The sequence below is a fragment of the Kogia breviceps genome, chromosome 2, assembly GCF_026419965.1.
Source record: "Kogia breviceps isolate mKogBre1 chromosome 2, mKogBre1 haplotype 1, whole genome shotgun sequence".
NCBI classification, from domain to species: domain Eukaryota; kingdom Metazoa; phylum Chordata; class Mammalia; order Artiodactyla; family Physeteridae; genus Kogia; species Kogia breviceps.
In genome coordinates this window covers 18,779,594-19,023,386 of record NC_081311.1, presented here as the reverse complement: position 1 = coordinate 19,023,386, position 243,793 = coordinate 18,779,594, and the positions used below count along the sequence as shown (strand labels likewise).

At 43.4% G+C, this 243,793-nt stretch overlaps 1 protein-coding gene, 1 non-coding gene and 1 pseudogene across 2 annotated transcripts; 1 reads left to right on the top strand and 2 right to left on the bottom strand.

Annotated features, from left to right (window-relative positions):
• The first annotated feature begins 3,566 nt into the window (after nucleotides 1-3,566).
• LOC131750508 (oxaloacetate tautomerase FAHD1, mitochondrial-like) lies at nucleotides 3,567-118,279 on the top strand. The gene is made up of 6 exons (XM_059052978.2): nucleotides 3,567-3,983; nucleotides 5,104-5,200; nucleotides 5,283-5,372; nucleotides 15,649-15,712; nucleotides 105,289-105,413; nucleotides 118,260-118,279. The coding sequence occupies exon 1, from the start codon at nucleotides 3,567-3,569 to the stop codon at nucleotides 3,972-3,974; it is 408 nt and encodes a 135-aa protein (XP_058908961.1). The 3' UTR covers nucleotides 3,975-3,983; nucleotides 5,104-5,200; nucleotides 5,283-5,372; nucleotides 15,649-15,712; nucleotides 105,289-105,413; nucleotides 118,260-118,279.
• Nucleotides 118,280-128,636: 10,357 nt separating this feature from the next.
• LOC131750549 (small ribosomal subunit protein eS21 pseudogene) lies at nucleotides 128,637-128,922 on the bottom strand (annotated as a pseudogene).
• A 59,188-nt stretch (nucleotides 128,923-188,110) lies between these two features.
• On the bottom strand, nucleotides 188,111-188,219 carry LOC131751772 (U6 spliceosomal RNA). Its single transcript, XR_009334329.1, has one exon. It is a non-coding gene; the product is annotated as a U6 spliceosomal RNA (small nuclear RNA).
• Nucleotides 188,220-243,793: the final 55,574 nt, after the last annotated feature.

Genomic DNA, 243,793 nt, shown 5'->3' with positions numbered 1-243,793 from the left:
AATTATTAAATCTTTCCTGTCATCAAGATGTAGTGGGGTTGTGTGTCATGCATAACTCTTGGCAGTGTCTAAATCTGGATTTTAGAAACAAGATGAATTTTTTCCTTGGCCCTTTTTTTCCTTTTAAAAAAGTTCAGCTTCTGCAGGAGCCTCCTGGTTACTTTTCAGAGCTTGTCTTGATTTAATTGGTAGCAAAATGACTTTCCCATTTTGAACAGCTCTGCCGAGGTCCACCAAACCACACAGAGCTGGGTGGTGACTACAAGGAGCTTTGCCACTTACAAAAAATAGTTTTTTGGTTTATTAACTTTTTATGTCTGGAGCCTGAAATATGGAGCTTCAGCAATATGCTCGTGTGAGCCTACTGGCTGGTTGGGCTGCTGGTTGAATGAAACGGTGCTTAAGGGGGTTACTATGGAGAAGGAACTACCGCCGTTATTTGAATAAGCTCACCCTGTGTGAGCAACTGGAGAAGTACTTTAGGTGCCTTATTTCCACTGAGACCCTCCAAAACCACAGTTAGTATTTATCGAGTGCTTACTGCACATCAAGTTGTGCTCAGTGATTTTATAGCATCTCATTTGACCTTCATATCCTCCTAGGAAGTGTATTTACCTAGTGAGGATGCAAGTGAGAGTAACTTGACTCAGCTCTCTTCAATTTCCAAGCTAGTTTTATTGGATGATGAAACTGAAAAAAAAAAAAAAAAAAAGTCTTTGGGGTAAATCTGGATAGCTTTAGGCCTGGCTGTATCCAGGCGCTCAGATGATATGATCAGACCTCTCTCTCCTCATACTGCTTTGCCTTCCTTTATATTGACTTTGCTCTCAGCAGAAACTCTCTATGAGGTAGATGGCCACCAGTGGCTCTGGCTTATATCCGTCCAGCGTAGAGACCCAAGTAGAAAGGGGCTCAGTGGCTCCAGCAGTCACTCTGAGTGCACTACATTTGATTGCATGCTCCAAAGTTAGTCTTCAAACCTGAACCAGGGAGGTAGACTAGATTGAGTGGCCAGAGCTGGGTCATGTGCTTATACCGAGTCCTTTGAGGGGATGAGTAAGGTCCACCCCATCCATAGCATATGGACTGAGACTGGGAAGGGATGGTATTCCCAAAGAAAATTGGGGCCCTTTAATCCAAAGAAGACAAAATATCAGGCATCCACCACAGTTTTATTATTGGGTCCATTTCATAGATGAAGAGACTGAGGGTCAGAGAATTTGTGTAATTTAAGATCTCTCCACTGGGAAGTGCTGGAACTGGAATTTGAACCCTCAGTCCGTCTTCCTTCTATTATTTAGCCTATTTTGGGCCTGACCAAATATATTACAGTCCCCGACTCAGGAGCACCTCTTGCGTCTTTCCGCGGGCTTGGCTTCCTACAGGTTAGTGGTGAGCAACTAGAGCCAGTTGTCAGACAAAAAGTAATCCAGTTACACAGGTGGAAGATTAGAAAAAAGCTCTGCGGTGTGCTGTGAATCTGATTACTATACATGATGAATCTGATCCCAAAGAACCTTGGCAGAGAGGACAGGCTCAGAGCGAGTTCCTTGGGAAGCAGGGAAGGTGAATGAACTTGCCACCCTAATATGTCACTAGGGAGTCTTCTGCTGGGCTCTGTTCTCGGGTGCATAGGAAACATGAGGCAGGTGGGCTGATTCTGCTGTCCTCGTGGTTGGGGTTGGCAACTCCCTGCAGTTGAACCAGGACCACTTGCTCCGGACACTGAGCGATCGCCAGGAAGGAGATCTGTGGGCTCCCAGACCACCCTTCCACAACCTGCAGTGTTGTATCTGCAAGTGTTGGATGGGAGCTTCTGGTTGCACAGGAGAGGATTCAGATGGGATATACACGGCTGTAGCATTAAATTCCAGAGAGCACATGGTGAGAAGTGTATTCTGTCCCCTGTTCTCTATCGGTCCATCTGATCAGCATCTCCCCAAGACTTTGTCCTTGATGTAGACACATCCCAGCACCAAATCACCACTCTCTCATTTTCTTTCTAACACTAGCAGGATGGGCCTCACGCTCGGAGCCTTTGGCAGGCAATAGCATCCAGCTGGAATTCCATGGCATTGCTTTTGTTTTTATTGTATTTATCTTTATGGTTTCCTTCCATGATGGCAGGTGGCACTGGTTTTCTACTTATGATAGGCACATACATTTTGTGCACAAAATACACTTCTTTTAGTAAAGGAAGGTGAGTGGGTTGAAAGAAAACATTCTTAATTAGATGTGTCATATGTATCAGTCAGGGTTCAACCAAATAAACAGAGGCAGTAGGAGATATGTATGGAGATTTATTGCAAGGGGCTCGCATAGGTGTGGGTCTGGCTAGGTGAGTTTGAAATCCATAGGTGGGTGGTCAGGGAGGGCAGGCTGGCCTGAACCTGCTTCCACAGGGGGAATTCCTTCTGCTTCTGGGAAACCTCCGCCCTCAAGGTGTCTGAACTAATTGACTAGATCCATCCAGATCATCTGGGATAATCTCCCTTACTTAAAGTCAATTGATTACGGACTTTAATCATATCTACAGATGCTTTCACCTAGATTAGTGTTTGATTGAGTCATGGGCTGTTGCTTTGCCAGGTTAACACACAGGAGTTCCCGCTAGATAGCAGCACAGGTGACACAGCCTAGTGGAGGTTGTGAAGGAGGTAAGTCAATGATGCGTAGTTACTACCTGAACTAAGCAGGTGGGGCAAATGGCTAGGATATTTAAGTCCTGATGAGGGAGCTGGGCGGTCAAGCCGGAAGTGAGGCTTTCTGGGCTTGCTGGTGGTATTTTAGCCGTGTGGGTGCTGGCAGGAGCGGTGGGAGTTGGCGCAGGGAGAGCAGAGCACAGCACTGCAGCCTGCCTTGTGGACCACCTTCTCTTAGGCACATTTTCTATGGGACCAGCTTCTGTTTGCCTCTCTTTTCCTAATTTCATCTGTTCAGCTTAAGAGAGGTAAGTTTGGTGTTTTTTTTTTTTTAATATCTTTACTGGAGTATAATTGCTTTACGATGGTGTGGTAGTTTCTGCTTTATAACAAAGTGAATCAGCCATACGCATACGTATATCCCCATATCTGCTCCCTTTGGCGTCTCCCTCCCACCCTCCCTATCCCACCCCTCAAGGTGGTCACAAAGCACCAAGCTGATCTCCCTGAGCTATGCGGCTGCTTCCCACTAGCTCTCTGTTTGACACTTGGTAGTCCATGCCACTCTCTCACGTGGGTTTCTTCTCAGAAAAAGTCTGCAGCCCCGGTGTGGGGTTGCTGGGGGCCACCTGAGAGTCAGCGTCGGCTGCAGAGCTGCACCGGAGCCTCCGCCTCTCTCCGGGGACCAGGCTTCGTTCCCAGGCTGAGGGAGCCACCAGATGGCGGCTCCCAAGGGGAGTCGCACCGCGACTCCCAGGCACCGAGGGCAGAGTCAGAGTCGGGGACAGCGCTCCGAGGTAGTCGGTCCTCTCTGGGGAGCTGTAGGCGTCCGATGGCCGGCCAGGCATTGTGCACGTGACTCCGGGGGCCACGGGCAGGAGGGTGGCTGCCGCCAGGCCGCCGTCCAGCCCCTGAGGGTGGGGGATGACCATCGTGTGCGCGGGCTGGAGCCGCGCGGCCCCTGGCGGGGAGGTGCAGAGCGCCCCGCAGAGCGCGCCAGCCGGAGCTCTTCCCTGGAGGCCGCACTGCCTGCGCTTGCCGGTCCTCGTGCCCCGCTACGCGTACAGCCTGCACCGCGAGCTCGAGCTGGGCGTGGTGATGCGCAAGTGCTTCTGCGCCGGCCGGGAGGCCGCGGCCATGGACTGCGTGGCCGGCTACGCTCTGTGCTTGGACGTGACCGCCAGGGACATGCAGGAAGAGTGCAAGAAGAAGGGGCTGCCTGGGACTCAGGTCAAGAGCTCCACGGCCTCCTGCCCCGTCAGAGTGTTGGTGCCCAAAGAGAAGATTCCTGACCCTCAAAGCCCGAAGCTCTGGCTCAAGGTCAATGGCTAACTCAGGCAGGCGAGTGAAATAACCTTCATGATTTTTTTCCATCCCCCTATACCATCAACTACGTTTCGAAGATAATGAACTTGGAAGAAGGAGATATAATCTTGACCGGGACGCCAAAGGGAGTGGGACCCGTTAAAGAAAACAGTGAGATCCAGGCTGGTACAGGGGGTCGTCAGTATGAGATTTAAGGTGGAAAGGCCAGAATATCGAGTCTATATTTTAAAGCACCTTAACTTCTTAACAGAAGTTTCAGGGGAAAAGGGAACAAGACAAAAGCAAGAAAAGGTTATTTAATTAAATGTGATAATCCTTTAATAAGAAACCAGTCTTTAAAAATGACTGGATTGCTATGCCTCAACTCAAGGAAAAACCTGATCTAGAAGAGCTGGGCCGGAAATGGAAATGAGAAGCAGTGTCTTCTAGGAATCAACAAACCAAATGTTCAGAAGACTTACTTTCCTTTCCTAGAGCTGGACTGGATAAGACTTTTCACTGGGTCATTCTGGGACCAGGTGTTCAAGACTTAAAATATGCAAAGAAAGCAGAAAAGCACGTTTCATCAGTGTTTCCCAAATTTCCTTGATCATTAAAATCACCTGGAAGTATTTGTAAAATTAAAATTTCCAAATTACTGGCCCATCCCAGGCCCCATGCATTAGTTAATGGAATTAATCTCTAGCACTCCAAGTGATTCTTATCATGGAAATGTGGGAAAACACTACACAGTCAGTTAATTAAGTTTTATTTAATAAGTGAGCAATTAATGAAGACCTCACTCATTTGCTTACGGGGTGTATCCTGGCCCATAGATTCTGGTTTCGGGATAATTTTGAAACTATTGTTTCCCAAATAAATACTCCGTTTTCTGTTTGCTCTGCCCCCCTTCCCCCCCAAAAAAAAGAAAAAAAGAGAAAGTCTGCAAAAGGGTAGGACTCCAATCATATAACCAGATGGTGACTGTGATTCTCGTAAAGCCTCCCCTCATCACCAGTGACACCCCTTTACTAAACTCTTCACTATCAGATGGACTTCATCTTTGAAGCTCTGAGGTGGCCCCATCCAGTGATAATGTTCATTGAATTGGAAATGTAATTACATTATTATTAATCAAATTTTTTTTTCTCTCCAGATTCAAGAAACAACTGAAAAAGTCCATGGGGAACTTTTTGTTGTGGCAATTGGAAAAGGGTGTGGAACTTGCACTTAGATGAGAAAATTGATTCCAGGTGAGTTTCCTGGGAATGCGAGGGGAGGGGAGGGCAGTTGGTTTCATTTTTTAAAGACCGGAATTCTCTGTTTCCTTTGGAGGCCTTAATTAACTTTCTGGATCAGGAGCCATGCCTTCATAGAACACAGAACTGATCCGATTTCCAGTGCTTGACCCACGGAGCAGTGATGGTAAGTGAACGTCTTTGCTAACATTCTGAGATTGATATTGTGACAAGTGAAGTGTGGCCTGGAAATCTTTTCCATCACTGCGAATGTACAGTGTTTGTCACGGTAATTGCCCTGGTCTAGTCCTCCTCCCAGAGCTTCAGAAGCAGCAGTTCCCCCTCTGGTGACCAGAGGAAGGACTGGATCACTTGGATCACTTTCTAACATTAGCCGCAAAGAGATGGGTGGGTTTGGGTGCCTGTTTCATGTTCACTGGTATCTGAAAGGCAAATCATATTCTGGGGATCCCTAGGGGAAAATTGTCTTACTTAAGTCTGTTGAGATAAGAGGAGAAAGCATATTGCAACTTTCTTTTCCGTGGCCTAAAATCTTCAGGTTTGCAGATGACATCCAGCTAGGTGAATAGGTCTCATTTCAAGGGCCAACCTCACCTGAGTGGTAGGGACTGCCTGAGGGCAGGGAGGATGCCAGGCCTTCCCTAGGCCCAAAGGGGAAAGTCCTGAGACTGTTACTGATGTCTGTCATGAGTGCTGGGCATGGGGGCAAGAGTGGCCTGCGGACGAAACCACAGAATGTAAAGGTTAATATTTAGATTAAGGTAGAATTTCTGTGCTTTTTCCCCCCTCACTTAGATTGCAAACTACTTGAGGGCGGTGTTCGGGAGTCGTTCATTTATAGTGCAGGTGACTGCTTCTTTTGGACAGCCTCTTCTCTTGCCCTATGCACGCTTTAAACACGGAGCAACTCCATCATGCCCACCTCCCTCCAGCAACCCCTCTCTGACCCTGCCAAGGCTATCCAGAGGCCTCGGGGAGGGCATTTTACCGAATGTCTTTTGTCCAAAGACAAGGAGCTGCACTGCTCACTCTCTGTCTGAATCTCCTCCGGATTATTTTAGGACTTGGGCTTGGCTGCATGGAGTGCTAGCTGGACTCGCAGGGTTTAATCCCATGGGAGTTTATTTTTCTCTTCTACCAAGGATTCTGGAGGTGGGCTTCCCACGGGCAGCAGCTCCACCTTGGTGGAGGTTTCCCTGGCTTCCTCTGTCTTTGTGCTCTGCCATCTCTCGCACACGGCTTTCATCCTCAGGCTTATCTCATGGTAGCGAGAGGACTGCTTCCCCTGCAGGCCTCAGGTCCGTATTCCGGAGGAAGGAGGAGAGAGGAGAGCATCAGTCATGTTGCCAGTTAAGCCGGTCCCTTTTTTATCAACATCCAGCAGGTTTCTGCTTCCATGCTTCCATCTCACCGGCCGGCATTGGGTCACGTGGCCGCTTCCGGCTGCAAGGGAGTCTAGGGTGTTTCTGGGTTTCAGCAGGAAGGGCAAAGCACACACTGGTAGGCAAGCAGCCAGGACAGGCACAGCCTCCCAGCCCCCTCCTCATCCTGCCTTTGTGGCCTGAAGATATTCCCCACACCTCCAGCCATGTTCCAGACTCCCCTTCCCACCCCAAATATTCCCCCACTCTGGGGGGTCATGGAGGTGCCCTGCTCAGATCTCCTTGCTGGCGCGCGGGGAGCACAGCTGCTGAACAGCCTCAGCTGCCTGCCTTTGGATTCCCCGCCATATTCGTGCTGAGACCACATTTCCCCTGGGTCCACCCAACCCCTGACTGAGTGCCGCAGGGTCACTAGAGATGGCCATTCCTCCTCAGCGTGGGACTCTTCTAACAGACAACCTTTTCTCGGAGCCTTTCCATCAGCCTGGCCAAGGCTTTCCCGGAGCTGCCCTGAAGTCTAATTTTCCCTCCCCTTCCCCTCCTCTCCTGGGGCTTAGGCCTGCATCATGGTCTGAAGGCTCTTCTCTCCCCTCCTGCTTCCTCCCCTTTTATCCTTTACAGGCATTTTCCCTAAATAAACCTCTGCTCATCGAACACTGTCTTGTTGTCTGCTTTTCGGAAGGCTGACACTGACTTGCCTCCCTTCCCACATATTCAGAGCCTTTCCCTTATCTGGAGAAATTTCACTCTCTGTGATCTGCAGTTTGCAGTGAGAGGCACATAATTTTCCTTGTAACCTCTTCATTACCCCTTGACTTCTAAAGAAGGTAGTGCCCGAGGTGGACTCTTCGTTTGAATTCTTTTACGAAAATTTCCCTTGCCACAAAATGAATCAGTCACACTTACTGAGAGTTTGTTATGCGCCAGGTCTCGTTTTAGGTGCTGGGGGAGACTAAGATTTATCAGTCGGGGTCCCTGCCCTGCTGGCGTTCACAGGCTAGTGGATTTAGGGAAGAGCCTTGCTTTTTCATTGGAAGGGGGTGTGTCCTGTCCACCTGCAGTCTCTCTAAACCCTGGGGTCCTATCCAGCATTTCTACCTCGAGCCTCTCTGCCACTTTCCTGGCAAATTACAGAAGAAGCAAAGCAGCTATTGCCTCTGCGACCAGCACATCAAAAGTCCAGGTAACAGGGGCTTGGTGTAACCATGGCAACCGTAATGGGGCACAATGACCCAGCATAAATCCAGCCCCAAGCTCACTGTAAAATGTGAGGGAGCTCTGTCTCTGCTCCAGACCCTTTGGAGGGAAAGGTGCCTTGCTCTCCGTGCGTGCCCAATAGGTTTCCCTAATAAAACAGGAGGAGGGGCAGGTGATGCTACCCTCAGAGTGAAGAAGAGCAGGAAGCCCCTTGTTAGTGCAGGATGGTTTTCCGTGGCCTCTGAACTGGGTTGATATATTCATCTGGCCATTTATTTACATGCTCTGGATCTGCCTTGGGCTTGCTAAATAAAGTCAGATGGGCGCTCCAGCCGTGGAAGGAACATGGGACATCTTATATGCAGATATGCATGTGCATGTGCACACAGTGTCATGCATGTGGATGAGGCAGAACTGCCTTGTGCATAATTCCTTACATCTGTCTGTTGTCTCTTTTCACCTTGCATGGCTGGGGATGGCTCCATTGCTATGCCTGCTGATGCCAGTGATACATTTTCTGCTCCCTTTGCTGAAACCTGCCTTCTTCATAGCCTCCGGGTTTTGTCCCAGGTGTCATGTGCTCAGAGAGGCCCTCCCTGGCTACTGTAGCAAGCCCCCAGCCCCCAGTGACCCTCTCTTCCATCACTCTGTCTCCCCCATAGTCCTTAACCTTTTCTCCATCTAACCTTGCTCATTTGTGTGCTGTTTTTTTTAAAATAGATCTTCATTGGAGTATAATTGCTTCACAATACTGTGTTAGTTTCTGTTGTACAACAAAGTGCATCAGCCATATGCATACATATATCCCCATATCCCCTCCCTCTCCAGCCTCCCTCCCACCCACCCTCCCTATCCCACCCCTCTAGGTGGTCACAAAGCACCGAGCTGATCTCCCTGTGCTACGCTGCTGTTTCCCACTAGCTAACTATTTTGTATTCGGTAGTGTATATATGTCGATGCTACTATCACTTTGCCCCAGTTTCCCCCTCCCCCTCCTTGTCCTCAAATCCATTCTCTATGTCTACGTCTTTATTCCTGCCCTGCCACTAGGTCCATCGGTACCTTCTTTTTTTTTTTTTTTAACATCTTTATTTGAGTATAACTGTTTTACAATAGTGTGTTAGTTTCTCCTTTACAACAAAGTGAATCAGTTATACATATACATATGTTCCCATATCTCTTCCCTCTTGCGTCACCCTCCCTCCCACCCTCCCTATCCCACCCCTCTAGGTGGTCACAAAGCACAGAGGTGATCTCCCTGTGTTATGCGGCAGCTTCCCACTAACTATCTAATTTACATTTGGTAGTGTGTATATGTCCCTGCCACTCTCTCACATCATCACAGCTTACCCTTCCCCCTCCCCATATCCTCAAGTCCATGCTCTAGTAGGTCTGTGTTTTATTCCCATCCTACCACTAATCTCTTCATGACATTTTTTTCCCTTAGATTCCATATATATGTGTTAGCATACAGTATTTGTTTTTCTCTGTGAAAAAGGAACCCTCCTGCACTGTTGGTGGGATTGTAAATTGATACAACCACTATGGAGAACAGTATGGAAGTTCCTTAAAAAACTAAAAATAGAGCTGGTTTATTTTTGTTCTCTATCCCCACTTGCATGTCACTTGCATATCTATCATGTTTTATCTCCTGAGCATCTAACAAAGGGCCTGGCACAAAGTAGGTGATCAATAAATACCCATTGAATGACCAATTGAATGCTTTTTCCAGGCCCTTGGTGTCCAATAGTGGCAGCAGTATTGGGAATCCATAACCAGGGCAGTACAGGGAAGACCCCAATCTTGAAGGACTTTTTCCCTCCTTTTTCAGGAAGCTCCCCTTCTTGTCCCTCCAAGTGCCATGACCTTTAGATGTAGTTTGGCTGTAGACAGGCTGTCAGTTCTCACCTGTTGGAGAGAGAGCGGGGCCTGTACACTTGGGAGGCAGGGAATCAGTGATTGAGGGGAAGTGGGGGTAGGGTAATGGAAAGGGGGTGGCTCCACTCTCCATCTTTTGGTGTTTATGCATATTTCCGAATCTTTATCCTATTGTATTATTAAAAAGGACTCTGGTCTAAGTACAGCAAACTGGGAGGTCTCAAGTAGAACTAGACAGATGTCTCTGTTTAACTCATAAGCTGATTACATCCTGCTGTGTCTCAAAAATTAAAATGCAAAATAAAAACTCCTCAACCCCTGCCTCTTCAAACTTCAATTGACAAGACACGAGTCACGCTCCTTTGGTAATAGCCGTACCAAAGAGAAGGCTGGAAAGGCTTATTTCTACTGTTACTCTGCTGGGTGTTGATTTCCTTCCACAGATGCAGTCCTGACAGGGGATAATCAAGGTTATCGACTGTTTGAATGGCTTAGGGCTGGAAGATAATTTAATAAATGGGATTGACACTCTTCTGTTTAGCATGATGCCAGGGCCTGGGTTAAATGCCCTATGGCAGAAGTTTTGGGGGAGAAGACAATGGGATTGTCTCACATTCCTTTGACCAGTGACTACAGCTGTAGAATGACATTTGTACCAGTCCCAGTGATGCTGAATGTTTGTTGAGCCTGGCCATTGCCTTCTCCCTGATTAGAGAGGCCAGCATGCAGGCAATGTACCTGGAGAGCTGGGAAGTCCACTCCATCAGGATGGATGGGGAGGGGCTGGCAGCCTCTTTAGCAGCACCTCTGCCAGCCTACTCTTGCCCTTTGCCACCTCCCCACCTGCATCCAGTTGTTATGGCTGGATGGTAATGGCTTGGTCCCTTGGTGAGGACTGCTCCGTCCTTTGGATTGAGCTCTCTGGCTCTTGAGAGTTCATTTTCTAGGTGCTTTGGAGTTATCGAATGGTTTCTTTTTCTGGCTTTACTTGTCCCTTCAGCTACGATCTTCACTTTCCTCCTCTTCTGGCAGCCAAAGGCTTCTGATGTCAAGCCTACTTTCCCGAAATCTGATGAAAGGCACAGAAGCTGAACTGTCACCCAGTGTCAGGAATCAGGTGATATTTCGCTTGCTTCCCCAGTGACTCTTCTTGTTCTTCCAGCAAACAATTTTGGAATTGCTTAATTGCTCAGAGCCCATCTGAATTCTCCTGGTATGAACAGGGCTGTATTCTTGATCACATTAAGGCATTTAAAATGGACTTCAGGGATTTCCCAGTGAGCACCTACTTTGTCTCATTGCCAGGGGCAAGGGTCTCCTTTGCTCCCCATTGAAGGGTGAGATTAATTTTCTCTGCAACGTCTTTAAGTCTCAGGGGTGGTGAAATTGTGATGGTTGGCTCTGTACTGGGAAACCTGGAGAAGACTCGTAGGCTTGAAGTACAGAGGTGAGACCAAAGAGGGGCGAGAAGCCATTGGCATGTGAGATTGACAGTTGACGAGCTGCGTCCGCACACACGTCCTTGGGAACATAATTCTAACGGTTCTGATGTTTCCTGTCAACAAAGTAGAACAAAGTGAATCAAGTGTATGGTGTCAGGTATTGGACATTGGAGTTAGGTGAAGGCAGAGAAAATCTCTGCGAGATCTCTGAGGTTGGATTTGTGTGGCAGGCATTCAGTTTAGCTTCAAGATAATGGTGCTTTTAGGAAGAAAAAAGAAGAAATATAGCCTAAATGTGTCCAGTGTACCAACAAATATTCTGAGGCTTAATTTAAAAAAATAAAATATTTTTTATTAATTGAGCTCCTGATGTTTCTTGAAGAACTTTGCATGTATTATCTCCAATCATTACAAAAGCCATTCAGGCTGGTGGAATTATCTCCACCTTACAGGTAAAACTCAACACATTGAACAGGTCCAAGGGGACGTCTTGATGCCCAGCCTTGCCCATCTGAGCAAAAGGCACTGCTCCCCCCTTGTAGAAGCTGCAAAATTGGCTGTTGTCCCAAATTTTCTCCCCCTTACCCTGACCTTCAGTCCATGAGTGTGTGTCAATTCCACCTCATCCCTGAGACTTGTACATTTCTCTATTTCCACTTTTACTAGCCTCATCCAGATCTGCATGGTCTTCTGAGTTTGTCTCTTGCCCCTCCAAATGTCTTCTCCACTCAGCATCAGAGCCGTCTTTACAAAACACAAACCACCCACGGAACTCGATTGCTTAAGATTCTTCAATGACTCGCCATTCCCAGCCCGCCCCTTCTGCCCCATCCTGTCTGGTTTCCTTCTCACCCACCTTCCATTACACGCCCCTTCCAGTCTCTGAAGCACACCCCCATGTAGAGTCTTCCTGTGTTGGTTTCCCCTGTCTCAAGCACTCTGCATCCTCTTTCTCCCACCTCAGTGCCTCTTATTCTTTAGGTCCTGTCAGAAGACTTGCTGGCCTCCCTTGTTATTCTTCATCAATGGATTCATTTTAATTTCCTCAGATTCAGAATGGGACTGTGAAATCTGCATTTTCACAAGCTCCCTCGATCCCATGATTCGAATGCAGGTGGTCCATACTTCCATGGAATAGTAAGGGCAGTTTTCTTAGATGCTGCTACAGCTCAAGACAATTTTTTGAGAAATGCATGCAGAAAAGGAGTCCTCTTTGGGCAGTACCTGTAGAAAAGCCAAGTGAGATAAGAGACTTTCTATGTCCTTGATAATATGTAGGAGGTATTGTGAAAACGAAAACATTATGTTACTCTGCTTGACCTTCCCGTTAGGCACCAGGCTTGACCCCAAATGTTTTTTAGACACTTCCCCAAGGCCTCATTCTTTGAACCTCAACAGGTAAAAGTAGCCATGTACTACTTTTAGGATATGTATGTAAATATAGTTGCAAAAGTAGCTTGGATAGCCGCTGTATATTAGAAGTGTTCGATCTCTCAGGGTGACAGCTGTGGCGGGGTTGCTGGTTGTGGAATGGATGTGTTTGGATGTTTGTCATGTGGTCTCATTACCCTCAGCAGCCCTGAGCCCAGGTAACATTGGACTGGTGTGAAGGCTGCTGCACAGACTTTCCAATCTGGCAGCTGTTTGGACATTTATTTTCAGTTGACAGATTCGATGCTGTCCCACAGCAATGAATTCTAGAACTACACTGATGTCACCAAAGATTTGGAAAATATTTAGTGTCCCCAAAGGACCTGTGCAGTTTTTGGAAGAGGGAAAAAAAAAAGGTTATTAAAAGAAGATTATCACACAAAAAGTGAAATAGACACCAGGGATTTCTTCAGTTCTTTGCTTATTCCTGTTATTTGGAATCCAGGAAATTGGTGGTTTGCCATAGTGAGTTGAGTTTTCAGAACACGGTCTTGATTTTTAATTGATGCCTTTCCTTCAAATGGTTCCATTTTTGTCAAGTTTTATGTGTAAGCCTAAGCTTGGATTTTTTGGATTTCCTTATTAAAGTAATGAGGAAGAAAAAATATATATTGATATTTATATGTACGCAAATGCACATACTTCTTCAAAAACAACTTTCCTTCAAGTCATCTAGGAAACTATTTTTCCTGTATTCTAAACATAAAGGAGAAGTTTGTTCAAGAAGGAACCAACTGCCCTTCCCACCGATTCTCCCTCTTTATTTCCCATCTGTCCTCCCAAGGACCTTTACTGTTTATCTTTGCATCTATCTTGTTCACAGTTGCGTACATAGAAAGTAGGATATCATCTGGTATAGTCTCTGCCCTCACTGAGCTTACAGTTTGGGAATTGGGGTGAGGGAGGGGGAGATAGGCATTTAATAAATTACTTAAAAAATGATTATGTTTTCATAAATACTATGAAAAAATACAAGATGCTGTGAGAGCTCTTTACAGAGGGTCAGGAAAGCTTCCTTGAGAAGGTGCCATTTAAGCTGAGACCTGAGGGATGATGAGGAGTTGGCTGAGTGACACTGAATAGGGGCCAAGCATTCCATGCAGATATCAACAAGCAACATGTGCAAAGGCTCTGGGGCAGGAAACACAGTGCATTTGAGCAAACAAAAGAAGGCCAATATGTTATGGGAGAGTTTGCAGGGGTCAGACCTATGCAGGCCTCTGTAAGCCAAAGCCAGATCTGTGTACTTAATTCTAAAAGCAGTAGGAAGCCATGGGAGTGTTTATGCAATGGTTTGTGCTTTTAAAAGCATGTTCTAATGTTGAAGCTAATTGAAGAGAGTCAAGAGTGAGGAGGGGGGAAGACCGGCCAGGAGGCCATTACAGCTGAGTCGTGAGATCATGGTGGTTTGAAAGGGTAGTGAGGTTGGAGGGTAAAGAATATATTGGAGGAATATCCAGCAGGTGAAATTCATGATTGAGGGAGAAGGAGGTGTCAGAATGACTCGAGCATTTCTTCTTTGAACACACAGAAATGCCGTTTCTGAGATGGGGAACCTGGAGACGGTTGGAGGTGGGGAAGAAGGCCAGTTTGGTTCTGCACTTGTGGAGCTGAAGCTGCTTTGTCAGCCACGTGGAGCTGTTGAGAAGGCAGGTGATGTGTAAGACTGTGCTTGGAACACAGATCTGTCCCAGAAAGATACATTTTTGAAATTTCACCGTTTGCTAGAACAAGTTTTTCTTGCCTCTGAATGTCCCTTGCCTAAAGAACAGTACCACTTCAGCTGCAAGGCAGGATTCACAAAAGGGCCAAACAGTTGTTCTGGCAGCTTGGACTTTGAATAACAGGTGTCTGAAACCCCTTCAAGTGGATGAGAGAGAGAGGCGAGAGGCGAGACCCTGACACATACCATTAACCATCACCATCGGATACTAGAGTCTACAGAGCTGCGGCAGCAGGCAGTGGTCACAAGGCACCACCGTGGTACCAGGGCTTGTCATCAGCTAGGGAGCAGATGAAGACAACACATCTGAAGTCTCATCTAGAGAGTGATCCACAGGTTTCAAAAGTCAATGGAGAGTCGGGTAAGCAAGCTCCAAGGAAAGAGGAGAGTGATACCAGAGATGAGCAGGGAAAAGCCCTGAGTCAAGTATTCAGAGAGGCTGGTAGGGGAAATTCATAGAAACCAGCCTGTGAAGTGGCCACGATACGGGTCATTAGTACATGATGCTGGGAGGGTGGCAGGTCCATGCCTCCTAAAAACTCTCCCGGGAGGAAAAAAATTTTCACTGCTGCAACTCCAATAGATTTTCAAAATGATCTGAAACCGCTACATAAATTGTGAAATGTAGCTCCTAGTTCTATTTGTATTGCCACAGTGTAAAAAGCATACTCCTCCCAGCCATCAAAATAGCAAAGCAAAGAAGAAAAGGAAGGGTTTTGTTTGGACATTGGAAAGGATCTTTCACTGGCTGACTCTACCCAACGGTCACATTTTCTTTTACTCTCTCTCTCCCCTTCCCACCCCCGATCCTTCTCCCTATACAACCCCCTCCCCCAACCTGCCTCTTCACTCCTTCTGCCATGTGAGTTAACATTTCTGGAAGATTCTGGAATAATTAGGTGGAGTCATAAGAGGCAGAAATAGCTGTGTGATGGTGCAAAGTGAGAAATCACGGTTGGAGACCCAGACGCGTGTGACGGTGCAGGGCTCTGTTAGGCTTGGTACAGGCGGAGGCAGCCTTTTGCCTCCCTTTCCTCTCCCCCAAGGACTTCTTTTTGTTTTTTTGCGGTACGCGGGCCTCTCACTGTTGTAGCCTCTCCCACTGCGGGGCACAGGCTCCGGACACGCAGACTCAGCAGCCATGGCTCACGGGCCCAGCCGCTCCGCGGCACGTGGGATCTTCCCGGACTGGGGCGCGAACCCGTGTCCCCTGCATCGGCAGGCGGACGCTCAACCACTGCGCCACCAGGGAAGCCCCCAAGAACTTCTTATTCGTTTATTTAGAGAAGGTGGGTGCCTGGGTGAGAGAAGGTGAGTGGACTTAACTGTAAAGCGTGTTCATATTGACTCGGTGTGTAAGTTCATTTTTCTTTTTTTTTTTTTTTTCAGTTACAAAATTATGAGACCCCGATTAGATTCTCAAAGCTGTGTTCTCCTGGCTACGTTGTCTTGGGTGAGTCACTTAATCTTCCTGATCCTCAGTTTACTGAAAATCTGAGATGACAGTGATAATCCCTGTCCTACCTTCATGACAACTTTGAAAAATTAAGGATTAAATGAAATGACACATGTAAATTCTTTATAATTAGTTATTGTTATTACCCTTGATATGAATTTGAATTCAGTTGCATATACAATAGAACTATAGAAATATGGGTTAAAAAAATGTAAGAAAGCAATGCAATGAAAACTAAGGAGGGCAACTGCATGTAGCAGAAATCTGAGGCCAGAGAGAGGCCTTATCAGCACTGAGTGTTGAACTTCCTAGCAAACGAGGCATAAAGGGAAATTAGCTAGTAAACGATGCTTAGTATTTCAGCAGGAGTCATCACATTTTTACCAGAAATTACAGCTGGTAATTCTATCCCCTGCTTCTAGCTTAGGGTAGGCTCAAGATATTTGCTGAATTGAACAAATTCAAATAAGACCTTGCCTTTAGCCTAGCGGGGAGGAGTTTGTCATGTGTATCCTTGTATTTTAAGGGACCACATACAATACAAGGGGCCAGTTTCCAAAAGCTGCTTTAGCAGTGGAACAGAAATTGTATTCTTAAGACCATTTCTTTTATTGACTCCTATTGTTTGGTCAGCCAACAATCATTTGTGGGGCACCGTTTGCTCCGGACACTGCACCAGTTCTCTGCAGAGGGAAAGGACAGCTGTAAGGACCCAGCCTTTCAACTTCTAGAATGTAACCCAGAAAAATACTCCCTTGTGGGCACAAAGAGATATGCACAAAAAAGTTTACAGTGGCATTGTTTGTATAACAAGGAAAATGGATATAATGCAGAAGTTCTTCTGTAGAGGAGTAGGTAAGTAAACTATAGGACCTCCCAAAGATGGAGTACTGTGCAACTGTTAAAATGAATAAGGCAGAGCCATGTGCTTCACGAGGGAAGTGTGCTCCTGTCTTATGCTACTTAGTGGTAAAAGCAATTTGCGAAACAGCATGTAGGCAATGGTTTCATCTTCAGGAAAAACTATAATTATTAATAATTTATAGCTTCTGATACACAAATTGTTGACAAAATATGCACCAAACTGGCAGTGGTTATCTTGTGACAGAAAGATTCTGGGGGAAGCTTCATTGCCTACACTCTGTATTTCTCTGAGATGTGAATTTAATATTGCCTTGTATTACATGTGTTATCAGAAGGTGCAATAAAGATACTAAGTACTGTGCAGGGAGCTGTGGATAACGTGATGTGTAAGTTATTGTCCCCACCCTTGTAAAGGTCAAAGTCCAGTAGGGGAGAAAGCCACTGAAGGAATTATGCCATCGTGTGAGCCTTGCGGTGAGAGAACTGTGTCTAGGGGGCACAGGTGCCATGGGGAGGGACAGGGTGGGGGAAAGGGTGATTGGAAGGGCATTGCAGGGAAGTTGATCCTGAGCATGGTCTGGAAAAATACCCAGAGTGACCATGACCAGGAAGCTACATCAATAAGTGCCAAGTGAGGATTCAAAATGGTCACCAGCATATTGAAGTATCTCCGTTCCTTGGACATTCTGACTCATGAAATGCCACAGGAGGCCAGACAATGGAGGGGACACTTTAAAGACAGATGTTCTAAGGGAGTCACAGAGGGTCAACTCCAGTTTTCTACAGGCCAGTCACATGGTTCTGAGCGTTCCCCCATTTGAAAGAACTTGGCATTAAATCAGAGCTTAGTTGGTGATCTAAGGATGAATTTAGATAATCCTAATTAATCCCCAAGCCTCCTGCATCACATTGTTCTTAAAGCTTGACTTTATAGTCCAGAGGCAAGACCCAAGTGTCATTAGAGCGTATATTTATTCTGAGATGAAATCACCACGGTACTTTGATTGATAGCAGGGTGAAGGAGAGGGCCTCAAATTTCTTACTGACAGAAAGAACATGTTTTCCCAATGTCTTCACATTTGTTTATCCCATGAAGGGCTTTGGCGGACACATTGGTGGCCTGCCTCTGTTTTCTCTGGTCTTTAGAATTGGTCTTCCTGGCACTGCATTCCCCCCTGAAAGCTGCTTGTTAGACTTTGGCATCCTGACTTGGGAGGTGGTTAGGAAACACGGCTCAGGATGGAGTGAGTCCAATGTGAGCTGTCTCTCTCCAACCCTATTCTTGTGCAGAAGAACTAGAGATGGTAAAGGAGAGAGACAAATGGGAAAGGTGGGACGACTGAGTCAAGGACTGCTCGCCAAAAGGAGCTGTACTAACCAGAGACTTACATCCTGGCTGATTGGGGATCTTTATTTCCTCCCAGTTTTGTTTCCACTGGCTGACCCCATCCACAGCCTCTTGGACGCCATTTGATCAGTAGAGTGTGTGTTGGCTGGTGCTCATATCTCTCTTGGTAACCTATACACATGCCTTTTAGGGGCATGTATATAACTTTTTGTCCCCCAGTAAACTTATTAATGCGTATAACATACACTTAGAAAGGTACACAAATCATAAATGTATCACGTGATGAATATTCACAAACTGAACATACCTGTTCAATCAGCTCCAGATCAAAACACAGAATACTATCAGCACCTTGGATGCCACCTGCCCTCCTGATACAGATTACCCACAACCCTGACTTACAATGCCTTAGATCAGTTTTACCTGTTTTTGAACTTCAAATTATACTTTTGTGTGTTTCTGATTTATTTGGTTCAGCATCATGCAATTGTATTTTTATGAATACTCATCTTACTCTTGATGGGCATCCTGGTTATTTGAATTTTCGGGTATTATTGTGGTACGATGAACATTCTTGTACATGTGTTTAGGTGAACATATGTACCTGTATCTGCTGGGTATGTTCTTGGGAGTAAAGTTGCTGGGTTGTAAGAATGCATATGTTCAATTTTAGCAGCTACTGCTAAATGGTTGTTCAACATAGTTGTACTAATTTGTCCTCTTAACCAGCAGCAGTGTATAAGAGTCTCAGTTGATTTACATCCTTTCCCACACTTGGCATGGTTTACCTTTTTCATTGTAACCATGCTGGTGGGGGGCATGGACATATCTGTAGCTTTTTAATCTTGCTTTTCCCTGATGACTAACTGAAACCAATCACCTTTTCATCTGCATTAGCTAATTTAGATATTCTCTTTTGTGAAGCACCTGTTCAAGTCTTTGGCCTATTTTATTGGGCTGTCTTTTCCTTAATGATTACAGGATTTCTTTATATATTTTGGATGAGTCTTTTGTTAGATAAGTGTATTGCAAATACATATATCTGTGGCTTTAAAAAAATCTCTTAACGATGTCTTTTGATGAAAAGTTCTCAGTTGCAATGTAGCGTAATTTATCCATCTTTTCCTTTATGGCTAATGCCTTTTTAAAAAATATATTTTAAAATATTTATTTATTTTTTGGCTGCATCTGGACTTAGTTGTGGCACACAGGATCTTTTGTTGTGGCATGTGGGCTCTTTGTTGCAGTGCACAGGCTTCTCTCTAGTTGTGGCCTGCAGGCTCATTAGTTGTGGCACGTGGTCCTAGTTGCCCCACGGCATGTGGGATCTTAGTTCCCTGACCAGGGATCAAACCAGCATCCCCTGCATTGCAAGACAGATTCTTAACCACTGGACCACCAGGGAAGTCCCCTGGCTAGTGCTTTTTGTGATACTGGTTAAGACATCTTTGTCTAGTCTAATGTAATAAAATATTCTCTGTGTTTTCTTATAAAAATCTTATGTTTTTCCCTTCAGCATTTAGGCCAACTGTTTATCTGAAACTGATGTTTGTGAGTGGTGTGTGGTAGGGGTCATGTTTCCCCATATGGATATCCAATTGAATTAGCGCCTGTAATTTTAAAGAGTAGCCTTTCCTACTGCACTGCGTATTCACTTTTGTTATAGCCCAGATGACTGCATCTTTGTGTGTTTATGTCCCTAGACTGTCTTCTGTGTCTTTGGTCAGTTTGTCTGTTCTTATGCCAATACCACCACACTGTCTTAATTACCGAAGGTTTGACTTCAGGTAATATAAGTCCTTTGTTGTTATTCTTGAAGAATTTTTTCTTTGCACATTCCATATAGATTTAGAATCACTTGTCAATTTCCAAAGGAAAACCTGCTGGAATTTTGAGTGAGATTACTCACAACTGGTAGATCAATTTGGAATTTGACTTCTTTTCGACATTGGCTCTTCCAGTTCACCAACATGATATAGCCCTCCATTTATTTGAGTTTTCTTTACCTATTTCATAATGTGTTGTAGTGTTCAATGTAGAGATCTTTTAATTTGTTTCATTTTTCATTGCATTTTCTCTTTTATTGGTCAGTTGTCCTAGGAGTTTATCCGTTTTATTACTCTTTCAAAGTTGAACTTTTGGATTTGCTGATTGAAGCCATATTTTTCCCCTTTTTTCCTTCTGCAGTAATTCTAGATTTATAAGAATTGTGAAGATAGTACAGAGAGATCTCACATATTTTCCCCTCAGTTTCCTCTAATGTTAACATGTTATATAACCATGGTACGTTTTTTACAACTAAAAAATTATTGTTGGCACAATACTGTTAACTATATTGTAGACATTTTTTCATATCCCCCAAGTTTTTCCACAAGTATCCTTTTTTTCCCCCCCTGTTCCTGGATCCAATCCAAGATACCACCTTACATTTATTTGTCATATCTTTCTAGTCTCCTCCAGCCTTTGACAGTTTTTTTTTTGGTTTTCCTTGTCTTTCATGACCTTGATACTTTGGATGAATGCTGGTGAGGTGTTTTGTAGAGTGTTTCTCAATTTGGTTTTGCCTGCTATTTTCTCATAATTAGACTAAGGTTATAGATATTGGGGAAGGATACCTCAGAAATAACTCATTACATTAGATTGTGGGTTACATGATGTCAGTATGACAAGACGCTGGTGTTAGTAACTTTGATCACTTCATGAAGGTAGTGTCTGCCAGGTTTCTACACTGTAAAATTGATATTTTTCCCTTTCCATACTTTGTCCGTTAGAAGTGAGCCACTGAGTCCAGCTGTCACTCAAGGTGAGGGAAAGTAAACTCCACCTTCTAAAGGGAGAAGTGTCAAAGAATTTGTGGATGTATTAAGATTTCCACAGTAGTTAACAAATATTTTAGGAGACATACTTTGAGGCTATGCAAATATCCTGTTTCTCCTTAAAATTTCACCAATTAATTTTAACACTCATTAAAGGATATTGTCTGCAGCAACTATGACTGTAGTGTTCTAATAGTTTTTTTCTATTTCTCATTCCTTATGGTTTTTTTTTTTTTTTTTTTTTGTGGTATGAGGGCCTCTCACTGTTGTGGCCTCTCCTTTTGCGGAGCACAGGCTCCGGACGCGCAGGCTCAGTGGCCATGGCTCATGGGCCCAGCCGCTCTGCGGCATGTGGGATCCTCTCGGACTGGGGCACGAACCCGTGTCCCCTGCATCGGCAGACAGACTCTCAACCACTGCACCACCAGGGAAGCCCCTCCTTATGTTTGTATACATTGGAATTTTTCTGTAGTACACGATTGTTAACTATGGGTACAATGTTGTCCAGCAGTTCTCTAGAACTGATTCATCTTGCTTGACTGAAACATTTTGCCCAATGACTAGTACCTCCCCGTTTCCTCCTCCCCCAGCTCCTGGCAACTACCATTTCACTTTTTGATTCTATGAAATTTGACTATTTTACATACCTCGTGTAAGTGGAATTGTGCAGTATTTGTCTTTCTGTAACTGGCTTATGATGTCTTTTTTTTTTTAAAGCAGTTTCTTACCTTATAGAACTGTGAGATGCTTCAGGCCCTTTATTGAGAAATGGTATTTAGAAACCAAGATCTGGGTATTAGCTGTGCTCATTGCCACTGGGATGTCATTGATTCTAGGCTTTCTGAGTGGACAAAGCTAGGAAATGATATATACAGCATACACATACACACAGACACACACTTGCTCTTCCATATCCACATTTATTTCTGTGTTCATTTGTATACGTGTTTGAATAAATCATGAGTTTCTACTGATATCTCTGACTCAAATCCAGCAGGGTTCATTTTAGGACCCCCCCACCCCCACTTGTGGTTTATCTTCTTTTCTCATAGTGAAAAACATGGTTCTCATTATGTTCAATGTATTTATTTATTGTTCAATCCTAGTATACAAGTAGTTTTAGACTTGTTAACCCATGCCCCTGTGAGAAACAAATTTACCAACTATAATACTCTGCCTTTATGTCTTTAGCATTACAGTGTCTAGATGAAACCCTGTTTTTCTAGAGGTTGTGTAATAAATTAGCTTCATTTGTCACACATGTAAAGTTTAATCAGGAATAACTTATGTGATCTTGGTGGAGCAGATTATGAATCCAATAATATATTGGAAAGGAGGTTAGGCTAGGCCTCTCCTTTTCTCAAGATTCTGACCAGCTGGAAATAGACACAAGTTGCCAAATGGGAATTGGGTCTGGTATCACATTCAGTACTGATGAAGATGCATTGCAGAATACAGTGGGACAGCTTCCTCTCAAGCGGAGGTCACAGCTGTTCTGAGGCAGAGGTAGAGAACAGTGGATCTGACTTGCAGTGGGATAGGATGAGTGGAAGGTGGGGAGAGGCCTGTCTAGGTGAGGAAGAATTCAGACTTGACTTAGAGAGTAAGAGAAGGAGAGGGACAGGCAGAGAAGGAGGTCAGTTCTACTTTGAAGTGCTGGTGGGTTACAAGGACTAATTGTGTATTGGGCTCTCCAGGAGCTGAAAGGGTATAGTGTAGTGTAGTGAGAAGAAGCAGGTGTATTCATTCCAGGACTGGAGCCATCTGGAGTACAGTGGGGATCTCTTTCCTTAAGTGGCAAACCTGGGTAGGAGGTGTTCCCTCTCTGAGTTACTTTACCTGATCAACAGACTTTAGGGAAGACAGTTCTGTCTTTCCCTTGGAGAGCAAGGCACTGAAATTCTTCTGAAATAAACACAGAAGTGGTAATTTTAAAATAAGGTTTTGATTTTCTGATTATGACTATATCTTGTGCTCATTAAAAATATTTAGAAAATATAAAATATAAAGAATAAAATTAAACAACTATAGTCTAAATGTCCAAGAAAAAGAAATGTTAACATTTTTTGGGTGTTCTTTTCTGTTTTTATTTTTCCTCATTTTTAGTTTTTCAAAGAACTGGCTTTTGGTTTCATAGATTTTTCTCTTTTTTTGTCAGCTCTTTTTCATTAATTTTTGTTCTTTATCTCATTTCTTCTACTTATTTTGGACTTAACTTCTGTTTTTTTTCCTAGCTTTTAATATGGAAATTTAGACCTTTTATTTTAGATTGTTTTCCTTTTCTTGGATACAACTTTAAATTTCCCTCTAAGGACTGCTTTGCTGTATCGCACAGATTTTTTGATACATTGGTTTTTCTTTTCATCCTGTTCAAAATATTTTCTAGTTTCCTTGGTAATTTCTTCTTTCGCCCAGGGGTTATTTACAAGTCCATTTACTTAATTTCTAAATAATTGAAGATTTTCCATATTTTCTCTTGTTTATTACTAACTTAACTTCAATGTGGTCAGAAAACCTACTCTGCATGTTTCAGTCCTTTTAAACTTATTGAAATTTATTTTATGGCTCAGAAGATTACTTATCTCAGTGAAATTTCCATGAGCACTTGGGAACAAAGTGTATTTTATTGTTCTTGGATGTAGTGTCTATAGTCAGGTTAAGTTGTTGCAAAGTGTTCAAATCTTTTATACAGTTTACTGATTTTTTTGCTACTTTAATGAGAGGACTGTTAATATCTCTAACTATAATTTTAGATTTGTCTGTTTTTCCTTTTGGTTTGTTAAGTTATTTGAAGTTTTGTGTAATTTGAAGGTTTCTTATTTAGTACGTAGGCATTTAGGATTATGTCTTCTTGATTAAAGACATAATTCTTGAATTTGAGGAAAGCAGAGTGCCCTTCATAATGTGGGTGAACCTCATCCAATCAATTGAAAGTCTTAATAGAACAAAGACTGATCTCCTTCTCTCCTGTGAGAAGGAATTCTCACAGGAGATGGCCTTAAACTTGAACTGCAACATTGACTCTTCCTTGGGTCTCTAGGCTGCTAGTGCATCTTGCAGATCTTGGACTTTCCAGCCTCCATAATTATGCAAGGCAGTTCCTTAAAATCAATCCCTATCTATCTATCTCAAACTGGTTCTGTTTCTCTGTAGAACTCTGATACAATTACATTCAGTACAGTTTTCCCTTTTGATATATTTTTCATGTCTAGAGGTTCCCTTTGGTTCTCTTTTTTATGTTTTTAATATCTGCACTTATTATGCTTATGTTATTCTTTATTCTTGAGCATGTTTCTAATAGATGTTTAAAAAATCTTACCTGCTATTTCCATCACTTCTGGATCTGTTTCATTTGATTGATTTTTCTCCAGTTGAGTCACATGGCTTTTCCTTTTGTGCATGCTCCCCTGATGTCTCTTCCTTTTCTTATGAAAACTCTAGTCATATTGAATTAGGGCTTATGACCTCATTTGAGCTTAATTACCTCTTAAAAGTCTCTGTCTCCAAATACAGTCACATTGAGAGGGCTTAAGGCTTCAGCATATGAATTTTGGGGGGATACAATTCAGTCAGTAACATTGTTGTTGTTTCGTTTTGTTTTCCCTTAATGAGTGTCATTTTAATGAAGCTTTGTTCTGGCAGGGAGTTATGTTGCTTGGGGAACAGCCTAATTCTTTCAGGGCTTGTTTTCAGTTAGGGCAATTCCATAGAAGCCTTTACTCTAGATCTGGGTAGCCCCACTGCTAGGGCATGGTCCTTCTGGACTCTACTGAGTGGTGATCAATGAGGAGTCACTGCCCTGGCTGGTCAGAACGTAAGTTTCTTTCAGTCCTTTCAGCTGTCAAAGTGTTCAGCTTACAAATCCCTGGCCATTATATTCCTGGCTCTGGAGTTTCACCCTATTACTACGCACCTTAATACTGGGCAGCAAAGTGAGGCGGACTCTGAGGGGTTTTCTGAAACTCTCTGCCTAGCTCTCTCCTCTCTAGAATTTTGCCTCTACAAAGCCCAGCTGTCCCAGCCCACTCAAATTCAGCTGTCTGTATCCTCCCTCAATCCATCAAGATTGTCCACCTGCTTGGGACTCTTCTCCCTTTCTGTGGTCCATAAAGTTCCTCTGGTCAAGAGCTAGGGCAAAAACAGGGCTGATCTTGTTTTCCTTTTTTTCAGAGATTATAGCCCTGCAAGGACTGTCGTTCAATATTTGGAAACCATTGTTTGTATATTTTTCCAACTACCTAGTTGCTTACAGTAAAAGGAGATATGTATTCCCAGTTACTCTATCTATCAAGGCATATTTATTTATTCCCACATATTTAAGACCTATGAAAGAAACAGAAAATATTTTTTTTTTAAAGAAAAAACCCTATGGTGTCTAGATTTTGTATCTCTTTGTTTCAGTTATTTTGTCTCAAAACCATTTCCCTCATCATTAAAAACTCCTTAGGATACTGTGTTAATTGGATTCTGTATGTTTGGACTGAAGAACAAGGCCAGGGACTTGGCCTCAGTCCTGATGAGGCATTGGCACACGGGGAGAGGGGCCACTGGGCTGTGGCAGGTAGGACACTGGGGCCCTGGCGCTCCATGAGGACAAACGTCGTGTCCTCTCTTACAGCTGCACTTTTATCCATTCTCTCAAATCATATCCTGACTTTTCATCTTACCAAATAAATACCTCTGATTTTAGATAAGTATCTTGCTGTCCAGGCAGCTGGATGTAAACAGGAAAAGCACGGCCTTTAGATGTCAGACGTAGTTAGCCTTGAGGCTCTCAGCTTCTTTACTCAATAATTATGTGCCCTTGGGAAAGCTGTGGTACCTCTGCAGAGCCTCTGTTTGCTCACCTGTAAGACAGGGAATGAGGATAATGACCTCATTGGGCTATTATCAGGTCTACTTGAGATAATATCCTCAAGAGCACTGGGTATCATGTCTGATATAGGATAGGTTTTCTCTAGTTGCCTATAGGGTTTCTTTATAAAACCAGATGTAAAGCTATGAGCTGGGTGTGTTCAGGCCTAAGGTGAGCTGCAGGGGACTTGAGGACCTGAATGACTCTCTGTATCATTTCTTGCCTCTCTTTGTTCAGGGATCAGAAAATAAAGCCAGGCAGAAGATCTCTACCAAGGTTATCATCAAATTCATGGCTGTGAGAGTCTAGCCAGGTGAGGCTTATCTTTATCTGACCATTTTCAGAACTGGCTGCTCAGGCAGCAGTTTCGGTCCCTCACACAGCCTGGGACGCCAGCTGTCCTGCCTTTCATAGTGGCTGCCAGCAGCTACACCCAGGATGGGCTGTGGTGGCTGCTACACATACGAGAAGAGTAGCGATCATTACAGAACAGTCTGTGTTTGGGTTATAGGCAGTTAGGGGCTGGACCTTTACAAAAGACTTTTCATTCACCCAAAACAGGAAACTCAAATTTCATCTATTCTTCTTCTTCTTCTTCTTCTTTGCCTTATCTTTTAGCTAGTTTCTTTCCTTTCATCATTTCTGCTGCTCTAATACATGTGTGTCTTTTGTTTCTTCCTCCTGGAATACCCATGTCTCCATCCTTGTCTGGCTACCCTGATTCATCCTTCAGAACATGGCCCCTGGGCTCCCCTGGTGGCGCAGTGGTTGAGAGTCCGCCTGCCGATGCAGGGGACACGGGTTCGTGCCCCGGTCCGGGAAGATCCCACATGCCGCGGAGCGGCTGGGCCCGTGAGCCATGGCCGCTGACCCTGTGCGTCCGGAGCCTGTGCTCCGCAACGGGAGAGGCCACAACAGTGAGAGGCCCGCGTACCACAAAAAAAAAAAAAAAAAAAAAGAACATGGCCCCTGATTGGCTCACATTTCCCTCCTTGACACTTGCTCTCATCCTGGCTCTTACTATACTACTTAGTCATCCCCTGTTTGTTCATATATATTTTCTGGCACCTAGCAGGCATGTTTTTGAATAGCTGAGGAAATAGGGAGGGAAGATGGTTAATCAGTTAATCTGATAAATAAAATGAATAGAGGTTAGAGGGATGACACAACTTGTTTCGTCCCCACCACCATCTAGGAGGGAATTGTCAAAGAAGAGAGTTCCTTCACATTATAGGAAAGTCACATTTGAGTTGCTCACAGACGTGTGGCTGCATGAGAAGATTCGGAAGGTTCTCCAGAATCTGCTTGAGCCTGTCCAAGTACTCCTTTGCTTGCTTGTTCCTTCATCGACTCATTCAATATTTATTAATGTATATGTGTGCCAGGCACAGTTCTAGATGCTGGAAATATCACTGGTGAACAAAACAGAAAAAAAAAATCCCTGTCTTCATGGAGCTTATACTTTAGTCAGGGGCAAATGATAATGAAAGAAGAGCTCTAATAAGCCAGGTGGCAATAAGTCCAATGAAGAGGAATTAAGGCTTCGTTAGGGAGAGGGGGAAGGGAGGAACTGCTTTAGCTGGAATGACCAGGGAAACTTTCTTTGAGGACATTTGAATAGAGACCTGGACGAAGTGAAGACTCAGGCATTCGTATTCTGGGGAAAACAGTGTTCTAGGTAGAAGGAGGAGCAATGAGAAGGCCCTGGGGTGGGACCAGGCTTGATAGCAGTTAATCATCATATTTTTTTGCAATGGTAAGGTGAGCACAGAACTTTCATTTTGTATTTTATCCTTTTGCATTATAGCTCTCACAAGATAAACCAAATAATGTCGTAGGTCCACTTCACTATATATAGTGGGCATATTCCGGGAAAAGTGAGCGTATCTATGTGAAGTTTTGTAATTAAATTCCCTTCTGAAGGCACACAAGGACCTTGTCCTTTTAAGGGACCCCATGGCTAATTCTTTTAATAGGGTGAATAATCATCTTTAGAGGATCCCTTAGGTTCTTCTCATTTTAAAACTCCTATGGTTTTATGTCTCTACAGAGGCTGAACTTTCATATATTTTCATGAAGGTGGAGAAAACACAGCACGAAGTACATACAAATGGCAGCCAGCAGTTAGTCAGGCAGGTAAAATTTCATTGGAAGAGACTGAAGGTTTTTTTTCCCTGAAATGTAAGACTTATCAATCTCTACCTTCCTTCCCCTGTTATACAAAGGTGGCACATTTGGGCATAAAGGAAGTAGAGAGTTGAAGTCAGATGACTAGGAAAAAAGACTATAAAGTAGCTGTTTTCCTAAATCTCTATTTAAAAGAGCAAGCCCACATTTCTTCTCTTAAGGGAAGTAACTCCTTTTGAATTTCAGTTCATGTGGTCTGTGTTACGATAAGAGCAAGTAAGGATGGTCCAGTTCCAAATTTTCTTCAGTTTCCCGGTATCATCTTGGTTATTGTAAACAAACAAATGAGGCATAAATGAATCACGCAGAGAGTGTGTGTGTGTGTGTGTGTGTGTGTGTGTGTGTACGCGCGCATGTGTGGAGGAGGGGTTGACAAGTGAATTTTTTACAAGTCTGTGTAAAGGTCCAGACTGGGCATGGTGAGTACACTTAAGAGCCCAGGGATGACTTTGGCGATGTGGCTCGTACTGGAGATGTTTTTGGTGAATGGATTGCTTGCTTGGGTACCCAGCTAGTATGCCCCGTGACAGCCTCACATGCTTTTTAAACTATTCATTCAAAATGATTTATTAGCTACTAAAGCAAAAAAGGGAAAGGAGATCAATTCCATATTATTCACAAACAGAGTAATCTTCTGGCTTGACCAAGGAGCCAGTCCTCAACAAAGCGAGTGCAGAAAGTTCACCCTCCAGCCATTCAAGGGTCTTCCCGAGCCACCATCACCTGCCCAGCTCATTGGTGCTGCGTGGACTTCATTTGCAGCCTACTTTGCTTGACTGTGGATGGGAGGGAAGACTCTTTTCTTTTGTTCTCCTCTTTTTACCATTAGTGAGTCAGCAGGAATGCTGGTTCTGAAGACAGTTTCCTATGCTGTGTACGTTTCCTAGCTCTTTACAAAGGGAGCAGTTTTGTCATGACTTTGTTGTGGTTTCTAAACCTTGGGAGGTATAGGCAGTTCCACACTTCCGCACTGAAAGTGAACAGAGACGTATAATGCCGAGGGTAACTCCCACCAGCAGAGCCGTTTGTTTGGTATCTGTAAAGTGCCGCAGCGCAGTCCTGTAGGTATCATCTTCATCCCCGCTCTCAGTGTGACAAGGGAACTAAAGAAGGTCTGTCTGCAATTACCTTTGGGTGAAGTTCTTAGCCTCATCCTCCTCCTAAAACATCTTCTGAGCTCTCTCTTTCCTTCGAGCTGATATAGCTTTTGTCTGGCCCACTGGTCTGTTGCTCTCCCAATCCAAATTTTGGGTGGAATTTTTCCATGTTTGTGATATCTTTAGATGGTAAAGGCCACTTACTCGTTTAGCCAAAAATAGATATCTATGGCTGCTCTGGGCCAAACACTGCTCCCGTGTCTGGCTGTGTGGATTCCCATGGTCATGGCAGTGCTTCTTATCAATCTAGGGTCCACTTACCTCCGGCAGTTTCATAGATGGACACTGTACCTCCAACAGTGCCTGATTCATTGCTCATGTGCTAGTGCTGGTGGGAACACAGAGGCTTTTAGGTCCAGTGGGCTTGCAATGAATGTTGATATTGATAAGGCAGGTGGAGATGGGATGGATGTCAAAGGTCAGAGAAAGACATTAAGGTCACTTAGGGCACTTTTTTTTTTTTTTTCGTTATGCGGGCCTCTCACTGTTGTGGCCTCTCCCGTTGCAGAGCACAGGCTCCGGACGCGCAGGCTCAGCGGGCCCAGCCGCTCCGCGGCATGTGGGACCTTCCCAGACCGGGGCACGAACCCGTGTCCCCTGCATCGTCAGGCGGACTCTCAATCACTGCGCCACCAGGGAAGCCCTCACTTAGTGCATTTTTATTCATTCCTCTCATATCCTCAAGGTCAACGTCTTTCTCTTTCCCCGTGCTCTTCTCTTTCTCTCAAACCATGTAGGATGGTTTGGCAGAGAACTCCCTTGCATTTTGAACTCTGACAAAGAGCTTTTATATCAGGGCTTTTTTAAAAAGCAAATTAAACAGAACCCAACAAAGTTTTTAAAAGTATTTTTTCTCAACATTTTATTATGGAACTAAAAGTTTTGTGAGAGATTAAAAGCAAAATAATCATGTGTGGACCTCAATGTATGTATTTGACCTACTCCTGGAAGATTGCATGTAAACCAAAATTTTGTAACTCAAGTTCTATTTTAAGTCCACCCCGAACAGTTGTTATTTAAAGAAATCCTGTAAAAAGAATAACCAGGACCCCCTGAAATTTAGAGCTCGTGGAGGCAGCAGGTGTTTTCTTTGAAGGAGGGTGGGAACAGGACTCTCACAGACATCTTGCTTTAGCCCCAGACTGGGCCTGAGAATCATAATTTTATTCTTAGGGAACTTGGGGAATCAGGAAAGGAGAGAGAATGGATCAAAAGTTATTCAGAGAATGGACAATGGCTTCATTTTTCTCCCGTGGGAAAAATTGACTCCCTGACCCTCCCTTCCCAGAAAGGATTCAGGGAAATGGCCTCAGTTCATTCTGAAATGGCTGGAAGGAGAGTGGGGCATGGCCTGCTTTCACAATACCCAGTCACTGGACGTGTCGCTGGAGCCATTTCACATACACATTTCACTGGACCCCGTCACTGAATCATTTCTCAGGAGCCCCAGGATGCAATGTTATAGGGAAAGGGGGGGATTTCTACTCCTGCAGGGAAACATTCCTAAGGATGTAATTGTAGTATTTTGTTTATGAAAGAGGCAAGACCGTTTGTTTGAATATCTAGATTGGCTATAAGAACTCCATAATTTGCATTTGTTGGGGCATTTTGGGGGTTGTTATCTTGAAGAAACAAAGAAAAATTTGTTATCAAACCCAACATTCCACAAGGAAATGGAAATTTCACTGTTCCTTTCTGACATAAAAGGTCATCTTGTTGTTTATCTACAAAGCCAGGGGAAATTTGCTGTTGAGTATTTTGCGTTTGGAAACACTGGCCCAAATTCAAAGAAGTCTGATGCTTTCTCCCCTCCCTGTCTTGTTTTTATTTAAAGTTGCTAGACTCATGAATCACTGGTTGAAAGCTTGAAATACAGCTCCTTCTGTTACAGAAGATGAGGGCTTTAGTGCAAAAGGAGGAACCCAAAGTCAGGGATGCCTTAGAATGCCTAAGAATGTAGACACTGAGAACATAGCTGCTATAAAGTTCCTGGTTTCTGGGTTACAGGATACACTGTATTCTCTTGTACTTGATGAAATCACTATAAAAACCTTTGGCAAGATGGAGATCTCAGGCCCATCCTGAAGTTTACTGCAAAGCGTCAGAATAGTTACCCTTCAAGCAGGGTAGTGACATAATTTGCCAAATGCAAAATGAAAATGTGGGGTCCTTTGTTTAAAAAAAAAGTACAGTTAAAGGGGTTAAAACATCAACCTTTTCCTTTAAAAATATGTTATTACTTATAAACATATGGTGTAATTGTGATATATCAGTAACAACAATTATAAATAGTAAAAAAATAGGTTTGTTATAATTGTATATACTACAATAAAAAATAATACCTTATCAATGTGATATCTTGATTGACCATAAGATTTTTTCTGGCTCTCTTTTCTGGAAATCCATTTGTCAGATTTATGAAAATTTATACTTTTAGCAATTTCATTTTCAACTGATATAATTGAAAGCAGCATGAGTTGCTCTTTGCAAGTGCAAGATCACAAATAAGTTTTGATAATTTTAAATTTTAAGTTGGATCTTTCTGCTGATGTAACTGTTACTGGGAGTTACGCATATCTCATTGGCTACAATAGCATTAGGATAAATTTCTAAAAAATTATTTTGAAATGTAGACCGGCATATCTAGAGCTGATGATTCTGGCCTAACATGTTTTCTAAAAAGATTTAACTCTTCATACAAATTAGTTTTGTGTGAATTCGGATTTAATTTTAAATGTAAATTTTCAGAGTGTCATTTTAATGTTTTCTCTGACATTTCCTGTAACTTGTAACGATTCCATGAGCAACTGAAAGTGGCTTCACAATTCATATATATTTCAAAATGCTTGTTTAGCTCATCTATTGTCTTTCTTCATACAAGGATGAATTAATTTAAAAACTGTCCTTCTTTTAAAATTGGTTATTTTAAAGTTTCATAGGAAAATGTTCTTTTCCGTGGAATGTGGAAATCTTTAAATTCAATTTCTATTTCTAAGCCTGTAGATATTTGCTTTGCAATGTTGCAGTTTTCAAAACTGGATGCTTTGAAGAATCCTAGTAACTCGTGTATATGCTTTATTGCAATGTCCGTGTGTACATTTTTATTTTGTGATAATTTACTCACAAAGTTTATTGCCTAAGCACCAGCAGTTCCTGTCCTGGCACTCAGGACAGGGAGTTCATATTTATGCAGCTGTCACAGGGCTGGGCTCTGAGGACTGACAGGTGAGCAGGCCTCCTACTTCCTGGGCTGTTGCAGCCGTTCTTGCTGCTCTTACCGCCCTTGCCATCCCCACCTGGGCTCAGATCCCAGCCCTGGCTTCCCCCACAGGGTCCCATGACATCCTGGATGCCCCTGGCCTGTATTGCTGCCTGGTGTACATCCTCTCTGCTCGTGTGTATCCTCCATTGTCACATTAGACTTCAGTTACAAAACGCACATTCAGCGATAAAATTATTAAGAATTTCAAGACAGCAACCCTGTAGAGCATGAACCAAGTATGGGGTCCCTTCTGGGAGCGAGTCCCTCTGTGAGTGCACGGGTCCCATACGCATGCAGCCTGCCCCTCCTGGACTAGAGAATGTGGCCAATCGAAGGAATGCAGGTTACTGACCACAAGCGGCCTAGCTTAGTTTCTGGTGCATTATCTTCATCGTCAGGAAGATAGAACTCCAGGAAGTTCTCCCTCATGTCTAACCTCGGCCTCAACAAGGCCATTTTACATTTTTTTTTCCTTTCTGCAAACGTTTTACCGTTCACATTTATCAAAGCCTTTCATTAGTACCCAATGAAGCAAGGTTCACCTGAGTACAGACTAGCACCTGTTTTCACATCCGGGGACAGACTTCTTATATCCCTAGCCTTACCATGAGGTTTCACAACTAGAAGGGGCTTTATACCTCTCCTAATCCAGTGGGTCCCCAAGCTGGTCCATCATTAGAGTCCCCCGCGGGATTGTAAAAATGAGATACTCCCTGTTCCTGTATCCCTAGAGATTCGGATTCAGGACATCCAGGATGAGGCTCAGGCAACTGCGTTTTCCCAGGTGTTATCTGGGGATTCTGATGGGTAGCCTGGTTTGGGAATATCTGATGATTTTCCCGATTAGGAATTTGTTCAAGGCTCTGCAGTTTTATTCCCTTCTTTCTCCCTGACTCCAGGGCTCATCTCATTCTTCCCGTAATTTGTCTTGCTGTATCTGACTCAGCAGTACGAGCCCCTTCTGCTGTGTTTTTTCCCATCTTCAGTCACACAGCTGTAAAACGGAAGAGGCCAGAGGCCTCTCTCTCTCTGGACACTCCTTTTATGTTAAATCCTTTCTGTAGCCCTGTGAAGTCACTTTCAACCAATGTAACAAGGAAGGTACCACGTTGCCAGGTCCTTGACAAGCTGGCGCCATTAAATGGAGAAGGATGTGTAAATGTGGGAGCGTGTATGAGTGTGTGTCAGTGCTCAGGTGTACGTGTGTGTAGGAGAGTGCAGGCAGGAGCGGGCTCGGCGACGATAATGGTGGAGGAGATTAATCAGGGTGGACTTTCAGTGCTAGGCTCTTTCAGACTAGAAATACCAGACCCGACGAGGGATTTGATCAGGGCCTAAACCTCATGAATGGTTCAGAAGGGTCAGCAAGGACTAGCTTATCTAATTCATGAATATACCTTCGGAGGCATAAAAGAGGTAGTTTTAACAACTTGTACCATTTAAGAGAGTCTCTGTTTCACTGCAATGATAACCCCCAAATCTTAGTGGCTGTAACAACTCACAGCACATGTCCACTGCACATCTTTGGGGAACTTAGAACTTGTCTCTTCTTTTTGAGACTCAGGCTGATGGAGTAACCTCTCCCCAACACTGCCGTTTTCCAGCAGAGGGAACATCCCACTCAGCAAAAAATGCCCTGGCCTGCAAATGACGCATCATCTCTGCTCACGACTCTTTGGCCAGAGCTAGTCACGTGGGCCATAGAACAGAGACAATGAGATCATACAGAAATGAGAACTGTTGAGTACTCTACAAGTTCAATTCCTCCTTTGAGGTATTTTAAAGAAGGTACCGCTTTATCTAGCGGAGCGTAAGCATCCGACCTAAGGAGTGGGAGAGTCCAGAAATAGGCCATCTTAGAAGATTAAATGTATTCATGGATAATATATCCCCATCATTGAAGGCTGGAGGAGCCACTCTGGGAGGATCTGACTGAGATGAAAATGTTTCATGTTGTTTTCTCTCATTGTATCAGATCCAGGTGGTAAAATGGGCTTTCTTCCTAGTTCCTTTCCTGGGCTTTTTTTTTTTTTTTTTTTTTTTTTGCAGTACGCGGGCCTCTCACTGTTGTGGCCTCTCCCGTTTTGGAGCACAGGCTCTGGACGCGCAGGCTCAGCGGCCGTGGCTCACGGGCCCAGCCGCTCCGCGGCATGTGGGATCTTCCCGGACCGGGACGTGAACCCGTGTCCCCTGCATCGGCAGGAGGACTCTCAACCACTGCGCCACCAGGGGAGCCCCCCCTGGGCATTTTTCTAATCCATGTTCTTCTCATGCCTCCATGTAGATCTTGATGGTGAAGATGGAGATTGGTGGGTATGATTATACGTCACAGAGCTTAGAGGTGACTGAATGGGAGTTGTTTTTCTAGTTCTCCCATAATTCTGTGTTGTCCTAGATCTTAATCTTACCCTTTAGCCACCTTGCCTCCTGTTTCAGTGTTTGATTCCCTATTATGTGATTGCTTTGGACGAAAAGTTCAAGTTAAACTGGAGGTTCTCATTTTATCAGGACTTGGGACTTAGGGAGAACTTTGAAGTTATTACAAGTGGATGAGGAACTGTGGGTCCCAACACGAGACAGCCACGTATGATCAAAGTGTTTTATGTTTCTGAGTTTTAGAAGCTGTGGAAAGTAAAGGATAGATGTAAAATAACAACAAAACTCTGGACATCCTAGAACTTGGAGAAGATACTCAACTTTTAGGAAAACAAGTTGATTTTTCATTGACATATTGTATCTGAAGAATTACAACGTTGTCAAGAGTCCTTGCTTTGGAGTCTGACATGCATGGATTGAAGGCCCAGATGGAAAGCCAATAGGATTGAGACCCAAGAAGAGCCACTGTTTCAGTCTGAGTCTAAAGGCTGGAAAAGACCAAATATCCCAGGTCAATCTGTCAGGAAGGAGGAGTTTTCTCTTAGCCTTTTTCTTCTATCCAGTTCTTCAGTTGATAGGCTGAGGCCACCCACATTAGGGAGGACCACCTGCTTTATACAGTCTACTGATTCAGATGTTACTCTCACATCCAGAAACTCCCCCCCCACACACACACCCCCAGATAATGTTTGGCCAACTCTCAGGGCTTGACTGTGGTCCAGTCAAGTTGATACAGAAAATTAACAACCACAGCAGCTCTTTGACTTAAGAGCTGTGTGAACTTGAGCAAGTTACCCAGCATCTTTTTGCTTCATTTTCCTGCTCTGTAAAGTGGGATGATCAAAGTGTTTGCTCATAGGCTTGTCTTGTGGTCTGAATGAGAATATATAACAGTCAGTGAAAATGTACTGAGTGCTTAGGGTATACCTGGCACTGTGCTACTGCTGCTGCTATCACCCGCATCATCGTCCCCAAGAAGAAACTGTTGATGACAGGTCTGCTCTCATCCAGGGTGAGTTGAGAGAGGCAGGGTGAGGGAGGTCTGTGGAACAGTGTCATTGTTCTCTGGTATCATAATTTCACGGTCGGTCGTCGCATATGCTGCTTTAAACTTTTTATTTCCTTCTCTTCCTTTTAAATGTTAGTCTCTGTTTCGAGAACCATTTCAGTCTACCTGTTTGTGATTTATTTACTGTGAACACATTGCTCAGTAACTAGGAAGTGCCATTTTAAAAAATATGGACTTTCTGAGCCTCTTTAAGGGAGGTAGAGCAGAGAGGTTTCTGCAGGCAGCAAACTACTTTGCCCAATGGTGACTGTTGGCCCAGAGGCTAATAATTCAGGAGGTTCAAGGGAGTTCCAAGCTAGGCACCCCCCCCACACACACACACACGAAAGCCTTCTTCTCATCTTTATTTTATTTGCTGTTAAGTAAAGTGATATTTATATTTAATATGCCTGACAAACGCCATCACTTCTTTTATATGTAGGTTTATCAAGGCATAATTTTTACATTCAGCAAAATTCACTCTTGTAAAGCTCACAGTTTGATGAGTTTTGACAAATGAATATGATTGTGCGGCCCCCCAAACAGTAAAGATACATAACATTTTTATTACTTTGACAAAGTTCCCATGGCCCTTTGCAATCAGTCCTCTCTCCACATTCCGAGCCCAGTAATCACGGATTTGTTTCTGTCCCTATTGTTTTATCTTTTGTGGAATGCGATGTGTGTGGGATCGTATGGTATGGAAATTCTCGTGTCTGGCTTCTGTCATTCAGCATAATGCTTTTGAGAGCCATCCCTGTTGTTGCATATGCATCAGGAGTTCTCTTTTTAATTGCTGAGCTGTAGTCCACTGTAGTGATACACTAAAATTTGGTAATCCATTTTCGAGATGAAGGACAGTGGTTTGCAGTTTTCAGCTATTATAAATAAACTGCTATGAGCATTCACATACAGGTTTCTGAATGAACATAGATTTTTATTTCTCTTGGGTAAATAACTAGTAGTGGGATTTCTGGGTTGTATGGTAAGTATATGTTGAACATTGTAAGAAATTGCCATATTATTTTCTAAAGTGGCTGTATCGTTTTGCACTTCCGCTAGCAATGTATGAGAATTCCAGTTGCTCCACACTCTCCTCAACACTTGGTATGGTCAGTCCTTCTAATTTTGGCTACACGTGAGTGATGTGAGCATCTTTTCATGTGCTTATTGACTATTCGTAAACATTTTTTTGTAAACTGTTTAAATTATTTGCCCATTTTTACTCCTTTATTTCTTATTGAGTTTTTAAAATATATACTCTGTATTCATTTTGGGGGTCAGGTATGTGTTTTTCAAACATTTTCACCCAATATGCTGCTATTGTTTTAATTTTCATAAGTCTTTTGAAGAACAGAAGTTTTTAATTTTGGTGAAGTCTAGTTTATTATATTTTTCTTTTATGGTTCATATATTTTTTTGTCCTATCGAGGAAGTCTTGAGTAATCCAAAGTCATAAAATTTTGTCTTGCTTTCTTCAAGAAATGTAATTGTTTTAGCTCTTGTAATTGTCTGTGTATATGGAGTGAGATAGGTTTAGGAATATTTCTTTCTTTTATTCTTTCTGTCTGCCTATTAATAGACAACTGTTCAAGCACCATTTGTTGAAAAGACTCTCCTTTCTCCATTGACTTCCTTTCTCATGGAATCTTTGTTGAGAATCAATTGGACTCTCTTTGCTTTATTCATCTATATGTTTATTCTTATACCATTACCACACTTCTGATTTCTGTGGCTCCACAGTAAGTCTTGAAATATGTTAATGTGTATGCTCCACCTTTGCTACTCTTTTTCAGAATTGTTTTGGCTATTCTAAGTCCTTGCATTTCCATATAAATTTGGAATCAGCTTGCTAATTTGTAAACAAAATCCCATTGGGATTTTGGCTGGCATAACATTTAATCTACAGGTTAATTTGTTGATAAATGACATCTAAACAGTATCGATCTTCTAATCCATGTATTTCAGTCTTCTTTATCTTAGTAAAGCTTGTGGTTCTCAGTGTACAGATATTACAAATATTTTGTTATATTTATTCCTAAATTCTTTTTGGTTTAATGCTATTGTAATGGCATTTAAACATTTCAATTTCCAACTGTTTGTTGTTAATATACAGAAATAAATTTTTTTGGCCATCCTTACTCTTTTAGCTTATGTAGGCCTTTGCTTTTAAAATGAGTTTCTCAGTGTGTAGTTAGATCTTACTTATTTTTATCCGATTTGACAATCTCTGTCTTAAAATTGGACTGTTTAGATTATTTACATTTAATTTATCATAGTACATTACTATTTACATTTAATGTTATTATTCATATGATTGGATTTAAAGCTACTGTCTTGCTATTTTTCTATTTGTCCCATCTGTTATTTCTTATATTTTCATAAATATAGGCTATATAAATATATATTTCAATCCTAAATTGTTTCATATATATAATAACCTTTGCTTATTGTCCTCTGGGGTCTAGGGCTTTTATGGCATGTTGAATGAGGAGAAATAGCTTTGGTATCAGTTAGCTTATGTTTGAATCCTAGCTTTGCTGTAAACTTGGGAGAACTACTAAGCAACTTTGTCTTAATTTTTTCATCTCTACAATGAGGACAGTAATAGCCCCCTCCCTACCCATAGCGTTCCGTGAGGATGAAAAGAGATAATGCATGCAAATTGTGTAACAGAGGGAGCTCACAGTAAGTGCTCAATATATAGAAACCGTTTTTCAACCTTCAATTACATCAGAAACATGACTTCGTATTTTATGCAATCTTCATAACTGTCATTCTTATGGCTGGATAATAGTCTATGATGCAAATATAAACCACTATGACTAACTCACTTTCATTTAGTTTGACAGGTTATTTCCAGTTTGGGGCCATTCTAGGTAATACTACAATAGTTAATGTCTTTTTTCCATAAAATATCCTTTTTTGTTTTAGTTTACTGATTTCCTTTAGAAAAATCCTTGGAATGGTATTTCTGGGTAAAGGCTATGAACCTTGACACGGTTCTTGCTATATATCCAAGCATGCCTTTGGGAGTCATAATAGGGACCAGAAAAAGATGTCACCCTCCAACTCTGATTTTCACGGGAACCGGAAGATATTCCTCGCTCATGTCCCCTTTGAAAGAGGCACCTTCATTTTGTCTCTTCCTCTGTTGAGTGAACTGTCCTGGCCTTTCCTACTCATCCTAATGGCTCATTACTCAGACCTGTCATCCATTTCAGTGGTTCTGCAAAATTGCAAGGCTCATTTTCATGTCGGTTGTCTCTGCCTGGAGCCCTTCAAGAAGAAAATCAGCCTGCTGTTGATTGTGGGATGTCTGCTTTGCAGCTCTCTCCTTATTTGGCTCAGCTGGAAGTGTACATTCTCTGGGAGTGGTCCTTCCTGAGCTGCTTAGAAGTTTTCAAGCTGGAGAGAGAAGCGGGTCCTGGTGTCCCCTGCCTGAGAGACCTGATTTCTCGTGCAGATGCTGTTGCTTAAGGATAAAAAATAGGGAGAAGAGCTCTCCTTTTCCCACAGTGTCCGCCCCCATGACTGCTCCCACCGCAAGATCTGTCTGTTCCTTTTTCCTGCCTTCTTCTCTCAGGAACTCACTCTCTGAGCAGTCTCACTGTTTCACTAGAGTCTAGATTAGAGGAAACAAACACACACAAACATGTGGTTTCAAATTAGGCCAAGAAGTCCAGTTCTGAGGGAGAATTCTGCAGCTATATCCAGGTAGGACAGGAAAGTTGCCAGGTTTACAGAAGTAGGATGTTTGGCAGGAGGTCATGGTGAGCTAGGCTATACTCTGAGCCTAGAGCCTTTCTTTGTGCTCCCTCAGAGGGCGTCTTGGACCCCAGGCATTGATCAAACAGTGGCAGTACTGAGACTGTCCATTTGCTGTACAACTCAACTTGGTTCTAAGTTGAGAATGTTTCAGGTGGGCAATATTTAAATTTGGAGACACTGAGTTCAGTCCCACATTATTTAATGTATCAATACGTCCATTCATTCGGTCTCCCACGTCAGCTCTCTGGTGCCCCGTGGGCTCACCTGGAGAGCCACAGAGGCTTAGGGCAAAGGCTTCAACCTGCATCCTCTTAAATCTAGCCAGCCTTAGATCAACTAGCTTTTCTTCAATTATCCTCTTTTCACCTCAACTCCTGTTGATTTTTCAAGTCTTTTATCCCCGCCCATCAGCAGTCTGGGGTGAGGGTCGGCTTCCTACCTCTGTCACTTCTCAGACTCTTTATCAGGATAATGTAAAGTGTTCCATCCCTTCGGTATTAGATACACCTGTCACACACCTGCTTTTTCACATTGGCTCCTTAAAATCCTACTTCCACATGTATATTTCTCTAAGGTACCGGGTGGCCGTGGATGTGAAAGGGGATGTAGAGATGAGGGGAGGGGAGCCTCCAAGGAGGTGAATTTATTGGCTTTGAATCCACACTAGAAAAGTGAGTGATGGGGAGGGAGCTTCTTATTACAGAGAAAGTGATATACTCAAGTAATACACTCTGAATTTAAAATGGGCATCCTGTGGAGAGAAATCCCAAGCTCATTAGTGGTTTATAAAGTTACCTTGGCCTACCTGTCTTAATGATCGCTCTTCAGTTCGTGCCAAAGTCATGATGTAGGAGCCTTATTGTAGGGAAACCACATTTGTATGTGCGTGCCTCTAAGGGGCCTGGAACATCACAAATGCATTTTTTTTCAGTTATGAAAACAAGTTGGAGTCACACTCAGAGGCTCTATGCCTGAGTTTGAGTTCCGACTCCCCTGTGGGAGGTGCAGTGACACCAGCCGAGACCCCATGTCTCTTGTCCATGATGGTACCTCTTAGCTTTTTTCCTCCCAGGCTCTGGGCAATTTGTGCTCAGAAAGCAAGCCAGGGTAAAAGGGTTTCTGAGAGAGAACCCAGGAGTACCTTGCCTTGATTTAAATATTGATAGAACTTCCTGAGCACCCAGAAGGAAAAGGAGGGATAAAGAGGCTTTTCCAGAAGGCACATTCTTCTGTGCAATGAAGTAGCTTTCTTTCATCCATCTTCCAGACCCTCTTGTTATATTATTTTCCTGGGAAGAAGGTTTTAGGTAGTGTGGTGTTGACTTAGTCCATAGGCAGATAAATACACGCTTAAGGTGTTAGCCAGATAGAGGCATCCCAATGAGGACTTCATGGGTGTTTTGTTTCATAGCCATATCCACAAACAGATATATGACACAGATAGATTTTTTTTTTTTTTTTTTTTTTTGCGGTACACGGGCCTCTCACTGCTGTGGCCTCTCCCGTTGCGGAGCACAGGCTCCGGACGTGCAGGCTCAGCGGCCATGGCTCACGGGCCCAGCCGCTCCGCGGCATGTGGGATCCTCCCGGACTGGGGCACGAACCCGTGTCCCCTGCATCGGCAGGTGGACTCCCAACCACTGCGCCGCCAGGGAAGCCCAGATACAGATAGATTTTAAAACAAAACAAAATGTGCATGTATGATATAGATTTAAACTAAAACAATACATGAATATTTATATCCACACACATTTACGTAATAGAGTGACATGCGGGGTGGTAATGAGGGCTTCAGAGGTGTTTTTTATTGACATGTAGTTGATTTACCATGTTGTGTTTCTTCTGTACAACAAAGTGATTCAGTTATACATGTGTATACATTCTTTTTTATATTCTTTTATATTTTTATATTCTTTTTCCATTCATTCATTCCATATTGAATATAGCTCCCTGTGCTATACAGTAGAACCTTGTTATTTATCCATTCTATATATAATAGTTTGCATCCAATAACCCCAAACACCCAGTTCACTCCTCCCTTACCTTCCTTCTCCTTGGCAACCACAAATCTGTTCTCTATGTCTGTGAGTTTGTTTCTATTTTGTAGATAGGTTCATTTGTGTCATATTTTAGATTCCACATGTAAGTGATATCATATGGTATTTGTCTTTCTCTTTCTGACTTACTTCACTTAGTATGATAATCTCTAAGTCCATCTGTGTTGCGTCAAACGGCATTATTTCTTTCTTTTTTATGACTGTGTAGTATTCCATTACACACACACACACACACACACACACACACACACACACACCCCACATCTTCTCTATGCATTCATCTGTCGATGGACATTTAGGTTGTTTTCATGTCTTGGCTATTGTGAATAGTGCTGCTATGAACATAGGGGTACATGTATATTTTAGAATTAGAGTTTTGTCTAGATATATGTAGGGCCTCAGAGTTTTAATTAGACCCTGAGGAGGTTTGGACCTTGCCTACTTTTATGAAACCCAGACCCTGGGGTATGTGCCAAGACTACTTGTAGCCTCCTTTTCCCTGGAATTACTGACTAAGGAGAGGGAAATGAATCTTTCTGGGAAGGTTTGGTCTTTTCCAGATGTACTGGAAGGTTCAGGGTGGTGTGACAAGCAGCTTGGGACTTCTTTGTCACTCACAGTGTGGAGGCATAGTTGCTGCAACACTGGTCCTCAGTTTGGGTCCAGCTGGGTGCAAACGTGACAGTAAGCATGGGGAGCTTGGGATCACTCTGCATGGTTTGATGATTTTTGTATTCCCAGGAAATTTACCAATTTTTAACAGTTCCAGAAATGAATTCATTTTCACTCTTCAGGAAAATATATAGGATGTGAACTTTGGAGCCAGGAAGTTATGAATTAAACTCTTAGCTCTTGCACTGATCAGCTGTGTGATCTTGAAAGTTACTTAAGCTCTCTGGACTTTAGCTTCCTTGTGTGTAAAATGGGGCATAAAATGGACCACTTCATGGAGCGGTTTGGAGGATGCTCAAGAAATGTTTTGTTCCTTCCTTCCTCCCTCCTTTGCTCTCTGAATTCCTTCCTCCTTTCTCTTCTTCCATGCTGCCCAGGTTCTACTGCTTTCCCACACTGCACCTTGGTATGTTTTTTGGGAAGGATCCAAAAACTCGATTGGAGCAGGACCGCAGACCGAGCTCATGGGTGGGGCTGGCTGGGGGCGGGGGTGCTCTGTGCATGGGAAAGGCTGGCAGACAGGGGTGTCCAGGATAGGAAGAGTTAGTGCCAGATCTGGAGGCCTGCAGCCTACCAAAGGCAGAAGGCCTGGCCGTGTACCCCACTTCTCGTTAACAGAGAAACAGGAGCCTCCTGGAAGATGTTACATACCTGACACGAGTCACGGTCAGGTACTTCAGATGACTTTTACTGTTGGTGAGTGCAGTGGATGCTTAGAATAGGGAGGGCTCTGGGGGTGGGTTGGGGAGGTGTGGAGTCCATAGTAAGACCCAGCAGGCTCACATTTAAGGTGATCGCCTGGGGCACTTGAGGGAGTTAGGATGGGACAAGGCCCTTTCTGATTGGGTGGGGCTTTTCCTTTTAGTTTTCTAAGCCTTTGGTTCTGACTGACTTCTCACCTTTGCTCAACCTTGCTTCAAATCCAGAAAATGCACTGGAAATGTGGATAGCATTTGAGTCACTTGAGCGTTATCCTGACTATTCTTTTCCAGGGCTAATATGGATATTTTTCTAAAGTATGCTTGAAAGAGAATGAATGTGTGTGCTGCCTAAATTAATTTATTGTGAAAACAAAAGCACTTCATTCTCCAGATTCCTTCAAACACTTGATCTTTCCTCTAGTTTTCTGGCCTTTGTCCTTCATGACCCATCTCTTTTCTGGGAACTTTTTCCTGGCTTAGAATCCTAGCCTTGCCCTGCAGGAGGCAAAGGGAGGCCGTACCCAGATCACTTTGGGGAGCCAAGGGGAAGGCCTACCCTATCCACTGAGCCCCAGGGCTGCACGCCAAGGTCCTAAGCAGAGACTCGGTTTCTTAACATGTCCATCTGAAAATAGTTTTCCTGTCATAAAGTGGGTTCCAAGGGGATTGTCAAACTGTCCAAGGAAACTAAATAAATATAGACATATGCACATTAAAATTTTATATTATCTATGTGATCCACTATATGGTTCCAGTTTAGCTTGGTGACTTTTGAAAATGGTCATTTAATGTTAGCTAGGTTCCCAGATCCTTCTCAAACCTTCTCCCACCACCTCTCCAGCCTCGCTGGAGCCGGAGTCGGACCTGGCGTACAATAGGTCTGTCTTGGAAGCAATTAGGGCTCTGGGTTAAGGGTTTGCTGGTGCCGCCCTTTCACCTGGCTTCTTGGCTGATTGGATGTCGCTTGGGTCAGGATATTGTGGGTTTTGTAGATCATTCTCTCTTCTCCCCTTCTTATTCATTTAAAATTATTTTACGTATTCTTCCGGCATTTATCAGTTGCTTTCTGTGTCTCAAACATTGTGCTCAGCCCTAGAGGAAAGGGGGATCTGAAATGGAATATGGTTCTTGGCCCCTATCCAGGGCTTTGCAGTCAGACGGATAAGCCATGTTCCCCATTAAGGTAAATAATACAGGGTAGATAATAACAGGTGACATTTACTGAGTTCTCAGTATTTGCTAGACTCTGTGTTAATTGACTTTCATATATTATTGCCTTCAATTTCTATAACACTTGGAGCATATGTTTCCCCGTCTCACAGATAAGAAAGCTGAGGCTAGAGGAAGTGAACAGCTGCCCGAGGTCCTAGTGCCAGAGTCAGGATTTGAACTCCGACCCATCCAAGTCCAAACCTTAAAAGGTAAAAAGTGATAAGTGCCATAATAGTGAGAATGTTCTCATTTCTCAGTTTCTCATCCATAAACTGGGGATCGTCTCCCTGCCGTGCTCCCCGCAGGACTGTTGAGATGTTAAAAGTGCACATGAGAAAATTCCTTGAAGTATTCTAAGAGCCACGTTGGAGCCAGGTGGTTTCTACATGGTTTTTTTTCTGCAGCTTCTTTGGAGAAAAGGCTTCGATATCTCTGGACCCGCATGACCAACACTGTGACTGTGAGTGATGTCATGGGCCTCTGCCTGTGGTGTCCAACTTGGGGCATAAAGAAGCATGAGCTTGACAATGGTGGCACCAAGGCCAAAGCCACTGTCAGGGCTGGCAATAGCAATGTGGCTTTGGGGCACTTGGAACGTGCTAACCCTTTGCCAAGTAGAATTGTCCCCCCGGCCCCAGCTTTACTGAGATATAATTGACATACAATATTGTATAAGTTTAAAGTGCACAGTGTGTTGATTTGATACAGATATACTATAATACGATTAACACCGTAGCTTAGCCAACACCTCCATCACGTCACATAAGTACCATTTCCTTTTTTGTGGTGAGAACATTCCAGATCTACTCTCTCAGCAGCTCTCAGGGGTATAACATAGTACTGTTAACTCTGTGCACTCGATCCCCTGTCTTTGGACCTTGGCCACCAGGGCCCCTTGTCTGGGCCCTGACTTTGGAGGGCCCTGCTCTGGCTGTCTTTCCGCCATGCCTTCCCCAAGAGGGGAGGTGTCTGTGGAACAGACCCAATGGAACATGCCCATTGGAAGCCTTCATCCCCTCGAGTACTGGGAACCCTAGAACTTCCTGCCCACTTGGGCAGGCGTCTTCCCTGAATCCATATTCCCGAGGTCAGACCATGCTGCTAGTTTGCACAACCCTAGGCCCAGAGGGTCTGGGGGTGTGGGGCAGTGTTTTCAGTGCATGTGGATGAAGCTTCAAATATGTCCTGAGTTGTCTGCACTTGATCCTAGTGTAGGATCCTAGGGCTGCAGCATAGAACCTGGCTGGGAAGTGAAAGGCAGTGAGCTTCAGGCCAGGGGGCCTCTGCTGGTGCTTTGCACAAAATGTTAGGGGTGAGCTTGTGCCAGGCACTGTCCTGCATTATTCCCTGTAAACCAGCCCGTGTGGTGTGCACTCCAGCATCTGCAGGTGGAGAAGCTGGGGCTCACATAGCTTAAGTGACTTGTTCAAGGTCATGGACCTGAGCTTCTAACTCAAGTGTCTTTCCAAAGCTCAGCTTATAAACCACCACCTGACATCCACAAGCATTGGAGTCACTTTGAGGTGCTGGTTAAAAATGCAGATTCCTGGACTTCTCCCCACACTGACGCATCAGGATCTCTAAGGTGGAGATCTGCTAGGAGATCTGTTTTTAAATGGTCTCCTTGTAGGAAGGACTCTTTGCTGACCAGCAGGGATCAAGTCCAGACCTGCCCTATCCTAGCCATATGACCTTGACCAAGTACATCAGCCTTGTTGTGTCTCTGACACCTCCTCTGTCAGTGGGGATAACAGCACCTGCTCTTGCAAGGCTTGAAATGAAAATAGATTGTGTGTGTGTCATGCGTTTGGCATAGGATAGGTGCTTCGACAGGGTGAGTTGAATGTCTCGCCCTTCTTTTGATCTTTCTACCCAACTGGCGTCTCACCCTTCCCAGAGGGCTTATTACGTTGGTTCTACTTTCCCAGGGCCAAATTATCAGGAGTATCTCCTGAGTTAATTTGTTTCTGAGATCTTAGCTACTAAGAGTTTATGGTTTAATAACCCCTTCCTTGGCTATTGGCAGAGGACAGGAGACTCTTGGAGATGAAAAAACATTCAGCATCCATGGGTCTGGCTCCCTGCCATGGACTTCTGTGCTCTGTCAGGGGTAGGGGAGAAAGCCACAGCTTTTTATCAAAAGAGAGGCACCACATAGGAAGGCGATAAGTGTGGCCCCTTCCTGGGCTAGCTTCTGTGACCTTCTGAAAATACCTGTCACTCGGAACCCTGCATCTGTGTTCTAGGGTTTATGCTGTAGTTTAGCTCCTCTTCTCTCTGGTTTCCCCTGTCTTGATTTTTCTGCACTGGAAAGTGGAGGAAAAAAAGAAAAAAGGTGCCTCCCTTCAGATGGGCTGTGTTCCGATTCCATGAACAGAACCCACCCTTGGAGGGCCACAGAGGAGGTGTTAGGGTCTGACAAATGCCAGGAGAAATTGATCACAGTGAAGGTAAGATGCCAGGGAATCACTTGCTGTCCCCCCTGGGGAGACACCCAGACAGACAAGGAAGGGCCTGCACTGCTTGTACCACACAGCTGTACCACACAGGAGAGGAGGGAGCTGCCTTTATAACCCTTTGTCTCTTTCACACCCGCAGCATGTGCCGTGTGGCCTTAGGTGTTGTGAAGGTGCTGCTGTGGTCTCTGGCCCCAGAAGCCCCAGGCTCACTGAAGAGGCCAGGCATAGGACTCAGGAAACACTCAGCGGTGCCAGACATGAGTGGGGGTGGGTGTCCCACCAGGGCGCAGGACACCCAGAGGGAGGGGTTCTCCCCCTAGGCTCAGAGCAGCTTTCTTCAGGAGATGCGCCTGACTGGCCGTGACGGTGGGCTGCTTCTGTTTTTTTAAAATAAATTTATTTATTTTATTTTATTTTATTTTTGGCTGCGTTGGGTCTTCGTTGCTGTGCGCGGGCTTCTCATTGCGTTGGCTTCTCTTGTTGGGGAGCACGGGCTCTAGGTGCGCGGGCTTCAGTAGTTGTGGCACGTGGGCTCAGTAGTTGTGGCTCGCAGGCTCTAGAGCACAGGCTCAGTAGTTGTGGCTCACAGGCGTACTTGGTCCACGGTATGTGGGATCTTCCCGGACCAGGGCTCGAACCCGTGTCCCCTGCATCGGCAGGCGGACTCCCAACCACTGCGCCACCAGGGAAGCCCCTGCTTCTGTTTTTTAAAGCACGTTCACATCTTCATCTCAGAGTGAGGTGCGTCCGACAGATGTTGCAATAAAATGCTGACTCTATTCTCTTAACACCAGCAGGGCTCCTTCTGGTGCCAGGTGAGCTAGGCAGCTGCCATAGTGAGTACTGTTATTGTTGTTTCTGCTTGTTAACCTTTTTGGTGAGAGGCTCTTGAAAGTCCTCAGACACCACGCTCCCAGGTCGGGTAACCATCACACAGGTTTTGCCAGGAATAAGCGGCCGTGGCTCCCTTTGAAATCCTTTGACTCGTAAATGTCACTGTGGTTCCCTCTTGTGGAAATGGCCATCTCCATACAGACTTGGGGAGAGCCCTCCCTTCCTCCTGTTGACCTGCCCCAGTCTGTCACAGCCTTGCTGCTGAGCGCTCCTACCACACTGAGCTGCCTGGCCGGGCCATGCCCGCTCACGCCTTTGTCCACATAGCTCCTTCCGGGCTGATAACGCTGCTTCCTCCTGCACTGCCCCACCTGCCGAAGGCCAGCTCATCGTCAGGCCCTTCAAGTGGCGGCTCTTCCCCTGCTCCTCTGTGCAGTGTCCCCAAGGAAGGTGGAGGGGCTCCTTCTTCTGCTCCTAGCACACCGGGGCGCACACCTTCCTCACGGCAATCCCTGGGGGCCTCCGCTGTGGTTTGTGCATCGATTTTTCCCACCAGACTCTAAACAATCCTAAGGGCAGGGTCTGGGCCTTCTTTCGTCGCCACTGTGCTTTCACCCAGCTTCCGGCACAGGCCTGGCCCGTGCTGACTCAGCACATGTTTGTTGAATGACTGAAGGATTGTGAGGCGAAACAGCACCAGACTTAGAATCAAAAGACGTGGGGGGGCCTCTAGAGCCGACTTGAGGGGGCCAAATAGCTGTGAGACCTTGCCCCAAATGGCCTCACCTGTGTGAGACGACATTCACAAAAGCACGTGGGAAAGTGCAGATAAGAGGCCAGAGTTCCCGGAGAGCCGTCTTTATTTCCTGGTAAGCCTGTGACATTATGGAGAACAGCCAGGAGACATGCTTTTAATCATGAATAAAAACATGCAAGAGTGGGCCTCATTCCAAATACAGGGTCCTTAAAGCCAGTAATTTAGTTTCATCATCCACATAAATCGAATATAGGGTTCTGTAAAAGACACTTAAGGCCTGGGATTTTGGTCACGGCTCTCCCCTCGTTAAGCTGTGAGACTCTGGGAAATGCGTCTGGGACTCGCTTTCCCCAAACACACTTGCCTATTACTTGTAAAATGCAATTATCCAAAGCTCTTGCCCTGCTGGCCTCACAGGGAGGCTGTGAGGACCAAGTGAGATAATGATTCTTCCCGGGGAAAGCACCTGGGATGTCGTAAGGTAGAGACAGGAGGGTCAGTGCAAGGCTGCTGCTGGTGCCCCACGCAGGTACCCCTGGAACCAATGACTGTGAGTGTTGCCGTGAGGGGGCACAGCTGTGCCCTTCCTGTGCCCTCGGAGGAAGGGGTGCCTCCTCGCGGAGCGCTGGCCACCCTCCCGGGCTCCGGCAGCCCACAGGCCTGGCGGGCGACACAAAGCTGCAAAAGAAAGGCTGGCCGCCTTGCTTCAGGAGAGGCCAGCGTCTGGTGCAATTGGTGCCTTGGCTTCCCTTCCTGAGTCCCTTGGGAACCCCAGACGGCCCCTTTTAAATGAGTTGCTCTCCTAATCGTTGTGTTAGTTCTCCAGAGAAGAACATCTAATCTCTGTATCAAATATCAAAGTCACTACAAAAGCTACAATGACCAGTATGTCTGGCTTGCTCCTCAGAGCCCCAGGGTCCTGGAGGGATGCCCCAGGGAATGGAGGTGGTGTACGAAGAAGAGGGGGGCCCAGAGGGTGTGTAGGCGTCCCTGCACGGGTCCAGCTCCTCATTCTGATGATGCGTTCGGGGGCTGTGGCTCAGAGAGGTGAAGCGTTTGGTCGGGGTCACGTGGCTAGTCGGAGGCAGAGCAGTGTCTAGAACCCAGGTTCCCTTAATCCAAGATTAACGCCCTTTCCACTGCATGTCTTCACCTGCCAGAGCCCTGCCGGGAAACACAATTCCTCTTGGATGGTTTGATGAGGGGAGTTTATAGAGCAAAGGGCGGGGTTATGAGAATCCACAAGGGATGTTGGGGTACCCAGAGCCAAGCAGGAGCAGGAAACTTCCACCATCCCTGGGTTTGAAGTATCAAGGGGAGAGAATGGTCTTCTTGGAACCCAACGAGAGCTGTGAGTGGAGACGTGGCCGCCGGGCAGGGGCTGAAGTGTGGCGGGAGCAGCCCCTGCCCACGATGTGACCCAAAGCAGGGAGGGGGGAGGGGAAGGAGGCTCTGGCAGCGCACCCATCGGGTGAGCCTGTCGGAAGGCATCCGCAGCCCTGGCGATGCAGGTCCTGGGCAGAGAAGGGCGGAGAATGGAACTGAGGAGACGGAGAACGACCAGCACACCCTAACCTCACAGTCATGCCGTCTGCCCGGGGCTGAACAGTGACAGGACAAGACCTCAGCAGATTTCCAGGCAGGCTTCCTGGCCCTTTGTGTACTTGGCGGTGAGCTTAGTACTTGTGGACATGCTCCATGTTCCCTGAGCCCCAGAGCTGTCTACTGTTCTGAGAGGGGCTTGTATTTCTGAGGGACCAGGGAAGCTAAGTTTCCTTGGTGGAGGATGAGAGAATGAATGATGGCACAGAATCCTCTGGACGACTCCACGAGAGACGCACCAGGTTCTAGAGTGGCCAGCCTCTGCGGGGTTGGCAACAGTGATTCATGGGCTTGCACCTGAAGGGTTCGGACAAACCTTGAAACTGGGTTCTGCTAACAAAGCCCCACCCCACCATGACAGGCAGATTTTGCAGATTCGGAGGCTCGGCATCTGCACACTGTCTCAATGAAGATCTTTATTCAAAGCTGGGCTATTCATTGTGGTCTTGTGTGTCCCAGAGAGAAAGGCTCACTTCTGCAGGAATAATTTTTATGATGCATAAAATGGTCTTTTCTTACAAATTTTTACCCCCGAGGAGCAGAGCCTCTCCTTGGCAGGAGCTCTGTAGGGGATGCCCAAGGGGCCAGGCAACACTCCAGTTATTTTTAAGTCAAGCATATTCACACTGATTTCCAGGACACTATGGTGCTCTTGTTGACTGAATAAGCATGATCCTGCATAAGCACTGATTGACTAGAAGGCTGGGCTGCAAGGTGGAATGGGGAACATGCAACATGCTGTCCACCCACCCCAGAACCCAACATGACAAAAGGAAAGTGATGCACATTAAATATGTGATTCTCTGCTTCATATGGTCATGCCCAGAACATCTGCCACCACAGACTGTTGGCTGTTTGCCTTTCCACGCTCTTTCAGGCCAGCTTCCTATGTTGAGGTTCTCCCTGGATGTTAGGAGTGTTTTATTTTCTGATTGTGGGGTAAGGAGTGCTGTGCCTCTGAACATCATTGCCTGCAGATTCTTGTGGGTGCAGCCAAGACAGTTGATGGTCTCCAAGCAGGATCCTTGGGAAAGTCCTATCCTCTCTGCTCTGATCTCTTCTATTAGGTTTTTAGAAAGCCTGTTTAACTTCTAAGTATTCCCAACTTAAGTGGGCTGTGCGAACAAAAATCCGCCTAAAAGGAGCTGGTCTTCTAATTTCCTCATCAGGGTTAGTAAAACCTGGTAGAGAAGCTAAGACACGCGAGTCAAACTTATGTGAGTATGTGGACAAGCTCCGAATGCCTCTACCTTTTAGCATTTGGCACAGGGAGACTGTTTGTCAGCTACTTCCTTTTCATTCCTCTTCTGTTCAACAAGTATTTCTTTCTTTTAAACATCTTTATTGGAGCATAATTGCTTTACAGTGTTGTGTTAGTTTCTGCTGTATAACAAAGTGAATCAGCTATATGAATAAGTATATCCCCATATCCCCTCCCTCTTACATCTCCCTCCCACCCTCCTTATCCCACCCCTCTAAGTGGTCACAAAGCACTGAGCTGATCTCCCTGTGCTATGCAGCTGCTTCCAACTAGCTATTTTACATTTGGTAGAGTGTATATGTCAATGCTACTCTCTTACTTCATCCCAGCTTACCCTTCCCCCTCCCTGTGTCCTCAAGTCCATTCTCTACGTCTGCGTCTTTATTCCTGTCCTGCCCCTAGGTTCATTAGAACCTTTTTATTGTTTTTTAGATTCCATATATATGTGTTAGCATACGGTATTTGTTTTTCTCTTTCTGACTTACTTCACTCATATGACAGACTCTAGGTCCATCCACCTCACTACAAATAACTCAATTTCATTTCTTTTTATGGCTGAGTAATATTCCATTGTATATATGTGCCACATCTTCTTCATCCATTCATCTGTTGATGGACCCTTAGGTTGCTTCCATGTTCTGACTGTTGTAAATAGAGCTGCAATGAACATTGTGGTACATGACTCTTTTTGAATTATGGTTTTCTCAGGGTATATGCCCAGTAGTGGGATTGCTGGGTCGTATGCTAGTTCTGTTTTAGTTTTTTAAGGAACATCCATACTGTTCTCCATAGTGGCTGTATCAGTTTACATTCCCACCAACAGTGCAAGAGGGTTCCCTTTTCTCCACACCCTTGCCAACATTTATTGTTTGTAGATTTTTTGATGATGGCCATTCTTTTTTTTTTTTTTTTTTTTTTGTACTGAATCATATGGTAGTTTTATTTTTAATTTTTTGGATTGTTTTCCATAGTGACTGCATCAATTTAGTGTACAAATATTCTCTTTTCTCCACATCCTCACCAACACTGGTTATTTTTTGTCTTTTTTTTTTTTTTTTGTCTTTTTGATAACAGCTATTCTAACAGGTGTGATGTGATATCTCGTGGTGGTTTTGATTTGCATTTCCCCGATGATTAGTGCTGTTAAACACCTTTTCACGTACCTGTTGGCTACCTGTATGTCTTCTTTGGAAAAATGTCTATTCCGATCCTCTGCCAATTTTTAAATCAGATTGGTTTTTAAATTTTTTTTTGCTGTTGAGTTATATGTTTCTTATATATTATCACATATATGATTTGCAAATAGTTTCTCCCATTCATAGGTTGCCTTTTTATTTTGCTGATGGTTTCCTTTTCTGTGCAGGAGCTTTTTAGTTTGAAGTAGTCCCACTTGTTTATTTTTGCTTTTGCTGCTTTTGTTTTTGTTGTTAAATCCAAAAAAAAGTTGCCAAGAGTGATGTCAAGAAGTTTGTTTCCTATGTTTTCTTCTAGGAGTTTTATGGTTTCAGATCTTATGTTTAATCTTTAATCATTTTTGAGTTAATTTTTGTGTATGATATGAGAGTGGCTTTGTTTCATTCTTTTGCATGTGGCTGTCCAGTTTTCTCAACACAATTCATTAACAAGACTGTCCTATCCCCATTGTATATTCTTGGCACCTTTGTCATAAATTTAATTGACCATATCAGTGTGCATTTATTTCTGGGCTCTCTATTATGTTCCATTGATCTATGTGTCTGTTTTATGACAATACCATACGTTTTGATTACTATAGCTTTGTAACATAGTTTGAAATCAAAACGTGTGAGCCTCCTTCTTTGCTCTTTCTCAAGATTTCTTTGGCTGTTTGGGGTCTTTTGTGGTTCCATTCAAATTTTAGGATTGTTTGTTCTATTTCTGTGAAAATGCCATTAGAGTTTTGATAGGGATTACGCTGAATCTGTAGATTGCTTTGGCTAGTATGGACATTTTTATTTTTTTATTTTTAAACATCTTTATTGGAGTATAACTGTTTTACAATAGTGTGTTAGTTTGTCCTTTGCAACAAAGTGAATCTGTTATACATATACATATGTTCCCATATCTCTTTCCTCTTGTGTCACCCTCTCTCCCACCCTCCCTATCCCACCCCTCTAGGTGGTCACAAAGCACAGAGGTGATCTCCCTGTGCTATGTGGCAGCTTCCCACTAGCTATCTAATTTACATTTGGTAGTGTATATATGTCCCTGCCACTCTCTCACTTCGTCACAGCTTACCCTTCCCCCTCCCCATATCCTCAAGTCCATGCTCTAGTAAGTCTGTGTTTTATTCCCGTCCTACCACTAATCTCTTCATGACACTTTTTTTTTTTCTTAGAGTCCATATATATGTGTTAGCATATGGTATTTGTTTTTCTCCCTCTGACTTACTTCACTCTGTATGACAGACTCCAGGTCTATCCACCTCATTACAAATAACTCAGTTTCATTTCCTTTTATGGCTGAGTAATATTCCATTGTATATATGTGCCACATCTTCTTTATCCATTCATTTGTTGATGGACACTTAGGTTGCTTCCATGTCCTGGCTATCGTAAATAGAGCTTCAATGAACATTTCGGTACATGACTCTTTTTTTTTTTTTTTAACATCTTTATTGGAGTATAATTGTTTTACAATAGTGTGTTAGTTTTTCCTTTACAACAAACTGAATCAGTTATACATATACATATGTTCCCATATCTCTTCCCTCTTGCATCACCCTCTATTCCACCCTCCCTATCCCACCCCTCTAGGTGGTCACAAAGCACAGAGGTGATCTCCCTGTGCTATGCAGCAGCTTCCCACTAGCTATCTAATTTACATTTGATAGTGTATATATGTCCCTGCCACTCTCTCACTTCGTCACAGCCCACCCTTCCCCCTCCCCATATCCTCAAGTCCATGCTCGAGTAAGTCTGTGTTTTATTCCCGTCCTACCACTAATCTCTTCATGACATTTTTTTCCCTTAGAGTCCATATATATGTGTTAGCATATGGTATTTGTTTTTCTCCTTCTGACTTACTTCACTCTGTATGACAGACTCCAGGTCCATCCACCTCATTATAAATAACTCAGTTTCATTTCTTTTTATGGCTGAGTAATATTCCATTGTATATATGTGCCACATCTTCTTTATCCATTCATCTGTTGATGGACACTTAGGTTGCTTCCATGTCCTGGCTATTGTAAATAGAGCTGCAATGAACATTTTGGTACATGAGTCTTTATGAATTATGGTTTTCTCAGGGTATATGCCCAGTAGTGGGATTGCTGGGTCGTATGGTAGTTCTATTTGTAGTTTTTTAAGGAACCTCCATACTGTTCTCCATAGCGGCTGTATCAATTTACATTCCCACCAGCAGTGCAAGAGGGTTCCCTTTTCTCCACCCCCTCTCCAGCATTTATTGTTTCTAGAGTTTTTGATGATGGCCAATCTGACCGGTGTGAGATGATATCTCATTGTAGTTTTGATTTGCATTTCTCTAATGATTAATGATGTTGAGCATTCTTTCATGTGTTTGTTAGCAATATGTATATCTTCTTTGGAGAAATGTCTATTTAGTTCTTCTGCCCATTTTTGGATTGGGTTGTTTGTTTTTTTGTTATTGAGCTGCATGAGTTGCTTATAAATTTTGGAGATGAATCCTTTGTCAGTTGCTTCATTTGCAACTATTTTCTCCCATTCTGAGGGTTGTCTTTTGGTCTTGTTTATGGTATCCTTTGCTTTGCAAAAGCTTTTAAGTTTCATTAGGTCCCATTTGTTTATTTTTGTTTTTATTTCCATTTCTCTAGGAGGTGGGTCAAAAAAGATCTTGCTGTGATTTATGACATAGAGTGTTCTGCCTATGTTTTCCTCTAAGAGTTTGATAGTGTCTGGCCTTACATTTAGGTCTTTAACCCATTTTGAGTTTATTTTTGTGTGTGGTGTTAGGGAGTGTTCTAATTTCATACTTTTACATGTAGCTGTCCAGTTTTCCCAGCACCACTTATTGAAGAGGCTGTCTTTTCTCCACTGTATATCCTTCCCTCCTTTATCAAAGATAAGGTGACCATATGTGCGTGGGTTTATCTCTGGGCTTTCTATCCTGTTCCATTGATCTATATTTCTGTTTTTGTGCCAGTACCATACTGTCTTGATTACTGTAGACTTGTAGTATAGTCTGAAGTCAGGGAGCCTGATTCCTCCAGCTCCATTTTTCGTTCTCAAGATTGCTTTGGCTATTTGGGGTCTTTTGTGTTTCCATACAAATTGTGAAATTTTTTGTTCTAGTTCTGTAAAAAAATGCCAGTGGTAATTTGATAGGGATAGCATTGAATCTGTAGATTGCTTTGGGTAGTAGAGTCATTTTCACAATGTTGATTCTTCCAATCCAAGAACATGGTGTATTTCTCCACTTATTTGTATCATCTTTAATTTCTTTCATGAGTGTCTTATAGTTTTCTGCATACAAGTCTTTTGTCTCCTTAGGTAGATTTATTCCTAGATATTTTATTCTTTTTGTTGCGATGGTAAATGGGAGTGTTTTCTTAATTTCACTCTTAGATTTTTCATCATTAGCGTATAAGAATGCCAGAGATTTCAGTGCATTAATTTTTATCCTGTTACTTTACCAAATTCATTGATTAGCTCTAGTAGTTTTTTGGTAGCATCCTTAGGATTCTCTATGTAGAGTATCATGTCATCTGCAAACAGTGACAGCTTTACTTCTTCTTTTCCTATTTGGATTCCTTTTATTTCTTTTTCTTCTCTGATTGCTGTGGCTAGAACTTCCAAAACTATGTTGAATAGGAGTGGTGAGAGTGGACAACCTTGTCTTCTTCCTGATCTTAGTGGAAATGGTTTCAGTTTTTCACCATTGAGAATGATGCTGGCTGTGGGTTTGTCATATATGGCCTTTATTATGTTGAGGAAAGTTCCCTCTATGCCTACATATGTTCTACTCTATGCCTACAGGGTTTTTATCATAAATGAGTGTTGAATTTTGTCAAAAGCTTTCTCTGCATCTATTGAGATGATCATATGGTTTTTCTCCTTCAGTTTGTTGATATGGTGTATCACGTTGATTGATTTGCATATATTGAAGAATCCTTGCATTCCTGGAATAAACCCCCTTGATCATGGTGTATGATTCTTTTAATGCGCTGCTGGATTCTGTTTGCTAATATTTTGTTGAGGATTTTTTGCATCTATGTTCATCAGTGATATTGGCCTGTAGTTTTCTTTCTTTGTGACGTCTTTGTCTGGTTTTGGTATCAGGGTGATGGTGGCCTCATAGAATGAGTTTGGGAGTGTTCCTCCCTCTGCTATCTTTGGAAGAGTTTGAGAAGGATAGGTGTTAGCTCTTCTCTAAATGTTTGATAGAATTCGCCTGTGAAGCCATCGAGTCCTGGGCTTTTGTTTGTTGGAAGATTTTTAATCACAGTTTCAATTTCAGTGCTTGTGATTGGTCTGTTCGTATTTTCTATTTCTTCCTGGTTCAGTCTCGGCAGGTTGTGCATTTCTAAGAATTTGTCCATTTCTTCCAGGTTGTCCATTTTATTGGCATACAGTTGCTTGTAGTAATCTCTAATAATCGTTTGTATTTCTTCAGTGTCAGTTGTTACATCTCCTTTTTCATTTCTAATTCTATTGATTTGAGTCTTCTCCCTTTTATTCTTGATGAGTCTGTGTGATGCTTTATCAATTTTATTTATCTTCTCAAAGAACCAGCTTTTAGTTTTATTGATCTTTGCTATCATTTCCTTCATTTCTTTTCATTTATTTCTGATCTGATCTTTATGATTTCTTTCCTTCTGCTAACTTTGAGGTTTTTTTGTTTTTCTTTCTCTAATTGCTTTAAGTGCAAAGTTAGGTTGTTTATTCGAGATGTTTCCTGTTTCTTAAGGTATGATTGTATTGCTATAAACTTCCCTCTTAGAACTGCTTTTGCTGTATCCCATAGGTTTTGGGTCATCGTGTCTCCATTGTCATTTGTTTCTAAGTATTTTTTAATTTCCTCTTTGATTTCTTCAGTGATCACTTCGTTATTAAGTAGTGTATTGTCTAGCCTCCATGTGTTTGTATTTTTTACAGATCTTTTCCTGTAATTGATATCTAGTCTCATAGCGTTGTGGTCGGAAAAGATACTTGATACGATTTCAATTTTCTTAAATTTGCCAAGGCTAGATTTGTGACCCAAGATATGATCGATCATGGAGAATGTTCCATGAGCACTTGAGAAAAATGTGTATTCTGTTGTTTTTGGATGGAATGTCCTATAAATATCAATTAAGTCCATCTTGTGTAATGTATCATTTAAAGCTTGTGTTTCCTTATTTATTTTCATTTTGGATGATCTGTCCATTGGTGAAAGTGGGGTGTTACAGTCCCCTACTATGATTGTGTTAGTGTCGATTTCCCCTTTTAAGGCTGTTAGTATTTGCCTTATGTATTGAGGTGCTCTTATGTTGGGTGCATAAATATTTACAATTGTTATATCTTCTTCATGGATCAATCCCTTGATCATTATGTAGTGTCCTTCTTTGTCTCTTGTAATCGTTTTTATTTTAAAGTCTATTTTGTCTGATATGAGAATTGCTACTCCAGCTTTCTTCTGATTTCCATTTGCATGGAATATCTTTTTCCATCCCCTTATTTTCAGTCTGTATGTGTCCCTAGGTTTGAAGTGGGTCTCTTGTAGACAGCATATATATGGGTCTTGTTTTTGTATCCATTTAGCCAGTCTGTGTCTTTTGGTGGGACCATTTAATCCATTTACATTTAAGGTAATTAACGATATGTATGTTCCTATTACCATTTACTTAATTGTTTCAGGTTGTTCTTGTAGGTCTTTTCCTTCTCTTGTTTTTCTTGCTTAGAGAAGTTTCTTTAGCATTTGTTGTAAAGCTGGTTTGGTGGTGCTGAACTCTCAGCTTTTGCTTGTCTGTAAAATCTGAATGAGATCCTTGCTGGTAGAGTAATCTTGGTTGTAGGTTTTTTTCCTTCATCACTTTAAATATGTCCTGCCACTCCCTTCTGGCTTGAAGTTTCTGTGAAAAAAATCAGTTGTTAACCTTATGGGGATTCCCTTGTATGTTTTCTGTTGCTTTTCCCTTGCTGCTTTTAATATTTTTTCTTTGTATTTAATTTTTGATAGTTTGAGTAATATCTGTCTTGGCGTGTTTCTTTTTGGGTTTATCCTTTATGGTACTCTCTGTGCTTCCTGGACTTGATTGACTATTTCCTTTACCATGTTAGGGAAGTTTTTGACTATAATGTCTTCAAATATTTTCTCAGACCCTTTCTTTTTCTCTTCTTCTGGGACCCCTATAATTTGAATGTTGGTGCATTTAATGTTGTCCCAGAGGTCTCTGAGACTGTCCTTAATTCTTTTCATTCTTTTTTCTTTATTCTGCTCCCTGAAAGTTATTTCTACCATTTTATCTTCCAGCTCACTTATCCGTTCTTCTGCCTCCGTTATTCTGGTCTTGATTCCTTCTAGAGTATTTTTCATTTTAGTAACTGTACTGTTCATCACTGTTTGTTTGCTCTTTAGTTCTTCTAGATTCTTGTTAAATGTTTCTTGTGTTTTCTCCTTTCTGTTTTGGAGATTTTGGATCATCTTTCCTATCATTACTCTGAATTCTTTTTCAGGTAGGTTGCCTACTTTGTCTTCATGTATTTGGTCTTGTAGGTTTTACCTTGCTCCTTCGTCTGTAACATTTTTTTTTTTTTTTTTTGATGATTGGTGCTGTATTCCTGTCTTGCTGGTTGGTTGGCCTGAGACGTCCAGCACTGGAGTTTGCAGGCAGTTGGATAGAGCTGGGTCTTGGTGCTGAGATGAGGGCCTCCGGGAGGCCTCACTCTGATTGATATTCCTTGGGGTCTGAGGTTCTCTGTTAGTCCAGTGGTTTGGACTCAGAGCTCCTACCACAGGAGCTCAGGCCCAACCTCCAGCATGGGAACCAAGATCCCACCAGCTTCGTGGCACAGAAAACAAACAAACAAAAGGAGCAGTACAATATCAAAGAATAAAAAACAAAATAAAATTAGATAGATAAAAAATATATTAGGAAAAATAAAACTATAATTGAAACAACTGCAACAAGGTAAAATAAAACCAAAACAGACAAGAGAAAAGAAAAACAAAAGGTGGGGGTGGGGGGGTGGGAACAAGCCAAAAGGAGAGATCACTCACAAAATATAAAGGATAAAATAAAATTAGAAAAGTAAAAGATTTATTAGGAAAAAAAATAAAAGAATCAACAACAATGAATCAACAAGGTACAACAGAACCCCAATCTAAAAGAGGAAAAGAGAAAATAAGAAGAAAAGAAAAAATAAGCCTTGGCTATGGGGGCAGAGTTTAGGTGGGGGGTGGACCTCTGGTAGGGGCAAGGTTTTGGGTGGGGAGGGACCTAGGCAGGTTGTGGGATGATGTTTGAGCATAGAGTGGGGTCTAGGCAGGACGACGTTTGCATGTGGTGGGGCCTCTGCTTAGCACCTGGCAGAAGGGGAGAGGCAGCAAGTGGAAAGGGGGGCCTCTGGTGTGTGGAGTTCCGAGTTTGGAGGTAAGGCCCTGGGTGAGGTTTAGGCCTTACCTAAACCTGTGTGGGTGGGGTTTAGGCCCAACCTTTGGAGGGTGTCTCAGAGGGGGTCTCCGAGTGTAGAGGTGGGGCCCTGGGTGGGGGTGTAGGGGCGGGGCTTGGGCTCTGTGCAGCAGGAGGGAGGCTCCGAGGGCAGGGGATTAGGCCTGGGAGCCCAGCAGGCTTCCCGGGTCCAAAGTGAACAGGGAAAGCGCTGGCCCCCTTCTCTTCCGTTCCTTCATGCCCCTCTTGCACCATTTCCCACAGGGTCTCCCCCGACCTGTTGGATCCCTAACTGTGGGTGGGTCCCACTGGGTGGGACCCCCTCCGTGGGACCCCCTCCCCCAGCCGCCCCTCAGGGGTGCCAGTCCCAGAGGTCCAGCCTTTACTCTTGCTCCCCTTCCCCTTCCTCCCACTCCCTCAGGACCCGCACAGCTGGAGGGGGCCTAGGTGGGCAGAAGATCAGGCCCGGGATCTCAACAGGTTCCTGGGGTCCAAGTGGGCAGGGGAAACCTGGCCATGCTCCCTTTTGATCCTCTGCCCTCCCAGTGGTTCCCCAATTTCCCCCTTCTGGCCTGAGTTCCCCTCCCCTCCCCCAGCCACCCTTTAGGGGTGCCAGTCCCATCCTGCCTCCACTTCTCCTCCCCCTTCACTCCCTCTATGCACCATATCCTACCTGGTTGATGGGGGTTCCTCCCGTCCCCTTAGGTGTCTGTGGTCCCCCACTGGTGCGTGGTAGGTGCCCTAGTTGTGAGGAGACGTGAATTTTGTGTCCTCCTAGTATGCCATCTTGACTCTGCCTCTCCAACAAATATTTCTTGAGAAACTACTGTGTGTGAGGCAATGCATTAGGCACTGGGGGTATGGCTCTAAAGGAGGACCAAACACTTCATCCTCAAGGGGTATGTAAGTGTAGCTTTGAACTTAAATTTGGTGCAGTCTTCTGGTCCATCCATCCATCCATCTTTCACCCATTATCCATCCATATATTTACTTCATACTGCCTTGCATCACCACGTAGTTCCATGTGGCTACAAGGGCTACAGAGAGATGCTAAGCCCTGTGTCATTATTCATAATTTAGCTAACAGGTCGGGCATGGCTATGGCCTCTGCCACACTACAAGAATGGAGATATTGTTAGTAAAATTGGGAGTGTAAGGCTTCTCTCATGATGGGCAGGATGTAGAATGTCAGTTGAAAGAGAGGACATGTCCTGTGGCTCATGGCTCTTCTCTGGTACCTCTTGATGTTTAAATTTATGATCTTTTATTCACTCATGTGTGCATTCATCTGATAAATGTTGATTAAACACCTGCCATGTACTAAGTACCAGGGATATAGAGATGGATAAGAAGTGACTTGTGCCTTCAAAGGGTCACAGGCTGGAGGATTAAACTAATCCTCAGTAAATTTTGAGCTTGAGGTTAGAATCTGCCCCCTACATGTTACCCAATCCCAACCTATTTGACAGCTTGAAAAGGGGTGCTATTTTTGTCCTCCTGACTCCTTTTTCCAGAAAGTTAGGCCAGGCTGATGCCTGCCCCAGTCAGGGCTATGACTGAGGATTCAAGCAGATGCACACTTGGGATCCCTTGGTGACAGGGTTGATGGTAATCAAATGTTCATGTAGACTTGGGCTGGGTGTGGAAATCTAAGACAGTGTGGCTTATCGTTTTTTAGCTGGTATTCTGGAGCCAAGACCACCCAAGCCAAAGCACAGCCCTTTGTGAACTAGCTGGATGACCTCAGGCAAAGTTACTTACCCCTTTGTGTCTCTATTTCCTCCTATGTAAAATGGAGACCATCACAGTCCCTAAATCATAGGTGGACATGTTCTGTATGGAACTGCGGTGGTGGGTACATGACAGTGCACTGATCAAAATCATAGAGCTACAGTCTACAAAGAATATATTTGACTGTATGTCAATTGAAAAAAATCAACCAGGATGTGTGTGTTGGCGGGGAGAGTAGGAATGCAGACTAGAGCAAATGAATCTAACTGTATTTGAAATGAATCACATAAGCACACTGGGGGGTCTGGGGATGAAAGGAGGTGACAGAAGTTGCCTGTCATACTCGGGAAAAACCTTGTATACTTTAGTAAAAAAGGCGAAAAGAATTGCACACAAACATGATACTCTAATTGGTAAATTTGTTTCTCACAAGGGTATGGCTTAGCAATTCTGAAACTACTTAAATTTATCCCGCTTGTGACTAATGCTTTTTCAGTGTGAGGAATCTCTTTAATCCCAGAAAGTTCCCTACTGTCCTATCTTTGGATATAGCCTTTCTCCCATTATCTTTCTTCCTTACTTCTGGCTCTTCCATGCCCTCTAACTTCTCCTTCAGAGTCCCCATCTCGCATCTCTCTCTCTCTGGCATCCTGAGTAAGTTTTCCAGATGAAATGTCCATTCACTAATTCCCTCTTCGGTTGATCTGCCAGCAGTTTAACTGGTCACTCCCCTTTCAGCCTCTCTCTGCCTTTCCAGCGCTCTCTCCCACCAGCCTCTTACTTGCATTCTCTCCTCAGCTCCTTCAGAGAAGCCGTGCTTTCTGCCTCGAGACCTTTGTGCATGCCGTTTCCTCTGCCTGGGAAACCCTGCTCCCCCAGCCTCCTTCCGGCTGATTCCTGCTCTGCCTTCATTTCCAGCAGCCTCACTCTGAGATGCTGGGGAACTTGCCTCCTAGCCAGATGAGCTACTTCCTGCTGCATTTGCTCAGTGTCCCCTCTGATTTCACTTAGGTGGCACTCCATTGACATTCTTTTCTCAACATCTTGTTTTCCTCTTGGTGGGAAACTCTTCAGGGGCTGCGTCTACCCCGTGTTCCCAGTACCTGGCTGTGAGATGGGCACATAGCAGGGCTCTAGTCCGTATGTGTTGAGTACAGCGATTAGTGCTGGCAGTTCTGATGAACATCTGCTCAAAATGGATTCTGTCCTTTGGGTGGCTTTAGTTCTACTGTCTCCTCAGCTGCCTTTCTCTCTCTTCCCCCTTCTCTCCTCCTTCCCAACTTCCTTCTAATCACGGCAGGGTTGGAGAGCCTGGCATGATTCGGGAGTGTCCTTACTTCCCACCTCAAGCCCTCCTAGTTTCAACCTTTGCGCATACTTGGATGCAACAGGGGGAAGGAAACAGATCCAGTCTCACAGGCTAAGTCCCTGGGTCACCCGTGAATGTGCCCCCAGATGTCCTCTTCTTTTCTTGTCCTGGGAGCCAAAGTACTTCTGGTAAATGATCTGCCACTGAACACTGCTGAGTGATCAAGCCCTCGGTATATCCAGGAGGCAGGAGGCGTGGCTTAGTTTTGACCTCCACGTGGCTTCTTCTGAGTCCATCTCATTCTAGCCTTCAAAGGAGGATGGCATTTATTGAAACAGGGCTGAAATCAATAGAGAGACTTGCTGTGGGAGTCACGTGCAGCCCCACGATGTTGTCACCTGTCTTACCTGTGTCACCTCACTTGAGCTGACAACCTGACCTTTCCGGCCCTGGTAGCCTGGGCTGGCGGGCGGGGGGTGGGGCTCCATTCACCAGGGAGCTGAGCTGTTGCAGCAGCCAGGCTAATGGCTTGCTCCTGTTTGCCAACACCCAGCTGACATGCTAAGCAGGAAAGTTGGCCAGTTTCTTTACCTGTAAGGAGATTCAATCCACATCAATGTCTAACTTGGGCTTGGCTTTCACCCCAGTGAATCAGTGAGTGGGGCTAGGAGGGACCTATGCAGGGATTTGGCTGCTTTTTCTTTTCTATGTCTAATAGCTCTTTTGGTGCAAGTGTAGCTACTGAGCGCTGTAAACCCCCCATGAAGATGGTTATTACCGAAACATCCAGGAAATATTGTTAATTCACTTGCACCAGCAGAGACCTATTGAGCAGCACCAAATGGTGTTCATTAGCAGAGACAGGAACAAGCATTAGACACCACCCAGGAGGGAGGCAGAAGCAAGTGTTCCAGGCTGCATCCAGATGAGCGGGCATCCCATGACCCGTGCCCCACCTGGCCGTGGGGTCTGCCCTCCTCTTGGCTCACGTTGGGTTCCTCTAAAAATTGACCCTGAGATGAGGATTTGGTGCAAGCAGTTCATCTGGGAGGTGATCTCAGGAGCCACCATGAAGGAGTTGGGGAAGTGAGCTAGGGGACGGAGGAAGCCCAATGAGTGGTAAGCTATTGAGTGGGAACCGCTGTGGCCTGCTGAGGCTCAGTCCTGTTGGAGAAACTGAGCAACTGTGTGGAACACACCTTGGACTTGGTCTTGCCCCTCACACCGCGGGGAGAGAGGATGGGGATATTTGTCACGAGCTCCTGACCTTTATTGGTTGAGAGCTGCACCTGGGATGTTGGCTGCCTGGCACGCGCAGCTTCCCTGAGCCTGGTTGAGCAAGGTCCCAAGGCAGAGCATGTCCCCAGGTAGAGACCCAGGAAGCCAGCCGCTATGGGAACCATCTGCAGGGGGCCCAGGGGCTGGAGCATGGGCGTGGCCGGGTCTGTTCCTCCTCTAGCTACAGAAAGCACAGTGGTTTCTGGTTAACTGCAAACCCAAACCTCTTCATTTAAAAATAAGATCTGATGGGCTTCTGTGGGAATGGGATCATTAGAAAGCTTTAGAATGTGGAAAACAGCTTTCAGGGGCATTTCCAGTTTCTCCCAGGAGGAGTGGTGTGGAGTATGGTGGAGGGACATCGTGGCCACCTCGCCAGGCCTGGCATCACACAGCATGGGGACGCACGTCCCAGCTCCTCTGAAGCCTCTGTGACCAGCCTGGTCAGTGACTGTTCTCTTCCAACCCACCTACAACGTCACTGGGAATTTATTTTTTTCTTTCCTTGTGCATACCTGGTTTCCCCAAGAGGCGAGGCTCTTGGGGACCAGAGTCATGACATACACAACTCTACTCTAGACCGTGAGACCTCTGAACCCCACAGTTACATACCGTAAGCCAGCTCACTGGGTTCCTGGACAATATGTTTTCCTTCCTGGGGCTGGAAGGAAAGAGCACTTGATTCTAGAGAGCAGTAAAATATGACTTTTACTGAAATGTGTTTAAGGGCCAACATGCCAGGCACCATTTGGAGACTGTGACCTGTATTAACTCCTTTAATGTTTACCCAGCCCCCATTCTGTCGATGTGAAAACTGGGGCATAGACAAGCTAAAAAAACGTGCCCTAGGTCTCTCACGGGAAAGCCCTCATCTGCACTCTGGAGCCAGATTCTTCCTTGCCACTGTGCCACATGGCTCCCGTGGTGAGGAGGGCAGGAAAGGTGGCTGACATCGGTTACCTTGCGCACCCCTGGGGGGTTTCTTGGAGCCCAAGCCAGAGGTGGCTGCTGGGCTTCCAGACAGCCTGGAGCAACAGCCTGGAAGGCACCAAGAGATGAAGCAAGTTGCCTCACTCTGGCTTATCCCTGCTTCTCACCGTGTCTTCTTCCCTTTCCCCTCTCTCAGCAGCTTGATTCCCTCTCTACACGCGTCAAAATGGTTTTGCCATTTAAGCACCAACTGAGATGGGCCATGTGGGAGCTGTGTTCCAATCCCAGGGGAGAGAGTCTGACTGCTGCGCCCTCGAGCAGTCTACCCCGCCTGGGGGTGGGGTGACGGAGCGCTAAGCCCACTCTCCACTCTTGTTTCGGCCCTTCCACGTACCCCTCGAAGATGGCCATTCGGTGCTCACTGTCCTGAAGAAGGAGGTGGAAGGGTTGTCAACCAGCTGGGTTCTACTCTGTTTTCTTTTCGCTGCTGCTTTTGCTTCCAGTTTCTGGGGCCCTCTACTCTGGTGAAGCCCAGCTTGAGGCCAGCTGGAAGCCTCAGTGTCTCCGGGAAGCAGCAAGAGGATGGAGAAAGGGCGGCAGGGGGGACCCTGATGTCATCTTTGGTTTTTCTGGACCATGTGTGCCGAGGATGCCTTGGAAGGGATGGGAAGTGGGTGGAAGAACGTGCTCTCTGGGCTCAGTGGTTCTCAATCCCGCCGGGGGTGATTCCTCTGAAAATTCTGATTTCCTTTGGTGTAGGTGTGGTTCAGGCATCAAAAATTTTTAATGCTACCCTGGTGATTCTAATGTGTATCCAGGATTGAGAAACTCTATATTGGCTCTAGTTTGTGGTTGTGAAAGAGAGTGCGAGATCCCAAGCTGAGCTCCAAAGATCAGCTTCCAGAGAAAATGGCTTGTCTTTTTTTCCGATGCTCCCTTATCTTCCGACTTCACACCAAGTCCCACGTGGAGTCAGCATTCTACTACCACTGTCAGCATCGGTGGATGAATCGTTCTCTACCTCCAGTCCTTCAGGGCCTTCTAATGCAGGGTATGTAAGGCAATTTTGGGGGCTGGAGCAGTTTTGCATTGATGCCAGGTCTGCCCAGACATCCTCTGCTAGAACGAGTGTCTGTGTAGAGTGCCCGCCACTGGAGGATTAGGTCCCTGCGTAAATCACTTTGAACGTACAGATCTTGCCTTTAATTAAGAAGTTGCTTCTCGCCCTCCAGGGAGCTGTGGATGCCTCACTGGCATCCTGCCTGGGAAATGAGAGAAGAGTGATGCATTGGGAGGCCATCAAGAGAGTGACTTGGCGACGTCCCTGGCTCTGTACCCCACTCCTCCTTTTGGAAGGCGATTCTCACATGGTGGTCAGCGTCCAGGCAGAAAAGCTGACTCAGGGCTTCGGTGAGGGCCTTTCAGAAGTTGTTCAGGTTCAGGGCTAGAGTGCACAGATGCTCGTGGTAGGCCTCCGGTTGAATTAGGACTATGCTTCCAGCCCCCCTGAATCTCAGATTAGATTAGATTTTAGGGGAAGACTGAGGTAACTCCCTTTTCTGCATTCTTCTCTGAGTCTTATACTTAAGGGTTCTCTTTTGTTGGTTTAAGTACAGTGTGGTAGGTTGCTTCTACAGTGCAGGAGGCTGAAAGTCCTGCCAAATTGTCGAATTGCTTCAATAAAATTTGGAAGTGATACTGTCTTACAGATCTCTCTGATGTTTGGCATTTTTTCCCCATGGAATATTGGCTCTCAGTCTCAGTGGCGATACTGGTTGGGTCTCTTTCACAAAAACAACAGAACAAAACATATTAGAAACCCATATCTAACTAGTTTGAGGAAAAGGGGAGATTTCTGTCCAGGTGCTGAGTCGTGGCTGGATCTAGGGCTCAAATGAAGCATCAAATCCCCCCATTCTCTCCACCTCTTGATTCTGCTCTCCTTAGCATATTGCCTTTATTCTCAGGCAAGCTTTCTCTGTTTGGAAGGAGGGATGGCTACTGGCATTCGCAAGCTGGCATCTTCCAAGTTCACAATCCAATCGTTCTGTCAGTATCTATATTTCCATTCTCAGGCATGATTCTAATCAGCTCTGCTAGAGTGCTATGCCCATCCTGGAGTTAACCATTGAGGTTGGGGGAAGGCACGCTCCACGAATCCTGGTACAATGCCCACCTCACCAAGAAGTGAGCCCAACCCCAAATGTGTGGAATAGGTTTGCTAAGGGGAGAGGAGTTCTATCACCGGATGTAAAGGGGGAAAGGGATGCAGGAGCCACGAAGGCAATGACCTTCCACCACAGCAGCCAAGTTTGGTTTTCTTTCGGTCCGCAGGGTAGTGGTGTGGGCTCTGTTTACACTTCCTCCTACCATTGTGACGTTATTTAATTGCTTCAGCTGTATAATTGGCAGAATTGGTTAATATGCCTCGTTCTGTGGCTCCATAACCAGCCTGTATGCTCTCTTTTCTTTCTCCCAGCCCTCTCTGCCCCACCCCCACCCTGCATGAGTCACCACTAGTGTTTTTCCAGGACTGTACAGCTTTGGAAGGGATAATTCCGTATCCGAAGACGATGAGATCAATTAGTTGAAGAGCTGAGGCCGGCATCCATCTGGGCCTCCTTGGAGGATTCTGTGTTCTGTAGGAGAAGGATAATCTGGTTAGGGATAATTTAGGAAAGCCAATGGGATGAGGATGGCTCTTGGTTTTGATGGAAAGGGCACTTTCCATGCCTGCCAGGGTGAAGCACGTTGAGTTATTGCAGCATGAGAAACTTGGTTTCGAGGTATCCTGTGTCTTTGGGCTCACTGAACAGTGACCTGGCCACTGGCATGGTGGAGGGAAGAATAGAAAGCATTGTTCTTACTTGTAAAGGATGCTTAGTCTACTTGTGAGGACTTGGAATATCAGCATGAAGCATCAGTGGCTGATGAGAGGCTACACATGGTTATGTCTAAGCTATGCTTTGAGTTAGAAATGAAGAGACAACGATTAGAGAGGGATAGAACAGTCAGGGAAGGATTCCTGGATATGATCTTTGCAGCATGGATAGGAATTGACAAAGTAGCAGGAAGAGGCATGCCAGAAGGAAGTGCTGCTGTAAGTCACACCGCAGAGGAAGAAATGGATGTGTGTAGGGGCCAGGTTGGGAAGCATCCTGGTGGGAGGCGCAGAGGCATAGTGCAAAGGAGACTGGGTAATAAAGAGCCTAGAATGTGCTGGCCTCAGCCAAAAGTCTACGATTGCCTTCCTGGCTCAGCCATGCTAGAGGCTTGGTCTTTGTTCTGCATGCCTTCAGTCTTGGCTTTCCTTGGTTCCATTTGTATCAGATATTAGGTAAATTTCCAGTGCTGGTTACTACTGAGTATGGGAAGTGTAGCTCCTCCATGTAGCTCCTCCATGAGGTTAAAGACCAGGCAGTAGAATGACTTCCTATGGGCTCTGGGCTGTCCAGGGTCTATTTCTAAGGGAAATCCCCTAAGGGAATCCCCCACAAGGGTCCCTCATGGGCAAAACAGAAATGAAGAGGCTTTGGAACTCAAGTTTATTAGTAGACTGTTGTTTGCTGGAAGTTAGGTAAGGCACAAGACACAGCAACAGTGGCTAACAGTCTGGAAATTACCAAGTACTTGGCAGTTTAATTGAATAATCATTTACTAAGCCCTTCCTATGTGATGGGCTAGACAGTGCAGGGGAAACAAAGGTATTACCCTGCCTGCCTACAAGAAGCTTACCATCTACTAGGGTCTTTAATGGAGAAGAAATGGGGCACAGTAGCAAACGTGGGCTTGGTGGTCAGACGGACCTGACTTTGAATCCTGATCCTGCTAATTACTACCTGTGTGACCTTGGACAAGCTGCAAAAACTTCCCTGAACTATGATTTTTTTTTTATTTGTAAAATTGACTAACACCTGTCGTTCATGGTTTTGTGAGGATTACAGATAACATATCCAATTAAGCTGCCTGGCTCATAGTAAGTACTAAATAACAGCCACCAATATGATTTGGGTGGAAATCAGTACAGCATCCTTAGCTGGGCTGAAATGATCCCTGTAGAGAATAATGAAGAGGAACCTGAACCTACTTTCTTGGTCAAGCTTTATAGCTCAGAGCATTTTTCATTGGAAATACAAACACATTTGTGTTTCCTGGTCAGCTAATAATTACACCATTGAAAGAATATCTTCTAAAAAGCTGGGATATGGGCAAATCTCAAATTATAAAATTTTATGGAGGATAATGAAGTAAATACCATTTCTTTAGCATCCTCTCACCAACCATGACTGTTCTGTCCCAGGTTCCTGGCATTATTGCCTCATTTGTACACTTAATAAATGTTTATTGAGTGACTACTATGTGCTGGGCACTAAGTATTAGATTTTTTGATCCTCCACAATAGGCATAGAGAGGTTAAGTTACTCACCAACAGTCAACAGAGCTGACAGTGATGGAGTTGGATGCAAACCCTGGCAGTATGATGCTAGAATCCAGCTCTCAGCCAGGAAATGGACTGGCCATTCCCATGGAGGTCTGCTTCCAGATGTTGGCTGATGCCACTGTAAAATGGAAACCCTCCTAAGCATGTTTATATTTTCACAGGGAATTCTTGAGGGTAAGCAAGGCTCCACAAAATAAATTTCCAACAGTGAAATGATAGGATATAATGTTGTTTATTAGTGGATAATTTTGTCTCCTGAACGCCCCCTAGGGGCACCTCTGCAAATGGCAGCTCTAGCCCTGCTGGTCTAAGAACCCCCATGATCACTCATGGGTAAAACAGTAGCCAATTCAAGGATTCCTGGGAAAAAGTCGGAGACTACCTTGAAAGCAGAAGTCGTTTATAGTTGAAAGGGTCTTTAGACACTATCTAGCTCAAACTTCTTTCCAGTACAAGATTCACTGAGATTGGCCAGGAAGGCTATGGCATTCTCTTCTCTAGTTGAGCACTGCCTCTGACAGACAGCTCACTACAGATGCCATTCTGTCACTGGACAGCTCCAGTTGTTAGCAAATTTCTTCTTCTCTTGAATCAAAATCTGCCTCCTCCTAACACCCACCAATATGTTCAAGTTTTTCTGATAGAACACATTTATGTCTTCTTTTGGATGATGAAGTGGTAGGGAGAAAGTGTGTTACTGTTGGCATCCGATGGAGGGCTGGCAAGAACTCCCTAACTTTCAACCAGTCATTCGACTCACTTACTTATAGATCTGTGGGTTCTGACCTCTGTACCTCTCTCTCCAGGGGAGAGACGCTAGTTCCTTGGATCCCAGATTCCCTCCCCCTACTTCCCCAGGAATCTTTATCTACCAGTTATCTTTCTCATCTTTAACCTCTCCTTTTCAAATGGCTCAATGCAGCCAGCATTTAAATATATTTAAGTTTTTCCATCTTCACAACAAAAATAAAAGTCCTCAGAGTGTCCTCAGCCCACTTCTCTGGTGTTTCCTTCCCTGCACAGCTAAACTTAAAAGGGTTATATCTTTACTCTTCCAATCCCTCACCTTCCAGTTTCTCTTCAACCTACTTTAAATTGGCTTCATTGTCGCCCTCTCTGGGGTGAAAGGCTAGCCAGATGGAGGTCACCTGAGATCTTTGTCATTAAATTCTGTAGACACTTCTCAAGTCTAATTTTATGTGATCTCGGTATTCTTTGACACCGTGGACCACTCTTCAGGGAAACATTCTCTTCATTTTGTTTTCCTGACACACATTCCTCTGTATGCACCTCCTATCTGTCTCCCCACTACTTATTAATGACTTTGAAAATTCATATTCCAGAGAAGCAAGTATTGGGTTCACTGGAGTTCTTTCCTTGGATCTCTTTTCACTTGGATTGTTCATACTCAGTCACATGCCTTTGATTACCACCTGTATCTGATAATTCCAACATCTCTATATTGAGTTCAGATGTGTCTCTTGAGTTTCAGATCTATAGTCAACTGTCCAATCAGCATTTCCAGATGGATATTCCACAAATTCCCTCAACTCTATACATAGAAAATTGAACTTGACATTTTTTTCCTTCAAATTTGTATCTTCTCTGGTGTTCTCAACTCAATATTATTACCTGTTGTCCAACCAGAAACTTTGGGGTTGTCTTTGACATTCACTTCTTTTTTCTCCATATAAACCACATGTTCCTCAGCCACATCTTGCTTATCTTAATGCCAAAATATTTCTTGAAACCAGTCTTCTCCCTAGCTCCTCTGTCACTACTCTTATCTAGTCTATTATATTTTGCCTAGATTAATGCACCAGCCTAGTTTCCTATTTCCCCCTCCATTCCTTGCACTGAGGTCAGCATGACCTTCCTATAAGCATCATATGTGTTGACATTATTCCTCTGCCTAAAATCCTTCACTCACCCCACATTCCTCTCACGATGAAGTTCTACTATGTTTGTGTTCAGTGATCTGAGGTGGTGGTGGGTTGGGTTGTTGGCAGAGGATCTCAATCGACAGGTGGAGTTCAGTCCAATGAGGTTGGGGAGTGTTGTAGAACATGCGGAGATTAAGAAAGGGTGTGGTTGTAAAGGCATAAATTGGGACTATATAACCAGAAGAACAGTGATAAGGAGTGGGACAAGGGCAGAAGCCATGGGCAGATCAAAAGGCAAGACTCTGGGTGCCTGAGCTATTGTAGCCATTGAAGCAGCACCAGGGACAGCTCCAATGCCTTGATCCCATTGTAGCAGCCACCACCCTTTATAAAATCTGAGAGTTCATCTTCAGTTTCTTTCAGTGTCTTATAGTTTTCTGCATACAGGTCTTTTGTCTCCTTAGATAGGTTTATTCCTAGGTATTTTATTCTTTTTGTTGCAGTGGTAAATGGAGTGTTTCCTTAATTTCTCTTGCAGATTTTTCACCATTAGTGTATAGGAATGCAAGAGATTTCTGTGCATTAATTTTGTATCCTGCTACTTTACAAATTCATTGATTAGCTTTAGTAGTTTTCTGGTAGCATCTTTAGGATTCTCTATGTAGATTATCATGTCATCTGCAAACAGTAACAGCTTTACTCCTTCTTTTCCGATTTGGATTCCTTTTATTTCTTTTTCTTCTCTGATTGTTGTGGCTAAAACTTCCAAAAAAACTATGTTGAATAATAGTGGTGAGAGCGGACAACCTTGTCTCTTTCCTGATCTTACAAGAAATGGTTTCAGTTTTTCACCATTGAGAACGATGTTGGCTATGGGTTTGTCATATATGGCCTTAAGCCCAGAGATAAACCCATGCACATATGGTCACCTTATTTTTGATAAAGGAGGCAAGAATATACAATGGAGAAAAGACAGCCACTTCAATAAGTGGTGCTGGGAAAACTGGACAGCTACATGTAAAAGAATGAAATTAGAACACTCCCTAACACCATACACAAAAATAAACTCAAAATGGATTAAAGACCTAAATGTAAGGCCAGACAGTATAAAACTCTAAGAGGAAAACATAGGCAGAACACTCTATGTCATAAATCACAGCAAGATCCTTTTAGATCTACCTCCTAGAGAAATGAAAATAAAGAAAAATAAACAAATGGGACCTAATGAAATTTAAAAGCTTTTGCCCAGCAACGAAAACCATAAACAAGATGAAAAGACAACCCTCAGAATGGGAGAAAATATTTGCAAATGAAGCAACTGACAAAGGATTAATCTCCAAAATTTACAAGCAGCTCATGCAGCTCAATATCAAAAAAACCAAACAACTCAATCCAAAAATGGGCAGAAGACCTAAATAGACATTTCTGCAAAGAAGACATACAGATTGCCAACAAACACATGAAAGGATGCTCAACATCACTAATCATTAGAGAAATGCAAATCAAAGCTACAATGAGGTATCACCTCACACCAGTCAGAATGGCCATCATCAAAAAATCTACAACAATAAATGCTGGAGAGGGTGTGGAGAAAAGGGAACCCTCTTGCACTGTTGGTGGGAATGTAAATTGATATAGTCACTATGGAGAACAGTATGGATGTTCCTTAAAAAACTAAAACAGAACTAGCATACGACCCAGCAATCCCACTACTGGGCATACACCCTGAGAAAACCTTAATTCAAAAAGAGTCATGTACCACAGTGTTCATTGCAGCTCTATTTACAATACCAGGACATGGAAGCAACCTAAGTGTCCATTGACAGATGAATGGATAAAGAAGATGTGGCACATATATACAATGGAATATTACTCAGCCATAAAAGGAAACGAAGTTGAGTTATTTGTAGTGAGGTGGATGGACCGAGAGTCTGTCATACGAGTGAAGTAAGTCAGAAAGAGAAAAACAAATACCGTATGCTAACACATATATATGGAATCTAAAAAAAAAAAAAAAATGTCTCTAAAGAACCTAGGGGCAGGACAGGAATAAAGACGCAGACATAGAGAATGGACTTGAGGACAGGGGGAGGGGGAAGGGTAAGCTGGGACGAAGTGAGAGAGTGGCATGGACATATATACACCACCAAATGTAAAATAGATAGCTAGTGGGAAGCAGCTGCATTGCACAGGGAGATCAGCTTGGTGCTTTGTGACCACCTAGAGGGGTGGGATAGGGAGGGTGGGAGGGAGATGCAAGAGGGAGGATATGTGGGGATATATGTATATGTATAGCTGATTCACTTTGTTATACAGCAGAAACTAATGCACCATTGTAAAGTCATTATACTCCAATAAAGATGTTAAAAAAAGGCATTTTCCAAGTGAGTTGACAATCATACTGTTATTCAAATATTCAATAGATATGTATTGAGTTCATACTAAAAAAAAATCTGAGAGTTCATACTTTATTAACTGTTTGGGCTCTTTGATGCTAGGAGGACAGCCTGACTAGTAGATTGAATTCTGATTCTCAAACGGGCTGCATCCTTGTCCTTTCAGAACTCTCCAAAATTTGAGAGAAGTCAACCCCATAGTTCTGGGTGCATGGTCAGGTAAGGGAATATGGGGAATGATTCCTTCTTGTCCTTAGGGCTTATCTGTGAGAATCGGGACACTGATGCTTTCAGAGTTTTGAGAAGAACCTTGGTATGGCTCCATTTTTGTTTCCCTCAATAGCAGATTCCCCTGCTCCTGACTCCAGAAGGTGTGTCAGCTTCATCCCGCACCACCTGGGTTTTCTTCCTCATCCAGTTGTGAAATGGTGTGACGGAGCATTACAAGCAGATGCTCAGAGCTGTCTCCCCAGAGCCCTCTCAGGGACACGCTCTACCTGGGGAACTTCAGGAAAGGAAATGGAGAAAAATCACTGAGATGTGCTCTCCAACGTTGCCTTCCGCAGGAAGCCACTGTGGTCTCTGTTCAATGCCCAGCCCTTCCATACTTCTCTTGCAAGTTGCGCTTTTCCTAGATATCAAGGTCCTTCCTCTGGAAGTTTCCAGGGGAGATAGAAATGGGACTGGGGAAAATCAAACTCTGTTTCTTGTCAGCATGAAAAATAAATGAGCTTCCTGGGGAAACTGCTGACTGCACAGAACTCAGGGACAGGTCCCAGATATTTTAAAGATATTATAAAGAAAGTGAATTCAAATTGTAACATTGGGTCTCTTAGGCTCAGTCAGAAAATGTGTTTCTGCCTCCTGGGGAAAGAAACATTTTTCTTGCAGGCACAGTAATGGTGAAGACGTTATTATCCTTTTCAGTGGTGACGAGAAACTGGGAAGAATTTTGTGGGGGAGAGGATGGCAAATACATGTTCTCAAAGACCAGACTAATTCCCTGAAGTCGGCAGGCTCTCGTGGTTCGATTTCTTCAAGACTCTTTATGTTCAAGGGAAGTTAAAGGCATTCATTAGTTCCACTCGAATATTTGATAATGACAGGCGCCCAGGGTGGAAGGTGGGCTGCATCAACTTCACTGGGAGGCTGTCCTCTGAGATGAAAGCCCGATGCTGTGGTGAGAGTCGCTGAAACTTCTCCAGCAGGCAGGTGAAGCCAGCCTGGGAGAGGAGGAGGAGAAGAAATTCTTAGAAAACTAGCCAAAGTCTTTGCAAGGTATCCACTTGGACCCCAGGTTGGATCCTGAGATACCCTGTGCCGTTAACAGTGGGAACTGGAGAGAAGGGTTTAAAACTCATTGTGCATTGGGTGGTAGGGAGAGGAAACTGGGGAGGGCACACATCTGTTAGTTGCTAAGACAACTGGCACGTGATATCACAGCTCTCTGCAGAGCTCTGCTAACCGCGCTCCCAAAGCTAACAATTCGTAAGTGTAGGAGTCCAAGCAGGAACCCTGGGAAGAACTGGAGGGAGGCCCAGGCTCACATAAAAGCCTCCATGATCCATGACGCTACTAGGGGAATTTTTAAAACTTGAGAAACATTTATCACCCATCTTCCCTTACAGAATTTCAGCATGATGGACTGCGTATTGAGTTGATGCTGGTTGTTTGGGGCCGGTTGCTTGGTTTTCAAAATCTGGGGAGGCCAAGAGATGACTCTGGAATTTATAAGGGAAGTTTGTCATGATTCTCTGTGTACTCTGATAGTTCCACATATCTCAAGTTTTTCCAAATTTGTAAATGGAAACTCCTGATATGGGTCTCGAAGTGAAGGTTACGGACTTCGGAATGAAACATGGTATGGGGTGGAGTACTGGCTTTGCTTCTTCCTAACAGCGTGACCTGGGACATTTAACCTCTCTGAGCCCCAGTTATCTGTATGTGAAATGGAGGTATGGCCCACATCAAGGCACTCCTGTAAGGATTCAGTGATGATGGATGTAGAGCACCCGAGGTAGTGCTTGGAACATAGCAGGCACATGATACTCAGTAGCTGTGTAAAAAGGAGGCTGGAATTTTGGTTTGATCCTTTCTAAATGCCACAGCTCCAGGAAGACGTTATAGCCTATGCCTTATTGAGTATATTGATTGGGAGCTTTGACTCTGGGTTCAAACATACTTGCATTCAAATCCCAGCTTCATTACTTAGTAGCTGGGTAACATCCCTAAGCCTCAGTTTTTCGTGTGTTGAAGAAGATAAAGTAACATGAACATCACTGAATTCATTGTGGGAATTAAACAGTCCATAAAGAATGCTTTGCAGAGTGCTTTGCCTAAAGGAAGTGTTCTAAAATTTAACTTTTTCATATTGTTATTTTGTAATTACTACTACAGTGGGTTTGTTCTGTCATGGGTTAGCTTAGCATCCCAGAAAGAGGGAAGATAGACATAGCTGTTATCAGTTAACTGAATGTACTTGCTTCCAGGAGACGTTCCCTGCCAGGGTGATGTTTTTCCTTTTATTTTAAATCTCACCACATTTTTTTAGACTTTAGATTTGGCATACTTTTCTTTTGTTAGGTACCTTTGTTAACCCAGCTAGTTTTATCTGGGTGGATCAGCTAGTTTTATCAGTTAGTATAGCTTCTAATTGAATGGTAATTCCCTAATCTCTACATTTAGCCCTGAGCCTGTCCCTGAAGGGGTGAGGAAGGGATGGAAGCATTCAACTGGTACTGGCCTTGAAAAATCTTAACCTTTATTATTCTTGGGATTTGCGGCCCAGGGAGGTGTGGAATCAGAATTTAAATTAACCCGAAAATTGGTGTTAGAGTCAGAGCAGTTGGAACACATGGTAGCTGGTCTAGGAGAACCCAGTGGAAAGAAGGCAAGCTCCTGTTTGGTACTTTACCATTTAATTCCCCAAAGGTAAAAAAGGTGTTCGGTTTTGTCACAGGTATCCTGATAAGCTTTCTCTCAGTGTCAAGGCTGTTTGTCCAGGAATGGCCAGGGGCACAAGTTTGTGGTTCCCTTTGGCCAGCTCTGGGTCACATTTGGGCCACAAAATGGAAGTCAGTGCTCATGCTTCAGGCCAGAGATGCATGCCTGTTGGAGCCCTGTTGGAGGGGTAAGATGGCTGATGGGTTTCCTCCCATATAAGTGAATTATCTCCAATCAAGGAAATCCATCCCATACTTGGACGTCCACTGCTGTGCAGTAGTGTGTCCTAGCTATAGGGACCACAAATGAGGGAGTGTTCCAGCCTCTATCTCTGGGAGGCCATTTGGTCTTGTAGTTATTTTCTAGAGAATTTGAATTCCCTAGGAGAGTTTGCTTAAGCCCATCAAAATCTCTATGTCTCTGCCCTCAGTGAAACACCAGGAGTCAGTCAAGGCTGCCAAATGATGAGCGGTAAGAATTTGAGATGACCTCTCTTTCTCTTTCAAATCATCCTCTTAGCCAAGGCATTCTTGGCAAAGCAATGATTCCCAAACTGGTTCACAAAATATTAATCCTATGAGTTGATTCATCAAAAGACATCCTGAGATGAACGCATTTGGGGAACGCTGTCGTATGCTAGTCTCCCTTGCAGAAGTGAGTTGTGTAACTTTGGTGGGGCTTCTGGGGGCAGGACTGAGCAGCCTTTGCTATTTGGCTGTGTTTTCTTTGTGCCTAAGATGGATAGACTTACAGGATAGTAGGAGAAGGGTTTCTGAGTCTTCCCTGCCAGGCAGCTTCCTATGGGCTTATTGATGCTTATGAAATAAGTGCTATGTTCCCATCCTTGTGCTTAGGAGCCATCACCTGGTGGCTTATTTTGTTCCCAAGCAGAGAAAAGTAGAGGTTTAAAATGGAAAAGTGTGGGCAGTGAATGCACATGTAGACAAACTTATTCACAGATGTATACGCATCTTGTCTTTGGAATACAAGGCGCTGGAATAGTCTATAAGCTTCTTATTGCGGGGTGGGGAGAGGCTGAATTAGATTGTATTTGCTGTTTAAAAACCTAAGTAAGTTTGAACTGTTCTTCCATTGAAATCACATGTATACTTATCAGATGTGTACTTTTCAACAAGACTGGAGTGTATTTGGTTACTTCTCCTGGAAAGCAATTGTTACCACACCTTTGTAAGAGGCTCTCTCTCCAGCAACCCCCTTTGTCACATTAATTCAGCCCACAGCCATGATCAAGCAAAAGGAAAATTCTAGTTACAAAGCAGAGGTGGTTTTTTTTTTTTTTCCAAAGTAATGTACAGCATACATAAAGGACAGGTTTGCAGATGTAGGTAATGCTGATCAATTCTTGGGCTTGGAAAATATACCTTTTCACGTACTTGGAGACAATCTAAACCAAACCTCCACAGAGGCAGTAAGTCATGTATAGACCCACTCATTTCTCCTAATAGACAACGTGCAGGTTGTTGCCAGAAATGTGGGCTTCTATGAAATAAGCATCTTGACTTCTTAATTTTAGCATGAGACAGTTGCAGCTGCCACGATATACTTCTATAAAAATCCTAAGCTCCACAGGACTCCAGAAGACAAGGTGAAGATGACAATAGCCAACCCCAGTTTTGTCCCCCTCCGAGCAACTGGATGTTTCTGGTTGACAGTCGCATAGAAAGATGGGAGAGTACTGTAATTAAGACCATCCAGTATGGGGCTAGAGGGCATGTAACAGGCAGTTGTGATATAATACATGTTAGAATGGTATAGGTGGGAAAAGGACCAGTTTGAACTAAAGGGGGAAAGGGTGAAATATTTATTTGGTCTTTTCCAAGGGTCTGGCAGGAATTCAGGCACTTCGCACGTATTAACCCTTTTAATCCTCAGGATAGTCCCATGGGACTGGTATTATCATCACGATAGGATGTCCATTAAGCCTGGAAGACCAGGTGAATATACGTAATGTCATTAAGGACATTCAATCTGCAAAGTGACAAACTAATTTTTTTCTCTGTTTTCTAACTTTATGGAACTCCATATTTTGCTGATGCAGAAAGTGGAGTTCAGCTGGGAATGGGGTTGCTGGGAGTGGAACCCAAGCTTGCCTGATTTCAAAGGCCAGGTTAGCTCAGGTACACCCCATGGCCGTGACCAAGAATCTGACCTGCCTGGCAGATGGCACAGCATTTGGCAAACAGGAATGGATGAAGTCAGGTCCAAGACAGTCAGCTAAGGCAGGGAAAGCAGCAGGTATCACAGCGGTAGGAAAACAATTCTGGAGTCCACGGGTCAGAAGAGTCAACAGTAGTGGTGCTAGGAAGAAGGTAATGCTGAAGCTGAATATTTGCTTCGGGTCCTATACTTCCCGGGAGGGGAAGGCTGCAAAGAAATGAGAGGCTGGAAGGAAAAGCCTGACCCCAACAGGAATCACTGCAGGTGGACAGGCTGAGTGGGAAATGAGCCCTTCCCAGCATGAGTATGGCTGGCTTGGTAGAGGAGGGTCAGCTGTGGCCTCCATACACACAGTAATTGCAGGCCCTACAAAGGCAACCAGAATGAATGAGTGGACTGTTCAAGTTAGACTTAACACTGAAGGTGAGAGCAAGTTGGCTGCCTTCTATTCCAGGAAAGAAAGGGGAGAATTGCGAGGCTTAGCCCAAAATCCCTTTAGAGAGTGCTCTGAGAGAAAAAGAAAATCCGTGATCCCCTGAAAGCACCTGGAAAACTCCATTCAGATTTAGAACTAACAATTGGCTGGATGTTTGCACGGGTTGGACCCCAGGCATGGGCTTTAGCTATCATTTCCTGCTTGCAGCATCTTATTTTTCACCATTCTCTTGCTTCGGTGGCTTTTAAAAACCCAACCACTGTTTATGCTTGGAAAAAAAATTAGTTGAAGGGAATCTGAATGCTGCTCCCTCCTGGAGGCCTTGCCAGAATTCCAAATGAGCTGCTCCCGCCCTGAGGCTCAGTTGCAAACCAGAGGCCAGTGCCAAACCGAGGGGCCCCAGAGCCTGGGCCCGGAACTTCTGTGCCACAGAGCAAGCCAGCCCTTTGCCAAGGCAAGGAAAAATCGGGAAGGCCCATTTGGTTTCTTCTACCTCAATGACTTGGGGATTTTGTGCTTAGAGATGATAGTGTACGATGTGTCAAGTAAACTGTTTGTTAGAAAAGGACGAGGTTGTGAAAGGTTCTCAATTTCAAGTTGATGTTGAGCGGCAGGACACTTATCAATCTCCAGGTAGTTCATTTACTCTAATTTTTCTTCATTGCATCGATCACGGTGTGGCATTGTGTAGTTACTTCTCTAATAACCTGTGTGTTATCATCTTCCACGAGGACAGGATCTGCCTCTGCTTTACTCATCGCTGTAGCCTCATGTTCTGGCACAAAGCACACACATAGATATCCGAGGGAGGCATGAATGAACGAGCATCGGGACTGGGCAGGGCTGAGCTGGGCTGTGAGCACAGGCCCTGGGATGGTCCACGGTCTGTCTCCATCAGCGGAAGGCTAGGCAAGGCCACGGTGCCTTCGGATGTGTCCTGTGAATGGGGAAACAAGGCAGCGTGCGTCGGCCAGGCTGCGGAGGACAGGGAGGTCACCGAGGACGGGAGTGGTCAGGGAAGCCTTGACAGAGGTGACAACCTCAAGTGTGCTCTTGAAGTCCTGGGTAGCAGAGGGCACCTGGGGGACCTGATAGCATGAGGGAAGGCAAGCCCACGCTGTACAGAAGAGCACACGGTGGATGTGAGTGATGATGGCCCAAACCACCGGGAGTTTGAAACATTATCTTGGAGATGGTAGGAAGGGGGGATGGCATGGAAAAAGCACTTTCTATGGTACTTAGCAACAACAATAATAGTAATAATAACTTAACACTTATTGAGCTCTTACTATATCTCAGGCCCTAGTCTAAACATTTTACATTCATTCTTCTAAATCATACTTCAAGCCCGTGAGTTGGACACTACTTGCTCATTTTCTAAAAGAGGAAACCGAGGCTTAGGGAAGTTAGGCAAGTCAGTGTAGAGTGTGCTTGACAGTACCCCCAGTGTCATTACCGCCACCCGGCCTATCTCCCGACTTCTGTCTGGGCTTAACCCTCGTTCAGGTGGGGACGGTTTAACGACGACTCTCCCACCCTCCCAATCAAGCCTTCATGCAGGTGATGGTGTTCTTTAAGTTTTTCATCCTTACTACTGCCATTTTTGACATGAGTTCCTTGCTTTACCCCTAGGTGACCCTTAACAGAGTCACTTTGGGGTCCTAGAACCAGAAGTCGGTGAGGTGGGCAGATATCGGAATCTGAAGGGCTGGCTTCTAGGCCTTCCCTACTCTACCCTTTACTGCAATGGTCCCCAACCTATGGTGCCAGGGACTGGTTTCGTGGAAGACAATTTTTCCATGGACTGGGTGGTGGGGGAGGGGATGGTTTCAGGATGATTCAAGCGCATTACATTTATTGTGCCTTTTATTTCTATTATTACATTGTAATATATAATGAAATAATCCTGCAAGTCATCATAATGCAGAATCGGTGGCAGCCCTGAGCTTGTTTCCACTCGCCACTCACTGACGGGGTTTTGATATGAGTCTGCAAGCAATTGATTTATTACGGTCTCCATGCAGTCAGACCTCTCTGCTAACGATGATCTGTATTTGCAGCCAGCCACTCCCCAGCACTAGCGTCACGGCCTCAGCTCCATCTCAGATCACCAGGCGTTAGATTCTCATAAGGAGCGCGCAACCTAGATCCCTCGCATGCACAGTAGGTCACAGTAGGGTTCGAGCTCCTATGAGAATCTAATGCCGCCGCTGATCTGCCGGGAGGGGGCGCTCAGGTGGGAATGTGAGCCATGCGGAGCGGCTGTAAACACAGATGAAGCTTCGCTCCCCGCAGCTCACCTCCTGCTGTGCGGCCTGGTTCCTAACAGGTCCGTGGCCCGGGGGTTGGGGACCCCCTGCTTTACTAGATGTGTGACCTCAGAGAAAGTCCCCGAATCCTTACAGCGCTTGGGGGTGACTGTCATCACCTCCTTTCACAGAGCAGGGAACTGAAGCTCAGAGAGGGGGCACGTACATGTGAGGCAGCCAGCCTAGGGCTTGAATTATGTACTAGAGATGCTGAGAAAAGGGGCAGTTGTTTGAGTTCTTCAGTTTCAGGTAGTGAAGGAAGTTCCGTTTACAGCACTGTGCTTTCTTGTACGAGTATCCCAATTTTAGGTGAGCCGTCAGGAAAAGGCAAATCAACAGCACGAAATGCTCTTGTGCTGCTATCGTGCCAGCTGGAGAACTGAATGGGGAGTGTGAAAAGCCACCGTAAGCTCTCTGTGGCCACCAAAGGCGGACGAAGAGGGTGGGGTGTGCGTCGCAGGAATGAAGGACAGATAATCAAGCAAGAACGTTGCTGTGGTTACAGTCAAGAAAATAAAAGCTCTGTGTGCCAAACAGATGCCTCTTAAAGTTCACTTGGAATTTATAACCTGATGAAACAGGTGTTCTGGAAATTTAATTAAAGACCGAAACATTGTTCACATTGTCCTCCAGTGGTTAGGAGCTGCCAACACACGCATTTGCACTGCTTGGGGATGGCGGAGCTGGAAAAGTCCGGGCACAAACTCAGTGGTTGTGGACTGAGAGTCCGCTGCTTGCACTCAGAAGACTGCTGGGTCCAGAGTGTGGCTTTCTCTTCAAGTGTGAAGATGGTGCAGCGCCGGGATGAGGAGGAGGAGAGGGTGGCACTTGCCTCGGAGCGAAATATAAGGGGGTGCCAAAAGACTCAAAAATCAAGAAGAGTAATATTTTAAAGCAATATTTTTAAAAATCAAAATTAGAGGGAAAAAAAAGCGTATTGAGCAAACTATCGAAATTTTAAATAAAGGCAGGATCTGAATCGCACCAAGCTACCCCCTAAACTCCGCTTTTGACTTCCTATATTTGGGTGGGTGGAGACTGTTGACTCTCCAGCCCTGTGGGGTTCTGAGAGTGGTGATGGCTTCTAGACCGTTCTGTGGTCTCCTGTCAAAGGAACAGCTCCTCCCTCTCTCCCCCTCAGTCAACAGACACTTACGAAGCACCTACTCTGCTAGGCTTACTCTGTGCTCTGGTCTTCTGCATGAGGACTCTGAGATAAACAGGACACAGTCCCTGCCTGGTGGGTAAGACAGCAGGTGCCGCCTGATCACTGAGGGCACTGGGGGTTCTCCTTTTGTCCTGCTAGGTCTTATTTTCTCAGCAAGGCTCCAAGCTCTTTGTGGCTGGGGGCAGATCAGGATACAGAGGCGCTATGGGATTGTGGGCGAGAGGCAGGGTATGGCGTCTGAGCGCCTCATTCTGAATCCACATTTGCCACTTACTGCTTATGCTTGGGAAAGATGCTTACGTGTTTTTTAAAAGACTTTATTTTTTTTGAGCAGTTTTAGGTTTACAGCACAATTGAGCGCAAGGAACAGAGATTTCCCACGTACTGCCACATATGCACGGCCTCCCCCAGGGGTTTACACATTTCAAGCCTCGATCTTCTTCCCTTTGAATGAGGGTAGCGCAGTCCTCACCTCCAGGGTGGCTGTGCAGATGTAGAGGAGATGATACAGGGAGTGTTCAGCACAGGGTTTGGCATGTGATGAGTGCTCACAAGCGACAGAGGGAATCATTTGAAAGGCATGAGGGGAGCAAAGGCAACACAGCCTTGCATGAAGCAGTACAAAGGGGCAAAACAGGTTGAATACATCTTTCCTGAGGCTCCTGCGGCCAGCGGTGCTTTGGAATGACTCACAAGGCTCCTGGTGACAGTAAGAGATGAGGCACGTCTCATTCTTCCCAAGTCTCGCAGGATTAACTTACTGCGTATCCTGATTTAATTGTCTGCCCCTGTCATGCTGTCTCCCAGTCGTAGACGTATTAGCAACAGGTATAATCTTATTGTTTTAGTATTAGACACTGATCATGGATAATGCACCTTGGTTTATATCGGTTTTATGAACTCAGAACATGAACCGTAGTAGCTGATGCTGGGGAACTTCATAAGCTGTTTTCAGCTGACCACTACTCCGTGTATGTGATTAGAACAAGCTGGACATTGCTGAGTTCTGACTGGCTGAGCTGCTTGATAGACCAAAGGCTGTGACAATGGTTCTTGCAGTGAAATAATATTTCCTAGGCTTTATGCCTATAGAATACGTGTTTAAAAAGAAACTTTTTTTTATTGCAGTATAATTCAGAAAAATCACAAGTTATAGATGTATGGTTTCATGAATTTTACTAATTCAGTAAACTCAGGAAACTAGCGCTCAAATCAAGAAATGTAACGTCACCCCCAGCTCAGAAGCCCCTCCTGTCCTTGCCACACGCCCTTCCTGTCACTCCTTTCTTCCTCTAGGAGTAATCACTATCCTGACTTCTAGAAGCATTAGACTTGCCTGCTTTTGTAATTTATGTAAATGAAATCATAAAGTAAGTATTCTTTTGTGTCTGGCTTTAAAAAAATTTTTTTAAATTTTTATTATTATTATTATTTTTTGCGGTATGCGGGCCTCTCACCGTCGTGGCCTCTCCCGTTGCGGAGCACAGGCTCCGGACGCGCAGGCCCAGCGGCCGTGGCTCACGGGCCCAGCCGCTCCGCAGCATGTGGGATCCTCCCGGACCGGGGCACGAACCCGTGTCCCCCGCATCGGCAGGTGGACTCGCAACCACTGCGCCACCAGGGAAGCCCCTGTGTCTGGCTTTTTTGTTGTTGTTCAACATATGTTTGTGAGATTCATTCATAGTGTTACTAGTTATAAATCTTTTACTCTCATTTCTGTATAGTATTTCCACAGTACAATTATCTCACTATTTATGTATTCTGCTATTGATGGAAGTTTGGGTAGTTTCTGCTTTTAGGCTATTAAAAATGGTGCTGTTGACAGACATATAGAACAATGGAATAGAACAAAAAACCCAGAAATAAACCCTTACATATATGGTCAAATGATTTTCGAGAAGACCATTTAACAGGGAAAGGATAGTCTTTCAACAAGTGGTACTGGGTAAACTAGACATACACATTGAAAAGAATGAAGTTGGATGCTAACCTTACACCATATAAAAAAATTAACTCAAATGGACTAAAGACCTAAATGTAAGAGCTAAAACCATAAAACTCTTCAAAGAAAATGTAGAGGAAAACTTCATAACGTTGGATTTAGCAATGATTTCTTGGATATGAACTAAAAGAACAGGCAACAAAAGAAAAAAATAGATAAACTGGACTAAATTAAAATTTTAAACTTTTGTGTATCTAAGGACACTATCAACAGAGTGAAAAGGCAACACATGGAATGGGAGAAAATATTTTCAAATTATATATCTGCTCAGGGGTTAATATCCAAATATCCAGAATATATAAAGAACTTCTACAATTCAACAACAAAAACCCAAACAACTCAATTAACAAATGGGCAAAGGACTTGAATACATTTCTTCAAAGAAGATATACAAATGGCTGATAAACACTGAAAGATGCTCAACATCATTAACCATTAGGGAAATGCAAATCAAAACTGCAGTGACATATACTTCATACTCATTAGAATGGCTATACTAAGAAAAAAACTGAAAGTAACAATTGTTGGAATGTGGAAAAATTGGAACCCTTTTGGTGGTAGGAAGATAAAATGGAAAAACAATACTAAGATTCCTCAAAATATTAAAAATGGAATTACTATATGATCCAGTAATTCTGTTTTTGGGTATATACCCCAAAGAACTGAAAGCAGAGAACAAAACGGATATTTTTGTACACTCATGTTCATAGCATCATTATTCACAATAGCCAAAAGGTAGAAGCAACCCAGATGTCCACTGATGGATGAATGGATAAAGAAAGTGTGGTATATGCAGACAATGGAATATTATTCAGCCTTAAAAAGTATGAAAAGTCTGACACATAAACCTTGAAAACATTATGCTAAGTGCAAAAAGCCAGTCACAAAAGAACAAATACTGTATAATTCTACTTATGTGACACACCAAGAGTAGTCAAATTCATAGAGACAAAGTAGAATGGTGGTTGCTAGAGGCTGGGAGAGGAAGAAATGGGGAGTTATTTGGGTACAGAGTTTCAGTTTGGGAAGATGAAAAATGTTCTAGAGATGAATGATGGTAATGGTTGCACAATAATGTGTATATGCTTAATGCCACCAAACTGCGTACTTAAAAATGGATAACAAGTCAATTTTATGTTATATACATTCTACCACAATTTGAGAAAAGTAAAAAGTAATGGTGCTGTTATTAACATTCTAATATAGCTTTTGATTAACAACATATTTTTGTGTGAATTACTGGGTCATACAGCATGCATACGTTCAGCTTTAGTGGAGTACTAATGTACGCCTCTCCCCTTGCAGAATCATGTGAGAGTTCCTCTTGCATCACATCCTAGCCAACACTCTCTCAAAGAGAGAACCATCTCTCTTTGTTACTCTATTTGGGTGATGTATAGTGTTATATCCTGGATTTAATTTGCCTTTCCCTGATGACTAATGACATTAAGTCCTATTTAGTCTCTTTTTTGAACTATGTTCACGTCTTTGCCCATTATTTTCCCTATTGGGTTCTGTCTTTTTCTCATAATGTACATAAAATTTTTATTTATCCTAGGTGTCTGATTATTATCTAGGATGGTGGATTCTGAAAGTAAAATTCCCCCAACCACTCAAATGTATAAATTTTCATTGTACCGTTTATGAACATTGAACTTTCATGAGTGAAGCTAGATTTTCCAGAATCTCTGTTAGTTTTGTTTCGTTTTTGGTGGTATATTCTAGTTTGAGCCTTTACCAGCGGAGGCCCTAAGACATCACTTGCTTGATGGCTAGTTTTGGTTAGTGTGCCAACCCCAGCCACCTAGGACAGGGTCAGCACATAAACAGAGTGAGCTAAGGAGGAGTGACTTAGGGATGTAAGACTCCGACCTGAACACCCATTTGAGTCTGTTAGGTCTGCTTTGATTGTACACAGCAAATATTTAGCCTTGATGGGCTGCAGTGGGTCTGCGAAACATCAAAAATTATATACTAAATGGGGGTCTGTGCTTTTTTTTTTTTTTTTTTTTTTTTGCGGTACGCGGGCCTCTCACTGTTGTGGCCTCTCCCGTTGAGGAGCACAGGCTCCGGACGCGCAGACTCAGCGGCCATGGCTCACGGGCCTAGCTGCTCTGTGGCATGTGGGATCCTCCTGGACCGGGGCACGAACCCGCGTCCCCTGCATCGGCAGGCAGACTCTCAACCACTGCGCCACCAGGGAAGCCCTGTGCATTTTTTGAGGAGGTCAAACTTTTCCTTCTATTCCCAGAGGGAGGGGTGTCTGAGGCCTCTGAAAGGGTGGGCATCCATCCTTGGTTCAACGCGAGGCTAGTCTTCTTGGCTCATTCTCAGTTATCTTCTGTTTCCTATTTCCTCTCCTGCCTGTCTTTACTTGAGGCAAACTCAGTAATTTTAATATTAACCCAGTTGCCCTATGAAGGTTTTCTGGAAGGTTTTGAGCCCTGTCTTCCCCTCACTGTGGATAAGCTGTGGTAAGCTGAATCATGGCCCACAGAGGTATCCAGGTCCTAATGCCTAGCACCTGTGCACGTTACTTTATACGGCAAAAGGGACTTTGCAGATGTGGTTAAGTTAGGAATCTTGAGATGGGGACCCACCTGGACCCCAAAGCTAATCACAAGTGTCCTTATAAGAGGGAGGCAGGGGGAGATCTGACTGTAGAAGAAAGAGGCAATGTGACAATGGGAGTGAGATGCTCTGCTGCTAGCTTTGAAGATGGAGGAAGGAGCCATGAGCCAAGGGATGCAGGCTGCCTTTATTTTTATTTCATTTTCTATTGAAGTATAGTCGATTTACAGTGTTGCGTTCATCTCTGCTGTACAGCAAAGTGATTCAGTTATACATATGTATACGTTCTTTTTCGTATTCTTTTCCATTATGGTTTATCACAGGATATTGAATACAGATCCCTGTGCTCTACAGTAGGACCTTGTTGTTTATCCATCCCGTATATAATGGTTTGCATCTGCTGATCCCACCCTCCCACTCCATCTCTCCCCCAACTCCCTCCCCCTTGGCAACCACCGGTCCATTCTCTATGTCTGTGAGTCTGTTTCTGCTTCGTAGATAGGTTCATTTGTATCATTTTTTTTTACATCCCACATATATGTGGTATCATATGATATCCACCTCTTGATCCATTCCTCTGTTGATGGACACTTAGGTTTCCATGTCTTGGCTGTTGCCAGTAGTGCTGCTGTGAACATAGCGGGTACATGTATCTTTTTGGATTAGAGTTTTGTCTGGACATGTTAGGCTGCCTTTGCAAGTGGGAAAAAGGCAACTGATTCTCCCCTAGAGTCTCCAGAGGGAGCCAGCCCTGCTGGCATCTTGATTTAGCCCAGTGAAATGGATTCTAGCCTAGAAATTAAGAAGATATATTTACATTGTTCTGAGCCACTTAGTTTGTGATAAATCTGTTACAGCAGCAATAGGAAACTCATACATGGGCTTATTAGATTATCCACCCATGGGGATAATCTACCAGGACTACTGGCGAATAGACTCTGTTTAAGACTGATTTTGAATAAGGAGTGGGAAATACGTCACTAGACTGTGGGTCTTGCTTTATGAAAGGCTGCATGAAGCCCCGAGAGGCATTTGGTGGTGATGTTATCCCTTGGCTCCCCCAAGAAGAGGTCTGCTGTGGAGGAAAGGCAGCGCTGGGCTACTGGGCACAGGTTTGGAGTCCTGGGTTCCGTTCTAGTTGGGTCATCTTGGGTGGTTCAGATCACCTCTCAGGTTGACAGTTCCTCCTTTGTGAATCCAAGAAACCCTGTCTTGGGGTTGAATGACCAGGAAGGGTGTCATGTGGGATCTGTTTTCCTGGCTTTTAGCCTGATGACCTTCAAAGAGACTGGAGGTCAGCCTTCTGCCCCAGGCCCAGGGGTACATTTCTTGCCCCAGAATTCCAGACTCCCCTTGACTGAGCCTTCCATTCCTGGAGCTGGTGGCCCCTGGGTAATTGCCATTCTGATTTGGGCTTTGGTTCCTAAGAGTCGGTAGCAGCGTAGCACAGAGGTTAAGAGTTGGGACTTAAGACTCAAACTTGTTCTAGGTTCAAATCTTACTTCCCCAGTTGTTATTTTGTGGTCTCTGAAAGTAACTTTATCTTCAGTTTCAGGTTTCTCATGTAGAGGTAATAAATGTATCTAAATATTTTAAAAATACATAACAAAAGTGGAGATAACAAACATATATTTTTAAGGAAAATTAAATGAATAATACATTTCAAACACTTAACGCTGAATGAATGATAGATGCCCATTATTACTTTTATTATGGATGCAGCTCTCTGTCTCTACTTTTTTGGGAGAGGGGTACTCCTTCTGCCTTGAGAGCCACCCAGCTCACTCCTCACTCCATGTGGCCTCAGGGGCAGGGCCAGCAGCCGTCTGAAAGGCAAGCGGTGGCAGGGTACCCAGCAGTAAGATATCTAGTTACCCAGGTAACCCTAATTCTCTGAGGACGCCCCGCCAGGTCCTCTCCCTCCCGTGCCAGGGGCCAGGGAGCCACTTGTGGTTTGCCTCACGGCTCTGCCTGTCCAGCGCAGCCCTGAGAATGGCGCGTTCAGGACCGTGCTCTCCAAAGTCATGTGTTCCTTGTCTCAAGCCAGTTGAAAGCCCTCTCCCACGGCCAGGCTGTGTTTCTGGAGCCAGCGCTCACGGAACCTCAGCTTAATTGGACGTCTCATTATCCCATTTCTCAGACCGAGAAGGGCTCGTGTGTCACCGGGGAGAGCTCAGCCAGGGAAAGGGGCATTAATCCACAGACAAGGCAGAGCAAGCTAATCAGCTGGTGGAGAGGGAGTGAACAGAGAGAGGGAGAGGGCCCGGCTCCGAGGTCCCAAGCCTTGCAAATGACTATCAGGAAACTCGTTATTTCATTTAGAAATTAATTTCTTCCTGAGGGGAAAATCACTCTTGACATGTTTATTTCCCCCGTAATGAAGGCAGGCTTACTGCAGCCCCCTCCCCTCCCTGGCCACCCCCATGCTTGCTGCTGCCAAAGTATTTGGAAAAGCAGAAGGTGTGTATGTGGGATGCAGCCCGCCTACAGGGGACCCTGAAGACCAGCAAGCAGCCCAGGCGGCCAGCGGGGTCCACCTGGCTGGGGACAACTCACCTGGCTGGGCTGAATGGCAGGCAGGGGGCCGCCACGCGACAAGAGCTCCGTCCTCACACACGTGGCCACTGCCAGGGAGACTTGGCAAATCCTTTTCCCTCTGCACCTCGGAAGGGCCCTGGCAGTGAGACAGACAGGCAGCTTTGAGCCTCATTTTGCAGATGACCAGGCAGAGTTAACCAGATGGACCTCACCTTGCCCAGGCTCCTGCTTGAGGCCACCACACAGTGGAAACTGGGACCCAGATGATAAGGTTCCCTCTCCATTACTTGGAGAATGCTTTTGTGATGTATCTGGCAAACTTTTTTTTTAATGGGAAATTTCAGTTATGTGCAACAAGAAAAGAGAATAATAGTGTATTGAAGTTCTCTGTGCCCATCACCCAGATTTATCAGTATTCAACCATTCTTTTTTATCTATCCCCTCACTTTTTGTTTTTACTGGAGTATTTTAAAGCAGATTTTGACATCAGGTCGTATCACCCACAAATAATTCAGTATGTATTTCTAACTAGCAAAGACTTAAACATAATCACCGTGTCATTATCACAGCACTCAGAATTACCAGGAATTGCTAAAGATCATCTAACCCTGTTGGTATTCATTTCTCTGATTTACAAAAGGATTATTTTGGGGGTTTGTTATTTCAAAAATATGTTATTTAAAACTGACAACGAAGTCCAAGAATGGTGCAAGTAACTCCCATTATACCCTTTGCCTAAATTTGCCAAATGCTTACGTTCTGCTCTATTTGATTTACTACTTACATATATATATTTCTGAATTATGTGAGAGTATATTGCAGATCATATCCCTTTACTAGGAAACACTTCAGTGTGCATTTTCTGAAAGCAAAGACATTTTCTTATATAACTACAGTATAATTATCAAGAGCCAGAAAGTTATCACTGATATAATACTATTATCTACCCTCAGTCCACATGCAAAATTTGGCAATTTTCCCAATAATTCTTTTTATAGTTAAGTCTTGTCTTCCAGTCCAGGCCCAATTCAGGACCACCCATTTAGTTGTTGTGTCCCTGTAGTTTTTTTCACATGGAAAAGTTCCTCAATCTATCTTTGTCTTTCTTGACCTTGTCATGTTTTTTAAGGCTACAGACCAGTTATTTTGTACAATCTCCCAATTTGGGTTTGTCTGAAGTTTCCTTATGATTAGTTTTAAGTTATGCCTTTTTGACGGTAATGCCAAAGCAGTGATGTGTTGCTCTCAGTGCATCATATCAGGAGGACCTTGGTGATGTTGACTTTCATCATCTGGTTAAGATTCATATGGTTCAGATACTGTTCCCAGGCTTCTCCACTGTACAGTTAATTAATAAGTAACTAGTGGGGAGGCTCCTTGTTCTCTGAGCTGCTTCCTTAACTTCTGGTGCAACAAGGTGTTCTAGGATCCCCTGTGTTTTCCCTGTTCTAGAACTGGATTCAGCTTTTTCAAAAAGTTCATACTTTTTTTTAATGGAGAAGAGTATTCAGAAGCCAAGCTCTAGATGCTAGGTGTGCTCACTGCTACTGTTATTGCTTTGGTGATGCCTCAGTGGACAGAGATAGGAAATACATGTATACACAGGTATTTTATTTATAAAGCCAGAAAGTATTAAAATTATATTAAAACCTATAAATTAACATTGATGCCTCTAGTCCCAATCAGTACATTTTAGTTGTTCCCCTTTCCACATCTGTATCTCTATCCTCCAATCCTAAGAAACCTGGCCCTCAATGTATGTTATCCTCAAAGTATTTACTTATTTGTTCAAGCCTAGAATATACAGGAAGTGGTTTTAGAGTTGTTAATACCTACCACTGTGAAAAGAAAACCTCTTGACTACAGTTAGCACTTGTTTATAGTTCTTTTTAAAAAATTAGAGTGACATTTGCAAATCTTAAGTGTACATTTCCACACGTTTTGACAAATGCATACTCTCTTGTAATCCACATTCCTATCAAGATACAGAACATTCCCATTGCAGCTCTATTTACGATAGCCAGGACATGGAAGCAACCTAAGTGTCCATCAACAGATGAATGGATAAGGAAGATGTGGCACATATATACAATGGAATATTACTCAGCCATAAAAAGAAATGAAACTGAGTTATTTGTAATGAGGTGGATAGACCTGGGATCTGTCATACAGAGTGAAGTAAGTCAGAAGGATAAAAACAAATACCGTATGCTAACACATATATATGGAATCTAAAAAAAAAAATGTCATGAAGAGATTAGTGGTAGGATGGGGATAAACCACAGACCTACTAGAGCATGGACTTGAGGATATGGGGAAGGGGAAGGGTAAGCTGTGACGATGTGAGAGAGTGGCAGGGACATATACACACTACCAAATGTAAATTAGATAGCTAGTGGGAAGCTGCAGCATAGCACAGGGAGTTCACCTCTGTGCTTTGTGACTACCTAGAGGGGTGGGATAGGGAGGGTGGGAGGGAGGGTGACACAAGAGGGAAGAGTTATGGGAACATATGTATAGGTATAACTGATTCACTTTGTTGTAAAGGAGAAACTAACACACTATTGTAAAACAGTTATACTCAAATAAAGATGTTAAAAAAAAAAAAAAAAGTCCAGTCAACTTTCCTTCAGAGGCACTTTTCTTACTTTTTTCACCATAAATTAGTTTTGCCTATTCTAGAACTTCGTATAAAGGGAATCATACTATGTTGGTTTGTATTTAGATTCTTCCATTTAGCATAATATCTGTGAGATCTACCCATGTTGTGTATATAGTAATTCATTCATTTTTGTTAAGAACTAGTATTCCATTGTATGAATATACCACCCTCTTTTTAAATCCATTCTTCTGTTGATGGGCATCTCCCCCACCCCCCGATGCCAACTTTTTGGCTATTATGAATAATGACTATGAACTTTCTTGTACACATCTTTTTGTGGATATGTTTTCATTTATCGTGGGTAAATAACTAGGAATGGAATTTCTAGGTCATAAGGTAGGTAAATGTTTAACTTTCACCTTGTTAACTAAGAAACTGATAAAAAGTTTTTTTTTCCCGAGTCACTCTGCAGTTAGGTATATAGGATCTCAAAAAGGTCTACATATTGCATTTGGTTTTCATATCTCTGGCAGACTCTCTTACCCATCTCTCTCACCCCTTATGCCATTTTACTTGTTGGAGGTACTAGAACATCTGGCTTGCAAAATATTCCACATTCTGGATTTGGTTGATTACTTTCTCATTATGTCATTTAGCTTGTTACTCTATTCCTGGTATTTCCTGTTATCTTGCAGCTGTATCTAGAGATTGAGCAGATTCAGGTGTTTTTTGTTTTTTTTTCTGAAAGGAGCATTTCATAGGTTCACAGGTGCAGCTGTATGTTTTGTATTGTAATACATCAGGAAGCATATGTGTGCTTCTCCCATTTTTAGTGTTGCAAAGATAGACTTGTGTGTTTAAGTGATGTCAGCCTGATCTCTCCATTGTGATGTTCTCCATCAACCTTACAGCGAATGAATTTTAGCATCCATTCATAGTTATTGCCTAAATCTGTTATTTCCATGGGGTTGCCAAATGGTGATATTCAAATTTCACCACTCCTTCTGACTATTACCTGAGATTTTTCTGTATGGAAGAACTTTCCCCCAGTAATCTTTTTGTTACTCTGAAACAGAATTCATACAGAAAAGGCAAAGTGAGTGTTTGATCTTTCCACTTTATCAAATTTTAGAGTAATAAGTTGGTGCCTTAGCAACCTCCAGTGGTGATGAATGAGATTTTATTTATTTTTTTAGTATCACAACGAACTCATGAATTTTTATGTATTTGATATGTTTCAATCCAGTGCAGTCATTATTTCTTTTTCTCACATGATGTCATCTTTGATTTGGCTCCTATGACCTTTTGGCATGACTCTATTTGTCTTTTTTTTTTGTGTGTGGTACGCGGGCCTCTCACTGTTGTGGCCTCTCCCGTTGCGGAGCACAGGCTCCGGACGCGCAGGCTCAGCGGCCATGGCTCACGGGCCCAGCCGCTCCGCGGCACGTGGGATCCTCCTGGACCGGGGCACGAACCTGAGTCCCCTGCATCGACAGGCGGATTCTCAACCACTGTGCCACCAGGGAAGCCCTCTATTTGTCTTTGATAGCTTCTTTGCCTTCCTAGTACAAGATACCTTAGGCTAATCTTGTGTATTTCCAACCTCAGACTTGGATTCAGTCATTTCTATGAGAAGTCCTGGTGCGTTTTTGTGGGGAATGACATTTAGAGAGTGCAATCTGGGCCCTAGCGTTGCTCATTGCCACTGGGTTGTCACTGCTTCTACGCCTTTTCAATGGACAGAACTAGGAAATACTTATTTTTAGAAACAGAAAAAATATGAGTACATACTGATATTTTCCATTCAAATTTAACTTTATGGGGTCTTGGATTTCTTTGATTTATACTTCTTTATTTTTGACATTTTGATTCCTAGTGATGTCCAATTATTTGCTACAAAATACATGTAACCCTTTAAAGATAAGAATATGCATATTACTACTGCATGCAATTTTTCTGCTCCATGTGGTGTCAATGATACTTTTGTGGTGGCTGGGCTTGACCGGGCTGGGCTGGCCAGGAGGATCTAAGACAACTCACTTACATGCCAGGTGCCTTGGCAAGGATGGCTAGAAGTGTAGGCTCAGCTGGGCCCTCCTCTTTCTCCAAGTGGTTTCAGGGCTATGCGGTGGTCTCTCTAGCAGCGTAGGAGGACTTCCTACATGATGGTGTAGGGTTCTAAGAGTAAAGGGGAAGCTGACAGTCCATTCAAAGGCTGGAGTCTGACTGATTGAGTGTCATTTCCACCATATTCTATTGTTCAAAGTAGTCGTAAGCCAGCCCAGATTCAAAAGGAAGGAAAAGAGTTCACAATTCTGGACGAAAGGAGCGTGAAAGAATTCATAGCTATCTTTAAACCACTACACTCCCTGCCCTTTCAAATCACCTACTCCAAAGAGCATTCTGCACCTTTTGTCACTGAAGAATATAACCAGGAAAGTATCCTATATCCTCTTTTATACTGCATGATCCTCCATTATATGGAAATTTCATTGTTTTTTAACAGACCCCCAGTTGATGAGCATAGATCTTGTTTCTAATCTTGTCATGACCAAGAATGCCCCAATAAATATTTTTATACACCATCATTTTGTATTTTTGACAGTAATGATTCCTAGAAATGTAATTGTGAGGTGAAAGGATAGACGCATATGTGATTTTGCTAGACATTGCCAAATTCTCCTCCATAAAAGTTGTACCAGCAATCCAGCAATGTATGAAGTGCCCATTTCACCATAACCTCACCCACAGAGAGTGTTGTCAAACTTATTAAATTTTTGCCAGTTTAATAGGTGAGAAATAGTATTTCAGTATTTTTCTTTTTCTGGTATCCTTGAAGTTCATTGAGGTCTAACATACAAAGTATGTACAGTGAACTAATTTTAGTGTAAAGTCTGATATACTTTTATTTACATACATATCTGTAACTATCATCATGATCAAGATATATTCCCAGAACCTGGAAGCCTTCTTTCTGCTATTTCTCAGTCAACAGTGCTGCTACAACTAACTAGTATTGATTTCTAGCACCATGGATACCTTTTCCTCATATAAATAAATCACACAGCATGATTTTATTTCTGGCTTCTTTCATTGAGCATCTGTGAGATTCATCCATGTGGTTATATGTAGCATGTTAGTTACTTTCTACTACTGTGTAGTATTTCACTGTATGATTAAATAAATTATAGTTATTCTGTGGATGGGCACTTAGGTTTTCCAGTTTTTTTTTTGGGGGGGTGCTTTTTTGAGTAACACTAGTATAAGAATTTTTGTCCATGTCATTTTTGGACATCTACACTTATTACTCTTGGGTATTTATTTAAAAGTGGCAATTGTGGGTCATGGGGTAGACTCATGTTGTCTTTAGCTGACACTACCAAATAGTTTCCCAACATAGTTGTACCAATTTATGCCTGATCAGCAGCCTATGAGAGCTCTCACTGATCCACATCCTTGCCAAAATTTGTTATTAGTCTTTTAAAATATTAGCCATTCTGGTGGGTATGTAGTGATGGTTCATGATGATTTATATTTGTATTTCCTTAATGACTAGTGGTGTTAAGTACAATACCTTTTCATAGTCATTCAAATATCTTCTTTTGTGAAATGCCTGTTAGTTTTTTTTCCATTTTATATTAGATTGTTTTGCTTCTTTCTTATTTTAGAAATTCTTTTTATATCTAGATATGACTCTTTTGTCATATGTATGTAGTTTTATTTGCTCTTATTTTGAACAAGGTCAAATATCTTTTTATTTAATTAAAGGTTTTGGGTTGTTAGTTCATATACTTTGCTTATTTTAAATTTGGTTGTTAGTCTTTTTCTTCTTAATTTTAGATTTTCATATATTTGAAATATTAGTCTTTTGTCTATGATATTCATTGTAATAGTTTCCCTGCTTGCCATTTTCTTAACTTTATAGGATTTTTGTTGTTGTTGTACAAAACCTTTTTTAAAAAATGTCCTTAAACGTATATATCTTTCCTTTTATTGCTTTTAGGTTTTGAGTCATAGCTAGGACAGATTTTCCTTATTTTAATTTAACTTAATTTAATTTAATTTAATTTTGCTGTGCCAAGCCTTAGTTGCAGCATGCAGGATCTTCATTGCCCCGTGCGGGATCTTTGTCGTGGCATGAAGGACCTTTTAGTTGTGGCAAGTGAATGCTTAGTTGCAGCATGTGGGATCTAGTTCCCTGACCAGGGATCAAACCTGGGCCCCTTGCAGTGGGAGCACAGAGTCTTAGCCACTGGACCACCAGGGAAGTCCCTTCCCCATTTATTATTTAAAACCTTTAAGTCTCTACTCCGTTTGAAATTTATCCTAAAACTTTTAAATCTCCGTTTGGAATTCGAGAAATGAGTATTTTGTGTTTTTCCATATGGTCATCTAGTAGTCTCAACATCATTTATTAAAACTTTATCTTTTACATTTGAGATACTGCCGTCATCAAGTATTACACTGCCATATATGCTTAGATCTATTCTGGGGTTTTCTGTTGGATCACTGGTCTGCCTGTCAATGATGTAATAGCACACTGTTTTATTCGTAAAGGCTTTATAATATGTTTTAATATCCAGTAGGTCTAGCCCTTACCTCACCATTATTCTTTGTTTTGGGGAGCTTTCTTGGATATTCTTGCTTTTTTATTCTTCCATATGAACTTTATTAGCAACTTGTTTAGCTTCAGAAAAAAATAAAACTTAACTGAATCTTTATTGGGATCGCAATAAATGTCCTTATGATGATGAGTTTTCCTGTCTAAGAACATGTCTTTCTATTGGCTCAAACAAATTTTGTGTTTTCAGGAGTATTTTATAGGTTTCCTCATACAGGTTATGCACATTTCTTGTGAGGTTAATGCCTAGGTTTTTAAAAAAATCTTTTTAACCCCCTTTGCTATTGTGAATGGGGTTTTATCTTCTCTTCCCTTATATCTTCTAATAGGTTATTTTGTATATGTGAAGTCTGTTGCTTTCTGCAATAAGTATCAATCAAGGTCGGGTCAGAAGAGAGAATAGTAACAATTATTTTAACACAGATTATTTCATACAACTAATTGCTAATTGATATAAAGGTGTTAAGTGGGTAAGTGAAAAGATGAAAAGAGAATACCACGGTGTCACAGAGGAAGGCACTTCAGGAAGTGGCTACTGCCCATAGGGCTGGTAAAAAGGGAAGAGGATGAAGTTATTAAATCTAGAAGTTTGGGGTGGGTTCCTGCAGAGCTGACACTTGGACTTTGAGGAGGGGTCTGCTGGGCCGGTGCTGGCTTCTCCAAGCTCACAGAAAGGGCCTATGGGAAGTGGACTTCTGAGAAGAGGACATGGACTGGCTGGAGCTGGTGTCTCTGAAGGGTACATGAGGAGGCTAGTTCTGTAATTCTTAGGGAAACTGAAAATTGGATCCCACTGCTGCTACTACAGTGAGGGCTCATTGCTTGGACACATTCACAGGAATAGAAAGTAGGAAGCCAACAGGAAAAAGTGAGTCCCTTCTCCCTCCTCCAGCCTTGTGGTCTCCCTCTAGGGCCCCCTACTGTTAAAGCCACACAGAAAAATCTGTCCAAATCTGTAGTACTGACACTTAACAAAGAGATCTTACAGGTTTTTATGACCTGTAAGATCTAGTAATAATAAATTCATTATTCATTTAACTGACAAAACTGAAATTGGGTTTGTAGAATTTGATTTCTGCTTGACCAAGCTGAGTATACATGGGTGGGTTTGGAGCTGAAGGACAATACTTTAATAGCTGGCAAAATATGTTAATTTTCTATTTGGCTATTTTACTAAATTCTTTTAATATTTACTAGTAGTTTTACCCATGATTCTTTTGAGTTTCATCATTTGCAAGTAGAGGTATTTTTATCTACTTCCTTCCAACTTTTACTGCTGAATTTTGATCTTGGTTCCTAAAATGTCTCAATCACAATGACTAGGAAATCTAAGTCACACTGCTCTTGGAATAAATTACTCTCCTTTCTTGGAATGACTTTGAGGGAGGGGGTTGTATCAGAGGAGAAAGCTTTTCTTGTGGCTCTCTTTGCTGAGTGCTTATAAAAACCCAACACAGCACTGACTGCTGTTTCTTGGCTGTGCCTAGGACACCAGAGGTGCCTAATGAATGCTAAATACTGGTGAGATAACTGTGTAGGTGTGCTTGTTCATCCACTCTTCCTTTTTCTGACCTGGTTACATCCACTCTCCCTTCTTCTGACATATCACCGATGAGGACACTCTATCCATGTCACTATAGTGATTGGTTCAGGGATTATCATGTGACCTAAGCTAGCCAATGAGGCTCAATCTCAGAATTTTTGCTGAAGCTAATGGGAAGAATCTCTCTCTTTTCCTTCGGTCTCCTCAGTTATTGGCTTCTAAACCTGGTGACCTTTTTTTTTCCTTTTCCATTTTGGTTTATTACAGCATATTGAATAAGTTCCCTGTGCTCCACAGTAGGACCTTGTTGTTTGTTTTATATATAGTAGTTTGTATCTGCTAATTCCAAACTCCTAATTTATCCCTCTCCCAAGCCCTTTCCCTTTTGGTAACCATAAGTTTGTTTTCTATGTCTGTGAGTCTCTTTCTGTTTTGTAAATAAGTTCATGGGTCATATTTTAGATTCCATGTATAAGTGATATCATACAGTATTTGTCTCTGTCTGACTTATTATGATAATCTCTAGTTGCATCCATGTTGCTGCAAATGGCTTATTTCAGTCTTTTCTATGGCTGAGTAATCCATTGTGTATATGTACCACATCTTCTTTATCCACTCATCTGTTAATGGACATTTATGCTGCTTCCATGTCTTGGCTATTATAAACGGTAATGTTATGAACATTGGGGTGCATGTATCTTTTCAAACTAGAGTTTTATCCAGATATAACCCCAGGAATGGGATTGCTGGAGCATATGGCAACTCTATTTGTAGGTTTTTATGGAACTGCCATACTGTTTTCCATAGTGGCTATACCAATTTACATTCCCACCAACAATGTAGGAGGGTTCCCTTTCCCCGACACCCTCTCCAGCATGTTATGTATTTGTAGACTTTTTAATGATGGCCACTCTGGTGTGAGATGGTACCTCATTGTAGTTTTGATTTGCATTTCTCTAATAATTAGCAATGTTGAGGATCTTTTCACATGACTATTGGCCACCTCTATATCTTCTTTGGAGAAACGTCTATTTAGGTCTTCTGCCCCTTTTTTGATTGGGTTTTTTTGTTTTATGAGCTGTTTGTATATATTTTGGAAATTAAGCCCTTGTCAGTTGCATCGTGCAAATATTTTCCCCCATTCTCCAGGCTGGCTTTTTGTTTTGTTTATAGTTTCCTTTGCTGTACAAAAGCTTGTAAGTTGGATTAGGTCCATTTGTTTATTTTTGCTTTTATTTCTTTTTTTTTTTTTTTTTTTTTTTTTTGTGGTACGCGGGCCTCACTGTTGTGGCCTCTCCCGTTGTGGAGCACAGGCTCCGGACGCTCAGGCTCAGCGGCCATGGCTCACGGGCCCAGCCACTCCGCGGCATGTGGGATCTTCCCAGACCGGGGCACGAACCCGTGTCCCGTGCATCGGCAGGCGGATTCTCAACCACTGCGCCACCAGGGAAGCCCTTTGCTTTTATTTCTAAGGAAGACTGACCTAAGAAAACATGGGTATGATTTATGTCAGAGAATGTTTTGCCCATGTTCTCTTCTAGGAGTTTTATGCTATCATATCTTATATTTAAGTTTTTAAGCCATTTAGAGTTTATTTCTGTGTATGGTGTGAGGATATGCTCTAACTTCATTGATTTACATGCACTGTCCAACTTCCCAACACCACTTGCTGAAGAGACTGTCTTTTCTCCATTGTATATTCTTGCCTCCTTTGTTGAAGATGAATTGATCATAGGTGTGTAGGTTTATTTCTGGGCTCTCTCTTCTGTTCCATTGATCCATATGTCTGTTTTGGAGCCAATACCATGCCATTTTGATTACTGTAGCTTTGTAGTATTGTCTGAAGTCTAGGAGGGTTATTGTTCTAGTTCTGTGAAAAATGTCATGGGTAATTTGATAGGGAGAGCATTAAATCGGTAGATTGTTTTGGGTAGTATGGCCATTTAAACAATATTCTTCCAATCCAAGAGCATGGGATGTCGTTCCATTTCTTTGAATCATCTTCAGTTTCCTCTATCAATGTTTTATAGTTCTCAGTATGTAAGTCTTTCACTTCACCTCCTTGGTCAGGTTTATTCCTAAGTATATATATTTTTTGATGTGATTATTTTTTGATGTGATTTTAGAAGGTATTTTTAACTTTCTCTTTCTGATGTTTAACAGATTTCTGTATGTAAATCTTGTATCCCCCTACCTTGCTGAATTTATCAGTTCTAGTAGTTTTTGTGTGGAATCTTTAGGGTTTTCTATATATAGTATCATGCCATCTACAATGTCAATTTTACCTCTTCTCTTCTAATTTGGGTATCTTTTACTTCTTTTTCTTGTCTGATTGCTGTGGCTAGGACTTCCAATACTGTGTTGAATAGAAGTGGTAGAGTGGGCATCCTTGTCTTGTTGCAGATTTTAGCGGGAAGGCTTTCAACTTTTTACCATTGAGTACTATATTGGCTGTAGGTTTGTTATAAATAGCTTTTATTATGTTGAGGTATATTCCCTCTATACCCACTTTGGTAAGAGTTTTTATCATGAATGGATGTTGAATTTTATCAAATGCTTTTTCTGCATCTATTGAGATGGTCATGTGGCTTTTGTCTTTTCTTTTGTTGATGTGGTATATCGTATTGATTGATTTGTCTATGTTGAACCATCCTTGTGAACCTGGGGCGAATCCAGACAGGAAGCAAATATTAAGTTGAAGTCTAAACACTGGGCTATTGACGGCACAGAAGGCATGTGTCTGTGTGTGTGTAATACAAGGTGGTCCCATGAGAGAAGTTGAGACGAGATGACTGTTGGGCTGAGCCTTTAGGGATGAATAATAGATTAACCATAGAGGATCAGTTCTGTTCAGGTTGATCATTCAATGAGCAAATATGATCAGCATTGTTGTAAACCCCTTCCCTGCAAGAGACAAGTCAAGTATAAGAAACCCTGTGGGAGATCATGAAGGGCAGTGTTATTTCATTGGTCAGTGTGATTGGTCCCAAGGCAGTGCCATCTGACAGGGCAGACAACCAGAGGTGGAGGCCCCAATGTTTGCAGGCAAGGAGGCAGAACCATCTTAGAACATTGGGTGACTTGCTCAAGGACATGCAGCAGAGTCAGAGAAGTGTTCTGAATAGAGCTACAGGATTGCAGTGCTTTCCTCCTGGTACCTTGCATCCCTGAGAAATTCATCTGGCATATAAAGAAAGTGGGATGGTTGAGGCACAGGGTGGATGTGTGTACAAATGAATTCTTTTTCTTTCTGGCAACTTCAGGGAAGGTGCAAAGGAGCTAATAGATAAAGCTGTGGGAAATTGAAACTTTCTCACGTTGCATGATTATTATTACTATTAATCAAGATAAAACCTTACTGTGTGCTGACAGTGTAGCTAGCACAGTGCCCAACATAAACATGGATGCAGTCTTCATTAAAAAAAAAATACAGTAATTTATAAAGTAGCAGGAGGAGAAGACAGATCACCTAAGTGAGGCAGGGCAGGTTTCATTTCGTTTCTTCTTAGGGCCTTCTCACAATTGAGAGGCTGTGCCCTAATTGCAGTGACCTCGGGCTTCTATAATTTGCATATGTTTGTCTGCTAAGAACACATTTTGCTCAAAAATCATTCCAGCTGTACTCATATTCTTTCTATTTTGTACCATCTCCCTTTTAGATCAGAAATAAAAACATACTCTGCAAAACTTTCATTATAAGAACTGGGAAGAAAAATAATAAAAGGGGGATGTTCTCAAGAGAAAAACTTAGAAGAAAATATAATATATCAGCCAAATAGAAGGAGGAATTACAAGAAATGGCCTTCTAGCTTACAACTGTGTCAGACATGGGGAAAAAAGAATAAGTCAGGTTGATTAAAACAACTTATCACCTTTAAAAAAAAATCAGGATGATGAAGTCTGGGCATATAAATTATACCTCCACCCATCCAGCCAGGAGAACACAGCAGTGAGACTGCCTGGATGGAATTCTCCAGGATATCACTATAACCTTTATATCCCTTTCTTATCTCTTGCCTTCTTTTTGCAGTTGATGTTTGTTTACTTCAGTAAGTGAGATCTTTTTTATTTTTTTCCCTTCTTTTTGTTATTTCTTTCTTTTTGTTATTTCCAGCCCTTAAAGCTGACCTTAAATGTGGGCCTCCTGGGCTCAGTCTAATGATGGAAGGCATAGAAACTGCTCTGTTGCTGGTCTTACTACATGAACCCTTAACCACTTGGACACTTACACAGTAGACGTTGATTATTGTCAACTATTGTGTGAGTTGAATTTAAATTTATAAACATCCTTGGGGGGCACCTACAAAGTGCCATGCATCAGGGATGCTGTGATTTAAAAAGTGATGCATGTCTTCAACTTATAATCTAATGGGGGAAAGATTATGCAAACAGAGTGAGCTTATACAGAGTGCCCATAGTGTGTCAGGTACGTGGCTGACATCAGATATATTTGTGGGCACCCTCTCCCTTATCTTCTTTAAGTGTCCTGAAGGATGGAAGGAACCATGACAGAGGAACAGGACCAAGGAGGGGTGTGGTCAACTCCACCTGGGTGAATGTGGGAAGATTTCATTTATGAGGTTGGCCTGAACTGAGAGGGAATTTACCAGGTGGGCAAGGGAAGGAATGAGGAACAGAGATGAGTGACAAAGGCACAGGAGAGAGAGGCAGCAGAGTGTATTAGGGAGGTAGCCAGAGGTTTGGAATGACTGGAGTTCAGGGTTGGGAGCTGGCAAGAAACAAGCCTGGAAGGGAAGGCAGCTATGCTCTTACTTCTAAGCTGTCTGGCTGTGGCTGCAAGGAACTTCTGTATCAAGGAAGGGTGGCTGCGACAGGCCCAGGGTTTATGGGTGAATTAAGTGCTTAATGTTTGGGGCTTGGAGAGCCATCTCCCTTTAAAGCAGAAAGTCTGAACAATGCCAACAAGAGATGATTTGGGGAGTTCTTACTGCCCAACAGAAGCTGATAGAAAATGCTAATCAGGTTGGATTAGCCCCAAGATTTTAGGCTTTGGGCTGGCTTTACCCAGAAGGGAGAGCAGCCCCATGGGCTGCAATCAACTCTTGATTACTGGAAGCCACGGGCACCTCACCCTTGTGACTGTCTCCATGATTGTCTCTTTCAGCTCACCAAATCCTGACTTGCCATTTGGAAATGAGAGAGAGAGAGAGAGAGAGAGAGAGAGAGAGAGAGAGAGAGAGAGAGAGAGACTTATGCAGTCAGACCATACAGCAAGTGGAGCCTTATTGGGGAATAAGAGTGAAGCTAAAAGAACTGAACAGTTATAATGGTAGTTATTACAACAGCTACCATTTGTTGAGCACCTATGGTGTGCCAGGCACTCTACAGGGTACTTTGATACTTTTTGGCTGTTATGAGCAGAGCATGTAAGATTGGTACTATTATTCCCATTCTAGAGATGAGGAAACTGAAGCTCAAAGAGATGACATCAGTTGCCCAAGATCTAGGAAAGTTCTAAAGGGACAAGGGAGTGGTTTGTGTTGCGCTCACCATTGCGACCCCAGAGTCTATCATATGTCAGGTGCTGAATGTATACTTGATGGTGAATGAACGGACAGTCATCCAGCTAAAAGTGCCCAAGGTGGGTTTGGAATGCAAGTCTGTGGGATTCAGGAGCAATTCTTTCCACCGTCCTCCACTGTCACAGAGCAGAAGGCAGCAGAGTGTCACTGCCAGAATCAGTGTGGTAACAGCAAATGGTTGAGGAGATCCGGAGAGAGAGAATTTGCTGTGGCCTTGAAGTGGTCAAAGAAGGTGTCATGAAACAGTAGGGTTTTAGCAGGGCTTTGAAGGTCAAAATTTGGGTGGCTTGAGCAGCAGAGTGATGTCACAGTAAACAGCTCAGCCCCTGGGGTCAAACTTTCCAGGGTTCAAATTCTGACTCTGCATCTAGGAGGTTGTGTGTTGCTGGCCCAACCTCTTTGTGCCTTAGTTTTCTCATGGGCAGCTGGGAGTAATTCCAGATAATCCATGCAAATGACTTTTCATACAGTACCTGGCACACAATAATAGTTGGATAAATATTTGCTGTCATTAGACCAGAGCAAAGCACTTCTATTTGGAGTCAAGAGTGGGGAAGATAGGATGGGATCAGATAGGATGGGATTAGAAAGCAGAGTAATGAATCTGAATTTTATTTTCCACTTAAAAAAATTGAATGATTCTGACAAGGACTAAATTGTTGCTGATTTGGTGTCATTCCTCACTTATTGTGAATTGAAAAGTTGGCCTTTTGCAGAAGGAGCTTGAGTAGCTTGGGACCAAGCTACTGGATAATTTCTATGTTCCTGATTTTATGTCCAGGAGTGTGGTGTTTCTCTGGGGTCTTGGGTGACAGCCTTTGCTGAGGCCCAGTAAATGAGGCCAACCTGTTAGCAAAACCAAAACCTAAGAAGCTCAATAAAAAGTAGATGGGCTAATAAATAAACCCTGCCTAGAGAAAGGTAAACCCTATAAACTGAGGAAACCAGCTCCAGCCCTGTCACTAAAACCACCGCACTGAGAGATGGCTGCAATATCCTCAGCCTTTTTGCACGTTAATGCCTGAAAAAATGCAATAATCAAGTTGGCAGATGTGAAATTTACTTAGGAGGCAGCCTATTTGCTGTGATCATTGGCTTGGGATGCTGGCACTTGGCAAAATTTTGCAAGTGGATAAAGATGCCAGCCTTTATCCCAAATGATAGATCAGCATTGAATTAAGATTTTCAGTGAGCATTCTTCATCCATTGCTTTAGAATAGTTTATAAGATGGTATCCTGTTATTTCTACTACATGTTGATACATCAGATTGTTTAATTATTCCAGACAATTTATCTCTGTTCTTTCACCCATCTTTCTTCAGCCCCTCCCCACGACTGCTTCCTTCAGAAGGTTGAAACCCAGAAGATAATAGAACAAACATAGCCCAAAGAAATCTGCATGAGACATCCCAAAGGCCATGATCTTGGCAGGTTGTGGCATTAAAAGGTACATATTTGAAAACTGCTGTTAGTCTTATTAAGACAATTTTTCCCATTTAGGCCTTTACCGAGAGAGTTGGAGAAGTTAAGATGGTTCAGTAGACGATGGTAGAGAAAGAACTGTTTAAAGGAGATATGATGGTTTAAAGCACAGAGGAGAAGCTTGGAAACAACATATGACTTAAGTTATTAAGTCTTCTAAGAAGAATGATAAAGGTAACCTGTTGTCTAAGGTAGGTAGCAGAGTAATGGAAATACAGAATGGGTTTGGTGAAATCAAGAAAAGCGGGGTTCCCACCTAGAATCCATCACATATAATTGTGGAACATCAGACGTGCTACTTGGCTTATTTGGCCCTCCGTTTCATTATCTGTGAAATAGGGATTGTGATTTCACACTAGAAACTCTGGTCTGAAAAGCCAGGTGTGAGACCCCTGCATGAAGACCCCTGTGAGCAAGTGAAATTCGACAAGGCACAAAGGAAAAAAAAAACCTGTCTTAGAACTGTGACTATTTTCAAGGTTACTGTTTTACTCTGTGGAACACTGCCTTTGGGGCAAAATAAGAAAGAAGCAGAGGCTAGCTGAGTTCATTGTCCTTGGAGATGGACCAAACAGAAATGCAAGCAGTGTGAGTACATCTTCCCCAATCCTAGAAGCAGAAGTAAGGCTCTTTGGTGGAGACGGGGTAATGGAAGGACCTTGGACTAACCTCCTCTCAGAAGCACACCAAAAACACAACTTACTGCTGAACAGCCATTGATAAAAAAGACTGGAATCTGCATCCAAGGATATAAAGAAGAAACCACAACAAGATGGTAGGTGGGGCACACTTGCAATATAATGAAATCCCATACCCCCTGGGTGGGCAATCCACAAACTAGAGAATTGTATTGCAGAAGTTCTCCCATAGGAGTGAGAGTTCTGAGCCCCATGCCAGGCTCCCCAGCTTTGAAGGCCAGCAGGGCTTGACTGCAGGAGCACCACAGGACTGTGGGAAGTGGAGACTCCACTCTTGGAGGGCACACACAAGGACTCATGCATACCAGGCCCAGAACAAAGACAGTGACTTCACAGGAGCCTCAACAGGACCTACCTGCTGGTCTTGAAGGGTCTCCTGGGGAGGTGAGGTGTGGCTGTGGCTCTCCCTGGAGATGTGGACACTGGTGGTGGATATTTCAGGGAGTGTTCAGCTATGTGAACTCTTGAGGAGGCAGACATCTTGCTTGGGTCATCAGCACCATAGCTGGCTCCACCCATCAGCAGACAGGCTGCCTAAAAACTTGCTGCCTCTAAACACACCCCTTGACATGGCCCTGCCCACCAGCTGGCCAAGACCCACCTCCACCCCCCAGTGGGCAGGCATCAGTTCCTCCCACCAGGAAGCCTGGATAAGCCTCTAGACCAGCCTCACCAACAGGGGGCAGACACAAGAATCAAGAATACTAGAAGCTGGCAGCCTGCAGAACTCAGTCTGCAAACACAGAGATTTAGACAAAATGAGATGGCAGAGGAATATTTTCCAGACAAAGGAACAAGATAAAACTCCAGAAGAACAACTAAGTGAAGTAGAGATAGGCAATCTATCTGAGAAAGACTTCAGAGTAATCAGCATAAAGATGATCCAAAAGAATGAATGCACAGCATAAGAAGTTACAGGAAATTTTTAACTAAGAATTAGAAATATAAAGAACAACCAAACAGAGTTGAAGAATACAATATTTGAAATGAAAAATACACTAGAAGGAATCAATAGAATGAGGCAGAAGAGCAGATAATGGAGCTGGAAGACAGAGTGGTGGAAATCACTGCTGTGGAACAGAATAAAGAAAAAGAATGAAAGGAATTTGAGGACAGTTTAAGAGACCTCTGGGACAACATTAAATGCACCAACATTGGCATTACAGGGGTCCCAAAAGGAGAAGAGAGAGAAAGAGGGCCTGAGAAAATATTTGAAGAGATAATAGCTGAAAACTTCTCTAATATGGGAAAGGAAACAGTCACCGAAGTCCAGGAAGTGCAGAGAGTCCCAGGCAGGATCAACATGATGAAACACAAGGTAATCAAATTGACAAAAATTAAAGACAAAGAAAATATTAAAAGCAACAAAGGAAAAGCAACAAATAACATATAAAGGAACCCCTATAAAGTTATCAGCTGATTTTTCAACAGAATCTCTGCAGGCCAGAAGGGCATGGCATGATATATTTAAAGTGATGAAAGGAAAAAACCTACAACCAAGAATATTCTACCCAGCAAGGCTCTTGTTCAGATTTGATGGAGAAATCAAAAGCTTTACAGACAAGCAAAATCTAAAAGAATCCAGCACCACCAAACCAGCTTTACAACAAATGCTAAACGAACTTCTCTAGGCAGAAAAGACCACAAGTAGAAACAAGAAAATTACAAAATGTGAAAACTTCCCTTTAAAGGTAAACGTACAGTAAAGGTAGGAAATCATCCACACACAAATATGATATCTAAACCAATAATCATGAGAGGAGGAGAGTACAAATGCAGGATATTGTAAATGCATTTGAAATTAAGAGATCAGCAACTTAAAACAATCCTGTATATTTATAGATTACAACGTCAAAACTTCATGGTAACCACAAACCAAAAATCTGTAATAGATACACAAATAAGAAAAAGCAATCCAAACAGAACGTTAAAGATAGTCATCAAATCACAAAGAAAACTATTAACAAAATGGCAGTGAGAACATACATGTCGATAATTACCTTAAATGTAAGCAGATTAAACGCTCCAACCAAAAGCCACAGACTGGCTGAATGGATACAAAAACAAGACCCATATATATGCTGCATACAAGAGACCCACTTCAGACCTAGAGACACATACACACTGTAGTGTGGGGATGGAAAAAGGTATTCTGTGCAAATAGAAATTAAAAAGCTGGAGACAAAGAACACTACATAACGATCAAGGGATCAATCCAAGAAGGTATAATAATTGTAAATATACATGCACCCAACACAGGAGCACCTCAGTATATAAGGCAAACATTAACGGACATAAAAGGAGAAACTGACAGTACCACAATAATAATGGGTGACTTTAACAGCCCACTTGCATCAATGGACAGCTAATCCAGACAGAAAATCAATAAGGAAACGCAGGCCTTAAATGATGCATTAGACCAAATGGACTTAATTGATATTTATAGAGCATTCCATCAGACAGCAGCAGAATACACGTTCTTTTCAAGAGCACATGGAACATTCTCAAGGATGGATCACATGTGGACCACAAAGCAAGCCTTGGTAAATTGAAGAAAACTGAAATCATATCAACCATCTTTCCCAACCACAACACCCTGAGATTAGCAGTCAACTACAAGGGAAAAAAATGCAAAAAACCACAAACATTTGGAGGCTAAACAATATGAAATGGGATTGTAACACTGATTTTGTGGTACTGTTCTGAAGAATGAAATCATGTTGAATGCATAGGACAGTGCTTGGCAGATCATAGGTACACACTAAATTATAGTTCACAATAACAACTGACATAGTAACGTTCTGTTGCAAGAAAGCCAAGTTAAATAAAACATGCTGTCTTTGAAACTTGCTAGACAGAACATGCTGTGTTGCAACATGCAACAGCCTGACAGAAGCTGGAATTTGTGGGATGTATTTGGGATGCAGAAGCATGAATATTGTACTGAGTTGTCAGTGACTATCAGAAGCCTGGCTGGGGAAGATAAAAAAAATCGTTCCTGGGAAGGCACCAGACAGGCTGTCTTTAGTCTCTGTGGGGACTCACCAAGTCCAATAACCTTGGCCCAAACCTCGATGACTGTTGCCATAGAAACCAGCACATGCGCCCAGCGGGAGTTCATTTCTCAAAGCTTCCAGCCCAGGCCAACAGAGCATGGCTCCAGAGGTGAGAAAGCTGCTCTTTATCCCCGAGTGGAGGTCCTGGCACCTGGCAAATAGCTGAATCAGCTCAATTTGTGAAGCCCTAGGAGCTCTGTCCCAGAGGGAACCACAGGACCAAAAAATCCTGCCATGGTCACCTTCCCAACCCTAAATGATCAACACTCACCTGAAAAAAGAAAATCCAAATATCACCATCTCAGATCAGTTGACAACCTGTATGACATAATTTTCCAAGGAAAGCAAAGGGCCTGCATTTTTTTTTTTAATACCATGCAGTGGTTTGCCCTGAAACAGTTTCTCAGAGTTTCCTTTTCCCAGGGAACGCCCAGCTTTGTTCTTGGCTCTTTGGCTTTTACCTTCTTCTAGGGGACCCAGAAGCCCATCAGAGTTCCTCGTATAAACGGAAAGTGGTTTTTCACTTTACGATATGATTAAAATTGTATGAAATTCAATACGGGTTTTTCTTTTGCCTTTCCCACAAATTGTAAAAAAAAAAAAAAAAAAAAAGGCTAAATCCATACTAAGGCAAGTTTCATTCCTTGGGTACTGAGTTTATATATCACATTTTTCAACTTGGGGAACAGTTTAAAAGCTGAGCCTTTATATCCCTCTAACAAAGGAAGAAGAAAGAGAAATGCTTTTGACCAAAATGCTTTCTGCCCAGGTTTGACATCGGGTGGGCTGATGGCCAACTGGGATGGCAGGGACTGGAGAAATTTAACCAGTGAGAAGATCGGAGGATAAGTAGAGAACTGAATTTTTGAGTTAAAAAGTGACTTCTTAGGCTATTATTCCGTGGTTTGCTGGAATTTCAGTTGTGCATCCACAGAAGATCTATAAAGTTTGGTATGTGCACATCAACACAGATACCGAGATGCTCTGAGAAACTTCTTTGACAGAGGGTACAGGACTGTAGACCCCTGAAACTTTAAGTCATAGTTCATGCGTTCACGTTTCCTTTTCCCAATTAGCACCACCCCCCCATCAATAACAAGCTGTAGGGGTAGAGAAGAGTTAATCCTAGAAAATTCTGTTTACAATATCTTTCTAATTTAAGACAAGTTAATTTTCTATAGATTCAGACCTTGAGCTTCATGTGTCTGAATTTGGGGGGTGCCCATGCTCATTCAATAGTTCCAGCATTAAGTAAAGGTCAGTTCTGTACTTCCTGAAGAGGGAGGCAACGTATAGTTGGGAGAAAGGTTCTCTGGGCCAATCTCTCAGGTACCTTCTGCAGCACCCAGGAGAACAGGTATGTGGGGCCAGGTATGTGGTGGTCCCTCCCTCAGAGCTTGTTGTCTCTCCAGGACAGTGGACCACATCCTTTGCTTCTAGGACAGAGGTTCTCAAATTTGAGAGGACATCAGAATCCCTGGGGGTGGGAAAAACTTGTAAACAATGCAGTTTTCCAGGTTCCCAGAGGTTTCAATTCAGTTGATCTGAGGTGGACACGGCTGGTTGTAAGTATTAAAAAATGACATCATTAAAAAACTAACATTACTATGTACTTGGTACATTATGTGCCCTTCCACATATGTAAGTACATACATATGCTTTATCATACATAATTAATTCACAATTATACATATCAGGTATTATCTATCCCATGTGTATAAGCATGTACATCAGCCTCTTGATCTTACATAACACATTATATAGTCCAAGTCACATTAGATTCCAGTCCCTACGAATATTCAAACATATAAGAGGAGATAAGTCGTAACAAGGTGAGCATCCTGGAAAGTGTGACGAATCAAAGTGTAGCTTAAAGCACCTAGTTTACACCCAGGAGATTTCATACTGCATGAACACTCGGTGCTAAAACTACCCTCCCAAACTCAACTATCATAAGTAAATAAAACATTCATCCAACATCTAAAGTATAGGAGATAAGAGAGAAGACAGGATGGTGGAACAGAAGACCTGGAGCTCACCTCCTCCTGCACAAACACCAGAATCACAGCTAACTGCTGAACAGCCATCAGTAACAGAGACTGGAACCTACCAAAAGGGAATTCTATGTACAAAGACAAGAAGTCACAACAAGATGGGAGGAGGGGCACACTCACTTATATGATCAAATCCCATACATCCCCAGGTGGGGGACCCACAAACTTGAGATTCTATTGCAGCAGTTCTCCCATGGGAGTGGGAGTTCTGAGCCCCACATCAGGCTCCCCAGCCTGGGGGTCTGGCATCAGGAGGAGGAGCCCCCAGAGCATTTGGCTTTGAAGGCCAATAAGGCTTGATTGCAGGAGCTCCACAGGACTGGGGGAAACAGAGACTCCACTCTTGGGGGATGCACACAAGGTCATGTGCACACCAGGACATAGGACAAAAACAGTGACTTCATAGGAGCCTGGGCCAGACCAGCCTGCTGGTATTGGAGGGTCTCCTGGGGAGGCAGCTGTGGCTTTCTCTTGGGACATAAAGGCTGGTGGCAAACATATACAAGAGCACGCATCCGAAGGCTGACATCTTGCTTGGGACATCAGCAAAAACAATAGAAGAGATCAATGGAACTAAAAGCTGGTTCTTTGAAAAGATAAAATTGATAAACCTTTAGTCAGACTCATCAAGAATAAAAGGGAGAGAGGGTCCAAATCAATAAAATCAGAAATGAAATAAGAGAAGTTACACCCAACACCAGAGAAATACAAAGGACTGTAAGAGACTACTACAAGCAACTCTATGCCAATAAAATGGACAACCTAGAAGAAATGGACAAATTCTTAGAAAGGTACAATCTCCCAAGACTGAACCAGGAAGAAATAGAAAATATGAACAGACCAGATGGTTTCACAGGTGAATTCTATCAAACATTCAGAGAAGAGATAACACCTATCCTTTTGAAACTATTCCAAAAAAGTCTGCAGAGAAAGGAAAACTTCCAACCTCATTCTATGAGGCCACCATCACCCTGATGCCAAAACCAGACAAAGATAACCACAAAAACAAAATTACAGGCCAATATCACTGATGAACATAGATGCAAAAATCCTCAACAACATACTAGCAAACTGAAGCCAACAATATATTAAAAGGAAGTGGAATTTATCCCAGGGATGCAACTATTTTTCAATATCTGCAATTCAGTCAGTGTGATACACCACATTCATAAACTGAAGACCAAAGCAATCTTGAGAAAGAAAAACGGAGCTGCAGGAATCAAGCCTCCTGACTTTAGACTGTACTAAAAAGCTACAGTCATCAAAACATTACAGTACTGGCACAAAAAGAGAAATATAGATCAATGAAACAGGATAGAAAGCCCAGAAATAAACCCACGCACCTATGGTCAATTAATCTATGACAAAGGAGGCAAAAATATACAATGGAGAAAAGACAGGCTCTTCAATAAGCGGTGCTGGGAAAACTGAACAGCTACATGAAAAAGAATGAAATTAGAACATTTTCTAACACTATAAACAAAAATAAACTCAAAATGGATTAAAGACCTAAATGTAAGACTGGATACTATAAAACTCCTAGAGGAAAACACAGGCAGAACACTCTGATGTAAATCACAGAATATCTTTTTGGACCTGTCTTCTACAGTAATGGAAATAAAAATGAAAATAAACAAATGGGACCTAATTAAACTTAAAAGCTTTTGCACAGAAAAGGAAAACATAAACAAAATAACCTACAGAATGGGAGAAAATATTTGCAAATGATGAGACTGACAAGGGATTAATCTCCAAAATATGCAAACAGCTCATACAGCTCAATATCAAAAAAAACCACCCAATCAAAAAATGGGTAGAAGATCTAAAAAGCCATTTCTCCAAAGAAGACATACAGATGGCTAAAAAGCACATGAAAAGATGCTCAGCATTGCCAATTATTAGAGAAATGCAAATCAAAACTACAATGAGGTATCACCTCACACCAGTCAGAATGGCCATCATCAAAAGTCTAGAAGTAACAAATGCTGCAGAGGGTATGGAGAAAAGGGAACCCTCCTACAATGCTGGTGAGAATGTAAGTTGGTACAACCACTATAGATAACAGTATGGGGGCTCCTTAAAAACTAAAATTAGAGCTACCATATGATCCTGCAATTCCACTCTGGAGGAAACCATGATTCAAAAAGATACATGCACCTCAATGTTCACAGCAGCACTATTTACAATAGCCAAGACATGGAAACAACCTAAATGTCCATTGACAGATGAATGGGTAAAGAAAATGTGGTATATATACACAATGGAATATTACTCAGCCATAAAAAGAGAATGAAATAATGCCATTTGCAGCAACATGGATGGTCCTAGAGATTATCATATTAAGTTACATAAGCCAGACAAAGACAAATATATGATATCACTTATGTGGAATCTTAAAAAAATGATACAAATGAACTTATTTACAAAACAGAAATAGACTCAGAGACATAGAAAACAAATTTATGGTTACCAAAGGGTGGGGGGAGGGATAAATTAGGAGTTTGGGATTAAAATATACACACCACTATATATAAAGTAGATAACTAACAAGGACCTACTATATAGCACAGGGAACTATACTCAATAACCTATATTGGAAGGGAAAGTAAAAAAATAATATATATATTTACATATATATATGTATAACTGAATCACTTTGCTGTACACCTGAAACTAACACAACATTGTAAATCAACTATATTTCAATCAAAATTAAAAACAACAAAGTATAGGAGATAGAAATTTAAATCAGGGGCTATAGATAAGGTACTATAAGGGAATGATGAAAAAATCATTGAAAGTACCAAAAAGCAAAGTTTACCTCTTTTAGCTTTTGCATAATGGTTTAACTAGGAAACTTTAACATACAGAACTTAAGTTAAATGATCTGAAATCAGATGAGTTATTTATGAACAGTTTACAGGAACAAACTCATCTATATGGCAAAAGAGTAGGAAGATTTATGAGCAGAGGTGACAAACCTAACAAGCCTGGTGATAGCTGGTTGTCCAGGAAAGAATTTTAGTTCCACTTGAAATATTACTTTAAAAACATAACTTTTAACATAGTTGTAAAAGTTATGTAAAAAAAGTACAGCTTTTAGTTATGGGATACAAATCTCCCTAGAGAGTAAGCATTAACAATACCATAGTTGGCTTAAAGGCAGCCACCAATTAAGAAAGCATTCAAGGTCAACCACACATTCATCTTAATACTAACAGTAAACAAACCAACTATTAATTAATAGATTAGTCCAGTATTAAATTGGGAGAAGTACAATAATACTGTCAATATGAGTAATAAGAAATGTTTCTCCTTGCATAAGCTTACCTCAGATGGGTAACCTACTGATAGTTAACATTAAGATGAACCTAAACATGGGACTTCCCTGGTGGTCCAGTGGTTAAGAATCTACCTTCCAATGCAAGGGATGCAGGTTCAATCCCTGGTCGGGGAACTAAGATCCCACATGCCGTGGGGCAACTACGGAGCCTGTGTACCACAACTAGAAAGCCTGCATGCTGCAACTATTGAGGCTGCATGCTAAATAAATAATACATAAATAAACCTAAACAAATACCTCATTATTTATTAAAACATTTGTTAACCCAACACAGGCACACATTTAAGGAGAGATTAACAAAAGTAAAAGGAACTAGGCAATCACAAACCCTGCCTGTTTATTAAAAACATTACTTGTAGCACTTCTAGTATTAGAGGCACTGCCTGCCCAATGACATCTGTTTAATAGTCAGGGTATTCTGAGTGTGCAAAGGTAGCATAATCATTTTTTCTCTAAGTAAGGACTTGTGTGATTGGTCACATGAGGGGTTTCCTGTCTCTTTTAATCAGTGAAATTGACCTTGCCCTGAAAAGGTGGGAATAATGTAAGATGAGAAGACCCTATGGAGCTTTAGTTAATTAATTAATCCAAAAAAATAATAATTGAACTTTAAGGGATAACATAACTTTTAATGGATTAACAATTTTGGTGGGGGTGACCTTGGAGAGTACAACAACCTTTGAGTGATTAAAACTTAGACCAACTAATCAAATGCTTTACACCTATTGACCTAAAACATTGATCAACAGAAGTTATCCCAGGGATAATAATCCTATTCTAGAGTTCATATTGATAATAGGGTTTACGAACTTGATGCTGGATCAGGACATCCCAATGGTGTAACTGCTATTAATGGTTTGTTTGTTCAACAATTAAAGTCCTACGTGATCTGAGCTCAGACTGGAGTAATCCCAGTTGATTTCTATTATAGATTTCTCCCAGTATGAGAGGACAAGAGAAATAAGGCCTACTTTACAAAATGTCTTCAAACTAAATGATTATATAATCTATTATATAATAGATTATATATTATTATATAATATCTATTACATAATAGATTATATAATATTATATAATCTATTATTTAATTGAACCTAAAAATTCAATTAATTTATACATATCCTACTGTAGAACAGTGTCTGTTAGGGTGACAGAGCATGGTAACTGCATAAAACTTAAACCTTTATCCACAGTGGTTCAAGTCCTCTTCCTAAGAATATATTTATAATCAATGTTCTTTCACTAATTACCCAGTTTCACTCACCATAGCATTCCTCACTTTAACTGAATGGAAAATCCTAGGCTATCTGCAAATCCAGAAAGGGCCAAACATCATCAGCCTCTGTGGATTATTACAACCCATTGCTGATGCAGTCAAATTATTTATTAAAGAACCACTACAACCATCAATCTCATCAATTTATATGTTTACTATTACACCAACGCTAGCCTTAACCCTGGCTGTCACATTATGAATTCCTCTTAACACACCTTATCCACTAATTAACATGAACCTAGGTGTACTATTTATACTAGCTATATCAAGCCTAGCCATTTATTCCATCCTCTGCTCTGAGCTTCAGATTCAAAATATGCATTAATCGGAGCTCTATGGGCAGTAGCACAGACAATCTCATATGAATGAGATGATTCTGTTATTATTCCTACAGATAAATGGATCATTTATAGTTTCAAGAGTTAATTATTACACAAGAACACCTATGACTATTTTTCACATCCTGACCCCTAGCCAGAAATTGTTTTATCTCTACTCTAGCAGAAACCAGCAGAGCCCCACTGGATTTAACAGAAGGAGAATTAAAACTTGTATTCAGCTTCAGTGTGGGAAATGTAACAGGCCCGTTCACCCTGTTCTTTCTAGCAGAATATGTCAATATCATTATAGTATTTTCACAACCATCTATTTTTAGGAGCATTTCACAATCCCTACATGCCAGAATTATACACAGCCAATGTCATCATTAAAACACTCCTGTTTTGATTACTGCAGCTTTATAGTACAGTCTGAAGTCAGGGAGCATGACTGCTGCAGCTTTGTTTTTCTTTCTCAAGATTGCTTTTGCTATTTGGGGTTGTTTGTATTCCAGACAAATTTTAAGAATTTTTTGCTCTAGCTCTGCAAAAAAATGCCATTGGTAATTTGATAGGTATTGCACTGAATCTGTAGATTGCCTTGGGTAGTATAGTCATTTTGACAATAAACTTAAAAGCTTTTGCACAGCAAAGGAAACCATAAACAAAATGAAAAGACAACCCACAGAATGGGAGAAAATATTTGCCAACGAAGGATTAATCTCCAAAATATACAAACAGCTCATGCAGCTCAATGTAAAAAAAACAAACAACCAAATCAAAAAATGGGCAGAAGACCTAAATAGACATTTCTCCAAAGAAGACATACAGATGACCAAGAGTATGCGAAAAAATTCTCAACATCACTAATTATTAGAGAAATGCAAGTCAAAACTACAATGAGGTATCATCTAACACCCAGTCAGAATGGCCATCATCAAAAAGTCTACAAATAGTAAATGCTGGAGAAGGTGTGGAGAAAAGGGAACCATCATACACTGTTGGTGGGAATGTAAATTGGTACAGCCACTATGGAAAACAATATGGAAGCTCCTTAAAAAACTAAAAATAGAGCTACCATATGATCCTGCAATCCCATTCCTTGGCACATATCTGGAGAAAACTGTAATTCAAAAAGACACATGCACCCCAACCTGCACTGCAGCACCATTTACATAGCCAAGACATGGAATCAACCTAAATGTCCACTGACAGATGAATGGATAAAGAAGATGTGGTATATATATATATATATATACAATGGAATATTACTCAGCCATTAAAAAGAATGAAATAATGCCATTTGCAGCAACATGGATAAACCCAGAGATGATCATACAAAGTGAAGTAAGTCAGAGAAAGATAAATATCATATATCACATATATGTGGAATCTTAAAAAGAAAGATACAAATGAACTTATTTATAAATCAAACAGACTCACAGACATAGAAAACTTAGAGTTGCCAAAGGGGAAGGGGGGGAGGATAAATTAGGAGTTTGAGATTAACATATAGCCACTACTTTATATAACATAGATAGCCAACAAGGACCTACTGTATAGCACAGGGAACTCTACTCAGTACTCTGTAATAACCTATATGGGAAAAGAATCTTAAAAAGAATAGGTATATGTATAACTGAATCACTTTGCTGTACACCTGAAACACAACACTGTAAATCAACTATACTCCAATACAAAATAAAAATTTTTTAAATAAAAATAATTCAAACAAACCAAAAAAACACTCCTAACAATCTCCTTTCTATGAGTTCAAATATCCTATCCGTAATTTTGATATGATCAACTTACAAAAAATTTTTTTACCACTAATACTAGGCCTATCTATATGAGAGGTTTCTCTACCTGTCATCACATCAGGCATCCCACCACAAACATAAGAAACATGTCTTACAAAAGAGGTACTTTGATACAGTAAATAATAGAGGTCTACACCCTCTTATTCCTAGAATCATAGGAATTGAACCTACCCTTAAGAATTTTACTTAAGGGGGAGCTTCAAGATGGCAGAAGAGTAAGACGCGGATATCACCTTCCTCCCCACAGATACATCAGAAATTCATCTACAGGTGGAACTGCTCCTATAGAACACCTACTGAAGGCTGGTAGAAGACCTCAGACCTCCCAAAAGGCAGGAAACTCCCCACGTACCTGGGTAGGGCAAAAGAAAAAAGAGAAAACAGAGACAAAAGAATAGGGATGGGACCTACACCAGTGGGAGGGAGCTGTGAAGGAGGAAAGGTTCCCACACACTAGAAGCCCCTTCGCAGGCGGAGACTGCGGGTGGCGGAGGGGGGAAGCTTCAGAGCCACGGAGGAGAGCGCAGTAACAGGGGTGCAGAGGGTAAAGCGGAGAGATTCCCGCACAGAGGATCGGTGCCGACCAGCACTCACCAGCCCGAGAGGCTTGTCTGCTCACCCGCCGGGACGGGAGGGGCCTGGGAGCTGAGGCTTGGGCTTCGGTTGGATTGCAGAGAGAGGACTGGGGTTGGCTGTATGAACATAGCCTGAAGGAGTTAGTGCACCATGGCTAGCCGGGAGGGAGTCCGGGAAAAAGTCTGGAGCTGCCGAAGAGGCAAGAGACTTGTTTTGCCTCTTTGTTTCCTGGTGCACGAGGAGAGGGGATTAGGTGCGCCACTTAAAGGAGCTCCAGAGACAGGGTCGCCAGCTGCGGCTATCAGGGTGGACCCCAGAGACCGGAATGAGACACTAAGGCTGCTGCTGCCACCACCAAGAAGCCTGTGTGCGAGCACAGGTCTCTCTCCACACCTCCCCTCCTGGGAGCCTGTGCCGCCCGCTACTGCCAGGGTCCCGTGATCCAGGGACAACTTCCCTGGGAGAACGCATGGCGCGCCTCACGTTGGTGCAACTTCACGCTGGCCTCTGCAGCCGCAGGCTCACCCCGAATCCGTACCCCTCTGTCCCCCCGGCCTGAGTGAGCCAGAGCCCCCGAATCAGCTGCTCCTTTAACAGTATCCTGTCTGAGAGAAGAACAGACGCTCTCAGGCGACCTACACACAGAGGCGGGTCCAAATACAAAGCTGGACCCTGGAGCTGTGTGAACAAAGAAGAGAAAGGGAAATCTCTCCCAGCAGCCTTAGAAGCAGCGGATTAAAGCTCCACAATCAACTTGGTGTACCCTGCATTGGTGGAAAACCTGAATAGACAGCGAATCATCCCAAATTGAGGAGGTGGACTTTGAGAGCAAGATATATATATTTTTTCTCCTTTTTCTCTTTTTGTGAATGTGTATGTTTCTGTGTGTGATTTTGTCTGTATAGCTTTGCTTTTACCATTTGTCCTAGGGATCTCTCCATCCTTTTTTTTTTTTTTTTACTTAAAACATTTTTTTCATAATTATTTTTTATTTTAATAACTATATTTTATTTTACTTTGTTTTATTTTATCCTCTTTCTTTCTTTATATTTTTTCTCCTTTTTATTCTGAGCCGGATGGATGAAAGGCTCTTGGTGCTCCAGCCAGGAGTCAGTGCTGTGCCTCTGAGGTGGAAAGGCCAACTTCAGGACACAGGTCTACAAGAGACCTCCTAACTCCACGTAATATCAAACGGCGAAAACCTCCCAGAAATCTCCATCTAAATGCCAAGACCCAGCTTCACTCAATGACCAGCAAGCTACAGTGCTAGACACCCTATGCCAAACAAGTAGCAAGACAGGAACACAACCCCATTCATTAGCACAGAGGCTGCCTAAAATCATAATAAGGCCACAGACACCCCAAAACACACCACCAGACGTAGACTGCCCACCAGAAAAACAAGATCCAGCCTCATCCACCAGAACACAGGCACTAGTTCCCTCCACCAGGAAGCCTACACAACCCACTGAACCAACCTTAGCCACTGGGGACAGAAACCAAAAACAACAAGAACTACAAACCTGCAGCCTACAAAAAGGAGACCCCAAACACAGTAAGTTAGCAAAATGAGAAGACAGAAAAACACACAGCAGATGAAGGAGCAAGGTAAAAACCCAAAGACGTAACAAATGAAGAGGAAATAGGCAGTCTACCTGAAAAAGAATTCAGAATAATAATAGTAAAGATGATCCAAAATCTTGGAAATAGAATAGAGAAAATACAAGAAATGTTTAACAAGGAACTAGAAGAACTAAAGAGCAAACAAACAATGATGAACAACACAATAAATGAAATTAAAAATTCGTTAAGGGACTTCCCTGGTGGCACAGTGAGTGGCTGAGAGTCCGCCTGCTGATGCAGGGGACATGGGTTCGTGCCCCAGTCCGGGAAGATCCCACATGCCGCGGAGCAGCTAGGCCCGTGAGCCATGGCCGCTGAGCCTGCACGTCTGGAGCCTGTGCTCCGCAACGGGAGAGGCCACAACAGTGAGAGGCCTGAGTACCGCAGAAAAAAAAATTCGTTCCAAGTGATCAATAGCAGAATAACTGAGGCAGAAGAATGGATAAGTGACCTGGAAGATAAAATGATGGAAATAAATACTGCAGAGCAGAATAAAGAAAAAAGAATGAAAAGAATTAAGGACAGTCTCAGAGACCTCTGAGACAACATTAAACGCAGCAACATTCGAATTATAGGGGTCCCAGAAGAAGAGAAAAAGGAAGGGAGTGAGAAAATATTTGAAGAGATTATAGTTGAAAATTTCCCTAATATGGGAAAAGAAATAGTTAATCAAGTCCAGGAAGCACAGAGAGTCCCATACAGGATAAATCCAAGGAGAAACATGCCAAGACACATATTACTCAAACTATCAAAAATTAAATACAAAGAAAACATATTAAAAGCAGCAAGGGAAAAACAACAAATAACACACAAGGGAATCCCCATAAGGTTAACAGGTGATCTTTCAGCAGAAACTCTGCAAGCCAGAAGGGAGTGGCAGGACATATTCAAAGTGATGAAGGAGAAAAACCTACAACCAAGGTTACTCTACCCAGCAAGGATCTCATTCAGATTTGATGGAGAAATTAGAACCTTTACAGACAAGCAAATGCTAAGAGAATTCAGCACCACCAAACCAGCTTTAAAACAAATGCTAAGGGAACTTCTCTAGGCAGGAAACACAAGAGAAGGGAAAGACCTACAATAACAAACCCAAAACAAGAAAATGGGAATAGGAACATACATATCGATAATTACCTTAAATGTAAATGGATTAAATGCTCCAACCAAAAGACACAGACTGGCTGAATGGATACAAAAACAAGACCCGTATATATGCTGTCTACAAGAGACCCACTTCAGACCTAGGGACACATACAGAATGAAAGTGAGGGAATGGAAAAAGATATTCCATGCAAATGGAAATCAAAAGAAAGTTGGAGTAGCAATTCTCATATCAGACAAAATAGACTTTAAAATAAAGACTATTACAAGAGACAAAGAAGGACACTACATAATGATCAAGAGATCGATCCATTAAGAAGATATAACACTTGTAAATATTTATGCACCCAAGATAGGAACACCTCAATACATAAGGCAAATACTAACAGCCATAAAAGGGGAAATAGACAGTAACACAGTCATAGTAGGGGACTTTAACACCCCACATTCACCAATGGACAGACCATCCAAAATGAAAATAAATAAGGAAACACAAGCTTTAAATGATATATTAAACAACATGGACTTAATTGATATTTATAGCACTTTCCATCCAAAAACAACAGAATACACATTCTTCTCAAGTGCTCATGGAACATTCTCCAGGATAGATCATATCTTGGGTCACAAATCAAGCCTTGGTAAATTTAAGAAAACTGAAATCATATCAAGTATCTTTTCCAACCACAATGCTATGAGACTAGACAGCAATTACAGGAAAAGATCTGTAAAAAATACAAACACATGGAGGCTAAACAATATACTACTTAATAACCAAGAGATCACTGAGGAAATCAAAAATTACCTAGAAACAAATGACAATGAAAACACAATGACCCAAAACCTATGGGATGCAGCAAAAGCAGTTCTAAGAGGGAAGTTTATAGCAATACAATCCTACCTTAAGAAACAAGAAATATCTCAAATAAACAACCTAACCTTACACCTAAAGCAATTAGAGAAAGAAGAACAAAAAACCCCCAAAGTTAGCAGAAGGAAAGAAATCATAAAGATCAGATCAGAAATAAATGAAAAAGAAATGAAGGAAATGATAGCAAAGATCAATAAAACTAAAAACTTGTTCTTTTAGAAGATAAACAAAATTGATAAACCATCACACAGACTCATCAAGAAAAAAAAGGAGAAGACTCAAATCAATAGAATTAGAAATGAAAAAGGGGAAGTAACAACTGACACTGCAGAAATACAAAGGATCATGAGAAATTACTAAAGCAATTATATGCCAATAAAATGAGCAACCTGGAAGAAATGGACAAATTCTTAGAAATGCACAAACTTCCGAGACTGAACCAGGAAGAAATAGAAAATATGAACAGACCAATCACAAGCACTGAAATTGAAACTGTGATTAAAAATCTCCCAGCAAACAAAAGCCCAGGACCAGATGGCTTCACAGGCGAATTCTATCAAACATTTAGAGAAGAGCTAACACCTATCCTTCTCAAACTCTTCCAAAATATAGCAGAGGGAGGAACACTCCCAAACTCATTCTATGAGGCCACCATCACCCTGATACCAAAACCAGACAAAGATGTCACAGTGAAAGAAAACTACAGGTCAATATCACTGATGAACATAGATGCAAAAATCCTCAACAAAATACTAGTGAACAGAATGCAACAGCACATTAAAAGGGTCATACACCATGATCAAGTAGGGTTTATCCCAGGAATGCAAGGATTCTTCAATATACGCAAATCAATCAATGTGACACACCATATTAACAAACTGAAGAAGAAAAACCATATGATAATCTCAATCAGTGCAGAGAAAGCTTTTGACAAAATTCAACACCCATTTATGATAAAAAACCGTCCAGAAAGTAGGTACAGAGGGAACTTTCCTCAACATAATAAATGCCATATATGACAAACCCACAGCCATCATCGCCCTCAATGGTGAAAAACTGAAACCATTTCCACTAAGATCAGGAAGAAGACAAGGTTGCCCACTCTCACCACTCTTATTCAACGTAGTTTTGGAAGTTTTAGCCACAGCAATCAGAGAAGAAAAAGAAACAAAGGAATCCAAATCAGAAAAGAAGAAGTAAAGCTGTCAGTGTTTGCAGATGACATGATACTATACATAGAGAATCCTAAAGATGCCACCAGAAAACTGCCAGAGCTAATCAATGAATTTGGTAAAGTAGCAGGATACAAAATTAATGCACAGAAATCTCTGGCATTCCTATACAGTAAGGATGAAAAATCTGAAAGTGAAATTAAGAAAACACCCCCATTTACCATTGCAACAAAAAGAATAAAATATCTAGGAATAAACCTACTGAAGGAGACAAAAGACCTGTATGCAGAAAATTATAAGACACTGATGAAAGAAATTAAAGATGATACATATAGATGGAGAGATATACCATGTTCTTGGATTGGAAGAATGAACATTGTGAAAATGACTCTACTACCGAAAGCAATCTACAGATTCAATGCAATCCCTATCAAACTACCAGTGGCATTTTCACAGAACTAGAACAAAAAATTTCACAGTTTGTATAGAAACACAAAAGACCCCGAATAGCCAAAGCAATCTTTTTTTCTTTTTCTTTTTTTTTTTTTTTTGTGGTACGTGGGCCTCTCACTGCTGTGGCCTCTCCCATTGCGGAGCACAGGCTCCGGATACGCAGGCTCAGCGGCCATGGTCCACGGGCCCAGCCACTCCATGGCATGTGGGATCCTCCCAGACTGGGGCACAAATCCGTGTCCCCTGCATCGGCAAGCGGATTCTCAACCACTGCGCCACCAGGGAAGCCCCCAGAGCAATCTTGAGAAAGAAAAACGGAGCTGGAGGAATCAGGCTCCCTGACTTCAGACTATACTACAAGGCTACAGTAATCAAGACAGTATGGTACTGGCACAAAAACAGAAATATGGATCAATGGAACAGGATAGAAAGCCCAGAGATAAACCCACGCACATATGGTCACCTTATCTTTGATAAAGGAGGCAAGAATATACAGTGGAGAAAAGACAGCCTCTTCAGTAAGTGGTGCTGGGAAAACTGGACAGGTACATGTAGAAGTATGATATTAGAACCCTCCCTAACACCATACACAAAAATAAACTCAAAATGGATTAAAGACCTAAATGTAAGGTCAGACACTATCAAACTCTTAGAGGAAAACATAGGCAGAACACTCTTATGACATAAATCACAGCAAGATCCTTTTTGACCCACCTCCTAGACAAATGGAAATAAAAACAAAAATAAGCAACTGGGACCTAATGAAACTTAAAAGCTTTTGCACAGAATGGGAGAAAATAGTTGCAAATGAAGCAGCTGACAAAGGATTAATCTCCAAAATTTACAAGCAGCTCATGCAGCTCAATATCAAAAAAACAAACAACCCAATCCAAAAATGGGCAGAAGACCTAATAGACATTTCTCCAAAGAAGATATACAGATTGCCAACAAACACACGAAAGAACGCTCAACATCATTAATCATTAGAGAAATGAAAATCAAAACTACAATGAAATATTACTCAGCCATAAAAAGAAACGAAATTGAGTTATTTGTAGTGAGGTGGATGGGCCTAGAGTCTGTCATACAGAGTGAAGTAAGTCAGAAGGAGAAAAACAAATACCGTATGCTAACACATATACATGGAATCTAAGGGGGAAAAAAAGGCCATGAAGAAACTAGGGGCAACACGGGAATGACACAGACCTACTAGAGAATGGACTTGAGGATACGGGGAGGGGGAAGGGTAAGCTGTGACAAAATGAGAGAGTGGCAGGGACATATATACACTACCAAATGTAAAGTAGATAGCTAGTGGGAAGCAGTCACATAGCACAGGGAGATCAGCTTGGTGCTTTGTGACCACCTAGAGGGGTGGGATAGGGAAGGGAGATGCAAGAGCGAAGAGATATAGGAACATATGTATAACTGATTCACTTTGTTATAAAGCAGAAACTAACACACCATTGTAAAGCAATTATACTCCAATAAAGATGTTAAAAAAAAAGAATTTTACTTTCTTCATACTACCACGTTATAGTACCTTTTATAGTAAGATCCGCTAAGTAAGCTATCAGGCCCAGACCCCAAGAATGTTGGTTTATATCCTTCCAGTACTAATAAGTCCTACTGACTGTCATCTCAGGAACCACAGTCGTAGTAACAAGCTCACACTGGTTAATGTTATCCCCATTCTAATAAAAACACCCATAAGCTATAGAAACATACAACAAATATTTTCTAAAATAACCCACTGCACCAATACTACTATAATGGCTATAATTATTAATCCAATATACTATGGTCAATGGACATTACAAAAATCTTTAATCCAAAGCATCCACCATCATAATAATAGCCCTTGTCACAAAATTAGGGCTTTCCCCATTTCACTTCTGAGTGCCTGAAGTAACACAAGGTGTTCCATGAACAGCAGGCCTGATGCTAGTAACATGACAAACTTGCACCCCTATCAGTTTTATACCAAGTCTCAACCCTAAACATACTATTAATCATAGCTATATTATGAATCATAATTGGAGGCTGAGGGGAACTCAACCAAACGCCTGTTCATTCATCAATGGCCTATATAGGATGAATAACTGCTATTATAATGTATAAGTCAACCACAGAAATTCTAAACATACTAATTTACATCATAATAACACTACCTTACCATTTATGGCCAGCTCATGTACCAGAAATTATCATTATCACACACATGAAAGAAAACAGTTTCCATCACAATCCTTATCCTCACCATTAAAGGATCATTAGGAGGTCTCCCACCACTATCAAGGTTTTTACCCAAATGAATAATTACTAGGAGATAAAAAACGATAACATTCTACCAACACTAATAGCCATCAGACCACTACTTAACATATATTTCTACATGCAGCTAATATACTCCACATCACCAACTATATTCCCTTCAATAAACAACATAAAAATAAAATGACAATTCCAACATATAAAATAATCTTCCTATCATTACTAATTGTAATATCTACACTATTACTACCTGTAACACACATTTCTATCAGTGCTGGGCTAGGAATTTAGGTTAGTTTAGACCAAGAGCTTTCAAAACTGTAAGCAAGTATAATTTACTTAATTCCTGAAAATAAGTATTGCAAGACTCTATCCTATATCAACTGAATGCAAATAAAACATTTTAATTAAGCTAAATCCTCACTAGATTGTTGGGCTTCCACCCCACGAAATCTTACTTAACAGGGAAATACTGTAGTCAACTGACTTTAATCTATTGAATACTTCTCCCGCCTCCCCCCACCCCCCAAAAAAAAGATGGGAGAAGCACAGGCAGAATTGAAGCTGCTTCTTTGAATTTGCAATTCAATTTGTTGATTGAACACAGGGCTTGGCAAAAAGGGGGCTCAATCTCTTTCTTTAGATTTATAGTCTAATGCTAACTCAGTCATTTTACTTATGTTCATAAACTGCTGATCATCTTCAACAAAGCACAAAGATATCGGCACTTTATATTTACTATTTGGTGCTTGAGCTGGAATTGTAGGCAACATCTTAAGTCTATTAATCCATGTTGAGCTATGCTAACCTGGAGCGCTACTTGGAGATGACCAAATCTGTAATGTAGCCATAACAGCCCCTGCATTTGTAATAATTTTCTGTATAGTTGTACCCATTATGATTGGAGGGTTCAGAAATTGACTTGTCCCACTAATAACTGGGGCACCTGATATAGCATTTCCCTGAAAAGTAAGATAAGCTTTTGACTACTTCCCCCATCATTCTTACTCCTACTCCTGTCATCAACAGTGGAAGCTGGTTCTGGTACTGGTTGAAGTGTATATCCACTTCTAGCCAGCAATCTGGCCCACACAGGAGCCTCTGTTGGCCTAACCACTTTCTCCTCACATTTAGCAGGTGTCTCTTCAATTCTTGGTGCTGTTAATTTTATCACTAGGACAACTACAAATTGGCACTTGCCATCTTCCTCTACAAGGATTAAATTATGAGCCGCAGCAGCTGCTGACCTTTTTTTTTTTTTTTTTTTTTTTTTGCGGTATGTGGGCCTCTCACTGTTGTGGCCTCTCCCATTGCGGAGCACAGGCTGCGGACGCGCAGGCTCAGCGGCCATGGCTCACGGGCCCAGCCGCTCCGCGGCATGTGGGATCTTCCCGGACCAGGGCACGAACCCGTGTCTCCTGCATCGGCAGGCGGATTCTCAACCACTGCACCACCAGTGAAGCCCCAAGCTGCTGACCTTTAATACCTGAAAGGATTTCAGGGTAAAGATCAGGAATGAGGCACTCTATGCCCTGGGAAAAAGTGGCAGAACAGGTCTTCAGATAGATATTTTCAGGAGATTTTATGAGCCCAATTCTTGCATTTCCTCGTATTTAGAAAAGCACTAAAATCCTTCATGGGTGACTTCGCTCCTTGTGACTAGCAGAATCCTTCTGCAGAAAATATGTGCTTGATGGCATGTACTCCCCCTGCACCAAAATCACATATATACTGACCTTCCCCCTACCTCTATGGAGTGGTTTCTCAGAGCTATCTGCAGTGCTGTCTCCCTGGCTATAGTCCTCATTTTGCCCCAAAATAAAACTTAACACAAAACTCTCATGTTGTGCATTTTTTTTCAGTCAACAACTATAATCTCTACTATAAAACCAGCAGACATATCTCAATACCAAACACCATTATTTGTTTGAGCTGCCCTAATTCTAGCCATATTACTATCATTATCACTCTCAGTTCTAGCAGCCGAAATTACCATATTGTTAACAGAAAGAAATATAAACACTACTTTCTTTGGCCCTGCAGGAGGAGACCCAATCCTATACCAACACCTGTTTTGATTCTTTGGTCACCCTGAAGTCTGTTATTTGCAGCCTACCAGGGTTTGGAATAATCTCACATATTCCATACTATTTAGGACAAAAAGAGCCTTTCGCATATATGGGAATAGGCATGTCCACTGGCTTTTTAGACTTATCTTGTGGACCCATCATATGTTTACAGTAGGGACAGATGTCAACCCATGAACATACTTTACATCAGCTAAAGTAATTATTTCTATCCCGACAGGAGTAAAAGTATTTAGCTGATTAGCAACTCTTCACGGAGGTAATATTACATCATCTCCTACTCTATTATGAGCTTTAGGCTTTTCCTTTTTACAGTAGGTTGTGTAACAAGAATGGTCTTAGCTAATTCATCCCTGGACATTGTCCACCATGGTACATACTATGAAGTAGCACACTTCCATTATGTAATGTCAACGGGAGCAGTGTTCACTATTTTTTTTTGGGGGGGGGGGTTCACTATTTATTTATGACAAACATTCCACATCCAGGTTCCTCTCTAGGCAGAAGTTCTTTGAGACGATGCTGTCTGCCTTGACCAGTCGGAGAATAGACATCTGACTCACCCATCCTGCCAACGGCCCCGCAGGTAGCATAGCTTTTAAACTGGCCGTTGAACCTGCCTGCCACCTTGTCAACCTCGGCCACGTTCATCTGGATGGACGCGTGGTCCTTGGCGCCGATGACGCGGTTGCTGGCGGAGCATTTCCGCAGCGCATACAGGTCCATGAACTCGCTGGCATCGTTCTGCATGTTGAGGGCGTGTCTGGTGGCACCACAATGAGCACGAGTGCAGAACAAAACAAGCAGCAGCGTTCACTATTATAGGAGGCTCCATGCACTGATTTCCACTATTCTCAGGTTATACACTTAACTCAACGTGAGCAAAAATTCCCTTCGTCGTTATATTTGTAGTAGTAAATACAATCTTCTTCCCGCAGCACTTTCTTGGCCTTTCAAGGGATGTCACTACGTTACTCCAACTTACGCGGATGCACACACACAACATGAAATCTTTCATCTATAGGCTCATTCATCTCATTAACAGCAGTAATGCTAATAATCTTTATAATTTGAGAAGCTCTTGCATTCAAATGAGAAGTCTCAGTAGAGTGACAGCTACTAACCTAGAATGGTTACATGGATGCTGTCCACCATATCCTATGTTTGAAGATCCTACTTATGTAAGTTTAAAATAAGGAAGGAAGGAATCGAGTTCTTTTCAACCAGTTTCAAGCCAACACCATGACAATCATGTCTTTCTCAATAAATGAGATAAAAATAAGTTATGTAACTTCATCCAAGTTAAATCATAGGCAAAAATCTTGCATATCACTGTGGTACATCCATTTCAACTAGGCTCTCAGGATGCAACGTTACCTGTCATGGAAGAACTTTTACATTTTCATGATCACACATTAATATCCATTTTTAAAATAGAACTTAACTAATATTGACCACTAAACTGACTCATAAATGTACACTAGATGCACAAGACAATTTGAACCATTTATCAGCCATCATTATAACTGCCCTATCATCACTACGAATCCTTTTCATGATACATGAAATCAGTAACCCTTCCCTAACCATAAAAACTACGGGCCATCAATGATTCTGAAGCTACGAATACACAGATTATGAAGATTTTAATTTTGACTCCTCTACAATTCCCACATCAGATCTAAAACCAGGAGAATTATGACTAATAGAAGTCAACAACCGAGTAGTATAGAGCTAGTCATCGAATATTAGTTTCAACTGAAAATGTTTTACACTCATGAGCTATACCTTCTTTAGGCCTAAAAACAGCTGCTATCCCAGGGTACCTAAATTACTCTAATCTCGACAGGACCAGGCCTATGCTGTGGACAATAATCAGTAGAAGTTGTTTTCCTGTGTTCAAAGACAGGACAGAGGGAGACGGCTGAGATGTGGGGTGAATTCAGAGCCCGTGGTGGATGCGCTCTCCAAGCTCCAGGATAGGAATGGGGCCTCTGGGGTCCCAGGCCACCCGCCACACCCTCCTGAGCGGGATCTTGGGAACATTCCGTGTCGGTGATGAGGTGGTCCGAGCACTAGTCATGGCCCTGATGCTGTGTCCTATGAGGGCCCCACGCTCTTGGGATCATGCTCCACACTGCGGGTCTGCCCTGTAGGGTCCTTCCTGCCAAAGCAGAGACCCCCCAGCAAGCAGCCCCCTCCCCAACAGGCAGGAAGAGGGCAGGGGAGCAGGGCACCAGAGGAATCTCACTCAGACACCAGCACCCCAGGGGTGCCAGCGGGGACAGCCATGACACAGATGAGACTCAGCTCAAGGGACGGGACCAGAGGGCCCCACAGGCGACTGGTCAGGTCCCAGCTCATCTGTGCCCCGGACACCCTGTCCCTAAATGCAGATTCTTCACATGCAAACAGGCAGACCTTCAGACTGAAAGTCAGCTCTTCCAAAATGACCCATCAGCAAACACTGCAGGATTCCACTCAAATGGGGGCCCTAGAGTCGACAACTCATGGACCGAGGTGGACGGCGGTGCTGGGGCTGCAGGAGGGGGTGGGCAGTGAGACTTTCGTGTTGTGGAATTTTGGTTTTCCAAGATGAAAAGTTCTAGGGATGGTGGTGATGGCTCCACAACAAGGTGAATGTACCTGATGCCTTGGAAATGTGCACTTAAAATGGTGATGATGGTAAAGGGTGTGTGATGTGTTTTATTACACTTAAAATAAATGTTTAAAGTGATGTCTTGTTAATTGGAGATTCCAATTCCAAGCACCATCCTCCACCTCTGGGGCCATCATTGTACCCTCACATGGCACGTGGGGGGACCACTCTTAGGGGCCTTGTCTGTGCTACCTGAGCTGTGTCCAGGGGTAGCAGTGATCCCCATGGTTTAGATATGATATATGATATGCTGTGATATTAATATGATACCACTAAGCGTTGTCACTCAGCAGAACATGGAGCAGCAACCCGCTCAAAGGTACCTGTCTCCATAGGAACGTGACAAGATTAAGAGAAGAAGAGAGTCCATAGGTTAATCAGGGCAACACCCTCAATTAAGTTGTTAGAAATCTCAGAAGGGACGAGACACACTGCGGGCAAAGAGCAGATATGGGGTCTCCCCCTGCCCACGAGACTGACCCATACAGATGGGGTGAGACCCACACAATCCCGACCCCGCACCCGGGGACACACAACCACAGTCTCCAGGGTGACCTCACCTCCCCAGACCCTGCACCTGAGGTCACACGTCCACTCACCAGGGTGGCCCCACCTCCTCGGACCCCACACCTTGGGGTCACATGTCCCCTTGGTCAGGACACCATGGCTGTGCTGGCTGGGCCCCCAACGTGGGAAGGAGCTGGGTCCCCGGGCCCTCCTGGGACTGTAGAAACAAGTGTAGGATCCATCTCCTCCCCCCACGCCAGTCCCGGAGAAGTCAGTGCCCTCCTCTTTCCATTTGGGTCCCACGTGATTTTCATTGTTTTTAAAACTTTCAAGCTAAGGTTGAACACGCTACCTTGGTTCAGACAGGCTTGGCCCTTGCTTCTCTCTCTGAGGTGTTGAGAAAACTCACGAGACAGCAGCACTGAAAGAGGAGGGGCAGGTCCTGACTCTGCTGAGCAGAGATGGTCGGCTGGAAGGCGATCACAGGGGCACATCTCATCTGCGCCCCATTGGCCCTAAGCCGCGACCCACGTGCCCAGCGATCAACTCACCAGGTAACCCTGCCTCTCTCCTCACCCTGTGCGTGCTGGTGAACTGGAAATAATTACCACAGAGCCCACCTGAGGAGTCTCCGTGAGCCCCAGGTAAGGTGAACCTCACAGGGGGAAGGACCAAGGCCCCTACCACAGCACTGACCCCGGGGAGGGCCATGAACCAACACTCAGAGCAGAGGCTGTTACCCAGACAAGCCCGCCTCAGCTCCAGACCCCAGACATCTGAGCACTGACATTCAGACACAGGCATGGAGCTTCCCAGAACTGAGGCCAGACCTGGTCTTTACCCAGGTCTCCACGTCTGCCCTGAGGCTCCCAGAACTGAGGCCAGGCTTGGTGTCTACTTAGAGCTCCACATCCCCCCTGAGGCTCCCAGGACTGAGGCCAGGCCTGGTCTCTACCCAGGTCTCCACGTCTGCCCTGAGGCTCCCAGGACTGAGGCTAGGCCTGGTGTCTACCTAGGTCTCCACGTCTGCCCTGAGGCTCTCCCAGGACTGAGGCCAGGCCTGGTGTCTAGTCTCTAGCCAGGTCTCCATGTCCTAGTGCACACAGAACACAGGTCTAAATGTTCTCACTGCAGACAGCATATGGTCAGATCTAAGCATACTCAGTATAGACAGAACACGGGAAGGTCTAAATCTACTGTGTAGACAGAACTTGGCCAGCTTTAGACTAGCTTAGGGCTGCTCTCCCAGGAGGCACAGGTCACACACATGGGGTCTCTCATCTCTGGACAGGGGCTCACCCTCTTGTGGGAACCAGGATGTACATATCTTGGAAAACGTCAGACTCCACACTTCACCCACATCAGGAAACTGAACAAAATCTTTCTGTCATCAAACATTTCAACGTGTGAAACAAAAACGATACCAATTTCTCTGGCCACGTGATGGCCAGGATCCTGGAGTAAGCCAGGAACTTCTTGCAGTGTGGCCCAGTCTCCTGCAAGGACAGACAAGCAGTGGCCTGATTCCAGTGCCCTGGGTTGCTATCAGGAGGCGGCCGCACTGGAAACCCAGGCAGGACAGTCCATCCCGCCATCTGATTTCAGGTGGAGCACATTCAGGGCAGCCGAGAGCGCCACACTCAGGTCCTGCTTCCCTGCAGCAGGGAGGGCTGATGGCTCCTGGTCAGGTGGCTTCGTGCTCCAGGGATGATGCCCAGAGCGTGTACCTCGCTGTCTCTGAAGGAAGAACAGGGAGAAGAGGTTTGGGCACAGAGGCCATCCAAGTGGAGAACGAATGGATAAGCCCTCCTGTCTGGGCGTCGGGACCCTCCCAGGAAAGAGGCGCTAGCCCCATCCAAGTTGGGGCCACACAGAGATGGGAACACAGGAGCTAAGTTCAGGCCCTGGAGGCCAGGGCAACAGGAGGGGTGCACCCTGGCCCTGGCCGGGCTCTCCAACTGTGACTTGTAGCTTAAAGGGGACCTGGGGCAGATGACTGAATGTAACGGGGGCCTCAGGTGGACCCTGAATGGGACTTAATGAAGGTGTGAAGGACTTTACTGAGACACTTACAGCAATCAGAAGACAGACTCTGTGTTAGGACATTCTGCTCCATTCATTTAAATGCCCGAGATCCATGACCTTTATATGGCTACACAGGATCGTCTGAGCAGATATGTGCTGATGTATCTGGGGCCCAATTCAGCCTGTAATCAACTTGCAAGTGGTTCCGGCAAACACACACAGGTGTACACATGTGCGTGCACAGGCACACACACTAACGTATGCACGTGCACAGCACAAATATATGCATACACTAGCACGTGAACACACATGCACACGCATACATAGCACACATATGCCCATGCACACACTAACGTGTGTGTGCAAATGCACAGATGCCCCTACACATGCACATGTGCAGCACATGTATACACACAGGCACATGCACAGGCATAGCACGCACACACACAGGGAATAAAGTAAATACTATAAAGTATTAATTCCCGAAAAAGAGTGAAGCTCATATGTATTTTTCCCTTTTTCTTAGCTTTGCTGTTTTTCAAAATAAAAAGTTTAAGAAAAAGTTAATGGTAAATAACTTTTGATTCATAGGACTTTCTGAAGTTATTCCACAAATATTTATGATGTGAGAAATTAATGTACATATTACTTGTGTCCACTGACAGATGAATGGAGAAGCAAACCATGGTCCATCCATACAATGGAATGTTCTTCAGCCTAGAAAGGAAAGCAGTTCTGACACAGGCTGCAGTAGGGATGAACCTTGAGGGCGTTATGCTCAGTGTCGTTAGCCAGACACAAAAGAACAAACAATGTTTGATTCTACTCATACAAGGCCCCTAGAGCAGCTGGATCCATAGAGACAGAAAGTAGGATGGTGGGTTCCAGAGGCTGAGGGAGGGAAATGAGGAGTTAGTGTGTTTAATGGGAACAGTTTCAGTTTTGCAAAATGAGAAAGTTTGGAGATGGATGGTGGTCACAGTTACACGACAGTATGAATTACTTCATGACCTTGAAATGTGCACTTAAACGGTTAAGATGGTAAATTTTATGTTATGTGTATTTGACCACGATTTTTAAAACTTTTTAAAAAGAACAACAGGAAAAGGCTTCCCTGGTGGCGCAGTGGTTGAGAATCTGCCTGCTAATGAAGGGGACACAGGTTCGAGCCCTGGTCTGGGAGGATCCCACATGCCACGGAGCAACTAGGCCCGTGAGCCACAACTACTGAGCCTGCGCGTCTGGAACCTGTGCTCCGCAAAAAGAGAAGCCACGATAGTGAGAGGCCTGCACAGCGCGATGAAGAGTGGCCCCCGCTTGCCACAACTAGAGAAAGCCCTCGCACAGAAACGGAGACCCAACGCAGCAAAAATAAATAAATTAATTAATAAACTCCTACCCTCAACATCTTCTTTAAAAAAAAAACAAACAACAAACAGGAAATAGTCCATGAATGCAACACGATGCACAACTTTACTAATAACCCAGGGAATGAAAACTATGCATACGCGTACCAGACCGGCAAACATTAAAGACACTGTATCAAATATCAGCAGGATGTGGAGCAATGGAAAGCCTAATACATGGCCAGGAGGCACCCACTTCTGAAACAACCTGGCCTCAGACAGTGACATCCGTGCACACAGGGACCCACAGTGCTGCGCCCAGTTAAATACACACCCACGAGCACCGCACCAGGACACACAGACATGGACAACATAGCCACAGGAGCCAAAGCCAAAACCAACCTGAAGGCCATCACAATTGGATACAGAAGTGAACTATGCACGCTCATACGAAGGAATATTCCACAGCAATTATGTTTTAAAGTTATTAAAAACTATAAAAATTATTTTAAAAAACTATATCCACAAGATGAAAGGATCTCACGGATACAATGTTGAGCCACCACGAGCGACAAAGCAACGTGCGCAATAAACCTGTGTACAGAGCTGGGAACTAGGCAAAGCTGGGCTGCGTTATTTATGGATGTGTGCCTGGGGTTAAACTCTGAGGACAAGATTACTGTCACAGGATTGGAAGAAGAGCTGCATCAGCGTGGGGAGGAGGCTTGACAAGGGAAGGGTACTCCTGGGTGCCCACTCGTCATGTTCTATCCTTTGATCTTTATGATTACAGCGTGGGGAGAAGGCTTGACAAGGGAAGGGCACTCCTGGGTGCCCACTCGTCATGTTCTATCCTTTGATCTTTATGATTATTCTTTAGGTGTATATACAACAAAATTCTTTTTTTTTTTCCTTTTTTTCTTTTGGCTACACCTCATGGCTTATGGAATCTTAGTTCCCCGACCAGGGACTGAACCTGTGCCCTCAGCAGTGAAAGCGCAAGTCCTAACCACTGGACCACCAGGGAATTCCTTACATGTATATAACATAATTCTCAATATTAAAGTTTATCATTTTTGTTTATAAAGAACGGAGGCCTGCTTCTCCCAGGGAAGCAAAGGAGGATGGTTTCTACCAGTGAAATCTCGATGCCGTGGCTTCTTCAACCATCAAGGCTGATGGCAACTCCCGTGAGTGGGGCACTGGGGCCAGGACACTCAGAAGGAGGCTCTGGGACCTCAGTCCTGGGTCACGGCCTCTGAGGAGCCCACCCCTCTTGGTCAAACCTCTCGGTCATTCTGCGCATGACGCCCTGGCTTTGGTTGCTCTGGCACAGTTTGGCTGTCGCCATTGCTGGGAGAGAAAGAAGAAGTGTGCAGATGAAAGAAGCGGGGTTCAAGCTGACCCACCTCCTGCTATGGAGACGATGCCACCGTTTCTAAGAGAGGACGGCGGGGCCACGAAATCCAGCCTCACTGGCTGAGGTCTAACCATGCTAGGGCCCACGTGTCTGATGTCACAGGGAGAATTTCATGAGGTGCCCCCAGACTGCCTGGTTGGACATAATGGGGCTTTCAGACACGCAGGTTCTGTCTGACCCCACAAAACTGGAGGCCTCCAGGTTTTCACCTTTGATAACTTCATTGAGATTTACTTCCCATATCATGCAATTCATCCATTTTAAGTATAAAGCTCAGCGGTGTTTTATATATTCACAGGGTTGTGCAACCATCGACACAATCCATTTTAGAACATTTCCACTGTCTCCTCCAAACACCCACCCCTTAGAGGTCACCACAGCCCCGACATAACTAATCCACTTTCTGTCTCTATGGATTTGCCTGTTCTGGATGTTTCGTATAAAGGGAGCAACACACTAATTGTCCTTTTGTGTCTGGCTTCTCTCGCTGAGCATCATGTTTTGAGTCAGTGCTTCACTCCTTTTCATGGCTGAGTAATATTCACTCCCTCTGCTTTTAACTCTATAATTAATTATGACTCCCTGCCCACACTGCATAGGGCTGATGACAAGTTTACCTTCCATTATTCTTGGGGCATAACCTGCACTTTTAACCAACACCCAGAGGTCCTGTGCAGAGGCCGAAAACCCAGCCCCACATGCTGCACAGACACTCCAGGTGACCAGATCCCAGGAGGAAGGGCAAGATGGGCCTGCATGTTTAGGGGGCCAGCGCCCTATGGTCTCAGGTGCAAATACCTCGCTGGTGAGCATCCTGCGAGAGCTGTCCCCAGGGCACCAGGCGGGGAACACAGAAGGGTCAGGGGTCATGGCACCACCTTTATTTCAGGCCCACTCATGGCGACTGTCTACTTGGAAAGGACTGAGGCTCCAGGGGAGGGTCCTTCCGGCCTCTCCCAGCTTCTGGGGGCTCCAAGAGTCCCTGGACTTGTGGCTGCGTCCCTCCCACCCGTCTCCGTCTTCATGTGGCTTCTCCTCTGTGTCTCCCCTCATCTTATAAGGACACAGTCACACAGGATTAGGGCCACCCTAATGACCTTGTATTACCTACTTACAAAACCAGGTCCTACTTCCAAATGGGGTCACGTCCTGAGGCCCTGGGGTCAAGATGTGGATGTCTCTTTCCCTGGGGGGTACACAATCCCCCTTCACTCTGAAATAACAGATCCCATAGGACTGGTATTCTTATCAGAAGAGGGTATCAGGACACAGAGACACAAGGGGCACACCCAGGACCACACGAGGTGACCAAGACTCTCGTCAAGCATATCTCACCCAGGTCCCATCCCTGGCTTCAACCTTGGTCCCGTCCTTGCTGGGCCTGCACAGCTGAGTCTCAGCAGGAATCCTGCTGAGTCCGTGGAGAAATGACGGCACCAGAACACACCACCCCAGAATGTGCTTCTTTGGCATGTGGGTAACTTTGATCTAAAGGCTACTGAGAACCAGAAGATGTAAGAAAAGCTCTAGATCAGGGCACAAGCTTTCCTCCTGCAAAGGAGATTCACATTTACAGTGGAGATGCCCACTGAACAAACCTCACTAAACACCCTTGTTCACCATGGTTTCCTGGCTGCCTTTCTGTAACTTACTCCCCTGAAAAGAAGCCCAAACCTCTTTCTCTGAACAGTCCAAGATGGGTGACCAGCCCAAGTTCTATTCACCCTTGGGGTGACCATCACTGGTTGCCCCCGTGTGTATGTGTGACACCATGAATGCTTCTGTGAACCAACATTATCCTAATGAACTTGTATGTGTCTTTCTCTTGTTGCTCTGTCCTTGGCCAGTCTTGTGCATGGGGCCCCAGCCAGACAAGGGGCAGAGGAAAAGATGTTCTTTCCTCCTCTGCAGAGGACCCTCCCTCGATATGTGGTCACCCCAGATATCTGATCGGTTCCTCATCCCCCACCGCCCCTAGGTAATGCCTGATCGCAAGGATTCTGGTAGGTCAGCTTAGTCCGAATCCCCGCTGACCCCCGATGTCTACTCTTAGCAAGTGTCCGTCGTGACCCCTTCATTCGCTCACCAATTGTAAACCCCTTGCCCTCGGGGAGTTCAGGATGGAGTCTGGTTCTACACAGGGGCTTCTTTTCCCCCATTGCAATAGCTCCTGAATAAAATCTGTTTTTGCTGCTTTAATCACCGTCTGGCTCAGGTTCTAACTGAAAGGGGACATAGGAGGAAGAGAAGATGTCTGTCTACACGCCAAGGAGGGAGACCTCAGGAGAAACAACTCTGCGCACCCCTTGAACTCAGAGCTCTAGCCTCCAGAACCCGTGAGACAATAAAAAATGTCTGTTGTTGGGCTTCCCTGGTGGCGCAGTGGTTGAGAATCCGCCTGCCGATGCAGGGGACGCGGGTTCGTGCCCCGGTCCGGGAAGATCCCACGTGCCGCAGAGCGGCTGGGCCCGTGAGCCATGGCCGCTGAGCCTGCGCGTCCGGAGCCTGTGCTCCGCAACGGGAGAGGCCACAACAGTGAGAGGCCCGCGTACCACGAAAAAAAAAAAAAAAAAAAGAAAGAAAAATGTCTGTTGTTAAACCACCCGGTCTGGGGTGTTTGTTATGGCAGCCCCAGGAAACTCAGACACCATTCTCTATGGAGAAGTGGTGAAGAGCTGGGTTTGCAGCTGAGCTCCACCAGTTACTCCAGCATCCATGCCTCGATTTCTCACCTGTGAAATGGGATTGGTAACAGTGCCCATCTCACAGGGTTGGAGGGTGGACCCCGTGAGCTAAAGCGTGTGAGGAGCTCAGAACTGAGGTTCACGATAACCATGAAGTGTGTTGGTCATCACCCCGACATTTTGGACCCTCTCCCCTGAGAGGGAAGAGTTCCCGATAGTCTGGAGGAGGCCCAGGCACCAGGACCATCTCCAGCTGTTAGAAACTCTCTGTATATAGCTGAAGAGGATCCGAATTTGCCACCCCAAACATACCACTTTGGCATAAGGGTCATTTTGAGCCAAAGGCAACTGAGAAGCAGTGAAAAGAAAAACTCTGCCCTTCCCCATCCGCCTTATCCCTTTGTGAGGATGTCCCCCTCCCTCTCCTGTACCAGGAAGGGGAGAAGAAATCTTATCATCTGAGAAGGTTCCGACTTCAGTCTGCGGAACAAACCTCACTAAATCATCTCTGTCTTCCATTATTTCCCGTTGATTTACCGTCCCACAACTTACTGCCATTAGAAGCTGAAACCTGTTTTCCTTTGTCTTGTCACTTCTCTACTAACTTATCACACTTGGTTAAAATGGCATATGTCTTTAAGTCTGTCTCTTTGGGTCTCCACTACTTTTTTGTGAAGGGCTCTGTACACAGACATTATAAACCTTTTGCTCCTGTTCATCTGTCGTTTGTCAGTTTAATTTGCTGCTCCCTGGTACAGAACATAAGCGGGTAGAGGAAAAGTTCTTCCACCCCTACACGGCACTGAGCGCACCAACAGCCAACCCCTCGTTGGTTCTTGCTCTGCCTCAGCAGCAGCCGAGACCATACCTCTCCCCATCTATGAGAGATACTCCACTAGCACCCCGCCTCCATCTTCCCTCACAGCCTCTCCTGTGGCTCTCTCAGCTCACGTCCTGTCTCATAAATGCCCACCCCCTAGGACTGAGCATGGAACCACAGACCACTGGGGGCATGGGACGCTCAGACAGCAGGTGTCCAGGTGGCTGGAGCTAGACTCTGCCACGCAGCACACATGGGAGTGATTGCATCCTGGTGCCATCCAGCTACGATGGCCCACACATTCCCCCACACAGGTCTCAGGCCAGGGCTCACACCCCCCAAACCCCACCCTGAGGACTCCGCAGTATGGGACGACTGCACCACAGGCCCCCCCCCCCACCGTGTGGGAGTGTGGTCAGCGCTGACATAGGGACACACACCTCTGCTGTCCTTATTAGGAGAACAGGGGTGGCTCTGCACCCCTCCCACCCACCCACCCTGTCACACCCCCTTCACAGCCAAATGGAGTACTGACCTTCCTAGATCCTATTCCAGTTGGGCCAGGTCTCAATGATTCCAAACCAAGGGGCTCAGGTGACTCCTGGGATCTCACAGGGGTTCCTCATTTTGCTTTGTCAGGGAAAACCACTGAGTTTCAAATGAAGGAAACCAGAACTCATCAACCCAAAACGTGCCCATTTGGCATAAGGATCATTATGAGTGGAAGGCCACTGAAAACCAGCAGATGCAGGAAAAGCTTTAAGAACAGGGCACATCCAATAAAGATGTTAAAAAAAAAAAAAAAGAACAGGGCACATCCAATGAAGACGTTAAAAAGAAGAAAAAGAACAGGGCACATCCAACTTGTAGTGACCTCTCCTTCTCCCATAGCTGGAAGAGGAGGCATCTTAACAATTCTCATCAATGGACACAGCACCGACTTGAATCTGCATCACGAACGCTACTAAACACCGTTGCTCACCGGGCTTTCCTGGCTGCCTTTCCATAACTTACTCTCCCCAAACCCCTTTCCTTATCCAGTCCAAGATGGTATTTAAGTCCTCAATTCTCACTGCCCCCTTGAGAAACATTCATAAACTTCCACATGGACATATGTCATGTGATCTTTCATTCTCCTGTTAGTCTTTTTTTTTTCTCAGTTTAACTTCTGGGTTCCAGGCACTGAACCCGGAAGGGGAGAGGGCACTGGAAGTGGCTGCCACCCATCGTGAAAGCCATGTTAGAATCTTCAAGAATGGCGTGAGCGGGTTGTTAAACACAGCTAGTGTGAGAAATTAACTTACCCTACAACTGAATACACTATATGAAGAAGAAAGGCAGCAAATTCTAAAAACTCCCACTATCACCGTAGACTTCACTGGCTACATAATGCATCTCCTGCTGTCTCTGCTCTGGCTCTCACTCCCTCCCACCCACAGCGTGTGTGGTGGAAACGCTCACTGGGGTTCTTCCCAACTCCGCCCTCAGGAACATCACGTTGGAAACTTGAAACTGGCCACCGTGGGAGTACCTACACCACAGAAATGGCAAATGCCACAAATGCCACGGTCTTGGCTGACTGTATTGTTGATGGTCTAGACTTGGAAAGTGATGGGGAAAGTGTGACGTGTGCAGACCAGATGCACAGGTGTGTGTCTGCGGTGCTGCATTGTAATGACTGAGAGAATAGTCTTCCACATCCGAAACCCAGGATGCGATTCAGTAGAGGCTGTGGACATCACGGAGGAAAAAATGAGGTTCAGCTCAATTAGGTTCGTAGTCTTACTCCTTAATTACAAGAAAATACCAAGGAGTGTCTGTGACGTCAGGACCACTCTCTTGTGTCAACTGGGGGACCACGCGTGGCTGGGAAATGGGAGCTGAGCAAACATCCACAAAAGCATCCGTGAGGCCCCGGGTTCTCTGGAATCTACACCAGAGTCCTCTCTACTAGTATATTTTGTGAATTGTGTACTATACAGCCTGTGTATAAGTTTAGCTAATAAACATATAGGCCCATATACGCACCTTCTGGGGGAGCCCGTTGACAATAGAGGATTGTGTGTTATCTGTTATTACATGATAGCAGCATATTATCATCTTTGCTATCTGTGTACCACTGTCCTTCACATCAGCTTTTAAACTGTGCACACACGCTGGTTCTGTTCCCTGGAGAGCCAGGTCCTGACCATTGGCCAGCATTCCCCTGCCCTTGACCCTGTCACCACCCCTGATGGAACTTAGACCCTGAAACATCAGCTGGACTTGCACCCAAGACGTAAGTGTCCAGGGGTATGGATTTTCTAGACTTTCACCTCAATTCCACAACTTGCCGAATTGGATAAACACAGCCATTTTGCACACTCGGACTGTCAGTGAGGGCAGCGGGCAGAGCTCCTACGAGACGGAGGAGGAGGAACACAGCGTGTCCAACCGGCAGGCCCACAGTTACGGCTGTGGTGAAGCCAGGCGTGGTTCTGACAAGAGAACCAGACAAGGATGCTGTGCTCTAGCACGTCTGCACCTGGGCACCATCGCTGCAGAAGGGAGGATCACCTTAAGAGACCTCAGCCTCACTCAGGCCTGAGTGAATGAAGGAGTGAACAAATGAAAGAAGGAAAGGGCAGTGACCCAGCAGGGGGTCCACAGGGACCCCCCCCCCCCAGGCCCCTTTGCCAGAGAAATTCCAGAGTCACTCCCAATAGGGAGCTCGCCTGACACTTGCATTGCAGGCCCTTGACACATACTCCTTGACCCCAACCACGAGTTTGTTGAATGAACAAACATCACCCCCAGATACAGTCACAGGAGCCCCTACCTTTAAGGTCACCCCCGTACCTTATAGGCACACAGACACTTCTACCTACAAGATTCAGCGTTCCTCCAAGAAAATCCAGCTAAAGCATGAACCTGAAAGTGGAGAGATCCCCCTTCCCTGTACCTACCTCGTACCTCTCCTAGGCCCACCGATCTGTTCAGCATCCTCAGGGACACACACCTAGTCAATCTGCCTGTGACTAATATCAGCCGTAGCTGCTCCAGAAGTGGGAGTGGTGGTGGTCATTGCTCCATTACTAGCATATTGCTTTGCAATTTTAATCCTCGACCAAGTAAAATGATTCCTGGGGCCTCATCTACATTGAGACAGAACAGAAAACACCCACCCACAGTGCAGAGGAATTCACAAAGCAGGCTGGGGAACTCGATTCCTACACAGCCCACCTGGGACTCAACACTGGGCAGTGTAAGAGCAAATCTAAATTCAAAACCTCGTGTCTTAATTCCCCCTTGAGAATAAGGGAAGACTCCTCCCCTTCCCCTTTCTTAAGACATCTGCTTTAGAAAATGTGGGGATTCCTTCTCTGTCTCTTTGAAGTGTATGAACATCTTTGAAAGGCTGAACACGCCTCTGACACTACCACAGCTCAGAATGTTTCCTGCAGGTCTGGGCATATCTCTGAAATGTGATGGAGGAGGAAATGCCCATCTCCTGGCTCCTGGGAGTAGAGGCCTGACTCCAAACACAGAACCATCTCCTTCATGAAAAAATCAGTGACTTTTTATCCAGGAACATGGGCAGAGCAGGGTGAGACTCTTGGGTCTCTGTAGCCTCTCAGTGGGCCACCCACGATGCCTGCCCCACTGTGCTTTCATGCTGGTTCCAGAGTAAATGGTGTTTTCTCTCCTGTGTTAGTGGAATGTCCCCTCCCTCCTCTCACAGCCCAGGGTCTGGGTGTCCCCTCCTCCTCACAGGCCGAGGGTCCTTGGGGGTGGGATGGGGTTAAGACACTGGAACCTGGCTTACTGGGTACTGAGTACCCCTTACCCCAACACTGAGGGGAGTCCTGCTTTAACCACAATCACCCATTTCCAAGGAGACAGAAACTGTGATTGGTGAGCAGAGCTGTGTCTCCCAAACATGCTGAGGACTTGGTGGTTCAGAAGCCTCCCTCCACTGCAGGCCCTGGGTCTTTACCTGCCTCCCTGCCTGGACCCTGAACTTGCTCTTGAGCCTCTGTGCCTTGGCTTGCCCACCTGTGAGAGGGGACAAAGGCCCTCTCGACAATGTTAAAGGTGACTGAGGGTCCAAACCCCCTCACCCTCTGTGTCTGGGCAATGACCTCCTGCGAAGACCCTTCCCCACAAAGACTCAGCTGAGACTAAGGAGCCCCTGTTTCCTGACCAGGCCACACAGACCCAGTCCCTCCCTGGGCTTGTCAGCCAGGAGCTGACCTGCTCCTTCCCGGGGATCAGTCAGAAGAAGGGCTGGTTACCCACGCGTTCCCCTCCTCCCCAGCCCGAACTGTGGCCATTGCCCGCCCCCTGGGTGGAAGCCCCGCTCAGGGCACCTCCTGAGTCGGGGCCTCTGATCCATGTGCCCATCAGGCCACCTTTCTCGCCAACCCCACGCCTGGGCCTCTTTATACTTGTGTTTACTTGTCTCCATGGAGAAACCTCCTTTGCTCCAACTCTCTAGATGCCTGCAGACTTTGTCGGGAGTTATTCCTATTGTCATAGACCCCCCTCTGTAGCAACAGTCCTCCTCTGTTTTTATATCCTCCCTCCAAAGTAACAGTATCCCTTTATAGTAATAGTCCTCCTCAATTGTTATATCTCATCACCACAGTAACAGTCCTCCCACAGAGTAATAATACTCCTCTGTTGTCATAGTCCCCTCTCTATAGTAACAGTCCACCCTGTAGAGTAAGTCCTCCTCTCCTGTAATAGTTCCCCCTCTACTGTCACAGTCCCCCCTCTATCGTAGTAGTCCCTCCCCCTAGCGGTATACTCTCATCCCCTTGTAATAGTCCCCCTTCCTCCTTGCAATAATTCTTTTGAAATAAAAGTCACTGCAAAGGTGACATAGAGCAAAACACTTATTGCAGGACCCAGGTGTGAGTGGTACAGAGGCACCTGTGGATGTGTGTCCCCCATCACGTAGGGCACCTGTTGGTGTGTCTGTGTCACCATTGTGGGGACACCTGTGGGTGTGCGTCTGCATCCCCATCACGGAGGAGACCTGTGCCCCAAACACAAGTCACATGACACTAAGAGTGTCCTGTCCACTCCTGTCCCCATGTCCCCATGCCTCTGTTTCATCACAATCTGGATCACTTTGTAACAAGTCTCTCACCCTCCCATTTGCCCTCATCTGAGACGGTGGTGGGTTCATCCATGGTGAGGGGAAAATCGTCCCACCACCGTGGACACCAATCCTGTACTTGCCAGGCACTCGCCTCCTCCCAGGTGCACAGGTGCGGGTCACTCGTCCTCTCCCTTGACAGCAGACCCCTCCCTTGACAACAGTCCCCGCTTTCTGGTTTCCAAGTACAGATTCAGGTGTGCTCAGCACTAGGGCAAACCCAGAACCGCCCAGGCGATCCCCACTCCCCAGGTGCAGCTCGAACCTCGAGCCCTGGGACAGCACCCTTGGGAGTAAGCTGTGTGCACCTGCGCACTCTGAAGCCTTCCCCACTGAGCACTTCCTCAGCTGGATCCACTCCACCCTTGGCCTTCTCAGTCAACATGGAGCTCAGGTGAGCACTAGGAGAGGGCTTCACAAGACACACGGGTTTAGGATAAGTTAAGGCTCCAGTCCCACTGAGCCACCCTGGCCAGGTGAGACACCTGAGCCACCTACCTGTGACTACGCAGGCAGGCTTCTTCCGTCCCCATGCACATCTGCAGGTGGCGACATACATAGTAGACACTCAGGAAATAGTTCTCAGGTGAATGAACGGATGGATGTGCACACGCCGGCAAACACACCTGACATTCCTGTTCTCCTCCTCCCCCAGCCCTGAACGCTCAGAGGGCTCCTCAAATGCTTGCTGGGCTCTCTAAATGCTCACCAGGTCCCTGAACACTCACTAGGGACACCCGAGGGCTTGCTGGGCTCCCCAAACACTCTCCAGGCCCCCCAAATGCTCTGTAGGCTCCCAAATGCTCAACAGTCTCCCCGAATGCTCACTGGGTCTCCTGAATTCTCACTGGCCCCCAAAATGCTCACTGGGCCCCCCAAACGCTCACGTATACCGACTCGCCCTGATGGCCCTGTTGCCACAGCGTAAGGACAGGACAGGAGACCTCAGTCAACAAGTTCTTCCCCAACCCCAACCTGACCTGCGTACTCGGCCAGCGACACGGGAGACGGTGGGCTTTTTACAGCTCCGGGAGCTGCAGTCCAGGGGCTCCTGCGGGCTCAGGGCTCTGACCCAGGGGGGCTCCCACCCTCTGTGTGGCGGACACGGGAGTCTGCGAGTGGACGCTTCCCCCGCGGCCCAGGCCCTCCAGCCCCTCCTGCTGCCCCTCCAGCCGCTGGGGCCTGGCAAGGAAGGAGCAGCTGGGGCCTGGGGGAGCGTGGACCACCCAAGACCCCCTCCCCACCTGGAGACTCTGAATTCAGACAGGAAGGGGGTCCTCACCGCGACCTCTGAGTCCAGCAGTTTCCGGCAGCACCTCCGACCTCCCAAGACCCCCTCCCCACCTGGAGACTCTAAATTCAGACAGGAAGGGGGTCCTCACCGCGACCTCTGAGTCCAGCAGTTTCCGGCGGCACCTCCGACCTCCTCTCGCGTCTCTTCCCGCGGGAGCCTCGGGCACGCCCTCAAACACTCTGAGCCCTGATTGGACGTGAAACACCCACTCCTGTGAGGGTGTGGGAGGAGCCAGCTCCCGGAGCTGACGGGCCCAAACCCCAGCAGGGCAGCAAGCCTCGAGCTCCAGAGGGAGCCCCTCTGCGGGGACAGCACTGCCGGACTTGGGGTCCATAGCCTGCGGGGACCAGACCCTTACAGGGGATGTGAGGTCATCTTGACTGTGACCATGGCATCCAGTGGTCAGATGATGGGATATGAGGACATTCTGAGTGTGACCTTGGGGTCCAGTAGTCAGTGGACTGGATGTGAGGATGTCCTGAGTGTGACCTCGGGGGCCAGCGGTCAGAAGATGGGCTTGTGAGGACATCCTGGGTGTGACCCCAGGGTCCAGTGGTCAGAGGACTGGATGTGAGGATGACCTGACTGCCTGGCTGAGCTCTGGCCGCTGTCCATCATTGGAGTCACTGGACCCCAGGGCTGGAGCAGACAAGACTCTCACCCCAGGGCTCCATTGCATCGTGCCCGCAGCGCCCACGCCTGTGATCTCTGGGCACATTGGTCAGCAGACGATCAAGTCCCTCACTGAAGTGTCCGGCCCTCCCACCCTGAGTGGCCTGGTCCCAGCCTCAACCAGCGTGTGTGGCCTCAGTGGGTGGAAGTGGATCCCCAAGGTACGTCCACACCTGCAGACCCACCTACCCCGATGCTGGCCCTGAGGTGACTACAGCCCAGGAAGGTCAGTCCCTTACCCTCCCCCATCCCTATCTGCTCCTCTTGGTCAGAGGTCCACACAGTGAAGTGCCTTGTCCACCCGCATCCCCCATACCGGCTGGAGGTCAACAAGGCAGAGTAGGGTGGTTCAGAGGGCTGATTGGGGTGAATTCTCCAGGTGGCCTCTCTCCCCCTCCGTTCGGAACCCTCGTCCGTGGGGGTTGGGGAACTCGGGGACGGGGACATAAGGACATCCTGAATGTGACCACGGGGCCTCTGGCTGCAGGTGGACTTGGGGCCAGCTCTTCTGTTATGGGGACGTCCACTCAGCCTCCCAAGAGCATCCAGCTGGCTCCTCTTTCCCTGCCTCCATCCGAACTCAGGCCCCATCGGCTCCCTCCCTCCTTCCCTCCACCTCCCACCCCTCGCATTTCCTGCCCCCTCCTCCCTCTGGTCTCCCTCCCTCCTCCCTGCCTGCAGCCCCTCCCTGGCCCCATGCACTCCTCTCTGCCCTCCTCCACAGCCCAGGGCCCCAGGTAGAGCTTGTTAAATGGGGCCTGGGCCACCTCCACACTGCCTCCTTCCTGTCTGGGCAGGGCTTCCTGACAGCCAGTCTTCACTCACCTCCCCCAGGTGTGGTCTCGTCTGCCCTTTACCCTCCTGCTTCCAGGGCAGATCACGGCCCAAAGTTGTCCAAATCCCCGGAACCTGTGGCTTCATCAGGCTCCATGGAAGAGGGGGATCAGGGTGCAGAACAGCTGGTTAAATGTCATTTTCACTAGCTCCCCTAGTGGTTCACAGGTCACAGTCCGAATGTTCCTAAAGATTTCTCACGTTGAAAAAATTCCATCTTCCTCCATGTGGACTAGCTGTACCAGAAATGACATTTCCTAAAGTGGTGAACTTGTTTGTGTTCTTTACTTTGGCCTTGTCCTGTCTTGACTTCCACATACTCAGAAGTGACCTCCTCTTCATCTCACATCCCCAAGGTGAGGAGGAAAGAGACTCTGGGACATGAGCCAGTTCATTAGCGTTTAAATATTAGCCTCTTAGGATTTGTGAGCCCCTGGCCTCAGCTTTCACACCTGTACACAAGGAGTGACAGACCACACCCTAATCTGTTGTGAACTGAAATGAAATAGTGTTTGCGTGTGTGTGTGTGTGCGCGTGTGTTCCAACACATCACCTAGTACATCGAGGGCCTCACCTGACATGTTCTAGTAGTTCGGGAACCATCTGGACTATGTCCTATGGAATCCATCCACACACTGCCCCCATGCTGGGTGGCTGAGGTTCACTGAGGAGGTAACCCAGTGAACTTTTTCTTTTGACTTTAAAACTATCCACTTATTTTGTAAAAGCATACAATAGGGACCAATCCACATCTGTACTGAACAAAGCATTGGTCTTTTTGCAAACACTTGTTGCTACTTTTAGGACAGACAGGCATACAAATCAAACTTGCCGTTTCTGTTTATTAATGATATCTGAACCTCCAATCCTAAATAATAAGTGAATAAGTAAATGAATAAATAAATCAGCCTTGTTTAGGTTTTGCACGCGAACAGGTAGCGGATTAAGGAAGAAGGGGAGGGAGGAGGTGAGCTGGAGAGACATCTCTTTTGAGAGTGCTTCCCAGCAGAAATGCCAAAGAGGTATGCATGAAAGCAGGCACTGTTTACCCCAACGTGGCGAGCTTAAGTATTATAGTACTATGCACAGAGTGGGGGGAGAGAGAAAGAGGAAGGGAGAGCCTTAAAAAAATAAGGCAGCTTTGTGGAATTTAATCTGTCTTGTTGCATCTCAGCCCAACTCAGTCCATTTCCTGTGATGGCCAAGAGTGACGAACTGAATATCTTCTAGAGCCAAAGATAATTATGTCCCTGGGCCTGGTTATTAGAACGCCTCCTCCACCAGAGCAGCGAGGCCTGACAGATGGATGGGATGTTTTCCCACATGGTTTAACGCCATTGAAAGAATGGCCCTGTGTGTCAGGTTCCAGAGCCCTCATTCATCCAGTTAACATCTTCCACTGGACACCTTCTCTGGGCCACTGCCGACACTGAGGCCTCAACGATGAGGAGGAAGCAGTCCCAGACCTCAAGGAGCTCCTGATCTAAAGGGATAAGAACAGTGTGGTGTGGCTCTGCCCAAGAGCAGCCCGTCTTCCGTCCCCCCACTACTACTCAGGAGAAGCCCGGTGAGAGCCACCGTGCAGCAGAGCCTGTCAGCCAGAAGGCTGTGGCCATCCTCCAGAGTTCTCAGTGTGCTCGTATTTGTTCATTATTTCAGGCCTTCCCCCCACACATCAAGGGTTAATCTGTGTGGGTGGACACGGTGGTGAATGAGGCAGACCGACTGGGGTTCTGTTCCCTAAGAGCTCGCATTCTAGGGGCAGAACATGGCTTCCCCAAATGAAGAGGGGGGAGGAAGGCACCCCCTCACTGTTTCCTGTGACCCTCAATGTAGATGAGGCATCAGATGCTAGCTATTGTAGAAATCCATTTACCCTTAATGAGCTATTTATTCAGTAGTTTGCAAATGAATATCCACTCCTTTGCTTTCCTTGCACACATAAATACCTGCCTGGGGCTGATACAGTCTCCCTCACTGTCCCAGATCTGGGATCAACTGGCTCTGTGAAAAAGCAACAAAGTTTTTCTCCAGCAGGTGAAGGTTAAAGGGAAAGTTCTAAGTTAAAGGGAGCCCTTGGATCTCAGCCCAAAACCCTGAACCTGGCAGAGAGAGGCCAGTTAACTGACATCGTTCGATGAACAAATATGTTCATTGGTTTACATACTATTTATTTGGCACTTAGAACTGTACAAAAGTTTGTTGGTGATACTGACTTTTGTTGGTAACAATAAAATTAAATTGTTTTTACCTCCAGAGAGTTTAAGACCCAGATGAGCAGGACATTGCCACGGGGAAGGGTTGAGTGATGACGCAAAGCAGTGGCAGAACAAAAAACAACATTCCAGGTGGTGGCGGCCCCAGCAGCTCTCAGAAAGGCGTGATGGGGCTTCCCTGGTGGCGCAGTGGTTGAGAATCCGCCTGCCGATGCAGGAGACACGGGTTCGTGCCCCGGTCCGGGAAGATCCCACGTGCCGCGGAGCAACTAAGCCCGTGAGCCATGGCCGCTAGGCCTGCGCGTCCGGAGCCTGTGCTCCGCAACGGGAGAGGCCACAACAGTGAGAGGCCCGCATACCGCAAAAAAAAAAAAAAGAAAGGCGTGATGCCTGTGTGCTGTGGCATTTGGGGGGTTTTGAGTTGGTGCGACTCCTGGTGGGACGTGAAGGATGGGTAGCTCTCAGAGAGGGGCAGGGCAAGCAGGAAAAGGTCACTTGAGTGTGCAGTAGTGTGATTTAGTGATAAGGAAGGAGAGAAAGAAGAGTAGAGGCTGGTGGGAGTGGAGGGTCTGGGAGAGTTGGGTACCCTCCTGGAGTGTGGAGAAGAAAGGGCCTTCCAAGGTCAGTTGCCATGACCCTTGCACTTGACCCTGGAGCAGAGTTAAGATACCCAGTGGTTGCTCAAGGTAGGGGTATCTGGACCAGGTCTGCATCCCTGTGTCTTGATCCATCAGCCCATGGCGTCCTCATGGATGGGTACTGGCTCTGGAGCTGGGGTACAGTTGGAGCCAGCCTGGAGGGGGAGGGCCTTGGATAGCAGGATGAGGCTTTGACTTGTATCCTGGATGCAATAGGAAGCCACTGAAGGTCTCTGAGCAGGAAGCTATGTTATAATACTGCTGTTTCATTAAGAATAATTGGCAAGTCAGTGTTGAAAATTCCCCATTAGACATTTTCTGCTTCAAAGCCACTCTATGGTCGCCCTGTCACCTGGGGTTTTTCCTTTTTTCCCTCCTTTTGTGTCAAGGCACATCGACTTCTCTCCTCCTCTCTCCCTCTTCAGGATTTCCTCCTCAGGAAGTTCAGGTTTCTTGCTTTTTTTATGCAGAGTAATTTCTTGGTCACCTTTGTGTCTTGCTCTGGGAGCCCTTACCCTTGACCCTCAAGCAGGTTCACAAGGTGTTTCTTCAGCAGAAATGCAGTGTTTGCCCCTGAAAGATTTTGGTGAATAGAATATTCTCCATCTGTCTCTCTATATTATATGCAGTACCATATTTTATGCCTGAATTGTTGTATTATTGGTAAAATCTCTGATGAGTAAAAGACCCCTGCTCCAGGACTGGTTTTCCCTCATCAAGGACTCCAGTCTGTAATTTGTCCCATAGCTCTTTCACTTAAAATCTGTGGCCACAGAAATCAGAAATGAGTTGATGAGACAAACAATGAGAGATTGCCTTGGGTATAAACGCAGATTCTTATTGTGGGGCTTGGGGATATGCTTTCTAAACTGTGGGTTGGATGTTGGCTTGATTTGGGGTGTGAGCTGGTTGATATTGCAAAAGTATTGGGGTAAAGTGGAGAGGGGGCCAAGTCTGGCAGGTGTGTGCGTGCGTGTGTGTGTGTGTGTGTGTGTGTGTGTGTGTGTGTATACATAGTCTTTTGGGTCTTTGGGCTCACAGGTCTACCAGCATTTCCCATCAGCAAGTGACTACAAAAACAAAGAGGAGCTCGGATGTTGCTTAGCAGAAGACAAAAATCCTTACAGAAAAGTCCTGGCCTGCTCGCCTCTCTGTCTATATTGGAAAGAATATTGATTTTGGCAAAATTTTGCTCAGTCTGCAGAAGTGTTAGTTCAATAACCTACCTGCAAGATTCTTGCCAAAGCCAAGAATTTGAGTTTCACTATTATTTAATAGAGTTTCAAGGTAGCATTAAATAGAAAGATTTGCCTGTGTTGGTGGCTGAAGAAGGCTTGCTGATTTCCCTTTCTGTATTTATTTATTTTATCCTTGGCACGTAGACACTGATTATAAAAAATAGCACTAAGGTTGTTAAAAACCAGCTTTCCTCAGCCTGCTCAGAGAGTTGCCCTTATTTCCAATTATCCAACTCACTGGCTGCTAAAGTATTGCTCCTTCAGTGCTACAGACAAGAGGAATTAGTTACAGAGGCAAATTGTGTTGTTGTGTTTCTCTCCTGAGCCATCATTCATGTGGAGGGGCATAGTGCTTGGACCCTTCTTCAAAGTGTAAGTGTACATGAAGGCTCTCTCCCATTCTGGGTCCTGCGTGAACTGCCTCTCCATCACCTAAACGAGAGCCAGCAAAACGTTCTCACCATCATTTGTGTGGTCCACATACCCTAACCTTTTGATGAACCACCACAACTTCTAATTATTTAATATTCCAAATTACACAGTGTCCCAAATGCTTTTGCAACTCAGAGCACCTTGTAGGACGTAATGCTCCAAATTATCAGAACGTTTGAAAATGGCAGTGAATGTTTGGAGGAAGAGTTCTCTTTGCTGTCGCTCAGCTCTGGGTTTGAGTCTTGCCTCTGCCACTTATCAATTCTATTGAATCTCTGTTTTCTCATCTGCAAAAGGGGAAGGATGCTTATCTTAGAGGGGATACAAGGGCTGGATGAAATAACTCATAGATCACATTGCTTGGTATCTGGTACCTATAGCAGGACCTCAACTAGTTTCCCTCCTTGATTCACGTGGATTCCACTCAACCCACCCTACTTACTGAGTGTCTACTGTACGCCAGACACGGAGTGGGGCCCTGGGGATACAGCGACAAATAAGATGTAGCTCCACTCTCTGGAGTCTTGCATCACTGATTAAGCAAAGTAGTGGATGCAGTGAACTGTTTAAAGTAAAACTGACATGGGAATTCCCTGGTGGTCCAGGGATGAGGACTCGATGTTTCCACTGCAGGAGGCACGGGTTCAGTCCCTGGTCAGGGAACTAAGATCCCGAAAACCGCATGGTGCGACCTAAAATAGAATAGAATAGAATAGAATAATAAAATAAAATAAAATAGTAAAACTGTCATGAAACTTCTCCTTCTCCTGACCAGGCTGGCCCTGCAGGGAGCCGGATTGCTGGGGAAGCAAGGTAAAGCTTAAAAGCCAATTTAGCGTCCTCTTTACCCGGGCGCCTTTTGGTCTTGATTTTGTTCCCGTCTTGCTGTGGGGGCTAGAATAATCACTTCCTCGTATCTAGCCTCTAGAGTCTTGGAGGTGGGAGTCTCAGAGCTTTGCAAGGCATGAAAGACAAACGATTACAACTACAGTCGTCCAAAAGAGTTAATTTTTAATCTAAATGGATTTTTTTGGAAAAGAGTTTTAGGTCTAGAATTTTTCCTAAAGGTTGAGGTTTGGGAATTCTGTGAGTTTCCAGAGGTAGCACACTCTCTTGGCATCATACCTTATCTCACCTAATGCTGTGTATCAGGCTCTGGGTTATATCCATGCCAGGTTGGGTAGCTCCTGAGTGTGCATCTTTTGATCTGTAAGATGGAAGAGATGATGGACAGGCCCAGGAGGGAACTTCTAGCTCTAGGAATCCAGCAGTCCACACGTTTCAAAAATCTCCATTTGTTCAGTATGTGAACGGAGACCGGATGGTGCCTGGGGTAGGTGTGTGAAATTCAGTAGGAGAGGGAGCAGGCTGGTTGAAAGCAGGAAGGATGCTGAGTGCATCCTCACGGAGACAACCTATGGGGGTGCTAAAGCCCCCCCCACCATCCCTTTAGCCTCTAGCTAGTTTTTAGCCTCTAGCTAGTTTTTACTCCCTAGTATTGTTCTTGCTCGTGACATCATAACCGTATTGCCTGGGATCCCCCAGAGGATGGAGCAAAGTAACCAAGCAGATATGGGGAGTTCACATTTTCATGAACTGAGAGGTTGCAAAAGAAGGAAGGAAATATCCAGTTTGTTTGACTATCTGGCCATGTAAGAGAGAAAGAATAAGCCCAAGTAGAGGAAAAGGTGAGCAATGGCTTATGATACTGCCTTGGTACAGACCCTGAAATAAACAAGCACAAGCACCATTTAGGCAAAGTTATCTTTGGCATTATCCTGACTTGGTGGTGTTGCTTTTTAAGCGGGCTCTTCTGAGTAGCTAAGAAAAGAGGCCCGGAAAGATATTAGTATGTAAGCTGCTAGGATGAAGCTTAGCTGCCGTCAGTGGTGTCTTGTGCCTTTTGACCTTGATTTTGGCACTAACTGGCTGTGGGAACTTGAACCTTCCTCCATGATGGCCACTGGAGTCTCGGGGTCAGAAATTTCAGAGCTGACAATGGCAAGAAAGACTGAGCAACTACCATGCATTAAAAACAGACACGAGCTTTCCTTCAATGAGATAGACAAGCATTTGTGTCAGCTGGAGGGAGCTTCTTCTTCAGAAGTAAGTATAGCCTCAGCCAGTCCAAGTCATGGATTTTCTAAAATTAGCGTTTGATTTGCAATGGTTACTAGGCTGTGTTTGGCTAGGTAGCCAGGATGGTCCCTACTTCCTCCTCTGGCCATTGCCTCCCTTTTCCTGTTTTGCCTCCTTTTCCTCCTTCTTGCCTTCTCCTTTCCCCTTCTCTTCCTTTCCCTCTCCCACTCTTTGAAAAGAAGCTCAGAGCTTTCTCCTGGGCTCTGCCACATGTTTGCACAGCCTCCCAGAGGTCCCTAGAGGGATCCTGCCTCAGTTGCCCAGTGGAAACCTGTTCATGAATAATACCCTTTATTAGTTTTCTTTCCTTCCCTGACTCACTTCCCCACTCCTTGTATGGGGCTTCCTGGAATTTCCTTCCAATAAACTACTGGCTTCCAAATCCTTGTTGGGGTCTGCTTTTGGGGGAACCTGAGCTTAAACCTACAGATTCTTACACAAAAGGTAGCACTCTGTACCTGCTGTTCTGTACTTTCCTTTTGCTCATAAACAAAATATCATGGTACTTCTATCATGCCAGTATGTTTGTTTATTTAGGGTTCCATCATAGGGCACACATACATACTCCAACCTCTACAGAACTTCACATTTCATTTTCTAGGCAATTCTACTTGTTTAGACTCTTAAAGAATCTTATAGATTCTTTTTGTTGTTGTTTCTTGGATTACAAATGCTTATGTGCTAGGTTGGGCCCTGGGGCGTGAAAAACACAGGCTCTGTGTGATCCAGGACTGGAGTCAAGTTCAGCTCTCCCATTCCAGCTACATGACCTTGGACAGGTTACCTAAGCTCCCTGAGCCTCACTTTCTTCTCTGGAAAATGTAGAGTAATGCCTACCTACCTCAGAGCACATGAGATAAAAAATAAGGCGATGGCTGTGAAATACCAAGCCCATGATGGCAATCTCCATCAGACCTGTGACCCCAGCCCTCATGGGGTTCCCAATATGTTGTAGCATGTGTCGCCTTGCTCTCTAGCTGGTGAATCTATCTGGACTGTTGTGGGACGCAGAGGAGGGAGGGGAGAAGGGATTAGATTCCACTGAAAGCATCAGGCAGGGCGTCCCAGGGGAGGTGACATTTGAGCTGGGTCATTGGGTGGTTAAGATTTCACTAAGACAAGGAAAAGCGAAGACAGACACTTTGGGCGTTTTTCTGGGTAATTCCAGCTCACCTGGGTGGAGGTGAAAGGGCTCAGGAAGTCCCACTTAGGGCATTCACTGCAGGAGGCTGGGCAATTTGCTTAAATTAATTGCTTGAGCACTAATCCTCCATGACATCAGGTGGTTCAAACACAACACTGGCCTTGGTGCCTCAGATGGGTCAGTCCTCAGTCCAGTGGTGACAGGTCTTTGGTTCCTTCAGTCCCTGAGGTCTTCAGAGAACTTGGAGTCTCCTATTTCACCCTAGTCTTTAGGGCAGAAGTTGCAGCCTCTACATTTAGAGGGTTGGCCAATAACTTCGTTCGGAATTTTTCATAAGATGTTGCGGAAAAACCCAAATGAACATATTGGCCAAACCAATATTTTATTTACAGCACCATTTGAGAAGGGAAGATCTGGCAAAGCCCGGTCCATGCTCTCATATGCCAGTGGGCCACCAGCACCCTGGAGGAGCCTTCCCCCTTGTCAGGCAGGACCTGAGCTCTCCTGCTTGTGCCAGGCCCCCATCCCTCCTCAACGCTGAGCCAGGGGCTCCTTGCTCTTTACCACTGTTCTGGCACTTTTTTTTTGATAATAGAGGGATATTCCTCTGTATCCATGTCTCTATCAAAAAACTGCTTGGCCCAGTCCCACTGGTTGCTTTCCTGGCCTCGGGGTGGAGTGGTCAGTTTTCTGTATTTGCAAATGGGCTGTGGAGAAGCAGCTCCATTTTAAAGAGCCCTTTGATTTCTTTCCCCTTTTGGAGGACCTTTTTTCAAGAACTGCCTTCTCTCTCTTTTAATCAGGACTCAGCCCCAGCAAATGACTCACAGAAGAGACTTCATTCTCGTTGCTGATAACACAGTGTGTCAGGCTGGCTTTTCTATCTCCTCCCTCTAGACCTTGTCTATCCCCACCTACATCTCTGTGCCAAATGGTGTTTCCCTTAAGAGTGAAGGTAATTCTAAGTGGTCCAAGGAGTGTCTTCTAGAACGCGTGGTAAAAACACTCTTCGTGCAAGAACCAATTGCTTTTTGCTCCCATGGTACCAGATCTGTAAGTGTGGCAACTACTCTTTAAAACTAAATCACTTCTCTGGGTCCATTAAACTCCCTCCTGAGAGGGCATAACTCCTCGTGGTCGTGGTGGTTTTGTGGCCAGTCACACCTCAGGAGTCACTGTCTTGACTGATAGAGGTGAAAATTGCTTCATTCATTGTGAGGTCATCCAGACAAATGAGGTGAAGTTGACTCAATTGGGGACCAAAATCTAGGTTTTCCAATTGAAGTGAATGGGTCAGAAGTGAGAGAGCTGAGACATAGTGCTTCCCCTCCCCCGTTCTGGGCCTCCCCTCTTCCAGGCAGCAGGCAGTCCATGACGTGGCCTCTGTCTTTGGAAACACCTGGGAAATGGCTCCTGGGATCAGGGAGGGATTCTCTAGAGGATACTTGGGCATTTTTCTGGTATCTGGGAGATCAGTTGACAGTTTTTACACCTTTAGAATTTTCTGGGAAGGGAGGGGTTATGCTTGTGACCCCGGGAATAGGCTTGACCTCTTGGCAGAGGCCACAGCTCCACCCAAAGGACAGAGCTAACTCAGGGTAGAAATCAGTCCCCGGGGTTCCGCACAAAGCTGGGCCCCATAGGCAAAGCTGTCAATCAATCTGGAAGCAGAAGAGTCACCCACGGCCCTTCTTAAACATGCAGGTTTCGGGGCCCCAGTGGCTAACATTTTGATTTGAAAAGTCCTACGTGGGACCTTGGAATCTGTATTTTTAAAAGTACTGGGCAATTCTGTTGCAGGTGCACGTCAGATCACACTTTTGCAGAATTCCAGCTCAGTGTTTCTCAAAAGCCATTTCATAAATTTTTTTTCAACTAGTAGTTAGGAAAGTGCTTAAGGATTTATGAGTATGTCCTCAAAGTGTGGACTTCGGCACTGCTTCAAGAGACAGCCTTATTTTTTGGATTTAACACAATGGGATTATAAATTATTCATTCCCAGTTGAAAAAGGAACTTGACTCAACATTTGGGGGCTGAATGCCACATACAGAGCGCTTATGCTAGTTCTATAAAAATGGAATTCAGTTTCCATCGAGGCACGTATGCTGCTGCCTGTTTTCCCTTAACTTGCAGGTCGCTCTACCCTGCTGGCTGAGTGCCTGCAGAGAGAGGTCGCTGTGGAGCAAAGTTGGCCATTCTTATCTTCCCCGTACATGGGCCCAGGTCATTGGTTCCCAAATGTTGGTATGCAAATGATCCCCTGAAGAGATTATTAAAAATGTATGTTCCAAAAGTTCTAGTTCACTAGAGTTAAGTGAGGCCCAAGAATCCACATTTAAAAAAAAATTTATTGAAGAACTGTGGATTCACAATGTTGTGTCAATTTCTGCTGTACAGAAAAGTGACTCAGTTTTACATATATATATATATATTCTTTTTTATATTTTTTTCCATTATGGTTTATCATAGGATATTGAATATAGTTCCCTGTGCTGTACAATAGGACCTTGTTATTTATCCATCCTGTATATGATAGTTTGCATCTGCTGATCCCAACCTCCCAATCCTTCCCTTCCCCACCCCCTCCTCCCCTTGGCCACCACAAGTCTGTTCTCTATGTCTGTGAGCCTATTTCTGTTTTATAGATATGTTCATTCGTGTCATATTTTAGATTCCACCTATAAGTGATATCTTATGGTATTTGTCTTTCTCTCTCTGACTTACTTCACTTAGTATGATAATCTCTAGGTCCATCCAGAGAATCTACACTTTAACCAGCATCCCTGATGCAACACTACTCTACCATAACTCTGGGAGGGGGGCATCCTTAGGGCACCTAGTTGTTTATCTATTGGGCATTCTAGGCACACTGTCTGGGGCCTAAAAGCTTTTCTGGGCCTGACAGAAATGTTTGAAACCATAGTTTGGAGCCAAAACTGTGTTGGCTCCAAGATAGGAAGAGACGACTATAAAATCAAAATTGTTTACCAAATATAACATGCCAACTCTATTCATTATTAAATTTAGTATTCATAAAAATTTCATGACATTTGAGAACAATTTGTAGGCTAGATTTTTTTTTCACTTCACAAGAATTCCTGAATAGGCATGGTAATCATTAAGCTGCCTTAGTCAATGGTAAATGACTTGTAACCAAATGTCAGAGGCAAAATTGTAAAAATCACCTTCAAGATATTTTTGTGACAAGTACTGATTTATAGTCACGTGTATACTTATGTTTATTACAGGAAGTTGCTATGATTTAATTAATAGGTTTGATGTGAAGCCAGGATGGGTCCTTCAGAAGTGAAGATACTTAGGTCTTATAATAAAAGGTCTGCAATGTCCTTAAGGATACATTTAGGATTTTTCTGGTCTTTGGGTCACTGAGTTTATAGTAACCCATTTACTTGTGAAGTAGACAGAGCCGTAATGCCCATTTTACAGAGGGGGAAGTCAAGTGGTTTACTGATTTACCCAAGGACAAAGAGGCAGTAAATAACCAAATTCAAACCTAAGTATTAGTACTAAAAATTTAGTATATCTTATACTTCAGTGTCAGGAACCACACCTCCAAACACCCTACATACTGCTATTCTGGGAGGGCTAGATCTTTGCATCCATGGGGACTAATCATAACAGTACAAAGCAATTTGGAGACTCTTGACCAGAGTAGAAATGAATTTCATATTTTGGGTCAGAAAGAAATATATTGACAATAATCTTTCTGTGTAAATGAAGCCAGCTGGCAGAGAGCTGGCTTTGGAGTCATGATAGTACAGCTATTTCTGCTGAAGATAAGGAGGGTGGAGAGCAGGACTATTACTTGGTATACCTCTGGATCTGCTTTTTGAGCACATTAAAATTCTGGCAATCTTGAAGGGTTATTCCAATAAAGCCAGGGAAAGATAGAACATGGGTCTTATCACAAAAGCAGCAGGGTTGCTTAGAGGATAAGCAGTCAAAATAGAAAAGAACCAGCTGACTGTGGAGTCTGTGCTTCTGACCAGACTGCAGATACCACTCTCTCCCAAATCTTCAGCAGAGTCTGGGCTCTTAACATTCACCCACGGTGGACCATTTTCTCTAGAGCTTGAAAAACTTTTTAAAAAGGGCTTGAAAGGGCTTCCCTGGTGGCGCAGTGGTTGAGAGTCCGCCTGCCGATGCAGGGGACACGGGTTCGTGCCCCGGTCTGGGAAGATCCCACATACCGCACAGCAGCTGGGCCCGTGAGCCATGGCCGCTGAGTCTCCGCGTCCGGAGCCTGTGCTCCGCGAAGCGAGAGGCCACAGCGGTGAGGGGCCAGCGTACCACAAAAAAGGGCTGGAAGGAAGAGAGGTATTGATCAGGTTATTTTTCTCCATCTGTGAACAATGAGAAATACATGTTCACTGCAGAAAAATGACAAAGCATGGGTAACCCAAAGGGAGGATAAAAGCTCTGAAATTTCCCCATCTAGCATATCTGCCATAAATATCTTAGTATATATCATTCTGGAGTTTTTTTCTGTGTAAAGACATGTCTCTTGGTACTACAATGGGAGCACGTCTACTTCATACTGCTTTTCCTCCACATGACACATTGTGAATGTTGTACCATATAAACAGACACACATCTATGGATACAGTTCCTGTTTGATTCACAACCTTTATTATAGGGCTGTACCACAAATTTATCAATATCTTACTTTTAGGGAGTTCAGCTGTTTCTAAATTTTTACAGTGATAAACAATGCTGCAGTGAACATCATTTTGCATACACCTCTTATTGTTTTTAAGGAGGAAAAATTGCTCAGTACATTTGCATAGTTAAGGCCCTATAGAGAAACACAGAGAACTAAAAGAAAGTGGGCATTTTATCTCTGAATGTTCAGCAAAGCACTTTTCCTTGGCTGAAAACTCTGATAGGTTGGCAGTCTGTGTCAAGAAATGTGAAAGGTCTGAAATTTCACTCTATTTGCAAGATAAGAAGTTAGCCTGCTATAGATTCATGGAGGCTGGCTGAAGAGATGAGACTCCTGGGTCAGAAACAAAGGATGGTTTATTACTCATAGTAATAACAGTAACCCAAATATCAGCATTTTCACCAGTTTCCTGAGCCCCAGTTCCCACAGTGTCACATGAAGGGAGCCTGATGACAGCTGCACACACAGTGGAGTGTGTTATAGCAACCGAATCCCAAAGTTAGGCAACCCAAATATTTATTATTCTGGACAGTAAGCAAACCTACCGTCTGCCATGGAGGGACAGAAACTATCTCTATTTTCCAAGGCTGTTCAGTCTACAAATATCCTTGAAAAGATAGTCTAGGACAAGGGTAGTCAATGCCTGTCTTCCCAAGTTGTTCAGAAATGTGATAAACCCACAGACTCATGGAGAATTGTTTCCCAATATTCTGTCTATCTGCAGGTAAGAAACTTACCAGGATTTTTGGTACAAAGTGTAATATTAGCAATTACACATATGTTTTGGACTGGAAGTTTGTGTCCTCCCAAAATTCATATGTTGAAATCCTAACTTCTAATGTGATGATATTAGGAGACGGTATTAGGAGATGGGGGTCTTTAGGAGGTGATTAGGTCATGAGAGTTAAGCCCTCATGAATGGGATTAGTGTCCTTATGCTAGAGACTCCAGAAAGCTTTCTTGCCCCCTTCTGCCATATAAGGACATACCAAGAACACAGCCATTTATGAACCAGGAAGAGGGCCCTCATCAGATCTAATCTGCCAGAGCTTTGATTTTAGACCAGGGGTCCCCAACCCCCAGGCCGTGGACTGGTACCAGTCTGTGGCCTGTTAGGAACCGGGCTGCACAGCAGGAGGTGAGTGGCGGGTGAGTGGGCGACACTTCATCTGCTGTTCCCCCTCGCTCCCCATCGCTCGCGTTACTGCCTGAACCATCCCCCGCCAACCCTCATCCATGGAAAAATTGTCTTCCAGGAAACTGGTCCCTGGTGCCAAAAAGGTTGGGGACTGCTGGTTTAGACTTCTCAGTCTCCAGAACTGTGAGAGACAAATGTTTGCAAATGTTGTCTATGGTATTTTTATTACAGTCATCCAAATGGAGATATTTATATCTATCTATCTATCTATCTATCTATCTATCTATCTATCTATCTATATATCTATCTATCTATCTGTCTATCTATCTATCTTCATTATGAGATATGGGATGATGGATGCTGACAGAAGTACTAAATAGATAACTTTATCCAAAACAGATATCTAAAATTCTCCCTGAGAGGTCAAGCCAGTCTCCTGCCTTCACCAAGAATATCTTTTCCATCTATTATTTCCATCTATTCTCTTGCTAGTACCAGTTTGTGCCAGGTCACAGTTCTGGAATAATAAAAGAATGAGAATACATCTTACTCTCAAATATACCGTATCAGTGCTAAGATCATTCTTAAGCTTGATCCAGCAGTGAAGTATCTGAAATTCATGGTACATTTTGGAACATCATGAAATATACTATTTTGTGATATATTGAGTTTAATAAATCAGATATCTTTGAGTAGAGAAAAGTGGTAAAAAATATACCCATGGCTTAAGAAAATTATGGGATAAAACTTTTAAATTGAGAAAATATCATACTTTAACTTAATCGTATGTGACCTGGAAGATTGCCTGATTTTAGTAGTGGACTATCTCTATATACTCATGGAATATTGGTGTTACATGGGCCCTTAGATTGAGAAACTCTGATTCCTGGGATCACCTTAAGGCTAATCACATCTGTTGTTTTCATCTATATCAGGATGCAGCCCCTATTAGGACCCAGGTTCCCCAACTCCCAGCACACTACCTTTAGTACAGCACCACACTGCCTGACCCAACTGCTCTCCATCACCCTTCCTGATAAGAAGGTTCTTCCAAGGTCTCAATTAATCACTTAAGTCTTAGCAAATATTTTTTTACTTGTTCTTCTGGTATTATAGGAGGACATCTTCCTTACATAGAATCACAAAACAAAACAAAAAGCATACAGAAACAAAACACAAAACAAAAAAAACCAAACAGATTTTTTTCTTTAAAGATGAAGACTCATGACATATGAATACTCACATGAGTTTCCTCCCTCCTGTCCTACATTTCTCCATAACCCTCCCTGCCCTCTCTCTTTTACACATGTTTTGGCAAGAGGTAGTCTTGATTGTTTTTTGAAAATCCATCTTCCCTTTATGATATTTTTTCTTCTTAAGGTTTCTATTTGATTTCTGTGTTTGTGGGATGAATATTTATTTCAGCCCTTCAGATTCCTTGGATTTGGTCCCATATCTCTTCAGATGGATGATGATGGACCTTTCAATTATCATAAACTAGTCAACTAGCCTCTTCATTCCAACGTCTTCATTTCTATTGCTGACTACATATTTGGCAATAAATGCTGTTGGAACTTTCAAAACATGGTCGCAAATTCTTAGAACTTCTCTCATTGAGAGATGGGATCTGTGTCCCTTATTCTTAAATCTGGGCACTCCTGCACCTGCTTTGACAATACAGTCCACTCTAAGTACAGCTATGTGACTTCCCAGACTAGGTCATGAAAGGCTTTAGGCTTCTGGGAACACTTGTTCCTGGAGTCCTGGGCTGCCCTGGAAAAAATCGAACCCTGAGACTGCCATGCTAGAGAGGCTAGAAATAGCTTTTCTCGTAGTCAGTCTCAGCCAAACCTGCCTTCCACCATTAGAGCCCAAGCTCCAGTCATCAGAGTGAAGAAGCTCTCTTGGAATTGAATCCTCCTAACCTCCAGCTGTTGAGGCCTCCATAGTCCTATGAATCATCTCAGCTAAGGACTCAGACACTGTGGACCAGAGAAGGGCCAACACTGCTGTGCCGTTTCCTAATTCCTGACCCATAGCATCCTTGCACATAAAAGATCAGTGTTGTTTTATAGCACTAAGTTTTGGGTGGTTTGTTATATGACAATAGATAGTTAGAACATACTGTGGTACCTAGAAGTGGGGTGCCACTGTAACCAAAACCTAAAACAAAACCTAAAAGAGGAGCATTGGGTCTGGATGGTGGGTGGACTCTGGAAGGGCCTTGAGGAACTTGTTAGCAGAAGCCTGACAGACTTGTGGAGGCTGATGTGAGAGGGCTGGAAGGAAAATATGCACAATGTTACTGAAATCTGAAGCACAAAGGGGCCTTCTTTTGTAATGGCAGAAAGTTGGTCGACACTGTGACCTGTGATCATGCGGGAATCGATAATGTACTTAATGGACTCAATATGACTAAGGAGAATTCTAGGCAGAATGTTGGAAGGGCCTCTTGGCTTCTCTGTTATGCTTCTGATCAAATCAAATGTGGGTGGAGAAAGATGACTTAAAGAATAAACTGTTTAGTTTTTGAATGGAATTTATAGCAAACATGAAAGACTCTGGACAGATTTTCCACCCAGAGAAATGTTCTCAAACAAAGACCCCCCAGGGGAAAATTTAAATCCAGACCACTGTCAGGAAAATGTGGTCTCAGGGTAAAGATGAAGTCAAGAATGTGACTGTAAAACCCTCCCTTTTTGGGTAAGACTTCAGAATGGTTTATTTAACATGATGCCTCATAGATACTTTCAAATAGACAAAAATCTGCTAAGGACTTTAAGGATGTGTCTCACAGACCCTAAGAATATTATTAATGGCTTTGTCCCACAGTGACCTTATAGGGAACCCAGGAAAGAGAAATGTTTATCTTGAAGATATGTGTGAATGTAGCTTCTGTCTAATGGAGTAGATTGTAAATTGATCATCGGAGACCTATAAAGTTTTTAACGGAATCATACCAGATTGGATTGAAAGGGAATGAAAAAATACAAAATGAAAAGAGACCTTTGCCCCTTCCCTCCCCAACTCTATAGGCAGGAGGCAGATGGAGAAACTACTCAGCTATAGACAAAGGCAGCTTTGTTGGAGAAGAAGGATGACTCAGAGGGCAGAGTCAAAAGCTTGGGGAAATCACTCCCAAAGAGCAGGACTCAGCCCTGGAAAAGGAACTGGCGACATATGCGGGCAGGATGGCAGAATTGCCATGGACTGATCAGTGATGGCTGTGTGTCTCTAGTTTTCCCCCTATTTGAACAAGAGTGTCTATATTCATGACCTCATGCCTGTTTCACCACTATGTGTGTGTTGGTGGGGGAGCGTGGAGCATATAACTAGTCTCTTTTGTTAACAGGTTTTCAGGTCAAGAGAAGCTATAGCCAAGGCACTGAACTTGAAGAGCCTCATTTGCATGTGACCCTGATTTAGAAGATAACATTCAGTACCTTGAAGTTGAGCATGATGCAATAATGGGATGAAACTCTGAGGAGGTCTTACGAGGGGGCTGAGTGTATTTTGCATGCGGGAAGAATGTAAATAATTTGTGGTTAGAGCTAGAACTGCAGTGATTTTAAAACATGGCTGAAAATTCTTTCTCACTCCTCTCATTGAGAGGTAGTATCTATGTCTATGTCTCTGAATCTGAGTAGGCTTAGGACAGTTTTGACAAATAGAATACAGCAGAAGAGATAGCTTCTGAGTCCAGGTCATAATCATCCATTCAGTTTCCTCCTTGTACTTCTGGGAACATTTGCTCTTGGAACCCTCAGCTTCCACGTAAAACTTCCAACTACCCTGAGATATCTGGCAAGGCCACATGTAGGCTGGCAAGGCCACATGTAGGCACTCTGGTCAACAGTTCCAGCGTATCTGGTCCTTTCACCACCTCAACTCAGGTTACAGATACGTGAATGAAAAAGCAATCATAGAGGAGGATTTCTGTTTCAACTGTTCTAGACCCAGCTGTTCTAGACTCCTCTGGCCATTGGAGCCAGCAAAGCTGAAGGCTGAAACACCATGGAGCAAAAATAACTTTTCCTTCTGTGCTCTTTTCAAATTGCTGACTTACAGAATCTGTGAGCATCATATGATTATTATTGTATGTCATTAAACCTTGATGCAGTCTACTATGCCGCAACAGATAACTGGCACAATGCTGTATCATTTAATTTCTTGCTCTTAGTTTCCAAACATGTCAGGTGGTATAAGAGCCTAAGGGTTGTACTTGGAGAGAAGAGGTCTGGACCAAAGGGATTCCTTGGAGGAAACTAGGGCGAGCCTTTGGCTTGGCTCATGGATGGATGAAGATACTTGGGCATCTAGAGGGACTTTCCAAGTATCAAAGGAGAATAGAGTCTCCCAATTATGGGCAAAGACAAGGAAATGCCCAAGGCTGCCTTCCACTCCAGATTTAGTGAGGTGCTGGGGAGGAGTATGTATCTTTGGGTGAATGGTGGCCTTAGAAGAAAATCCTTCGCTGTAAGGGTGAGAAAGATAGTTTATGGTAGGAAGCATGGCATTAAGATTTTGCTGGGGCATTAAGTGGTGCAGAAAAAAGCTTTGATCCATAACAGAAAGGAAGTTTATGGGGACAATAACCCAAGACCCTCCTTATCAGGAATCTGGGACATTAGCTTTTATGACCCTTCATGTTGTATATCTTTAATTTTTATTTTATTTTATTTTTTACTTTGGCTTCAATACATTTCTTAAGAGTAATGGCTTTTAGTACCACCGTTGCAAGTCTAAGGTTCTCAGATATAAAACTGTCCTCTTTTGAATTCTTTGGTACATGAAATGGGAGCATCTCAGCCTTTTAGGCTTGATAACAAGCAGTCATCCCTGCAGGAGATCTGGGTAGGCTGGGCTTTTTCCTATTGCTGTAAGGTCTAGAAATCCTGTGGAAAAAAAATACACTCTTTCTGGTTTTCAGAGCAGGGGTTGGTCCTTGACTTATCTGATGAGATAGTTTGTCTTTGAGCAGACACTTGATTTGACAAAGGCACGTGGTGACGTTGGTTCTACTTAAATGACTTGGTCGATATTAACTGAGAAGATTTTATTCTGTGCCAAGCATTGCTCCAGGCTCTGCCTTAAGAAAAAAAGAAGTGGTCTGAGCCCTGGTTAAACTATTAGTTGCATGATGAAAAAATTTAAGTCCTCTAAGCTTGGTTTGCTCTCTTGCTTATAATAATACCCCTTTTACAAGTTTCTTGTAAAGATCAATTGAAATCCAAGAAGAATGAATGGAATAAGATTTATAAAACACTTGTACATTCCTTAACTCATCAGGAGAGGATGGTATCTTATTCAGTCGTTTATTAATTCAACAAACTTTTACTGCATGCCCTCCCAGTACTTAGCACAGAGCAGAAGCTCAATCTACGTTTGCTAAATGGATGAATGTACGCAAGAGTAATAGCTGTTAGTATTTACCTGTAAGATTTGGCTGCATAGCCTTCAGTCCAGCTGGAGCAGAGGCTGGTGTGAGATTCCCTTGCTGCTGTTGCAGAGCTGAGGCAAGTGGGATGCCTGGGGACCATGGTTCTCTCTGTGGGATGAGATGACCCCCATAGCAAGGCAAGGTGAGTAGAGATGTGGGGTTGGGATATTCATTTTGGGAGGTTCTGCTTCCTTAAGCCAGTGGCTGGATACAGGAAAGGGCCCCTAGGGGTGATGATAGCCCATGGTTCTTCTACCTTCCCTCCCTGCTATGCTGGCCTTGTTGGTTCTTTGGTTGTCACACCGCTGGGTCAGGACTGTGCCAACCTCCAGGAAAATGGAGATTGTCAGGTTTCCCTTACTGAGATGAGCAATCTACCCACTCCTTGCCAGTCTCAGATTCACTGGATTGGAGGGTAGTTGGCAGGGGGAGGGAGCAAAGGAGAGAAAGTGGAGGAGATGAAAAGAAAGGGAACAAATGTTGGAAAAAGAAAAGGGAAAGAGGAAGGTTTTCTCCAGGAAATGTGCAACAGGTAATCTAGATGTTGGCTACTGCCTTCTGCCTCTCAGAGATCTGGATAAACTTGCTTTGAATCCCAAGATGGCTGAAAACTTTCCCCTGGATATCGGAGAGCCCCACAGCCTGCTTGTGGAGGCTTCTCTCTGCTGTGGAGTGTCTACATCCCAGGACGCAGACTCCACCTGGTGCACCGTTTCCGATAAAAAATTCAGCCACAAACAGATTGCACCTCTCCAGTGAAGGTGTCGGCTTCACAGGCTCGGATGCTCTGAGGAACAGCCCACGGTGCTGGGTACCCACGCCTGCGACCTCTTGGCTGCAGCTCCTTCCTTCTCACTCTGGCCTCATAACCTCTCTCTGCCCACCACCTTCTGCACGGGGGAGTCAGGCCCCAATCTAAATGCATTTCTTGTAGAAAACAGCTCTGCGGTCTGCCTTCCTCTGGCTCCTCTTGGAAATCTGAGAAATAAAACTGTGAGGAACAATGAGTCCAACCAAGAGAGATTTGGTGTCATTTGAGTGCAGCTGTAACAGCCACTCCTGTCTTTCCCCTTTAGCCCCTGGAGTGTGGTTTGCCTCCAAAGACACGGAGACACCCACCCCATGGTCTCATTGAGTACCTCCTCTGGGCTCGGCTCCAGGCACAAAAAGAAGTGAAGACATCTGAGTGAGGAGGTAGACGCACGTCTCAAGTGAGTTAATAGTGCAGACTCTGGAGGGCGCCTTCCAGTCATGGCTAGCAACTCTGCCGAGGATGCCAGGTCTTACATTCATCCAGGGCCTCAGGGTTGGGCTCTGATGTCACTGCCACATGTTTCTACACGTAATCCTTGAGCTACTCTGGTAAGACTGTAAGAAGACATTCATCATATAATATTAAAATTACACCCCTTGATCTGTTGACAACTTGTGAAACATAAGCATTTAAAATGTTATAATTTTGTAACGATGGTACAATATTTCTTCATTTTCAACACTCTGAGAGCTGCAAACCAAAAACCAAATACATATGGCTTAGCCTTCTCTTTCCTCTGAAAGACCATGACAAGTGGCAATTTCTATGTGTTCAGGAGCCTGAGAAGTTCCTGGGGCTGGTGTCTGCATTATGTTCTGCTCCCTGGTTGTGTATATAGCAGAAGAAACAGCAAAGGCAAACCTCGTATCTCCAAAATGAGGTTTGTAAGGATCACAGAGCCGTCACAAAGCTGAAATGGCAGGCAAGTGGGTGCTCCCATATTATTTTTGTCTATCAACCACGGCAGTTCCATTAGAGGCTGCTGGAAATACATGCTGAGCTGTGAGAGTCAGTGGAGAAGGGATCAGCTCCTGTTGCCCAGATCTGGCTTGAGAACTGAGAAACGATTACCCTTTCATGGCCATTCCACCAGGCTGCTGTGTTCTTGCTGTCTTAGTCAATGGTTCCCTTGTTGCCGTAATTTCTGCTTTAAATGGCCACTCTGCAGCCTTGTTCCTTTGTTCCCTCTGCAAGTTTTGCAAGCTGCATGAGCCTACCATTACATAACGATTTATACACTTTGCCTTGTAGCTGAAAAAAAAAAAAAAAAAAAAAAAAAAAAAAGCCTGATGGAAGAAGCAGGATAGCAAGTGATCTGGTCCTCTCAATGTGACAGGAAGAGGAATAAATAAAACCTTAAAAGTTTGCACACTGACAGAGTGGTAGCTGTTATGGATACTGTCAAGAAGAGGCAGCCTTGTGCTACCCTGTTATTAATGCTCCCCCAGGAGAGAAGGGCTTCCTCCCAACAGTGTATCACTTTCTGAGATGCAGGGAGGGAAAATTGGCAAAGGACGCCATGTCCATGTTCCCTTAAAGGAGAGACTGTGAAAGTTTCTACTGAAATTGTCCTTTCCTTCTTGGTGTCTGTCCACCAGGACTTGAATGAACCTATGGCATCCAAGCCCTCCCACAGGAGTTGGCTTTGACGATGCTTCTTTCTTTAGGATAGTGGCTGTGTCTAATTCTTTATGTCCTCAGGATCTAGCACAGTGCCTGCAGCTTGGTAAGCACTCACTCCCTGTTTGTGGATTGACTGAGTGATTGAATGGGAAGAAGAAATGAATGCATGCCATTTATGGCTGAAGAAAGAATGGGCTGCTAAGAACTATCATCTCTCTCCTCCTTCCTCCAAAGGGGTCATTTAAGTTGAACATTCACCAGATGCCACCTGATCAAGTTTTTGTGCTTGTTGATCAGATGCAGAGCTGTGACCAATGGTGTCAGTCAGCCTTCCTAGGAGATGATGGCAAACGACGAGCATTTATGGTTCCTTTGAAGTACGTAGTCAATGGCTTCATTAGTCATGAGCATTTGAAGTTTATCAGGAATAGTCTCAGAAGTTTCTGTAGAACATTTGAGAATTTACTGTGTGCCAAGCACTCTTCTAAGCATTTCGGTCACAGTTGCTTAGTTAATCCTTCTTTTTTTCTTATGACGTAGAGTCTAATGTTACTGTCAGTTCTACAGAGAGACAAAGGCTGAGAGCTTTGTCTTAGATGACAGGTTTTGTAAATAGCTTCACTGAGACTGGAACCAATATATTTATGGCATCTCAAAGCCTCAGGCTGAGCTGGAAAGAGGTATTAAGTTGCGAAGATTATTAGGATGTTCCCACGTAGCCAAGATGGGGAGCGAGTGGAACAGAGAGAGGCATGTCACACCGTCTGTGGTCCTGGGGGTGCTGAGGATCTGGAGAAGCTTTATTGAGTCACTGTATTTAATAAGTAAACTATAAATCACGGTGAACCCTCTGAGATTAACCACTTTGGTTTAAAAAGGGAAATGCTTTACTGAAGCAGCTGAATTGAAAATGTGAGAGGACTCATCAAATAAATCATCTGATCACAGAAAGAATGTAATATACTAGTAGGTCTGGAATAGGTAGGGGAGATCATCTAGTTCAGTGGTTCCCAGATGTTTTGATTTCACAGGCCAGTCAAAAGAATGTTTGGGGCGGATTGAGTTGACAAGTTTAAATTTTGTTAGAAAGAATATATACACATATACATATTTCTACAAAGCAACTGTGTACCATCACTAGCATTCTTAAAAGGAAGGGCACTTTAGCTTCAAAAAGTTTAGAAAGATGAAAGATTCGGAACAAAGGATATTTTCTCTTAAGAAAAGAGACTTGGTGACTTTATGTTGGCATTTAAAGAGAAATGATATCCAGTCTTTTTTCACTTCCAAGGTGCTCTCAGTTACAAAGCATACCATCAAGTTAAATTAAATTAAAAATTAAAAGGGTGCATCTGATTTTGGAAACATTGAAGTAAAAGAAGTTTTGTTTTCTTCTAAAAAAATTAATGCTATCTTTCCTCAATTCTTTGATATCATGTGGCATGTTTTTGTTGATGTTTTGAAGCTTCCATATCCAATGGTGCACTGAGAAACTAGATCTCAAATTGGGTAGTTTGTCAGAAGTCAGTTTCACATAGAGATGCTAAGGAAAATGGACTCCATATTGTTCAGCTATTTTCACTCCGTTTGTAATGTTCTGGGTGATCTGAGAGAAATGTGAGAGCAGCCCTCAGCTCTCCAGTCTCTGTTCCTCCCTTGCAGGCGTGTAGAACGAAGGTCTCTGTGCTGACTTCTGGGTCTGTGGAAAATGACTGCGGTTAGTTCCCTGTGGTATGCAGTAGGACCTTGTTGTTTATCTATTTTATATAAAGTGATATGTATCTGTTAATCTCAAGCTCCTAATTTATCCTCTCCCCCAACCGTTTTCCCCTTTGGTAACCATAGGTTTGTTTTCTATGTCTGTGAGTCTGTTTCTGTTTTGTAGGTGGGTTCATTTGTATTGTATTTTTTTTTAGATTCCACATATAAGTGATATTGTATGATATTGGTCTTTCTCTATCTGATTTACTTCACTTAGTATGATAATCTCTAGGTCCATCCATGTTGCTGCAAATGGCATTATTTCATTCTTTTTTTATGACTGAGCAATATTCCACTGTATATATGTACCACATCTTTATCCATGTTATCTGTCGATGGACGTTTAGATTGCTTCCACGTCTTGGCTACTTTAAATAGTGCTGTTATGAATACTGGGGTTCATGTATCTTTTTGAATTAGAGTTTTCTCTGGATAGATGCCCAGGAGTGGGAATTGCTGGATCATATGGTAACTCTATTTTCAGTTTTTTAAGAAACCTCCGTATTGTTTTCCATAGTGGCTACACCAATTTACATTCCCACCAAGAGTGCAGGAGGATTCCCCAAAAGGCTCTCTTTTTGATAGTTTTTTTTTTTCCCTAATATGGTGATATGCTCTGTTCCCTAGAAATATACTTCCTATTCTTAACTTTTGCCTTGGCTGCAAGGAAGCTCAGAGGTTAATTTATTGTTTGATCAATGTAATTAAATAAGCCATGGTTTTTGATTAATTTTTTTTCTCCCCTCCTCTCTTCCAATTTTAAAATGTATATTTAATGATCTTAATTTTATTTTTCCATTTATTATATAGAACTATTTTATTTAAAACTATCTCAAATTCCCTTGAGAAGTGGGCAGAGTGGCCATTTTAATAAAGAATAAGTCTACAATCTTCTCTTCCACAGTTTTGGAGCGGTGAGGAAAATGTTAAGTAAAACTTCCAATCTCTCTACACATAGACATGTATATGTATGTATATAATTCTTTGAATACTTATGACTCATTGACAATCAAAAAGTGTTGACTATTTTTCTTTTTACTATGCTTTTCTTTTTTTAATTTCTTTTTAGTAGCATGGACCCTCATAACTCACAGAAGGTATTAATGAGAGTTCTTCAACTCTCCTCAATATTTAAAAGAAGTTTAACTGACATAGCCCATGAAATCTAACTGTGGATAAGCATGCAAACTAAAATTTTTCTTTGCTTTTGGCTGAAATTACAGCAGCTCAGTGTGGTAACAGCTCATGCTGATTAGGTTGTTTAATTTGCAGTCAGACATGTCTTTGATGTAGAAAAACCCAGGAAATAAATTGTTAGTTAATAATCACAGTATATTTGGAAGTCTAAACTCTCCAAGCCTAGTGTTCATGGAGAAGAAAATAGGAGGGGCTTGTTGCAGTGAAGATATTGGGCATGTGGATGTTCCCTGTGCTTCTGGTCATCTTGGAGGGCGGGCGCAGCACTAGGTGATACCATGGAATGGATTCTTCCTCTGTGGCTCCCATTGAAGGGGCTTCCATTTTCCGTCTGAATTGAAATAATTTTCCTTTGAAATGCAGCAGCAGTCTTGTACCTTAATCTAATGGGGCTCCCTATTGCTGTGATTTATTATTCTGCCTCCCTCCTGTTTGCTTATCCCTCAGGTTGGTCACTGGGGATGGATCTATTAATTCATTGGGCCTATGGATTCCATGCATTAACATGGAGGCGCTGGAATGGAGGAGAGTGTGATGCTGGTCTTGTGCCTTGGACATTGGCTAAGTGGCTCTACTGGCCGGCCACCTGTCTTCCACTTTGGATAGAATAACTGTTATTGGACTGGATAGCTGCCTCCTTATCCCAGGACTGCTTTGAAGGAAAGAGTACTAGACATAGATCAGAAGTGTTAGATTTGAGTTCTGGCTTTGCTATATAACAGCTCTCTGACCTTGAGAAAGACTTGGAACCTCTCTTCTGAGCCTTGGTTTCCTCATTAGTAAAATTTGAATGCTTGATCTTGTCACATCATTGGATAATTGTGAAATGCAACCAAGATATTTACTAACTGTAAAGTGCTATGGCGTGGTTATAGGCATTTAGCTGTCTTCCCAGACTAACCTCTCTGCCTTGGGAAAAGCATCATCCTTCTTGTGGGGGAATTGCTTTTCCTTATCTCTCACTCTGACATGCGGTCCAAAAGGACCTGACATCTTGGAAGATAAATCCTTTTCTCTGGACACAGGGATTGGTCTAAAGATAGGCATTTCTCCTCTATCAGTTACCTATGGCTGCATAGCAAACCACCCCCAAACTTAGTGATTTGATTTAACAATGACATTATTTTCACGATTCAGTGGGTTACCTGGGTGATTCTTGTGCTGGTCTCAAATACATTCTCTCATGTTGCAAAAGTCAGCTGATGGCTTGAGTGGGGCTAAAGGCTCCATGATGGATTCACCATATATGTAAGGGCTTGGTGTTGGCCAGTTTCTGGGCCAATCTCTCCATCCTGGGTTTCCTTTCATGGCAGTGGGCGCACCCTATGAGGACAAAAATGGAAGCTCATGGTCTCTTGATGCCAAAAGTTGGACATCAAACAACATTACTTCTACTGTATTTTGGACAGAGTAAATCAGAGGGCTAGCTTAGATTTAAGACAAAAGGAAATATACTTCACCTCTTAATGGAGAGAACGACAAAAATCATATTGCAAGGGGTTTGTGTATAGGAATGGAAGAAATCACTGCAGTAATATTTGCAAATCATCTACCACATTATTGAAGCTGGAAAAACTTGGGGCCAAGACTCACGGGCAGCCATTGTTCCAGCTTTGGGAAGGAATTAGCTTGAAGTAGTTGAGAATGAAACTGACTTCTGGAGAGAAGCAGAAACAAGAGCTGGAGGGCTCTGAAAGGATCAGAGCCTTTAAGACTGCTTTATGCCTGTTCTTGCCCTTTGGATCACATGAGCAAATTAATCCTCTTCCCGTCTCTCCTAATCTAGTTTAAGTTGGGTTTTTGTCATGTGTTCTCCGGAAGACCAGCTGAATAATACTTGTTCCTTTCCCTTTGCTTGCTTCCCCTGGAGAAAGGATGAAAAGATGGAGAGTAGAGATCTGTGAGTTTTAAATTAATTATGTACATGGGCACAGCAGCCCTCCCTTTCCACACTCCATCCTCCACCAGCTCAAAACTGAATAGGCTGGCAACTTCCTTGCCACCATTATTCACTCTTTTTTTTTTTTTTTTAAGCACATAACTGGTCTGCTTATTATGGAACAACAATCAACAATGAATCAACATTTTTTTTCAAGTGGGAAAATAACATCATGTGTCTTAGTGTCTTGGGGATTCCATTTTCCTCCTACCTATATATTATGAACCCTTTAAATTGGATAAGAGTAATATTCACTCTTATGCTGAGGATTAAAGTGACTGTGAACTCCCAGCAAGCAGCATTCTGGTGAGAGAGAAGCTTTCGAATGGCACCATCCGAAGAACGAGAGAGCGTACACACGCAGGTTCCTTCATCTCTTCTCAACAACGATCTTAAAGTTTGGACCTGGAGAAGCTCTGGTAGCATCTGTGTCAACAGTATGACAGAATCTATAACCTTGTTGCCAGTTTGGATTAACTACTTATAGCAATGAACAAGCCAGACTTGATCTCAAAGAGCTCTCAACAAATCAATTCCAGCCCCTCCCGCCTCTGGGGTCATCTTTTCAGGATAAATGGGTTGGTGGTCTTTTGAGACTGTAGATTTTAAAACCTTGAAATCCTGTGCTCCAGAAGTGAAAAGCAAACTGTAATCTTTAATAACCAACAGAGGAGAGGATGATCATTTTCTGCAGTTAGCCATTCAACTTACCACATATAGCTTTACATCTTCAGACTTCTTTTGTTTTAAAAGGTAAAATGTCATTATCCAATTATCTTACCAAACCTCTCCCCAAGAATTTGACCTTTTCAGTATTCTATAATTTAATTCTCTAACCACATTGCCTTTTCAAAGCGTTTCTTTGGTCCACCTCATAAACAGTAAATATTTCTAAGTACAAGGTCTTTGGCTTGGCCTTGGAAAGTATCCCTGTTTCTTGGAACAGGGTCACCAAGAGCTCCCGTGTAGGGGAGGTGATACTGGGATCTCCTCTTGGGTTGGCCTTTGGAAGCCTTTTTCTTTGGAAGACAGAGGAAAATGGTCTAGTGGGATGTTTTATTTTTCCCTTTATGAGCCTTTGTCATTAACACGTTTCCTAAGCCATTTCCCACTGGATTAGAAGGGATGAAAGATGATAGGGAACTAGTGTTGTGTTGCAGGGTTTAAGCTCTGGATTCAGACAGACTTGAGTTTGACTGCTAACCTTGCCATTTATCATGCACATAATAATAGGCAACTCACTTAACTTCTTTGATCCCGAGTGTCCTCATCTGTAAAATGGAGATAATAATACCTCCTAGTATTGTAGTGAAATTAAATGAGAAAATCTAAGTAAGTATTTGGCACTGTGCCTGGAACATACTAAGTGTCCAATAAATGTTATCCATTATTATTGCAGTATTTAATTAATATAATTTAATTAGATACAATTTAATTTATCTAAGGAGGTTTGTATGCTGTCATGGGGCAGAAGAATCAGCCTGGATTTTTAATGTAATTCTTAAATCTTAAGGCAGTCTCTACTTTCCCAGTGAACAGTAATGTAACTTTCAGAAATGTTTTTATTAGCAGGTCATTGATATTGAGAAACTGAAGACAATTGTCCTAATGTTGGACTCTGAACACAGGGAAAAGTTCGTCCATGTTTTGTTAAGAAGAAATGGTCATTGAGAAGCCCTGGTCATTTCCTACTTTTTATTTTATTTTATTTTATTTTTTTGCGGTACGCGGGCCTCTCACTGTTGTGGCCTCTCCCGTTGCGGAGCACAGGCTCCGGACGCGCAGGCTCAGCGGCCATGGCTCACAGGCCCAGCCGCTCCTCGGCATGTGGGATCTTCCCAGACCGGGGCATGAACCCGTGTCCCCTGCATCAGCAGGCGGATTTTCAACCGCTGCGCCACCAGGGAAGCCCTCATTTCCTACTTTAAATCAAAATAGAGAGGGATATTTATAGGATTTTGGGTAATTATCAAAGTCATCTGAATTAGTCATGATGTTGGATAAATGTCCATATTCTTTTTTTAAAATTAATTTTCATTAGAATATAGTTGATTTACAATGTTGTGTTATCCATATTCTTAAGATGACTATTTAAGAGCAAATAAAACTCCCCTATCTTCTGAGTTAGGTGCCTAGCAGATTTTTATGGGGAGTATAGAATTTGCTTTGGGGTTTAGGCCTAATTTTTGAGAATGTCTCTTTAAAGACATAGCATATTGTGCTGAACCCAACTGCATTAACTCCAAATTAATGCAGTATCACAAGTCCTAGAGCTAAGACAAACATATATCCCAGTTTGCATAGAACAGACCTAATGAACATAATTGCCCCAACAACATTATTAATAGTGTTCATTTCATTTTTAAAAGTGTGCTGATTTAGGTAACAAATTATATGGTCACACTGTCTAAATCCTCATGGTCTATCTACCTTTAAAATGTTTCAGTGTTTTATTTTTATGGACCAAATTATCATTACCACATTCGTATTCTCAACTCTTAGAGGTAGGAAGATACTTGTCTGTCATGATGAAATGGCATTTGTCCTTTTATGAGATAATGGTAAATACATAAGCCATTGGATTTCTCTCTTTGCCTTGGCTGCCAGGCAGCTCGAAGGTAATTGGGAGCTCAGTTGTAGGACCTTCCTTAGCCTAGGATTTTTCAAGCAATTATTCCTTACTTGGCACTGTTACTTGGTTCTTGTTTTAATTTTTATTGTGTTTGGGATTCCCCCCACCCCCTGTGGATGGTTTCAAACCATTTTTAGAAATAAGTAGAATATAAAAATTGAAAAATGGAAAATGTTATGAATGTTTTATTTGTAATATTTAAAGTCTCATGCAAATTCATATTAATACACAGGGCTGGGTTGATTAAACACAAGGATTCCCATGTGGATATCTAGAGTTCCCTTTTCTACATGGTCCCACGTGACGATGTGTGATAGTTTTTTCTCATGCTGTGATGGACTCTATCATTTGGCCCTAATGCTTTATCCCTTCCTGTATTCATGACTTTCCCCAGGTAACTGCAGTGGGTGTGGGACAATAATCTTGGCTTAGTCCTGACCTCACTTTGGGCTGGTTGATTCTCTGTGTGGGTAGTGACAGAACTGAACAGTAAGAGTTGAAACCTTGGAGTCGAAGCATGGAAACCTTGAGCAGCTTTAGCAGCGAAGGAGGGGTTTCTTTTCCCTCAAAGAACCATAGCAGCCTGTGTGGGAACGTCTACCACAGCAAGGAATCTTAGCACCAGTGGGCAAGCACTGCACTGCATGGGTCTGGTTTCCAACAGTAACACCCTGTGGCAAGAATAAGCTCTACCAGTGGTGACTCAGGTCCAACTATCTCCCTTTAGATACAGACTGGAAAGATCACTTTTAGACTACGTAAATTCCAAGGGGGAACATCTTAAAGGAGGAAGACGCACACACCACATTTCCTACTAATAATACAGGTGGAGGATTAAATTATTAATTGTAAACACAAGAGACGTGACCGTATCTGCCCACTTGTGGAACTGTTCACCCCGGTTTTACTGTCATCCTCGATGTATATGGGATGGAAGGATGAGGAAGAAAGTATGGATCTTAATGTTTGATATGGATTGGGGATGAGATGAGGTTAATAAGGAAATGCTGTGGGGAAAGGTGAGCTCTGAATTCTGATTTAAGGCCCACTAAGTTCAGAATAAGTGTAATCTAGACCCAGGTGGCATTTATCATGGAGCCCTGCCCTGCTGTGCTGATTTGCACTCTGAGTCGCGGTGGTAGGAGCGGCTTAATGAGACATGAGACAAGTGTGATGCAAAGGAGAGATCAATGACCCGTTAGTCACGTAGATGCAGACAGCTTTGGAAGGTGAGCTGAAGCCATAGAACCTTGCAACCCAGATTTTAGTCCAGAAGTATTGTGTTAGAGCAATTTTAAGCAGATGCCTTCTGTGGATTTTTTTAAAAAATGAAACAGAGATATCCTCTAGAGGGTATTTCAGATTCTTATTTCTTGTTTCACTTCCCAGGAAATAGAGACATAAGGGAAAAATTCCCTGGGAGGGAAATATAATTTGGTGATAGTTGTTTATTTGCTTCGTTTAAGATTCAGCAAAGCCAGGACTGACTCAGCTCTTCCCTGTCCTACAGCTTTCCTCCTTTGGCTGTATCCATTTCCCTTTATTTTCCTTTGGAGCTGAACTGGAGGAAGCAGTAACCTCGCTTTGTTTTGCTGTCTCACACTTTATGCTGACATCAATCACTTGTTCGACAGAACATTTATTTTACCTGCTTTTCTCTGAGTTGAGCATCTGTATTGTTTTGTTTTGCTTTCCTTTTCATGGATTCTCAAAGCCCTTCTGAATTTATCCTCTCGTACATAAACTGAACGTTGGAAAAGTTGCTCTTTAGTAATCTATAAAGATAGCAGATATCTATGCCCAATATCTACTTTCTTACAGAAACATTTCTCCATAGTTCGAACTTGAACATCAGTCCCAGGTCACTTGGAAAACATCCCCAGCCATTATAATCATTAATGAACAAAAAAATTGGCATGCAAATAAAATATTGGAACACCCGCCAAACCAAATCCATTTCTAAGTTTGTACTTAATGATCGACAGCAACAGTAAAAACAAATGTAGCTTTTGTGCAGTGTCAGTTTTTGTTAAAGGCGGCAAATGTACACAGGGGCTGTGTGATGTGGGTTAATTTGAATCTCGTTGGCTATTTACTAACTGAGTGACCTTGGGCAAATTTCTTAGCCTTTCTTGTGCCTGATATATAATGTGGAGCTACTGACAATGGTTCACATTTATGGGGCACTTTACTGAGTGTCAGACCACGCTACAAGCTCTTTACATTTATTCACTTAATAATTCTCCCAACAACACTTGAGGTAAGTGCTGTTCAGTCCATCCTCGTTTTATCAACGTTCCCATTGATAAACCAAAGCACAAAGATGCTCACTAACTTGCCTAATGCCACAGAGCTGGAAAGCAGGGGTGCTAGGATGTGAAACCAGGAGGTCTGACTCTAGGGCCAATGTACTGCTCTGATGATCATTGTAATAATAACCCACCTTGTTAACACCTTGGGTTGTTGAGAGAACAAAAGGAGACTTGTGTCTATAGAGCACACACCACTCTGGATCTGGCCAAATGTTCTTTGGTGTTGTGAAGGCTAGACCATTCAAACTCCTAGAGGACCATCCACTGCCCAAGTTTGAACTTGAACTTTTGAATTTGGGGTTCAGCTCAAATGGCTCTGGTTATTCTGGTAATATATATATATATATTTTTTATCATTTTGAAAAGGAAATTCTGGAACAAAACCAGAGTTACCTACTGTAATCTCCACATCAAGGAAACTGGTATACATGAGAATAGGATGATTACCAAGGAATTAGCTGGTGAGTGATGGTCAGCTGCTGTCCACTTTGTGACAACATTGAGAAAGCTGGACTTGAACGTGCCATCCCCGACCTTTGAACTTCTGCCCACCCCCTTTGCCATCTTTGTCTTGAGAGCCCTCCCTTCTCTGTTCTTGGAATTGACATCACATCCGTAGAGAGCTGGAATCACATTTCATCTCCTTTCACCTCCTCTGGTGCTCTGATCGTAGTGAAGCACTGCAGCCCCAGAAGAGACAGAATTTAATCTGTTTTTATTAACAAAGTCAGATCATATGTAAATGAATTTCCTGAAGAGCCATTTAATTAGAAGAGGTTTGTTCCCCCCATTAGGTGAAGCCCTGATGGAGGAAGACCTTGCCCCACACCTCTATTAAAGTTCCCACATGCAGGATGCAGGAGGGTGTCCATTTTGGAATTAAAATTGTAACCTGGGTCTGGCCTAATTCTCCACAGGGGAGACTTCCTGAAGGACATAGAAGACTAGAGCTGAAGGGACCCCTGGCGTTAGCCGTTATGCTCCCAGTGCATTTGAGGTTCTTGCCTCATTGCAGAAAGAATTCAGGGACGAGACAGGGAGGTCAAGAGAATAAAATGAGGATGTATTTAAGCAAGAATACACTCTCAGAGGGAGAGCGGGCAGACAGGTGAGTAGCGGCCTGGGTTTCTTTGGCAAGCTGGTTATGAGGGGCGTACAAATGAAGGGGCAGAATATTCATTGGGGAGAAGGGTTGTATTCCCTCATTTGCACCCCAGCTCCACCTTCCCAAGGGGAGAAGGGATTTTTGTCCTTATTTAGCTTTTACAGGAAGCGTCATGGCATCGGTGCACGATAGATACTTCCTATCTGCCAGGTTAATTTCATTGTAATTCCCGTCTTTCCCCACATTTCTTTGTGTGCCTCCAGGACACACATCACCCAAAATGTGAGGTTTCCTGTCAGTCTGGAGGTTCCTACTTTTCTTTGACCATGGACCCCCACTGTTTACAAGATGCATGATTTCCTACCCCCTGGCCTGTGCCCCCCTTTCTCTGCTCATATCTAGCTACCTGCCCTGCTGTAACAGTTACAACTTCCTTAACACGGCAGAAATGGACACTGAGGCCTGTGTCTTCTGAGAAGATTCCTGAGTGATGTTGGTGTCTTAGGGAAGTGACCAAAAGACTTACTTACTTGATGAAATTTGCTGCTTTCGTTTTCTCTGTGTGTGTTTGTGTGTGTGTGTATGTGTGTGTGTGTGTGTTTGTGGGTATTTCAGCTGTGGGTACTGCATGAATTACTATTTACTTAACATGTATCCAAAATGTTGATAATTACATAGCCCTTATGTAGGGGACAATTATTGTTTTATGTGCCCAGTACTCCTGGCACCTACTTCTGATTACTTCTCCTCTCAGCCCCCAGCCCCCCACAGGAGGAGTCATCTTATTAGCTGGCTGGATCCTTTTGTGCACAGTTTATTTATTTATTTATTTGCGGTACGCGGGCCTCTCACTGCTGTGGCCTCTCCCGTTGCGGAGCACAGGCTCCGGATGTGCAGGCGCAGCGGCCATGGCTCACGGGCCCAGCCGCTTCGCGGCACGTGGGATCTTCCCGGACCGAGACACAAACCCGTGTCCCCTGCATCGGCAGGCGGACTCCCGACCACTGCGCCACCAGGGAAGCCCGTGCACAGTTTATTGAACCAGTGGCAGACACATGACCCAAGTTGGGCCAGCAAGTTCTTTCACGTTAAGGCCAGAAAATCAATAAAAGTGTATCTCTGGTAGGTGAAACTACGTGGTGAAAAGTCTGGGTGCTGTTGTCTGCCATGTTTTGCATCACATGCAGAAAACTGGTTGGAGGGAAAGAGAAAAGGTTGACACATACAGAGAGAAGCAGAATGGAGAGATGTCATGAGGATGTCTTGAGTCTTTAGACATCCCTTAGACTGTATCTCTGTCCTTCCTTCTAGTTGACTCTCTCATTGGATTCCTTGAAGCCCCCAAACCCCTTTTTTACTTAATCCAATTAAATTCATGTTACTTGTGGCCAAAAGAATCCTCATATACCTATGAAAGCAGGAAGTGTCTTTTCATCCAAGGGGCTCCAGCTGGGCCAGAGGCTGGAGTAGAAGGATTGAGAGGACAGGAAAAAACTTCCAGAGGGAATGACATCGGAATACTGTGGCAGAGGCATTCAGACAGCTGAGCACAGAAGATACCTTAATGCTTGCCCAAGGAGGAGGGTGATTGATAGACCCACTAGTATAGAACAGAGGACTTTCGAAGGCATCACCAGAGGCATATGGTGCCTCTGGCTGTGTGGGCACAGTTATTTACAACAAAACCTTATTTCTTCTTATAAAGCTCCAAAGGAAACCCTTTGGGTATTGTTCAGGGGAGTTGCCCATACTGGATGGATCACACATCATGTGCTATCACTCCCTGGGAGTCTACATTAGGTGAATCACCTAAGTACACATTCATACCAGAATATTGTCCATGAACAAGGCTAGTCAACGTTTGAGAAAAAAATTGCTACAACCTATCTCTATACAATGTGAAAATTGATTATAAGCGCAACATGCTCATCTCTAGGTCTTCAACACATACCTAGCCAGTACGTGTCACAGGCTGTGAAGTGACATGTCTGAAAACTGTGGCATTTAAGACTTTTTTCTCTAAAGCAACTCTTCCACTGAAATCTCCTCTTCATCCGAGCTGGCAGAGTTGACACTTATTAATTATTTCAGTTCCTGATGCTCCCTGGGGATGTATAAGAATCCAGGGGAAGTGGCCAAGATGGCAGAGTAGGAACACCCTGAGCTCACCTCCTCCCACGGGCACATCAAAATTACAGCTGTTTACGGGGCAACTAACTAGGCAACCCACACACTGGAGGATAATCACAATTGCAGATGTTCTCCCCAAGGAATGAGGGGTGTCAGTCCCACATTGGGCTCCTCACCCGGGGTCCTGCACTGGGAAGATGAGCCTCCAAAGTCTGGCTTTGAAGGCCAGTGGGGCTTGTGCATGGGAAAGCCAGAGGGCTGCCGGAAACACAGATCCGCTTCTAAAGGGTGCGTGCAAAATTACACATGCTCTGAGACACAGTGAAGAGGCACTGATTTGGAAGGAGCCTGGGTCAGACACAGTTGCTGATCTCGGAGAGCCTCCTAGAGAGGCAGAAGGCAACTAGGACTCTCCCTGGGACATAGATGCTGCCTGCAGCCATTTGGGGAGCTCATTCTACCATGAGGGCACTGGTGCTGGAAAATGCACTGGAGTTCCTCTCTCTAGCCTGTTAGTGCTGAGGCTTACCTGCCCACCAGCTGGATAGTTCCAAGAGCCCTCCAGGCCGGGCAGCCGGCCATGCCAGGACCTGACCCCACCTACCAGTGGCCTGCAGTCTCCACATGAGGCTTACCAGCACACCTACAGTAGTTGGCCATGCCACAGCAGAAGGGCACATTCAGCCCACATAGGGGGCACCCCCTAGATCATATAGATCTGGTGACCAGAGGGGAGTGTGCTGCTGGGCCCTAATGAGATGTATCCTACATAAGGCCACTTCTTCAAGATCGGGAAGTGTAACTGACCTACCTAATTATAGACACAAACATAGAGAATTAGGCCAAATGAGTTGACAGAGGAATATGTGCCAACGAAACAAGACAAAATCTCAGAAAAAGAATTAAATGAAAAGGAGATAAGCAATATACATGATAGAAAGTTCAAGGTAATCATCATAAAGATGCTCAATGAACAGAGGAGAAGAACAGATAAACAGAAGTTTAACAAAAAGTTAGAAAATATAAAGAGAAACAAAACAGAGCTGAATAATATAATAACTGAAATAAGAAATACACCAGAAGGAAGCAAGAGTAGAGTAGATGATACAGAGGAATGGATCAGCAAACTGGAAGACTATTAGTGGAAATTACTTAGCTGAACAGAAAAAAAGGAAAAAGAAGAATTTTTAAAAATAAGGACAGTTTAAGAGACCTAAGTGAAAGAAGTCAGAGGAAGACAAATACCTTATGATTTTACTTACATGTGGAATCTATAAAACAAAATAAATCAACAAACGACAAAACAGAAACAGAGTCGTAGATACAGAGAACAAACTCAGGTTTGAGTCATGTTTATAATATGTTACTCACATGGTAAATGAATAAGTTTGGATGAATCTCTTAACCTAGGATATTAGTATCTCCCCTGCAAATGGAGCTTAGGATACTTAACATGCAGGGTTGTATGAGCTGAATGAGATAATAACATTTTTCGTGATACCCAGCTACACCCCAGGGTGATTAACTCTCAAGGTGGGATCCAGGCATCAGTGCTTTGAAAGCTCCCGTAGAGTTCCCGTGTGCAGCCAAGGTTGAGACCCACTGATTCATGGGGGTTCACCTCATGACAGACATTGTTTTAAGCATTTTATTCATATCACTGTTACTCATTTTGACTGGCAATTCACATAGCCTGAAACCAAAATGCCAGCGAATGTTCATAAGTGAAACCATATGTGCTCAAATTTTCTTTGCCTGGACAGAAACTATCAGGTTGCCCCCTCTTCTTTTAGTTTCAACTATCACCGGAATTTTTGCCTTGATTCCTCCTTTCTTCCCTTTGTGTGGAGATCTGCTAGGGCAACTTCTATAGGGTAACCAGTTTCCTTCCAACACTCATGGGTGAGTTGCCAGGGAAACCTCAAGGCAAGAGAGAGGGTGGAGTGAGATCCACTGTGTTCCTCAAGGTTTAGAAGATGGCTGCTGGCATCCCTGGGAGCCATTTCGGCAACCGTCTAACCTTCTTTGCCTCTCCCAGAGCCTGTGGAGAACTTCCACAGCGGTTCCCACAATTACACGGGCCTCCTGGGGACTTCCCTCATTCAAAGCCAAAACCCAAGGGGAGCTCCACTCAGCAGCAAACCAACAGTGGCATCTGCTAACCACAGACCTGCCCTTTGGGGCTCCTCCTTGGCCTCTCTCTTGGCCATTATGTTCCTCATGCAAATATTTTCTTAGCTGCACGCCCAGAGACTGACCTTTCCCATATCACAGGACATTTTCATCAATGCGATGAGACCAGAGATTCGAACGTTTGAAACTGGTGTAAATGAGAAAGGAGGGGGTGTTTGCTTGTTTCCTCTGTCAGCTCCTCTGTTTTGCTTTATTTGGTTTCATAAGAGAAACACTTCTAACTCACCCTAATGCTGCTTGGCCTCTTCGCATGACCTTTCCTGATCGTTCTTGGCAGTGGTCCTCTCATGTGTAGAAGCAGTAGTTAGCGGAGGGCCACAACGCGTGGTCTGGGACCATTAGCATCAGAATTACTAGAGCTATGGAGGCTTGTTAAAAATACAGATTCTTGGGACTTCCCGGGTGGTCCAGTGGTTAAGACTTCTCCTTCCAATGCAGGGGGTATGGGTTCAATCCCTGGTTGGGGAGCTGAGATCCCACATGCCTCGTGGCCAAAAACCCAAAACATAAAACAGAAGCAATATTCAATAAAGACTTTAGAAATGGTCCACATCAAAAAACAATCTTAAAAAATAAAAGCAGGTTATTGAGGTCCACTTCAGATTTAACAGATACAGAACTTCTATAAGTGGGGCTCAAGAGGTTGAATTTTTAACCAGCACCCTATGTGATTCTGAGGTGCAATAAAGCTTGAGAATCATTGGTTTTAAACTCAGTGTTCTTACCTTTGTGTGAAATTTTAGCACTTGGGTTTATATTATCTTTCTTCATTTTCTCTTTGAAGAAAGGTGTTCCATGCATGAGGCAATAAGTATATAAGGTTCCTGAGGGCTTGCATCCCCCATTGCATCCAGCTCAGCACCAACACACAAAAGATGATTGGTATAAACTATCCTGGATCGACTATAGTTGCAGCTCAAAAAAAGAACACGATTAGTGCCAATTTCCATTTGATGGCCCAGTGCTTGGAAAGTGCTGGGCTGAGGCCAGGTCAAGGGACTAACACCCTTTAATGATGCCAAGAACAAAGTTTCCTTCTTAAAGGAAATTTGTTTTTTGGTGGGGGGGGGGACTGAGTTGGGTCTTTTGCTGCTGTGTGCGGGCTTTCTCTAGTTGTGGCGAAGGGAGGCTACTCTTCATTGAGGTGCGTGGGCTTCTCATTGCGGTGGCTTCTCTTGTGGCAGAGCATGGGCTCTAGGCGTGCGGGTTTCAGTAGTTGTGGCTGGCGGGCTCTAGAGTGCAGGCTCAGTAGTTGTGGCGCATGGGCTTAGTTGCTTGTGGGATCATCCTGGACCAGGGCTCGAACCCGTGTCCCCTGCACTGGCAGGCGGATTCTTAACCACTGCGCCACCAAGGAAGCCCTTAAAGGAGATTTTTTTAAAAACAGATTAAGGACAGCAGGTATATTGGACTTGGGGCTGCATCCAAGGTCTGGCTTAGCCTTACTTTAGCCAAAATGGTTGAATTGCTTCTCATAATTTCCGATACATTTTAGAAAATGAATTGAAACTAGGGTCTCTTTTTCTTCCGTTGTTTTCTGTGGCTTCCTTTGAATTCAAATTACCCCAAATAAAAATAGCTACACTCACCCTGAGATGGAAAATGAAATCTATTAGCCCAGCAGATTTTCTTGGTGTTAGTTACTGACTGTGGTAAGTTACAGCTTATGGTCAAGGTATAATTCTAGTTCTGGGCTTGTCAGCTGGATCAGTATAGTTGAGTTAACAGTTGCAGAGACCTGTCTTGCACAGCTGTTGTGAACTGCTGCCTGATTTACTCACCTGATTCTGCTCTGGGATTTCTCAGGGTGGAAGAGGTAAGGCCTTGTTTTACCTGAATCTTCCCCTGATTTTTGTATATTGTCTTTTCTTGTCAGCTGTTAGCTCTGCAGCTGGGCCCCTTGAAGGCTGAGCCCTGACCTCTTTTTAAAGTGTTTAGTCTCTCTGAACCTCTGTTTTTGCAGATGCAGCCCACCTTAGAAGATTTCCATGCTTTTTTTTTTTTTGAGTGTGGCTTCTTTCACTTGGCATAATACATCTGAGATCATCTGTGTGATCTGTATCAGCAGTTCATTCCTTTTCACTACTGACTAGTATTCCATGGTAAGGAAGTAATATAGTTTGCTTTTCCATTTACTCACTGAAGATATTCGGATTGTTTCCAGATTTTGTTGTTAAGTATTTGCCATAAAGATTTGTGTGTAAACTTCATTTTCCTTTGAGAGTGGGATTCTTGAGGAGCATTTCTTTCTTTTTCTTTTTTTTTTTATGAGGGGTTACCTGGTCCCTGGCCGCCGACACCCAAACCCCACAGTCGGCGTTACCTACACCCTCCCCTCCCTTGAGGAGCATTTCTGAGGATGAGTTCTTTGGAGAGTTCTGTGCTGAGTGCTTCTCGCATTAACTGAAGTCAAAGAGTGAGGATTCAGCAGGACCACTTGGAGACCTTGATATTTGCATGTGCAGTTAGGGGGATAAAATTGACTGGTGTTTGGTGTGAGTGGCTGGCTGATACATGAGTGAGAATGTCTGTGATAAGGTCCCTTGGTTGTTAGTGTTTCTTGGAACACCACCACCCTTTTTCTTTGTTCAGAGGAAGTCCTGTTTCAAATGGAAAGTGTGACCTCTCAGGGCTGTCAGTGCTCTTGCTTACTCTATCTTAGGTGTAATGTGTTTACCTCATATTCATTTTGAGTCTTGCTAAACTCCCAAGCATCTTGGGTCCACTGGATTTCTGTGCTCGTGGGGCATTGAGATACTATATGCAAATGGCAAGAAAGGGTGGGCATGCATTCTGCGTGTATCTTCTTGATTCATTCGCACGCTCCATGGTCCCAGTGGACGGAGGAAACTCCATATTTCCAACTACAGGGATGTGACCAAGGGGCTTCAGTGGCTGTTGTGTCTTTGAAGCAATGAATCAAGTGTGGATCCACGTTTAACCTGTGCATCCAATCTTTCTTCTTCCATCTTCCTTTCACAATGTTTCTAATAGACTTGACTCGTGCTCAGAATGTGGGATAGAGCATCCTCTTGGTTTCTTGGGACAAAAAAGATTTCTCTGAGGCTTGGTATGGAAAGCCCAAGGCTTGGGTTCAAATATTGCTCACACATTGTGCAGTCTTGGGCAAGTAAATTCTGAGTCTCACTTCTTCCTTTTAATAGGGAATTAAGCAATTTTTATGTACAGGGCAATCGTGAGCATTCACACAAGGGAAATAAACCTGGCACAGAGGAAACACGATAACTGTTCAAATCCTGGGGACAGACATCTGCTTGGCGCACGCCTTGCACCTGTTCCTTCTCCTTTCCCTTGCTGGGCCCTTCTCCCCACTGTGCCCTGCAGACCTGGCCTGTCAGTTGCCCCAGCCTCTACAGAGAAGGGGCTTTGCAGATGTAATCTGCTCGGTAGGGCTGGAGGTGGGTGTGTGTGTGTCTTGATGTGGCAGTGTGCAATGAATTTCACCAACAATTAGGAAAACCTTTATGTAGATCAAAGAAGTGTTGATGGAAATTATTTGGTGGTTTGAAGACCCACTCCCTACCCGCACACCCCCTTTGACTCTGCCATTGCTGCCGCCTCTGCAAAGCACTGGGCTAGGAGTCAGGTGACCTGCTTCAGCCCTCTCTCTCTCTGCAATTCTTGTTTCATGTCTTTTAGCAAGTCATATTGCCTCTTTGTTTATCCATTTTTTTCCCCTTACCTGATTACTGGAAATTTCTAAAGTGGAGCTGATAGTGTTTTCAAATTTGAAAAAAGAAAATATGGAACGCTTCACAAATTTGCATGTCATCCTTGCGCAGGGGCCATGCTAAGCTTCTCTGTATCGTTCCAATTTTAGTATAAGTGCTGCCGAAGCGAGCAGCATATTGCCTCTTTGAACTTCAGTTTCCTTATCTGTAAAATTTTGGTTAAAGAGTGCTTATTCTACCTACTTGCCAGGGAATTTGGAAGCTATAACATGCTGTGTCAACATAAAACATTATTATTACCATTATCTAACATGTTGTTTAGTGTTTTATCTTGCTCAAGAATGACAGCTCTCTCACCCATCTTTTAAAAGTGGACTAGAGGGCTTCCCTGGTGGCGCAGTGGTTGAGCGTCCACCTGCTGATGCAGGGGATACAGGTTCGTGCCCCGGTCCGGGAAGATCCCACATGTCGCGGAGCGGCTAGGCCTGTGAGCCATGGCCGCTGAGCCTGCGCGTCCGGAGCCTGTGCTCCGCAACGAGAGAGGCCACAGCAGTGAGAGGCCCGCGTACCGCAAAAAAAAAAAAAAAAAAGTGGACTAGCGATAATGAATCCAAAGGAGTGAATTTCTAATTGTAAAATTTCTAGTATTGTGGCCCTAGGATAGTCTTGCTATTTGAGATAGGGAGAACTTCCTGGTATCCCTAAAACAAGTGTAATTTAGGCAGTTGAGTATTTTTGCTTACATCTCAGGCTGCCTCTGATTCACACTCCTGATGGCTCACTTCAGGCCTGTGGGTGGCTTAGAAATTTGTTTTAGAAACAAGGTTTATGTGTCAATTGCACTTCCTCTGTGGTTCCCTCATTGTCTATTTCTTTTTTTTTCTTCATTTTTGCGGTACGCCAGCCTCTCACTGCTGTGGCCTCTCCCCGCCGCGGAGCACAGGCTCCGGACGCGCAGGTCCAGCGGCCATGGCTCACGGGCCCGGCCGCCCCACAGCATGCTGGATCCTCCCAGACCCGGGCACGAACCCGCATCCCCCGCATCAGCAGGCGGACTCCCAACCACCGCACCACCAGGGAAGCCCTCATTGTCTATTTCTGACAATATTTGCATGAAACCAGATATTTGATTTCAAGGACATCTGTTTTTACAATTCGTTTCCCCCCTGAATCTACGGTGTTCCGCCTGGGCTGGAAGAGCTTCTCTGCTCAGCGAGATTCGGGATATGGGCAGCAGGGGGAGGGGAGGCTTTGTGGAGATGTTTATGAATACAAACAAGTTTGCAGGGGCATCCATGCTTCCTCAGAGGAAGCATCCAGCCTCAGAGTGTGGAAGCCTTGGGTAACTAGTGTTGTTTAGCCCAATTTTTCAAATGGGCCATATTCTTTTAAACGTTAGGACTTAAAATGATTTCGCTGTTTTGGTTAGAATTCTTTCTCGAATGTGGGGCTCCTCCTTACCTCCCAAATTGGAGCATGTGGAATTCTTTGAGCTCTTATTGCCTGCTAGGCTTTGTTTTTTGTCCTCTAAATGGAAAACATGGAGTCTGATCCCTAAATGTCAGCACGTGCACTGTATTATACTGTTTGTGATGCTTTGGGGGTTTATTAAGGTCAAAGAGCTTTATTCTTGTACTAAATGGCCCTAAGGCTCGAGGATGTGAAGGAGTGGCTGAAAAAGGAGGTCTGTGGCTGGTCTAGTGAGACACGGGGTGCTTGACATGAGCTGGGCCACAGACAAGCAGGGGTTCCTGCCTGTATCCCCGGGCTCCCTGGCCTGGTCTGAAATCCTCACAGCGGTAGGAAATCACTGCAAGGTCTTAAGCAGGGGCACGAGTGGTCAGATTTGTATCTCCAAAGTTCTCTCAGACTGCAGGTGAAGAACCAGACTGCAGGTGAAGAACGAAGTGGAGGGGTGCCGAGGAGGTGCGTGAATACAGGGGTCCAGGTGGGGGCCAGGGGTGTGCGAACACCCTTGTGATCTTGCATCTGCCCTGCTTGCCTTTCAGGATTGTTCTGCATGCTTTCTCCCTTCTAACTGCTGCCTGTGCCGTGCCTTGCTGCGTTCTGCTCAGATCCTTAAGTCAGACTTGCCCCTCTATTTTCCCACAGAAACTCTCTGCTACCTTTTAAGCACTTGCGCACATCTTGTCTTGAGTCTGAGCAACCCTGCATTCCCGGTGGATTATCATTTCCTTGAGGGCTGGGCACAGTCTCACTTGTCTTTGTGTTTCCTGTAGAAGCCAGCTCAAACCTGGGCGTGTGCTAGATTACACGTTGTTCTGTAAATGTTAAGTGGCATTTGAAAATACAGGAGGCAGTAAGTAAATTTGTTGTTGAATAAATGAACGTATGGATGGATGGTAAATGAATTGGTGGAGTCAGTGCGGGAACTTTTGTGACGTGGTTCTTGATAAGATCCTGTAAGCCAGAGCCTCAAGTTAGAATTGTGTGTAAACTTAAATTGCCGAGATGTAAATTCTTTGTATTTTAGTATATTGGATTCAAAAGTTCCATTTTGTGGCTGCCCTGAAACCAGTTTGGTTTACTTCCTGGTTCTTAGCTATGCTCTTGGTGGATGAAACTGTTAGAGAACTGAATGCATCTATTTTGGAGACAGACGAGGCAGAGTTTGAAAGACACCTGTTATCAGGTTAGTCCTGGGACTGCTCTTGCTTGCAGAGTTAGAGAGAGCAGTCACCTGCATGATGTCACTTCAGGGAGCTCTGGAGGGACTCCTAATTTGTCCTCAAAATAATCCATCTGCTGTTACGGAACGCAAGTCCGTGTGCCTGACACACAGTGAGGCCAAACAATAGGGAAACGTCAGAGTTTGGAACACAGAAAGATTTATTGCAGGGCCCTGCAAGGAGACGGGTGGCTTATGCCTTAGAAACCCCAAACTCCTTCCTCCAAGGCTTTCAGCAAAGCCCTTTTACAGGAAAGGTGAGGGAGAGGCACGGTTACTTGTTGCATATTTCTTGGTGTTGGATCCTTTGCTCTGGCTGCTGTCCATGGAGGTCAGGTCACCATGTTCCTATAAACCTCTGTAAAAACAAATGTTACTCACTGTTCTGCAGCTTTTAATCTAAAGGTGTAATACTGTCAAAGGTCATAGGCTTGAGAATTACACAAGAAAGGGAAGGGGGGGGCATTAAATTCTGTCTCCATGCCTCCTTGCTGCTTGTAACATTTTACAAATTACTCGTTTTACTTGTTCAAGGTCCCAAGTCTCGACTTTCACCCTCAGAGATCCAGACCCTGGCTAAGAGGAAGGGATCCCTGTGTGGGCCGTTGCCCTGCCAGGGAGCGCTGGTCCAGCACCCAGTCTGTGCCCTCCCGCCAGTGCCCAGGCCCAGCCAAAAAGGCAGATATCAGCCGGGGGCGCCCTCAGGGCCAGGTGCCCAGATCCTGCCCAGCTGTCATCACTGAGGGAGCCAGGCGCCCAGGACCCAGCTGGCCCTCAGGCCGCGCAAAGTGGGAGCTGGGTTCGAGGACTTCATGCGACCCAGGGTGACTGCTGCCGTGGGAACAAGCGAGATGCTGACCATTGGCTGAACGGGACCCATAAGGGCCAAGTGCTACAGAGGAACGGTGCCCACCCTGCCCCTGATACACTCCCTTTTCGTGGAGGCCTTCTTTAGTGGGCTCTACAGGGTTTTTCTTTTTTTTTTTTTTTTTTTTTTGTGATACGCAGGCCTCTCACTGTTGTGGCCTCTCCCGTTGCGGAGCACAGGCTCCGGACGCGCAGGCTCAGCGGCCATGGCTCACGGGCTTAGTTGCTCCGCGGCATGTGGGCATGTGGGATCTTCCCGGACCGGGCCACGAACCCATGTTCCCTGCAATGGCAGGTGGACTCTCAACCACTGCGCCACCAGGGAAGCCCTGGGTCTACAGTTTTATAGCCACAGCCTAATGTTCCTGGAAGAGGTCACACTCTGCCTCAAATGGGTTTCCTACCAAGGTATGAATGACCGTTGGCAAATCTTTTCTTGAGAGAGTTGAGGGTCCACGGGGGTGGTGGGGAGAGTGGAAGGGAGAAAGGGGAGGTTGGCGGGTGTGGAAAAGCTCCCTGAATTGATCATCGTGTCTGGTTTTCCACTTTACATGGTGTCTCAGTCAGGATTGTTTAGGTCAGGGGTCAGTGAACGTTTTCTGTAAAGGGTAGAACAGTGAGTATTTTAGGCCGTGTGGACCGTTCCGTATGTGTCACAACTTCTCAGCCCTGCCCTTAGTGTGTGGAAGCAGGCATAGGCAATACGTAAGTGAAGTTGGGGGTGGTGAGGGGGACAAGGGGAGCTGTGTTCCAGTAGAACTATTTACAAAAGCAGGCTCTGTGAGCTGATTTTGTCCTGCCAGCCATGGTTTGTTGACCCTAGTCTAGGTCATTCTTAATTGAAAAGACAAAAGCAAACCTCATAGCTCATGGATTAACACATAAAAGGATTATTTCTGGCTCATACTAAATGTCTAGTGTAAGTCAAAAGAGTGCTCTCATGGTCATTCAGGGACTCAGAATGACAAAGTGTCCATCTTAACAGAGCTTCTCCAATCACCTTGGCAACGAGAAGACAGATGGTTGAACTGCATCCTGGCTCTTGAAGTTGTTGCTTCGAAGAGACATGTGTCACTTATATTCACTTTTCATTGGGCAATGCAAGTCACATGGTCACATCTAATTTTAAAGGGATAGAAGTGCAATCTTAAGGGCACAGAGGAACCCTAACCAGAATTCTGGGCTGGGTGATTTGCACTAATGAGAACCACACATGGGGAGAATCAGAGTTCACAAGGATGCCTCTATTCTCTTCTCACTCCAACAGAAGGGGCAACTGCGGCTTCCTGCCCCTCATTCAGCATCCTCAGGTCAGCACGTCTCCCAACGGCCTGGCCTGAGTCAGCATTTCCGTACCATTCCCACCGCCTACTGGATGCTTCGGGTGGCGCCTCTACTCACATCTCATCCATGCCAAAGCTCATCTGGCACTTCTGATTACCACAGCCTGTTAGGATTAGAAGATGAGTTATTCTAGCTGAATGAACTAGCCTGTTGAAGATCTTCACTTTCCAGTTTCTTAAAAAAGCCTCCCAACTCAAGTTCTCAAGTTCCAGACTCTGTAGGAGGAATTTTTTTGGCTTGGCTGGCCTTTTAGTAGTTCTCCAAGAAATAGTCCGAAAAAGAAATTTTTATGTATATTAATCACATATTAAGGAATGTTTGGGCAACCTTTTATTTCCTGGGACTAGACGTCCTGTCCTGGTTCATTTCTGACTGCTTTGCATACTTCACTGTACCCTTCAGCCAAGTCACGCTCTGAAAGGAACAATGTGGTTACATGTCTTCATGTTATTTCCCATGTTGCTGCTTCTGACTAGAAAGCCAACCCTTGGGTTGATCACCAGACCTAGGTCAGTTTTGTGAATAATGTTCCAGATCTTGGGTGGGTAGTGAGTTCACTAGTCTTCATTGTGTTATTAAAATCAATCAATAACTCCAGTAAGAAAGGGCTATCAGGGCTTCCCTGGTGGCGCAGTGGTTGAGAATCCGCCTGCCGATGCAGGAGACACGGGTTCGTGCCCTGGTCCGGGAAGATCCCACATGCCGCGGAGTAACTAAGCCCGTGAGCCATGGCCGCTAGGCCTGCGCGTCCGGAGCCTGTGCTCCGCAACGGGAGAGGCCACAGCAGTGAGAGGCCCGCATACCGCAAAAAAAAAAAAAAAAAAAAAAAAAAAAAGAAAGGGCTATCATCAGCCAATGGTGAGAGTGTGTTATGAATTAAGGATTGTGATTAATCCAATTCTGGGAACCTGAGGTCAAATAAATAAATAGATAAAATCCTATTGAGCAGGGGTTGGCAAACTATGGCCTGAGGGTCAAATTTGACCCATCATCTTTTTTGCAAGTAAAGTTTTGTTGGAACACAGCTACACTCATTTGCGTATCATGTATGGGGTTTTCACACTGCCATGGCAGGGCTGAGTAGCTGTGATAGAGACTCAATAGCCCATACAGCCTAAAATATCTACTTTTTGGACTTCAGAAAATGTTTGTGCTGTTGGTACGGTATGGTGAGCACTGGATCCTAGCGGTGGGGTCAGCACAAGAAAACTTGTCACCTGAGTGCATTGGGGTTGAAGAGATTATTTCTAGTGAGAAGGGATTATGCAAGAGTTTCCCTAGGAGAGGTCACCTTGAGTTCTGTTTCTGTCTCTGGTGTTTTATTTACTAGTAACAGAATCCCGAATCAAACTGGCTTAAGCAAAAATGGGGGGTGGGGGGTGGGTGGAGGCAGAGCGATTGGCAAATGTAACCAAAATTCAGAGAAGGCAGGGGTAGAGCTGACCTGAAGGTTGGTTTGCTTCCGGAAGTTGGAGGCACTTAGTCTCTTGCTCACTAGTTTTCATGTCTGTGCTTCTCTATGGATTGTTTCATTTTCTGTTGCAAATGGACTAGGAGGCAGGGAAAATGCCAGTGGGGGGCTCTGAACTTGCATCTTCAGATTTTGGGCTGAAGGAGAATGCTTCCAGCTTCCAATTACAAAAATCACAGGGCAAAGGACATGGAAGCAACCTAAGTGTCCAGCAACAGATGAATGGATAAAGAAGATGTGGCACATAGATACAATGGAATACTCAGCCATAAAAAGAAATGAAACTGAGTTATTTGTAGTGAGGTGGATGGACCTAGAGACTGTCATACAGAGTGAAGTAAGTCAGAAAGAGAAAAACAAATCGTGTATGCTAACACATATATATGGAATCTAAAAAAAAAATGGTTCTGAAGAACCTAGGGTTAGGACAGGAATAAAGACGCAGACGTAGAGAATGGACTTGAGGACACGGGGAGGGGGAAGGGTAAGCTGGGACGAAGTGAGTGGCATGGACCTATACACACACTACCAAATGTAAAATAGATAGCTAGTGGGAAGCAGCCACGTAGCACAGGAAAATCAGCTCAGTGCTTTGTGTCCACCTAGAGGGGTGGGATAGGGAGGGTAGGAGGGAGGTGCAAGAGGGAGGAGATATGGGGATATATGTATACATATAGCTGATTCACTTTGTTATACAGCAGAAAGTAACACACCGTTGTAAAGCAATTATAATCCAATAAAGATGTTTAAAAAAAATCATAAGGCAAGACTCTAATTGGTGGATTTGGATTTTATGCCCACCTCTTGGACCAGTCACCGAGGCCAAGCCTGAGAGGTACCATGTTTGGCCTGACAGTGCTTATATGCCCACTTTGATGATGTGAGGAGTAGACGTTTTACCAGAAGACATGACCATTGGGAAAACTGTTGTAAATTGCTTCTCCAGTATGTCTTTTCTACAGCTGGGTATTCATGGAATTGACGGGCAGGGGACAATGGATCAAGGCATTTCTAGATATACATTGTTTGCAAACAAACGAAGGAATCAGCGATTTGAAACACTATCCATTGGTTCTGAGACTTTTTAAAAGGGAATAATTTGTTGATTTTTAGTAAATTTACAGAGGTATGCAAACACCACCACAGTGCAATTCTAGAACATTTCCATCACCCCAATATATCCCTTTACCCATTTGTTTCCATCTCCAGCTCTAGGCAACCACAATTCTGATTTCTCTTTATGGATTTGCCTTTTTGGACATTCATATTAAGTGGAACCATGCAATATGTGATCTTTTGTATCTGGCTTCTCACATTTAGCATAATGTTTTTGAGGTTCATACATGTCATAGCATGTGTCAGTGTTCTGCTTTTCTTTATTGCTAAAAAATATGCCATTGCATTGATATACTACATTTTGTTCCGTCATTTGATAGACATCTGAATTGTTTCCAGTTTATGCTATTCCAAATAATGCTGCTATGAACACTTGCCTGAAAGTCTTTGTGTGGAGAGTTGCTTTTATTTCTTTGGGGTAGATATAAAACCTCTGTGACTTCTTAAATTTCTTTTCTTTTCCTTTTAGTAGTTCTTTTCCATCTAGTAGTTTTTGAAAATATAGAGGGTCACTTCCAATTTGATCTGGTTCATTGGTTTTAAAAAAAACTTTCAATTCAATTAGAAAGTTAATATTTGGATTCTCTGTGGGATTTAGCAAATGAGTATATTCATTCTAGTTCCTGATTCATGTTCCACTTTAGTTCCTGTCCCTAATGGCAACTTAAAAGTCTATAGCAGATTCTGTGCTGGAAATAAAGGCAGATTAGTGTACAAGGAGAAAACTCATCGCTATATTAAACTCAAGCTTCGCAGTTAAATTGTCTTCTCTCCTTCATCCTCCAACCCACATCCCCACATCCGTCCTTGGGTATAGGATTTTATTCATTTCATAAAATGTCCCACAGTCATCTCTAGAAGGTTGTGGATTACTGCCCTGGAGGCCGCTAGGAGCAGGCTGTCAGTGTGTGTGAGACAGTGATTCAGGCTTCCAGAGCATAATTCTGTCTGGCTGCAAGGGCAGGAGTGTCTCCTACAGGAATACAATTGTACCTCTGGGAAACAAAAGGCAAGGTCAGGACTGGTCCTTTCTTCTCTTTGACCTGTTGCCCTTCAGACATTGATCTTATTTTAAGGCAAGCTCCAGCATTTAAGGGTGATTTCCTATACTAGTAAAAATGTATTTACAGGTAAAGGAGAGATGATTGTAAAAATCTCACCTATGTCTGGCAGCTTTGGGTTTTGAACTACAGAGGTATCTGCTATGGATGGCCTATCTTTCAGATAATTGCATTCCTTTTTGGGTTCTGGGATTACTTAAAATGGAGAGTTGGCAAATGATCTAAGAAATTATATTCGTGTTAACTGAGAGCCAACTGGCAAACTGGTTCATTGTATAACACTGAGAGTCGCTCTTTCAGCTAAACTTCCCCCACTGTCCTTCTAAATGTCTACCCTGTCCCCGCAAATCACCATAATGCAGGATGAGAGGGGGAGATCAGAAAGAGAATTATTGGGAGAGGTGGTTTCTTGTGTTTGCTGTAATGACCTTGGCCTTTTGACCCTGGAGTTCCCCATCCACCTTCTCCTTGTGAACTCCTGGCATCTCAGTATCTGAGCATAAACACCAAAGAACAGACCTCTTGGCTGTGGACTTCTCCTTTTCTAGAACTAATATTTCAGTAGTCAAATATCCAAGGTTACCCAACATCTGCCTATCGAATAGGGGAGAAGAGGAGATAGAGGTACTAATTCAGTGGTTCTGTTCATTAAATAGGGAAAGGCAAGCTAGGGCATTATAGGATTGCTTAATCCAGATTGCCAGGGAGCAGGGACAATTTATGACCTTGGAGAAGCTGTGATCTTGAAGCCCAGAATCTTCCCCTAATTCTACCAAAGCCATTCTAACTATACTGTGTTCCACCTCAGCGTGTTCCTGTGAGACTGTACACAGAGCACTTTCCAGATTTTATAGAAACCGCAACAAGGTTAGTCATGTGACAGTGACTAAAATCCATGTGACCCAACACTTTGGTTCAACATTCTTTCCTCTTCTCTGAAGACTGCTTATCCATTATCCTAAATGAAATTTTTATTTTTGTTTCTAAGAGTTCGAGGGGGCAGGGAGCTGGACAAATAGAGCATTTGAATCAATTCCAGTCTATTACTAGAGCTTTCCCACCTGGCCCTGGGATCCTGGGAAGAGATAACATTGGTCTATTTGCATGCAGTCCCCTGAGAAGGCCTGCTGTTAGTTTCGACACTGCAAGGAGAAGGCAGTTGAAGTTTTTTATCTTCCTGTTTGTTCTTTTTTTGGCTAGCATCCATTACCCTTCTGGTAACAGCTTGCGTGTTTTCCTCTGGGGAACACTCTGCCCGGAGTCTAGGTCCATGTGGTCTGAATGTTGTTAATTAGGCTCCCTGCTCTTAGGTGATCCTGAGACTCAGGTGTGACCAATAAGAGCTTTTCACTCCCCTCCTGGATCAAAGTTTAGGAAATGGGCATATGACCTAATTTGGACCAATGAGAATCAGAGTAGAACTTTTGCTTTAACTGTGAAAAAAATAGAGGTTCCTATTTTCTGTTGGGTTGGCTGCCAAAATTTTCCAGATTTGTATTCTCATAACTTCATCCTGCCACCAGGATGGAAGAGTCTGTCTGATAATGGAGCAGAGAAAAGCAAAGTTGAGAGACGGTAAGAAACCAGATCCTGATCCCTTCTCCTCATTACCGTTACTATTATTTTACTTTTTAATTAAAGTATAACGTAAGTACAATAGACTGCACTAAGCTTAAGAGGCCAGCTCAGTATATCTTGACGTATTTGGAAATATGTATACATTTGTGTTACCACCACCAGATCACAGCGTAGACTATTTCAAGGGCCTGGTTCTCTCCTGCCCCTTCCCAGATAACTTGCCAGAGAGGACCAGGAGTCCATACATTCTCAGTGGGGTGATACCAAGGGGCTGAGAACTGGTTCTTGGGGGAGGGAGGCAAAAAACCCTTAGCTATTACAATGGTTTGTGTCCTGCCAAAGGGCCACAGTATATAAACAGATATGCAATATACCTGTGATATTAACATTTAATGGGGGAGGTGTTTTAGCGAGAAAATGTCTAAAAAGGCTCCTTGTCACAGGGGTTGGGGGGACAATAAAGGATAAAAAGACTAAGATACACTGCACTAATCTGATTCCACAACTGTTGATTTATTTTGCCTGTGCTTGAACTTCATAAAATGCAATCATACTGTATGTGGCTGGAGTTTGGACCCATTGATGGCTGGCTTCTTTTGTTCGGCATATTATCGTGAGCTTCATCTGCGTTGTTGCAAGTATCAGTTGTTTGTTCCTTTTTGTTTACTGCTGAATTATTTTATTGCATAGATATGCTACAATTTGTTGATCTGTTCATCTCTTGAGAGATATCTGGGTTGCTTCTAGTTTTTGGCGATTGTGGATACAGCTGCTATAAACACTTTGTATATGTATTTTGATAGATATACGTTTTCTTTTCTCTTGGGTAAATGTCTAGAAGTGATGGTGCTGGATCACAGAGTAAGCATATGTTAAACTTTACTAGATAGTGCCAGTTTTCCAAAATGGTAGTACCAGTGTCCTGCAGCAGTATATGAGAGAGTTCCAGTTCCACATGCTCCTAACAGTTGGTATTTTCAGTCTTTTTCATTTGAATCATTCCGGAGGGCAAGTATTGGCAATATCAGTGTGGTTTACATTTGCCTTTCTTTGATGTTGAGCACCACTTCATAAGTCTTTGGGCCATATGGAGATCCCCTTTTGTGAACTGTTTTTCCATGACTTCTGTCTGCTTTTATCTGGATTGCTTGCCTTTTTCTTATTGGATTGTCAGATACATGTATTGAAAACATCTTTTTCCAAGATATGATTTGCTTTTAATTCTCCTGATGGTTACTCTTGATGAATAAAAGTTCTTAGTTTGTTGAGGTCCAATTTTGTTGTGTTTAAGAAATCTTTGCCTATTTCAAGGTGATAAGGAGTTCTTCTGTGTCTTTTCTAGAAGTTCTATGCATTTTGCTTTTCCACTTAGGCCTATTCTTGAATTAATATTTATATATGACATAAATAGGGATTACGGTTAAAGTGGTTTTTTTCCATTTGATTATCTAATTGCTCAACTGCTATCCATTAAAAAAACCCCAACCATTCCCCCATTAAATTGAAGTTATGTCTTCATTATAAATCAAGTGACTGTATGTGGTCTGTTTCTGGATTGTCTATTTCATTTCATTGGTCCATTTGTCTAACTGAAATAATAGCACATTAATATAAGGGCATTTTTAAGAAGTCTTGCAATTAGGTAGGGTAAGTCCTCCAAATTTATTCTTCTTTAAAACTATTTAGGTTGTTTTAGACTTCATGCATTTTAATATAAATTTGATAATAAGCTTGTCAATTTCCACAAAAACTTGAGATTTTGATTGGAATTAAATCTATAGATGTATTAGGAAGAACTGACGTCTCAAAAATACTGATTCTCACAGTTCATGAAAATGGTATATTTTCTCTGTTTATTTAAGTTTTTAATTTCTCTTGGCAATGTTTTGCTGCTTTCAGTGTAGAGAATTATGCACATTTCTTTATTCTTAGACATCTGGTATTTTAAAATGCTACTGTAAATGGTATTTATTTTTAAGATTTTAGTTCCCAAATTTTTCTTGTTAATGTATAGCTATTGATTTTGGTATATTGACCTCACTCATGCAACATTGCTAAATTTACTTATAAATTCTAATGATGTGTTTGTAGATTCTGTGGAAACTTTTACATATCCAATTATATCATTGGCATAAAATGATACTTATATTTCTTTCCTTCCAATTTTGTACCTTTAATGTTTTTTGTTGCTTTCTTGCACTACCTAGAATTTCTAATACAATCCTGAATACATGGGGTGATAGCATATATCCTTATCTTGCTTCTGATATCAGGGGGAATTTAAAAATATTTCATCCTTAAATATGATATTAGGTAAAACATTTTAACTTTGAGAGATAATTTACAAACAATAAACTGCATCCATTTGAAGTACACAATTCAATGGATTTAACCATTGTGAAACCACCTGTATAATAAAAAAAAAAAAAAAATGACCATTTCTGTCACTTCCAAAAATTTGTTGGTAGGCAGAATTCTAAGAATGTTCTCCAGTGGAGCTCATCCTAGTAAAAATCCCCTCCCCTCTGAGTGTGCATGGAACCTGTGAATATTATGAGATGTCATTCCCATGACTCTATATGTTATATGGCAAAAGGGAGACCATTCAACTTGGCCTAACTTAAAAGCAGAGCATTTTCTCAGTCTGGGAGAAGCAGAGAGATTTAAAGCATGAGAAGGACTTGACCTGCCTTTGCTAGTTTAAAGATGGAGGAGCCACATGAGAAGGGAGTTTATGAAGCTTAGAGTGACCTCTGACTAACAGCCAGCAAGGAATCAGGCACTTCATTCCTACAAACACAAGAACATTTCAACAACCTGAATAAGCTTGGAAGCAGATTCTTCCACAGGACTTCCAGAGAAAAGCCCAACTCCACCTTGATTTGGGCTTTATGAAACCCTCAGCAGAGAACCCAGATGAGCCTGCTTAGACTTCTGACCTAAAGAACAATGGTGAGGGGCTTCCCTGGTGGCGCAGTGGTTGAGAATCCGCCTGCCGATGCAGGAGACACGGGTTCGTGCCCTGGTCCGGGAAGATCCCACATGCCGCGGAGCAACTAAGCCCGTGAGCCATGGCCGCTGTGCCTGCGCGTCCGGAGCCTGTGCTCCGCAACGAGAGAGGCCGCGACAGTGAGAGGCCCGCATACCGCAAAAAAGAAAAAAAAAAAAAGAACAATGGTGAGATATTAAAAGAGTGTTGTTTTAAGCTGCTGTGTTTTGTGGTAACTTAGTAGGTAGCAGTAAAAATCGAAAACACATTTTGATACCTGGAAGTGGGTGCTACCATAACAAATACCTAAAATGAGGAATCAGGCAGATGTTGGAAGAATTTTAAGGAGCATAATAAAAAAAGCCTAGCTTACCTTGAGAAGCCTTCTAGTAGAAATATTACATAGTAACAGGTATTGAGAATGAAACATGTTATTGGAAACTAGAGGAAGGGAAATCCTGCTATATAGTGGCAGAAAGCTTTGCAGAATTGTCTCCCACTGTTATCTGGAAAGCAAAACTTAAAATCACGAACTTAGACATTTAGCTGAGATTTTCCAGCAAAATGTTGAAGGTACAGCCTAATTTCTTCTTGCTGCTTCTAGAAAAATGTGGGAAGAGAGAGATAAATTGAGTGAAGAACTGTTAACAAAAAGGAACAAGACTTGGGACTTCCCTGGTGGCGCAGTGGTTGAGAGTCTGCCTGCTGATGCAGGGGACGCCGGTTCGTGCCCCGGTCCGGGAGGATCCCACGTGCCGCGGAGCGGCTGGGCCCGTGAGCCATGGCCGCTGAGCCTGCGCGTCCGAAGCCTGTGCTCCGCAACGGGAGAGGCCACAACAGTGAGAGGCCTGGGAACAAGACTTGATAATTGGGAAATTGTCAGGGGGCAAAATGTGATACAGTGTAAAAATGGCTGCTGAAAGCATGACATAGAGAAGAGGCTGAGGATGTAGTTATTCAAACTTTTGCAGAAAGATCAAAAGATCAGAGTATTCAGCTACACAAAAGACCCTTCCAAGAGATTATACGTCTTCTAAATCAAACGAGAAGACTTCTAGGACACTTTAAAACCTTGTTCCTCCGCCATCTGAGTAGAAGCCAGAGAAGAAATTCTGCCCGTGAATGACAGCTTTAGCTGTGAAGTTGCGGAACTGTGGAGTTTCATCCTGCCTGGGGACCTGTGAGTGTGAAGAGATTTCACTCCTGGGAATGTGTTATGTTATATGGAACAATTTACCTTGAAATAAGGAGATTATCCAGGTGAGCCTAATTTAATCACAGGATCCCTTAAAAACAGAGAGGTTTCTCTGGCTGGTGGTAGAAGAGGAAGGCAGAGGAGAAGTCAGAAAGATTCAAAGCATGAGGACTCGATGCTCTTGCTGGCTTTGAAGATGTAAGGGGGCCATATGAGAAGAAATGAGGGCAGCCTTTAGGACATGAGTGGTTCCTACCTAACAGCCAGAAAGAAAATGGCGACCTCATTCCTACAGCCACAAAGAACTGGATTCTTCCAACAACCTGAATGCACTTGGAGGCACATACTTCCTCCTGCCTGCCCCCCTGCCCTCTACACACACACATGACCTGCAGGTAAGAGGCCAGTCTGGCTGATACCTTGATTTTGGTCTTGTGAGACCTGGAAAAAACAACCAGTCAAATCCACCTGGACTTATGATCCTCCAAATTGTGAGAGAAAATTTTCACTGCTAATATTGTGGTGTTTGCTACACAGCAAAAGAAAACTAATAAAGCCAGTCTTTTAAATTTTAGCCATTCTCATGGGTATATAGTGGTATCATTTTTTGACTTTATTTTTAATTTCCCTAATGATTAATGATATCAAGCATCTCTTCATATGCTTATTCTCTATCTGTATATTTTCTTTGGTGAAGTAGTTGTTCAAATCTTTTGCTCATTTTTTAATTGGATAGTTTGTTTTCTTATTCAGTTTTAAGTGTTCTTTATATATTTCTGAATATAAGTCCTCTGAGAGATATATGTGTTGTGTTTTCTGTGGGCCACCGTTCTGCCTTCTTAATGTTATTTTTTCAAATAGCAAAATTTTACAAATTTTAATAAAGTTCAGTTTATCAATTTTGTTTTTTAAGGTTCATGGTTTTTCTGTCTTGCTAAGAAATATTTTCCAGTCCCCCAAGGTTGCAAATATTTTCTCTTTTGTCTTCTTCTAGGAGTTTTATAATTTACTTTTTCTATGTATGGTGTCATGTGAGGGACAATATTCATTTTTTTCCCATTTAGACATCTACTTGTTCCAGCACCATTTGTTAAAAGGTGTTTCTTTTGTCCATTGAATTTCCTTGGTATCTTTGATGAAAATCAATTGACCATATATGTATGGATCTATTTCTTGACTGTCGAGTTCTTTTTATGTGTACATACACACGTTTATATTTAATTTTGCAAATACCACATTGTCTTGATTACTGTAATGTTACAGAAAGTCTTAAAATTAGGTAGTGGAAGACCTCCAATTTTGTTCTTTAAAAAAATTGCTTTGGTTATTTTAGGACAACATCTTACCATTTTCTACAAGAAAACCTGTTAGAATATGGATTGGGATTGCATTGAATTTATAGGTCAATTTGAGAATATTTGACATCTTTATAGCATTGTCATTCAACTCATGAATATGATATTATACCTCTCCATTTATTTAGATCTTTAATTTCTCTCCAAGTTTTTTCTTTTTTAGTTTTCAGTGTATAGGTTTTGTACAATGTTTGTTAAATGTATTTTGTATTTTAAAATGTCTATGGTTTATGGAATAGTTTTTCTTAATGTCACTTAATGATCATTCATTGCTACATGTAGAAAGATTACAAAGATATTTTGTATGACACTGATCTTGCTAAAGTCACTTATTAGTCCTAGTAACTTTTTTGAAAATTCCTTAGAATTTCTAAATATAATTATGCAATCTGCAAATAAAGAAAATTTTACTTCTTCCTTTTCAGTCTATGCCTTTAAACTATTTTTCTGGCCTCATACTTGCTATGATAACCATGCCAGTGTTGAAAGAAGTAGACACCCTGCCATTTTCTTGATCTTAGACAAAATAATTTAGTCTTTTTACACTAATACAAGTGTTTTTGTTTGTTTGCTTTCTCTTGTTTTGTTCTTGTTTTTGGTAGATGCTGACTACTCATTTGGAAAATTCCTTTCAATTCTTAGTTGACTGAGAGTTTTATCAGGAATGGCTATTGAATTTTGTCAAATGCTTTTGCTTCATTGGTTGAGATTATCTATTTTTTTGATCTGTTAACATGTTGAATTCTATCAATTGCTTTTTGAATGTTAAATCAATGTTGCATTCATGAGATAAATCCCACCTAGTCATGATATATTATCTATTAATATATTGCTATATTCAAATTGCTAAAATTCCATTTAAGATTTTGGCATCTATGTTTGTGAGGGATATTGGTCTCTAGTTTTATTTTCTTATAATGTCTTTATCTGGTTTGCTGTCATTGTTATGCTGGCCTCATAAAATGAGGTACAAGTATTCCCTCCTATTTTATGGAAGAATTCTAATTGAGTTGATTTCATTTCTTCTTTAGATGTTTGGTAGAATCTCCATAATGTCAACTGAGACTGGTGTTTTCTTTGTTAGAAAGGTTTAAACTACACATTCCATTTCTTTAAAAGATATGGGACTATTTATGCCTTCTATTTCTTCTTGAGTGAGTTTTCTAGTTTCTATCTTCTTTTTTCCCATGATAAATTTGGCCAGACGTTTAACTGATATTTTTTGGTTTCATTAATTTTCTCTATTGTTTTTCTATTTTCAAGTTTATTTAATCTCTAACCTTGTCTTTATTATTTTTCTTCTTCTGATTTATTTGAATTTAATTTGTTCTTCTTTTTCTAGTTTCCTAAGGTGGAATCTTAGATTATTGACTTGAGACTTTTTAACGTAAGTGTTAAATGCTATGTTTAACACTTTAAAACATAAGCATTAATGCTCTGTTTCCCTTTAAGCACTGCATGAGCTGTATTCTGTAAGTTTTGATATATTATGTTTTCACTTTCACTCAATTAAAAATATTTCCTAATTTTCCTTGTGATTTCTTCTTTGACCCATAAGTTAAAAAGAAGCATATTGTTTAATTGTCAATGATTTAGGGGGTTTCCAGGTATCTTTTTGCTCTAGTTTAATTATTTAATGATTAGTGAACATAGAGAACATTTTGTATGATTCAGTTTTCCTTATATGCTTTTTTATGGCCCACATTATTATCTACCTAGGTGAATGTTTCTTGAACACTTGAAAATAATGTGTATTCTGCTGCAGCTGGATGGAGTATTCTATAATTACAAGTTAGGTTAAACTGTTTGGTAGTGTTTGTTCAAGTTTTCTATGTGCTTACGGATTTTTTGTTTTCTTGACCTATCAGTTCCTAAGACAGGAGTGTTAGAGTCTCTAAGAATAGTTGTGGATTTATATATTTATCCTTTTTATTCTGTAAGTTTTGCTTCTTGTATTTTAAAGTTCTGTTATTAGATACATACACTTTTACAATTGTTACAGCTTCTTGATTAATTGAATTCTTTATCATTATGAAATGGTCTTTATCTCTGGTAATATTTTTTTTGTTGTGAAGTTTACTTTTCTGTTATTAATAAAGCTACTCTGAATGCTTTCCCACTAAGTCTAGCCTCACAAATTCCCAGATACCTATAAATCTTATTTTCAAAAATAATTTCATGTGTAAATTATCACTTCAGTATTGATCCTCAAATAAATCAAAACAAATTCAAAAGGAAAATTTAGGAAGAGGGGAGGATACTCTTGTCTAATAATTTTAGATACAAAAACCAATTCATACTAAGCCCATGAATAAATGTGAGAAATAGACAAACTTTTGGCAGTAGTACACTTAAAAGCTTCTCTTTTTCTCTAATAATGTAAAGAGAGATCAGCCTACTGATATGTTTCATATTAAACTTGAATTTGTCTGTAATGACCATCACTTTCTGTGTGCATCAGCATTCCCTTCATGGCTTTTATTATACACCACACTCCAGTGATTTGAGATGTGACATTTTGCCAGTAAATTGGCCAAGATCCTAAGTCATACAATTCCTGTGATTTTTGGTCTATGAAAACTCAGCATCCCACAAAGATCTGGTATATTCCACTGGGCAGCAATGAGCCAGGATGAGTTAAGCAGTGTGGCGATTGCTCTATTTCTATAGATGACTAGTTATAAAGCTTGACTTAAGAATGGTTGTGCTTGTTTCTTCTGATTGTTTCCTGATGTGGGTGGTGAAGCTGGAGCTGGCTGGAGTGGATGTGGGGTGGATGGGATCAGGTATTGGGTTAAACAGACGTATTCATCAATGTGAAGGTGTTATTGGCTGTAACGGATGGTTCTGCAGTAGATGTTACATAGCCTTACTACTGCTATTTTCCAAGCATCAACTTTTTATGGACAATTGTGGTTTTTATCTATCTGCTACTGACTCAGGCAGTGGGAAAACTTGTATCAAGTTAGTTGGAGCACCTCTTTAGTTTCTCTCCTAATCCTCTCCATTCTTCAGAACCCACCTCTATTTTCTGAGATGCCTCTCCTGACTACTTTCGTCTTCATCAGTCTCAAATGTTCTCTGATATTTTTGGACATCCCATAATTCAGCATCAATTATGCATGACCTTCTGCACTGTAGTTTTGAGCACTTGCTCCCACAAATATAACAAGAGCTAATTGATTGTTGAGATCAACTCCTACAAGTAAAAGTGCCCATAATTTCTGTTGAATGAGTGAATGAGTCAAAATTTGGGACGTTGGCTTTGGGGAGAATTTTGTGTTTTTGCTATATTTGAGAAACTGTCTGCAATATTTGGTTTGTATATCAATATATACCAAGTGAAATTTCTTATAATTATAGTGTAACATCACCAAGACATTACCAAGTCTCAGAATCTGAAAACTTAATACAGTGATTTCAAATCTGGCTCATCATGAAAATCACCTGCATAACTTTGTAAACAGTTAAATATCCATGATCAGAGACTCTACTCAAGACGTTTGAGAGGGAACCTGGAAACTGAATTTTGAAAAGTGCCCAGATAGTTCTGTTGATCAGCCAAGCTTGGGAATCTCCAACTGCTGGCTAATCCTGTGATCAGAGCCCAGCCAAGGTGAGCTGCATTGTTGCATCAGCCAGACATCGTGCTCCTTTGAAGGAGAGCAGCAGCGTGGACATGACCCAGTTGCCCCTGTTGGTTGTTGCACAGCTAAGGATGCAGAATTTGTTTACGTTACAGATTTTATCTACATGGTTGATTCTATGAGTGATCCCTGCTAGGCTTCATTTCACGTTCCAAGGCTTTGTGGCTGTTGACGTAAGAATAAAGGAAGAAAAATTCCAATAAAAAATGTCTAATAAAAAAAGGCAACCAAGCAAAAACTTCTAAAAATGATTTTTTCATGAATGTATATAAGATGAGAAAGTAATCATTTACATGTGCTATCTAGGACAGGTGAAAAAAAAAAAGTAGGCATTGGTATTTTTGAAAGGACATTGTTTTGTAGCCCTTTGTCAATTATCCATGTGAATTCAGGCTTCAATCTTAAGAAGGGTTGGTGGCCCTCATCTAACTTTAGCCCCAGGCACTGGTACCTGAGTTGAAGGAGAACTGGGGGTTCTCACTGGATGATCTGTGCTGAAAAGATTCTTCCTGCATTGTTTCAATTCCTCCAGCTTCCTCAGTCAACTAAAGCCATCCTTCTGGGCTGCAGAGGAATGGCTAATCTGATGCCCCGATCAGATGAAGAGTTTCAGTATCATTGGCGTCTGCCCCTTGTGAACTCTGGCAAATAATAATCCTTTGAGCTGGCCCCGAAAGATAGGTGAACGCTGCCTCGAAGGGCAGATCTGCAGGGTTGTCTTAAGAGATTTGTTTCTTTGTGGCATTGGCACTGTATTCCACACAGCATCATAGAGTACGTAGCTCCACTTGGAACTGCATCAAAACAGAGTTCTTCAAACAGAGTCCTATGGAACACAAGTCCTACCTACCTTTTTCAGCTAAGAAGATCAGGATCTGTGAGAGGATAATCCCCTGGTGAATGCCCCTGTGAGTGTGTTATGTACAACATTCTAATTCCAGAATTTAGCACAAAGCTTGGTTAGAGTAGCAGCTCAATGCACTAGATCAGTGATTCTCAATCAGGGATGATTCTGCTCCCCAGAGGACTTTGGCAAAGTCTGGAGACATTTCTGGTTGTCACAGCCGAGGAGTGGAGGAGGAGTGTGCTACTGGCATCTAGTAGGGAGAGGCAGGGATGCAGCTAAACATCTTACAATGGCCTTCACCAACCTGGGTGTGATGCACATACCTGTCAGAGTGGTGCATTCCCTCCAATGCCTTTGGTAGATGCTGTTACCAAATGGATGTGCTGGTTTTCATGGTGCAGCTAGGAATCGTTAGGGAGTCAAACCTGCCCCAACAAACTACCAGCCACCTGGAAAAGGCCTCACAGGGGAGGCCTGTACAGCAGGAGCTCAGGGGCAGGTGGGGCTGGGCTGGCTCTAGGAGTGTCTCAGGGGTGGGGCCACTCTGTGACAGAGGCATCCATGCATGTAGGGCAGTCTTTCAGAAACTTTGCTCATCTTTTAATTTCTGCTTTGGTACAGCTAACTGGCCTCTACTAATATCTCAGATTTCTCACTGCTCTGGTTCTCTGAAGATCAAAGATATAAAAAATTAAGAGAGAAAGAAGCACCTGACAAATTTGGACAGGTGTCAGACCTTGCTCACATATACTTGATCGATTCATAAAAATGGCAAATGTCCATTATATATAAGATTCAAGCAATGCTGACAAGTGAAAAAAGGCTACAAAACTCCTCAAATACCACCACCCAGAAATAACCAGTGAACATCATTACAGGTGTCGCCTCCTGATTCTGTGTGGGCAGAGATGTGAGCGAGAGAGAGACAGAATGTTACAGAAAGAAGGGCAATGAGATGGATGGATGGGGACAGAGGAGCAAAGAAACTTGCTGTAGGTGACACAGCTGGCTCTGATTCTGGTAACCATGGGATCCAATCCAGTGTTAAAAGCTAATTTTAAAAAAGTAAAATCATGATGATGCTCATTCAGATATAAAATAAACATGTGTTACAGATCATATTTAACTCATCACTAATAAGGGAACTGGTGAGATGTTGTAAGTGGTTCAAAGAAAAATCCAAAGAACAGACACGTGGATAGATCAGGAAAGTGGGGATAGGGAGGAGTGGGACTTGTCCCTCTACCAGAAAAACCTCTGATTGCACGTCTATAGAAAAAAATGTTTGCATTGATTGATCTTATGCACACCTTACAGAGTTGTAAAATTGCTCAGAGGCAATGAAAGACTAGAACCAGATAATCCTGAGGGGTCTGAGCCAAACAATGCGTAAGTTTCCTTTGGAGACATCCAGTAATCTATTTTGCTTATTCTAAATTTCCTTATACGCAGATGTTCTTACTTTAAGACCCAGATGTCTTCTGAGGTTTCTATTTCTTACTCTTGCCAAAAGGAAAAGGAGTTTTTGAGCACTGCAGGTACAGCTTCAAGAGTCAGAAAGAGCTAAAAGATCTTTGTGCGTTTATACTTTTTATCCTTTATTTTTAAACATCATATGCTTTATTCGAATAAATGAAAAAAATCCAATATCACAGCAATCTTAGGACATTGGAGGAGTGCTTGCTACATATAGCAGATTAAACATTCCTATTCTATGAAATAATGTCATTTGAAGCATCATGGATGGAACTAGATATTATGATACAAAGTGAAGTAAGTCAGAAGGGAAAAGACCAATACCATATGATATCACTTATATGTAGAATCTAAAATATGACACAAACGAACTTATCTACGAAACGGAAACAGACTTACAGACATAGAGAACAGACTTGTGGTTGCCAAGGGGGAGGGGAGGTGGGGGATGGATGGGTTGGGAGCTTGAGGTTAGCAGATGCAAACTAGTATATATAGGATGGATAAACAACAAGGTCCTACTGTATAGCACAGGGAACTATATTCAGTATCCTATGATCAACCATAATGGAAAAGAATATGAAAAAGAATATATATATTTATGTATAACTGAATCACTTTGTTGTATAGCAGAAATTAACACAACATTGTAAATCAACTGTACTTCAAATTTTAAAAAACATTCCTATTCTATAGAAAACCCCAACATTAAAAAAATAGAACTGAAAGTTGTTTGTGTATTAAAAATTAGTGATCAGAAAGAAACTCCTCATTACTAATACAAATTTATGTTATCTGGAGCCAAGAGAAAAATGTTTGGTGATTGAGTGGGAAAGAAAAAGAGTGTAAAAAAACCATTTCTGAAAGGGAATGCTATGAGATTTACTTGTATAAGACGCCTTCCTAACTAGAAGGAGGCAAACCCTTAAAGCATTTGTTAACCTGGAGGACACGGAAACCAAGAACCCTGAGAGGAGGGAAGGTCAGCAAAGGAGGGCCTTAAGCCAAAGGGCACCTGAACTGCCTTTCCTACCTGTGCCCAGGCCTCAGACCGGCAGTTTTAAAAAGCCACCTCCTTTATACTTTCAGTGGTACAATCTGTCCATACTGGCCTTTCATTCCAATCAATCAACACATGTTTTATTGATCATTTCCTATGTGCCAAGAGCTAAAGGGGTTACAACTTCCAGATACGATAAGCTTCTTAAAGGTAGAAACCATCTCATTGAAGGCAAAGAGCATAAAAATAGCAATAATATACAAGGCAACATGTAAAGAATTTTTAATAGCGAAGTCTTAACACTTGTTGAAAAGTTTGGAGGTTTTCAGCTGAGAGGAATTCTGAGAGGTAGAGAAAAGTTTCTCACGCAGCAGGAGCTTAACACATGTGTGAGGTTTAGAAGGAGAGACTCCTTTGAAACTGGGCTCTCAGAAAGGTGTCAGTGAGGCAGTAAGGTGTCATAGGAATAAAAATAGTAACTATGATCATGGTAGGAATGACAATAAAAGGGACTTGTGTTTATTAAGCACATCATTTCATTAGATGATGAAATTAGATATTTTGATTATTCCCATTTTAGAGATGAGAAAAACAGAGGCTTAAATCAATTTAGGGAACCAGTGAGACTGTGGTAGAGTGACTAGAAACTACAGGCTTAGCCCCCTGGAACACACCTGTAATTGAGAAAGTTACTATTACTCATTGAAATGGTGGGAGAACACACACCATAGGGAACCGTGGGGTGTCTCAATAAGGGGTGTTAGAACCATTGCTGGATTGGGGACTTAGATGGGTAAAATTGGGGAGTGACTAAGGAAGTGGGTTCTCTCTTGATTGAGCAACTCTATATGATCAATTAATAAATCTTAGCTCGAAGGAGAGCAGACCAGAGAGGATAAAGTTATAATTGGTACGAAAGTAGCAGCCATTCATTCAGCCAAGGGGAGGAGGGGTGTCTGATGTTTTGTTTGTGTAGTGACCTCATAGTCTGTGAGACTGGCCAGGAGGAAGAAAACACGATTTCGCTCTAAGCATCAGCATTCCTAATATCATTAAGGCTCTGCTATGAGTTGCCAGATGTTAGGGGCTGCCTTTTCCTTTGCAACAGGTGATCAGTTCCGGCAGGGGGCTGAGCCAGTTGACTTCACTTTCATTGTCTGTAAACTAGAGCTGTGAGAATTAAATGTCACACAGACAAAGGACCTGACACCTAGCCCACAGAAGGCTCTCCGTCACTGGGTTATTTCTGGGGCCAGAAGATCCCATCACTCAGGAGATGGGGGAAGGGCATCTGATTGTGCCGTGGCAGGAGTGCCGGCAGGGACGTGGGGACAATGTAGTTTCCCTTGAAATTCGCATGAATTGGCTAGACTCACCTTTCAACTTCTTTTGGCCCTTAGGAGCTCTGTTCAGTCAGGGTCTTTTTTTTTTTTCAGAAAAAGGCAAAGACATCCTCACGATTTGCCCAGCAACATATCCCTTTGTTATTCTGGGCATAGAGAGAACAGCATCAGCCTCTGGAGAAAAACTTACAAGAAAAGGTGCTTTTATTTTTTTCTTTCCATTACAGATATTGGTGAAATAAAGCTGAGCTCATCATTTAATCTTTTCCTTTTATGTAGTTATAGACATTTGTTTCTTAGGATCCTTGAAAGCCCTGATGCAGCACAAATGTTTGCTGCATAATTAACTTCCAGAACATCAGGTGATGACTGAAGCTCAGCTATAGTTGCAAGGAAATAATTTTTTTTCAAACCTGAAGATAAGAAGTAGAAATAGCTGTTCAATTTTAAAGTGGATCTTACATGTTTCTAATGAGGAAACTAATAAACAGCACTGGTATATGATTTGTTTGGACATTTCTAGTTAACAGTGAGCCCATGGTATGGAATAGCCTCCAAGTGACTCTCAGGTAGGTGGGGAAGGGTCTCCTTCTACTGGTTAAGGGTGGGCACATTTCATTAGAGCTGCTGTTATGGTGTCAGGGAAAATAGGGCATTTTGCCCTTTTAAAGGCAATTGCTGTTCTTACAAATGATATCATTAAAGGAAATGACAGTGTTTAGCAATGTAAGCAAAATGAGAACTGCAAAAAAATGCAGCATGCTTCTGGATGACAAATTTTCCTTTATAAAGAGAGAAGATGGAGAACTTGAAACGTGAAAATACCTGCACAACCAAAGAGAAAACCCTAGAAACATTTCAGTTCACACTTATAGGATGATATCTAGACCGATCTAGATGAATTTTAAAAAAAGGAGAAAGAGAGGCTTTTCTGGAGGCTGTAGGTTCTTTTACATCATGGGACTCAGATTGTTCAGGATATGATTTTGTGCTCTTCCAGATAGACTAACTTGGCCAAGAAACTTGCCGAAGGCTAGATTTCTCATCTGAGAATGGTGAAAATAGGTTTCTTATCACGTTTTTGCTGTCGTTAAAGGAAATCTGAGATACGGGGTCTGTTCGTCTCTAGAAAAGTTTCCTTTTCTTCATTTTTGGTTGCATCCAGCACTTTCTCATCTTCAAAGATTCACATACACTTCATACCATGTAAGCTCATTGATTTATATTACACTTGTGGAAATTAAAATCCAAGGAAGATAGCCAGATTTTAGCCAGGATTGACCAAACTGTATCTGTGTACTATGCCAAGATTTAGTCCCTTTAACTTCTCACTTTTCTCCATTTACATATCATATTTATTAATGTTTAATTATGTTGCACATTTTAAATTAGTTTTCCTGTGATTTTTAGTTAGAACCCAGAATCAAACTAATGATTACAGACTTACTTGGAACTTGATTTTCTTTTTCACGTTCTTATGGGAGTCCCTGTGCTAGGCAGGCTCTAAGGAGGGAGCACAGTGTACCATTAAGTCGACTTGCAGTCAGGTAGGGCTGGATGAATACACGTTAGCAGCTGTATTAGTTGGGCCCTTTTTGGTTGCAAGTGACAGAAACTTAACTCTGTCTCTTACTACCATATGTCCCCAACTCTGTGGGAGGCACAGAGTGCAATAGGGCTTCAAGGACCACTGGAACTCAGACCCAAAATGTGCTGGTGAGAACAGCGGAAGGACCACAGGCTTCGGAGGCAGACAGCCTTGGGTTCAAATCCAGCATCTGCACTGCTCACCAGCTGTGTGAGCTCAGCATGGTTAAGAAGTGCCCCATGTTCAGTTCCCCCTGAAAAATGGAGGTCGTAGGTATGTCCTTGTGAGGTGGGCATTCAGTGAGATAAAACAGTTCTCTGGGGTTAAAGGATGGAGGACCAGAGGCCCGGGAAGGCAGGCAGCGCCCAGTCTTCTTTCTGCTGTAAAAACAGCAGCATTGGGGATGGAGGACAAACTCAAGGTCACACCTCCCCACTCACTTTGTTCTGTTTTGGTTTCTGATCCAGCTTCTCAACAGCCATGCGGTTTTACTCTCTTGTTGTAGGGGAAATGATTCCTTAACCTGGAGGTTCCAGCTAACAGTAGGAGAGGTGGGAAAAGCCGTCTTCATAGAGAATGAGAAAACACTACTAGACCAGGGTGGCCACATGGAGGGAAGTGTGCTGACTCCACCAAATAGGTGTAATTATTTCACCCCCAAATGGGCAATGATATAAATGGACAAAAAATACCTTAGAAGAGATAGATGCAATAGTATCTAGCATCTAGAGTTGGAAATTGAGAATTAATTTCCTTGAAAATACTTTCAACCTTCAGGGGACAAATCTACCCAGGCTTTTAACCATAAAGATAGAATAAAATACTTCCATTATTTTGTAAGAAAAAATAATAACTAATATAATTGCAAAGAGCACATGAAAAGATTTTTATATATGTATAGATATTAATATTTTATTAATATAAGATATAATATTTTACTTGGGATTTGATTTGGATATCTGTAAACATCATAGAAAATAGAATCCAGCAGTATATTAAGTGAAAAATCACCATGACAAGGTAAGGTTCATTTTAGGACTGCATTAATTATTTAATATTAGGAAATCAATCTAATTTAGTTTGTTAATAGCAGAGAAAAACAACCCATGTAATTGATCATCTTGATAGATGCTTGAAAAGCATTTGATAAAAATTAACATTCATGCCTGACACAAAACCTCTCAATAAAATGTCAATAAATAGATAATGCTCATAGTATTAAACATGTATTTATAATCCATGGCTAGCCCCATGTTCAGTGGTAAAACTCCCATTCAAGTCAGAAACACAAAAACAATGTTCATTGTCATAACTATTACCTGGTAGTGTTTTTTTCCAGATGTGCCAATTCTATTAGAAAAAGAAATAAAATAAATAGAGGAGATAATATCATGATTTGCAGAGTGTGAAATACTATGAAGCCATTAGAAGGGCAGTAGGTTCTCCATACTCATAAAGATGTCTACTCCATATTGGGGGAAAATATAGGATATGAACAGTAAGTAGGATATGATGTCATTTTTGTAAAAGCAGAGTATATGAGTATATGTAGGGAGGTGAAAACATAGAAAACACTCATGAATTGTCTAGCAAATATTAACTCTTTTCCTTCTGAGTGATGGGCTAACAGGACACCCTCATTTCCTTCTCTGTGCCTTTTGGGAATTGCTTGACTTTTTAATTTTTAATAAATAATTTGCCCAAGGTCAAATGCAGTTTGACTTTAAATCCTATGCTTTTAACCACTCCTCTGTTACTCTCATTATTAGAAAAGAAGTCATTGTCATTTCCAAAACACAAACATAAGTTTTATGTATATAATACACACATATATGAAAAATTTTAAATCATGACATAATAGGATATCTAGCACATGGTCAATAAATTATATTTATTAACCTCTCTAAACCCTCCTTACCTTAAATATGAGCAGGGACTATGCTTATTCAGCTTTGTATCCCCTAGCAATAAGCAGGTGTCCTTCACAGAGTATTAATATTAAACAGACATATTTTATGCATGTAAATATAATAAACACTAGGAATTTGGATTACACTGTACAACGAGCAGCGAAGCCTCCTGAGAAACACCCGTGACCTTTCTCTATGATGAGCAGCCATGCTGGCCTGCGGCCTCTACATGGACCAAGTTACAGCCACTGGCAGGGGTCCGAGGAGTCATGGATTCAGGGCCTGGTGTTGCGTGGGAGAAGCCCATTGAGAGATGACTTTCAGATGCAGAAAGATATGCATTTCCTTTCCCTTTCTGGATGAGCAGTTCTATTAATTTGACAAACACAGAATTATGTAACCACCAACATAATGGAGAATATAGTTGATATCCATCACACCATTAAGTATGATGTTAACTATAGTTTTTTGTAGATACTCTTTATTGAGTTGAAGAAGTTGTCTCTTATTCCTAGTTTGCCAAGTGTTATTATCATTAATATATTTTAAATTTTGTCAAATATTTTTTCTGCATTTATTGAGATGATCTTTTTTTTCTTTTTTACACCGTTAACATGTTGAAGTACATTGATTTATGAATGTTGAACCAACCTTGCATTCTCAGGATAAAGCTTACTTACCATGACGTGTTATTTTCATAAAGTGCTAGGTTTGATTTACTAATAGTTTAAGAATTTTGCATCCACGTTCACAAGGACTGTTGATTTGTAATTTTATTTTTTTGTAGTGTTCTGTCTGAGAGTTATGATAAATGCTAATGATAAAGTGATAACATTTTGTGATAATTGCTTTTCTTTTCCTATAAAGCCAAACTTATTAAGTATTTATCAGTAGGCTTCTTTGTACTCTGGCTTCTGGCTGATTTTGGCCAACAGGATGCCTTGTCAGAGACAGGAAGGAAAGAGGAGAATGGGCTGGTGCATTTATTTTTACCTGCTTTCCTCCCTGACAGACCTTGGCATCTTTCTACCTAAGACCACAGCTCTTGCCAGGAAGTTGTCTCTATATAGCTCTCTCTCTGGATTCCAGAAATTGTTCTCTCACCTTCCTTCTTTGGACTGGAGTAGAAAACAGTTCCCTTTTCTTGTTAGCCTTGGCATTGCATCTTGTAGTCTTCCCTTAACCTGGTACACCTTTGTAAATTACTTCTTAAAAACCTCAGTAGCCCTCTTTGTGTGGTCTGTGTGATTTCTGCAGAGGCCCTGGCTGATATATACTTCACCAGCTTTCAATCCTTGTATCCTATTATTTGGACTTACAGATATCTTTTAGTTTCATTGAAAATTAAGTTTCTGTTTCTTGATTGGTTTGGGGGATTTTTTAAGAAGAGAAGGGGGCAGAAAGTACTTTGCTTGAAGAGAAGCTTTTGAGACCATATATTGAGTGAGTTACTCTTCCACACTGGAGTGTAACAAGTATTGTCCATGTTTGGTTTAAAGATGGCAGAGTCACATAATCCATGACCTCTCTCTTTCCCACATGCCAAGAAGAATGAATCATTGCCTCTTCAGCGTTCCCAGATTACCTTGAACATGACCGTCCTGCAAGTGCTCCATATGTCTTGAAGGCAAGAGGCACATCTCCTTTGCCTTTGTGTCCCCAGAGAATAGCACAGAGATGAGAAATTGAGCTCGTTCTCTGGTTACAAAGGCCCACTCTCAAAGGGTGACTAACGATCCCAGGAGATTAACACAGCAAATGCTGTGCTTCTGTGTGTGGGACTGTGTACGTGTACACGTGTGTGTGCATCCAGTCTCTAAGCTTTCGGCATACGCCTTGCAGACTCTGTACCAAAGTCACACAGAACTGAGGCCTTGAAACTTTTCTGAGGACGTGTGGACCCACAATGACTGGTGTTTGCTGAGTACATAATGCCTCCTAATCCTCAAATGAGGAAACTGTAGAATGCAGAGGAACATCCCCCAAGGGTATTTAGTGTGTAGCTATTTAAGACATATGATTATCATATTTTTTCATTAATTAACATAAACATTAATAACAAAAAAATGATCATAGTATTTTTTAAATCTTCTCCATCTCTTTTCTTCACCCTATCTTCTCCCTTATTTCCACTTAGATCATTTCAAAGTTTTCAGGTCACTAAAATAAAATTTTTTAAAAAAAATTTATCTATTTTGTGTTTATTTATTTTTGGCTGCATTGGGTCTTCGTTGCTGTGTACGGGCTTTCTCTAGCTGCAGCGAGCGAGGGCTACTGTTCCTTGCAGTGTGCGGGCCTCTCATTGCGGTGGCTTCTCTTGTTGTGGGCGTAGGCTCCAGGTACGTGGGCTTCAGTAGTTGTAGCTTGCGGGTTCCAGAGCACAGGCCCAGTAGTTGTGGCGAACGGGCTTAGTTGCTCTGCAACATGTGGGATCCTCCGGGACCAGGACTCGGACCCATGTCCCCTGCACTGGCAGGTGGATTCCTAACCACTGTGCCACCAGGGAAACCCTAAAATAAAAATTTTAATTACTTGTGTGTGTGTGTGTAAGCCTTGCTGTATGTTCATAACTTTCTCTTCTCTTTTGTTCTTTTTCTCTTGTTCCTCACCCTCATTGTATGCTGCATCTTTTCTTTCAAATTTGAACCTTTTAATCTTCTGTGGGCCAGGCAACTTACTAACAAGCCAGTTAGCACAGTGTGCTACACAAAAGTCAATAAGCCTTGGAGACAGAAGGATTAGATGTATGACACAAAATGGTCTCTGTTCTAGTTGGATACTGCTCACATTTTCACATGTATCAGAAAGTCTCCTGAGGAACTTATAAAATGCAGATTCTGATTTCGTTGGCTTCTGGTAGACCTGTTATTCCTCATTTCTAACAAGCACTCAGTGACCCTAATGTTGCTAATGTACAGATCACACTTTAAGTACAAAGTTAGACTCTTGGGGATCAGCACAAATTTAGTCATTAGTTATAGGGGACATTATTGTTAAGTTTTTATATATATTTTAAAATGCTATTGGTTCATGGTCCCCTTTGAAAAGCGTTGGCTTCCTGACAGATGAATCAATTAGGAAGGATCTAAGCAAAATACGACTCAGCTGCCATTTAAAAAGCAGAACTCTGTGAATGAGGTACACGTGTGGGGAATAAACGTTGGGCCAAGGGAGAATCCTTTCAACAAGAAAAAGAGGCACAGCTTGCCATCAGTCTACTTCAGGTGGGTTAGAAACAACTTTAGGAGAATGTGAAGATTGTGATAATTCTCTCTGGTTTCTCCTCAAAACCTCAAGTGCTTTAGAATATAATCTTGGTGTCATTTATCTTCTAGAGAGTGTAGGGAGAAAACTTTGTAGTAGCCTTCTGGGATTTTGCTTAGTGGTTTGGAATGATGAGAATTGTCCAGCATGCTTTGCGACCGTTGACCAATCTGCAAGAGGATAGCTTTTCTTTTCACTTATACTTGCTCAGGCTCCTCTGTGTCTTAGGATTGTTCTGGTTCCCTTCTTCAAAGGTACTTTATGGGAAGTTGATTTAGGCAAGGGGTGAAAATTCGGTATTATTTTTGCCAATTCAGATTGATTGTTAGTGGCCGAGGGATTACTGTGTTAAAAAGGATTCTAAAAGGATTTTGTTAAGATTCATAAATGTGGTCTGCTAAGAGGGTAGGAGTGAGTCATGTGCGTCAGATATTTGCCACTTCTAACCCACCCTTAGAAGGCAGTAGACCCCTTGAAAGGCTAGTGGGACGTTGGTTCATTAGCCTTAAGCCCTGTAACCACTAGAATCAGCCCCGCATGCTGTTTCTCCCATTCCTTGTTTTCAGTGCCATTGCCCCTGCCTTGGAGGATGATGTGCAAGTTTTGGCACGATGAGTTATTATTATTATTATTTTTTTTTGCAGTACGCGGGCCTCTCACTGCTGTGGCCTCTCCCGTTGCGGAGCACAGGCTCCGGACGCACAGGCTCAGCGGCCATGGCTCACGGGCTTAGTTGCTCCGCAGCATGTGGGATCTTCCCGGACCAGGGCACGAACCCGTGTCTCCTGCATCGGCAGGCGGATTCTCAACCACTGCGCCACCAGGGAAGCCCATGATGAGTTATTTTTAATTACCCAGTCAGATATTATTTTGTTGGATGTCTTCTCATTTTTATTGTCTATCCTATGCCATGAGCATTTCTAAAAAGGCAGTCATTTCCTAAGTAAGAGAGCAGCAAGATTTGTTAGTTGGTCTCGCTCGCTTTCTTCTTAAATAATCAGGCGGTCTGCTCTCTGAAGCTTGTCTTCCCAGCTGGGAAAATGTCACTTGTCACTCTTGGCTTGATCAGTAGAGAACCACTTGTCTTGCTGTGCTCTGGACTGTGATGTGATCCCTAAGTCCTCTGTCCTTGAGGCTCTGCTGATTGTAAGGAAGGTTTATGTGGTACCTCCATCCTTTCAATAAAATCCCCTTTACAAGACTGGAGCTAAGGTCTCTTATTACACTCAGCTGGGACCTTTTTATTTTGCAGGATTGGTTTTTCATTAGCCTAAGAACAATGACAAGCCCGTGTTAACATGGGTCAACCCAGAAATGAGCTCTGGGTTTGCTGGCCTTCAGTAAGTGGTTTTGTTCAGTGGGAATTGAACTGGTTTATTTGGTTAGTTCTGGGTCTGAGTTCTGCTACCTTTCTTTCTAACTGGTGACCTTGAGAAAGTCATCGGCCTCTCTGAGCCTTCATTTTCTCACCTGCAAATTGGAGACAATAATAAGTACATCCTTGAGGTGGTATGAATATCCCGTTTATTCAGGATCCAGCACAATGTTTTTCACATTCTTAACACAATAGATACTCATTCAGTGTCCTTTTCTCCCCCCCCCCTTTGTGTTTGATGTAAGGTCTTATTGTGTTTTGTTTTGATTTGATTTTCTTTTGATCTTAATAATTCAAGTGTTCTGGGGTTTTGTTACCATGGGATTTTCTAGGTAAAAATCAAGTGTCAAGAGAGTTGAGAAGAGAATGAAGTATTAGTGACACAAGGGCTCAGAGACAAGTTGAATAGAGAGGTGGGCAGAGTCCAGAAGTTTCCAGATTTAGTGAGTCTTTAAGGAATTGCCAGGTTATTAGACACAGGGCTTCATTTATTCAGAGGCAACTGAAGCATGGCAGGAGAAAAAGTACCATGGAAATGTTTAGAAATATGTTTTCCAAACAAGGCTGGACTCAAGCCAAGCTGGGATCTAGGTGATATTTCATTCATTCATTGATTCATTCATCCACTGAATCATTCATGTCCCAGACATTTACTTAGCACTTTGGGTATGCTAGGCACTACATCAATCCATGCCTCAAAGAGCTCGTGGTAGAGCGATGGCATGGTAATTATATAATACTTGATGCCTATCTCTATTTAACTAAAGCAATGAAGATTAAGCTAATTTTATTAAATATCTTAAGACCAGCCCTCTCTTTTCAGTATTTGTCCCCCACCCCAATCCATCCTCCCTTCTTCTGGGGCATTAAAAAAGGGTACCCGGAGAAAGATGGGATGTCCCACTTTCACTTGCAGCTTGCTGTCACTGAGTTCTCCCCATTGGAATTTGAGCAAAAATGATGGGTGTCCTGTGCTTAAAAAGAAATCCTTTGCTATGAATTTCCCCTCTTTCTTCCCCTCTGTCTGCAATGCCAGACAATCTTGGAAGGCTTTGTCGAGGATAACAGAACCTCCCTGCTTGCCTGCTTTCCGGGATGACTTGATGGAACAGAGCTGGCCACCTGCCCTGGGCTGGCACAGGAGAAAGCAATGATCTTCCAAGTACTTTAAGCCCCTGAATTTGGGGATCTCTTCATTATATCTTCTATTGTAACAAATTAAGTAGTCGTGAGTTTTTTGAGGTTCTAAAGTAACTCAAAATAATATGAATGTCACTGGTCTAGCAGAAACGTAGAAGATTTTGTTGGCCATGTGAGATTCCTGAAGATACAGGGGTCTGACAAACTCTGGATCCAATCCCAGCTCTGGAACACTTCTGTATCTAAGATTTTATACAACCCCAAAGGAAGATAAATTCTCAAGTCTTCAGACACCAAAGAGTCAAGATCCAATCTTTTTTTCCAGGGCCTTCCCTTCTTTGCTAGTCTAAGATTTGCAAAAATCAACGAGGAAGCAAGTGAGCAAGTATCTGTATTTTACATATGAGTGGATCAGGTTTCTCTTGGTGGGAGTGGGGAGTGTTGGAGATATGATTTGGGGGCAACATTGGAAGCAATGGGAAAGCCCGGGTCTGACCATTTGAAATCATGCTTGAGAAGATAGTGCCAGAAAACAAAAGGAGGGGATATTCTTCAAGGTCATCTTGTATACTTAATCCAAGCATCCCTGGACCTACCTAGAGGACAAGGACCTTATCTAGAGGGCAGGCAGCCTCATCCTAGCTCCAGTCAGCTGAAACCTCCTCCTCTGTACCTTGTATCGTCAGAGTCAGCCTTTCTATGGTTCTCAGAGATCAATGACCAGTATAATCTACACAATGGGAGAAGGCCTCCCCCTCTTACTCATGAGTAATGAATTCATTTACTCATTCATTAATCATGTAGTTACTGAACACTTATTTTATGCCAGGGAGATTGTAGATGTGAATGTTAGTGGGTATGTAGCTGAGAGGACTAGGATGTGCAAGAGGCACAATACAGGTGCAAGGAAGGGAGTAAATGCGGCAGGAATCAACACAGGCACAGCACAAGGCAGGTGTCTCCTGTGATAAAGGCATGTGATTAATTACACATAGAGACCGTATGCATGTTCCCTCATTTGCTAATTGCAATTAGTCGCAGGAGCACTGAACATATTGCTTTTCCTGAATGTCAGGACATTTCACTGGATTCCCCTTGGTTCTCTGAGAAGCCACAATTAACTTTACTAATTATTCCCTTCACCACATGTGCTTCACTTAATGTAGAACCAAACTAATGAATGTTAATCTTTTAAAAACTTTGTGTTTTCTAAAAGCCATCTTGGCTTCCATCCAATTAACACCAACAGTGGTTGCTTAGACAAAACCACGAATACCATCAAGTCCGTCCTAGGCTGGTGGGAGAGAGGAAGCCAACTTCAGTTTCAAGAATTTGTTCTTTTCTTCTCCAGGGAGGGAGAGGCTCTCTGCTCTGGTAAAAAGCCCTGTGATACTTTCGGGTGGGTATGCTTTGAAAGATTTTCTAACTGGCCAAGCAAGCGTCTCTGCAACGACCCATCCATAGCACCAGGTAGTGGAGAGTTGGCAACCCAGCGATGTGTACCAAGGACTAGGCTAGGAATGCAGGACAACTTAAAAATGCACAAAATCCTACTGTGACGCCACCAATACACCTAGAGTTGAGAAGGGTGCTTTCCTGTCTTTATGATCCAGGTAGCTTCTTCCTCCTTACGCTCCTATGATTTTTCTCAAGATTTCTGTGAATCTGTGTGTGTGTGTGTGTGTGTGTGTGTGTGTGTGTGTGTGTGTGTGTAAGGGAAGGCTTACTTGCTCATGGCTTTTCCTACATCCGTGTATCTTGCCTCTTCCCCACATTGTGTTGATTCAGGTGTGAAACTCAGCAGCTTCTTAGATTTTCACACACACACACACACACACACGCACGCACGCACTTTCCCAAAGCATTCATGAGAATTTGAGGACAAGATAGTAGGTGAATTTACATCACACCCCCACCCCCAAACAAGCTCAAATGGAGGAGCTGGCATCACTGTTTGAAGACATCCTTTAGGCAGCCCTCTCCATGGAGTTCTTCACCCCATCGAGTTCCAGCTGAGTCCACCTGGTGAGAAACAACACATTTTGCTGTCTGCTGCAGAGCATTTTCATCGTTCTCCTCTGGAACCTTGACGATTCTTCTGCCTGTCAACTACAAATTGGCATTTTCCATTGGCACTTGCCATCTACCTCTACAAGGATGAAATCATTTGCTGCTGCAGCTGCTGACTTTCAACACCCCCGAAAGGAGTTCAGGTGGAGAGCAGAAATGAGGCACTCTGTGCTCCGGGAAAAACTGGCAGAACACGTCTTCAGATAGTTAGACATTTTCAAGAGCCAATTTTATGAGCCCAAGTCTACCTCCTCGTATCTAGAAAAGCACTAAAATCCTTCATGGTGACGACTGCTCCTCGTGACTAGCAGTAACCTGCACGAGGCTAGAAGAAACCTTCTGTACAAAATATGTGCTTGATTGCATGTATTCCCCCTCTACCCAAATCACATGCATACTGACCTTCCCCCTGCTTCTTTGGAGCAGTTTCTCGGAGCTGTCTGGGATGCTGGCTCCTGGGCTGCAGTCCTCATTTTGCCCCAGATAAAACTTAACTCGCAACTCTTTCGTTTTGCACTTTTTTAAGTCGACATGCCTCAAGCATACCGTACATCAATGTTTTTTTTTTTTTTTTAAAGATCAGGAGGAAGAGGGAGAGGTACGAGAGAATTCCTGTTGAAACAGGAATTATTGTGCGAGCTGCTACGACAAATCTTCTTTTTATGTCAGCATCACCGCAATGCGTTCTCCTAATTACTACTTAAAATACCTGGCACTCCGGTGAGCTTTTTACTATGCCACCTTTACTGAGTGTTGCTGTAACCTTGTGAGCCAGGCAGGGCAGCCATGTCTCTTCGCCACATTTTGCAGGTTAGGAAACTGAGCCTCCAGGTGGTGAATGCCCAAATGGGCATAGCTTGTTTTTGGTAAAATGTTCTTTCTGCCTTATCTGGCTCTAAGATGGCTGTTTTTGGGGGGTATAGGAGGGATCAAGAAGTGGTGAACCATTTAACCTGGGCCCTTCTCTCTCTCATTCCACTCCAAATTCTATCTTGCTTTGAGGCGATGCTCCAAGGTACATGGAGCAGAATGTGAGAATAGCCAACCTGCATTGGGTTATTTGCAATGTTTCTCGACCTTGACACTACGGACATTTTATGCAAGATAATTCTTTGTTGTCGGTGAAGAGAGATGTAGTATGATGTTTAGCAGCACCCCTGGCCTCTACCCACAAGACGCCAATAGAATCCCTGCTCCAAATCCTGTGACAATCACAAATTTCTCCAGATATCGCCAAGTGTCCCCTAGGGAGACAAAATCACCTGTGGTTGGGAACCACTGAGTAATTATCACACACCCATTGTCATGGTGGTTTCTTGTCTTCATGACCTGTACCATGGATAATCATTGGATCATGTTGAACGTGTCAGAGAAGAGGTGCGAATCATGCAAGGCATCTGGTAAAGAAAAAGGATTTGAACCTTGTGTTCCCTTTTCACTGGAAAGAGGACATGTGCCTTCACTCTGCTGAAGACAAAGGAAGATAAATATGTCACCCCTCTCCACGGCAAGAGCTCTTCTGAAGGGGCATTGCTGCTAATGGCTCCGACTTTTACTACAAACGGCCCGAGCAGTGCCAAGAACCACACGTCAGTCCATTTAAGGAAGAGACGGTGTATTTGAACAGCTTGACACTGTGAAGGCATAAATTGTTGGGAGAGACAAATGTGAGCTGGAGAGATTTGTAGATGTGGCAGACGGTAACCCTGGTATTTCATGTTAATTGTTCTGCTCAGGCAGGAGACCTCCTGTGATTTACATTCTGGAGCAGGGGGATGACGACTGAGCCAGACAGCTTGTCACCTCCGGAGAAGACGAGTGGGGATGTGACAGCAACCTTGGAAGCTCTCATTTGTTCCAGAGCATCAGGGCTGCTGTCACGTGCTTGGGGGGAGGCCAGGCGGCAAGAGCGGAGGCCTGTACCCAGTAGGTGAATGGAAGAATTGAAAAATTAAGTGGCAAGATCCCTTCCATCCAAGGGCTCAGAAGCGATGTGCAAATAAGCAGGGGGAGGGCACCAGACAGACGCTGGGGGTGTGTTTGTCTAGCCCATCCTGCAAGTGGGAACCCGCCTTACTTTGTTGTGCGTGGGCGGAGTTGGGAGGGAAGTTAGAGACTTCAGAAGGAACAGGCGGTGTTTGTCCACACCAGGAAAAGCTTTGATCAGTGCAGAAGTGTGGATTTAATCTTTGCTCACCTGGTACAGCTGATGAGGAAACAGGAAAAGGTCACGTTGTCTCCCCTGAGTCAGTATGTTCCTTTACTTCAGTCTTTCCAGAGGCTCTTCGTCCAGAAGCTATTGCTACTTTCTCCAAACTGCAGGAATGAGCTAAGACCCTTCTGCACCGAGTGGAGCTCAGTCAGCCCGGGCTAACGGCAGACTCAAGGAGAATCATGGTGGGTCCTGGGCACAGAGGCTCTGGAAACCAGCCAGAAGCAGTAGGAAGAGATGTTTACTGGTCAGTGTGCCGTCAGGACTGGACCAAGGATCCATCAGGTTGTCAGGCCCTTAGTGAGAGATGTGGTCAGGGAAGTGGTGGCATTGACAGGGCAAGGTGGCTTCGTTGGGCAGCATAATGTCAGCCTGACCACAGCTGGAGCCATGTTTCCAGAATCTTCTTCACTGTGAGGTTCGGGGTCAGAGTGGCCCCAGGGGACTTCGTGTGGATTTGGAAGGTGGCAGTGAAGCAGCAGCCATTCCTCCCAGAAGGTGGTCATCGTCATCCATGGTGACAGATGGACACCCAGGTGCCCTGTGGGTCCTGGCTTGGCTTGTTCTCCACTCTGTGCCCAGCTTGTCCTACCGAACAATGGCCTCTGACCAGTAGCGGCCCAAGTCCATCACGGGCGTGTGGCCTTGTTGACCCACAAAGACAGCACCTCCACAGACTCTCCGGAAGCTCCCTGCCAGGTCCTCCTGCGTGGCCGGGTGGCATGGCCTCTACACCTCCCCATTAGCTCCACCTTTTCCACCTGCACCAGGTGGACCTCAGGTGGGCTGGTCAGTTACTATTTCTTTGATTTTCTGACTCCTTGCAAACTTTACTTTACAGGATTCTCCCACATTTTCCTCTCATTCCTTTCATAAAACTCTTATCTCTGTACTGCTTAGAGTGCATTGTTTCTCCCACTGGGCCGGATTGACACAGCGGGGAGGCATCCTCTGAAGTCTGATGACCTTTTTGTGGGAGTCAAACAGTCACCCATACACGGTTGTCCCTCAGTATCCCTGGGGGATTTGTTCTAGGAACCCCACAGATACCAAAATCCGCAGGTACTCAAGCCCCTTATATAAAATGGTGTCATATTTGCATATAATCTGCACATACTCCCATAGACTATGTCACCTCTACATTACTTAAAATATCTAATCCTGTGTAAATGCTATGTGAATAGTTGTAAATGCTATGTAAATAGTTGCCAGGTTGCGGCAAGCTCAAGTTTTGCTTTTTGGAACTTCCTGGAATTTAAATTTTTGGACTGTTTGCAATCTGTGGTGGGTTGTATCTGTGGATACAGAACCTATGGGCGTGGGGGGCTGAGTGAACTCCAAGGAGACCAGACCGCCTGAAAAGTGAGTATGGTGCAGGCCAGGAAATATTTCTTAAGGAAAAATGATCCCAACATTATTCATTCATTCATTCATTTATTCATTCATTCTCTTCATCAATAGAAAGGAGAGGGCTGTGCCAGGGAATGTGCTAGAAGTACAATGGTAACTGGTGACTAAAACAGAAATGGCTGCTTTCCTCAGAGAGTTTAAAGCAGATGGCAGCAAATTAACAAATAATTAGCATGTGATTATAAATTATAGTTTATCACATGGCACCTATCACAAACAGCATGAGGCAATAAACATAGTATAGCTGAAAGCGAGACCTGTTTAAATAAGGGTGCCTGGGAAGACCCCTCTGAAGAGTTGAGGTTTAGGCCAAATCTTGTAACAGAAGATGGATGCATCCACAGGAAGAGTGTTTGTTCTGTGCTGAGGGAACAGTCTGAGTGAAGGCCCTGAGCTAGGACAGAGGCACATGACAGAGTCATGGGAGAACAGCAAGGACACTTTGTGTAATTGTGACCAGCTCTTGGACTGAAAAAATACCAGTTTCAAGCCAGAACAGAGTGAGGCCTGAGACCCCCAGAACTCCGGCAAGCAGTTGGTGTGGACCCACAGGAAACCAGAACGTGGAGCTGAGCGTCAGGGAGAGGAGAGAATGTTCATGAAGAAGGAGTCAGGACCGTGATCCGGACCAGGGCTGCCACTGGACCATACGGTGCCTTTGTGTGAAGCAGAAAGAGAGGCCCCTTCATCTGAGAGATGGAACCCTGGGCTGGGGTTCTTGGCTTGGCCAGCGGAGCCAAGGCTGGATTTCAACTCCCACTTCCGCGGGGCCCAGCCTGCATCACCACATACAGCACCTGACGGGGATAATGAGCTTGTGCTCAGCTGCCTGAGGCCAGAAGGATTTCTGAACCTCTTGCTAGAGAGGGATTTGGTGAGTTAAGTATCCCACATCTGACTCTATGGGAAGCAGCTAGCTGCCTGTGTACCTAAGCTAAGTGCGAAGTCAACTGGCACTTCTCATGATGCTATTGTTCATCTCAATGAATTTCTTTCATCATTTCAAAGGCTTTGGGGGCACTATAAATCTGATGTGCAAAAACAAGATAAGTCCCCTCCCCCTCCCCCTCCCCCCATTAAGAGCTTCATGTTAGGCCTTCAGGGGCACATACGCAGCTAGGATGATCTCTGGTTGGGGTGAACCTGTCAGTTTCTATAGTGGGGAAGAGAGGTAAAAGGGGGGGACTAACGTTTATTGACCCTTACGACATACCTTGGATGTTAGACATTTTACCTACATTTGTGACTTAACTCACATAACTATTCAGGAAGCAGGTATTTCCAACCACATACGACGTGGGAAGATCTATTAGCTAACTTGTCACCATCTCTGTAAGTAAATGCATCAATGGGATTTGGTCCCAGTTCTGTCTTATCAGGACTCTGTGTGAAGGAAGTAAGAGCAGATGCCTTTGGAGTTGTAAGCAAAACAGTTTGGAAAGAGACTCAGGTGGTGGTGGCCCTCTGATGTTGGCTAGATTCCTTTATCCACAATGAGGTATCTGAATTTCTCTGGGGTGAGGAATCCTGGGAGAGGAAATGTGCAGTTCAGTGTACTGTAACTGACACTTGATTAGCCAGGAAGCCAATACCTGAAAGAGGAAGTTCCTCCCCAAGCAGCCTTTGTTTGCTCTCCCCTGATCCTATCAGGCTTCGTGTCAGTGTTTCTGATGTGCTCTTGGGACACTGGTGCCTGTCAGGGAGGAGAGCCACCTAAGAATCCGAGTGTCACCGTCGGAATAATCGCTGGGACTGCACAATATAATCATTCCCAATTGATGTTGAGCTTGGACCTTGAGCACATGACCTTTGACTGAATTCAGGTTCTTGACCTTCTTTATGAGAAGAAAAAAAGGAGGTCATGTGTCTGAGCAGAATTCTTGAGCTGGAAAGACCTCAGCACTGCCCAGATCACTGTCATCTAAGTTATCAAGAAGAGATAAAACACCTGCTCTCTGTGTGCAGGTGCTGAACCATCAGAAGGGATGCCCCCACCTCTCTGAGCTGGCCCAGAGCCGGCTTTTTGACTTTATGTTGGTTTAGCTTGCTTTCTCTGTCTGTGACTGTGTCCAGGGGAGGAATCTGAAACTAGGGCTTCCTTGCTTCTGGGCACACAACCTCAAGTTTGAGAAGCAAAATGTCATAATGTCATTTTGTGTGTGTGTGTGTGTGTGTGTGTGTGTGTGTGTGTGTGTGAAGGTGGTGTGCACATATAGGAGAGAACCATCAATCTACTTTGATCCAAAAGAAATCTGGGGGAGATACAAATCAAATGTCCACATGCTCCTTGTCTGTTGTAATAACTCCTATCCACATGTCAACAGATTTAAAAGGCTGCCCAAGTGGTGAAAAATTGTGCTTTATTTGCCAATCACTACATATGGGTGAGGCCAGACATTCTCACTTTTATTTGTCCTTCCGTAAAGTTTTGAAAAAAATACTTACCTGCCGAGTGCTATCTCCTCGGAGGATTCTCAAGCTAGAAGCAAGCACCCAGGCATGAGGACAGCTTCATGTCCATTTTGCTGGTCATTCAGATAAACTTTATGACCTGGGAAAGTGTTGAGTCATGTTATTTCCTTTTGGTGACTTGAAACATGACAGTGAGGAAAGAGTGATTCACCCAAGTTATAGCAGGTTGGCAGGTACAGGGGAATAGAGCTTGACTTAGGAGACAAAACAGAAAAGTAGATTTCATCTTAACTGTAATTGCTTCTAGACATGACAACTTTTACCTGGCACCTGACCAATATTAGAGGCCTGTAGTTGGCCTGATGCTACCAACTGAGAGAGACCTCCCTTTGCTGCCTAAGATAATGTAGTCGCCCACCTGTGGTCCTTTCCTAGCTCCCTGTGCTCTGGACTCTGAACAGTATTGGTCACAGTGATAGAACCCAACTCAACCTAAACTACTCAATAAAGGGGACTTAACCCATGTACTAGGCAGTTCGGGGATGATGGGATTTAAGAGACCAAATCTAATTAGATTTTAGGATACTCAACCCATCTATTAGAATCTGTCTGCTGCTTTTACGTTTCTCTACAGGCTCTCCCCACTAGGTGGTCCACGATAGCTTCACATTTACATCCCACCATTTGGACGATCCTAGCAGAAAGGGTCTTCTTTCCCAATATAACAGTACCCATGGCTCTGAAAAGGCTGACTTGGGATGATGTACACACCTGAAAGAGAAACAATTTCTGTGGTGGGTGAGGCTCTATCCTCATTGGCCAAGCCTGGGTTCCCAGACTACTCCTAGAATCTGAGAGCGGAGCTCCTCCAATGACAGGGAATATGAATGGGGGAGGAGGTGCAGTTATCAGAAGGGAAAATGGAGCCCAGGCAGACAAAACTATTAGTGTTTACTATATCATTTTTCATAATTTGTCATTTTATATTTTGAAAAGACAGACAAAAATATCTGTGACCTCCAACAAGTCTGTAAGTTCCATTTTTCCATTGAGCCCCTCCTCATGCTGGAAAGAAGTTTCTGGTTTGGGTGTTACCTCCCAGAAATGCCATATCCTCTCTCATCACACTCTTCAAGATCCTCTAGTCCTCCTGGTATCTCAAAGTCTTCTGGAGGCCCTGCCTAAATCTTTCTTGCTCTCTGTTGACCTCATGTTCTGTATTTGCATTGGAAATGGAGAGCAGCTGACAGTATCGCTCCATCAGCTGGGAGTCAGGTCTCAGAATCTTTCTTTACCTAGAGATCTTCAGGTTAAATAAGTCTGATTCTATAAACTATTTAGTAGAACTAAAGTTCTTTTTTTTTTTTTTTGTGAGCCATGTATGGAATTTTTAATTTTCTAGTTGCCACACCAAAAAAGTGAAAAGAAATAGGTGGAATTAATTTTAATAGTATATCTTATTCATTCCAAATAACCAAAATACCATAATTTCGACATGTAGCAAATACAAAACATTTTTTTAAAACTGTGCTTAAATTTTTTTAAAACATCTTTATTGGAGTATAACTGCTTTACAATGGTGTGTTAGTTTCTGCTTTACAACAAAGTGAATCAGTTATACATATACATATGTTCCCATATCTCTTCCCTCTTGCATCTCCCTCCCTCCCACCCTCCCTATCCCACCCCTCTAGGTGGCCACAAAGCACCTAGCTGATCTCCCTGTGCTATGCGGCTGCTTCCCACTAGCTATCTGTTTTACATTTGGTAGTGTATATATGTCCATGCCACTCTCTCACTTCGTCCCAGCTTACCCTTCCCCCTCCCCATGTCCTCAAGTCCATTCTCTAGTAGGTCTGCGTCTTTATTCCCATCCTGCCCCTAGGTTCTTCATGACCATTTTTTGTGTGTTTTTTAGATTCCATATATATGTGTTAGCATACGGTATTTGTTTTCCTCTTTCTGACTTACTTCACCCTGTATGACAGACTCTAGGTCCATCCACTTCACTACAAATAACTCAATTTCATTTCTTTTTATGGCTGAGTAATATTCCATTGTATATATGTGCCACATCTTCTTTAAGAACTACAGTTTTTCATAGAGTGGTAAGGGAAGACCTTATGAGCAAGTCACAGTTGTACAGAGATAGGAAGAAGGTGTATTAGACAGGGTCTCTGCAAGAAATAGTTGGCCAGCTCAAGGAGTACCTTAAGAAAGTTTAATGAAAAGACAGTTTACAATGATGAGGATACAGTTAAAGGAACGTAAGAGGGATGGTGAAGCCATCAAAGACTATGACCAGCAGGAAATGATTACACCCCAAGTCTTGAAGGTGTTTTATGACAGTTGTAGCCATAGGAGGGGGTTTGCTAGGCATGAGCTGTGGCCTTGAATGTGGATCATAGCCACTGCCAAACTGTGGCCAGCAAGGAGGGAGCTGAGGGAAGAAATACCCCAACTTTCTTTCTCCCCAATTTCTGATTCTTGCCAGTGCTTTCCACTGGTCAACCCAATCAGAAACCAAAAAGCAAGGGAGCCTGGCTGACACTGTGCACAGAGGCCAGCCTCCTGAGGCTGAGCAGTAGACATTGGAGAGTGGATGTGGAGGGACAGAGAACAGAGAATATCCAGCACAGGACTTGATCAAGCTGGCTCTAGCCGAGAGAGAACACGTTCAATTGTTCTAAGAACTGAGTGTACCTGGACACTTTGAGGAATGGCAAGAGGGTTGAGTGGCTGGAGGGGGATGAGTGGAGGAGGAATTATTTTTAAAGATTCAGAAGATATTCTTGACTTTGACAGTGTCTCCAGTGAAAACCTTTATACAGAACAATGAATCCAACCATTGCTACCTGGAATGTTGCAACTGATAGAGATTTTTTTTTTTTTTAGCTTCTTTATTGGAGTATAATTGCTTTACAATGGTGTGTTAGTTTCTGCTTTACAACAAAGTGAATCAGTTATACATATACATATGTTCTCATATCCCATCCCTCTTGCGTCTCCCTCCCACCCTCCCTATCCCACCCCTCTAGGTGGTCACAAACCATCTAGCTGATCTCCCTGTGCTATGCGGCTGCTTCCCACTAGCTATCCACCCTACGTTTGGTAGTGTATATATGTCCATGCCACTCTCTCACTTCGTCACACCACAGACCTACTAGAGCATGGACTTGAGGATATGGGGAGCGGGAAGGGTAAGCTGTGATGCACTGATAGAGATTTTGACTTGTTGGAAGGGTACATCAACACAGTTTTACTGCATCACCCTTCATTTTTAAATTGCCGACTGCTGTGTGTGTATGGCGGGGTGGCGAGGCAGGGAGGCTTATAACTCTAGCTGGAATTACCTCCTTCTGTTCAGCCCCAGCTGATCAGGAAGGCTGAGGGCCAGGAAGAGATAGTTGGGCCACAGCAACTCACTGAATGGCTGTTTCCAAACAGGGGAGCTAAGACTCTCATGGAATAGAGAGTGGTTAAAAAAACTGTAGGGAGGCCGGCCTTGAGACCTAAACTTCATTTTTTCCTGGTCTCTAACAGCTCTGCATCTACAGTATCTCTTGCCTGTTAGATTCTAGTCCAGGCATGCCAGGAGCAGTCATTTCCATAAGAGGTAGTTGATTCCTTCCTCTTATCCTAATCAGATATGTATTTCATCTCTTTCCTAAGAAATACACAGAAACTGGGCATGTTTCCATGTCAGTGGCTATTTAAGCCTTTTTTCTGTTGTGTACACACCAATGTCTTCTGCACACTGGTGTTTCTTACCTCCTCATAGACAGTGAGCTTCTCAAGAAAGAGGCAATATTTGGAACTGACTAGAATCTACCCCCTGTTTTCAGTGCCAGGTATAGAAGCCATTGGCTTCTTAACAGGAAGTGACATGTTTTGGATGAATTTCTAGAAAGTCAGTATCAGCAGGCTGAACATGGAGTGATTGGAAAATGATTTGTGGTAGAGATCAGCATTATGCTCCACTGTGGAGGATAAATAGGATTTTGATAGATAAAGGGGAGAGGAAGAGGTATTTTGGGCTGGTGTGATAGAATGAGCAAAGGCTTGGAATTGGGGAGGATTGTGATTTATTGGAAGAAACGTGTGTAGCTGGAGTACAGGCCATGTGCTAATGAGAAATAGAAGGGAAAGCCGGAGGCCAGTGTTGAGGACTTTCTGCTCCTCTTCCCACTAAATGGAGGACTTGGCATCCGGATGGGAGTTGGGGCTTGGCTAGGACTTAAATGGGGTGGGTCTGTGATGTCTGTATATAGCAAAGGGCCAACCCAAGGTGGTGTCCTGAGCAGAAGAAAAGCAGAGAACCACAGGGGTGGTCTGAACAAAGTAAGAGATCAAATGAGCTTCTCTAATATAGGCTCTGTCCATGGGGATGGTACAAAGAGGCCACTGATCTTCAGGGGAAGGAAAAAAGCTGGTTCTGAAGCAAAGGAGAGAAGGGTAAGATAAAATGGGTAAGGTGGGGGAGTGGAGGGTAAGACTGAGGGAGTTCATTTGGAAGGACACATGGGGGAGGGCAGAACAAGGATGGGTTTCTGAGGCTATGATGACGAACAATGAGCTTCTTTCCATGGGGGGGCCTGGGAGGGCCTAAGGTGGTCACAGTCCCCTGCCTGCCACCCCACCCCGAACAAGCTCCCCCCAAGGGCTCCTGGCCCTTTGTCAGCCCTGAACGCCAGGCTAAATGCTGTGGGCTTGGTCTCAGTGATATGTATGTGGTGGATGTATCCAAACATGACATTCCTCCCTTGGGGAGTTTCTCTTCTCACACCATTCCCAAGTTGAAGCTTTGGCTGCTAATTCCAGATGCACGGATGAAAAAAGGAGATATTTAGCAAGACAGTTGCTGGGGATCTGGAAGAAGAATCATGCTGCTCACTATAGAGCAGAATCTTTTTTTTTTTTTATGTAGTATTATATAATGTGTATGTAAAGTTGGAGCATAGGCAAAGAGGAGACATTGTGAAATTGTCAGATACTTGGGCCCATCCGCAGAATCACTGAACGTAACACCTACAGATTACAGAGCAAAATCTTAATAAAATTCCCTATAGACTTTCCCATTCGTTCCCTATATATCCATCCTAGTTTCTGTCTCTAGCAACCACCTTATTTTCCCTCTTTTCCTTCCTCTTGCCAGACTCTATAAATCCCTTCTTAGCCCTAAGCAATCAGACCTTGCTTTCTGTGATCATGACCCACTGAGCAAAACAAAAGTGAAAAAGGAGTGCCAGTTTTTACCTCAAGTGTGTTCCTTAGAGGACCTCATTGTCCAAGTCTAAGCAGCTTATAAGGATCGTCACTCCACAAAACAGGGCTCTTTACAGGGAGGAGTTCTTTCCCTCAGTACTATCACACCGGCTCTCCTGGATGAGGCCACCAGAAGTTGAGCACAGAAGGGTATATGTCAGGATGAGTCTAGCAACCCCAGCGTGGGATGGGAGGGTAAAGGGATGTCAGGGAAGGTCACGTGATGAAACAAAGGGAAGATTGCTGCCACCATGCCAGGGGGCAGCGGGGAGGTAGGGTCTGGACAGAAAGGCAGTAACTGTTCATTGGGTGCCTGCCACAGCACAGGGCCCTGAGACTACAGCAATGAATCAGATCATCCTATTGACCCGCAGGAGCTCAGAGAAGAGGAGGACATGGAGCTGCAACCATGGCTTGTCCTTGGGGTGGACAGTGTCCTTGTACCAAGTCTGTGCCTTTAAGAGTATGTGAAAGTGGACAGCTGAGTAGGGCCTTGAGGTTGGGGATGGGTAGCCCTGTAGGAACGCTGCAAAAGAAGGAAGAAAATGGAAGAAAGAAAAATAGGTAGCTTCTGGCTGCAGGATAAAACTGCACACCCCGTCTTCATTTCGGGAGGCAAAGTCCAAATATGACTTATGGCTTTAAGCAACATGCAGATTTCTGCCAAGCACCTCCCCCTTGTGATATTTGTTTTTTAAATATTTCAAGAGCACATTGTCATCCCAGATTGTCATTTCCAAATTGGCAATGGGAGTGATTATGATAATAAAGTATTTTGATCAGAGGCAATTTGCGAAGGGCTTTAAAAATCCCCATGACTCTCTAGATCCTGCCTCCTCCTTGGCTTGTCCCAGTGCCACAACCCATAAGACAACTAAGCAGGCCTTTTAATCGTGACAGTCTTTGTGGCGGTTTGTTTCATTGCTTTTTAATGAACTTGTTCTTACAGTTAATACTGGTGAAGGGGGCTGGTCATATCAGCCTAGTTCTTTGGAATAGAAAATGGGCATCTCTGAGGCTGGGACCTCTGTGGCTCAGTCTCTAGGAAGTTTGGCATAAATTTCCACATTGTAAAGCCATTTACTGGGTTGAACATACATCTTTAGTGACGCTGCTTAGGTAGTCACTACTTCTGATGTCTGCCACCCTCGGTGGTCACTGTACATCCACAGAAAGTGAGCCTAAGTCACACAGCTGTTTGAAGACATTTATTGATGCCTGTCCTAATACCATAGACAGACTACAGCAGTTATCCTTTTATGAGGTTTCGGACAGAAGCAGGGGTGCCTGCAGAATTAACGTGGTGCTTCCTTCTGTCTTGTATTTTTCATGTTTCAGAGTCTAGGACCTATCACTCAGATGTCAGCTGAGGCCTCTTGCCCCTTCAGGATCTGGTGAAATTCCACAGCCTTGTGGGGCAACTGTGGCCTCCTGTTTTCTTGTGCTTCTCTGTCACCACCTATGGGCTATTCCTATTTCAGTTGCTAGAACGGAGAACTCAACCTCTCCAAAAAATCTGCTCTGATCTAAGGTTTTATCTGTCTATTCTTTATTGTATTTTTCGGTAGACTTTACGGATGTGCAACAGGGAGGGGTTCTTCTCGTGGATCACCTGACCATCTATACTCTCCTAGGTTTTTCTCTCCTGTTCTTTCTCCCTGTTTCTTCTCTAGTGCAGAAACATCCCTGTTCTCCTGAATCAGAAGTGCCGCACTCATCGAGCTCCTTGAGATCTCAGCTTCAACTACAAGTAGTTTGCCAAGGAATTTTTTTTTGAATTTTATTTTATTTTTTTTATACAACAGGTTCTTATTATTTATCTCTTTTATACATATTAGTGTATATATGTCAATCCCAATTTTTTTCTGGACAAATGCACACTGTCCCTCAAAGGAATCCTGGTAGTTTTGATTTCTTCAATTTTGCTACAGCTATTAGAGTAAAAGGATAGGGCATGCAGTGGAGGACTTATCAGAACTCTGACGGAGAGGGGTCAATGCTCATCTATTGATTAGTAAGCGTGAATCACAAGTTAGTCCAATTTGACTCCCATCCACATCCCTTCCTAGGAGTACCCTGAAGCCAAAATAAACTTTTCACCCTTCCGTTTCATCCCTGCCTGCCCCAGTTCATGCTGTTTATGTTCATCCTTCCTCTTCATCTGGAAAATTCTTTACGATCCAGTTCCAAGGGTCTTATGATCTCTTACTCTGTGAAGCCTTCCCTGGTGCCCCTCATTGGAGTCAGTTGCATTCTTCTCACTGTTCTCTTAACATGTGGTACAGACTCTACCATGGCTTTGACTTGATTGAATTTGTTTTTATTTGCTATCTGCCTTCTCACATGACATAAGCTCTGCGAGAAAAGAGACTGTCAATATACATCCTTGGGTCCTTAGTTCCGAGGCCAATATTGGGCAAACATAGGGGTTCAATAGATGTTTGTTGAATGAATTAGAGCTTGCATCATGTCTATAGTGGGACAGAAAGATGGAATCCATATGTTTTTGGATTAAGGGGTCAAATATCTTTGAGTTACTATATTCTCCCAATGTTTAAACGGTAGACTAAAAAAGTCATGTCATAGATTTATGCATTGCACTTGGAAAAAATATCTCTCTTGTTTCCCACTTCCCCAGATTGTTCTCTGCTTTGTGAGTAACTTTCTAGAAGTTCAGCTGGAGGAAAGGATTGCCCTGTGGGAAATTCCTGAAGCACTTGCTGAAAAGCTAGAGAGATAGAGACTGGTTGAAGGCACGAGGCCAATGAACTACGTGCTAAGTTGTCGAGAAGGGTTTGGCAGGAGTTGTCTTTATGAATAGATAAAAGAGGGAACTGCCTTTTCACCATTCTTAATAATATCTCAAGGTCTTTTTAGGAACATAACATAGCTATGATTCCTGCAGATGGCAATTATGTGACATATTTGGTTCCGTTCTCTCCTCTCTTGGCCTATCTTCCATGACAAACATCAATAAATGATCATGAAACTCTTCTCACCTGAGCCATTCAGAGACTTCAGGATCCTTCTCAAGACAATATTTCAGACAATCATTGCCAGTTAATCTGATCTGATGCACAATTCATGTGCCTAGACTCTGTACTGGCCACAGACATGGATGACTCACCTCTCATCCTCTTGACTTCCAGGGCATTTTCTTATTCTCATCTCACATCCAGTCTCTGGCTAGGGGCTTTGCAGAACCTCCTGTTTAACTACCCTCAGATATATAAGTCCTATGATGGGCCACGTGCAGTTTGAAAAAGTGTTCTTGTTCCTTTCCTCATTCTCATGTGGGCATCTACCTTCTGGGGGTTAAAAAAGGGTGTAGAAATGAATCCTGGCTCTGTCTCTTCTATTTTATACCTTAACCTCACTGCAACCTTGTGAAGAAGGTATTATGATTGCATCTCACACATGCAGAAAAGAAAACTTTCAAAGTTAACATAAGCAAGGGCCTGACACAGGGTCCATAACATTGGTGCTCAATCTACATTAGGGTAAAGACAGCTGGGAGGGGAACTCATTGAAGCAGATGCTGTCCTTACATGTAGGCAAAAAGAAAACAAACCCAAAGTCAAAACCAAGCTCTATCAGTCTAAGCCGAATTAAACCAAACCCAAACACACAACGGCAACAAAAACCCTGGCAGCCGAGTCTCTTTGCAGCAATATATTATCCAGTGAGACCGAAGGGGACTTTTCTTGCTATTCTCCTCCTCTGCCCTCTGCCACCCAGGAGAAGACCTTCTGTTCTCTGTAGCTAATCATTAATCAACACGTACCTTCAAGTTTCATCTCTCTAATTCTCTGTCTCTCAGTTATCCAAAGAAATAATTTGGCCAAGCAATGAAGGCAGGCATGTTTACTAAAAAAAAAAAAAAAAAAAAAAGGATATTTCTGCCTCTGCATAATAGAAATGAATATTCTGTGAAATATCAAGTCAGCAGTCATTGTGGCAATTTGTGACCTGGAGCCCCTCGGGTTCTCAGTGAGTCTCTGGTGTTTAATTATGTTGAGGGTTTCCAAAATCAGCCTCTAGTAGTTTCCTCTGAAAACACCTTCAACCACTTTATGCCATCTAAGTAGAGGGATTAGAGTAATGACAGTTCAAAGAGCTGATGGGAGCCTGCGATAATGAGCCAAGACTGGGTCCAGGACTCAGGGCTTGGTTTAAGTACTGAGGGTCACGTAGATTAAATTTCCATTAGCAGCATGGAGTGTTTATTGTATGAGAGAGGATAGCTACTTCAGACAATGTGCCCCAGAGCAGCGCTTCAGCATCTGCAGAGGCCTGGGCTCCTCAACGATGATTCCCTGGAAGGAGGAAGCAGGCCATCCCTAACTGGCCTAAAGAGTTTACTGTGTGAGTGGGCACCTGAGGCACCTCTGAACAGTCCATTGCCACTCTCTGTGATTCTGAGGAATATCTTCTGCTTTATTAATAAAATTAATGACGAAGATGATGATTACTGCTCACCTTTACTGAACATGTTCCACAGTGCATGGCATGTGGCAAGAATTTTAAGCACCATGACCTTTGCTCCATAAGGAGGTACAATTTTTATCCATATGTTACAGATATTTGAGCTTGAGGTTCAGGTAAGATGATCACTTGCCCAGGGCCATCCAGCTAGGAAGGTGTAGAGGTTGGGTTCAAACCCAGGTCTGTCTGACCCAAGTCCGTGTTCTAAACTGTTAGGTTATACTCTTTCCTTTTTGACAGAAGGGGATTAATCATCCACGGACTAATGTGAGGACACAGGGAGCAGTGTAGCTGGCTCTGATGTGGCTGAGAACCATTGTATTAGCAATGGATGAAAGACAACCTAATTTGCTTTGTTGAGCTGGTGGGAAAAGTTTGGGGGCTTTAACACGTGTCTCGTGTCTTACTATTCTGTGACATGACTTTGTGTCATTCAGACGTAGGGGGAAATGATCTGTTTTGATGCCTGATGTGGCTCTCTGTTTTACAACCACAATCCCATTGAAAGTGGCAAAGATCTGAAATCATTCACTCAAGTGCTCACTTCCCATAGTTGAGAAAAATGTGGTACATGCCTTGTCCAAGGTCAGGCAGGTCAATACAGGTAAGAGTTGTAACCAGACCCAACCTGGTCTGTTTAGATCATTCCAATACTCTGTTTAAGATGTCAGGTACACTGCCCCTCTGAATCGAAGGCAACTCACAATATTATGGCCTTACTGGGGCAGCCTTGGGAAAATTCATTCAGAATTTAAGAAAATGAGAGGGATATAGGGAAGGCAACATGGTTAGTGGAAGGAAACTTGCAATGAGGTGCCTTCTCATTTTTAAATTTATTCTTTCATTTATTTATTTAACTCACAAGTACTGTTTGGAAATACTGATTCTAGAACCAGTTCTAGTGCTAGTTGTGTCATTTATGTTGAGCCTCTGTTTCCTCACCCAATACATGAGAGTATTAAAATTCATCAAATAATTTAAATACAGAAAAATTTTGATCTCATTGGTGAGCATAGAAATGCAATTTTACCCAATACTGATTCGCCATTTTTGTTTTTACCTGTTGAAGCAGGAAGAACACATAGAAGATAATGCCTAATGCTAATGAGGATATGATAGAAAAGGCACTCTCAAATACACATTGGTATAAATTTTTGGAAAGGAAGGTAATGGATTAGTAAGAGCTATTGAAACTCCTTGACCCAGTGATTCCATTTCTGAGAATCAATTCTAAGTACATTCTAAGAAGGAATCTATGTACACAATGATGTTCAATGATGTGGGGAAACAACCTAACTGCTAAATCACATGGATAATAGTTAAATAAATTAAGGTCTATCCACACTGTGAAATGTTAGGTGGCCAATAAAGAAAATGACTATCATGAGGTTTCCATAGTAACACGGAAAATATCTGACGTAATGTTAATTGAAAAAAAGAAAATACTCATTATTACCATACAGATGAGGAAAGAGCTTCATAGAAAAAAATAATCAAGGGCCCCAAAGTATTGTGGTGGGGTGGATTTATGGGTTGTTTCTTTTTTTTCCTAATGTTTTACTTGGAGTATAATTGCTTTACAGTGGTGTGTTAGTTTTTGCTTTATAACAAAGTGAATCAGGTATACATATACATATATCCCCATATCTCTTCCCTCTTGTGTCTCTCTCCCTATCCTACCCTTCTAGCTGGTCACCCTGTGCTATGCGACTGCTTCCCACTAGCTATCTATTTTATTTCTGGGAGTGTATATATGTCCATCTATACACTACCACTCTCTCACTTTGTCCCATCTTACCCTTCCCCCTCCCCATGTCCTCAAGTCCATTCTCTATTAGGTCTGCGTCTTTATTCACATCTTGCCCCTAGGTTCTTCCTGACTATTTTTTTTTTTAGATTCCATATATACGTGTTAGCATACGGTATTTGTTTTTCTCTTTCTGACTTACTTCACACTGTATGACAGGCTCTAGGTCCAGCCACCTCACTACAAATAACTCAATTTCGTTCCTTTTATGGCTGAGTAATATTCCATTGTATATATGTGCCACATCTTCTTTATCCATTCATCTGTTGATGGACACTTAGGTTGCTTCCATGACCTGGCTAGTGTAAATAGAGCTGCAATGAACATTGTGGTACATGACTCTTTTTGAATTATGGTTTTCTCAGGGTATATGCCCAGTAGTGGGATTGCTGGGTCATATGGTAGTTCTATTTTTAGTTTTTTAAAGAACCTCCATACTGTTCTCCATAGGGGTTGTGTCAGTTTACATTCCCACCAACAGTGTATGAGGGTTCCCTTTTCTCCACACCCTCTCCAGCATTTATTGCTTGTAGGTTTTTTGATGATGGCCATTCTGACTGGTGTGAGATGATATCACATTGTAGTTTTGATTTGCATTTCTCTAATGATTAATGATGTTGAGCACTCTTTCATATGTTTGTTGGCAATCTGTATATTTTCTTTGGAGAAATGTCTATTTAAGTCTTTTGCCCATTTTTGGATTGGGTTGTTTGTTTTTTTGATATTGAGCTTCATGAGCTGCTTATATATTTGGGAGATTAATCCTTTGTCAGTTGCTTCATTTGCAAATATTTTCTCCCATTCTGAGGGTTGCCTTTTGGTCTTGTTTATGGTTTCCTTTGCTTTGCAAAAGCTTTTAAGTTTCATTAACTTCCATTTGTTTATTTTTGTTTTTATTTCCATTTCTCTAGGAAGTGGGTCAAAAAGGATCTTGCTGTGATTTATGTCATAGAGTGTTCTGCCTATGTTTTCCTCTAAGAGTTTGATAGTGTCTGGCCTGACATTTAGGTCTTTAATCCATTTTGAGTTTATTTTTGTGTATGGTGTTAGGGAGTGTTCTAATTTCATTCTATTACATGTAGCTGTCCAATTTTCCCAGCACCACTTATTGAAGAGGCTGTCTTTTCTCCACTGTATATTTCTGCCTCCTTTATCAAAGATAAGGTGACCATATGTGCGTGGGTTTATCTCTGAGCTTTCTATCCTGTTCCATTGATCTATATTTCTGTTTTTGTGCCAATACCGTACTGTCTTGATTACTGTAGCTTTGTAGTACAGTCTGAAGTCAGGGAGCCTGATACCTCCAGCTACATTTTTCTTTCTCAAGATTGCTTTGGCTATTCAAGGTCTTTTGTGTTTCCATACAAATTGTGAAATTTTTTGTTCTAGTTCTGTGAAAAATGCCATTGGTAGTTTGATAGGGATTGCATTGAATCTGTAGATTACTTTCGGTAGTAGTCATTTTCACAATATTGATTCTTCCAATCCAAGAACATGGTATATCTCTCCATCTATTTGTATCATCTTTACTTTCTTTCATCAATGTTTTATAATTTTCTGCATACAGGTCTTTTGTCTCCTTAGGTAGGTTTATTCCTAGGTACATTTTTCTTTTTCTTGCAGTGGTAAATGGGATGTTTTCTTAATTTCACTTTCAGATTTTTCATTATTAGTGTATAAGAATGCAAGTGATTTCTGTGCATTAATTTTGTATCCTGCTACTATACCAAATTCATTGATTAGCTCTAGTAGTTTTCTGGTGGCATTTTTAGGATTCTCTATGTATAGTATCATGTCATCTGCAAACAGTGATAGCTTTACTTCTTTTCACGTTTGGATTCCTTTTACTTCTTTTTCTTCTTGGATTGCTGTGGCTAAAACTTCCAAAACTATGTTGAATAATAGGGGTGAGAGTGGGCAATCTTGTCTTGTTCCTGATCTTAGTGGAAATGGTTTCAGTTTTTCACCATTGAGGATGATGTTGGCTGTGAGTTTCTCCTGTATGGCCTTTATTATGTTGAGGTAAGTTCCCTCTATGCCTACTTTCGGCAGGGTTTTTATCATAAATGGGTGTTGAATTTTGTTGAAAGTTTTCTCTGCATCTATTGAGATGATCATATGGTTTTTCTCCTTCAGTTTCTTAATATGGTGTATCACATTGATTTGCATATATTGAAGAATCCTTGCATTCCTAGGTTAAACCCCACTTGATCATGGTGTATGATCCTTTAATGTGCTGTTGCATTCTGTTTGCTAGTATTTTGTTGAGGATTTTTGCATCTTTGTTCATCAGTGATATTGACCTGTAGTTTTCTTTCTTTGTGACATCTTTGTCTGGTTTTGGTATCAGGGTGATTTTGGCCTCGTAGAATGTGTTTGGAAGTGTTCTTCCCTCTGCTGTATCTTGGAAGAGTTTGAGAACGATAGGTGTTAGCTCTTCTCTAAATGTTTGATAGAAGTTGCCTGTGAAGCCATCTGGTCCTGGGCTTTTGTTTGTTGGAAGATTTTTAATCACAGTTTCAATTTCAGTGCTTGTGATTGGTCTTTTCATTTTTCTGTTTCTTCCTGGTTCAGTCTCGGAAGGTTGTGCATTTCTAAGAATTTGTCCATTTCTTCCAGGTTGCGCATTTTATTGGCATATAATTGCTTGTAGTAATCTCTCATGGTCCTTTGTATTTCTGCAGTGTCAGTTGTTACTTCCCCTTTTTCATTTCTAATTCTATTGATTTGAGTCCTCTCCCTGTTTTACTTGATGAGTCTGTGATGGTTTATCAATTTTGTTTATCTTCTCAAAGTACCAGTTTTTAGTTTTATTGATCTTTGCTATCGTTTC

Bases quoted from the DNA above. Each gene is read 5' to 3' on its own strand.
- LOC131750508 (XM_059052978.2), top strand. From the start codon at position 3,567: ATGACCATCGTGTGCGCGGGCTGGAGCCGCGCGGCCCCTGGCGGGGAG.